This window comes from Patagioenas fasciata, chromosome 6 (assembly GCF_037038585.1).
Source record: "Patagioenas fasciata isolate bPatFas1 chromosome 6, bPatFas1.hap1, whole genome shotgun sequence".
Taxonomy (NCBI): Eukaryota; Metazoa; Chordata; class Aves; order Columbiformes; family Columbidae; genus Patagioenas; species Patagioenas fasciata.
Window position 1 is genome coordinate 33627302 of NC_092525.1, and position 218418 is coordinate 33845719.

Genomic DNA, 218418 nt, shown 5'->3' on the forward strand with positions numbered 1-218418 from the left:
ATACATAGCAAGTGATGGGAAGTTATAATTTACATGTGTGCATTGCCTCGGGGAGACAAAAGGCAGAACAGCCAGCATTTGGCTCCTTAAAAAGAAAAGCAAGTTTTTAAACAAAGTTCGGGCATGCAACCCTTTCTGCCTGCACCAGTCACCGCTGGGTTTTAAACCTGTAAACTGGATTAAGACAATAGTGAGTTCATAATGGTCACTTTCACGTACACACACAACAAAAAATACTTTAATGCTGGGAGTATGTCTCAATCCCTTCAGTTTAATAAAAGAACCCTGTGAATATTCTGCTATGTCTATAATCTCTAGTGGTAAAATAACCTGGAGACTGATAGATCTTTAATGTTTAATAAAGAGTATCTGTTACAGCCAAATCCGCCATAGCAGAAGAACTTCTTAATTAGTGGCCCTAAAACACACAGCTTTCTGGAAAACATCTCTGATGTACCCATCTTCAGACTGTTAAAAGCTGACAACATACCACACACGACTCTTCTGGCACCTGCCCCAGTAGCTTCCAAAACTCCAGAAACCTGAAAAATCTAAGAACTATGAACTTGTCACCTCAACTATATTTCAGTTCCCTGGGGTTCGGGTGCTCTGCAGTTCCCCTGTGAAAACTGGTAGGAGAACGTACACCATTTTATGGTGAGATTGTATGATTTTAAAACAACCAACCACCCCCCCGCAATAACACCACCACACAACCACAACACCAAACCTAGAATCTCTCCCCCCAGTACGTCTCCATCCGCCTCCTGACCGCCAGCAGCAGTGCAGTTCATACCAGTGACAGGAACCAGTACAAACGCGTCCTCACTATTTTCTCTGCATTTCGCTTCTACCCAGTGTCTGCAGTCGCAAGCTCCGCAAGCCCAGCCCAAGTGTACTTTTCCATGGTCTATGTTCCTCATCATATCTACTGCTTTTATTACAACTAAATCATTTTTATGTTTTGCTAAGGCACAGCACTAAACTGATAAAACTAAATGACAATTTAGACACCTATTTGAAGTTACATTAAACTTTACATTTGTAGAAGACAAGTGGATAAACCGCTCTCTCAGAATGGTAAACCTTTTACTGCAGTCTATCAGGATGAATGGTTTTACCTATATTTTGAAATGGGATACCTACAAATATTCGTTTAACAGATTCACTACTAGCCAGTCTATATTATAGATTTGTTTCATTAAAATTCACAACAGTATAAATCTATGAATCTTTAACTGTATTTGTACTTCCTTGAAGACACTGCACATTCTCCTCCAATCTTAATTATCTTTGTTCTGCCTAACTATATAGGACTTTTGTACTCAAACTCTGTCATCACCTCGATTGACAAATTAAGTAAATAAAAAAAGGCCCATGTTTTATTTTGATGTAATTACATTCACTGTGTAAGAGCTGAAAGAATACTTAAAATTAATCAGTAAATTTATGCACAGGAAAAAAAAAGCAAACACAGATATTGAAATGTAGCAACACAACAAAAGAAATCATGGAAATTAAAAATCAGTTTGTGTTTTCTTAGACCTATTTCTCCACTAAGTAAAGGCACTAAAATATTCTGTACATTATAGATCAGCCTACTGTTTGTCCCAGATTTTTTTAATCTTCCAAATTCCTATTTGCAGATAAATGTTATTTTTTGTGAACCTTACAGACATTAATGAAGTTCCTATTGTAAATCTATAAAGAATTACCAACTGAAGTGTGCACTTTTTGTTTCATTGCAATAACTCAGTGCTGTGTGATTGCCTGGGTTAATGATGAAAAAGTCAAATATACTATCAGAGCTGATGGAAAAATCTATCACCAATCTGAAATTAAAATTCATCTGTGGTCAATAAGATTTAATATCCATGCAAGTGGCGCTGTAAAGAGTAAATGAATCAATGTCATCAATACATAATCAGTATGAAATATGATGTGAATAAAATTATGTGCAAGAGTCATACATTCACTCTTTTCTGGACCAGGGTGGAATGAACAGTCTCTTAACTCAAGGTTGACAGTAATTGTTACAAATTAGGCACAGCAGTTATCAAAATGCACTCACTTGCATAGCTTTAGGACTTATTAAGGAGATTAAAAGAGATCTAAAACTATCTAGTTGCAGAGTTACAGGACAACTGTTGATCAGAATTTTTTTTTCTTCTTCTCTATATGATTTGTACAGTCATTATTTACTCATTTAGCTAGAAACCCAGAGCTATCAACCACAGAGATAGTTGAGCTATTAGTGTTATGGAGTGATAAGAAAATGGCACTTTGGTTTTTAAATCTGAGTTATGACATCCAAAACAGACAAGAAAATACTTCTGAATGAGGACCCCAGCATGCTTCCTCCACTAAAACCTTAATATTAAAGTGAAATACATTGGTTTAGCTCAAGAACCTCCTCTTCACAAGACATGTATTTCCATATTAAAGGATCTAATTTTCCTCCCACAGAAACCTGCTCTCTTGTAGCCCTTAATTTCAAGATTATAAAATAAAATACTTCTCTTTGTTAGGAGTTTATATAAATGCATGCTCTCTGTTTTGCTTTGTACACAAGGAGTTCAACAGCTGTACAGATGCACATGCCCAAGCCAAAATAAACCTACTCGCCCTATATGTCATAGTTAAAAGGTTAGTATTTTCTCCCCATACCCCCCACACCTAAGTTATTTAAGTTAAGTTCAGTTACTTAAAGGTCTCTTTGCAGGGGTGGGGAATGTCCGCTATTAGAATGAAAAGAAATTGATCTTCATTTAGCTCTAATAAAGCTTATTAGTAATTGTTGAGTATTCACCTTCTGGTCTGGCAGTAGTGGATTACTCTGAAGTGAATTCAAATGGCCATTGATGAGAGCTGTAGGTCTATCATGTTCACAAAATAAACTGCCATTGATGTAGTGAAACCGATCTCCGGGGACCAGGCGATTCCGGCAGGTAGAGCATGTAAAACACTGAAAAAAGAAAGAGACAGCAAGTGAAACTACAGCACAAATTAAGTATGCTGCAGGTTTGAAAATTACACTTCAGAGACTGCGAGTGCAGTTGAGATACGGAGCTGCCTGGCTTCTACATCTCCAAATATGGCATCAGTCTTACCTGTTGGGACTACGCAGTACATAACTCACGTAGAGTTTTACCGATTACGAGGGAACAAAGCTACACACTAAGGGAAGCTTTATAATATATACTCATCTTTCTAGTTAGCGCTTTGCATTTCATTCATAAGCAGATGCAGATTTTATACTAAAGGGGCCCGGCAGTACTAATCAGCTACTAAAAAAATACATAGAAAAAAGGCCTCACCTTAAGATGATAGACGTTGCCCTGTGCCCTCATGACCAGCTCGCTGGCAGGAATGGACTGTCCACAGGCACTGCAAGCACCACTAGTTCCAAATAACCTGAAACAGAGGTGATGATCATGAATAATTTAATACACGGGAGGCTCTAAGCATTTTTGCGCATCACTGCAATGGTTTATTACACAACTCTTTTAGACTTCTGACCCCGGTCTTCCAACTTGCTTACATGTCATAATTTGAAAAAGTATAATTTTGTGTAACAACCGGTAGCTTCACCCTACCTCGAATGTGGTTACACAGGATTTAATCAGAAATATTGACTTACACCTCTAGAAACACAAACAATTCTGTACTACACACATTTTATCAGATTACTGAGTTCATCGTAAAAAAAGATACAATTCATGACTGGAGTTTAAATGCATTGTGTCCTTGAAATTATATGAAGAACTCTTTTGTACTTTAATCATATCTTGAGATATGAGTCATCAAAAGGGTTAAGAGGATTTGATTGTATATCTAAGAAGACATCATGCTCAGTGTATTGAAACTCCAGTAAACCTCCATCAGTGCAGAGTTTCCATTAGAAACTCTCTGCTATCCAGGTTGATATATAATGTGTATGGGTTAACCTTTTCAATCATGGTGTCAACACTTTAGATTTGCCTCTGCTCATCTCTTTCATCCTAACCTTCTCTCTCTCTTGATAATGAAATGCTTGCTCCAACTTCCCTCTATCTGCTCCTGAGTCCACAATTTAGATTACTTCATCTCTGCTAGCAACAAACTGAATGAAATTTCGATTTGAGCAGAAAGTAATTTACCGGGATCTGGACCCATTTGTCATCATATCTCTCTGGGTGTTTGCTGTATCACTGCAGTTTTCCTATGCAATCAAATGAGACCACAACATCTGCCATTGGGGGGGGCACACGCAGTGGGGGGAGGGGGGATAGGCAGAAGAGTGGTGAAGAAAAATATATACATAATTCTTCAAATCCATTTAAAGGGACAACACATCGATTCAAAACATAATACAATAATGATTATTGAGTTCTGCTTTTACAGGCTAGAATTAGAAAACCTTTTATTTGCTTTTGCACGTGCCTCTAATATACACAAATATTTATAAAGACTACCAGGATCGTTTGGCAGTAAAAAAAGAAACTCAACTAGCTGGCAGGGTCACAGACCCACTTCTCTGCACGATGTAAAACACAGTAATAGGATTTACAAATTAGCGTATTGGTGTCATAATAAATATTAATATTTGCATCTCCTTCCTGTCCAAATAAAGTCATAAAATTCTGTTCGTGTCAACCTAGGAGACGCATTACAACAGAATACCCGTAATCTGAATGATTGCAGTGTGCCTCTGTATAAAAATAATTGCTTTGAATTTTCAGAATCTGAGCTTGCAGAGGAGGCTTGTCATGTTCAAACTACTAATTTGCTGTCGCCACTTTATTGAAAATAGCCTGTAAGTTGTTATTAAATGTATCGACTGAACGACAGAGAGAGTAGTAAAACTGCCCCTTAAGATGGCTTTTAATAGGAAGCTGAGAAACAAATTTTGCAGCAGCATCGATTTGAAGAGTTCAATCAAAACTCCATTTCAAAACTAATTAGTCTGAGATCCACGACACATTGACACGTTCTTGCAGAATCACAGCGGTTACAAAGGGAAAGCTGAACTAATACATTGCCAGGACCTCCAGCCAAAGGGACTAAACTGTCAGGAAACTACGGGTGCATTATTAGGGCATCTTCTAAATCACGATCAGCTCTGAGTAGTTACATGATGTATCCAGGTTACTTCCAAAGCTTTGCAATATGCATTTTTCTCCTGCCATTGTTGCTAGTAGTGAAGCTGGCAGGTAGAAAAAGTGCAGGGGAATCACTGCAAGAGGAGGCAAAAGGCACTGTCACATTTCTAGAGCAAAGATCCAAAAATCCAGACTAAGGGGGCAGCGACAAGGGTGTTGTGGTATAGGGTGGAAGCAGAAAGGCAAAGAGGAACAGTCAATGACACCTGTCCAGGAGAATCTGGACCTGGTCAGTGGCTCCTGCAACCCCCCCCCATACAACTGCACCACGCAGCTGCAAACACAGCTTTTGGAACCCTGAGCTCATTCATGACTTGTCTTCGTTAAGCGCTCATTTGTTCTACAATTCTCTCTGACTAGAAGTGGCCATGCGCCGTGAATGTCTGTGAATTCTAATAAATGGAGTCAAAACTAATCCAGAGGCTTTCCACACATCTCCCTTTTTCCCTAAGCATGTTCCCAGAACAATTCTCTTTTGGTAAGTCACTTCAGCTGAATCTGTTGCTAAATTTCCTAAAAATTACTTGCAAAGAAGTCAGAACACCTTTCCACTGCTTTGTATTATTTACCAGGAAAATTAAGCTTATTTTTCCTTCTCCACTGTTACGAATGGTTTTGTTCTGTAATACCATTAACGGTGAAAAGGTTTTATCTTCTAAAAAAAACGTTATTCCTCCTTACCAGTAAAGGAAGTCTTCCACAGTAACTACTCTTTACTGAAGAAGTTGTTTCACATGGTTTCTGAGAGGCTGGAGAGCTAATTATCTAACCAGGGGGACTGTCCAGGACAGTATTTGATTTAAAAGGCTTGAGGCTTTAGGTGCTCAATTAAGTAGCTATCGGTCTCAGACTGGACTTTAATGGGCTCTTTTCTCTTTAACTGCAGCAATGGGTAGAGATACCCCAGGTCAGGCTAATTAAAGCCAGGGGACTCTTTAATTGTGATGACAGAATTGGTTTCAGTTTCCTCTTTGGGTCCTCAGTCCAAGAAGGTCATTAATATTTCAACATTTGGGCAATGCAATCAATCACAAACATCAAGAGGTTCCCTATACGGACAAGGCAGCTCTTCTACACTTAGCAACATTTTCCTGAGCCACCTTAAATTAACTACTGTGTGGTTCCCACACAGCACTCCCCACACCCCCCACAAACCCTCCTATTTTTTTTCTTTCAGAACTTTCACTGGAGTGGCAATGAAGGCAGCGAGAAATCTTTTCAGCCCAATTTCCCGTCGTGCTGCTCAAAATTCAGTATCAGCAGAAACACATCTCTAGCAACTTAGACTAACAAAATAAGGTTCTAGTTGTTTCCAAAATTGTGGAGATAGATTCGACTGCTCTGATTCTCACACAACACAGCGCACATTTGTGTTCACAAATATATATCCGAGCCCTACCAAAGAGAAATGCACATCCAGACCTACTGATCCAGAAGCGATTGGGGTTTCTGTACATTCCCTATATTTAATCTAAATTCTGCACCAGCTATATTAAATGTAACAAAGAAAGGCAACACAGAAATTACGCCTGGAGCCAAGTCCATTAAAGGTACTTCAGAACAACTAGAGACCAAGCACCTTAAAAGCACCAGAAGCTATTGATACTTAAAAGGGGGGCTGTGCATAATGGCAAGTGCTGCATTAGGGAAGGGGAAGAAAAAAAAAAAAACAGCCAAATTACGCTTGGTTAATTCAGAGTAACAGATCTGCCCCCAAGTGAATTGGAGGCCTTGAATTAATTCTGTTATGACAAATCAAGATAAACGTTCCCCCTAAATTGCATGCGATTTAATTAATTTTTGAGATCCTGTTTTTTTTTTTTTTTCCTAGCTAATAGTTCACATGCTCCTGTGCTGTCATTGTGCTTGAGTGGGCAGACTTCAAAGTGATATTAAATAACCAACTATTAGATTTACCTAGCACGTCCTATTGGAAAAGTGCCATTTAATTACCTAGCCTGTTCAATTAAAGGGACAGCATTCCCTGAATATAGCAGCTTGCTGCTGATTACCAGGGAAATGAACTCTCTGCCTGGCGGCCCCTTCTCCTCTCTCCGCCCCCCCCGGCGCACTCCGCGGCTGCGGGTGGGCGCCCCTTGGCCGGGTCCGGCGCGGCCCCACGCACCCCCCGCGGCTGCGCCCACGCAGCGCTGCGAGGAGCGGGCGCCCGGGGAGGGGCTGCGGGCGCTGCCCCTTTAAGAGGCGCCTGGGCAGCCTCCCCCCTCTCCCCCTTCCCCACCACTCCCTGCTCTCTCTTAGAGGCCAATTTTGTTAATTAAATGTTTTGTTTGCGACGCGGCTCTCATTCATTTCGGACACGTCATTCCGAGCAGATCTAAGCCAGGGACCAGATCTCATTAGATAAAACCTATCAGAACTAGGAGAAAATGGAGGAGACACTAATTAAAGCTTTTAATTGTGCGGATTCGCTGCCACGCTGCTGCTTTATCTGGCATCTTAAGGTTGGGAGGGCCGCGCTCCGCTCCCCTCCTGCAAGCGCGCCGCTCGCCGTGGGGAGGGAGGGAAGGGACTGGGATTTTCGCCTCCCTCTCTTTTCCCAGGAACCTTGGCTTTCAATGAAAGCTGCTGCTGTAGCTCTACGGCTAATTTGTTGTCGGGTTTTGAGGGGAGGGAGGGAAAGGGGAGTGTTGTGTTGTTCAAACAACAACAGAAAAACACACACAACCTCAGACGGTTAAAAAAGCTCATTAATAAATGGCCCCGTGGTCTTGGCCCGGAGGAGTCAAGTCCCTTTCACCTGGCGCCTGCCGGGCTGATCAATGCTCTTTTCTCATTTTGTTAGTCGTGCCTTGCGTGCCCCCACATCTCCGGTTGAGAAATGTGCCCGTGGCTCTTGCCTGGGGAAGGGAACGTGCTGCGCAAAAGCCCTACGGAATAATTAAGAGGGGGGCAGGATGGCGAAGGAGAACCGGAGGGACTCTCTGCCAAATGGGTGGCATCGCCTCCACAACCAAACGAGGCCATTTCAAGCAAGAAAAGGGCAAGGGCCTCGCTCGTGCCAGCACGACCCCCGTGGAAGCCGGCAAAGTCCGTTTCCAGAAGGAAAGCTCCGAGTTAACTCGGCCCTGGCAGGGCCCGGCTGTCCTACCCCACCTTGAGTGTACGGTGTCCAGTTCAAGTTATTTTTGCAAGTCAAATTACACAGATCTAAAGAGAAGTCAGGCGATAGAACAAGGAGATCAATTCAAAACCCTCATCTGATAAAGCATCCTAATACTCGTTAAAATAAATGAGTATTAATTTTTGGCAACACAAAACCAGAGGACTGCGATAAGCCTGCCTGAACTTGCCTCTGGGATACAGTGGACGCATCTTCTCTTTTTAATTAGTAGTAATCAGACATGAGGGTTTGTTTGATGGTGTTGGTCGAGTGACGAATCTGTACTATTCAGTGCATCTTAACAGTAGTGGCAATTTTTCCACTTCAAACAAGACTCTCACCCTAACACCGTTCTGCTCTATTTAATTACAGTTCTGCCAGGCTCAGGCTTCTTGTTTAGGATCACGACCAAAAAGCGCCATTAAAAGCGCGCCATGTGCTGATTTTTTACCATTTATTTCTAAAAATATCCCCAAACCTAGCGAAGATAAGGCTCCAATTCGTCAAAGATACTGAGGGATGCATTTCGTCCGCTTAACTGCCCAAAGATGCAGCCTTGTATCAGGACAGAAGCTGCGCTATCAGAGTAACCAAGTTTTAACTCTGTCCTTTTCCACTAAGGAAGTCTCCATGCGTATGCACACATTCAGTACAGCCCTGTGCTCCTTGACACAAGTCAAGTTTTACCAGTACAAGCAAACTTGTAACATTTTGTAGCTTTTTTTTTTTTTTCAGAAAGGAAGAAAAAACAGCGGAACTTTTTGGCCAGAGAGAAGAAAAACCTGGGTTAACTCTTGACATTTACTGTAAATGAGAAACCAGGAGCATTTAAACAAAACACAGTTTGTTTTAACTAAGCATTTCTGTTATGCCAGGAAGGTATGGGTCTTTTTTGTTGTTTTTTTTAATTACTGAATGTTGAAATAGAACACCTCCTTGAAGCATTCATGTGCATCAGTCTATCAAACCATTTACTCAAATTAAATGTGTAATCCTTCAAAATGCCTCCTTTTAAATTAATGAGTTTAAGTAGCTTGAGTTCACCTGAAAAGATCGTACGGGTACCTGACCTCATGAATTCTTTCTATTAATTATATTGGAAACTTGTTGGAAGGGATACTCTGTGTAATCTTACTGTACCCCAACAGATGCGAGATTAATAAGGCTTAGTTCCCCCTACCCAAATCTGTGGCATTTAGAACAAACAGCTTCAAAAAAGGAAGAGATAAGAAAAAAAGGGCAAGAGTATATCCCTCCTCTGCTGTGCCTCGCATTTTCTATACTGGAAGTTAAGAAAAATGTCGGTTCAAAGATTCCCTCTAACAATGCGAAGACAACATTCTAGCATGGGTTTTGGCTATAAGTAGAATCGGTGGCCCTCCAACTGACGGTTAATCAGCTCTTTCACAAGGAGAACAGAGAATGAGTCATTCTGTTTCCACTCAAAGGAGTTTAAAGGTGCTTATGTAAATATAATAATTAATCAGATACTAAAGGCAGGCATTTCATTATTTAGCACCTCTGCCACAGCCTTATTTAAGCCCTACGATTTTAACATTTACTGTTCAGATATGCACACTTCTCCTTCAACACTACAACAAAGCAGATTAATTTAGCCTCTCTGATTGCTGTTTATTTTTAGTTAGGACTTGTTTTGTGCTGACAAACCACTTTAAAGTTACAGTCGTCGTTCCGCCCCCCAACTCTTCCCTCCACTTGGCAGCCGCAGCTGCGCCCTGGGCTAGGCGCTAACATCCGTCTCCGCGCCCCCACGTCCCTCTGCTCCTAACGAAGGAGCGATCCTGAGCCAGCCCACCCCTCCGCCCCGCACCATGGGCACCCATCAGTCTGCCCGCCAGAAAAAAAAAGGGGGAAAGGGGCAAAAAAGACAGGAAGAAAGGGGGAGAGCGGTCGTCGCCAGCCGAGGCCAGCCGCTGCGTGCCGCCGCGCCTCACCTGATGTAGTCGTTCCTGCAGAGGATCATGCCGCTCTTGGTGTAGCAGGAGGTGCCGATGTCCCCCAGCTGGGCCTGGCAGCAGGAGCACTTGAGGCAGCGGCTGTGCCAGTAGCTGTCCATGGCATAGAGCAGGAAGCGGTCGGCGATCTTCCCCCCGCAGCCGGCGCACCTCTTCCACGAGAGGGAGCCCGCCGACACCGGGGGTGGCTGCGAGCTGCCGCCGGGGTTCACCATGGCCTGCGCGGAGAGAGGGGCGGAGGCGGGTCAGGGACGGGCCGGCAGCGCCGCGCACCCCGCCCGCCTCCCGCTTCGCCCGCGGCGGGGCCAGCGCCGCTCCCGGGCCCGCGGGGGCTCGGCCGGGCCGGGGCGCGGAGCTGCCCGCAGCCGTGCAGCTGCCGGGGACCGGCGGGCGTGGGGGCAGAGCCAGTGCGGCCCCCCCTCCCGCTCCGGGCTTGTGCAGCTGCAGCTCACAAGTCAGGAACAGTCCCGGGGTTTGTTTTGGTTATGAAAAAAAAAAGTGTGTGAAGAGTGAAAAAAAAAAGTTGTGAAACTGGTTTTTCAGTCAAGAAGAGACTCTGCAGGCTCGGGGCAGCAACGAGGGGCTCGGGACCGGCCCCCAGACCTCGGGGTGCAACGTTTTTTGTTTTATTTTGGAGACAGTAAAAACACCCAGGGAAAGCACTCCAGACAGAGGACACTGGCCTGAATAATAGATCATTGAACTTTAGGACGCCTGCTAACTTCCTACACAAACATACTCAACTTTTGTCTGGCTAATCTGCCCTTGATCAGCAGTTTAAAAGCTAAAGCTTTGTTACTCAAAAAAGAAAAGTTTACCGGCCATAGGAAAGCAGCAGGATAATGAAGTGCACCGCTCCAGCTGGAGTTAGCCTGGGCGCCCCCGAAATTGCTACTAAGGGCATTTTTCACTTTCTAATAAATGCTTTATGCAAGCAGGACAACCGAGAGATAATATAGGAATCAATTCATAAAGCTTACTCTAAACCGATTAATTTGTTGCCTTCAATCCAGAGTCCAATAAACTCCCGGTGTTCCTCTAGTCACTTATACTATAAAAAGATCAAGTTATTTACTGCCAATTAAGCAGCATGTTTTGTCTTTGTCCTTTGTAAGCCGTATGTGCTCATGCCGAGGCATCTGGCTATCTGCTAAGGACCTTCAGACTGATACCTCCAGAGCAGCGAGGACGAACTTTCCTGCCACTGGCCCAACTCGGCTGCAGGAGGAGAACTGAGGCCGATTTTAAACACACATTTCCTCAGAAAGAGTACCTGGAGGTATGTCCAGTGACCGCACAATAAACCAGAAGAACTGCACCAATTAAGCTGTAACAAAAACCCCGAGACTTTGGAAAGAAAACCACTCTAAAAGCCATTAGCATTGCATTTATCCGAACGCATCATATACCTTTATGTAAATTGATTTCTGATGCATTTGTTCAAGGAATTGCCTTTTGTTACAGTTTCCAGCTACAGCCTAAATGAATCTGCATTTCCTGCTCCGAGTCTTTAAACAGTTTCCCTACGCTTTAAATCACTTCAGATTTCTTAAAAGAAAGAAAAGGACTCCGTGCCACCACCTTAGCCCGTCTTTGTCGACGGCAAATACATATAAATATAAAATGGGAAACGTTACACTGAGAAAACCATCCAGTAACCCCATTAAGCTAAAGCTCTTAAGGACAAGCAATACCTTAATGCTGATTAAATCTAAAAAGATGAATCAAGAGGACTGACCAGAAAGTGACTCCCTTGATAACTAAGGACGGGCCCTCATCAAGTTTCATTTAGAGTTGGGGGGGAAAAAGCTTTTAACTTAAATAGGCTTACTCTAGTAATTACACAGCCAAGCAATTTAGGTCCTGGGATAGGAGTCGGTGAAATAGAAAGCAGAGCTGGAAGCTAGAGGCAAAATAACCCCCCCCTTTTAACAGCGTCTCTGGTGTTTTTTTAATGGAGACCAAGGGAGGGACAGGCAGAGAGCTGGCAATTTGTAGTACAAAAATGGATGCTTAATTCATGTCTCGGTTTTAATTAGGTGAATCACCGGATTTCTCCTGGATTGAAACAAAAGGCTGTGTGGGGGGCAGGAAGGGAATTGGAGAGGAGAGAAATAGAGCGCTCACTTTGATCTTTTCTGCCACTGTTTCAGAATAGTGTTTACTACGGGGGAAGCGGGTGCCCCAGCCCCCCCGGCCCCCCCGGCCCCTCCATTCAGAGGAGCCGAGGCAGGCAGAGCCCTTTCCCGGCGGCAGCTGGAAAGGGGGAAAGGGAAGCGGCCCCGAGCGGCGGCCGCCGCCGGGCTTTGTACGCGGGGGCCGCGACCATGCCCGGGGCCCGCGGCTCCCCCGCGCCCGGGGCGCCCCGCTCCGCGCCCTCCGCCGCGGCGGGCAGCGCGGGACGGCGGCGGGGCCGGGGCCGCGGGCACGAACCGCACGCACGTCCGCTGGAAAACAAGGGGTAATTACCGGCACTTCTTACCTGCTTCCCCTCTATATTGCAAAAGGCCGGGGAGCAACGTCGCTCGGGGTGCCGGAGGAGGTCTCCTTGCAAAGAAACGAAACACAGCGCTCGCCCACTCTCTGGCTTTCGGGAGCGCTGGAGGGAGCCCCCCGCCCGGTAAGGGGCAGCCCAGGCTGGAAAAATATAGATATTGCTATGAGAGGCGTCTGCCTGGGTCCTTCCTCCAGCTCCCGCTTCCCTGGAGGGGAGCTGCAGAGCTCGGTCCCTGCCGCTGAGCTGCACACGCAGGGCGCCGCCGCCGCTCGCTGCTGCAATCGCCGGGTAAGTTTGGCAATGTGGCTTCACTTTGTACCGCTTCCCCCGCGCCCCCCCCACCTCCGCCCCCTTCTCTGGGCTGTGGCGGCTCCCGAGCCTGCCGCGGCCCGCCGAGGCGCCTCCGAGGAGAGGGCGAGAGCCGGCGAGTTTGCGAGGGGCCGGGCGCGGAGCTGCTGCCGGGGATCCTGCGGCGGCGGCGCGGGCAGGACGCGGGAGGAGGCCCCTCCGCCTGCGCGAGCCTGCGTGTGTGTGAGTGAGGAGTGCCTGTGTCCCTGCGCGGGCGCGCGCGCGTGTGTCCGTGTGCGTGTGCTCCCGCTGCCCTCACACATGTGTTACTGACAGAGCAGAATCCCAACTACACTCCGGCTCGGCTCCGCCGTCAGCTCGCCGCAGCCAATCCGCCCCCGGCTTGTTCAGGCGGAATAATAAAACCTGCCAATCCCCGAGAAGACAAAGGAATGAGTGAAAGGGGAGGAAAAAAAAAAGAGAACGGGAGGGGGCGAGGAGGAGGGGAATGGAGAGGAAGGAGGGAGTCAGGTGGGCAGCGGTGGCCGCGCCGCCCGGGCGCTGAGGAGAGGCGCGCGCGCGGCCGTTAGGGCACTGCTGGCGGCCGTTAGGGCGCCGCCCGCCCCGCTCCGCTCCCGGCCACCAGTTGAGAAACTTGGCGGCGAGGGGCCGTCCCGCCTGCCCCCGAGCCGGCCGCTCCGCCCGGGCGGCGGCGCTCGGAGCCCTTCCCGGCTGCTGGGCGCTTCCCCTGCCGGGCCGGGGTGGAGGCGCGGCCTTGGGTGCCGGTGCTGGCCGCCCTCCTGGCGCCCCCCGCTGCCTGTGGCCTCGTCCTGCCCCCGGGGGTGGCTGCGCACCCCGTCCTCGGAGCGGGACGGCACTCGGGTCCCGTGCCGGCGCAGCGAGGAGGCCGTGAGGGACGTGCCCGGCTCGCCCCTCGGCTGCGGGGGCCGTGTCGAGCCCACGAGTTTTAAAGATTAGCCCGGTGAAACCGTCGGGGAGCTGTGCTCAGGAACCCGCATCCGGGCACGGCCCGCTATTATTAGCACCCCGTAAAGGTTTAAAAGGGTTAAACTGCCGCATTTGGCTGGCAGTTAGCAGCACGGCTTGTCATTTGAGAAGGCAACTGCATTTCTGAGGAAGAAGCCCAAGGATGATAGCACATCAGAAGTAATACTCAGTAGGGACACTTAAAATTGGAAGTCCCCCCGCCCCATATTGCACATTTTTGAGGCCTAAGTGCAGCACACAGGTTAAGCAAAAGTACAGCACCATATAGCTAATAAAGATCTTGAAATAATAAAAGTATCTATAAATGCGCCATAATGAGTGTGTGTTATCCCCGTGAACAGTTATTCCTGTAAGTGTCAGGGATTTGCCCAACTGCTAGAATAGGTTCTTGCCTGGTATTGTCTCCGCACAGGGCACACCTCTGTCACAGCATACGCAAACGCGCTTCCTCGAGCAAGCCACAGCTAAAGAGTCAGCAAAATTCTACATTTCCACGATCTGTGAAAGAACAGAAAAACTTCAGAATACGAGTTTCTTGATTCCAGACTGCTGACGTAAGTAGCAGCCAATGCAGTGAGGACGGTGGGACTGGCTGGTCAGGCTGCTGCGACTGCAGTGATGCGCGGGCAGCTGCGCTGCCTGCACGCTGCCTGACACCGGCCTGTGCCGCAGGAGGGGGCAGGACATGTCCTAGCACCGCTTGAGGGGCACGCTTAATTGCTGTTGTCAAATAAATATTTAGTGATGGCAGCGTGACTGATGTGCAAGTTCGTGTGCATCCACCGTCTCTCTGTTGTCCAGACAACAAAGTATTTTAAACCTGTTCCTGCTGGAGACTAACGTAGAAGGGATGTATCCACACAGGTATACGAAACTTTAGCCGAGAGTATTTATTTACAAATCAGTGCATCGGTACAAAAATGCAGACCAACTTCCCTCTGACAGGCCGACTGGTAAATCTGGTCTCGGGAATCAGAGCCCAGGTGTGCTTTAACCACATCGCCACCTGTGGGCCTCCTTCATTTCTGCATCCCTGGCCTGAGCTGGGCCACAGAGACGTGCACCCAGTAAACAGTCAAAATTTAAGGAAAAAATGTCTAACTAGGAAAAATGTAGTTGAGAAAACATAGGATATCATAGATATGTTTTGGTTTTATTTATATAGCAATTAAATATTGAAATCTGAATGGCACCAGAGGTATGATTTAAATGCAGGAGAAAAGTCTATTTCTGTCTTTCTCCGTTGACTGGGATGTGTTCAGAGTCAGTGCGTAAAGTGGACTGGGAGCTCGTGGAAAACTTCCACAGGGAAAGGGGAGGGAAGACTGGTGGTACGGTTAAAACGAATGTATTTTTTAGCACAGGTCTATGAAATACATCATCTGGATGTAATCTCTATATACCTATTACATTTAAACATACTCAGCAGTTTTAGATTTGTTATTTAGGAGCCGGTACAATTTGAAATGTATAAAGTAACGAGGCATCCTACAGACAACCAACAGTGACTGTTATTCTAGCTCTCTGACAGCTAAGAGCACAAGAACAGAGCAAATGCCAAGCTAAAATAAAATCTAAGTTGTCTAATTATCTAAATCTGTAATGGCTGGAAGCTACCAAATTCAGACTCTGGAAGAGCCATCAGTACTTCGCCTTATTGGAAGAGATATTCTACCAAGAAACTACGCCATAGGCACTAAAATGTTTACTAGTCTTAAAACTGATAGTGATACAAAAAAAAAGGGAATTACCTTCTCAAGGAGAGGAGTTTTAAGTGCCTTAATGACGTCTTCCAAATGCCATTACAATGTTCATATCTTCTTCTGAAATCTGATCTTCACTAATTTTTGTGATTAATTTTAACAGAGGAAACCTTAACTGAGAGCATTTTGCAGAGCAATATTTTCCTAATTTTTCTTTTGTGCAGCATCTGCTGTTGCTGTGCTGTCATCTTCGTTATGTTTTTCATTGTCTATGTGCCATAATGTAATTAGTTAGTTCAACATCATCTGCGCTATTAGATGAGATGTTTCTATGGTAAGTTAACATAGTTCTGTGTAATTGGTAGATTTCAGCAGTAGGCATGAATGTATCCATCAACTTTAGGTCGATTTGAGTCCGCAAGATTTAAATTCACTTGGCATACATTATCCTCGAAGACTGTTAATTTTGGCTGAATAGATAAAAAACACAATGCAGAAGAAAATCTGGCTGCTTATATCATGGTGCTGTTGGAGTCAGGGAAAGGAAAGCATAAAATTGCTGGCTTAGTAGTTGCAATCTGCATGTCTGGAAAATGTTACAGCCTGTGATCCAAATAATTCTTAAACCTAGACGTGCCCCTAAGATAGCAGGTAGTCCAGAATTCATCAGGGTTATCTCTCCATTCATGAAAGGAGTCTTGGTTCTCTCCCTAAATGCTGCATTCCTATGGGACCTTGACTGTCTTTTCCTTTTCTCATTAGAGAGAAATGTTGAGGCTGCTGCTTTGTCTTAAGATCTTCCATGCTGCACTTTGCTAGTCCTTGTGTCTTGCGAGCTGCATCTTTTGATCAAACAATTAGACTTTTAAAACAAACCCTCTGACCCCAGTCTCTTTGGAAACAGTGATGAAAAATCAACGGCCATTTGTTACTTTAAAGTAATGCATCCTTTTACTCGCACACGATCTTCTGTTTTAGGCCCTCAAACAATTTAAAACTGTGACTGGATTAAGTATTTAAATTGCATATCCAATGATACAGGAGAATATGCATCCTGGCAGAAGCTGGGAAGAATCCTGGATGGCTTTACTCTTCGGCGTTCTTTTCCAAGTGGTAGACTGTACTGTTTGCCCTAAAGAGCAAGATAATACACTTTTAGAAATATGTGTATAGATTTTGACTTGCTTATAAATACATAAGTAACTATTTACAGGAACCCAGAACCATGGAAGGTAATTAGTAAGCACAGTTCGCTTAGGTAAGGGCTTGTAAGACCCTTTTATCCTCACTGTATCTGTAACTTAGGACAGGAGCCAAATAATATAAATGTCAGTAACTACAGATATATATTTATATTAACAATGAAGTCCACTTTAGGAAGAGCTAAGGCTATATTTGTAATGACCTCATATGGCTAAAATTGTGTTCACTAATTTGTCCTGTGCACATCCCTGGTGGGAGAACTGATCTATTACTACAAGCCACCAGTAGCAGAAAGTCCTCGACGTGAGTTCTGCGACTAAAGTCAAAGTCATCAGAGTTTGAAATTATATGTAATTTATGTTTTAAATTAAAAGTCTCTAGAGGCCACTAGAATATGCACATGTAATAATAAGTTCACTACCTAAAACAATCTTACAATTGGAAATGTTATATGAATTTTGAAAAAGGGCTTTATATTCCACAGTCTAATAAAACAAGGCACTTTTTAAGCAAATCAGGTAAAATTATTTTGCAATTCTTAAACATATACTGACAACTGATTTTTGTGATGACGTATCTGTAGAGTGATATTTTGTCACAAATATGAATACAGTATTTTTATAATTCAGATGTCACTACCTTTAGCAAGAAAAAAAACAACTTTGACAAATACTTAAAAATATAAACTCATATGGAACTTACCCTTTAAAGTAAAAAAAAAAAAAAAAAAAAGTTAATTCACAGCTACTTTTATAGAACTTCCATTAACACATTGCCTCTATTTGCTAGTCACCGTAACAAATGGTCAGATTAGAGGATGGGACAGCACAATTTGGTGATGTTTGAAGGCCCAAATTATAGATCAAAGTAGCCACTGAAGTACTTTAAATTTACAGAACAAAAAAGATCAACTAGAAAGATTTTTTTTAAAAAATAAAATCTGACTAATTCAACTGACCAAAATGCTCTTACCAAATGCAGAGGTACATGTTCATAACACCATCATTTATGCTTCTAAACATACTTCCTATTTTATAACAGGATGTTTTTGTTAGATCATTGCCACTTCTCAATCAGAATCTACTTCAAAAAATTTCAGCAGAGAAAGTAAACTTGTCTTCTTCTCCCTCTTAGATAAGAAATCATGGAAACATATTAAATATTTTCTACTCAGAGCTGACTATTTTTTCTTGTAGCCATTTTAAAAATTTCCTTTGTCAAAGGAACATTTTTGAAGAATGTAGCTGCACTTTGGTATGATTACTGAAAACAGTCCTGTGCAAAATTCAGTAAAAACAATGTTCTGGAATAATGTATTACAATGAAAAATGAAAACTTAACTGTAGTTTGTATTATTTAATTAGCCAAGTAAGTTTAAATATGCAGAAGAAATCAGTATTATGCCCGAGTAAATAAACAGCATGTTTAATATTTTTTGATGGTGGTGTCCACACCTAATACCTTGATAATTGCATTGACATTCTTTTCAAAGGTGTGTGTCCAGAAGCAAATCCTATGTCATTAGAATATCTGCCTGTTACGAGTGCATCCAGGAAATTAATTATTAACTGTAACTCATTGCTGTGGAGGAGTAGGCCTGATATCCTCGTGAAGTTCCCATCACCTCTGCACGATGCTGTAATTTACAGAAGGGACTGTGACTGATCTTTTCCACCAGTTTTGCACCTATCCATAGATAAGGCCTTCATGATATGTGGCTTGGGCTGGAGTAAACCAATGGAGGAACGTTTGTTCGAGCCATTTTCTCTGTAGTTTTTCAGGGGAAGTTCACAGCCTGGAGCTGCAGAGGATTTGGTTGTATGAGACATCATCAATGGGAAGGCATAGTTTTAGCTAATACATGTAGATGTTTGTGGTGACTGTTTCTGATGGAAATTTGACATTAGCCATTGTTTCAAAGAGCTGAGAGAAAGCGAGGTGCCGACTGAGAACTGAAACATACACATTACAGGGATCTCCCACTGAAGTTGTCTTTTTAATTTAAGGGCTAGCAGCACAGTATGAGAAAATGGAGGGTTACAAAAATAAAAAGGAAGAGCAGCCTGGTGACTTGGGTCTGGCAGAAACGCCTCTATCCTATTTGATTTGAAATTTACATAGATGCAAGTAGTTATGACACCACTGTCACTCTAAGTTCACTTAACTGGACATGTAACAATAATGACAAACAATCAGAATGACAGTTCTCCTTCTATTCTGCAGTGAGGTTCTTCATATCTCAATTCTGCAACATTCCTTCTGTTCACTCCACCAGACAAATGTGCTTCTGTTATTATGATTTCTCTGTTTGACTCGGCGCAGCATTGTTTTCGCAAAGAGTTTCTAAGCTTTCTATTCAGTTTTTCAGTCATACCATTTATCAAAGCAAGAGTTTCTTAGTAACAATTTTTAACATTAACTCTTTAATAGTTACTTTGCTGATGTAATCCATTATTTAAAAGCATTTTCTTGCATAAGAATATTACATTATTTTTCATATAAAAATATAGCCCTCTACTTTTCTTAAGCTGTTTTTCAGAACTGGAGTGACTACTATACTCCATGACCATAACTCTTTTTATCATTCTACTATGATTCAGTAGCTTTTGCTGTCTTATAAACAATCTTACAATTAAGAGCTAATGTTAATGGAATAGATTGTTGTCATAGGATAATGGTTTCCTGCTGCTAGATAAATGCTGTGGCAATGCTAGGACATTTATTGAAAGTAATAGTGAAGACAAAGCTAAGAGATTTATTTTTAAAGCAGGTGCCACAGATCCAGTGACACCATTCTGTTACAATTGTTTTATTTCTATTTCACTAAAAGACTGATGAAGATGGAAGCATTTTGCCTGATGTATGCAAGTGCAGCAAAGTGACAGTGGCTCATTTCACTGTTACTGAATAAGCTGCATTGCACTTGGCTCAGGGAGAGATTTATTGTGCGGCTCATCCAATCAGAAAACAGTTTATCCATTAACGACAGCTTTAAAAGATGTTGTATTTCTATGAACAAAATGGGGCTTGGTGCTGTCTTTCACAGAAGCAGTTAGGCATAGTTCACAGAAAAGGAGGAAAGTGAAGCCCTACGGTGCTTGTTCTGCCACTAATCCAGAGCCCCCCTTTCCTCCGTGCTACAGGGACGGCAGGCTGGGGAGGGTGAACCTGTCTGTAGTGTGTTCCGCTCCTCCCGAATCAATGGTTCCTTGTCTCCCTTCTTCTGCATTGGAGGGTGTTGCCTCAGCATTAGCAGAGCAGCATTGTTCTTGCCAGCACTACTGTGCAGGGGGTGGAGAGGAAAGGTTTTGACTAGTTTAGTGTTCCCTCTGTCTTTGAGATCACAGGATCTTGAAGTTTGGGAAATATGTCTTCTTTCTTTTCCATGACTTTTAAAACTGCTCACCCCTGAACCCTCCAACAGAGAACTGTGGAAAGCAGAGCTGCTAAAGCTTCCTAGGCTCTCTATCTGCTGTTTTGGAATGGCAATAAAACACCTTGATTACCCCAAGCATTCAGCTCCGACAAAACTGGAGCCGATTATCAGGAAGTGCATGGGATCCATTCAATTCAACGAGCTTTCTCCGGACAGGTATGCCCCAGTTGCCTGACTTAGGCCTCAACAGAACTTTTCTTTTGAACGGTAGAGCAGCTATTCCAAGCAGCAGTGTTACAGCTATGACAGCTTCAGGATATCCAACAAATAATAAAAAATATGATCCCTTCCCACAAACTCTGATCATTCCAAAGGATCTTTAAAGTTATGCTGTAAACCAGCATAATGACTTTATATGATCATAAAGTCCCTGGTAGGATTTCCTTATGAAACTAATTTTATTATTAAGGCTCAAGGACCTTGACATCAAACCAGCAATTCACTGTTCCAAAGACTTACTCTGTGTAGCTGCTCACGGCACAGCTCTGAATTAACTTCTAAGACCAGGGCTTGAAGGCAGTAAACAACTTCAACCTCTTCCTGACCCCAGACACATCTCACAAACAGGAGTTCAGTAAATGCATGAATTTTACTTTAACCCATGTGCAGACATTCTGAGGACTAATTCATTCTTCATTTTCTCAGTTAAAAACAAAAAAATTCTAATAAACGGGCAAGTGTTACAGCACTTGTTCCAAAGAGCCATCAGATAAGGCTGGTCCTCTGCTAAGCCTAGCTCTTTATGAAAGGCAAGCACCAGAGAGAACATCATCAAGAAAAGCAGAAATGGGAGAGACCTGTAATCCCAACAGAATTAATCCTGGCAGCTGTGAGGTCCGTCAGGTCATCTGAAGAGCTCACAGGCTACAGGGCTCCAGCAAATACACACTCTTCCAGCTAGATCTCCATAGCAGCAGAGTATCAGACTTGACATTCTAACGCTTGTGCCTTCCAATATCAGTCTCCTATCTGAAGTTTAGGATTCGCGTGAAAGCTGTAGGAGATGGAGAACTTCCACATCTTTAAAACATTGGAGTCACTTGCCTACGTACCTTTAAGGATGTGACTGTAAGTATTGTAAAGTCCTATGATTTTATAAAAATATTTGTTGTCCCAACTCTGGAATCACGATCTTTATACAAATCTGCTTTCAGCTTTTTAAATAGGAATTTTGAGTCTTCCTAAAAACATCTAATTCTTAAAGATCAACAAGAAACAAACAAAACCAGTGTCTTCCCATTTAGTGTTTTATTTTAAAGAATTATTCTTCATTTGATCTAATAAATAGTGAGGAGTCATGACTTCTGAATTTTTGGGATTACCAGTATGGTAGCCAAATGTCCTATCACCACATACTGAATCTGCTCAGGCTATCCTCCTCAGTGTAAGGCATTATTAAACCTATTTTGTCAATAGGCTTCTCCATATCACACAGGACTGCATAAAATCAATATTTAACTTCCATACTGCATATTGCTCCCACAGAGGGCTGGAATTCCCTGTCGGTTATCCTATCTAAAGCAAATCCCCAGCCTTTTGCAGCTCTTTTGACGAATGCAGCTATGTGTATCCTGCCTGGATCCAGCCCAGATGCTTTATTTCTATTGCATGAGATGATTAATTATGTGGTTTCTTTCTGTTTGTCTGATAGACGCTGAGGTAAGAGAGTGATGGTTGCTTAGTGCACTATTATTAAAAAGCTGCTTTTGATAGCCCTGAACAGGCTTGAGTTGTGTGCTACAACTAATCATTAAGCTGCTTACTTGGAAATGTAATGCTTGTTAATACTATACCATACTTTTATAAGTAAACTCATTTTTGATTGGCTAGAGTTTAACTATAATCAGTAATTAAGGGTCAGCCATCCAGTAAACTCATTAGTTTACACCAATTACATTTGGTATAGTAACTAATGATTTCAAGGATCAAGCCATTTATTTCTGAGCTTTCAAAGTATAATTATTGTGTAAATCAGATAGAGTGTAAATCTTTTCCATACGTTTTGGTTGGTAATTGAGAAATAAAATGGTTTCCAAATGTATTCTCTGTCCAGTTTTTGTTCTGCAGTAGATCTCTCTGGGGACTCTTTAAAGTATATGGAAAAGGTGATGTCAACAGAAGTGTACGCTGGGCAAACTGAGACAGGATTAATTAATAGAGATGAAAGAGAAAAGCCAGCCCCTTGCAAACCATGGTCCAGGCCTCAACTTGGACATCACACCTTAAATGACAGTTTACAGTCCTAAGCGTGAGTCACGCAGATTGACAAGTATTCAAAATAGAAGAGAATTAAAAATCCTTTATGTTTAATGCATAAAGGCCTTTCCAGTATGCAGTCTTTAAGATGGTGTAATCTCTGGAGCATTTTGCTTTGAAGTTTAATATGTAGTTCCTCACATCCACATAACATTTTCAACACGTTAAACAAATTAGTCTCTGGTTACAGAAGTTTTTAGACATTTACAAGTTGCCGTTTAACTAAATTTAATATGTGCCAGCGAAGTTGCTCACGCACTTGTTCATTTAGAAAAATACACTTCTGGAATGATTAATAAATAAACCAGCCTTTCCTATCCCTTCAACTTTGGTGTTTATTTGAAAGCAATCTACTTTAAAAAGACATTAATATCCCTGGAATTATTATTAGAATAATTGCTTTTACTCTTCTTGGAACACGCATTTTTTCTCATTTCCCTTCAGCACAGGCAGCTTTTGACTCAGATATAAACTTCCTATTATTATTCCCCACTCCCCACCTCAAAAATGAAGGATAGGAATTATACACTTTTCACTAAGGAATAATTAATTTGTCTCAAGTATTAGAACAGAGAATTGTAGAATGACTTTGAATGGTAGTCTCTAAGGAGTAGCATTGTTTGTTCTCTTCGGTCTTTAATGAGCTTTAGTAAATGGCCAGGAAAAATTACCTTATTTCTGTAATATGAGAGAGCGAAGAATGAAGGAAGCTATAGAATCCCTAGGAGAAAAGGGAGCAGCCACACACACACACACAGAGCCCCTGTACCACATCGTTTCCAATGGCTAGTGTTCTCCTCTGGAACTGAGCACTAGAGTTCTACTTTTTCCATTACAGTTAAAACATATAACGTCCCTAATATTTTTGTAGGAGAGAAAATTCCTGGATGTCTCCCATATCCTGACAGTGTCTGGCTTATGTTGGGGGGCAACTGCCTATAGCTGAGCTCTGGAAGTCATTCTGGCTTCCTCTGCTTTGGCATTGATTTTTGTCTTTAAGATTCTTTAGTCTATTTTTGCTGTATTTCCACCTTTAAAAGCAATTTCCCTTATAGTGCCCCAGCCTGCTGCCCTGTCTTTTAACAGACTGCTTCTCCCTCCACCACATATTCGTTGTCGCTCCTGACCAGAATGGTAACTGAGGCAGCAGTGGCAGGTGCTTGCTTCAGCTACAGATACAGACTTGTCGCCAGGGATAACAGAGTATATTCAGGAGCACCTTTTTCTTTTTCTTTTCCTTTTCCTTTTTCTCTTCCTCTTCCTTTTCCTCTTCCTTTCCCTTTCCCCTACCTACTCCCACAATGTGTCCATAGTGCTGAGGCAGCTGCCATTGCTGCTCTGGGGTATGAGAGGAACTGACCCACAGCAGCCAGGTGAGAACAGCACAATCTAAAAGGATCTTGTGGAACAGGGGCTCTCTCCAATCCAGCCCATTGGAGCTGGTTCAGTTTGTAAGGAATAATTAAATATTAACTGCATTCCCATGTGTGCTTGCTCTCAAAGCACTACTGAGAGCAAGAAACCTGGGTTCTGTTACACACTTCCAGGGAATACTTCCATACTTTGTATTATAATAAGTATTTATTGGGGCAGGCCCCGGCAGACGTGGTTTCCCCACCCAGGTGAGTGTCTCCACTACATGGCTGACAAGTTAAGTACAAGTTTTCCCACTCAAGAAAGAACTCAGGTCACACTCCTTCCAGAACAGTTGATAATCTCTTGGGTAGGGTGCTAATTCAGGGCTAAGAGATTCAAGCTCAAATTGCCTCAGGCAGAGGCTGAATACAAGTCTCCTGTATCTTGGCTAAACTGCACCAACCAAGAGACTGAACCACAAAAGCTTGGAAGAAGAAGAAGGGCACAGGAGCAAGAAGGAGGGACGTGCAGAAGCCAGCAGTGCTGTCACTATTCTGTGAGAAAAACCTGGCACAAGTGTCCAGTTCCTAGAAAGCAGAAGAGCAAGCATGGTAAGTAGGTAAAGTAACACATGGTGTTACAACACCTTAGTCTGATTGTGGCTCTGGATCATGGGAGGTGCTCTCATGGCAGACATAAGATTGCTGACTGGAGTTCAGGATCATGAGGGATGTGAAGAGATGATGACGAAAGTGGGGAGAGCCGCCTCGACCCATCCCAGACATTTAGGGAAAAGATAAAGGTAAAAAGCTGCTGCCAAAGTAGAAATCATTTCTCTCTATCACGGGCCCTCTTCAGTTGTGACTGTTAGAGAAGAATATATGGAGAAAGATGTTTGAAAGAGAGATAGGAAACAATGAGAACAGGACTAGTGCAGCAGAAATGTCAGAAAGAAGACAAAGGAAGAAACATAAGAAAGCGACAGGAAGACTGGACAAAGAAAAAGGAGAAACCATGACTGACAAGATGCTTCACCTCTCATTGCCTCAATCTTCCGGCAATAAAATAATGACAGTAAAAGAATCAGAGAGCATTTCAGTGACTTTGAAGTCCATAAATATTTAATAGACATTTAACTGTCCTGCTGATCAGGACTGTGTTAAAAAGAAAGCAGGAAAATTTAAGAGGATGTCCTGACAAGTCTGAAGCACGGCTATCAGGAGGAAAAAATGGAACAGGACTTATGTGCTTGATTTCATATGTGTAACTGAGTTATTAAAATCCACACCCAAGTACACTTATGCTTTTTAATAGTAGAAAAGACTGGGCCTATTTCAGACCAGTAAGAACACATGGTTTAAGGCATGCAGCGCTCTTTCTTCAGTAACAACCTACTGTGACTCCTGTAATTTATTCCTCCCAAGATTCATTCGAACATCTGCAGTATCATTATTTGAGTTTGTTATACTATTAGCTTTAAAATTTTATAAGCCATACAGTAGGATAGGTGACAAGTTGAAAAGTTAAGGAGGGTTAATTTAGAAGTTTTAAAGCAAAGCTATTTTTGAGTTATGAAAGTGCAAAAAAGCATCTGAATCCAAACCTCCATGGTTACATTTAAATAACTCAGAAAATACTGAAAGGATTTTCTTAGAACTTCACTCAAGACAAATCCCTCTGGGCTAAGACCAAGCATGAGAATTTAACTGAAAAGGTGATTGTTGTCTGAAGGGAGTTTTCTTTTTCCCTCCCCCCTAGCCCCCTTTTGCTGGTTTTGTTTTCAATGTTCAGGAAAAAAAAATAGCACTGAAAAATAAAGGTCTGGAGTGTAACTGTTTCATATCCATGTTATCACTAGAAGAAGAGAAATGCTGTTCGTAAACTACCTTTTTATTAAAACCAGGCCCCATGCTTTGCCTTTAGCCATTACCAGCAGCCTCAGTACCCACCTCTAGCAGGCATTTGATAACGCTGTAACTGGGTGGCTGGACAGAGCAGTATCAAGCTGTACTCTCAGCCCCATCTGCAGCTTCTCTGCATGCCTCAGCAGCTCTGTGCAGCTCTACTACTACCCTACATGGACAACTGAGGATTCCCCTTAACAGGAAGTCTTGGGATTGCAGACAATCAGCAGCTCTGCAGCACTCCTTTGCTTCCAATCCCCAGATCATGGGAAGTGAAGCATGCTCTATGCCTGTAGAGGCTGACCTAAACTATGTTTTGATTTCTCACTGGTTCAGGATTTGGAAAGCAGAAAGCTGGCTGGTGGTCATGTTTTTCTCAGCTCCCCGACTCTTGGTTTATCTGGCAACCTCATTCATTCTGCCCCTCTACAGCTGAGACCAGGTGACTCACCTCCTAGTCGTGTAGCTGTAGGAGCCCCTGTAATGGAAGTACCTGAACAATAAAGGTGGAATTTTCTATTTTCTTTCTCAAAGTCCTTGAAGTCAGTCCTCTTGAACAGCAGCATCATGGGGCCTGGTATCCTGATTATCTGGTTTAAAAACAAAAAAAAAGACAGTGGATTTTTTTCCCCTGTTCATGTCAACTCTCTCCCATATTTTGTTTTCTACAAATTGTTTAAGGGCAGACAACAGCCCTTCCCTTCCCTCCCCCTTCTATCCAGGCTTGTTTCTGATTTTCTGGCAGTGCCTCCCACAGTTACTCACTCATTTGTTTGTTTGTTTTTCCATTTGCAACTTTTGCCCCCTCCAAAGAGCTGGCTTGCCCAGGGAAATTACAGTAACTTATTTCATTTCAAATGCATTCAGAAAGGCATTTGAATTGTTCCTTTTCATTTAGAGCAGCATCCAAATTTGGAACTTATGAAAAACTGAGGGGGAGGGTTTGGAATATATTTGCCGAAATAATTCACCACATTTAACCCAAGCAAGTCAGATATATGCGGAAACAGCTTCCCTCGCCTATCTTCCATGTACTTGACCTGGATTAAGAGCTGCTTTGGGCAAGGGCCAACTCATTGTTTGTGGCCCTAACACAATGTGGCTTGCAAGCTGTGGCAATACTGTAATACCTGGGGATTTTGGAAACAAAATACATGTTTCCTAATGACTGCTAACACTGAACAGTGTATAGATGAAATGGGCACAGAGAGTCCAAAGTCTTTGGTTCAGTTCTCATTCGTTTTAATTTTGGGGGAGTCTGCTGTGGCAAAACAGAGTCCTTAAATTTGGTATCAAGGTGTGGTAGCTTACAGAGGGATAAGTAGCTCCTGGAAGCTCCCTCCTGTAGCACCCTGTGGGACCAGGCAAATCCTGGCAAACATTGAAAAAATTGAGAAAATTTTTAAAAATATATCACAATATTTAAATAATCAGAAAGCTTTTCTATTCATAAATGTCCCATCTGCTCTCCACCACCAAACTTCTGGGGTATCATTTTTCAGTCAGCACTTGGCACTCAGCACTTTAAGCTGTCTGCTACCATCTCATTCATACAGCTTTTTCATTGCAGGTCAATATTATCTGACTAGGTTCAGATTAAATCTTAATACACCGTTCATCTGGAAAACCCCAACTCCAAGCATGAAAAATTGAAAATATAAACAGTGCAGTTTCCATGGATGATGACATATTAAAATGTATCCCAAAGGGAAGAGTAGCAGGAAAAAGAGTAACATAAAGTTACAATCACAGAAGAGAATGCCCTTCTGTTTTCAACTGAGATATATGTAAGAGTGAGAAGGAATGTGGCAAAGAGAAGAAAGGTTTGTCTCCTCACTGGTGGTTCTGTAGCAAAGAAGATTTTCACATCAGCCATGGTAAAACTAGGCAGAGAAATAGCAGATCTGAATATTGTAATGGAAGATGTGAAATGAGGAAGAGTTCAGTGCAGTTCAAGGGCGGCAAAGTATAATGAAGGCGAATGGAAAGTAAGAGCTGGAGCTGGAAGAGATGAGCTGAAGGAACCTGATACGAAGACACAAGTTTAATTAATAAAGACAGGCGTAGCAAGCTGAACAGAGAAGACTCACTTAAAATGTCAAAATATATCTTTAGTTGTGGCCACTAAGGTAAAAATAAAGGCAAGGTATGTAGAAAAAGCATGAAAGTTGAGGGGTGCAAGACTGGGTTCAAGGATGGGAGTGCTGAGAAAAACTGCGATTGCGGAGAAGCTCTTCTGGGAGATGCCATCACCATCTTTAGTGCTTGTTGCTACCTTCCAAGTACCCAGCATACTGCTCCATTAGCAAAAGGGATCACAAATTACCCTCTAATCTGTTTAAGCTATGCCAGCCAGGTTCATTTCACCTGGTGATGAACACGGATATGAGCTAACCAGGCTGGCTTTACTTGCAGTGCTTTAGGGAATGCTTGCTTGGTCTCTTCAGATGGCAGAGCTATGGGGAGGGACCAGGGACAAGCAGCAAAATGCGGTGTGGTATTCAGCTAGTAAATGGTGGCTAGGCAATGGGGAGGAAATTTGTTTGGTCTAAGAGAACACATAAGACTGGAACCAATCCAGACATGTGGAAGGATGCAAATTTCCTAAGGTTGGATAAGACTCAAGGAAAAAGTTATCATCAGCAATGCAGAGTGCAGGAAAAGTTCATCTCTCTACATCTCACTGATATGAGCAAGGAACACTTAATGTCTTTGCTACTGGTGCACGGATAATCTCTGCAGAGGTGTATCTGTGTCCTTGGGAGAAACAACAGCTACTGGTTGTTAGTAACTAACAGGGACCATAACCGAAAAGACTCATGATTTTACTGTCTCTGGTCCAACAGAAATCTGTAATCTGTGCTACTTAAGCTTCATATGCTCAGCATTTGCAAATGCCAAGTAATCAAAATTTTTACCAACATAAAAGCAAGCAAAGTTGAAGAGCAACTGCATATATGGGATCCCTGGGACAACATACAATGGCTTTCACTTCAGGTCAACAGCTTAATACCGTGTTCCTTTAGGGACTTGTATCAAGTGAATTGGTACGGTTAGGATGCACAACAAAAACTGACCTTGCATACCATTCATTTACTTTTATTATCCAGAGTGGTTCTGTTCTCCAAGGTAGGTAGATCACGGAAAGCTTGTTTTGCTTCACGTATTTGCTATAACAATTCAAAGACAGCAAACAATAATTTTGGTTCTAAAAGTGTTTTAGAAACATTCAAATAATGTCTTAAACTGAAACAAGGAAATATTCTTGGTGGCCCCCTCTGTGACGCTCCCTTTAATTATAGCTGAGAATAATCACAAATCAACTTTTTGTAAGAGAGAGGCCACTCCTGTGTTTTTACAGGGACTGCAGTTCTAAAACCTTTGCAATTACTTTTCTATCTGTCTTCTATGTTATCATTTAGATTGAGGCTTTTAATATCTGACTCAGTAGGCCTTATGTTGTTTAGTTCTCCACCCCTTCTCTCCTTATTTTGAGTGCCTGTCATTCTTTTTTCTGTGAAGTTCAGTTGAAACCAGTAGTGCCCTGTTCATGTTACTGGTATTTTGCATTGCAAATATTAAGCAGAATTTGCAATCCAAGTCATTCACAGAACATTCTTATACAGCACATAATTTGCCAACAGCTAAATTAATCTCGCTTCACAATGTGAGGCTGTGTACATGTGGTTTCTGATACAAAAGGTTCCAGTGAAATCAATGGTATAGGCATATTAACTCAGACCCAGCTTTTTAAGGTCCATGAAACTTAGTCACGTGCCTGCTAATTTAGAACTCAAATGTAAGCAAGAATCTCAGCTCTCCTTTTTAAACAGTGTGAAGTTTCAATCCAATTTACCTTGCATAGATGAAAACCTAAATCAGTAGCTTGTCTCCACTGCACATACTAATTTAATGAGCTGGGGATTTGACCACATGTGTACATACACTCTGGGAACCTGAAGACATTTCTCTCCATGCTGCCTTAGGTTTGGATGCATGCCAAAGAACTATCTACAAGTTAAGGGGAGGAGGGAAAGGCAGTCTGGCCCACCTGTTAGCACCAAGGTCTAGAACAAGGGTGTGAGCCACAGGTCAAGCCCCATCCACACCCTCCAACTGATGGCTGGTCAAAGAAATCCATGTGCTGATGCAAGCGGCACCACAGCCCAGTCAGTAGCCCCAAAACACATCCCAGGACGATGTCTGAGGTCACCACTGCTCAGCTGGAAGGGCTTTTCTACCCCTTCCCTCAGTTCAGAGAGAATCCAGTACAACACAGATGATCTCCTGGAAGGCAGCTCCAAGAAGAGGGTGACAGAAGAGCTTCCTCAGACCTACATTTTGGCTCATTGTCTGGTGTACTACAACACAAAAGACTTTGGGAGTTTTGCCTAGTAGGTCTTCAAAGAAGATGTGCAAGGACCCCTCTGTCAGAATACAAAATTAAGTTGATAATAAAAAGACAGGGGATAAATATTCATGCACAACCATCACATGTGCTTTGGCACCATTCACAATGCATGACTTTTGTTGACTTGACAGGACTGTGACCTGAAACACAGACTCCAAAACAGCAGTGTCTCCTCAACTTCTGTCTCCTCCTTGCCTTGTCCCGAAGGCCACTGACCCAGAGGGATGAAGCCTTGCGCTTATCATCCTCAGACCTCCCTGTGTCTGAGTCCATTCATAAGCAGCTCCCTTCTGCTGAACTAATCTAAACCAATTCTCTTCCTACCCTTGTCCATCGAACCCCAAACAGCTGTTTCAGTTGTTCAAAATAGCGAAAACAAACTTATTTGGGCAGATGCTTTTGGGCAGGGAATCTCAAAAACAAGACTACCAACGCCAGGTGTCTTTGGCTTCACAGAGGAAGTTAAGGTAAAGATGGGAAAAAGCAGAAAAATAAAATGCTGCTATAACATTAATTCACAATTCATTACAAAAGCAGAGATTGCAAAACACATTCAGATAGCACTGCCACTGGTCACCTCTAGTTAGACTTCTCCCTACCTACTAGCAGAAGAATTAAATCTAGGCCACATTTTGCTCTAGGTGCCAAAGGAAAAAGGAAATTGTATCAACCATCTCCATGAATCTGAACAACAGAATTCATAACAATGTTTAGACTTGAAATTTATTTTAAAAATATGTTTATCTTAGCTTATCAGATCAAGCTTATTAAAAGAATTAAAAATCAGAAGTCCTATAATGTGAGAACAAGTTACACTGAGCATGAGAAGTCAGCACAGCCCCAGCGTATGGGATGGGAGGGCCATCTGCTATGAACATCTAGGAAATGTACTTTGGGTGGAAAGTTTCCTTGCAGTCTGAGGCTTTGTTAGAGCAACAGAGTTTAGGTCCTAAGCTCTGATTCTGTCCATAACTCTAGTTCAGAGCACCTCAAATCTAGTCCTTGCCGAGGACAGTAATGTACTATCCTCTAAAAGGGGGTAGTCCTCTAAGCCGGGGTCTCATGGTGGAGTCATGCTGAAATCAAAAGAACTTCACACAGGCACAGGAATCCCTGCTGTCAGGTCCCTGATCATAGTATAAATAAAGCTTGTCCAGAAAACACACACAGAGCTTTTTTTTCCTTGAAGAAAAGCCAGCATAAACAATTTGATTATATTTCCTTCTCTCTCTCTTAGCTATATAGGAATGTCATTTATTTTTGCATATTTTCATTATGCAAAGTCACACTGGACCCAACAGTGCAAGTATCCCCTTCATTCTGCTGGTGTTTGACTTATTAGAAATGTTATCAAAAGGTAAACACAATGCACAGTAAGGTTTGCTGTGGAGTAATGAGGTTTTCATACCATACCATGCCATGTTGACAACTCAGAAATGTTTTAACAGGTTAAAACTATTTGGGGTAATTACAAAGAAGCCAAAAGGAAAAGTGTTCCCTCAAGCTGACAACATACATTTTATACAGAAAGAGACAAGATATAAGACCATGAAAATTGCCCAGACACAAATATTTGAGATATAACTGAGAGGCAGAAAATATATTTAAATGATCATTGATTGAGCAACATGGGAAGAATTCTCTCTGCAGGAAAAAGATTTTCACAGGTCTCTGAGAAAGCAAAACAGGTGCCATTTTTGTGGCAATACTTAACACTTCCACTTGAAATGTTAAAGCCACTTCTGGATATTGATGACAGTTTCTTTTGATACTGCTACTACTGGTTTGGGGGTTTGGTTTGGTTTGGGTTTTTTTTACAGGTAGAGAAACCAGGTTTCTAGAATGACTAAGAGACTTTCTAAGGTCAAACAGTAAGAGGCAAAGACTGAAACAGTTTAGTTCTCCCCAATCTTATTCTCAATCTACTCCATTAACAGATTGTGCAGACATGAAAAACGATCTCTTCCCTGTGAAAAGGTAGATTTTGCAAGGAAAAGAACAAGTTCCACCTGTCTCTCCAGCTGATATTAGCAATAGTGAAAATTTCATTCTGCAGAAAAACTGCCGATGCAGCACTTGTAAAAAAACCTCCAAATTCATGTGCAGATCAGAAATTGTCGGTGCTCTTTCAACAGCTGCAGCTACCACACACTTCCAGACCCATTTGAACTCATCAGATCTGACTCTGGGATAGACAGCAAAGCCCAGATGGCTCGGTTGTAAATAAAGCCCTCGTGCCTCACGTGGGGTGAGGTAACGTGAGGCTGGGGCCCTGCAGATTTGTGCAGGCCCCCAGTTAAGATGAGGCATGCCAGTGCTACAGCCCCACGAGCCCTCCCACGGTGCCGGTGAATGGAAGACGCTGACAGGACCTACGCACGTCCAAGTGTTTAAATACTTGTCATTGGGGGCTACAGGAAAGCCTACAATAGACATTTCGCCTTGGGATGTTTTCTCTACTCTACTGCAAAAAAAAGCAATAAAAAAATGTCCTACTCTGAGGGCTCTTTCTCTGCTTAACCAGCCCCTTTATTATTATCCAGCTTCTCTCAGAATACAGCCTCTCACTCGACAAGCCTGTAGTGCTCAGAATGGCAAAGCTCAGGTCTCGGGCAGGTTTGTCAACACACGCTTTTTCACTTGTCTGACTCCTTTCCACCAAAGGTCAAACCAGGATGGATTTGGGGGTGTCCATGCGCTCAGTCCGTTACCTGCGTGGGGTAACCCTGTGCACAGAGTGGCAGCTGGGCCTGAGCTGGGCGTCCATCCCAGCTGCTGCACCGCCAGCACACGGGGTAAAAGGTTTGGGGGAGTGCTGGCTGTCCCAGGCAGAAGCCAGCCAGAGGAAGCTTGGAAAGCCCGGCCTTTTTATTCTCCAGAATTAAGACTTTGATTAGCTGCTGGCACAAGACCAAAACTCCATCTGAAACGCTTTTAGACAACCCATCTGCGCAGGGCTCGGGAGCCTGAGGAGCGCAGGCCGTGGCCCGCTCCCCACCCGTGCCAGGCAACGACGGGGACAACAACGGGCGAGCAGCTCGGTGGGGAGGAACCCTCCCTGCCCCACACCCTCGGGAGGCGCGCACTCACCTCCACACCCACGGCCGGACACAAACGCCTCATGCGGGGCCCCCGGCCCGGGGTTCCCTGGCGGCCGCAGGCTGGGTGCCGGCAGCAGGCTGGGTGCCGGCAGCCCCCACCGAGGGCGGGAACCCGGCGTCCGCTGCTTCCGCACACACCGCGCCGGCAGCAGCGGCCAGCGGGCCCCCGCGGTCCTCCAGGAGCCCCCACGCCTCGTGAAAAATTTCATAATTATTCAGCCCTTACTACCAACACCGAAATTCATCACTCACAGCAAATTAGCCGAGATTCATTAGAATAAGACATCTAGTAGGCACATGTACTTTATTAGCCTCTTACACCAATAGTTTTAATTAGGTACATATTTCACAGCTCTAGAGCTACTCGAGTGAAGGGCTGCTTTTATCTCTTTTATTTACAGTAACAAGCTATCAAATACCACCATAATTAAACTCAGATTTAAAAAAAAAAAGAAAAAGGAAAAAATATATTTCGAAATTTTTATTAACTGCGACCTACTCAACCCTCAGGTTTGGTGAACTTGGGGTATTTAATTACTGACCGAATCACCCTGCAGCCGGGCAGGACGGCGGGGCAGGGCAGCGCCCGCCCCTTCCCCGTGCCCCTGCCCGGCAAGGCCTCCCTCCGTGTCACCTTCGGGTGGGGAGGGGACGCCCCCTCGGATGGAGACCCTCGTGATGAGAAAAGTGATTAAAATCCAGAACATCTCTAAATTATTAATGAGGAATTTAAATGATGTTATAAAAGAGGGAAATACAGGAGAAAATGTTACACATTCATGGAATTTTTACTCATGCATAGTAATAAGTCGAAAACACTTTAGTTGTAATACTTCCTAAATTAAAGGGCGGGACACACACATACACACGCACACACGCACACACACACACACGATGCGTTTCTCGGGCCCGCCCGCGCCGCCGCCACTCTGCGATCAAGGGCGCCACCTGCCGGACGCCGCGACGAACCGCGCCAGCCGCTGCCTGGCGCAGGGCCGGCGAGTGGCGGGGCCGCTGCCCGACCGGGGGGCCCTGCCGGGACGGTGGGTTCTGCCCGAGCCCGGGGATCCCAGCCCGAGCCCGGGGATCCCAGCCCGAGCCGAGCAGCCTTGTGCCGCTGTCATGGAGGGCAGCGAACGCGGCTGTCGCGGCCCCACGACAGGGTGGGCCGCGGGGCTGTGGTGTTACTCCTTGCCGCCGCACACTCTGTTATTTGCTTTCTCAAGTACAGTGCAAAGACAGGTTTTTTATGTTACAGGTGTTAATAAAGCCTGCTTGCTTCGAGAGCGCAGCTTACCTGCGCCCATTTAACCACCTTGTCAACCTTCTGGGGCTAATGCTGCTCTATGCTGTCAATTGTTTTCAAAAATACAACTTTGCAGAGAATAATAATGTGAAGAGCCCCTTCCTGCTCCCCTGTGCACACAAAGCCCAACCCGCTCCTGGGGAAGCAGCGCTGGCTGCGGCCGCTGCCTGTCCTGCCAGCCCAGGGTCTGCCCGCACCTGTGCAAAACCCCACCCAGCCCCACCAGCTTGGGATTTCATACCCTTGTGACAGCAGCAGTTGATCCCAGGAGAACAAAAGGTTTCCACAGGTCAAAGCTGCAAGTGGCATGCACCTCACATAGCTCTAATTTTGTCCAAATATCTATGCAGTCTGTTCTGTAAAGACTTCCCACGCCATCTCTAGAGTCCTTGTACCTAAGTGCTGCACGCAACACTTGAGGGCCTCATCTTTAAAGACCTATTGAATGTTTTACACAATCAGGCAGTTATTTGTATTGTCCACCACAAATTCCAGACATCATTTACCTGTCCCATGGCAGAGGAAGAAACCTGCAAGCTCATAAAAGTAGCTGCCACTGAACACAGCCTTAGCCGTGAGGTCTCCCAGAACTGCATGTCCCCCCGGCCAAATTCCTCAGGGACATCCTGTACTTCCAGGTGCCTTTCAGTCCAATAAAGCTGGTTTTGGTAGTAGCTCTGCAAATCGGGGACCCACCAGCTGATTATAGTGGCAGCAAAAAAATCAAGAACAATCCCAGGCCACTCTGGACTGTAAGGTCTATACAAACACTGCACGTCCTGCTGAATGCTAACTGGCAGCTAGCACCAATTACCGAGTAATGGGCTCTCCGCATGCCCCTTTTCTTAATAAGTAGACACGATCTGCACGCACTTTTGGAGCTCAGTTGTCTCTGGCTGTAACACCAATGGAATGCTCTGCAGTGGGCTAGGCTCACAGTGACTAAAGCTTAGATCGTTATAGCCAACTCTCAACCAAAAGGAACTGCCACACTCTTCTCAATTGAAGCAGATGAAATGAAGGCTCTTGGACACAGTTCCTACCTAGCAGCCTGCCAGACCCTAATAATCGCAACATGCTGTGATTCTAAAGTAAATGTGTCATGGAGAGATACCCAGGCTAATTCTGAGGGAGGTAAATTTGCCTGGACGAAACCCTTCATTAGCAGTGTTATTTCTTCCACTGCTTCAGCCATTCCAGTCCCTTTCTCCATGGCACTGCACAAAGCACATTCACTATCGTGAGCCACGGATGGTCCTTCTGGACAGAGCAGTGACATTCAGATCAGAAAAAAAAAAATGGTGCTTTCTTTCCTCCTCTCCTTCCTATGAAATCTCCACTGATTGTATTATTCCTTTGCCTAAAATTTTTGCTGAATTTTGGACACTATGGTTCCTCCACATTTTGCCGTCACGGGAGAACTCATTCCCTGTGTTGAGCTAGATGAAGATGCAAACAGGGTTTCACAGAATGCTCTTGAGTTCCACATTTCCTCCCAAGATCTTCAAAGAAATATACTGAACAGAAGATAACAGAGAAGATCCCTGTGAAACCGTGGTGCAAAAAAAAAATTACAGCCAAATAATCCCAAAGCATCTGAGATAGTTTCCACAGAGAAAGCAGCGGGGACTCCTAAAACACAGTTCCCATACATTCTTATTAGGAATGTGACACCATTACTTTCACAGCTAACGCTATGAAAGGCTGCCGAAATGTTCAAAGGAACTTCAGTAGGTTTATTTTTCTCTTTGGAAAACAAAAGTTATCACTAAAGGCCTTATAAAAAGTAAGAAACTTTCACAACTTTGAGTCTCTACAGGCAACAATTACATGCAAAATGTTGTTCCCAGCTTATATCCTTTAGCTGTTTTACATTTTTGACACTGGGAGGAGGGCATTTGTAGCCAGGTTGTTAAGATCAGATCAATATTTAATGCAAACAGCTGCATGAGTGCAATGTTGTGACTGAGATTTTTACATGCATGCATGTCAGTGAATGCAAAAGCACGGTTTCTGCATTAGCCATAGTTTGCACCCTGTGTATTATGGACTGTCTGACAGTATTATAGACAAGGAGCCATCTCCATGTGTGCCAGAAGAGAGAAACCAACCACTGTACTGAAGGTGAACTGAAGTTTTAGGTGCCCCAAAAGACACATTAAATTCCAGCGTCACGGGTTTATTACTATACACTGAACTGATGTGGCCATCTATATTTGAAATTAGTTTCTTCCTAATTTTGTATATACAAGTGCAACACAATGAAGTAATAATGGCTGTTCTGTACTCCTTCCCCTTCATGTATTGTGGTTCTACGCCTTGACAACTCGGTAAATGTAGTTACCACGATGCAATTTCCTTCAGTGTTAGTTTTAAAGTGCATGTGGGAGGTGGGAAGAGAACCCACTGACTGCACAAGTTCATTGTGTGAACCAGGCAGTAAATACAGATGTGGAACTCCATATTCATGTCTCAGCACGGGTATCTCTTCAGTGTCACACCTGCAGGTATTTATACGATCACACTCTGAAATAAATGCAGCGTGTGTGGGTGTGTAGAGCTGCACCTGTACTTATAATGAGACATTCCAAGAAATCCACTAAGTTTTGTCGCAATCCCACTTGTTAGAAACATTCTTGTACATTTTGTCCTGCATGTTCCTTATGTCCTGCCTTATCCCTGCTGCTGAATCTTGCTCTGGAAGGGCTGGACTGCCCTACGTATCCATCTCACTCCCTCATCTCAGAAAGAAACCCTCCTACTTCGTCACTTCCTCACTGCTTTCAATCTAAAGACCAAATCCTGTGAACCAGCTGCCTGCACAACTTCTGCTGAGCTTGAGGTTGCTGGAACTGAAACTTGGGCACAGAAGGCAACTTGCACACACTGCTTATTTGCCTGCTTCATAAAGATCATATAGGCTTCCCCTATAAGGCAGCAACTGACTGGCAAGTCCTGCTCTGGCACAGAAACATTATACGTCCTCAAATTGGTTTTCAGCCAGTGAAAGGATACAAACCTAAAACCTCACGGGTTATGTGCAGTGTAGAGCCTAGTACTTAGTATATTAAAAATATTATTACATCAGTTAAAGACCACAAGGAACACAGACATTGTTCTCTCTGTTTTTCAGAGGAAGAAACTGAGCCAAGGTATCCAAGTAAATTGCCCAAGTAAGTATCAAACATTAGGCTAAATTTTGGAACGTTTCTACTTACGTGGAATTTCAAGCTGTGAAGTAAAATAAAGCTCCTTCAGAGTGAACAGTTGCCTGGTAGGAATCTCATCATTGGTGGTAACTTAGAGTACAAGATAAAACAGAGAAAAGAATTAAACCATTATTACCATGCAAAAGTGCTGTAACCACTGGGCATTGATTTAGAAACATTTGGACTTTGTCTTGTAGTCCAAGCCCACCGTAAAGACATGAAGTCTGCACATCTGCACACATTTTAAGGAAGCAGAAATAACAAGAAATAAAAGTTACTCTTTCACACTTCACAGCCAGACTCAGCATTTCCTAATGGCAACTGTAGAAGGAGAAAATACTGCCTAGACTTTAGGCCAAGGTACTGTGAGAAGAGAAACAAATTCCACTCTGATTTTTGTTCATAACTGGCTAAATCCACCAATCATTCAATGCCTTAGTTAACACATCCATATCACAGGTATTGTAATGTCTCAAAATATTTCCTTTTACCAAAAAAATAAGTACCATCTCTGTCCAACAACATATTCTGTTTCCCCTTCCTTTCTGACAGATGCTTTGGCAAAAGAGAAATTTGTTTTCTGACATTTACTGCATTTGTTGTGCTGACATCAGAAAGTCAACAAGAACAAGTATTTATACTTCTATTATGCCTTCATTGAACTGAACAAGGTGTTCAACAGGACATTTTAATTATAATCCCACTTCTAACAGCGTGAGTAAAGGTGTTTAAAAAACACAATCAAGCATGAAATAGAACAGTAAACATGCCATTTCAATTACAAAATTATGTATACGCACATCCTCGCACAGCACAACATTTGAAGACTCAGAGAAATGCTAAAACCCTATCTGAAATGCTGTGAGGTTTTGTGCACAGGGTTGAAGAAGTCAAAATGCTCTCTCCTCATGCTTTTTCATGTGTTCACACTGTATTTTTTACTCCAGAGAGAATCACAAAGTCCTAAATTGGCAATTTTTTTACAGATTTCCATGGAGGGAGAGTACCCATAAGCTTTTTGTGTGTGTGTGTTGCAGTGTCATATCAGACACTTGTTCTGTTTGGGAAACTCTTTTTTAACTTCCTGGTGCAATGGTGAAGAAATTGAAAGGCAAATGCGCTGGCAGATCTCGTATTGTTATCCACCACCATCTGCCTGTACTGGTACAAACTGCTCTCCCCCAGGAATGCAATGGAGTAAATACTGTATCATGTTTACACATACATGTGATCCACCAGAAAGCCCTGGACATCTATGGTCCCTCTGGGCAGGATACAGGGCTGTCCTGCAAAGTGCAGCAAATCCCCCAGGCTGCCAGCGGGGAGGATTTCATCCCTCACTCAGCACCACTACACTGTGGACTTCACCAAGTCTCTGGTTCAAGGAACTCATGCAATATATTGTTTTACAGCAGACACTTGAGAGAATGTGTTGAACTCCAAAATTGCCCTCTGGAATGGCAATGGAGCTGCCTTCCCATTGCAGAGATCCTCACTCCAAGGGCTTCTGAGCAAGTAAATGATACCTCAGTTTGGCAAAGTCCACACTCTCCCCAGTGAATCAAGACACACTGCTTAAAATAATACTATGAGGTTATCACAGAAGCCTAGCAGTTGTGACAGAACGCTGTAATTCAGAGCTTTTCAGCATCGTAGGCAAAAGGGAATATTGGTGCTCCAGTTGTTAGGGCTGGGGACAGGGCAGGGAGGCTGCTTTTGTCTGTGTGGAGGCCAGCGTGCAGGGAGAGAGCAGCTGAGATGGGAACCTGGAGCAGGGTTGATTCACTGGCTTTCTGCAGCCAGACAGGAGTGTGGACAAAGGCTGCTGCTAGGTGGGACTTTCCCCTGGCCTTCAGGCAAACTCCTCTCTCCAAAGCAGCCACACAATGTCTACCTACTTCTCCAGCACTCTGGAAACACATATCAAACAGGCAATGAGACCACAATCATTTTGCTGCCCTAAATAATGGTCTGCTTGGCCACTGTGTAGAGTCAGCTCTGACAGACATGTAACAGAAAGACCTGGGCACAGTGCTGTCTCACTAAGCAAAGATGAAACATTCTTTTCTCAACGCAATACCACTAGGCATTCCTGGAGAAGCTAGCAATGCGGCGAATATCCTTACCAAAGCATGGCCAAACTACCCCAGCCTGTCTTTTGCAGCCCTTGGGCAGACAGATTCTCTGCACAGACCCAGAGAAGAGAAAATGGAAACAACTTGCATTTCTGCCGTGCAAATTAGACTTGAACCAATGCTGGATGCATTAAGTTCACAAAGACATCTGGAGATCATAATGTAAAATCTGGTGATATCTCACGATCTGGACTATTATCTTTTTCACAAACCATACTGTTCTGTTTAATGGACTATGCAATTGTCCATGGTATTGAATTGTCTTCTAGGAAATCTGACCTGGACATTGCTCTGTTATTGTGATTTGATATTAATAACTTTCTCAAGAATGTTATGGTCACTTAGATGAACCTGTAAATACAGCAGGTAATTAGGTAAAGTATATAAGAATCAGTATTTAATAATCTGCTAAACATACATGCAAAAGCATTTAAATTACAAGAAGGTATACTGGCATCTGTAGGTATTTAATAGCACAGACAGTATTAAAAGTTTGACTGCTATCCCTTTTTTGAAATACAATTTGTGACTTTCTCACTAGCCTTTCAGAGCTGAAGGAAAAACTCGGTATATTTTTTCCATTTCTGGAAGAACCTGCCTTTCTCAAAATACCAGAGCACCTCATTAGTGGAAGCCTTGGTTAGCTTGTACATAGCTGGCAGAGGTGTTTTGTTGTGCTTGTTTCCACTTAGTTTTTCCCCGCTATTATGGGTAAGTAGAAGTAAAAGCATAGTTTTCATTGCCTTTAATGGGAGCAGAATCTGCTTTTACTTTGTAGTTATTTTCCATTCTTCTGGCACTACACAAAAATGCATGTGAGGTGAGATGCGGCAGTGAGGTGACTTGGCGGTGAGGGTTCCAAAAGCCAACACTAAATGCAGATAACATATTTTTGACTAGTTATGCACATTTACAGGCCCTGACAGAAATTTAAGAGAAGGACTATATGGAGAAGTCATTAACTGAGATTTAAATTTGGGAAATACAGAAAATACAGGAAAACCTAAAATTTAAGGGTCATCTCTCTTCTTCAAGCAAATCAGCACACAGGCAAGACTGTGAAGTTCATTTAGACTAGAAGAAATGAACATGAGACTTAACTGATTCCTGTACCTTCTCCTTGAATGCATCGACTTTTTTAGAGGAAAGCTGTGCTGCTTTTGCTGTCTTTCAGAACTAACGGAGCCAGTTCAGGTTCTCCCCAGCTTCTGGATAAATCACGTTCCAACCTCTACAACTGAACAGATACACAGAAGGTTATTCATGGATTTCACACCACCAGATATAACTCCAGGCATAATTAGAAATTTGGATCGTAACTAGTTTGTCCTGAATAGTTATAAGAAGTACTGATACATGGGAAGGAAAACATCCAATGAAGAGAGCATAATTTTTAGGGTCAGATTTAGAAAGCTGTATGTTTCTATCTGTACATTCAACACAGAAGCAAGAGCGGAGCTTGGCATTTGAAAGGTCAGATTTTATATTGAAGTCATTGTTCAAACTTCTTGCTTTGCCATGAGAAGCAGAAACAGCCAAGGCCAAGACAATCTCAGCCTGACTCCCAGCTCCCTATCTGGCTTCCCTGTGCAATTCAAGAGCAGTTTCAGGGCTGGTCTACCTGTCCCTGCCTCCGGTAGGTGTTTGTTTCTCCTCCCCAGGCATAGGCATGCCCAGGGGATGAAGCCTGTTCAGGAGGAGTTCCTGACCGTAGCTCCTGGGCGTTGCTGAGCACCAGAGCCTGAGCTGTGGCTGCTGCAGCCCCCAGCCAGGACACCATGCACTGCTTTGGGGTTGGGCACCTGGAGCAGCAGCCAGCTACGCAGATGGAGAAGGAGAGCACTGATACCAGCTCATTAGCAGGCCCAAGGGTTGTCAAGACCTTGCAGGCATGAAGGGAGAGAAGAGTGAAAAGGTGGCTGAGAGATGATACAACTGCTTTGCAGAGTAGAGACACAACAGGAGCTGTAATCACAGAGAAAACAGAGTGTCTGTCTGAAACGCTATTTCTGCTTTATTATGTAAATACAAGAACTATGACTTCATGTCTCACACTTCATGAGACATACTCTTGGGCTTGTTTTCTTCCATATCAGAGCTCTAAGAAACCTAAAATGTATCTCACTATTTCAGTTCTGGCTCGAGGTTAATCTCCAGAAACAAGTAATGTAACATTTCCATCTATCTTTTCTACTCTTTTGGCGGTTTTAATTATACTAATACGCTATGACAATTTAAACAAGACACATCTCAGCTTCTGGCCTGCTCTGTAATGGTTCAGCTGCTACATGTGCTCCAGCATATTTTGCTCAGACAAGCTGCTGCTGGAGGCAGGGGGGAGGCAGAATAGTGTCCTTCTGTCATGAGAGATTTCATTGCACTGATCATTCTATGTTTGACAGATTCTTTGTCAATGTCAAGTGTCTTTTGTGGTTAAGCCCAGTAAAGCTAAAACAAAAGGTCTCCTAGATATTAGATATATAGTGACATTACTGAATTCACTTGGAGGCAGTAATTTTTTGTCAGCCTATGAAAAGAAAAATGGAGCTAATGGGAAAACAAAAGGAAGATGCCGGCATGCCTTTTTAGCTATTTTTGTTTATGTCAGACATTGTGATTGACATCTGGCTCAGAACACCCCTTCAACCATTGAGGCTGGTGTCATGAAACAGAACAAAGAGAAACTGCCAGCCAAGAAAATACCACTGGCTCAGAAAGCACTGCTTTTTGTTTATTTTCTTTTAAGTGTTTCATTTGCAGTAATCAGTATCATTACACAAAAGTAGTTCACTCACATACACACCCCACTTTTTAATTGGACTTTTAAGTTTCCTTTGTGTTTGCTTTCTTCCTGTCTGCTTGAATAGCACCAGAGTGCTGGTTTGGTTGGATGACAGTCTGTCATAACAGTGATGCTTCAGGTTAGTGAAAACTGACGTGAAAAATACAATGCACTGGCCTTTAACTGAAATAGCAGCTCTGGTTTTTGTGGAGATGGCAGGCAGCATTTTTAAACCTCTTTCACGGTGAAGGCAGCTACAACATGTTTTTCTCTGTATCAAGAAATTCTATCATGAAGTACATTATCTACATCTGTTGTCATATCAGGATATTGCCTTTGAACAGCAGTTGGCTGTTTCTTGTGTGAGCACTTCTTTTGTTAAGTGCCCTAAAAGGGTTAAGGGAGTTTTGTGGTCATTCTCCAGGGCCAGGCCAATTACAAAGCTTTGAAACTTGTTTAAGAGTGATTTTGGGGAAATATCAGTGACCAGAATAGGTCCTGCAGACACACAACACCATGAGTCTTTGTCACCAGTGTTCTGGAAGTGCTGTAGAATTTCAGAGACTTGGTCAAAATCATATGTCAGCAGCAGGAAATTATTCCTTACATTTCTAACTTAACTTCAAAGTATGATGCTGAACATAACAATAACAAAAGATGAGAGCAACACTGTCTATCAGCCACTTCCCTCCATGCAGTTATATATTAAAATCCTATCAGAACTCTTACCTTAGCAAAAAAGATCTTAATCACTTAAAAATATTTCAAGTTTGCCCTTGAATGCATCACATGTGCTGCAGCTAAACATACTTGCACCTTTTTAATAGGTTACCTTTCAGTATTGAACACTGGGTTATATTCTCCTGTAGAAGCACTCACTTAACTCTCCTCAGCATTAACAGCAGATATGTTCAAACATTGAGTGGAGAATTTCTCTCTGTCTCTTTGCACAGTGCTCTAAAAAGAACTTTGAAGAAATTGAGAAAAGCAGAGAGAGCAGTATATTAATTTTAAGGAGATGAAAGCAGTACATGTCATTCCTAAATTTCATGGAAAATGCACCGTTGGTAACAAAGATGAGTAGAAAATTTCAAAATCATTTTGAGCAGCATTAAAATCAGTCTTCCCTGATTTTCTGTTTTCCCCTTCTTTTCAAAGCACATACATTAAACTCATTTTATGCTTATAATGTATATAATGATTCTAGACAACATAAGAAGGACACCGGGACTCTTCCTATTTCAACATATAAAGTGGCAAGCCAATTTATGCAGCTTAAACCATTGCTAAAGAAGATGTATCAAAAATTGCCTGTGATCATTACAAATAACAGCCTGAAATGTTCACAGGAAGCTGTTTGCTTATCATATTTTCATTAAAACATCTTTTCACCTGCTTTGCTTTTCCCATGCCTGTAACCTGCATTGTAATCAGTCTTATTAACTGAGAACATAAATATGATTTATTATGGTCTGATAATGGAAGCTGCATGGACCAAGAGAAGGGATATATTGTCCTTTGATAAAATGGCTCTTTTCTCTCAAATAGAGCTCTATCATGAGAGCATGCAGAATGTAGTGAGTGATTATTTCCTGAGGGTGAATGATGGCAGAACCCTACAGAAAATCTTCTTGTTGGCCATGACAGCCTCCGAGTGTCCCCAAATCTCACAGAGTTTGACAACCTGCAGACACTTTTGATGAACTGTATTCTTCTGTCAGAGACAGCCTGTCTGGGAGGAGAAAAGGGAACCTTTATCGTCTGATCTGCTATTATTGTCTTGATCTTTTATAAGCAATCTCTAATGCACATGAAAATAATATCTTTTCACACAAGTGCCAAACATAATAGAAACGTAGTTAAAGGACCCTTTTTCCCGGTTATGTAAATGTCCTAATACCATAATTAGAAAAGATGGTTTGTGAATGATAGCAGTAAGGAAAGGGTAATCAAAATGTTTTAACATTATCTTTCTGTTTTAAAGACCAAAATCTGTGATAAATAGCATTTATGGTAGATATGGGGAACCAGCTTGTGCTGAAGCTTTTACCTAAAAGAGGATAGTTTTGAGTGTAAAACTGGCGTTGCGTTTTCATAAAACACATAAACGGCAGCTGGTCTAAAGCCAGGAATGATTACTGGCAGATATGACTTAAAGAAAATGAGTATTCCACTCAAAATCCCTCCATGGCTGTTACAGAAAGAACAAAGCGTTATTATTAAGTAGTGTATTTGGACAAAGGGGTGTTCAAGACCAACTAAAGTTCACCAACAAATCTCTCTTTTATCTATGTCCAGAAGAACAAGCATAATAAAATCTTTTTCAATTAACAGCTGTACACATTAGCAAAACACTCGTCTTTCTCAGCTCAAGCAGTCTGGCTTATTTATCACAAAAAAATGAAATGTTTGAGGGGAAGGTTTCCAAGTTGCCCAGTAAAAGCAAGAAACTTGCTTTTTCATTAACCTTTTGACATCTGGAGCTGGGATGTCCCAATATTAACTACTAATGGTCTTTTGCATTACCAGTTGGTGTTGAGAGAAGTCCCAGTTGTCAGAGTCAAAAGGTTAATCAGCAATTTCACACCAGTGATGTGGTCAGAGTTTGCATGTTTCTGCCTGAACAGGAGGAAGAAGAATATAAAATAATTAACAGAAAACTATTTCTCAACATTACTAAATCCCTCTTGTATTTTTTTGTTGGAAAATATTTTATAATCTATTTACTAAATATTCTGGCTTTTTAGGAGACTTTGCAAAACTTTGCTGAAAAGTCCGCGTCCAAATATGCAACCACCTGATTTGGTTCATTCTACTTTTTGTAAGAAAATAAATAAATATTTTACTCACCCACCAAGCGTTCAGCCCAGGCCAGTGTGAGGGAAAAGTCTTCTCAGTCTGTCACCCATTGAAATTAACAAACAAACAAACAAACAAACATCCAACTGGGGCTAAATCAACCTAACAGTGTCCTGTCTCCTGGAGGTGAAGACACTTGAATGCCCATTCAGAGTGAATTTCATAGTGCAGATGCCATATCAGGAATGAAGTACATCCAGTAGCAAAATCTTGATGGTAGACTTTTCCCTCCTGGCCCCTTCTTGTCTTGATTGTAGAAAATAAGTCAACACCAGCATCCCCTTAACAAATACAGACTACAATGTTATTTTATGTGAAAGTACTCATATAAACAGCCATGCCAATACCTCAACTGGTATCATTTGACCAAAAATAGCCATAGCATACTTTGACTTGTGGCCCAAGAGCTCTCCTATCCATAGCAAAACCAGATTTATTTTCCAAAAGAAAAAAAAATCTGAAAACATTACAGCTTGGCGTTTGCTACCAATAACAACATTCACACAAAATGACTTTGCATTTGCCCTGGCAACATCTGAAATTGTTAACCATTGTTTATCTTGTGTTTAGCCCTGATCAAAAACCTTCCAATGTCACCATATGTATCAGGCCAGTTCTATGGTTTTGAGACTTTCTATCTTTTTCTTATGGCTGAGACAAATAAATAGTGAATGTTGCCCTAAACAACATCCTTTATCCTGGATATTTTCTGCATCACATAGTTCCTCTCGTCTCTTTCTCCAGTTAAAAAAATCTTTCTTCTCTTGATTGCTTCAATTTTAATGGAAAGGATTTTACCCTGAAACGTTCTGAAAAAAATTATCAATCTTTCCAAGTGCCCTATTACTTAGTCCACCAATTAGCTGACTGTGGAGCCTGAGTGTCCTTGTACATCTTCCCAGTCCCCATCTGTATAGTTGGCTGCATATGTTTATGCAATTAGAAATGGTGAAAATCTAATAAAATTAGGACAAACCTGAGTGAGCCATAATTCTGTTTAATCTCCCAAACCGGATTGTTGAAAGCTTGCTGAATTCCCCAAACCTCTCTCAGGTGCCAATGAATGAGTCAATATCATACCAAAGATCTCACAGCATAGCAGATGTAAATTGTACTTCCAGAATCTCATACACACCCTGAAATAATGAATCTAATGTCTGTAAGTAATGAAGAAAAAATTAAAAAAAAAAGAAGGCAGTTTCCTCCAGTTACCAGCATCGTACTTGGTGGCCCAGAATGGGAAAATGGAGAATAGATGGCAGATTAGCATGGGGAAGGAGTGGTCACTTCAGAGGCTTATGCCTCCCTATGGCAGTAATAGAGCAACCCAAGTCTTCTACTTTCAGGGGAGGCCCCCGGACATTATCACACTGGGCTTTGCTACATCTCCCAGAAAGACCTAAAAAACTCAACAAGATGGGAGAATAACAATTTTTTTCATCTCAGTATGATGCCTCTCCAGACTTTTCTATTAAAAGCTGGTTTTACATTTTGTTTTGTACTGCAATGGTAACTGGTGGTTTGCACAGAAATAATCATCAGTCTGGAAGAATCCCAGACCACTCCATACCTGTGTCCTCTCATCACCCATCATTCAAGAGAAGCCAGGAAAGGAAGCGAAGAAAGATTTTGGCTGAAATTAGAGGTTATTTTCTTTGAAAGGGAGAACAGAATTATTTAGGGTTGAAGCACAGAAATTAATAACTCTGTTCTTGGAAGAAAGGCCCCAAGATCTTTTATCTCCAGTTGTGAGGGCTTTGGTTTTGTACTTAAGCCAAACTATGTATTTGTTGAAGAATGGTGCTCTTCAGTTTGAGAAGATGTCAGGGCTGTGGTCTTGGGTCCATAGCTTAGAAGAAAATGCTGTCTTCAGATTAACTAGTTCCTTTTGTGGTTTTTTTTTTTTTCCCGTCCTGTATGTTTATCTTCCTCATAGACTTATTTCCAAGTACGTACCTTGTTTGTTCTGTGAGATCTTAAAGAATTTCAGCCAGGAGGTGACCAGGCCAGAAACAGGTCTCCCATAATCACAGGACTGAGGTACTGCTCCTACTTCTACACTTTGGAATGCTGAGGTTGTAGAAAATAGAGCTTGAAGGGATTGTAAAAAGTCCAATACCTGACAGTATTTCCCAGATTTTTGACTGCTCTGTCATTGAAATCATCCGGTGATGGAGACTTCCTCACTACTCCCCAGTCAATTATCCCAACAGATAATTGCCCTTTCCTAAGTGACAAAAACAGTCTAGCAGTGAAAGGGACTGATTGCTTAGCTAGACATTATATGTTTTGCTCAAATACCACTTAAATATATTTATGCCTTTCACTTTGTTTGTTCTTCATTTATGTCTCTCTTACCTCTCCTTCACCATTTTTTAACTTTATCTTTCTCCTTACACACCCTTGTATTTCTTCTCTTTGTGTCTTTCAAAAAATATGAAAAACAGACTCTCATGTGCCAGTGGCCTCACTACAGAGACACATCTCTTGTCATCTCCCCAGAGGAGAGCCAATATACCACATTTTCATGCATTGCATCAAACCCGCTTTTATTAAACAATGAGAAATTATATAGATGTACTCATATTCAGGTCTAAAGGTGATGGTCTTGAGCTGTGACTAAAGAGCATGGCTAGCGATAGGAAGCACACAATCTGCTCTAACCATGCATATGCAGGGGTACGTATTACGTAGCCTCTAAAAAAGGAAATCAAAACGCCTGTCAGTCATGTTAACAGATGTCTGCTCTCTGCTGACTGTTAGGGTATTTCACATACAAAATCAGTTACAGCACAGGTCTAGACCTATGGGATCAAGAACACCAGATTAAGTGATTTTGTAATTTATGCCAGGGAATGTACCGTCAAGAGTTAAAGTGGAACGTCACCATAGGCAGAGAATTGTTTTACTTTTTCCCTCTCAAGTCAGGCCCATTGCATTACTTTAATGTACGTGTAATGCATAAGTATGATAGTGTCCCTGTGGCACTCCAGGCTGCTTGGCCTAACAGGTATTTGGGGATGTCTAGATAATCTCCAAAATTCAGTGCAGCTCAAACACCAGCATTTCTTAAAAAACAATTATTTCAACTTATTCTTTCAGTTTTTGACAGTAAATTATCGAAGAGGCAACTATCCCTGTCATGGCGGGAAGCAGTATGATAAATAAAGGAGAGGACTAAGAAAAGCTTCCTCCACACTTAAGAGTAGAAAACAGGTTTGTTTTCCAGCACATCTGTTTCGCGGCGCATTGTTGCTGCAATATAAATGTTTTGAACTGCAGTATTTTCCTATCTGTTTTGACCAGGGTCTGTGCTTGAAAGGGCCGAGTGCAGTGATCTGAAGAAAGACTATTGCAGGCATCTGATAACGCAGCTGTTTGCATTAGCACTGAGGACTCACAGCAACAAGACCTTAGGCTGTACCTTTCCATAGAAGGCCCAAACATAAAGCAGGCAAACTAAACTTGGTCTTGGGAGGCAGAGGGTCTTTGCCCCCTGCATGATCTCAGACAACATATTCCCTCTCTCCAAGCCTCAAATTTTCCCTGCAATAGGGACTGACAGCTTCCTGTCTGCTCTCTCTGGACTCATGGCTTTTTTGGCTAGTGGCTGTTCTCGATTACGGGTAGGTCTGATGACCGTGAGTCTGACCTCCAGGAGGCCTCTGGACACTTCTATATTATATTTGATAATGAAGCCTCCTGTCTTATCCAATCAAGACAAAGAAAAGTAAATCAGACCAGAGGAAACTGGCTCAGCACAAAATGGCAGCCTTGGTGGAGTAAAGTCAGAGCCATTAGATATTGACTACTATAGGAATACTGAAACTGCATCAGGGATTTATTTTTTAATTGCTATTTAGGGATTTAAATGAGATTTCTGAAAAAGAAAGAAAGACAGAATGTTTAGTCTACAATCACTCTTTGCTGCCAATACTGGCTATCATATAAATTACTTAGACACTTTTAAAAATACATTATTTACTCAATAACCCCTAATGGGTCCAGAGCTCCTTTTACACGCTATTATAGAAGTACATAATTGCTGAATTTTCAAATGGATATTTCTTCTAGGCAATAGTCTGTAATGGCTCCTTCAAAGCTCTTATGCTTTTATCATATGAAGGCCTAAGTAGAAAATGTTTAGTTCACTGATCATTGACCTAGTAGAGAGCAACAGCTTCCCTGGAACAACTATTGTCTGCTAGGGCAGATGATGTATGAATGACTTTTTAAAAAATTCTTGGAAGTATGTGCTAGGGTAAAATTACTGTTCACGTACAAAGCAAATACTGCTGATGAGATTGTCAGAGTTCTTTTGTTTGGTTCTGCTTGGTTTAGATTTTTAGTTTCTGTGCGAGCCCAAGAATAAAAGAAAACAGTGAGGTTTGTGTATGAAATGAGAACTCAGTGTAGGATCCACTTGGATCAATGAGAGACATTTCCACGTTCTCAGAGGTTATTTAGCTCAATTAAAAATTGTTTCAAGAGAAAATGCAGGTATTTGGTACACATTACAATGTAAGAAGCTGAATTATGAAATCAGGGAAGTAAGGAATGCTGCAAGGGGCAAATCACATTTCTTAAAATCACACTGAACAAGAAAAACCCACAGGTCTATCCTGAGCATGATCCAGAAAGGAAAAAGGCATCTTAACACATTTTCAGCACTATTGCTAGGAATCTCACAACTATTGAGTTGCTGTTCTCCACTTACATTTAGCTTTGAAGTTGGCTGCTTCCATTTCAGACACAAAGAAAGGTTCAGGTTCCTAAAAGCTTGGTGTAAGAAAACACGGTTTCTCTCCCTGCAAACTTTGGGCACTAAAGCCCGCAGAGGCACTACTGCTGAATGAGTGTCAACTGGGTCTAAGTGCAGGACCGGAGAGGATGGATGTGAACTGGTGGCAGAGTCCGGCAGAGACCCTCAGAGAGGTCCCTGACAGACACCTCAGCTCTGATGGGCCAGGAGACAGGCCTTTGCTGGGTGGCACAGTCCCCTCACAGGCTTGGGGCTGGTGGCAATGCGAAGTGCCAAAGGAGGCTACTGAACAGCCAGCTCAGGAGCTGGATGTGATCTTAACAGCTTGTGCCATCAAACCAGACCAACTATCCCTACACAGCACTGGATTGTATGTGACCTGACGTGACAAGCTCTCCCATGCCTTTTATCAGTGGATTTCTCCAGCCTAGTGAGGCTGCCTGGGAATCCTAGTGTTGTAGCATGATTAACAGAAAAAAATACAGTTGCTGGCAATTCTAATAGTTCTTTCTGTTTGATGCATCTGATGGAAGAGAAACTGAAATCACAGACCAATATGCAACCAGGCTGCACCAGTTAGCCTCATCATGCAAATGAGGCACACTTGCAGGCAAACTTATTAGAGATCAAATAGTTTTAGGCACTGCAGATAATGAAGGCAGAGCGCTAGTGTTGCAACAGTCAGGGCTGGAATTTAATCATGTTGTTGATATCTACTGCAGCAGCGAACAAACACAGAAACAGCCACAAAAATCAAACCGTTAGAATGAAAGGAAGGTATAAACGAGACAAAATATAATAATAATATTTTTTTAAAAATACTCAAACCAAGAAACTTAGTAGTTTCAAGAAGGAATAATCTTGCAAGCTAAATCTGGAAAGACTTTGAGCCCTGCTTCTTTTGGCTGAGCACCTGGAAAAGTGGGGGTTGTGAGAAGAAGCTGATGAGTTATCACTGTCTATTCCAAGAGAGAAATTGCTCCTACATACCTGTGGAGATGGCCCTGCAAAGGGAGAGGGGAACACCCTGCAACCATCAACCAGGAGGTGAAACAGCCCATCCTGCACAGCAGCATGTCTTAGGAAAGAATTAATACAGAAAAAGAGAAACAGCCTCCTGAAGCGGAATTTATAAGAGAAGTGACACAACTGACAGACTGGATTAGTAATCTGGTAGACATTAAGAATAAACAAATTCTGCAGAAGCATTAGCCCCTTCTGTCTCAATAAACGTCTCACATGCTCCCACCAACCTTTATGCAAACACTCGGCGAAACCCCAAGCAGACCCACAAAGGTTTGCTTGTTTTAAGGAGCAAAGATGAGATCCAGCAGGTGACAGCTGCAAAATGGAAACATTTGGATTCCTTTTGGCAGACAGAAATGGCTAAAAATACCGTTTGGCATTTCTTCTAATACCAGTTGGTAGTAGAAGAGCTCCAAAGATGTCAACAGGAAGCCCTAGAGGTTAGAGGGAATGATGTAACCGCATGTGACATAATGCTTGGTGTAGAGATTTCCTGGAATTGATTAGTGCCATTCATGGTAACAGCAGCCAGCAAGAGTGTGAGGACTGGGTGAAGGCCCAGGCAGCATGCAGGAGTTGGATATTTTTCTTTCCCTTTTAACACGATGTCTCATCTCATTGTTTCAGATGCATAACACAATCACTGCATGGTATTCCCGTGCAGCTTTGTCTGGGAAGGCTCTGAAGCAGCACAGGCACCCGCAACACGCAGCTCCTCCCACGCAAGAGGTTGCAGAGACAACTGCTGAGGTGGAAGGGCAATGAAGACTCTCGGGTCCTCCTTTCTCCAGAATATCCTCTCTGTTCCTGTCTTATTCCTTGAAGTATAAGATGCAGTCAGGTCATCCTCATCAGTATATTGCTTTATGCCTAGTCTGTATACAAAAGCTACGAAGTGCCATCTATATTTAACGGGAGGCCTCTGATCTATGTGAGTGGGTAGAAACTGATGGAGAGTGACATGGATGCTGACAATGGTACACAAACTCTGCGGCACTCTTAAAACTTTTAATTGCATTTTAAAGTAATGTAACAAGGCAATGTTTAATGAGTACTTTGTTTAAGAAATTCTGACTTCATAAGCTAATTAAAGAGAAGGAAGGGTTACTGCACTAGGGCAACAAATTCAGGCTGCTGAATGTCTATGCTACAGCAACGTGTAGTTCAGATTCAATTGGCAGCCTTGCAAATCTCCAGCCAGCCAGCATAAATGATTATCTTTTTTGACTGGCAAATAAATTATTATTATCGTCCTGATTATGTTAATAGAAAAAAGTAAAGGATAGGCAAGTCGTTTTTTGCCAGGGCTGGTAAATTTTCATGACACTTTTTGCAAAGCTGTCATATGGCTGGGTTAGAATGAAACTGGAAGGCTTTATGTGCGTAACATTTAACTTTAAACATTCTTCATGGAAACTTACACGGCACATAATTTACATATTCAATACCAGTGACAATTTACTTCTCCCATCTGAGCAGGGCTTTCAACTATGCCACTTGAACTAAATTAATAAACAGTAATTAGAGAATGTTGTGCGAGCGAGCTGTTGATGTTGAGAAGATTCTAATCAACACCTTCTTTTAAGGGCCAATTAAAGCTGAATGTACGCAATATAAACATCTTCTTGTATTTAGACATGAACTGGCGAACAAGGTAAAAAATAAAAATCAGAACAATTACAGCAGGTTAGAGATGATCTAATGAAAGCAGCACTAATTTCTAAAAACCACTGGCCACCTTCCATGGTGAAGTACAAACAACTTGTGCAAGTTAATTCTGAGCAGGATAAACCTTCATGCTTTCATTGACAGGCTTTTCTCTGAAAGCAGCTCTGCATCTGCCTCCAATTTCCACTGCAGTATTCACCTGTCTGTAAGACAACCTTGCATCTAAAGTGAGTCCAGAGCTGCAGTAGGGGAAGGCTTCCCTGGGGGGAGGCAGTAAAGGTGAATGTACCCATCCCATTAACGCTGCCTCGTGGCAGAGCGAGAGGCTCCCCGGCAGGTGATCTGGGGGAGGATTTGCACAGCGCAGCTCCCAACAGCACTGCTGATGGGAATACAAACATAAGCATGGGCTGAAGCGAGAGGTAAAGCTGCCCCAAATTGTCTCACATCTATTACTGGGGAAGAGCAGCACAGGAGCAGTTACACCAGGGCAGCTAATGAGCTTGTACCTGTCGCCCATGTGTACTCCTTCACCCCACTGGAAACATAAGGTGGTTTATTCCTGAAAGGTGAATTTAAGACAGCTCTTGTTTCCAAAATTCCGGAAGGACAGAGGAAAGGCCATCTTTGATTTAAAGAGAGATGATCCTTAGTGTACCAAAGGGAGCCTGCAGTAGCAACACAGACTTGTGTATCACCATTATGGACTGTCAGTAAGTTAAAAATAAGCATAACTTCGTCCAAACCACAGCTCACTGCTTCCTAAAGCACATCTTAAAAAAAAAAAAATCATCTAAGCTGGTGCAATGAAGCACATGCAAAATTTGTCCTCCAAGTTAGAAGTTACAACAGGCTAATAAAGGTAAAGGAAACATCTGTTCCAATACTGCACCAGTATCATTTGGAGAAAATGACTGCATCACATACAGCCGTTTGGTATCCAGAAATACTGCCACAGTAATAGGATGTTGTCACCTCAGGCTCTACTGAAATCTACAGGAATTTTACTTGTTTAAGAATTATAGGATTAGGCACATGATCAGTGTTTCTTCCCTTTGAAAATAAATATTTCCACTTACCATTTCTATAGCCGTGCAAGATTATTATCTTGTGACAGTATTTGGTTCCACTGGCATTATCTCCTAATTAGCTATTTAAAAATATATGTAAGAGGGTGGAGGTGGCAAGTGGACTTGTAAACTTGACAGGTCTGATATGTTCTTGTAAGAACATTAGCTCTGCTAATCCCAACCATTGAAAATATATTAGCAAGGCCAAGCTAGCACTTTAAAGAATAACACAGCAAAAGCCTCACGTCTTGAACGCTGGGAGTTCAGCAGGCAGCAGAAGGGCTCTCTCACCCCAAGCAAAACCCTTGGGCGCAGGAGGAGGGAGAAGTGGGAAGCAGCATGTCAAAGGGGAAACCTGTGCTGGGCAGAGGGGCATTGTTGAAAGGCTGACAACCTCTGCAGTGCAGTCAGACCTACATTACAGTTGTATCATCACCTGGGGTGTTTGCTGTAGGACTTTGGGGGTCTTCTGAAAAGTCAAGCACAGAGAAGCTTGCCAGAGATGAGCAGATGCAAGTAATACAAAGGGAAAAGTTCTAACAGACTCTGTTCTATATCCTCTGCACTGGTTTCTACATCCTGAGAGATTATTGCGTTTATAGGCACAAAATCATAAAATCTTTCTCCAAGATGCTTCATAATATATGAGCAGGTCTGGGATTTCAGTCTGTGGCATGGTAAAATTTAGGAAGATGGGTATTCTGGTATGCTGGACTCATTTCTTCTCCCAAGAGTTAGGTTTAATCCCTACTAAACTCTCCTTGTAAAAAAGAAACTAGGACACACGTATACATGACAGGTCATTTTGGAGGTACTCAGACACACGCAGGAAGCACCTCTTCAGCAACAGTATTCTTCTAACCTTCAACAGAGCTAAGAACTGTGATTTGTTTCTGTTTCTGAGTTGCTTTTAAACCTCAATTCAGAAAATGTGTTGGTGATTTTCAAGGTATTCTCAACAGTGGAAGGCAGCAAAGTAAATGTCTGAAGAATACTGATAGTATGAGACAGGCTCTAAACTGCCATTTACTCCCATAACTGTGGTTTGATTCAATGTGCAGCATGCAATATGATTTTTATTCTGATCAGATAGAATTTCTAGGCCTGAATCTGTTTGCAATAACCATGGTCCATCAGTAACTTCACAGCAAACAGGGAGGTGCAGAGGAAAAAACTGATGTAAGCAGGAAGGAAATGAATCTACATTAATGTCCTCTATAGACTTCTGTTTTCCATTGAAAGTTTTCTCTTGCCTAAAGTCACTTCTGTCCTTTTTTTCACAGCTCTTCAAGTCCACTTGGTGAACAAATTAAATGAAATTCCTCACTTGCCCTTAATACTTCTCAAATGCAAGCCATGCCCCTTGGCTTTTCATACCTGGACATCTACTTTTTTTAAAATGCTATTGGATAATTTCTCTCTCTTTCATAGGCTGGTGCTTTGGCCCGAATGCACCCTGTGCGCTCCCTAAGGCTCATGCATATCTGCAATGGACGATTAGTCCAATTAAGTCCCCAGCAATTTCAATGGCTTATGCAAGAGTAGATGGGGCACAATATGTAATTTCAGCTTTTTTTGTGAAGGTTTTCAATCCTTCCATGAACTAAATCATTTTATCAGTTTCTCTTTCTTTCTTTTTTTTAAATTTGTCCCATTAAACTACAGAACTGGAACATACTCATGAATAGTTTCTTTCTGCTTTAACTCAAGGAGTTCCTGACATAACAAAAACTGGTAATTAACTGGCTCAAAGACTTTTACAATAGCCTTTTAAAATAAGTCCTAGTATGCAGCACTTGCAGCACTGACTCCACATTGCTGATACCACTGCAATGCACCCTCTGTTAAACAAGGTTTCCTACTCCACCTCAGCATCAATTCTTGGCTGTTTTCTCCAGTGTTCTCCTACTAGGAAACACCTAAGTCCTGCCACATTTCTTTGTGTGGCAAAGGCTAACCAGCTCCTCCATGATGTGTCCCTGCTCTCAGTCCACTTGGCTTCCTGCCACTTCCTTGGGCACTCCAGAATCAGAGGGACACTTGCCACCAGCGTGAGGACAGAGTGGCGGGTCTCCAGCAGCTGGGCACGGCTCAGCCTCTCCTCGCTGGTGTCCCAGCCTGCTCTGTGCGTTGGGTGCTGATGCATTTTGGCACACTTTTGCAGTTCCCGCTACCTGCCCCCTGCTCGACACTTGCTCAGAGCAGGGAGGGTCTCTTCCTGGTAGAAGAATCAGGCTTCAGTTTTTCAGATTTCACTCAGCAGTGTGTGATTTGTAGCTGCTGCTGCGTGTTGGCTCTAAGCACAGTCAGTTTTGCCTACTCATGCTTATCTCCCCTGGTTACAATACATTCTGTTTCTGATGAAAATATTACTCTGGTGAGTGTTTCTCAGGCTCCACCATACTTTTATGATTCCTGCTAACTAGTGTAAACTTTATTGTTGCAGTTCCTAATAATTTGTAGATCTAGCAATTTACTTTGTAAATAGCATGAAAGAAAGTATTACTGTATATCCTCCCTCAGTGCTCTAGACAGATTGGTTCACTGTGAAACTATTACATACATATGTGCTAGCCCATATTTTTTGTAAAATCTAAATCATGTAAGGATGCCTCAGCCAGAACAAGCCATAAAGCTAGACAAGGCATGGAAAAAACCATCCCCATATATGTACTGCTTAAATTATAAAACTATAAAAAAAATAAAGCAAAATTGAAAAGGGCAAAGGAGACAAAATGTAAACACAAGCTTTTATACACTCTGTGTAATACAGAGTGAATGTCACTTTGACATGCTGATATCATGAGCTGCCAATGTAGTTCAGAAGAGAAAGGGATATCTCCAGAATTATGGCAATGCTGCTTTCTCACATCAAAGCCAGTTAAAAGGTCTATATCTGTGGTTGCCAGGTCTAACTGCCTAATTGGAAACTAAACCAGGAGAAATGATTTCTTAAGTAATTGTATTTAAAGCGTACAGAATGAACACGAATCTTCAGAACCCCCTTTGGAAACCCAGCTGTTTCAGTGGGGGCTCATAACCACACCCTCAGCGCAATGAGGGCCTCACTGCAGCTGAGAGCCCCCCAAAACCCACTGCACTCAGGCCCTCTGTGGATCGTCAATAAAGCAACGGTAACACACTGCTAAGTTGATTTCACACCTTTGAAAAATCTCCTCCTTAACTCAAATACTCCATCACTGTCAGCTGAACACATTTAACTTTTGAATTAATGTTATTTTCAAGAGGTCAGACATGTGACAATAACAACAGTCTTTTGCCAAGCCATGTATTTCAGGTCTCCATGTGAATTTCCCCAGAGAACAGTATTGTTTAAATACGAGTAACTAACTCTGGCTCATTGCTAATGCAAAACTTCTGTTCTCTGAACTCCTTCAGGGCTCTGCTCATGGCTTCCTTCTCCGTGCAAGCATGGGGAGGCAGATCCACTCGGTGCCTTCTCCTGTAGTAGGCACTGCTTAGCAGCTCAGAGGAATCTAACAGCCAGCAGCAAAGAATAATGGCAGTAATTTTTCCTCTCGTTTCATCCCCATCCCAAAGAGTGCCAGATGCTTCAGCACAGGTTTAGATGATAGCCACATGGTTTGTGAAAACTCGGGCCTCCACTGAGGGACACAGCTGCCAGGCTGCCCTGGTCGCTGGGACAGGGCACCTCCAGTGCCGTTGCTGGTCTGCCTGGTGCTCGTGGCATGGTGGGGAGGAGTGACAGCCTCTGGGAAGAGGGACAGTGGCTGCCTGCACTCATGTCTGGGCTCTCACAGAGGAAGCCAGTCTCCACTCTAAGGATGGTCCATTTTGTATTGCATTGCAATTATATGAAATGCCAAATCGGTACTCTGGCGGTTAGAGATATCTAGGATGCTCAGAAGTATTTCAGGAAGTGCTATTATATTTGTGGAGGTACATGCAGTTGGAAGGTGCCTGGGCTTTAGTGGATAGAAGTAACATGTTTGTCCCTCGGCACCAGTCCCTGTGACTCCAGCAGCCGCCAGTGAGTTGCAGCAGGCCTTTGGGACAGGCCTGGGGTGTGTGTGGTGCCATAGCCCCCCATGATAAGTGCAGTCACAGATTTCTGCAGTACAGTTTCACAGTGAACCTGCTCTCACCAAATTAATTATTAGCAATACCAAGCAATATTGCATAAACATTGACATTAGTCTTACCTGTGCAGTAATCCTATAAATCCTATTCTGCCTCTGTGAGCTGTTGAGGGGATTTTGGGGACCACGGCCCCCCTTGTTGGGCCTACCTCCAGGGAGCTGTACATGGCCAGTTCCCAGGGCTCCTTTTCTCTGTGTCTCTCAGCACAGGTGGGACCCAGATCCTCTGTCAGCTGAACTTTATTTTCCAGCCGGCCTTGTAATTCAGACAGTGTTTTGGTTCACTTGACTGGCACGGAGTATTTTCACCACACCCTTGTCTCTTCAGACAAACAACCTCTTTTCTAACCCCTGGCAGAGCTAAACCTAGTGAATAAGAAGAAACAGTAGTTAAGGCATAATAAATAAAGCTACCCTGAAGAAAGCAAGATGAATGGGCATCATCTAACTGGGCAGTGTTGCTGCTAAACATGGCAGGAATAAATCAGACATGTCAGGTGCACTAGGACACCTGACAAACAGGGAACGACATTTCTCGAAACCATAGTTATATCTCTGCTTGTTTGGATCAAACACTTGTAATAGTTGTGGATTAATTTCCTTCCTATAGTCAAAACAATAAAAGCAAGGCACCATTTTATTAATTTCCAAACCAGCGTCAGATAAGCAGAATTGCATTTAAAAAAGTAAACACCCTGCCATAGAATTGGAGGATATGTAAGCGTTTGGGGCTTTTTTCCTGTGTCTATAAAAGGGAAGTTTTTTAGCGTTATGAATAGATTTCATTTTGTAAGTTGTGCTACAAAGCACTGATAAGGTAACGGGAAGGCAGCAGAGATTGAGGCTGAGCAGGAAGAAATACCACCCATATTAGGAGACAGCCACTTACTTAGTCGCTCCCATTTGAATAAAGATGCCATTGTTCAGTCAGAAGAATGCACATATTCACAGGCCCGGCACAGAATAGCTCAGTGTATCTAGAACTCCAGAAGTGTCCAAATTACAGCCCCGGGGCCAAAACTGCCCTTGAGTCTTTCTGAAGAATGACCCTCTGCTTAATTAATCAGCGCTTTAACTGTGAGTGATCCCAGGACACACTTTTCTCAGGCCTTTTTCTTAGCCCTGCTTGTTCAGAACAAACCTTTAAATGTTCTGTGGCTGATTTTTGACCATTTTTTCCCCCTTTCAAGATTATTATTTCCTGTTTTACTGTGAAAGCTCATTAGAAATGAAGACCAGCATCTAGATGATCTCAGTTCAGTTTACTTGGATAGGGAATGACTGACTCGGGATGGAGAGACACTGGCTCCCTTTCAAGGCCTACCAAAAAAGGTTAAGTCTAAAGATTCCCAGAATATTGCTACTGCAATTATATATCCACATACTGTGGAAGAATTATAGCAGGGCTGATGAGTTTGTACATGCCATTCTGTTAGTCATATTTGATCCTGCAACCACAATTCCAGCTGTTGTGCATGGCATCCTTACCAAGATCTCTTTCCCATTTATTCTGCACAAGACATGTCTGAACTGACAGCACTGAGAAGTCCTTCTGGTTGTCACAGTCCAAGTTATCTGGATTCTCATACAGCTTTTTTCTGTCTGGAACAGGATTGAGATTTGATGGCAGCTAGAAATGCATGAAGGCAATGAAAAACATTGTGCAAAATTTCTCTCCAAATTGGACTCTGCCTTGTCTACCTAGCTTTATGATAAAATTAATCCTATTCTAATTGAAGTTAGAATCATAGATTCTATGATTCTGTGAAGTCAGTGTTTAATGGGGAAAGTCAAAGGTTTTGCTTAAAATGAAAATGGCAGTCTTTCTGCTTTTCTTCCTTTTGTAACAGTGAACTTTTCCACAAAAACCAAATGAATTTTGACCATCTTTACAAACTTGTAACAAAATATACAAACTAAAAAATATCAAGGTTTTTAAAAAGTCAGCATGAATGTTTTGAAAAGCTATAATGATAATATAATCTGCAGCTAGGGAAGCTGGAGCCATACTGTTTGATAGGCCCTATCTTATGATATCCAATATTAAGCTAAGTAAAATGATATGACCGGATGGCCTAACTAAATTTAGTAGTCTGGTGAATTGCCACTCTACTAAATTTAGTCAGCCCATAATGGGCATTAGATATCTACAGTCCAAATGATAAAATCTGTCTTGCTTTTTTAGGCTCCCAGTGAGTGCACAATATACTATGTTGCACTACTGAAAAATAAGCAAATCTGAAAGGGAAACCAGGGGAAGAGGGGAACCAGGACCCTAAGGAACGCTGAAGGAATTGGGATGTGCAAATCACATCCTCACACTCATCGCTACCCCAGCAGCGGGTGAAGAAGGTGCATGGGTGCTCCCCAGATATGTGGCCCAAAGGCAGGAGAGGAGTAGGAGGACTCTGTGGGTGCATTAATCCTCCCCACCATAAAGCTGCCACTCCAAATGTAACTTTATGCTGGAGCCAGGGGAAGAGGAGTGGTTACAGGTGGGAGCTGAGCTCTTGCTGCTCTTACAAAACGTACACTGGCTGAGTTTTTGTACCATTCCTTCTACATTTTCCATTCTGGGCTTTGTAATCCTGATGATAAACAGTGCAGTACATTTCTACATAGATTTCCATGCTTCTGTAAGCCAGTTCTACGGCTATGAAAACTGCTAAGTCACTTTTCTCAAAACCGCATTCAAGGTGTTTCTTACACCATTCCTGCTGTTTAAGCGGATTTCTGCTTCTCAGTGTGCTGTGATCTCTCTACTAGTTTCAAACTATGTAAGACACTTTCTTTTTTTTTTAATGTGAAATCTAATAGAGTTAAAAGCTTTTTAAAATATCCTGGTATTAACAAATAAAGAATAGTAATTAGACATGAAAAGGAAGCACCATTATATTATTTTCATGTCCTTAAAAAGAGTTGCATCCTTCTGTCCTTATAGAAGAAGCTACTAGATGCCCTGTGTAGCTCAGTTATACTTCTTGATCATGGACAAGATGATCAAGTGGGACAAGCCCCGCTCTTCAGTTCCCAATACAGCATCAGAGACATGGTCCTCATATTCAGTAGGTTCTGCAGAGCTAGCTTTATACGGAAGGTTAAATATCACAAACTATAAGTTCGCTTTGATCCCATCCCTACAAACAGGCAAATTTAACCTGTCTAAAGTTCCGTATGCATCATTCTCTGCAAGAAGCAATTTTTATTGATTATAGCTGGGTGTATGTGTTCAACAGTCAGAAGAATGGTTTAAAAAAAATAATATCTCTCAAAATAATCAGTATAGAAACTCCCCATTTCCTTAATCCTTTACACTGAAAGGGAACAAGTAGCTCCTTGGAAATATACTTCATGTTTTTTGCGGGGGGAGTTTCTAAAATAGTAAAGAAGGAGGTATGAAAATAAGGTCATTACAGCTACTATCTGTAAGCAGTCCATCCGTGTAGACACGGTGTTTTGGAAACAAGAAAAAGGAGAGGGACAGAGTCCCAAAATTCAGAGCATTTTGTTAATTTGTGACATTCCAATTTTCATTCAGAATTTACCCTTTCTCAAAATTTTTAAAACTGAGTTCCCAATAAATGGATGTGGGAAATGTGATCACTCTCTCCAAGTCCCTTTCTCGTGACTTTTGGAAAGGTTGGCCATTCCGATCCCGGTTGCATTTGGAGGTTGTGCAGGTCTCAAACACACAAGGCTGTCACAGGTATGACATAGCTGACCGCAGCGGGGTAGAGCCAAGCTGCCCCCAACAAGTGCACCCCTACCAGTGCCCCTGGGACCCCCACACACCTTGGAGGGGCTGTCACAGAGAAAACCTGTTAGACACCAGTGAATCCAACCAGAGCATCTAAACACACTGGGAACCAGGGTGCCCTAGTTCTGCTGCTCACACAGTAACTTGTTTTTCTTTTTATAATTATGTCTTAATCATTCTTTATGCTGAAATAATCATAACATATTTACAACCAGACTCTATTTTAATTTTTGTCTTCAGATCACTTTCTATGTGGCCTCATACTGCCATTTCCAGCCCAAATGACACCCTTCCTATCAAAACCAATTTGGATTTCTTTTCTGAGACACAAGTTTGCAAGGTATTTTTGTCAAATGATTTACTCAAGTTCAGATGTTACAAATAGATCTGCTGGTGTAAAGATGCAGAGCAGCAGCTCTGGATCTGACCCAACATATACTGGGTTTCTTGTTGCTGTGTTTTGTAACTCTATGAAAAAAACTATTTTCTGTAGCATCGCTTCATAAGCCAGCAGACGTGGTGCTTCCCTGCTCACTCCAGTTATGCTTCTCACTTTTAGTACAGATGAATACTCACGGGCCAGTAACCACTGGCATCATTTTTCCAAGTATCATTAGCTTTTTTGTGTCTGTTGTTGTCTTCTCTTTTCTGATATGACTTTTCCTCTCTGCCATGGTTTTTCCAAAGTACTTGTAAATACTTGGAAAAAGGTATCAGTTTTGCATTGTTCTTAAGAAAAGTTTCATCTAGACCTGCTAATTTACATGTTTTCATGTTTTAGGAGTTTTCTCCTTCTTGCTTTTTAATCAAACACTTGTTTTCACAAGGCCTTTGCTTCCTCCTAATTGTCAGTCCTTATTATTTTTGTTAAATACTGACTTTTTCTTTCTTTAAAAAAAAACAGTTCTGTTGCTCACCCATTTAAAAATCATGATTAACTTTATCTCCTTCCTCATTTGCTAATGGGTCTATTTTCTCTCCAGGATTCCGTTTTCCCCTGATACACTCATAAAGTCTCTGTTGTTTCTCTTATCCCCTTTGAATAACTTTAACTCATCCTGCCTTAAGCTGGTGAGAGGAAGACCTTCAGAACACAGCACTTAAAACTTCCACACCATTTCATACTTTCAAAGTCTTTTGCAGACATCAACTCATTAAATTCCGTAACATGCCAGTGAGGTAGAGAAGTATTATTAACAGCTTTATTTTGATGGGGAAACTGGAAGGGAGGTCCTGAATACGCGATGCTGACTGCTCAGGTAAGTAGACAACTAAGCCTGCTAGTGGGCACAACACCATCATCATCATCATCATCATCATCAAAGTTAGAAAGCTGAGCTCAGGGAAAGGAATGCAAAATCTCTCTTTCAGCTGCCTTTATTTCAGTTTATTTTTTAGGTGAAGACTCCACAGAGGTTACCCACTAGGCTTCTGTTCAGTTTTGCTGGTCAGATGTTCCTACGTGATATTAATACCTCTGGTTAAAAATGCTGTTGGAGAAAGCAGTGCAATTGTTTGCCCAGAGGATATTTTTAAAAACCTTTTGTCACTTTATACAATTGCCTGACGATCATCTTTACTCTTTGATAGCCATACTCTTAGAAAACCAATTTCAAAACCATGTGCTTCATCTGAGACTCAACTAGCCCTGTTTAGACAGGGGCAAATCAATGCATGCAATCTCATGCAACTATATCAGCCTGGGCTTCCTACAATTTTCTTTAGTTTCGCTATACCCACACACCACTACACAGGATTCTCATAGTGTTTCTTACCTTGTAGACCACTGGTGGGCTACAAGACATCAGGATGTGGTGGATGAAACAACTGCATGTTTTCCAGGAAGACTGAAAGCCCAAGTCATACAAGCATGTTCTAGTGAGCAAACAAAGACAAGGGGGTGAAATAAAACTAACAAATGAAGTATCAAAGCCTTTCTTAATTTTCAGTTGGTTTGCAAATGAAAAGTGTTGTGGTTAGATGCACAACACAGCCTGGGGATATTTTTTTCATGATTCTGAACAGTGGTTAAACACTGCTTTGTGTGTCTGGAAATCTAAAATGTTAAATGATTTTCATGAGACTCTTTTCTTCTAAGCTGGTGTCAGCAACATCTTCATCACCCTTGCTTGGACTGTGATGTATCACAATACTGCTCCCTAGCATGGAAGGCCTAGAGCTTACTGTAGTCCTGCGCCTTACCCTGCCTCACCAAGGGGACACTGAGGAGTCCTCTCCCCTTCCCCTCCTGTCCGTGCTCCCTCCGTGCCCCCCGTGCCTCTCTCCCGCAGGCAGGATGTGCTCCCCTGCAGCTTGGGCCTTTCCAGAGCCTGAGTGAAAGCTGGTGCCATTCTGTGATTTACGGGGCTGGCTCCCAAACTGCTGGCCAGGTACCCAGTTCAGATGTTTATGGAGGTTTCTTTCCGAGGGCTGAAAGCTTGCATCTGTACTTCCAGTTCAAGCTCTCTCACAAATTTGAACAAAAAGCTTGTAAAGTTCAGCATCTTCCAAATTGCCCCATATAAGTCACTACTGAAACGGTATCCAAATGGTTCCCCCCTGCTATACCTTCCACAGAAATGACCTAAACTTTGTCAGGTTCACATGTCCCTAGAGATGATCTCATTTCACTGCTTCAAAAGAGCTTTGGTCTGCACAGCCTGTAGCAGCAAATTTACACTTCAAAAAGCAGACAGCTTTTTCCACATCTTATTCACTTAATGGGTGAGAATGTAAAATTAGTTCCGTTGCTGATGAGGACCTTGAGCCAAATGAAAAGTGTTCATTTGTCAGCACAGACTTACAGCCTGAAACATGATTATATAGCTAATCCAATAATGGGGTTTGATGCTGAGCATTTATTTATATACAGTATGTCTTGTTATCTGTTGATAATCAGGCTCTACAATTTACTCGCTTTTGTGTCATTAGACATAGCAACATCTTCCAGACATATTACATTTGCGTGTCAACATACAAATACACACAAAACCTTTCTGACCAAAGTACTCTCTTTGTGTATTTGCCTTGAAACAGCATTAAAATTGCAGCTTTTTGTAGTTCAAAATATTAGTAGCAAATTAATCATTTTAGACTGAGAACCCCTCTGCATCTTAGAAGTCTTAACAGATTAATATTTGAAACATACATTTTGTTTCCTTATCTACAACATCATATGAACCGATCGGTTCTTTTTTTGCCTGATGTGAACACCAGTATCTAATTGTCTCAGGTATAAATTTGTATACGTTAAATGGTCCTTGTCCTAAAGAATTCCATGTTCTAGGGTCAGATAGTATCTTTGACTTTGCTAACTATGCAAACACCACTATTTGATGGTTGAACAGATTCATCTTTTATAGAACAGAAAGTAAGTATAAATTGTTAATGTTAACATCAGGCATAGTTCCTACATGAAGTACATTAAAATCAAATAGAGCACCAGAAAGTTGTGTGTTTGCTTTTTATTTTTCAACTTTTTGGCTAATTTCTTTTGCTACTTAATACTCCTGCAGTTGTGCAGATGACTGTAAATATCTACCACTGAATTACTGGGACAGTTTACTCCTCATTTAAATATGGAATACATAAAATTCAAATCTATAAAATAGGCAGGCATTTTAATAGTTATGCTATAGTATGATATATGGTAACATTCACCAGATATTAAAATTAAAAAAAAAAGGTCTATGGGAAAGTAAAATCATTGCAGTATTAAACTGGGAGTTAATTGCAAACGTGAGGCACACCTGCAAACTCTGTGAACAATCCTGCAACACTACACAAGGCAATTTCTGTGCTGAAGGATCACTCTGCCTGTAGAAACATCCTGGAACACCTCTGAAGTTTGGGTGAAATCTCCTCAAAATTTGGCAATCAGGAGCCTTCAGAAGTAAAGCTATTGAATAAAATTTACCTCAAAGGATACTGCAAATCAAGGGTGCAGGTGAGATTCAAATGATGCATGAGCCAAACTCGAGCTTTGCTGCTGCCTCGCCTATGAGCAGGATCAGGCCTCCCTGTGTGCTTTTGTTTAGCTGAAATTTACTCTACAATAAATACTTATATATTGCTGCAACATGATGTTTTATTGGGCTGCACCAGTTTACTAAAAACAGCAGGCTGGTAATAGCAGTGCTTGTGGTTTTGCCTGTAATTCATTTGTGCATGGTAATGCACAGGGAGAGATATGATACAAGATAATATGGCAAATTAAAAAAACGACTGAACTCAGTACTTGTAATATACAGTATATTAGGACCATGTTCAGACAGGCTGATTCTTTGGATATTTTTATTTTTTGTCTCACCTCAGCAAGGTAATTCATTAGGTATTCGCTTGGGTAAAGAATAAATTAATATAGCATACATTACATCCTCACTTTAGTTGCAGAAACAAATCTTTCCTGTACCCGCCAATGTAATCTTCAGAGTTTTCGTTATATAAAACACCTCAAGAAAAATGCACCTCGGTAAGATTTACACTTTATTACTCTAATGATTCTACAAACACTGCCACAATGTGATGAAAGGCAAAGCAGTCCTGATCTGATTGAGAGCTAATAAAAATCAGTACTGAAAACTGAAAATAGCACCCTTATCATCTTTCTTTCATTTAGACCTGATTACTAGGGGATTATAATGCAATCACTGCTATGTGTGAGAGGTAGCTATGGGAACCAGTTTTAACTGTTTATCTAGCCAAAGATCTTAATTTAAGTTTGAACACTCTGATTCATTTATATGTAAGACACCAAGGAGACAAAATGCAGAAGAAACAGATGCTCACTTGTTCTTTCCATTTAACTTCATAAGCTACCAGCCAATTTGTCTTTCAGGGACAAAATTAATTTCTGATGACAATGTGAGCAAGTAATAAACTAGGAGTTCCTGTCCTGGGAAACTTGTTAAGGCCATGTAATGTTCTGGAGTTATTTAGAAAAAAACAATTTGCTCATAGACTTGCAGGGACATCTGTAACAGAGTTTTCTTTGTCCCTGTGCTGTTACTCATTTCTGGGGGCTTTATGACACCTTTTCCAGAGGTTGATTGGAAAAAGTTCAAAAGGAAACATATTGCCCATTATTTCTTTCCTGTGGGGTACTTTTTTTTTTTTTTTAGACTGCTCTATTTTTCCCTTCATATTCACAAATCATGCAAACCTCAACCCACTTGCTTTGCTGCTTTCACACAGCCAGAGAAAGTAACCACCAGCCAGGAGGCCTAACAAAATTAATCGAAAATTATCTGAGGAAAACAGTTTTTTGAAATTTGAGGCAAGTACACACCTGAAAACATCTGACAGAGCATTGCGAAAAAGTCTGTTGTGCATTTAGTTGGAAAGAGCTTTGCCCATTAATGCTGTTAACTCTGTTAAGCTACCATCATTAGCAGGGGAAAAAATGCCAAAATGACAGGAGAGAGAGGAAAAGAGAGATCCACCCTAAGAGCTTGCATTTTCAGTACAGGCTGTGTGTACATGCTCCTGCATCAGTTACTTCGCTATCTTTCATTATCTTTACTGGCGCTATTTCCCCATTTCTGTATTTATTTCGTATGTACAGCTCTTTACTCTCGTAACATTTTTCTATCATTTGGCTCATTCATTGGGGTTTTATCCCTGCCTGGCAGTCCCTCCACATCTGAGATTTTCTCTTAGGTAAATTCCTACAGTATAATGTCTGTCCATTAGCACTTTTAAAATCACTCCATCTGCTGTGCTTAACATTCGTTTACACCTGATGTGCTTCCCATGAGTGTTCCTTTTCCAGCAGTCCTTTTGAAGAAAGTTTAAAGTAAGTTGCAAAATGTTTCTTTTTCATCTAAACACGGAAATGAATTTAAGAAAAGACGAGAAGAGCCTGAAGGTTTAGCTCTTTCAAATTTTAAACAGAATTCAAAACACTGTTGGAACACATCTGTCAGAGAAAGCACGAGAGCACCTGCATTTTAAGAGTGAATCTCTTCCTGAACTCCTTCCTTGATAATAGCTTGCACGAACAGCACCTTTAAACCACATCAATCCCAGACACTTTCCATCCATCCAGTTATTATTTCTCTTGGCACTGAAGTGCAACTACCTCTAGACTGAAGCTTCTCAGTGACGTGCAACCCACTGTACAGCACCACAGCTCACAACAAGACGTGATTAAAACTATTCAGCTGAAATTATAAAACAAGGGGAATTTTAAACAGATAATTCAAACTGGAGCTCAGCCTGGATACTGCACAGAGCAATACTAGCTCCTGATGGTCAGATGGTTTAAAACATAAATTATAACAATGAGGTCTGGAGAGGAAAAAACTAAGAATTCGATGAAAATTATAAACTTCACCATCTTTCTGTTTGTATTTACACAGCAGGACCTCACCAGCACAGTGCTCAAATGCACAGTGCATGGCCTGACTCTGTGGGTACACCGTGGCTCAGCTGGTTCCTACTGTTCTCCTTTTCCTTCAGTTAGTTTTCAGTGATCAACTTAGTGCTTCAAGACACGTCCACTGAAGTGTGGTTGCTTGGTCATTAGCTGAGCACCAATAAGAGTTTCACCAGCAAGGACTGCTGCAAACTTCTTATCAGTGAGACTCACAGAAAATTTAAATCATTGCTTTAATGGAGACTTGTTTTCATACCATCCTTGCCACACAGCTTTGAAGGCTTGTGTGCAAAGCCAGGGAACATACCAAGGCCACACAGATGAAAACAGATCATTAATTCATGTTTCAAGAACACAGAGTAAGGAAAGTTCTCACACGTTAGAAAAAAACAACATTTTGCAAATTAAATTGGTGCTCAGGAGAGATGAGATCAGCCACTGCTCTGACATTGCCTTGCACGGGCAAGAGGGAGCTGCAGCAGGGACATGAAGGCAGAGTTCTGTAAGGGGGAGGCTGATGACATTTCCCACCCAAGACGCTCCACAGGTTTGGGACATATTGATTACTGAGGCAAATTTAATAAAAAAGAATGTAAGGATATAAAAGAAAAACTCTGTCAGGAAGGTTTAGGTGAGGGAGGTTTGACTGGTTATTTGTGGAGCTCTGCGACAAGTCTGAAAATGTGTGTTGGCCTGCTGGGAAGCACAATGGTCAGTTTTCTGGGCTGCAGAAATAGGACAGAGGTAGCTGGGGTAGAGCTACAGTTTATATGATATTAATCCTCCACAAAGTAAAATGTTAATTAGCATGCAATTAAGGTGCGAAGTATCCTTAGTTAGATTAAAAAAAATCCTAAAACAATAATGTAGCTTAGTCATAAAGTACAAATATTGGGAAAATTGAGCATGTCAGTCCACTTCACGTCACGTAGAGCCCCTGGCAAACTGGCTCAATAAAAGCAGTTTAAGGTGGAGAAGTGCATAAAAGAAAATGAGTGAAGAGATGGGATGGGGCAATTTGGGGAAACCTGTTTCACAAAATCCCAGCTGCCACTTTGTTTCCTGTGAAGGTCTGAGACCCGACTAAACACCACAGTGCAAATTTTCTCAGATATACCATTTTAAAATTTGCAACAGTCGAATGATTTACTTTTAAAAACTTGTAGATCAGGAAGACATTAGTAGAACAATAAAAAACTTGGCATCTAAATATCTCTATAATGTATTTCCAAACCCAAATGGATATTTTCCACTCTTCCACAAAACTCAATATAGTATAATATATTACACATTTCTATGCAGAAAGTCTTAAATAATCTGTCTCAATTTCAATGAAGCTGTAAATTTGGAGGTTGGATACCCGAACTGCAATTTTGATTAAGTCAAGAAGTAAGAATACCATGGCTGGGCTGGAGTCAGGTGAGTCTGAGAAAAGACAGAGTCCACAGGCCCCTCTAAAAAGTCCTCAACACAAAACGAACCTGTAACATCGCCTTTACAGTACTGAGCCCACAAGCCCAGAGGACGACAGACTTGTTTAAGGTAGAAGATGTTGAAGCAAGATGCCTATGCCCTGGCCTAGTTTAGTGTTTTACAGATTGTAAACACCGTATTCCTGCTACAACAGAAGAAACGAGCTCCCTCAGCGGTACATTAGGGTGCAAATAGACAACAAACCGGGAATGTTTCTTTTAGCTCCAAAAATCAGTGCAAAAAGCATGTGAGCTATATGAGAGCTCTGTCACTAATACCTCAGGCTTCAATGAGATAATCCCAGACTGGTTTACTTCTGGTCTTGGAGGGCATCACTCTTTGGAAGACCAATAAGTCAGCAGATGCTCATCCTTTCTGCAACGCTTCAGTAGAAAACAGACCTTTGTTTCATGGTCTATAAAGGCTGTGAAATCCATGAAGCTCAGACATCTCAAGGACTACAAAATAAATTCACTCCTGTGCAGTGCTAATACAGGAAATTCCAGTGTGAGGGAACGCAGCCTCTGTCCAACATACCAAAACCAGTAGATGAACGTGGCTTCAGAGGAAAAAACTTCTAACTGGTTCCGAGTGGGCTCATCAATAAGTTGACTTTGCATTACAGTAACGAGCCTATTGATCTATGCAGTTGTGGATATATTTCTGCTGGCCTTGCTGTGACAGCAACAGAGCCGTGGTGGACAGCTTGCCCGGCATCCCATGTGGGCAGACCACCCTTTAAGGCAAGACCAGACACATGAAACACAGAAATGGTGATTTTCTTTTCCTGATGAGCTCATGGGGAGACAGGCAGTACTGTGAAAGTCTTTCCCTTTGAGAGAAATTAGTATAAACTACCCTGAAGCTACTCACCTCTCCCCTTCCTCAGGAAGTCAGTGAAAACCATAAACACCAAGCATATTAATATAACTAAGCAGCAAATACAAATGAAAGCTCAACATGTATCATGAAAAATGCTTTGCGGTGTCTCCTGCAGCTGACAAGACTACCACTTAGCACACGCAATACTGGCTGTCTCTGCTTAATTGGAACCAAACTACTGAGGCTCAAACCATGCAGACTATATGTGGCCTTCAGAGATAACTATTCTGGAAATTTGGGGAAAAAAAGGGAAAATATGAGAATTAGACCCTGAGCCTGGCATAGCTCAAATAGTGGCATCTTATAGCTCGCCACTCTTGTCTTCCCTCTGATAAACAGGTGGCAACAGAAAGCAAAAGATGCAAACCTTGGTTCTGAGAGCCCCTCTGAAGGGGTCCAAGCACAGTGGCATGGTGCCTGGGGGCATCGCAAGGGTGGCGGCAGAGCGTGTGGGGGGTGCAGGTCACAGCACCTGCCCCTTCCTTCCCTTCCAGCTCTACCTGCCACTGTGGCACAGGGCAGGGACAGCATCGACACACCTTGTACTTTGAATTTCTGACCCAGCACTATCCCTTACAGCAATGTGCCAACTCAGCTGGAGTAAATCTAGTATTTTAGGTTTAACCAAATCATAAATGTTTGCCAGTAATCACAAAAGCAAAATCTCCCCCCACTCCCAAGCCCTTTTCACAGAAAAACTCTCTCCATCACCCAGGTGAAAGCCAACAGCCTGAGAGAGACTGTTACTGACCCATGAAAGCTTGGTTGTTCCAGCTAGACGAAAGGCACCAAACCTGAGACAAATATTTTGTCAACCCTCATGGGGAATCTTGTAAAGCCATCTCCCACCCTGTAACCGTTCTGTGGTTAAACAGTAGCTTCAGTTCTCTGATGTTGCAATCTAGCACCTTTCACAGGCATTAAATTCCTTCTAAATCAATTCTAAGAAAAATAAATGCATTCTGCTCGGAGTTATTTCTATTGCTCAGTTATTTTATATGAATCTGATAACCGGTTTCCTGCTACAGAGATTACATCTTGAATACTTAATGCCAATTTGGAAATTTTTTAGACAAAACAAAAATAGATCTAAAATATAACACACACAGTTTAGCTAAGTGTAGAACATTAATGCAAGGCATGATTGGAAAAACAGCAAGTAAATTGGAGGAGGAGAGCAGATTCAATGGATATCTCTCAGGGTTAGTACATGCTGTAACTGGTCATTCAGGCATTTCTGGTTCTGAAAGTACATTTTTCTCAGCATAAAAATCTCAAAGTTCAACAATTCAAAAACAAAGAATGAAGGGTAGAGTGCAGCCAAAGGATAGCCTGTAACAACCATTTCAAAATGAAATCTAAATATGCTTACATATTAGATAAATGTTGGCTTCCAGGGAAGCGTTACAACACTTTAATTCCAACCTGGACTGGGATATATGGAAATGTTTTGAATTTCCATAAGTGTCCAGATCTCTCTGCTAAGCTAACAAGCTGATATTTCTATTCATACAACAGAAGCTTTTCTTTTTCCCTGAAGTAATTGACCAGGCTTTCTTTGGTGACATTTCTTTCTTTTTTTTTCTTTTGAGCTTCAGAACAATTTCATTAATAGGACTATATAATAATTACTCTTCTCATATTCTCATCAGGTACTAATAACTCAACTGCCCTACTTTTTGCCACATGGAGTCCAGGATCTAATTTTTTTTTTTTTGGAAAAAAATGAATGAGGTTTTTTTCCCCTCTCATTACTCAATACTCAGCAAAGCTGGTGGGTTACATATAGGTAGAACATCTTCTCACTGGTCGCTCTCACTCCTTCCCCCACCTCACCCATAGCACACTTACATTCTGTATCAAAGAGATCAGCCCTAACTGAGATTTGCAGACACCTGAAGAGCGGACTGGTACCCATTCCTGAGACACCCTAGACATCCCTCCATCTGCATTTTGTCCTTGTTCACATACAAGGAAAACAAGTAAAAAAATTCCCGTAACTGGCTAAATCAATGATTTTTAACAGGAAACAATATATAGAGAAATTCCTCTTAACACTGTACCTTCAGGCTGGTACAAGCAGCCCGTTTCTCACCGCTTGCCACACTGACACTGTGGCAGGCTCCAGCTCACCAGAGCCCAGCCGGCCACCGTGGCAGCTCTCACGTAGCAGCTGGCAGTGGCCTGTCCTCCTGTGCTGTCCTAGAGCTCCTCAGAGACCTGCAAACACAGCAGCAGTGGTTCCTCCCCAGGAAGGACTGCTCAGCCACTGCTTCCATGGGTGTAGCACCAGCAGCTCAACACATAAACGTCTCTCGAGGAAACTACGGATGCAGAGTCCTTAGGCTCGTGGGTGCAGCCTGCAGTGACCACAGGCACTGGTGATGACAACCTATTTACCTACACAGACGTACAGTATTAATTTGCAAGCAATGGACAGAAGCAGGGCTGTCAGCCAACCAGTCATATTTTGTAGAGCTGATGCTGTATGTCATGTGCCCCTTTGATGTGCTATGCCCAAATACAGCAATGCTATGATTAGAACAGAAAGCTACATTATGCTGGAATAGTGAATTTAATCACAACTACTGAGAGACTTCCAGAAATTTAGACTTCCCAGTTAATACCCATATTTTGTAGAGCTGATGCCGTACGTCATGTATTAAAGGTCTTACTTCAGCAAAATGCATGGTTTAATTCCAGGCCCAAAGGTGTCCCAGTGAAGTCAGTTGCACCTCTTGTGGTCTTCAAGACAGCCATCTGAAGAACTGCATAAATGGGGTTTTAGTTATTTTACTAGAACTTTTTGCTTATATTAGGCTTCTTTTTCAGTATTTGTATTTAAAGCTGAAGGAAATTACATGACAAAGCAGAAGATAATTGAAGTAGGATTCATAGCAAAGAAAGCAGGTACTTTGATTTTAACTGTACACAAAATGAGGGAGGAACTTGAAGCCCAAAGAAGATGGCCCCTGCTGCTAAAAAACTTTGTAACTTGTCATTGTGCATGATGCCTTTAATCAAGTCCATCACTGAAGGCTGTACTCTGTCACTGAACCTGAAATTCTATACAATGTTTTTGTCTGGTCTAGCTTCCCATGACTAGTGTTTCTCAAGACAGGAGGCAGATCTTATCAAAACAGGAGAGATTAGGAACAGCAAGCAAACCTGCTCAGCAAACAGATACGAATCAGGAGAGAACCCCTCTCCTGACATGAGCACTGCCTACAGATGTGGGTTAAAATGGGTGAGCTGACTATTTCAAAGAGATGAAAAACCATTTGGCTCCTGCAGACTGAAAGGTGATTCCACGCTGTAACTGCTCATCGGGCAAGGGCATGTGCAAACCCTTTAATACGGCTGCCCAAGCAGTAGCCCGGGAAGAGCAGATTTCACAATTTGGCAGCTGGATGTGGAGATAATCATGTGGATATGGGCACTGACCTCTCTGCTAGAAAAGATAATAGAACAAAAAAAGAGGAAGATGCCAAGGAGATACTTGATTTCCTTGGGTAATTGTGACTTGCAGTTTGTTATCACGCTCAAGTGGAACATCAATGGGGTTTGGTTTTTTGGTGAATTTTTAGGGAAAATTGATAACATCAGCAGTCAGGTATCTCCTATCATCACTGTCTTGCCTCCTAACACAACTATTTCAGACCTGATGGGCACCTTACGATCACTTTGGGGAAAGGTTTGGGGTAACAGAAAATGATTGCAAAAGAAGGCAACAGAGAGGAAGCTGGCCTAGGCCATGGCACTGACCTTTTGTACAACTGAAAACCCACTCTACAGACACGGTATTGCCCTTTGTATTCGCTCTGCTGCCAAGGACTGTGACTACCCTGGCCAGGCAGCCTGTTCCCTGGATGCAGGAACCTGCTCACATCAGTCCCATCAGCCCTTACTTTCTCTCCAGCATCAGGGAGAGGTTCCTCTGCCTTTGAAAGACTGAAGTGGATACCTCATTAGGCCTTGATTATCCTCAAGCAATTGCTTAGATTTCTGCCCTATTACTGATCTGCCTTTTTTAGCAGAGGTCGTGGAATGGGCAGTGGCTGTCTTGTCTTCGTTATAATGCACCATTTGAAACTTTTCAATTAAGCTTCAGATCAGGCCACAGTACTGAGACCACTTTAACGAGGGTAGGTAATGACCTTGTGCTGCACGTGATTTCTGGCACACCATCAGTTTTAATTCTTCTTGATCTTACTGTAACCCTTTGATACATTGGATCAAGGGTTCTCTTGAAATGCTTTAAGCACATCGTAGGACTTTCAGGGACTGTTCTGACATGGTTTCTATCCTACTTGTCTCAACGTAGCCAGACTGTCACCTGTAAGTTTTCCATATAAATTCAAATTGCCAAAGATTAAAAGGGAGTTGAAAATCTGGCCTGTGTGCAGAACCAGGGAAATCTGGTATGGGTCCCCAGAGTAAGCGAACCTAAGGAAGATTCTGCTATGAGAGCAAGGTAAACCCCTTTGATGTGCTATGCCCAAATACAGCAATGCTATGATTAGAACAGAAAGCTACATTATGCTGGAATAGTGAATTTAATCACAACTACTGAGAGAGAGACTTCCAGAAATTTAGACTTCCCAGTTAATACCCATCCTTACATTACATATAGGTCAAACGAACTCTGTGGTTTAAAACACCGCGTTGACCCTCACTCACTTAAGCCAGTGACAGAAATCATGGTGACATCAGCAGATAAAGGTCTCACCTTAAGGGTGAAATTAAGGGATATTCGGACCCAGATCCAAACCCAAGCCTTGTAGATGGAAGCAGTTTTTAAACGGGCTGTATGTGGATGAAGCAGATCATCCTTGGTATTTTCAAGGTGCTTTCCCAGGTCTTGGAGTCTCATGAACCTGGATTTCATTCTCCGATAAGAAGGAATGGAATCTAACTAAAAAACTCATCTCAGTAAGAGTTTCCCAGAAGCCCCTTGACTTTTCCAAAGTTTGTGGGCTCCCAATGGCTGACACAAGACTGCCATTAGCATAAGGCAATGAAACAGATATAGATTCAGTCATAAAAACTCATATAATGCTTCCATAGCTTTTAGGTATGAATGTTTCACAATGTCTGAATGCACAAATCCTCAAAGCAAAGAGCCCTTTCCAACAGGAGCAATCAGTTCCTATTAACGGCATGAGACCAAGCACCAGATGCACTGAGGGGCCAGACTCAGCATCAGCAAGGGAGAGGAGCAGCTATAAGTCCCAAGCCATGGGCAGTACCAGCAACTTAGCTATGGAGGAGACAGGCAGTGAGAACAGGACTGCAGCCTGTGCCTTGGAGGCAGGTATGTAGGAGCCATCGCCATTTGGCCCACGGCCCTGGTCTGTCCCACAGAGGTATCCAGCTCAGGGACTACACTTGCTGAGCTTGCCAGAGGGGTGTGAATTTTTAGGTATCTGTTCTCACCTGAACAGGCATCCCAAAAGCTCCTTTCCTGGTTCACAGTGCGTGTCCTGAGCTGTCACCTCTGAGCAGGCTGATTTACCTCAAGCTGCTGACAGTCTCAGAGGCTGCCTACCAACAGAGCAAAGCAACAAGATGTTTAACAGTTCCCTTCCTGCTATAGTTTAGATATTGCCACCTGAGCTACTTAAAAGTAATAACTCCCTGTACCTTTCTTTTATTATTCTTGAAGCTCTTCCTACATGCAGCATGAAGGGGGTTTATCTGCAAGGGGAGCAGAAAAATCCATGTGTTTTATTGCAGTTGGATGGCACTACCAGGGAACTGAAAAAGCTTTCAAACTTGCTATCAATCACTTGATATATGCAGGGGGTGATCTTTATTGATATGCCTCTAGTCATGAACTGAAATGATTTGTCTTTCATTATACCCTTTATAGGAGGCCTTTTTCACTGCACTTGCCTGGTGGCTTCTACAGACCTGGTAACAGTGAACAAAACTCATTTCCCAAACTAAGCATATTGCATAGAATATACTTTTTTTTTTTTTTTCCTGAGATGTAGAAGGCAGAAAATACTCTCATCTGACACTTTCTTGACTGCAAAGAAAGCACATCAGCAGTACCATCAGTGTTCTATGATAGCAGTCACAGAAAAGAGGTGAGGGAACTCATTGGATTTCACTCTAGACAAAATTTTCATCCCTACAACAGGATTGACTTCTTTGTTAACCCGACACTGTCACACCTATTAGCATGAAAAAAGGCAAGGGTCATTTAGCACAAGCCTATTTACTGTGCACTGGAAACACACCTTCCGGCTCCCGTGAGTCTTAACAAAGCTGCAAAGAGCAAATCACAGCAGTGTGCTGTATCCCCATCTCAGGTCCTCTAGGCAGCAATTATAAAAAATGGCTCTGTTATCGCCACATTTCAAAGTCAGAGCATGGCCACACTGATGTGTGGCTCTAAACCCAGCAGAGCTTGATCTATTAAACGCATAAAGGGGTCTGTGTGTCAAAGAAGTCTGGCCTAATCATGTGACAGAAACCACAAACTCCCAAACTTGAAACCCAAGTTTCTTTGGCTATTTGACCAACACTTCAGAGTACATCCATACATTTTAAATTTCACACTCTAATAGGAATATATAGCAATGCTCCTTTCAGAGGTGTTGCATTGATTAATAAGCTTGTCATCAAGGATGGAAACTGCTACATAAGTGTTAAGCACTTTTAACTAATGAAAGACAATTCTATACATTCTGGAGTAATCCAGAGAACTTCAGCAAAATTTATTAGTTTCATTTGCATATATACTCTGTCTGACAACAGTGATCAAGCTGGTGAAAGTTATTTCAAATGTTTGTTATGCTCCATGACTGCAGAATAAATGAGACAGAAAATTCTGACTCACAAGGCAGAATTGTGCCTCCTGAAAAATCTTTAATTTCTGAAATATATAGAGAGCACAAACAGATATTTCTCTCGTTAAATTTGCACATGCCTCAGTGATATTTAGCTTAATAACTGTGCAGAGAAGGAACAGTATTGATGAAGTTAAAGTACAGAACAACATTCTGCAGGAAAACTGCTAATGGTTTCCGTTTCAGCCACATGTCCTCATTAAGGGCTCAGGCTTCTTGGCAAACTACAGAACATCTGTTTTAGGCACTTCTAGCTCAGTTTTTCTGTAATTCACCTTCGATGCCACATCACCAATGTGAAACAGTACCAACCACCTGAAACACAGGGCTATGGGCACTGAATTAGGATTCTCAGAGGTCAAACTCTAGTTTCCCTCAAATAATACAATTTGATGAATCTCTGTATTTCTAATGTATACCACCCTTTCTGTGAAGACTTCTGTGGCAGTTTGAGATTAGAAATTAGGTCCTTAAACTCCTATTTCTATGCCTTTGCCATAAACCCATGGTTTCTCTTGATCAGCTTTGTAAACAAACAAACCAACCAAACAAAACCAACCAACCAACCGAAAATTAAAAGGCGCAGTTGAACAAGAATGGAGGCTTCTGCCTTCAGGACTTCCAGAGAAGAGGCCTACTGAGTTCACGAGCTAGCAGATGGGAGGTCGCAAGAGTCTCAAGAACTTAGGATATTTCTGACACTGGCCTACTCTGTGACGAAGCAAATAATTTTACCCTCAGATCTTTCCCTTTTTGTTTTTCTGAGCCAAGGCTGTCTCCTAATTTATGTTGGTGCTGCATCCCCTAGCAAATGGAGTTTGAATGGCTCCATGTGCTGCTGGAGTATGTATGGCTTTCTCTCTGTCTCTTTTGTTCTGACCAACCATTTGGAGATGGAGAGAGATTTATATCTCTTTCCATTACATTGCTATGGGAAAAAAAAAAAGAGCAAAAAATAAAAACCCAACAGACATAATTTCCTGATGTATTTGTACATGCCCATTTTGTCAAGGGATGTTCTGTGCATCTATTGTGAATTGCTCAAAATGCAAGGTAGCTGTGAAACACTATGTTCTTGTGTTTACCAAGAACCACCAGCCCTTTGCCTTTAACAAAAGATCTGTAGCCTAAACAGGCAGCTTTAAGAGCTCTCCTGACTCAGTTGCAATCAAGATACCATCTACTTAAATAAGCATTTGTACTCCCAGTGATTTTAGGAGATGAATTACTGATCTTATTACCATAGTAAATACCCTTGAGGCAATGTACAGGCCAACAGAATATTGCTTTCTGCTGGTACAGTACCCATTTCCAGGAGAACTCTAGGAGTATTTCTAGCCATATGGTAATAATAAAAGATTTGCTTAGTCTATATTTGCCAGAAAGTCCCATTTGCAGAAGAGGCTTTTAAATCTTTGACACTGTTCATGGGAAACAGCTTGTCAGCTATGAAAATATTCCTACCAGCTCCTGTATATCAGCCTTACCAGTGGAGAAAAGAGATTTGCAGGTGGCATAGCTCAGAACCAACCACAGAAAGTTTTCAGCTCACATGATGACTGGCAGAGTAACATTACTTGGATAGGCAAAAGCGGTTCTTGCCTGCCAGCAGCGGTGCAGCCTGCAGTGCCCTTTGAGGACGGTTCCCTTTCCCTGCACAGCTCTGCGTCCAGGCAGGCAGTGGGAGCCAAAGAAGGGCAGGGAGTGTTGGCATGTGGGAGGCCTCCAGCTCAAGCACACTCCATTTATTTATCACTGAACCATCATCTGGTCAACAGGAAAAGTTGATAAAACTGTTGCCTTCGGGGCTCCATTCTCCTTGGGAATAATGAAAAGGTGAAGCTGGTTAAGGTCAGTGCACAGGAGGCCCTATTGAAGGTGGGAGCAGGTTGGCCATGAATTACTGAGCATCATCTGGTATCACAGATAAGCAGAATGGGTAAGAGACTAGGCAGGCTTTACAATAAGGGATGGATTTAATTAACAATTGCACAGAGGGAGCAGACCGTAGCATTTTGGCACAAGGACATCCTACATCTGACAGTTACTTAAAGAGACAGGGAGCACCCTATTATAAAAAAATATATTACTCCTCAATGTATTTTAAAATTACATGAGAAACAATAACATATTGTATTACCCGTTCTCTCCAGAGCTGCCTGGTTACACCGGCACTGAGCAGCACAGGCTCTCTGCAGATATTCTGCACCGGGGCCTATTTAAAAACATTGGTCCAAATTTGGTTCCAAAAGTACAATTCTGCTGAAGTCAGGGGGTTGTGCAGATGTAACTAAAGACAGATGTTGATCCATATTAACTAAACTATTAAATACATCAATCTTACCCAACCATCTGACGCCTTGTCCCATTTCCCAATATTTTGTTTCCCAAAAGTTTGTTTAAATTCAGCCAGCTGACAATTTGCAAGCTTCTGGGTAACCCCTTTTTTGTAATTTCTTGATTTTTTGGGTTTTGCTTTGTTTTTTCTTCTCTCTCTCTTCTCAAGTTATAATTGTAATGTTAAGTGATTCTTTTAATTATTTTGAAAGTTAAAGATGCAGAGGTAAAGAGCAGAGAAGTGACACTGATGATCCCAGCCTCAGTCCCAGCAGATGTTTAACCACATCCCACAGAGCAGTGCAGCTGCAGTGGAGGGACTCTCCTCCTGGGGAGCCAAGCATGGGACACACCATTGCTAAAATGGGCAGATATGGAAAATAGAAAAGTACATCCCTGAAGATACCTGCCCAAGTAAATAACCTCTGTTCTTCATTCACCTGAATAAAGCACTGCCCAGCCATTGGAAACAAACAGTGAGGGAGGGAAATTATTTACTAATCAATCTATAGGAAAAAGGGTTCACAGAGTTCTCTACCTGTATGCATCTGATTTTCTGTTATCACACCAACTTTGAGACCATACAATACAACTTACTCTGGGCCTTTTCACTCATGACAAGCAAGACCCACCACTGTATCTTTGTCCTTTTCTAAACACATCCATTTACTAGAGCACATCCTGTAGAAGTAGATTGCTTTCTCTGAATCATATTTAAAAATCAGTGCTTTACATAGCACTCTTAAAAAAAAAAAAAGCCATAGAAAAGGTGTGACCTGAATGCATAAGAATTTTTTGAATGAATAGAACCCTTAATATTTAGTTTTGCCTAATGAATGTAAAAGGATTACTATTCCCGCAATGTTCAATTCACACACACAAAGTTTAATTCATGGAACCTGGCTTTAATTTTTTTCATATAAATAATTAATGCTGCATTTAAAGCATGTTAAAATGTTTTATTTCTTAATCAGCTAATTTGACTAAGAAACAAAGATGCCTTTATTTTCATTTTCCTTGACCAGGGTTACTGTAGTAAAAGGTTCCCTCTAGCTTTGGCCTTCACTCTCAAGTTTGCTGCTGCCAATTAGTTTTCTAAAGTCACTATTTTACAAAATGTTTCTCACTTTTTAAAAAATGTAATTGAATGTCTGTACATCACAGAGTTTCTTGTGTTCAGACACAGGGTGTTAAACATTCTTTGGGTTGACTTGGGTCAGCTTTAAAAAATCTCAGACACTGAAACTTGAGAAGCAGTCGTGTGCTATAGTGTTTTCTCCACATCCTGTTAAGTATTAAGTGGCTATTTAAAACAGAGTTGTTATACTCAGCAACCGACTTAAACTGCTTGATATACAAGACAATTAATTGAGAGCATTGCATGTGATGCACATGTATTTCCATAATCATTCACATTGGCCTATAGTTGCCCTTTAATTTTCATACTAATTAAAGTAACACATTGAACTGCAAATTGTAAATGGCTGCATTTCTCAGTAGATGTTAACACTGATGTAAGCTGAATGGTGAATAAAAAACACCAAGAATTAAGCAGTGCTTTTTGACTCTGATCCATTCAAGTTTCCCTACTCATTCCATTACTGGACCATGTCCATATTTTAACAAGACTGCATTTTTTTCTGTGTTTTCTACCCCATATTTTTCTGAGGTACAATGTGCTTATTTTTTTTGTATTGTGGTGTTTGGTTAGTTGGTTTCCATCTGATACAATAGAGCAGTTATACAGGGTTGGTAGTTACAGATTAGTTTTTTAAGTGGTGGTGGGACTGAGGTTTGTAATCTGATGGGCAGAAAGAAAGAAAACTGAAATGTGCAGCTATTTCACCAGTAGTTTTGCCTCTTAATTACATCGGACCGCTATCCTCCTTGATTCTTGTTCAAATCTTGACACGGCTGACTTGGAACCTGAAATGCAAACCAGAGGGCTGTACTTTCAGGTCATATCAAGGAAAGGGGAAGTTACTCCCTAGAACATTTACTGGGACTTGGAAAAGAGAAGAAGCAGATAGGAACAATTATCCTGTGGCTCATACAGCTGCTGGCATTTCATCTTGGCACATGCTGAGATGGGGACCACTGCATCTACCTCAAACAGTCTCTAGCATGTAATGGACATATGGTAATTGCTATTGAATGAGAAGTAACCTTGGACTATGGGCATATGAAAGACACCTTAAAAAAAAAATCTTGACAAAAAAAACCCCTCTGTCAGGCCAACAGCTCAAAAATTAACAACTGATCACTCCTTTCAATGCGTTCTCCATCTAATTGCTTCCATGATGAGATGAGGTTTTTTTTCCTTTCAGAAATGAGCATTATAAAAGATTTCTTTTTAATTTTAAATGAAAAATTCCTCCACTCCCAGGTGACCTATCCAAGAGAAATAATAATAAGCACTCGATTGCTCAGAGAGCATCAGCGCTCACACATATTACAAGGCTGAGTGTTCATGCTCTTACACTCCCCCACCCTGTTCCCTTCCCGCAGCGTGTCCTATCTCCAGATCCGAGCTTGGCTCGGCCCAAGATGTTATTTGTTAAAATTAACTTTCAGATCAGGCTGGAGTCAGTGTACTTGGCAAGGAGGAGAGGAACCAAGATTGCAAGGGAGGGAACGGCTTCAGGAGGCAGAGAGGGAAGCTGTAGCTTGAGTGGGGGATTTTGGGGAGGGGAGTGGGCCACAGCAGCACTACAGCAGGACAAAGCAGCAGAGCCAGCTTTGCTCCCAGGTTTGTCACAGCCACCATACCATGAAGTTCCCAGGTCCCTTCTTGTGGGCCAGGCAAAGGCTTTCCCTACATCTGCCCCCAGCCTCTAAGCTGCAGCCACACAGGGCTGAGTCCACTCCTCTGCCTTGGTGGGGCCACCCCAACGTGACCATTCCCGTGATGTGTGTTATTCTAGCAAAAGTCTTCTGAAGTTCAGTCATGGCAATGCTGAATTGCCATGCATTGCAAAATGAATGGAGTCACGCTGAAGGAAGACTGATAGACTATGGTAATAGTGCAAGACCTTTTTTTTCCCCTCATAAAGCAAATTTCCCATACATTTCTGGAAGATTAATTTAGAGTTAGAGAGGTTTTGAGTGAGGTACCAGAAAAAAGACTCTAAATGCAAGGCTGGTTTCCACCTGACCTTAACTACTACATCAGCTATCACTGCTCCAGTACATTTGTATATGGAAATATAGATGCACTTCAGCTTATTTGTATATGGAAATATACATGCACTTCAGCTTAATTACCTAAGGACTCTACAAAAGAAAGCTTTACAATGTTTTAATTGCAAATTTAGTCTTTCCAAGAGCTATACAACAGTGGTATCACCCATTGACTAATTAACTATGTATTTGAGCAAAAAAATAACTCGCAGCTACATGGACACTGTCCTGCTTGCCTTAAGTAGATGATGCATATAAACATGTGCACATACAGAATTAAGTAGTAATTTGTGTTTGTTGGATTTTGTTTTTCCTTTGAGACTGGTTGCTGTAACGATAGATTTATTTTCAAGTTTATTCTCAAACTCTGTTGTAAGAAAGAGGAGGTTATAAAGAAAAAAAAAACCAAACCACAACCTAAAAGAAAAAGCTCTTCAAGCTTTCTGACTTCCATGACAGAAAAGAACTTGGTTCCCACTATGTTTCCAAGTGGGAGGTCCAGCTGACTCTTATGCTTGGACACAAATCTCCTCTCCCCCCTCTCGCTCCCCTAACTTTTCTTTGCACTTACCTACTACATATAGCGTGGACTTTCTCTTCCTCTGTTGTAGCCTGCAGAGTTTGCCCAGGATATGGCTGGTGAGGTGCAGTCGGGCGATTTCAGTTGCTGGCAGGGCAGTTTGCTTTGCAGAGTGCTGGGCTGGCACTGCGGCACCAGTGGGACCATGGAGCAACCTGGAATAAAAGCAGGGCTGAGCAGGAGTGGTTCAGCTCAGCAGGGTGCTGGGAAACCAGAAAGGGCATTTACACAAAAGCCCAGGGCCTGAGAAGTCCTTCATCTTCCTAAAATCAAACCCTTTTTACATAGACTCATGACAGCTGGTTATGATGAGCAAATTAAAACTAATTTCAAAGTTACTCCTGGGCACAATTGTCAGGCTTTCATTCAGGAAACTCTCTAAACAAGCACTTAACTTTAAGCAGGTGCCTAAATCCCATTGAACACAGTAGGATTTATACACCTGCTTTAGTGCTTTCCTGGGCAGGGATGGCCCTCAGCAAGTGGTATGTCACATCCCAGGAGTCCCAAAGTCCAGGTGGCTTATTCTCATCCAGCTTTAATTGGCAGTGCCCAGCCAGCGCTGGGATCACACCACCACTAACCAGATTTTGATTTTAGTGCACATCCTGCTGTACCGTAAACCTGCCACAGCCCTGCAGGCAGCTCTCCTGCTAATGAGCTGCAGCACAGAAATCTGAGCATGAGACCCATCTAAGAAAGTTCACAGTCACAAACTGCCACTGTGGATAGCAATGCTGTTCTTTCAAGCCACGAATAGCAGATTAAAGCCATTCCTTGAAGTTGCAGCTGAGGCTTTTTTCCCTTTTTTATTCTTCTGAAGACCATCATCATGGTCCTGGTGTAGCCAGGATAGTGCCAGAAGTGCTCTCCTACTGCAGGAGCAGAATGTGGAGAGGGTGCACGTTTGCAGTAATCTCCCTTTTACGAGGTATAGATGAGTCTCCTCAGTGGCAAAATTAGCATGCTAAGAAAAGCTTTTCTCATCCTAGAGTAGCAAACTGCAGAGCTGGTGGGAGAAGGGAAAGGAAAATGAGAGGCTGGCAATATGACAAGTAGTGTGAAGTATTAATATTTTTTGAGCATTAAAACTTACCTAGACAAGACACAAAATTGAAAAGTAGCAAGCCTTATCAATGAGAAACCCTCCATGTTTCATCAACTTCCATTCATTCTTGTTACTTAATCGGAAACCAAAACCAGTGTTTTCATTTCTATTTCTCCGCTGGCAAAAGGAGGATGGGAAAGGAAACAGAGAAAGAAAGGGTCACTGCTAAGATTTCTAAGGTCTTTCCTTTTGATACAGTGACTTGCTTTAGTTATTTTTTCCATTACTTATTTTCACTAAAGTAAAAGGTCTCCAGAAAAGCATTTGTTTTGGTTAAAACCAAAATTAAATCTGATCTACCATTGAGGGAAAAAAACAACTGGCTCTAAGGAAGAAAACCTCTCTATCAGTGTGCTTACATATTAGAGAGGGCATGTGCAAGTCAAAAATGCACTAACAGACCAGCATAGGTCAGATCCGTGAAAAAAATAAAGATTTTTAGCAATCTTTCAGCCCTCTCTTATTAGACCTTAATTAAATCAATGGGTCAAAGCAACAGAAGGAAAAGAATGGTTCAGCTAGGGGACACTAATCAACCCATTTCAGCAGATTGAAAGATCTCTCTTAAGCAAAAACTAAGCTTTAAACCAACATCTGCCTCCTGTAACACATAAACAGACATAATTTCTTAAGAAAAAATACTTGCAGGACTACTTTTTCTAGAAAATAAAAACTATTTCTAAAAGAAAATACTGCTAATAATCACAAGACAAGTCAGTGAGCATGCTTGAATGAGGATGACCAGGCAAATCTTTTGGGTTTTGTTTGAACACCATCGTTACACGTTTTGAGTTTTAGAGAACCCAGCGTTGAATTGAGCACCAGCTCTTGGGTCAGTTGGTGTTGTTGGATTCAGATGATGACACAGCTGTGTTGACCATCAGACCTGTGAGTGGTAATTGAACCATTTCACTAGATTAATTGAAAGTCTGAATTTGCCTGTTTTTTTGTACCCACAAACTGAAGTTAGAAAGCTGAACACTCCCGAGATCCCACCCTTACGCATGACAGCAGGAACAAATTCAGTTACATCAGTGCAACCTCAGCAGCATCAGGAAAGCTGAAAGACTTCATCCCTGTGACAGAGGGTGACACTTGAGCCACAGTGGGCAACATGACTGACAAAGCGAGAGCTGGCAATGTTCAGCAACAGTCTGGCCCCCAAACTAGCATGTAACCCTCCTGTAGGAGCTGTATTGTAAATACAGGCAATGCAGAGAACATATTGAAAGAAATAGGTTAAGATGAAATCCTGCCTTGAAGACATAAATGATTACTTGTGAGGGCATTCAAACACAAACCCACCATCCCTGTTCTTTACAGCATGGTCACGGCTGCCCTGCAGGAGCCAAGCCAAGCAGTGAGGCTGAGATGGCATACAGTGTGACCATGTCCCTCTGTCCCAGCATGACCCCAGGGTATGGAAATGTGACTCAAAACCAGAGTCTTCCGTGCTCACTCCTGGCTGCACGGGAAGTCAGCTTGCCCCATGCCTGAGAACACCCCTCTGGTTCTTGTCCCTCTGCTGGGTTTTGTGCAGATCACAGACATCTTGAATACATTTGTCTGATTCTTACCCTAAACGCAGACCTGGGATTCAGAAAACTCCTGTTACGGCCCAACAGAAGAAAACAGATTTATTGCCTTCTTGATCTATGCCACATTAGGAGACAATTTACATTCTAAAGATGAAATCGTAGATTTTATCTAAAGTATAGCAGTCAGCAATGAACAAAGTCCGACTCCTAATATATAACTATTAAATACCATATAATACCTCAAAATTAGCTTACAATTGCAAACCTGCTGGCTCAGAAACTTGTTAGTTGTGACTGGTTCTGTAACACTGCTAAGGTAACGCCTCTCTTACCTGAAGAGTGTTTGGAGCTGTATTACATGTGCCATGTAGCCAAGGAGATGAGTGGTCTCCCCAAACCTTTGAACAGCTCTGGGCAGTTTTCATGACAGGATGCATCCAGGAAATATCACCAAGTTGCCATCCAATGTCTTGCCTTATTATAACAATAATTATTTGTCTCTACTGTTTAAACCACTGTTGCATGAGAAAGTTAACATTTCCAAGGCACTGGGCGGGATACCTTTCCTGGAAAACATGCTCTCAACAGGAAACCCAAACACAGTGCTCGAGAGTTATCTTAAGTAGATTTAAATAATTAAATCCAAAATTCTCAAACCACTTGCTGTTTCAAATTTATTTCTTTAATAACAAGCTTGTTTCAGCAACACACTGGATTAGGGTTTCATTTATTTGAAATCTAATGTCTGTCCCACTCTGAGTGTTATTTTAAGTATTTAGGGCAATTTTTGTGCTTGTGAAAACGAAGAGATTGTTGCATTATAAATTAATTTCCTCTGTTATTGCACAAGCCATGCACAGTGCAGCTGTGAAAGCGCCGTAAGAGCCCCAGCAGTGTCCTCAAGCTCAACCTAGACGGGTGAGCCTTTGTTTTCACACAAAGAGGAACTGGCCCTTTCTCCCATCTTCAGCTACAAGTACTTCCTAAGCAGCGATGCCAACACCACTGGGTCCTGCCAAACGAAGAGGGGGCGTTTAATGATGGCAATGACTGTACACCGCAGAGGTGGCCCTGGCACAAATGGCTGTTTTGGTACAGGACTTCTGAGAGGGGCCAAGCCCGGTGCCCGCAGTGCTGCACCAAGTGGCGTAAGCAGCCCATTCAGCAGGTGTTACCTCGTAAGGAAGGGCTCAGTGGCGCTTGCCATCCGCGCAAGCAATTTTACAAACAAGCGAGTTTCTTATCCGTTCTTCATCACCTCCAGGCATTCATATTCTTTTTAAGTACAGAAACATTAATTAGATTTTGACCACAGACCCCGGATTTGACTTACCCTGACAGAGTTTCCATTAGTGTAATCTGTAGGGGAATTCACTGTTTTAACATCTGTGCGCCTAAGGCCTATCTCACATTTACTGCCATAGTCTGAAAAGCCTCCCTTGTACGGCTGTGTGTTTCTTCGTGCTCCCAATTTCACAGAAGTCATTTCAGCACCAAACGGTAATTAGCAAAGGGATGGGCCTCGGCTGACATGAATGCAATTTATTGTTTTCCACAAGGCCCTGAACCAAGCAAACAAAGAACGCAGTCTTGCTGTCTGGCATTTTATTAACTTGTATTGTGCGATGTACCTTACTGAAGGGAGATCTCCGAGTAAATGCAGGAGCTCGTACGCAGTAACAGGCATGCTTTTGAAGAATATTAATTTCAGTTCAATTAGGCAAGTTTTGCGGGACCTCAGCCTCTAAAATAGGACAGCCACTTTTATAATTATCTTCTGTATTAACTTTATCACCACCCGACTTTTTACATAAATGCAACCTTTCATCTTTAAAATGCCAACACTTCTTCAATTTTGGCAACCGTACAGCATTGCTAATTATTTGCTCATTATGTGTGGTTAACTGATGAATCATTAATAAATGAATGAATGGCTAATATATTTTTATGGTAATTGGAGATATAACTGACTGCAGACTTCCTTTGCTTCTCAAAACTGCCCTGAATGAGCAGTAGCTGCTTAATTGTTTACAGATGATATTTACGCCACTGACGAGCTCTTCCCACCGCTGTGGTTTATCGGAGGTGAGCCCTCCCCGTGCCAGCTCAGGGGCTATGCTCTCCCTGCCTCACAGCAGACAGACACACGGACACATTTCAGACGGGTTTCCCACCAGCTCCTCACGATGGCTGGGAGCAGGAGTACTGACACCATCGCATCTATTCTTGGCATTTCCAAGTCATGCCACACTGTGACATGGAAACGATACCTTTCTGCAAGTGTTCTCCCTCAGACTGGGTGTCTGCAGTGAGAGCCACAGATAGGGGAAAGAAACCGGGCTCTGGTGACATTTTAACTCCATACTGTGCATTACAGTAAATGGCTTATATAACCTCTCACTGCCAGTTGAGCAGTTAATGAATTCAAAGATAATTGCTGGGTTGATTTCTTTCTTCACCCCCCCTCCCTTTTTTTTTAATAACCTCTCTTTCCATAAATCATTCTTAGAATATACAGTTCCAAAACGCAGCATTTAAATCTGCTTGACAATTAAAATAAAAAAGAAAAGATAGTAGGGTGGCCAAACAAGGCTCCTTTAGCTATGCATACACGTCCTGAAGATCAAGTTAAAAATGCAAAGGAGATTACCAATTCTTAATTATAATTATTTAACTAGGTGGGTAGTTTCTCTAATGAACATTTCTATGAAAACAGAATAACTAATGATGGTCTTAAAGAAGTCTTTGTCTTCCCGTGTACTAATGATCACATTTATAAATATGCAGGAAGGCCCCCATGTACATTGCTAATGATAAGTAATTAAGCACCAGGCGTCAAAAGCTATAGAAAAGGGTCAGGGTAATGCAAGAGAAAATTAAAAATGCAATAAAATAAGTTGTGGAGCAAGATTAAATTCCTGGCTTCTGCAGGCCTGGCTATAAAGAAATCTTTCCCCCCTTCAGTGTAAACCAGGGCTGCTGTGGGGTATCAAAACAAAAACTTCTAAGCAGTTTCATTAGATTTTACTTGCCTCTGTGCTTGTACTCATATTAAAAACAAGTGAACCACCAGCCATTTAAAACAGACGCTATATTCAGTAAAGCTGCAGTTTCTCAGCGTTTATGAGAAATCTCTGTAGCTGAGATTATGACTATCACCAGCCTCTTCAGAAGCATTTCAAAACTTCTCATGAAAGAAAACAGGGGCGTATTAAACTTGACACCTGATTTTGTTATTATTTTTTTTAATCTAGAGGTCCACACATGAAGGGCCTGTGTTTTGATCCCTGGTGGCTTCCCTGAGAAGTGCATAGGGCTGTATCGAGCCCGCACCTTCGGTTCAGCTGCTGAACCCACACCACGGCACATCAGAAAGCATTAAAGGCAGCTTCCAAATTAAAAATAAATGGGTTGTCTTTGGTGGAAAAGATGTGTTTGCCTCTAAATGTAAAGCCATTAAACTCGGATAATGCTGACATGCTTTCCTGGTAGCTTGGCACAGCGCTGTGGGTGAGCAGAGGCCCCTCCTGCGCCAAAACCCAGCCTGCTCTGCTGCTTTCAAGGTTCCACAGGTCTGAGGGAAATAATGTACTATTATTATTTCTCACTGAAAGCAGAGTTAAACTTGTTTTTAAAATTGTGGTGAGGAAATAGTAACGTGTAGAACGAGGGAGAGAGGGAGTGAGCGGGACACCAACAAATACCATCCCTTGCTGTGCACCTCACAAAATGGCGCTTCTGTGGCTGCTGCAGCCCTGCCCGCGGCCCCCTCACCACACTCCCCCCACCCCGGCTGGCAACTTCACTTAACAGGATTTCTTGGCCTGATCTCAAATTTAACCAATGGGTTAGATTAAAACACACAGAGGCCTCATATTTAGAGCTTGTGGACACCACAGCATTAGTTGCAAATAATGCTGTGGCCTTCCTTTCAGGTGAAACCAGTGAGTGTTCCACATTTCTAGCCTTCCAGGACTTCTTTTGAGAATAATATTTAAAAATAATCTTAATGAACTGACCTTTCACTGCCTCACCCAGGGTTCTTCCAGCAGCCTTTAGCCCGGCCATGGCTCAGGCTCCCACACGAAGCACCATGACCAGCAGAGCGCGCAGCGGCTCCTGCTGACAAGTCAGCTCAGTTTTCGCTTTTATGGGCTACGCAGGCCAGCCTGCCTGTTCGAGCTGTTTCATTTTGTCTGCAGCCGAAAATCAAATAACCTGAAATAAAGCCTTGACGGTGAGCCACCGTGGTACGAGCGAGCGCACTTGGCCCCGGGAGCCGAGCACGTGCTGCTGAGGCGCGGCTCGCGGCCAAGCTCCGCTTGGGGCTGAGGCCCAAATCCGCCACCAGTGGTAACTGTCCCCTGCACAATGTCCAAAGGGGCATTCTAAAGGAGAGAGCCCTGGGGAGCTCATGATCTCCCAGTGCTGCCACCTTATTCCCTGTGCTCGCTCTGCCCCACAGAGCCCCACACCTGAAGCCAGCCCCACACCTGAAGCCAGCCCCGCCACAACGCTGCTGCCTGCAGGGACACGGGGCGAATGTCTGCGTCGCTGCTCGCAACTGCTAAAATACAAGAGGGATAGGGAAAGCAGGTATTGAATTCCAGTTATCTTCAATTAAAAAAATGTTTATCTTTGAAAATACATATCTGTTACTGACAAGCTCTGAAAACCACTGCTCCAAGCCTGTCAGTAAAACCAAATGTTAAATGGAAAATATTTGCCAGGATTTAAAATTAGACCTACACATTACTTACAGATGTTTCAATGAAAAACACTTGAAACTCAACCGCATAGAGTAATAAACCCCACAATGGTGTATTTTTTTATACTTCAAGTTAATTTTTATTATATAAGTAGCCATACGAAGAAGCCATTGCATACTGCTTAAATTAAATGTGGAGGAATGAAATCAGCAGTATCCCTTTACAGCATATGGTCCAGCAAATCAAATTACAAAGCTTTCCACATCTCATTAACTGCAATGAGTACAGTGAGATTTCTAATAAGTCACTTCTTTTTCAAGTGAGAGGTGAGCAGTGACTTATTGTAAGTATTCTCACAGGATGACCCTCGTGCTGAAATTAAGAACTAATCTAAAATGGGAAAGGTCATTTGGTCAAGTCTGATCATAACATTTCCTCGTTATTGTTTTAGTTGGCATTGAAGCACATGCTTTCCCAGTGCACCAGCTGAAAAATGCCTTTGATAATTTCACTGACAGAGAGTAACCCACACACTGCCATTTAATGAGTTTGGGCAGGATTAGCTGACAATAAAGAATACAATATAAATGTTTTTATAGAATGAATTTTTCAGCAGGAAAATTTCATACAGGCGCACTTAACTAATTTATTTGCATTTACCACGGAGACGTCAGTCCATGTATTGCTCTGGTGAAAACGCCTGATCCCCGATTAGACAGCAGCCTCCCGAATCTCAGCCTCCCCTTGGAGGGAACCTGCTCCCTGCCCCCTGCTCGCGGCCCACCTGTAGCCACGGCTTGGGTTGCAGCAGGCACGCCAAGGAGAGAACCGCATTCAAACTCACTTCCTCCTCTGCACAGAAAATCAAATCATCATACAATTGCTCATCATGTGGCTTTGCTTTATGTGGATTCCTGATTTAGTGGCAGATTTGCTCCAGGAACTGAGGCATTCCTGGCTCCCCGTCCCAGGCTCAAATCTCTAGCCTGCATCCAATCTCCCTTCCGCCATCAGCCCCAAATTGTTTGCTATAGAATATGTTGACCGTAAAAATGCAGCACAGTGCACAATGAGAGAAACATCTCAAGACGGTGGAAAAGAGAAAGCTCAGCCAGGCCAGCTGAAACACTTGGGAGGAAAATCAACAGGCTGTTTTTAGCAATTACAAAGTTGTTGGCTGATCTGATGTAGCTGGGCAGGAAATTCCATAGTTTTTGGAAACCATTGACGAAAATACTCTGGCACTTGTATTCTCCATTTTGTACTTCAAGAAGAGTTAATGCACTGTGCCCAAGAAGTTCAGCACCCAAAGGAAAATGGGAAAAAGCTTTTCAAATAAGTATGGAGATGCTTTGTCTTCCATGGTAGAAGAAAAATACTGCAGTTTACTTGAAACCTCCTGATGCACCACTGTAATCACTGGGCAGTAGCAGGAACGTGATCATTCCCACCAGGATGTTTCACTTGGTTATTAATCTCATGGAAAATTCTGGAGGACTGTAAACTAATCCTCAAAGGATGGATTTCTTATTTGGTCTAAAAACACTACGTTACTTTTGTGCAGCCGCTACTGAGAAGTCTGAAACCAAGCTACTGTTTAGATTAATTTAATTCCCCCATAATGTTAATTAAATACTAAATTGTTATTTTAGGGCACCTCAAGATGAGTTGCTAGAGCTCATTTTTGGAGAAAGCAGTGTTTGAGTGCAAAACCCGGCGTGCAGGGAACGTTCATGTCATTTCCTTTAAGCTATTTTAAGCACCTATATTGGTGTTGAACTTGTCTAGAAGCCCTGACGTCCTCAGGTTCATGAGTAGGGACCAGTGGGCACCTGCACGCACCCCAGGCCCCAGGAAGAGGCAGACAGGGGCTCAGAGCACCCCATCGCATGGCAAGCAGCCACGGGCTTGCCCTGTGTGGAGGCTGAGCCTGGGATCAGTAGCAGCGAGGAGAAGAACAGGAGAGGGAGGATGGGCACCAGGAGGCTACCTGGTCCCATCGCCCCACAGCCGCACCTGTGGGGCACCAGCTCCACTGTCAGCTTGTGCTTCCCACGGCCCTCCTGCAACAGCCAAGCCTGCTCTCCCCCTCCTTTCCAAGACATTGAGTGGGTTGGGTTGGTGGGGTTTTTAAGTTGTATCTGAAAATTCAGGGGGTGGGGAAATCATAATAACACAAGTTGGAACAATAACACTCAGACTGTGGAATGCCTGAAATAACAATATTTTTTTGGCAAACATAGACAACTCTCACATCTCACTGGAATTAACTTTTGACCTCCAGACCTCAGAGAGTCAGAGTTTCAAAGAACGCAGCTTTACACGATGTGTACCAAATTACTGCAGTCCTCATGTGCATACAATTGGGTGATTATGTATGCAAAAGCTTAAACTAATTAAGGCCAGAACAGACAACATATTTTAAAACAACCTGAGTTGTTTTGCTGCAGAGAGTTAAGCTGAGTGCAACAAAGAGTTTACTAAATAAAAGCTCAGCCTCTTCCTTTTTGCAATGGTTGCATTGTTCAGAGCAAAGTCCTTTGGCACCCCCTGTCATACACCACTGTCCCAGCATCTGCCAAAGATCCGCTGCAGGAGGACAGCGAATGATGGCACAGTTGCAGGGCCTGCAGTGAAAAAGGGTCTCATTTAAGAAGTCATTTACCCCTCTTCACCGAATTCATCTGAAGCTCTTGATTACATCTAGATTCTACATTTATCAAACTACAAATTGACATTCTGGGTATATGGAAAAAAATGGCAAAATCCAAAGTGATGATACACTTGAACACAGCACCCTGCGGCTGTTCTGGAGGGATTAATTTTCAAAACATGGGGAGCCTTTAGTGAACTTTAAGCTCCTACTCCAAGAGCTTGGCCAGGCTGGTCTGCATGAAGGTTCAGGGCATACAATGTGGACATGAGGTCACCCTCCCAGGCTCATCAGAGCCACGACTGAGCAAAGCTATTGCTTCCCAAGCACCAAATGTAGGCAATTGCTATTAGCATTTCCATGCATGTTTTACTTTAAATAGTTGCTGGTTGCTCATCCTTCCCGTAGCTGAAAATTACCTACATACCTAAACGCATACACTTGTTATGTGCCTGCATATATTTATTTTAAAATAGCTTATGCATATATAACAGAGAGACACAAAAGTTCTCCGATGCTTGTTCCTGGAGGGGTAATAACACAGAAATATTTAAGATGATTCAACAGTGGACGGCTCGGCAGATGTCTCCAGTATGGTGCAGGACATTAACGTCTGCTGACTCATCATCGGAGTTAATTCCTGCCTGGCTCATGTTCCCGTCATCTCAGCAGCAATTTAGTACTTGGTAAATTTTCTCTCATCAGGAGTAAATGTTATCACAGACTTGTGATTATGTGCTATTTGAAACTGGCAGAGCTAAAGCCATGTGTGATAATAAAAGGTAATTGTTTACCTTTGAAGTTGATATCTACAGCCTTCCCTGCGCTCTGCAGGAAATTGGGCCAGTCCATGACCGCTCAGGTGGCCAGGCTGCGTCTGACACCCCTCACCAGGGTGTGAAAATGAGGTGGGTGCACATGCAGAAGTTGAAACAAGCTAGCAGGGCTTTTATAGGCTTGTTTTCCCCTACTGAGTGAGGCTGAACACAATAAAAAATTCAGTAAGGAAAAAGTTCCCCTTCTATTTAAAGTAATGACATTGCTGGCTAGTGTGGAGTAATCGAATTTTCTGCTCGTGGAAGGATGAGCGAGGCAATACCATCTACGTACCCACACGTATCCATAAGTACAGGTGAGCACAGATGGCAGGTGCCACAGTCACGATGGAAGGTGCAGGAGTGCGTCAGCCTGGGGCTGCCCGGTGGCTTGAGCCCAGCCCTAAGCCAGCAGCACCAGCATCTTCACGGGGTCCTGCCACATGCTGTGTGCCAGCAGTGCCCGAACACCTGAGGCCACAGTTTCCTATGCATACAGCCACTGTGTCCTGGGACACAGTGCAGCCATCCATGTCTGGGGCAGGTCACCCCAGCATCCCTTCAGCTGATGCACACCAGCTGATGGACACCCCACAGAAGACAGCATTTTGAGTGTTCCAAGAGCAATTTCTCCCTCAGCAGGCAGAAGCTGGGATGCAGTTTCACACTGACCTCAGGAAGAGGAGCCATCAGTGCCCAAACACACTGACCTCAGGGAGAAGAGCCATCAGTGCCCAAAGCTGGCTCTCCAGCGACTGAGCTGCAAGCTCCAGCTACCACAAATTCCCTGATCTAAGAAATAGGGAAAGGCGTAAATCAGAAATACCAGTTGAAGGGATTTAGTGTTTGTAACATATGCTATTAACATGCTGTTAGCTTTCACAACTCATTTTCAGGGGATTATAACTATTCCTAACAGAAGTGGCCAGGGAGATGAGAGGTCTCAACATTTTTGCCTGCTTTTCCTTATTCTGTCTTATCCTCCCAAACAATCCACACTGGAATTCATAAATAAAGACATATGCACATTTGGAGCATGTTCAGATCAATTATCCCACATCGTTTTTTTGGAGCTGGGAAGAAGGTATATTGCCTAAACACTAATGCCTATGGATCTTTAATATTAATGTGATGCTCAAGAGATAATTACTTCTCATGAACCGGAATGAGTCTAGCCAAAAAGGCTGAACCCATCCAAAATTCAGCTGATTTCAGTGCAGCTAATTCTGGCTGAGGTTTTTTTCTCCCCCGCTGGACACATTGCCAGATGTAATAGAAGTAAGCCCCACTGAAACTGGCTGAGGATACGTATCATTTTCTGATTGGTAACAGATTCACAGATTACTGGAGGGGGGAGAAGAAATTACTGAAAACCAAAAGTCAGTGAAAATATCATTATAGTTCGGGCATGAACCCCCCACGAAATAAGAGTCTTTTCCAAGGAGGATCCTCAGATGGAAATACACCTCCTGCCTGGACACAGGATCCCAGAGGGAAGCAGGAGGAAACCTTTTACTGTAACCCTGCCCATGGCTGAATGCAAGAAAACTCCAGTGCAAATGGGACTTCTGGAAAAGGAAGAAAAGAACAGGTTTGGATTGAACTAAACTCTAGGAACGGCAGACCTGTGACAGTATGCCTTGTGGGTAACCTACAGGGAACAGCAAGGTCCAAAGCCAGAGTGAATAAAAGCTGCCTCTGTCACTTTACAGAGGGAGAAGCATCTTGGCCTCTTGTACCAAGGCACAGGAAGGCTTTGCCCTGCAAAGTGACACTGAGCCCAGCTGCCTTGAGCACAGCAACTTAATCCCTACAGCCTGGCAAACAGCTCCTCACCGTGGGACTGCCCTCCAGCAAGCTGCCCAGAACAGGGCTGGGGAGTGGGGAAAGGAGTTCCCGGGCGGCCCAGCTCTGCCCTGGCTCTTCCATCCTGCCGTGGATGAGTCACGTATGGAGCCGAAAAGGAAAAAAATGCAAACACATGGCAGTCGAAACGGCTTTCACAGAAAAGAAAACATTGGGCTAGAGCTGCTGTAGGTGTGCAGCACGGAGTTGGTCCCGTGTGTGACGGGCAGCGCTCAGAGTGTGCAGCTTTGTGTGGCTGTCTGACATGGCACGGGGACTTAGGCACATTTCCTGACTTGCTAAAGCTGTTTGCCAAGGCTGGGCCAAATACCTCATTTCTTCATAGCTGGGTTTTAAATGTTTAATTTACATGGTCCTGTTTGACATGAAAAAGGCTGGAAGAGGGAAAAGGAGGCAAAGGGAAAAGACAGCAACCCTGGATACAACAGGAGTGAAGGGACGTGAGAGGAAAAATCCAGCTGGAAAGAGTACATCCACCTACTTGAAGTATAAAATGCAAATATACAGTTAAACATGTAGGTTAAAAACTGAGATGTGGAAACATTATGTACACATCCTGTGCCACTTTTATTTTACTTCCTCATACAAAGATTATTGAATAGTTTTTAATTGCCTTATCATATTCTCACCTTTCTGTAGTACTGCCCTGCAAAGGAAGGCAGTAACTAAGAGATTAACGATGGTGCAGCAGATCCCTCCTTTGCTTTTGCAGAAGGCTTTCAGCCAAGCCTGGTCTTGTTTCTCCTCAAGAAGTACCCCTGCAGCTGCTTTTGCTGAGCTTTCTGCTCTGATAGGAGTGTAAAACCACCCACAGAACAGTCCCATAATTGTTATTTTGGTTGTCTAACAGCATCTTCCCAACAAGTTAAAGGGAAAAGATGACTATGTTTTCAACAGAATCACACAAAATTTGAAGAAACAACGGAGAGAAAGAATTCACTCTTCTGGCATACTTTCTCTACTCCCCCCTCAAAATTACGTGACCGTGTTGATACTGCAGCTTCCTTAAAAGTCCTAATGTTTTTTCTCTAAGCATGGTCAACATAATGAATTTCACCAGATTTTTCTACCAACACAGTTTGGACCTTGCTATATGTTCTTGGGCCTTGTTCCTTTTACAACCTAGGAAGACCTTTCCATTAACAAATACGATGTCCTGTTTCTGTAACACCATGTGCCTCCAAGATTAAAGAAAATACTCGTGGTTAAAGATACTCACAGAGCAGGGCCGTGACTTTTTAAATTCCCAAATGATAAAATATTTAAACCCATTACTATTATCGTTTCAAAATTTAGAGTAATTCAGTAGCTATTCCCACAAATACTTTTCATATGTATAGCGTAATCGTGGATCTCAGGTTCTTATTTTATGACAAATGTACATATACATTTCAGGTGTAAAAGTGTAAGAGAACAGTCGACCACAGCGTGTTTTGCTAGCATGAAGCAAGATGCTCTGCTCAGCTTTTGCATAACGATTCAGCCATGATTTTGAATATTCAATTCTACTTGTATGACTCCTTAAAATTCCCTGCAATATAATTATACTGATGGGAATGCAGAAAGATAATTGCTTTTAGAGAAAAGTTTCTCTTTTGTTTTACATTCATCCGGCTTCCATAAATAGAACAAGAGACCTTGAACAGCAGCAATATGCATCCATGTGTCTCTAGCTATTTATTTACAAAGCTAGACCTTGACAAATGTAATTTGTTCAATAAAATTAAAAAGGATGCACAATAATTCATTTAGACAAAAAGGCTTGAAAAGGAACGTCACCAGGAACATGGCTCATCACTGGAAGTGATCAGCTGATTCCTGAAGAACTGGCAGGTGCTCTCCTTTCAGAAAGCAGCAGTGAGGTAGTGCTTGGGAGAGGAAAAAAGTGAGCTAGGAATCACAGCAATTCTTTATTCAGGCAATAATTATACAAATTAGATCCATGAAAGCCAGAGAATGACTGTGCCTTGAACCCTGTCTGTGTGCATAGAACAATGGAGAAATTAATAATTAAATCTATTACATATGCTCATAACTCAGCACAAAAGATACTTCACTAGCTCAAACAATTCTGCATTTTCATTTGAATAAAGCTTTCACACATTTCTTCTCATTATATATGTATTATATTTTAAATTTAACAGCTTATTTTGTTGCCTTTATGTCTTGAATTAATAAGGCCACACTTTAATGCACTAACATTGAATAGCATTAGCATGCTTTACAGTCATTACTTGGGAGGAAAAAAAAATCCCTAGTTTCCCAGTGGTGAAATCAATTTGCCCATAACTTCCTGTCTCTCATAACCTCTGCCAGCATAACTCGAAACTTTGTGCTGCTTTTCTTACCAAAAGACTTGTTTATATGTTCTGGCTGTGGATAGGGCAGGATCTGAAGGTAACACTATTCTGTTAAGTTTGCACAAACAGCTCAAGAACAGGCTGAAACCTTTTCAGCCAGTTAAAGCAATTAGCAGGCCAGATACACCAACCTAATGCTATTTCCCTTGCAAGAAATACTTTAGCCTCAGAAACACAGATGGCTCAGGGAGTTCTGACCAAGAATGATTTTCCCTTGGCCAGGCGGGGAGACACAGACACCTATGGGGCTGGGGGTGCGGGGGCGAGGAGGGGCTGCAGGACCAGCTGACTTCACCCCATCCCAGCTGGGAAAAAGGACCAACTGCAGCATCCAAATGCCAAGCATGGAGAGGACACGGGAGAGGAAAAACACTGAGAGACGTCAGATGTAAAAATTACCGAGAGTTCCTCCCAAGCCCTGCTTCCTAGACGGAGGCTGACTCCAGGCCCTCGCAGCCTGCAGCCCACGCAGGCCCTGCAAAGGCTGCCAAGTCAAATAACGCTAATTGCATTACAGATTGCGAGCAGAATTCGTTGTTCTTTTCAACTAAACCGAAGACTTTCCATTTTATTTGGGGAATTTAAGCAGTATGCTTATTCCTACCGCTGGCTGGGATGTGGGGTTAGGAAAGGGGTGGCAATCGCTCACTCAGAGACCAAAAGCAGATCTGTAAACTTGAGAAACCAGAGAGGGTAACTGAAGTAACACACAAGAGACTGAGAGCTGTGGAAATAGCTGCCTTGGCAGCAGCACACTGCCCCTTGCATGTGTTGGGCAGCGCAGCCTGATGGGGGTGGCTGGACCCCAGCCCCACGTAGGGAGCAGGGATGCTGCTGTGGCTTAGCCAAGGCAGGTGCCTGCAGACCTCCTGCTCCCCAACATGGGGCACCCAGCTCGCCAGCCCCCCCACCCCACGGGAGGCACTGGTGGGGTCAGCCTGTGGAGGACACTGAGCCACAGCACAGCTCTCAGCCCCCCAAACTGAGGCAAGCAGTGCTGAGGCTGCTCCCCGGGCGCCAGCAGGGAAACAGCCCATCTCCAGGGCCACAACCATGGCTGCTGGGGCTTCCTGCAGCAGCACATGCTGGAGTGATTTTCAGCTGTCAGCATCAGGGCACAAAATTCCCTCAATTCCTCAATACTTTTTTTGGAAAAATTTAAAAAGCTTTAAAGCTTTGGTAGGAAAACCAGATGCCCATATTTAACTTAAAAACTTCACATCATCCTATTACTTTCTCAGAAATCTATAACACAGAAATGCATGTGTGTGTCCTGTCTCTTTTTGCTTAGTTGCACATTTCACATTCAAAATCCCAAACACTATCTAGTTTTGGAAATATTAGAGTTTTCAATTATTAGGATGGTTCCTGTCATCTGGCAGCTTCAAGGAAAAACGAACTCCAATTTTTGGAGTGAACAGAAATTCTGACAAACCCTCCTATCATTCACTTAATATGGGAAGACTCTAGTCCTCTTGAAAACCTCTTCAGGATTGCTAACCTCACTCCATCAGCTGCAATGTAATATACATTTCGCACTGCAGCATCCCTTTCGTCGATGCTTCAGCTCAACAGAGATGTTACGCTGTCATGCTTATTTAAGCAGAAGGGTTATCACTGTTCCTTCACACAATACTATATAGCTCAAAGGTGCAATAAGAAGCCAAGAAATATGCCAAAAAGGTTTGGGAAAATAAACAACGTCGATTTGCTCCTTTAAGTATCATCATGACAAATTTACCGGGCGGCTGGCGAGATAAAATGCAGCACTTTAAATACCTAAACTAATCAATAGAAAGAACCGAGTGTGCAATCCATTTTCTCAGAAGGGCAACCTTTTAAGGTTAATTCTTCACTCGCATAAATACAATGCAAGGGTCATTATTTAATTCAAAGTGGTCTTTCATTGTATTATAATAATTAGGCTCAATTTAGCACTAAAATTAGCCACCAAAAAAGCCACCTGACTCAAAACAAGGGCTAAACCTGGAAAGAACAACTAGCGCCCGTATTTATCCCAGAGGCCGTTCCCTCCCACCCGTCGCTGCGGAGGCGAAGCTCCTCGGCCGCTGGCGGGAGCTGCGCGGTGGCGGCGGCTGGAGGGGGCGGCTGGAGGGGGCGGCTCCTGCCCCCCGCGGCCCGGCGGAGCCCGGGGGCGGGGGCGGCCCGCCGTGCCGCTCCTTGGGCACCATCTAGTGACAGCTCCGCGGCTTCGCACCCGGCTGCTGCCCCCGGCCCCGCACCTACCGACACGGGGTTATTCCAACACCCCGCCGAGGGGACGTGCGGCTTTTGCTGTACAGAAGCCTCTAAGGAGAACGAAACGATTAAGACGCCCAGGTTGTTGGTTTCCTTAGCGCTTCAGCCCGCGCTCAGGCGGCAACAGGCAGGGGGTGAGGGCAAAGAGTTTGTCCCTGCTGAGCCCTCCCGGTGTCAGGGCTTGCAGCTCCGTAGCTGCCTCCCTCCAGTCATTCAGAGCCTGATAAAGACTGAACTTAGCTAATGGTTTATCTGCCCCGGGTTCAGCTCTGAGCCCCATCAGATTAAAGAGCAAGCCCTTTGGCAATACAATGATAAAAAGCACAAATGATCTTTCTGATTACCAGTCATGTCACTGTAGCAGTGCAACTGCCACCTCCTGAAAAATGGGAGGGGGAGTAGGCAGGCAGCTCCCACGCAGGGGTCCTGCACACAAACCCAGGCACAGCCCCCGGATGCCCGCAGCCCCCTCTCCCTCCCCACAGCCCAGCAAGGTCCCGCAGCAGCTCGGCACAGACAGAGGCCCCACTGCCGCCCTGGGCTCGGGCAGCTGCACGTAGGGCCCTGTTTGCAGAGCAGGGTCTTGGCGAAGAATGGGTGAGGACGGGGCCCTGTCCTGCTCAGACACCACGCTCCCAGCACTCTCCGGCAGCACAGGTCTTCAGTTATTTGTTGGCCAGACCACTCCGTATGTTAGTACCAACAAGAACAAAACATTCCTGTATGTCTTTGGGGAAGCCACTGGATTTTGCCATGCCTCAATCTTCCCCTTTATAAAAGAAAGCAAAGTACTTTTTAAACTGTATAATAGCACCATAAAAATTCAGTGCTGTTTCCACTATCCTAATCTCTGAATATCTCCCTCTTTTTAACATATTATCTGATTTCTGTCCCCTGATGGGCTCAACTGCTACTCCATCACTCTTCAAATATTGTTTAGAGAAAAAAGCCACAAATGTCTGTGATCGAACGAACAAACAAACAAGCTTTTTGCAAAACTTTCCCTGAAACATTCTCCATTGTGTCCTAAGTGACACCAGGGAGCTCTGGCATCACTGTCTGCTGTGATACAGCACCCGACTTGGGATAAACACAAAGCACCCGCACAGTCCTGGGCAGACAGAGCTCTCACAGCCGGTGGCCCACCACACCATCAGTATTCGTGCACATTGAACTTCACAAGAAGCAACAAGATTAGCAGCACTTCTGGACAAAGCAAAGGAGATAACACAAGTTTAAAACGGCGTTCCCGTGGCCACGCAGGAAGTCTGCAGTGAGACAGAGGGTGTGATTGGAGACTTGTGACCACGGCTCATGGCAGGAGCGGCGAGGGGCACACGCTTCCAAGATAAAAACACAGAACTTAATGCCTTTTCTTGACTTAATGAATATAACCTATCAGCAATGCAGTTGCAATTGGCCCGAAAGGTGAATTATAAGTGAACTCGGGCTCAGCATTTGCACTGGATTTATGTGCTTCCTACTTTGGTTCTCATAAGCAGAGCATTATTGAAATTTAGTGAACTGAACTTTAAAAAGAAAAAAAAAAATGGTTAAATCTGTTTAAAAACCCCCCATAAAACAGGTCTTTTGCCACCCACATGAGTCCCTTGTGACTCGCAGCCATGGAAGGTCTGTCAAGTGCTGGCAGTGGCCAGCAACCGCTCCAGCCAGGAACTGATTTCACCGATTTGCTGGATATGTGTTAGCAAAGATCCCTGCCTGAGCACACTGAGCAGTCAGAGCAAACGCAGGAGACACGCAACATCTCCAACGAGGCGGTGGAGCGGCGGGATCCTGCTGAACTGGCGGGCGGGATTGATTTGAAGCAGGGGCAACAGCAGCATGCTTCTGGTGAGCGCCACAGATGTCATGTGCTCCAGACAGAAAGATCCCTGTGCCTCCATAAAACCAAAAAAGCTTCTTTTGAAGGGGGAGGCAAAGAGATATACAAACACCCAGGTTCAAACAAAGTTTTATGAGGAGAGTTGGAGTGTGCTCAGCCTGTAAAAGAGCCTAACAGTAGTGGCAGGCTCTGACGTGCTGCCTAAGCAAGTGAATCTGCTAGTGGCAGATAATCAGGATATGCTGCAAGTTTTATGAGAGGGATACCACTGTCAACAGGTGATTGAATAGCTTTTCACATAGGGAGCAAATGAACGACCTTGCCAGGGAAAAGACAGAGATGGCCATTTACATTGACATGTTTCTTCCACACAAGCCAAACTAATTGCACAAGTCAAAAGGAAAAGGCAACACATGGCTTTCGTCCACTCCCGATAACAATCAGATAGGGCTCTTCCTGTCTTCCTCAGCAGCCCTTCCTCCAGCATAGCATGCAGAGGAGGAAGAAAATACAGCTTTGAAGGTCAGGTAATGGCCTAATTAAAGCAGAATTCCAACTCCAACGCTGCGGCCCTGCCCTTTTAAAGCACAGTGCTGGGTCAGGTTGTCAGTTGTGGTTTAGTGCACTCACGCTGTTAGCACACCCCTAGTAATATGCTCTGGCTTAACGCGGGTCATTTGACATGCAGGTTTCTAAATAATTGCAGCAAGTGCGAAGAGACGTGTGCCAATTTTAAAACTGTTACTGCTCTGCAAAGGGCATCTACCCCCAGCCCCTCTGGAGATGGGGACAGCTTTTAGAGGCCATGAGAGCAAGTCTCCCCTTCAAAAACCCAAACACCGAGTGGATGATCAGGGACGGGAGGACAGCACAACAGCCTTTGCAGCAAGTGGCTGGGCAGAGTTTAAATCTCTTGCCCAGAGCTCTAAAAAGACTGCAGCAATCCTGTGGGCGGGAAGGCCCTGGGGCATTGCTCTCTAAAGCAGATGTGATGCTGCAGTGCTCAGCTTGCGCAGGTACGTATTTATGGCACAACAGTGTTTCTCTAGAGGGCAGGGGAAGGTAATATTCCTTTTGACAGTGGTACTGCACAGCAAAGGGCACAGGTGGTCTTGGGCATGCTTTTAGTTAAACATGGGCCTGAACATATAGCAAAAAATCAAAGGGCTTTTTTTTTTTTTGGCATGATCTCAGTCCAATATCCTTGTGCTTTCATTTTGTATGACGTGTCCATGCTTGGTTTCTGTCTCAAAATGAAGCAAAAATAATTTTTCTTTACCCTGTTAAACTTTAGTAGAGTTTGGCCAAGAGGGATGTTGGGCTGGGAACACAAGTGGACATGTTCTACATAAGATGTTTTCTACTCTTCCCCAGTTCTTCCCACCAGCTTCACCACAAGGCTATCTGGAGCATCCCCTAGATAGAACTCTGAAAAAACATTGTTCTCAATGGCTACAGATATCTAAAAGTGTTTCTCTGTTGGTTTTTTTTTTTTTTCTGCTTGGTTTTTAAAGTACTTAATGTAGTGGTCAAATGAAGAAGGTAATCGTGGCATTTCTTTCCAATCTCACAAAACCTCAGAAGCAAGAAACAGACCTACGGGGAGAAAAGCAGACACAATTGCTGCACTGTAATCCCTTAAAGCTGCCAGCGCAGGCAGCTGTTCGTGTTCTGAGCCTTTTCCAAATGAGTCAAAGGAGTTAGTTCCAACTTTCAGAAAGTTGTTGTTTGTTGCTTTATTTCCCACTTCAGGGGCTAGGATTTGGTTTGGAGACTCAAAGAACAACATCTTGTACCCTGATACGGCTTCAGCCAACAACTGCAAGCTTGAGGATTTGTAACTTGTGACCAAATGGAGAGCTGCAAATCCAGAGCTTCTCAGACATCTACATCTGTTCTTTGACCCCTCCTGGTGCCTGGAACACGACAGGCAAGTTCAAAAATTAAATTCTGTATTAAGACATAAATTATTATTATATTAAATGCTAGAGGTTAGTATACCTTAATTGGGAGCACTAGTCATGCCAAGGTGGAAATATGGGAAGAAGATTAGCAAAGAGACACAGGAGGATCCCTTGCACGGCTCAGGAGGTCTCAGCTGAATTCCCGGCTCCTCCACAAAGTTCTTGCATAGCTGTAGGCAGTTTACCCGTACCAACATCCCTGCTATATTTGCAGGTACCACACTCCTAGCTTAGGAGTGCAACCAAAAGCCCAGTCTTGCTGTTATTTCCCACTAGGTCACAGCCCTGTTCCTCAGAACCGCTCCTGTTTGCTGTACCTGATGGCCCAGCAGCCAAATTTGCCCATCACCTTCATATTCTTCACAGAAATTTGAGACATGAACAACTATTCCTAATAAATCTCATTATTTGATGCGGCTGCTCAGGACAGATAAAACCCACCCATGTTTCAGTGCCTCTGACACACAAGAACAGTACCAGATTTTCTAACAAAAACATTGCAAAGGATAAGCAGACTGTATTCAATACTATCTGGTAATAATCAGATATTATGGCAGCCACACGCCAGCACTGCTTACCAACACAGGCTTCCTTTTGATCTGCAGCACTATCGGTTTAGGTGCCAATAAAAATATTTATGTGCAATAATATTAACAGAGCTCTTAAACCAAGTTATGTACAAAAAACAAGAGTCTGTACTGCTCCCAAGTAGGAAAAGCAAGCTCTTACCTGATGGAGAGACTTTGCTGGATAGATGATGACAACAGATGCCCAGAGATGAGTAGAAAGACGAGAAGTGCAAGATGCAGGAATTCACCTCCTCCACCTACGTTAGTCAACTTCCTTCACACATGCGGGGTGAAACATCGGTCTCTTGAAGAGTAACTGGAGGAAATCACTTTAACTTCTCAGTTATGCTCCATGTCATTTGACACCCTGGAAAATCATCATTCCTAAAACTAGACACCAATATTCCACAACTAACCTTCCTTCTGCCTTTCAATAGGCAAGTTTTTGCTCAGCAGCCAATTTTGCCCATCACCTTCATATTCTTCACAGAAATTTGAGACATGAACAACTATTCCTAATAAATCTCATTATTTGTTGCGTTTATAGAAAGCTGATGTATCAGCTGTTGAAGCCTAGAAACCCATCTGCAGAACCTTAGGAAAGGCTCCTAATCTGACGGGAAGTTCTGAGAGTGGAATCCTTTTGGTTTTGAAGTGACGGGGGTGGGTTTTTGCCCCAGCATTGGGCAGCTGAATTTGGCTTTTTAAAATTTGTTTGTTTTTACATTTATGTTGCTTAAATATTGTTTCTCAAAGATCTTTTAAGACGTTGTTCCTGTCCTGTTTTTTATGATGGTGACATCAAATGAAAAACAGCTATTTATTATTTGAGTGTTCTCCTCCCTGTCCCCCCCCATCTGATTTCAGCAAAAGAGCAGTATGGTGGGGTCTTTTCATTTGTATGGAAAGAGGAAACCACCCTGGGCAAAAAGTCTGCAGTCAGCAGAAGCAGCACTTTGTCTTCAAAGACTTAGGCACAAGACTCACAAATGATTAATGTTCTTAACTCTCATTTTTCTTGCAGATGTGATTATAGAACAGAATATGAAGAGGAAATGATTTTTTAAAAAATTGTTAGAAATGTATTTTCATAACAAGGAGCCACAGAAAATGACATTCTGGGTGGTTTTAAAAGAATAAAGTCAACAATTACAAACTCAGATGTCAAACTACTGACTGATGGTAATACTTTGGCACCAAAACCAGATATTCTTCTTTCCTAGGAAGTTATTGATACTTGCTCAACCTGGAAAAGAACAGCCCATGAACAATTTATTAGATAACTACATATTGACATACATACTTAAACACAGGCTCCACATTTGAAAACCTGAAAAATAATGTTTTCACAACACTCGTTTTGCATTGCTTTTAGCCATGGAATATCAGACTCCAAGAAATCTTAGAATACCCTGTATGGCTGTGATACCCAGGTCCCCATTTCCTAGTCTTCTGCAGTATCTTTGGACTTTAGATACTAAGATTTCTGGTTATCAATCATTATTTGAATTTGGATAAACAAAATGAGATTGGCATGGAGGAGAGTCTTCCAACGCGGCATACAGAGAAAAGCACATTCTTTTAGATATTGAACAAACTGTTTTCCATGCATATGAGAAAACACAAGAAAAAAAGAATGAGTTTAAATCAACGTGCATAAGCAGAACACAAAATACATTTGAATAGCCATCTCAATGTCTATGATAAACCATGACATGAACACTTCTCCCTCCTCCCTCAGTCACAAGGTACATGATTGTCTTGGAAAACATTGCTGTTAAAGGAGTGGTAAGTTTTAATATCAGGATCTTTCATTGCAGAAAGCTCTTAAGTTTGTTTCCTGGGTACTAGAGCTGAGTAAAACCCAAACTGGGCTGCTCAACAGGTGCTGAGAGGCCATTTCAGATACACAGAGAGGTTTTCAAAGTGCATTTGAGCGTCTGCCTGGGCGTGCTTTGCTCCCTCTGACTACCGACAGGGTTTTCAAACTTGGCTTCCAAAGCTGTCTGTGAATCTGTTTGGCTTTGTAATTCACTCTCCATTTATCTCAGTATGATCGAGTGATGAGAACTATGACTGTGGTGCGTAGACACACGTATATATGTAAGAGGACATTCCTGGACAGGTGAGTAGAGGTGGAGGTTCTATGGAACCAAAGTTACACATGAGCTGGCTGCAAAGCTTTTGTTAATAAAACCTGCTGATTGTAGCCCGATTCTTATCTTGTCATGCACTTCTCCGGCACAAAGATTAAAAAAAAACCCAAAAAACAAAACAACAACGACAAAACCCCTTACAAGTTAAATATCCTTGCTGGATTAAGTGACTGTAAAATAATCCGGTACATGTATCCAAACTGTCGTATTCGCAGTCACTGGTGTGCACAAGCTAATCCAGCCCGATACGCCAGCACTACCTCCAACAAACAGGACAGGCACCTCTATTGCCAGCAGACTCTCAAAGGTGATCCTGAGTAAACACCACGTTTGATAAACTCCGTACTGCAGTGTGATCTCATGTCCTACAACAGCACCTGCAAGATAAGACTTGTGCTTTGCAAGGCTCGTGCAGGAGTGAAACCTATTACGCTATCTCACAGAGCCAGCTGAGAGCAGGGAGAGGCTGAACACAGATGTCATACACTCTCACATTTTTCCATCCACTTGGGAAAGAAAAAACAAGGGCACTGACAAAGAACGTTTGCTGGGGTGGGGGCAGACCGATGTTTTCCTGGTTTGCTTTATTTTTAAGGGAAAAAAACCCAACCATTTGTCTTAAGAAAAAAACCCCAAAATCTTTGTTAAAAAGTTTTGTGGAAAAAACAATATGTTTACAGGAATTTTTGCTAAAAGTAAACCTCAGGTTTCCAACCATCCCTCCGCAGTGACCTTTAGTACTAACAGATGTCTGGTTGGAATCTGCCTGAGCCAGTGAACTCATTCTGAATGAACACCAAAAAAAGTGCACAATTTTAGCTCCACATAAGATGGAGCTAAGATGCTTTCTCCTCAACTTCATGCATTTGACTTCTATCATGCAGTTACTGACTATTTTAACAACTTCTTTTAACTTGCTGCTTCGAAGATCTCAAATGCAGAGCAGACAAGCCTCCCAGTCAATGCAATCTGCTTTTCCAGATCTATAGCTTAGCTATAAGTAGTGCTGGAGCCACGTGCTGGAAGTAGGTATTTGGTTGGGGGTTATAAATAGAAGAGATTTCATTTGTCGGTGTACAGGCCTTGCTCATAATAGCATCAGCCTTGATGGCTGCAACGTTGAATTCATTAATCCAGCCAAGGAAAGGCGCTGAAGATCCAAAGCAGATAATTAGGCCAAAGATGGCCACCATAGCTGTTAATTTAAGGAATTACTGCAATCTCATATAGCAGTTTATATTTCTGCCTGCTCTGTCTTCTGTGTTCTTCACATACCGTCTTCACAGATGCAGATATACCCTTTATTACCACATCAAATGCTTTACGCAACAGTTGCCCTGGTATTCCCTCACGGTTACACGCTGCACCGCGGCAGCCCCCGCAAAGCCAGCCTGGGACCGCGCAGATCCCTGGCAGTCAAGGATTCCTTTTCCCCTTGCCAATTCTCCAAGTCATGCAACATTTTAGAAGTTATTAAATTCTAAATAAAGGAGATTGAGGATGCCAAATTCTATTCTGCGCTAAAAATGGCAATCAATATTTGTCAAGACAATAATGTCCTTAGAGCCAGAATAGCATTATTCTCTAGATTAATTTTTTTCTTTTTTTGGTAAAGAGACACTTCATAGTATTTTCCAGTAACTGCTGCATCAAACCCAGAGTTGTGGTCGAGTTAAATCATTTAAATTAGAATACCAAATTAGTATGTTTCTTTCTCAAAATAGAACAGTGCTTTTCCTTATTAATACTGATTTTATGTTTGAAACACAATGCCTTTTTTAGTTGAAAACCACAGATGAGTTCATATCAATAGCAGGTGAAACAATGCACACATGTATACAGCACGGTAGTGAACCATTTCTTAAAGCATCAGAGGAATGCAAAGCTGTACACTTGAACTATAACCACAATTTCCATGAACACCATTTTAATCTATTTTTTTCCAAGGTGTGTATACATATATAATATTTTTTCAGTAAGAAGATGGGTAGTTGTTCTTTGTGCCATTATTTTTACAGTCATGTTTATTATCATAACTTAATGTCTGTGTGTCTGAGAGCGGATTCAGGACCAGCCTTGTAAACATGCAGAAAGTGGGCAGAGAACGTTTATCACAGTATTTTCCATTTTTATGGGGATGCAGTTGGTTATTATGACAAGGTGAAAGGTCTCAAAGCCTTCATTTTTAGGCCACAGGTGTTCTTTGCAGAGTTTTTTTTTTTTAATAAAGAGCATTATTAGTCCTTTAAATTAGCTCTTATTGAAAGTTACCACATCTGCGTTATGCGGTAATGAAGCCAGGGGGAGGTCATAGCAGGAGACTTGTGCTTGAAGAAAACATCTGGATATTGCTTTGACATTCACTAGCAACTACTTGTATTTTGTTAAGAAGCAAGGAAATTATATTGAAATCAAATGCAATATTCAAACAATAAATAAAATGAAAATACAGGACCTGAAAAAAAAAAATCCAGCTTTGAACAAAACACCCTTTTCCCCTCTTTCACTCCCCTCCCATGAATCCCAACTGATGAGATTAATTACCTGTGCAAATGGCAGCATCAGTTAAAAAAGAAGTTCAACCAGTATTTAACACCTTACAGTCGTCCTGTCTTTCACAGGAGAAGCTACTGTCATTGTAAATAAAGCAATTTTTTGCAATTGTAACATTTTTGGCTGTCACTTTGTTTACTACACTATTTCAGAAAGAGGTGCAGTGACATTAGGAATTCCTGTACCTCTATACAGACAGTTTTTTCCTCCACTTCCCCCTGGTTGATATAAGCAGACAGACTTTGTTTCCTGAGCACAATCGCACGTATTGCTTCCACCGATGGAATTAAGGAAAAGTCTACTTGCAACAAAATGGGGATTTAAAAGCTAAAATCCCCTGGAAGTTGCTGAGTAACTGCATGATGTTTCTTAATCACCCAGGCTGACAGCTGAACATGCAGAGCTGCCGCATTAGGAACGTGTGCTGGGCCAGACGCAGCTCAGCTCCGCAGTGCACACGGCGGGAGTGCTGCAGGGCAATGCACGCCATGGAAATCCTCAGAGTAGGTGCCCGTGCTTACTGTATTCTCGTGTGGAGCGCTTGCTTGCAAATGCAAATGACGTTTCTATTCTGCTCCAGTTCTTTGACCATACTCATCACTGCCATATATGTCTTCCAGTACCACAGTCATCAGTCCAGTCATTCATTCCCTCAGGCAGGGAGGCACGTATGTATTGATGCGTTGTTTTAATGCCCGTTTTCTATTCTTACAAATCTCAGGTTTAAAAATAAGAACTTTTCATTGGCACTTCCAGCACAGTGGATACCCTCTGCAAATTTATTACATTTCTGGCCAGAAAGCCCAATGCAAGGCCTATAAATATATTTGGTTATAGCTATATGGAATTATTACAGCCAAGCTACGCTCCAGCTCGCCTTTCCCCTCTAAAAATCACAATAGCTGCAAAATAAGTTTGCAATACTGCATAACAACATCTTCAAGAAAAAAGGCATTTAGTGTGAACGTGACATGCAAATATTAAGACAGGACACCAGACTTCTTTTCTTTCCCCTTCCCACTGGGTATTTTATTTTATAGCATTTGCATTAGGTAATCAACTGAAACACTTCAACAACAGAAAGCTGGCAGCAACGTAAGGAAAAATGGAGATTATTTCTCAAACAGCTGTGACAAGATGGTTTCAAGTTGGAATAGTATTGCACAAACGAATCAATTTGCAGAGGGTGAGTGGGAGCGAGCATCTTCAACATGGACTGTGAGGAAAAAAGGCACTATTCAGCTGTGTGTGTGAGTGTGTGTGTGTGTGTGTGTGTGTGTGTGTGTGTGTGTGTTCAGAAAGAAAAAAGTCATGAAGCACAATCCATGTTTTTCAAAATTACATTCAGTACTGCTTTAGAACTGTTCACAAACCTGTCTCTTTTTACAGAAGCTACAGAAAGCTGCTGATGTAAGTATCAGACAGTACAAGTAAATGAACATTTATAATTATGCTCCAGAAAAGTCTCCGGAAGAGGACTCTTTCCATAAATACTGCTGTAAAGTTTACACAGTTGCATAGGCTTACGCTAAAGGAAGCATCCATGCAACTAAGCAGCCTTACAGTTTCCTTAAGTTTAATCTTTAGTAGTCATAAAACATATTCCAATTTTGAAGAGCTAAATGGGCAGTGCACTTGAATCAGGCTTTTCCACTGACTGCTTAAGCAGCACGGTTCAGACAGCATCATCCATATACCTTTTTGTCATATAGACGTTTAGCAACAGCAGGTAAACCTAATGGAAAATTTTAACAAAATTATCATAGGAAATAACTTAATTTTCCCTGGTATAGAATAGAACTGTTCTGAGACCATAAATAAGCAAACATTTATTCCTGGAAAGTAAAACCAGTCAAGCATCCAGAAAAACTAAGAACCCAGAAAAGGCATTGCAAATGGCCACGATGGGCTGCTGCTTTTCCTCCCGCATTGTATAGCTATACATTTTCAGGCCTCTGTGAAAATGAAGCCACGATCAGTGTACCATTAACAGCAAAACTGCTTGAAAATCAACCCAGAGCAAGTGGGAATGTGCACTCAGGACATTCTGCACCCTGGCCTCGTGTCTGCTTATGGATGCACTAACAAAATCAGACTGAAATTCTTGTTGCATGGCTGCAGAATGATGACGGGAAGGAGCTAAACCCACAGTTGCTCTCCTGTCAACACTGCCCAGTGTACCTGTTGCAAGTGCTCCGCATGCTGTGCTTATGGCTGTGCAGTTGCCAGCACAGCTGGACCTACAGCCATTAAGCTGACATCAAGAGTTTCAACAGGGCACAAAATCTGGGTATTAATTTTGTACAAAAAATACAGAACAATGTAACAAAACCTTCTCTCAGCTACACATATATGAACACTCAGCACCTTTCAAATGAACTTAGCCCTGCAAAAAGCCAATCTCACTCTTGTGCAGAGACTACAGCGACTTCAGTTCAAAGATCCTCGTTTAGGAAGCTCATAGGAAGTTTACTGATTATACAACCTGCAACAACAAAAATCCGTGTCCTGCTGCTTTTCACTTTAAGCTATTAAGGGAAAATACACAAGATACACTCTGCTCGTATACTGTAAAATATTTTTAATACCAATTTTAATACCAATTTTTGACTAGAAGATGAAAAGAGCAGGTTATTAAAATCTGTAAAGCTCCTCTTCTTTTATTTTAGGAAATCCAAGTTTGGTAGTTCTGAATTTAAAGGATTCTAAGAAGTTCACAGTTGACTTAACGGTTTCATTAGATATAAAAGTACGCGGTCTTGATTCCCTTTGTGTTCTACAGACAACAACATTTTCAATTGGAGCTAGAATTTTTAAAAAATATTCCTAAAATTCTTGCTTGTCTCAGTCCTGTCAGTTCACAGGAAAGAACAGGAAGTGACATCTGATTAAATATGTTTTCTTATATGAACTATGAAAACTGTATTGCTCTTATAAAAGTAAAAAAAATTGCATTGTTCTATTATTTTTGTTACTGAAGACTCATAGTTCAGAAATTCTAAATCCTGGAAGAAAAAAAAAAACACAACAAAGGAAACACAACTTTTAAAATTGCTCACAGAATAGAAGAGGTTTCCGTAGACTACTGAAATCAGTAGAAGTTTTGCCTGTCTTTTCCTTGTCAATACAGAAGCATTTGTCTACATACCTATGTCATTACTTAGATGAATATTGTATGTTTTCACTTGGTAAACTGTTCTGCTCTCTCAGAGGTGCTCTTCTGGAAATTCTGAAGGAGACTCGAGAAGGAAACTGACGCAAAATACTCTGAAGGAAAACAACGTACTCAAAATAATATCTTACGTAAAACTATCACTGAGTGCATAATCTTTCCTGGGATTATAAATATTAATTTTATTTCAAAAAAGTTACTGCTTTGTTATGGACATTTTTAGATTTCCACTAGCTACTTCTTGTGTATGACTCCTCAGTTCACTTCTCTAGCCAGGAAACACGTCTTCATGTGTGACCCAATACATCCTATTCTCAAACACGCTGGCATTATTCATGACATCAATAGACAAGAACTAGAATAGGAAATCTTATGCATGGTTCATGCTATATAAATGGTAAGCTATCAGAAGGAACTTCCCTGGTTATTAGGGAAGAACAGTGAGAAATCTATTTTTAAAATCCAAAGGGAAAAATGCAAGGAAACAAAGAAAATGCAAGATGTACTTGACAGCCTCTTGTTATACTCTTTGTAATTGGGCTGTTGCTTTTGGCTGCAGACATCCAGTTCACAGACCATTTCCCATTTCCTTTGTTTTCATTACCAGAGCGAGCTGGTTAAAGAAACTCCGCTTGGTAATTTTAAACTAAGCCTTCAGCATCATCCCTTAGGAATTTTGACCTTTACCACCACTCCTCACTTTGTCTCCTCCGTGCCGTTCCCCATCAAACCCTGCGAAAAGCACTGCAAGGAAAGGCAGGTGTAAGATGTGTAAATACTCAGATCTTTAAGAAAATTCAAGAGGAAACAAATTCTTGTAGTTCTCCACTGCCATTTGCTATAAATGCAGTGGCCTCAAACATCTGTTCTCAAATTTCAATTTACTTCAACTACCAGGTGTTTCACATTGTTAATAACGGCAACTCACAACTTTACAACACTCACAAAAGGCAGCTACATAAATACAATTATGTCAATCAATTTCACTGCATCTTTCTCAACCAGGCTACACATGACATTTTTCTTCTTCTCCTCTTACCATAATAAAAGGATGAAGACTACATTTCTGTAAAGAGAATCCCTGGACAACATTCTGGTATTGGAGTCAGAGAGGTCACTGAAGTGCATTTCAGCAATGTCCAACAGTTAACTCAACCTGGAAGCCAATGTCATATTTTTCACTTCACACATAACAGAACTGGTGCAAAACCCCCACTTTAAACTAGTTACTTTAAACCTTTTGGTCCAAATACATAAAATAAGCAGTATTTACAGCATTTTACTTCTTTTGTAAATGCAATGCTTTAAAACACATTATAAAGCACCTTAGTAAAAATATTCTACAGGTAAAAGTATTGAAGTAGTAGGAAAACCCTAACCATACCACAGCTCACTAATGGAGTCATAATATGGATTCACCAATATCTCAGTTTACAATTATTACAAAGAATCCATGGAGAAACTTAATACTGAATTTATGATTTTTATACTGCTGTGTAAGGATCAACTAGAACTGCAGACAATACCAACTTTCTCCTTAGCTTTTCCAGCCTCAGTCAGTGGAGGTGGGGATAAAAAACAAAACAAAACCCCCACTGCTCTGATTCTTTAAATTTTTACAATATTAACAAGGAAATGATGTTTTAGCACTAATGATTAGTTGTTATTTTTTAATAAAACCACATATATAAATATGGGCAATTCCAGCAGCAGCAGCATTTCTCAGCAGAACATGATTAACCATCCCAATTAATATCATGTGACATGATTCACGAAAACAAAGCACAGATGTCAACCAGTTATTAACACTACTCATATTGTATATAACCAAAAGTTCCATGTTGAAAGCTGGGAAAAATGATTTCCTCTTCACAGAAGTATAAAGGAAAAGAAATTGTTCTGAAAATTAAAAAGAGCATCAACAGAAGCATTTGTTGTTGTTTATATTTTCAACTAGAACTGCTGTGTATTAATTGCTCCGAATTAAAGTGTAGATTTCTTCAGGTAAAGGATATTAACTCCCACTGAACGTATTAGTTAGATAAAAGAAATGAAGCCTTTGCTTCTGGATTACCAACACAGTTAGCCAGCATCCAATGCCCCAGAGGTGATCCACAGCCCGCTTTTTCTCAGATCTATAAAGAAAAGTCTTGGAGGTCTACAAGTAATCTAGTTGCCATGGCTGAGGACTAAGATGACGATGTGACCAAAGATTTAGATCCATAAATCTAACAGTATAGTGTTCTTAGTTTGCCTTGGGGTAAATCTTTTCATAGAAAAAGTTTTGAGCCAGAATATACAATTCTCCATCTTTTTCCCGAACTGCATGTGCTCTGACAAACTGAAATTGCTCCAGTGCAAATTCATAGAACTCATTCTCCATTTTCCAGATTTCAGACTGTTGCAGCTTGGCAATAGTTTCTTTTGTGGGAAGTTTTTTCTCAGTTGTTTTCCTAAGATGAGACTTCTTTCCTAAATGCAAAATGAAAGTAATAGCTTCACTTTAAAGTTCATGTGATTAAAAAATGCTTACAGTCCTTTATTTACAGAGTTTTAGACTCTCAGCATGTTGATAAACTGCACAAGAAGTGACAAAATTTAATCCAGAATTTATTAATGTAACACGCGGCTTGGAAAATTGCAGTCTCTCTCACTAAATGTTAATGCATTTTGCATCAGGTCTTTCAATTCTTCCTCGTTACTCTAACAAACCCAGGGAATGAACAATTCATTTAAGGAACAAGATTACTCCACATAATGTACTTGGAGCAAGATTAGTCTTTCAAAATTAATTATTTAGATGTTAATCTGGTATCACATGTTAAGAACTTCAAAAACTGCAGAGCAAGAGACATCTTTCATGAGAAAAAGATAATCAAAATGATGACAGCATTTTCCCTAAGAATTGCTATCTGTTGCTTTGTAAGAAACCTGTTAATACTACACATCAGACCCTTTTCTCCCTCGATTTGCACATAGAAGCCCTGCTTTCCTTCATCACAAGTTGCACGGTCAGCTCCTAGAAACTGAGGTACTAGCTACATAACAAACATGTTGTTACAACTCCAGGAAGAGAAGCACTTATTTGGGTCTTTTTGCGCAGCCACCCAGGCTGCATCAAGCACAGTTCACTTGAGCAGCAGAGCTTCTGAGGAAATGGAAATCTGTCCCTGCAAGATCTTTCAAACATGTTCTGATAAACACCTGCCACAATTTTTTAAGTGTGGTGTACCTACACAACTGCCTTTACCCCCACCCTAATACTTACACTTTGTGTAAGGCAGGAAGATAATTGGGCCGCCCTCAAAAACTTGTACTGGTAGTCTTTTAAAGAGTTTTCTGTACAAACATTGGGCAACTTAGAGGCAAACCTGGCAGAGACTCAGACCTATTCGTTTAGGTCTAAAGAATTCACATTTAAAAAAAGCAATAAGAGGGTGAAAAATCCATGGAATCCACGGAAATCAGTCATTTAAATACCTGTACGGTACAGTTCTGTGGCACCCCTGAAGAACCGGGGCAAAGCTGCCTCCAATAACATGATGAAGTCTTCAAGCTCTTCAGTAACTCCCACTAGGAAGTATTCATTAATCAGATTGTATTTGGCTTGTTCCAAAGCCCATCTGCTTCCCACATTCCTAAAATGACAGAGAACAATTACAGCAAGTTCTGATGTCAGCCAACCATCCTTGGTCCCTAGTCAGAGATTACTTCATAACAGCACATTGGTATAGGAAGGGCAAGTCTAATCTCAAGTTATAACTATTCGTAACTTCATTTCCCTTTCCACTTTATCTTGTCTTCATTCTTATCTAAAAATTTGATTCCTCTAGTTTGAATAACTCATTCACAAAAAAAAAAGAAAAAAAAAAAAAGAAAAAAAAAGTGTGTGCATGTGGCTACTGTCTCTATTAACGCATTTTTTGGAGGGTTTACATTTTCTCCATGTCAATTCAGTCTCTACTTTCACATAGATACCAGGAATGGTTCTGGTAAGAACACACATTCCATTTTGCATACTACTAGAACTAGAAAGTCATTGTGGTTAATGTGAGGACTTCCCTACTGAATGACAGAGAGAAAGTAAACTGACATTTTTTTCTTCCGTTTTCTAGCTCCAGACAGGGTGAAGAGAGAGATTCAGAGTTCTTTCTTTCTCTGCTTCTCCACCTGGCTCAGGTGTAGATAGGTCTGACCAACAGGCACTGAAAGAGGAGCTACCAAGTAGCCATTTATTTTACTTATGTTTGGACGAACAGTACCTTTTACAAATAATTGCCCTTGATTTTTTAGTTTGCTAAAGTGTTTCTTAAAGTCCATGCCCTTGCCAGATGGACACTATTTGCTTTTGTTTCAGTTTCTACTAAGTAGCATTGATTACTGGATGTCTGGTAAAGGTTTAAGAAGATACATTTATCCTGATCTCAATTATTCTACTTTCCACAGAAGCTCTAGGAGCTTGAAACAAAATACCTCCAATCAGAAAGATGGATATCGTAGCCTGACAAAACAGAAAAATGTCAAGACTAAATCTACAAAAATCATTTCTAAAATTGAAAGCATTTGTTTTCCCTCACAGCACGGCTGATACAGTATCCTAACATATTGCTTGTTTAAAGAACTGCCAGACTGCTTCAGTAGAATGCATCTTCAAAAGAAAATCATCACTAAAGTACCTGCTGCTTCACTCTCTCCAGTCCCTCACACTTTCCCCAACTGTGCTACATGTACAAAGTTGTTAAGTTTAGATTTCAGTGCTGATACACTTGACTAACAACTTAAGCTACATTTATATTCCTACCAGCATTCAGAGCTGTGGCCACAGAAGAATGGAATTTGAAGCCAAAGTTTCTCTGGAGCACAGTCTGAACCTCCAGCTGCCACACATTCATCAAAGGTCTGGAACAAAGACAAAATCGAGCTAAGCTTTAAAATCAAGTATATGTATTAAACATCTCAGCCTGGCTAGTTGCTAAATGCAGTGGGCACAGTACAACACAAGATGTGACGTGCATGAAGAAAAAAACCCTAATTTTTACAAGCCTTGCATTCACAGTGTTATTAGGAGGACCTATTTTTGTCTTGATTAAAATAGTATTTGGACAGTATTTACTATTAGAATGAACGAAAAATTTGATTGTACCTGATATATTTGATATACCTTTGCTATAACATTGATAAAGACCATCTGTCACCACAAGCAAAACCAGTCAATACGTGTTGGTATCATTATTTTTCCCTTAAAAAGTAAGTCCCTAAAGATAGAGTCCCAAATGCCATCAGGATTTGTGTGATACTGGAACAGCTGTATCTTTATACCAAAGAACACTGCACATTTTGTGCCATAGATTAAACAATATTCTATTACGTTTTAAATATTATGACAAACACTAATTTGGTTTTGGCAATCAGAAGAAGTGAAAGCAAGTTGTTCACTGCATAAGAGAATATTCCATACAACATCACAACATCAAGCTTATACTTGTCACACATCACAGATAAAAAATGCAGCTTAACTAGGAAATCAAGACATTGGTATGTTTTCTCTAGCATAGTTCTCTGGAGAAGTTCTGCACTGATCTATCGTGAGTACTTCACAACATCCACATTACCTAAGAATTAAATTATTTAAATGCACCTGCTAACTTATGAATGTAATTACTAAATATAAACAGGCATCTGTCAAAAGCAGGATTTCTTTGCTTATATCTGCAAGTTATTTTATAGTTAATATGCAAAAGCAAGCAAGTAATTTCCTAAGTAAGATGCAATAGGACAGTCCTCCTTCTCCACTTTCTCTTATATACTTACCTTGACTACTCTGTCCAGAGATTTTATGATAAGAGACACTTGTCTTTACAGACTCTGTTCTTGGAGCCAAGCTATTTATAACTTTGGATATCGAAAGGAAACAAATGAAGAACTCCACAGAAATCCCGTGGTACGGACTGCGAGAGGTTGTAAAGTACACTGAGATTCCTTTCACTTAATAAAGGCACAATTGCCGTTCATTAGAAAGATTGCATTTTTGACCTCCCCTGCATTTCATTTGAAGAGGTCTCAGTGAACCTACTATAACACAGCTTAGAATAGATATCAGCATTATAGACACTGCAATTGGGTCAATCCATTGTTGAGCTTACTAAGGTTTATATGAAATGTGTGTAAAATTGACACCATCTATGTATGCATAGTTTTCTTGGAAACACCATGGAAAAATTGTATTACCTGATTCAAATGAAAGAAACCCTAAAACTTTGCATATCAAATCAATTTCACTCCAAATGAACTAGAGATGCTTACAGGAGAAATTAAATCTGTATGGTAATAACTAAGTCTCAGATCTAAAAGTGGTATGTTGGTGGCAAAATTTAAAAAGCATTCTAGATAGAAAAATATAAAATTATTAATGCAATGCATTACAAATATTATGAATAGGAATGCATTTCAACTTCTTCCAGCAAATCAGAACTTGAAGTGCAGTCTACCAAGCAGTTGCATTTGGGATTTTGGTTTTACATTTCCCAGTGACCTACCTAACCAGTCTGTTCAGATTATCATTCAACAATAAACCACAACTTTTTAATTTAATTCTTTTTAATAAATATTAAGTCCTATAAACAGCTCAGAGTATGTAGCATGCTGAGCTTCCCGCCTCATCGCTCCCTGCCAGGAGGGAGTTCCACTGGCTAAAATGTGCTCCTCATGAACAGGAACAGAGACGGTCACAAAAGATGAGATCCTGTCTCCCTTTAAAACTGCCTTTATGACACCATAACACCAAATCACCTCTGTAGCCAGTCGATGAAGATACATTTCTTAAGCTTAATTTCAATTTGTTTTGCTTGCAGCTTTCCTCTCCCCGTGCTGTGGGATGTCTGGATAAACTAAAATGCAGCAGCAGGAGATGGCGCCAAAGCCTCAGTAACAGGGGAGCCAGGAGGAAGCGTCTCTTCCCAGTATTTAAATAACGCTATTTGGACGGGATGGCGGGGGGGCACACAAAATTACAGGTCATATTTGTTAGTTGTTTTGGTGTGTATGAACTAAAGTTGTATTCAATGTGATTTTCGCTTAGTTATTTTTTTCAATGTCTTTCAGTATTTTCATGGTGCTGCACTAAATTGACTGCAGCAGAGAAAAATTTCAGGAGTTTAAGAAAACATTGCAACTGGAATTTTAAAAAGTGTTTGGCTATGTAAAGTACAAACTCCTTGTGTTTTGAAAAGGCTTCTACACTGCCGTAACTATAGTTTTATAAACTACATTTAGATACTTAATACCCTACTTTTGTTTCTGATTCAAGGAAAGTCCAAAGTGGCAGCCTCCAATTAATGTCTTACTGCAAACCACTATAGTGGATATATAATTATTTCTGGAATAAATGTATTATGGAATCTAAATGATGATGGTGTTCTGAAATTGCATTAGTAGTCAAAGGCTGAATACGCTAACCTGAACTACTCCTATTGCCTCCTACAACAGATGGAAGAAATATAGAATTGTATGATTGATACTCCATAGTTTTCAAGAAGACTCTCTATGCAATACCTTTGCAATATTTGCATTAAAAAAATAAATTGAGTTGTTAATTATAAACAAAATAAATGTCAAAGCCAAAGCATCACTAGTTCTACAGATTTTGGTGAAAAACGTATCTCAGTCTTCAACAGAAAAGGTGCAGATTTCTCATATACTTACAGCTCTGGATACCTGAAAACTTTTTTTTTTTTTTTTTAAATTTCATTTTTTTAACAAAATGCAACATAAAGTGAACTTAGAAGGTTACAAAGAATATACTTGATGTTACACTCTGGTCCAGTATGGACATGAAGGGGAGAATATAACTTAACAGAGCCACCACCATCAACCAAGGCTGATATAAGAACTATTCAGCTTTTATCAGGACTTCTTAAAAAATAAGTTTTCACATTAGCTTTGGTAAGAACAATATCTATAATAAAGTGAACTTTACCTTTTTATCCCCCTGTTTTCGCCTTCGTAGCCCTGGTCTGTAATCATCTCCAAAGCGCAGAAAATAATAATAAGAAACTAGTCGTTCTATAGGATCTCTTATGACATTTATGTAAATTGGTTTCTTTTTAACACCAAATCTGAAGTAAAAGAGGAAAAAATATCTTTTAAAGGCCAAATCAAAATTTTGCATCTAATACAGTTGTATCAATAGAAAGAGACTTTAAAGTAATTTATATACAGAGAAGATGCTGGTGAGAGGAACTTTAATGATCACTTTCTCCCATCCCCATATCCAGTGTGTTAAGTGGATAGAATCATAGAATCATTTTGCTTGGAAAAGACCTTTAAGATCATCAATTCCAACCGTTAACCTAACACTGCCAAGTCCACCTCTAAACCATGTCTCTAAGATGTGAAATTCAGTCCAATTTCGGTTTTCCCAGGATTGTGATTTTGTTTGTTGTAATTAGAAAACAATCAAAACTGAAATATTCTCACACAATAGATATTAAAAGTGCTTATACAACTATCTTGACTCCAGAAATGCCTTAGTTAGCCTAGCAGCCACTATGTGCTAACAATCAGTCCAAGGAGGTTCCCTGGGGCGTTCCTGCCCTCCCGCACTGTGCCATGAAATGCTGTGGGTGGCTCTCCTGGCAGGTCTCCAGCTGTCAGAGACATCAACTCTGACAGAAGGAAGGCAGAGCTCAGGGAACATCCATTACCTGGGTAGAGTCCATATGGTTACGCTTAATTAAATATAAGCCTAAGATATTATGTGTAACCATATAAACTTGTCTATCTAAATATATAATTTTTTTCCTTAGACATGTACCCTAAGGAAATTTTGATTTATTGTGTTACAAACAGGAAGCCTGATGAAATGAGGTGGTAACCTCGTGGGACAAATGAGAGAGATTTAAAATCACCAAAACTGTTTGGTGCAAATGCTACCTTTCAATGATCTACGTTCAGGACAGCCTTTATGATACATTTCTCAGTTTGATTTTCTTTCCCATTTGAAATATTACTGTGGCAAATAAATATGGTATCCAAACATTAAAGAGGTTATATCTCAATGGAAATCGCAAGCATGTCAAATGCCCCTTCTGTTCCCATGCAAACTGGGCAAGTGTTCTGCATTGAGGGCCAGTCAAGCCTCCTAGATTGGCTAAAACAGAGAGCACTCGTAGTTTTAAGATGCAGTAGCGTTATTGCTAGGTAGTACTCTGCAAACTACAATACCATATACTGCTCATACAAAAAAATCTGAAGTTGAAAAGCTGAAGAACAGAAACAGAGTAAGCAGAAGAGGAAGAAAAAAAATAAAAAGCAAAAGAAACCAAAACAAACCACAATTAAAAGCCATTACTTTGGCAAAAGTCTGGCATTACAGACACAGAAAGTGTTAAAGGCAACAGAAAGCAATTGATTGTTCAGATGTTGCCAGTAGAGTGCCAATGAAGCAGCATGGGGCAGCTCCAGGCAGCACTGCTGACATGTCCGCACGCCAGCTCTGACCCCGAGCCTGCAACACCGAGTGTGGAATGTTTGAACTGTGCTGATGTGAAGTCCAGATTTCGAACTGCAGCCTCTTTCGGGTCTGCTGAAGTGCCTCGGACAGGCATGTGTGTCACCTGCTGCAGACTCTGCTGGAAATGCTGTAGAAGGCTGTAACAAACCATTTTGATATAGTAGCAGCCTCAACTAATTATACGTACCTGTGAGTTAAAAGAAGGTGTCAAAGCCCTTGGAAATGTTTGTGCTGGATTGTACATTCATATGGATTTGCACATGACCTTGCTAAACTAGCTTCAGCTATTATAATATTGCTTACTTACTATTGTAACTTCATTGATAATGATAATGATTGGGTGATCGCACTGTCAAATAACTTTTTTCCAACCATTTACCAGACAAAATAGGGAATAAGGGTGGATCAGAAAGTAAAAAAACCAACAAAACACTACTGTAATTTCTATATGGATGGGTTATGATAAACTGTCCTCAATGCTGTAAGTCACCAACTGAGTCCGGTACTTTAAGCTTCAGCATAATTTAAGAGGTACTTTTGATATTGGACAGTGAACCTAAGTCTGACGGCTGCACATAAGAAGGCACAGACCTTTCTCAGCTACAGGAGTGTTCACTGTAAGAACACACCTGAGCCTTAAAAGTATGGGCCTCACCAAACACAGCCAGAGTATTCAACATATTATTTTAATAATTAAAACCAAAAGTATGAGAAAGTAAGTTGTGGTGGGAAAAAAGTAAGTTATTTAGGTGAAAGAATAACAACCAATGCAAGGATAACACAGTCCTGGAGGGAAGATGCAGACGAATGAAATCTGTGAAACTGCTTAGATGTTTTCTAGATGTAAAATAATTACTTTTGTTTAAAAAATTCTAGTATCTGAAAATGCTTTCAGCTTTATGAATTTAGTAATGTATAAAACAGCATTAAATTTTGCTGTTCCAAAAAGCTGTTACTCAGTTCAAGGGCTTATTAATGTTGGCTCATTTTAAAAAGGCAGAAAGGAAGTTAATGAAATTTGTTACACTTTATTTTATTGATTAATTTGCAATTAGGAATTCTTGCCTGTTAGTTTTGTAAACTTCCAGCTTTAACTTGGTGTCACTGGTAATTTCCAGTACTGCTGTAGTTTTTCGCATTTCCTAGTTTATAGTTTATAACATACTGTACCGGGAATCTATGAAGCTCTCACTTCCCCTTCTCATTCTTTGTAATGAAAAGCTAGAACTAAAAATCAGTGTACATAACAGAATCAATAATTAAAAACAATGACTAAATAAAATAAATTATTCCATACAAAAGCTCATTTCATTAAATAAATATTTTAATACAGAGAAACAGAATTACTGAGGACTGACCATCAGCAAGAGGTAAAAGTAGTGGTTACTATTGCTTGTGCAGTTGAATACGCTGAGATCTGAAAATTCCACTTGCAATTTTAAACCACTTTCCACATGCTGCAAGCACAAGATGAAGCTCTGCCTAGTAAGCCTCTTAAGCAAAACTGACTTGCCAGTTCAAGGGGAGGTTTCACAAGACTGAGCTACCGAGGATCACTGCTTTACATCCAGAAGCAAAAACAGACAAGAAACATGAAGAAGCAGGAATACAGATATGATCCTGAACCTTTGAAGTCACTCATTTTCTTTAAAATTAATTTTCGAAGTATCAGGATTTAACTCTACAAGAATTACTTCAATGCTTTTTATAGCAAGTCAAATTACTATAGGCCAGAAAACTGCTTTAAAATACAACTTTTAATATTTTTACAAAGTGTAAAGGGATACTCTGATAGAGAAGAACTACATACCTTAAGAGGCATATAGTATTACTTGTTATGGGAAATATATTTGAGAACAGGTATCTTAGCATCTCAGAACAGCAAACCGACCCTAAGGCAGAACTGCCCGTGTTCCAGAGAAAGCCAGGCTTTCCAGTAACACAAGCTTGTCAAATTCAGACAAGGAACACTAAGCCTAGCACATCAGCAGTTCTGAAATGAGACTCGGCTGCATTTTATCATGCAAAAAGACAAGAGAAAACGGTGACAATCGAACCCAAACATCGCTCATCATAGGAATTTCAGTGTGTGAATTTTTCAAAATGGCACCTATTGGACTGTCATCACAAGAGGGCAGTAATAGTCCAGTTGGAGCCAAGCAACTTTAATGACTAGGCTACTCAACAGATAAATCCAAGGGTAACATACTTTGCAAAGTCCAAATAAGATATATGTCCGTGGTAAAATCCTGGTTTCATTTCCTTCCAGGAAGTCACATTCTTCACAAATCGGACCTGTAAAAGTGACAGCAGAAAGGGTTTCTGTACAGATGGAACACATTAAGTTTCCCCATACATGGTGTTTTCCGGTTTGTAAATGAAATCTTACAATGCATTAGAAAAAAAAAAAAAAGTCTATTTTGAATATCATCAAAGAATTTGTGTCAACTAAAATAGACTTTTGTGCAAGCATAAAGATGCCTCTTTTTAGATCATTAGAACTTGATGATCAGAAACTAAACAAAAGCAGAATACAACAATCAGAAGGGCAATTCAAGGAAAGCTATCACAAAAACATTAGCAAGACAACCATTTATGTTTTTGTCTGCCCATTGTATTTGTCCTTTGAAAGGAATGTGGAATTCCCTCAGCAATAGACAGAAATGCAAGTATGGCTTTAATGGAATCATCTGATCTGTATTTCGTCCCTCAAATAGAAGTGTACTAGATTTGCAAACATGTTCTTAGACCTGTTTTACTGGGACATAAGAAACAAATCTGATGGTTGATTTGCTTCCCCATCTCAAAATGCAATGTATGAGTAATCAGCAAATTTTATGTATGTATACAGTGTAAATTAGATCTATAATTTACCATTTTGAATAGTTCTCTTAGCCTAACAATTCAGTGAAACTTCCATGTTAAAGCATGAAGTAGCCCTTAAACAAGGGCTGATAAAGCAGTTATCAGCAAATTTCACAAAAACAGGAATAGCTTTACATTTCAAAGAACAAAATATGATACATGCCCTAAACCAGAAAGTATGATCAAATTAAGTAGGACATGCAAATCCTGATATAGCTTGGTTTTATTAGATGAACAGAATATTTTAACATCAAAGCATTTAACTCTGAAAGTTATTTCAAAACTAGCGAATTGGATAATAAAGAAAAGATGATAAATTTGTACTGCCTGAGCTGTCTGACAATGATATGCCATTTCGGAAGCTGAGAATTAGAAGATAGCATTCCTTGCACATCTACAATATCTTTTCTGTTATACAGTGACATATAGATAACCAAGAAGATACTGAGGTGAGACAAGAGAGTCAAAAAAGGGAAAATCTGAGAGCTCAAGACAACACATTAACATTCTGTACAGTCTAACGGATTGAGAGTGCCCTGAAAAATGATATTTATTATTTATTATAACTAACAGAGGAATTTAAGAGGCAGGACTGGCCTGCTGCTGTTCCTTCAAACGTGCCAAACTTGCATTCTGGGATTTAAGAAGTCGATAACTTTTGCTTATTTCTTCCAACACTTGCTCTTGGACTCTCAGGTAAAAGAAATGCACGTTACTTCTTAACAAGAGGCAGCATTCATTTTTTCAGTGTACAAGTTTTACAGTCTGTGGCATTTCATGATTTCAACCATATATTGCACGTGAAAATTGTGGCAAAGCTAAATAAAAAACACTGCACAATGCTATACAATGTTTCAAGCTTACTTGGCTTTCCATCTGCTTTTGTCCACAGCACAAACTCATAATACATCTATGAGCCTTTGAATCGCGCTGAACTACCTTTAGTGCTGCTGAAACAAACCACACTTGCATTGACTGCACCTTTCAAAGATTAACGACAGGGTATTTTCAGTGGAAAGCCTCAGCAATGAATATTTCTTTATCTGGGAAAGAAGCCCCAAAATGTCACAGACAGTTGATATAACTCCGCAGGTAAACCAGTTATGCTGCCCATCGTGTGTAGTCCAGCATGTGTACTAAAGCTCACATTTCAGTTATGTTTCCATGACCAAGCCAACAGACTAGGGCTAGACACATGGGAATGTTAAGTGCCAAATCCCAAGGGTCAGTTCTGTCTTAGATCCCCATGTCACTGTATGGCATCAAATCCTAAACGTTTCGGTAATAGTTAAAAAAATCCTTTATTGTCTTTGTTTTACAATGTCATTGTCTCCTACAGAAATATTTTTTAAGAATACAGGGTGGATATTCTAGCCTCTTATTAACTTTAACACCAGGGGAGCTCAGAGAAGGCTAGGAAGGGTTAAAAAGACAGCTGTGACATTGACATCTGCCTTAAGATGGACCACCAATACACAGTGCCTCTGAGAACTGAAGTTTTTAACACCTATAACTAGCCTGTAGAAAAGAGATTATTTCTACCTTCCCGCAGTTTGCAGCATTCAAAAAATTAGAACTGTTCCAGGTCACAGCCTAATGAGTCTGGATTCACACATTTGGGGGCAGAGATGAATACTGCTTGCTGCTTCATACTGTTAAATATGATCAATTTTACCTTTCTTTCCAGGGCTTAGCAGATACTGGAGCTTTCAAGAGACTGAGCAAGCTTCTCCATCTGAACCCAACTGAATAAAATTTGAGGTTACTTTAAAAGTTCAGATAGACATATATGGAATCCCTGTGAAGTTGTTTCATGGTGCTTTTATACCATAAGGTACAAAGTTGCTTCACAGCCTTTAGTAAGTGAGAAATCAGCAGAGCTTCACTGAATTAAAAAGCCAGATCAAATATACTCTGGGGGCGTAAGATGTCCTGAAAGGTAAGTTAAATACATTCAGTTTCTAGGACGATAAGAATTTAAAACAAGTCCCAGTGAGCCTAAAGAAAAAAAACAACAACAACAAAACCAAACCAAAAAACAACCAAACCAGCATACTTGGTCTGAGCAAAAAGTGCTGGGAAATCTGTGCATGCAAACCGAAGTGATGCTGCAAGCTGTCATCTCTGTCCATTAACTGCTTCCACCAGCCCCCCTTCTCTGCAGCCTGAACACACCCCCCTCAAGATATGGTATAGTGGTCATTACCCTGTGGCCTGGCATCACATGGACTTTTGGATATCAAAAAAAGCCCTGGATTTTCACATCATTACATTCTAGTTTTGTTTGTCAATTCCTGAATAGCTGACTTAAAACTAAAAATAACTGGGGAGATAACTATCACAAGCCCAGCTTGGTGAGTACACATGAGGATTTTTCGTTTGAGCTATAAAAAAAGGGCTCTCAAGTAGGATTGAAGACCAGCATAATGTCCCTACTAAAAGAAATCTCAGGTTCAGATTTAAAGGCCAAGCATGATGGAATGACTGAATCAGAATCCCTCTGCAGGAAGGCACTGGCAGCCTAGCTATCCACATGTCATACCAGCTAATAACTTACTGTTAGCTCTGAATCCGAGCGTCAGAACACTGGACACAGGCTAGCAGCACACCTTCAGCTGTATGCCATGAGAAACCACACGGAAGCTCAAGGCAAGGGCAGCTGTTTCGTGAGATGGTGAAAAGACAGAGTTCACCAGCTCGGCCACAGTAGAGCCAGGATACCCGCCTCGCATCAACATGTCTTTCTCAGAAGGAAAAATACAACTGGCACATGTACAGCAGTGGACACTAGTTCTCTTTAGGCCATTTAAACCCAAGGGAAAAATTCTTAAATATTCAGAAGCACACAGCAGTACTTCCACTTCTAACAGAGTCGCTGCGACCTTTTCCTTGTTCCACTTCTGACAGCCATTGAAACCCTCACCAGAGGAAGTAAGCACTACAGTCAGTATGAGGGTGCTATCCTCTGAGAAGCCACTGTTTTAGAATGCATTTGGAAGCAAGATTGTATATTTTCAGGCTGCTCTTTTGAGAAAAATGGAGAGGGAAACTGCAGGAGAAAAAAAGAACAAGGAACAGAAAACAGCAAGCTGAGGGCTTGAAACACTGGGTAATTGTACCATGGCTTTTCTATGTTCACAACAACAGTACAGAGAACATGTTCTCATACCCCCTTTTCCAATAATATATCAAGAGTACATGCTGCAAGACAGAACAGTAGTTTTGTTTTAAATGTTTTAGATGACAATTTCACCATTTTAAAAAAAGGTAAAGTGTGTGGGGCTGGTATGCCACCCAACTAGCCGTAATACAGGCATACTTACACAGACAAAAAGTATCAGTACTGAAACATGCAAGCAACAAATAAAATCCAACCAAAAAACTACTCTGACTTAATGAAAGCAAGTGGTTTTGTTACAGACCACACAGGTCAGAAATACAACATGAGCAACATGGCATGGTTTTTTATCACCTGTGAGACTTGACCAGACCTGGTCCCAAAGAGAGAACAGCCCTAACAGCACGGCACAGCCCGCACTGCTCCAGGAAATCACCTACGACTGTGTTTACTGCTAATGGAGATGACAGGCAAATACTGTTACACAGTCGAAAGGCAGACAACGGCAATACAATAAACTTTTACAGTGACAACAACAAAGGTAAGTTCTACCCCAGCTGTGTCCCTTTTTAGCTTTGTTTTTGTTTGAGAAACAGATACTTACCACCCTCAGTAGCACAGCAAAAACCTAAACCTATTATTTGTTAAATAATACTAATTCTCTACAAAGAAAATACAAACACATTAGAATTAATTTATACTGAAAAAGTGACATAAAAGCCAAGTCCATCAGACCATATTAAGTTCGCAATAGCAAAAAAGCTTTCTATACTTTCCCCTTGTTTAATAAAGACACCCCAAATGCAGCAGCCTACCTGATCTTGCAGAGACATAACAGGATTATTTTTGGTTGTATTGATATGTAGAACATGGTATTTGTTCTTTGCACAAAGATCATAGGCAATATTTGTGAAGGATGTGCTGGCAGTCTTAGGTACTCTGTTGTAAATAATCACCACATCATCATCTTCGTCCAGTGTCACATCTTGTCGGGGGCCATCCACTGTATGACGTTGTTCTATCTCTCTGACTTCATGTCTTGCAATAGCCCTTTCTGTTAAGGATGACAAATGCAAAATTTCCATGTAAATATCACAAATTTTGAAGCTCAAACTGTAGAACGCAAATAACGTGGTGAAAAGCAATAAAGGAAACACTTGCTGTTGTATATATTTCTGACACACCTGAAGCAAAACTTGATCTATGAAATGTACGGATGATGAAAGGTTAGTCTGACACAGACCAGGAGGAATAGAAAACAATATGTTTAGGGAACACATAGTGTATTCTATGACTCACACTAATATTACTGAAAGCCATCGTCTCTAGAGAAAAGTATCTATAATGCACTATGAAATTGGTGACATCCACAAAATACCCCAAATAATTTCTACAAAATGCCTGTTTAAAAATTATAATAGAAGGAATAACTCAAGCAATTTGGAGAATATGAATTTTCTGAAAACAGTAGAAATAGTAACCCTAGAGATTCAGTCAATTAACTGTGTAGAGGCACTGGAATTCAGCTGAAACCACTGTTTTATTATTTCAACTGATACAAACCCCAAATGTAAAGCATTACAATAAACAGGTCTGCAAAAATTCAATCAGATTTATCAAGTTTGAGAATAGAAGAGGTGCTTATGAAACAGTTAACATTAAGCTGGAGAGTGATCTCTCAGCATTGAAATACATCAAACACATCAAAAAGAAAGAAACATTGAAAAGCAAGCAACGAACAGGACATTTTGGCACATTGCAAATAAACCAGTTTCCCTTCTATACAAAGGGCAATACTCTGAGTAATTGAACTCTGTTTCAAGTGCTAAAAGACCATCTGGAAAATAAAAAACCACACCATTAGAGCATTTTATTTTTGCAACTGATGAATATCAAGTACTTTGTGCTGATTCAGACACAGCTTTGTTCTGTTCTAGATAAGTATATACTTTAATATGATTTGTAATACAGATGTCAAAGCACCTTTTCTGATTCATTTATTGTGATATTGCCTTTAATAATGTATTCAAAGAAATCTGCGTTGGCCAACAGCTTAAGCTGAAGTTGGTACCACCAGAGCAACCTGTAATTCTCTGTATTATGTTCTTACACAAGGTACAGCTCTTTCTGGATGACACACTTCTAACAGCAGCAGCTCTCAGCATTTCATTCCCTTGCTGCCTGTAACCCACCTCCTTCTATTCTCTTTTACTACATCTCTTTAATTATAACATAAAATCACTTTTAAATCAGAATCATTAAGCTGTGAACACCACTAGCCTGTAATTCCACATAAATTGTCTTCAACCACAAACTTCCATCTGTCTGAAATGCTTCAAAGCTTAAACTCACTCACTCTCTCATATGCTCATATCTCACACCCCATAACTAAGTTACATCAGCATGAAAATGTTTGTAGAAAATGCTTATTGAGTATCTCTCAATTTTCCACATGACATCTGTTGCTCCCCACTACATCAGTCACAGTTTTTGCTCCTTCCTTTCTCATTTGCTACCTCTCCCATCACTGCTGGCAAACGTCCTATTTTGGAAAGAGACGAGGCGACAGACTCAGGTTTCATCCATCTGAAGATGGCTACAACACAAAGGCACTGGCAGCTCTGCTGGTCCTGCTAGCAAGAGATTAGAGGAAGCATTTGGTAGGGGACATCGTTAACCACACGGCTCCCCAAAGCTGCATGGAGACTCAAGACCACCTAGAGGGGCTGAAATGAAACAAATGTCATTTGTATTTTCTACACCAGAGCAGTAGATCTCAGCTAGACTGGAATATGAAGTGCCCAGAGCTCCAGGGCTGATGAGGCTGGCTGGGCAGAGGGAACCTTCCCCTTTTACCCCTAAGAAGTAAACATTTGTGAGACACAGACACCATTTGCAAGAGGAGTGATTAGAAGTGCTCCTCTAATGAGGTATTTGAGGCCATGATGATTCAAGATTTAGCATGATAAGTGCACTTTAAAGGCTGTGCATAGGATATAAAAGATGTATGATTGGATGCAATTAGCAGAAGGGCTATTGCATACAATCACCTTCAGCGCTGTGTGGTGAGAGGGGAAAGCAAGAACCCATGCACAAGTGTGAAGCACACAGACAGTTCTATTATCAAAGAATAAGGAGGCTTTAAATTTCAAATTAAAACTAAAACTAACCTTTATGATGAAGAACTAAAATCACCTTTTTGAAATAACTGCAATAGTTAAAAAACAAAAGCTGAGATGAAGTGCAGGATGGAAAGTGCTGAAGTGCAAGGGAAGCTAAAGCTGGTGAGAAGCAGCTGGAGCACCCGAAGGAGTCTCAGCTGGTCAGCCTGTTCCACTGCAGTCTATTAATAACACAACAAGGACAATTGCAAGTTTTGTAAGAGGCCAAGTTTTTTCCCAGATTTTCCTATGAAGTCAGGAAGCTTTTTTGGTACTTTCTGAAAAGTCAGTTTAATTCTTAGAGTGGCACATTATTTGATCCATATGAATTTTATTTATTTATTTGGGGAGGGGGAGAAGGTTCAGTAATGGTAATGTGCAACTGAGAATAGTCTTTGGGACAAGTTAATCAAGACTTGGAGAATTTTAAGAGCTGATAGGCATTTGATTCACTACTTAATTCATTCCTCTACAAAATGTAAAGAATCTCGGAAGTATAAGTCCTGTAATGGTTGAAAAATGAACACTGCTTATATGTTTCTAGAGTATGGCAGAAAATACAATATATGCTTTAATGACTTTTCACATGTTGAAAATAGGGAGGAAGAAGATGCTAGGTATTTATTAAGTCTATAGTTTTTAATGATGACAGCCCTGGAAATTTAACTTGATTATGAGAACTTGTCTATGCAAGGCTGGATTTTTTTTCACTGAAATAAATTTAAAAAAAAATAATCAGGTTATGTAATTTCTTTCCCATTAGAGATCCTGGGGACAAAATAATATCCTACAGTCTCACTGCTTTCATTACATTCTATTTAAACTTGATTTTGTAAGAAAAACATCTAGGCAAAATTACTAAGAGCCAAACGTCTTGACTGGCTTAAGACTGTCCACACTAAGTTTGACACTAATTAACTACATCACTTTAAAAAGATAAGCAGCACTTAAGCAAGTTGTACTTTGAATAAAAGACAGATTTTCATAATAATATAATACAATACAGTATAATTTTAAGGTAAAAAATATTCTGCCTCACTTTTTTATTACTGCCTGTTTAGGTTCATTGTAATAATTAATTACTATGGTGTCAAGTGCTCTTCTGTCATCTGCATTTGTCCTGCGTGCAAACTTTCACCAATCACAAGGATGGTTTGCACACAGTACCACACAGGACCAGCATAATAAAGGTTGCTACACTGATTGTTTATCAGCAGATTAATTACTTGCAGAAAGTCTTCAGTTGGCAGAAGTGGTCATAAACAAGAGACCAATCTTATTATTCTTATGTATTTTTCCACATGTTCAGCGAAATTCTCCTTTATCTCATTCCTGTAACTGTCAGCATCTTCCCATGACTTAAACTTCTTGAGCCATCCTCTTGTAGCAACAAAACAGGAAACATTGTGACTAGCAACAAGTTGGTTTGCTAGTCAGATGCTACCAGAAAATACCATATAACAGGCAAGTCAACCCTTCTCCTTCAGCAGAAGCACTAATAGCAACACTCAATCTATATGCCACGACTGATTATGGAAAAATCCAAAACTATATATTTTCAAGATCATTGCCTATGGAAAAATTCAAAACTATATATCTTCAAGATGATTGCCCTTTCAAGTCAAATCAGTTTGACAACAAGTTTAACACCTATTAACAGGAAAAGTAGCATTTGGAGAGAATTGGAAAGACAAGATTGATTGCTTAGCTGTATTTTGTTAGGATCTCAACTAATAAAATCATCTGTGAAAATGCACCAGACCCATACACACCCGTAAAAATATTTGAAAGCCCAGCTGAACAATATTTACATAATTACAGAAGCAAATCACCCAACTGAATAATATTTAATTATAGAAACAAATCACTTTGATCATAAGCAGTTATTTGTCTACATTCCTTGCACATTCAGACAAATGAATGTCTTAGGTAAAACAAGTTTATTAGTGTTTACTTCAAATCCAAGTGTTAACTGCATACAAAACATTACCTTCCCAAACAAAATAGAGTGGCATGGATTTTAACAGCTTAAAGGTTAGCAAAACCATACATTTCAAATTCCTCACATTTATCACAAAAGCACAAGAACCTCCTGGGATTTCTTAACAAGAAACTCTATCAAAACCAGAATTTTTTCGTTCCCCTGTAGCCTAGTACTTACCACTATTGATGAGGGATACGTTTTGAGCCTTGCTTGCTGTCAAAGTCAGGTTAACTAAGTATCTGAAAGAAAAATTCAGAGCATACTATTCTACTTCCCCAAACTATGCTTTTTGTCTTCTATGTCTATTTTCCTTCTGTATATATGTACTGATATTACTTAGGCTCTCTGTTCCACGTGTCTTATGTGTCTGCCATGTTTCCTTGTGAAACCTCCCACTCAGACGAGGAAAGGCTCAGTCTTCAAATACATTTTAGCTCAGTAGCCTTCAAGTGTTGCCCAACAGAAGAAAAATATGTGGATTCAAACTTCCCTCACACTGACTTGACGCGAAGGCACTGGACAACTAGCATTGATAGCACCCACCCTGAGGAAACAGTTGCTGTCTATCTATTATACAATACTGGATGCCACTTCAAACCAATAAGCAGGTTTCTTCCAGTTGGGAACAAAACTGAAACCAGCTGACTCGGTGTCTCAGCTTTCTTGCCACTGTGCTCCCAGGCCAATCAGGCAAGCAGCTGGTAGCCTGAGGCACTGAGCAGCATCCAAGCTGTTTCCCTGCCCAAAAGCTGCATTAAACACATGATTGGCCTAAATCCTGAAGTGGAACAGGACCAAAAACCTACTCCCTATTGACTCCATTCTCCCCTAATAAAGAATGAAACTGAACTGCAGCTTAAAAATGAACCATAATTATGTTGCAAAGTTAATATCCTGATTCATTTTCAAGTTATATACACCCACCATATACACGTAGCTGCCATCCTTCACTGAAATGCAGCCTCCTCGGGGAGCTGTTCAGCAGCATACTACTTACAAGCCAGAGCAGTGCTGCTCTATGTGGACTTCAATACTTCAGGGATGGAGAGAAGGAGAGGAAGAATCAATGATGCTATGACAATTTATGGCCATGGAGGATTTCTGTCACTATACCCAATTAAAACTGGAAGAAAAATCTAGACTGAATTAATAACCAACGCCTAAAGTTGAATTTGTTCAAGGTATCAGTATTAACATACCGATTCTTTCAAAGACCTTTAAGACCAACTCTATCCTGCTTTAGTTTTAAGTCTTATTAATAGCAGAACCACTACATTGGTTCTTTAGCAACTTCAGGAATTAAATACCAACATGTATGTTGGGTAAGCCTTTGGTTTCTCCTACTGCCTTTTCCTCTGTAAAAGTATTCCATGAAGCCTGGTGTCCTTATTTTTGTGATTAATGAATGTTTCCTACTCTCAAAGGCAGTTTTGGGTGAGCCATTGGGGGGTGTCAGTAAGGCACAGCAAACCCCACCTTCCTGTGTCAGTACCATCAGTGCTCTTAAAACCAGTCCAGGGGACTTCAGATCCCCCCAAGTATGACTCCTTACACCATCTCCAAGTGACCATCCTGAAAAATCGTAATGAACTATTCCTTTTCCCCAATAGCATGCGTAAACACATATATTACAATCCACATTAAGAAACAAGGAAAGCAAAATGCTGACTATTTCACAAAAGTACAAACCGCTAGTATTGTTAGTATCGCTTTCTTCTCTTCTTAGATATTTATCTGTGCAGCTCATCACAACTTACCTAATTAAAATGTTTTAATCCTTAGGATATCTTAGCTATTTTCATTTTAGACAAAAGAGACTGTTGGTCTAATTTTTAAATCTAGCTATCTTGAGTCAGTCTATGAAATATCTACTAAAAACTTCCATTTAATGTTTGTCTTTAAAAAGTCCTCAAATTCCAGGACAGCCTCAGCACACGTGTGCTCCGAGTCCAGTTCTGACCCACAGCAAGTGACTGTCACGTGAAAAGCACGTACAGGGATGGGAACAGAGCACAAAACTTAAAACAATACCAGAAATGTTATTTTTGTTTTTTCAGTCAGGTGAAAAACCCTCATCTTTTCCTTCTACTTCTAAAAATTCAATTGCCTTAGTGTCAAGAGATTACTTTTAGAAATTTCATTCCGTTCCAGCTTTTTTTTCCCCCTCAGTAAGGCATGAAAAGCAACAGGTATAAAAGATCTTCTGTAATAAAAAAACAGTAGTGCAGTGAACAATTAAAAAGTCACTAGCATTGCCAAAACATTTTCTTTAATAGTGCTCAATGCACTTTCAGAAGAGAAGGAAAAATAACAGTCCAGACAGAACAGAATTGTTTTCAAACGCCAAACTTTAAACTCCAACAAATGCACACTGAAACTAGCTAAAAGCAAAAATAACCCCCCAAAGCCCCCAGCCCAGGCCAACAAGGAGGCACCTCCAGCTAGGCACTGAGATCATTAACTAAATCTAATGCAGCAGCTGTCTGAAAATTAGAAGTAGTGATGCTGAAAAACCTGCTACAGCTCCATTAGCATTTGATACTCGTCATTTAATTTCAAGATAGCATTTTTACTAGGGCTTTATTTTGAACACATAAGTAGAAGCATATTGATTAGTGTGTGATATTGTTAAAGATTTGATATTAAACTAAAAAAAGAAATAAAAATGCCTATCCAACAGTAAAATCACTATCCCATATAAACATCCAGGCTGGTTTTAACTTCAGAGCCTGAATTTCTCATTTTTCTGCAGAACTTTTTAGTTAACTGCATTTGGAAAGAATAGACTATTTAAAGATTGAGCTCTGACCAAGTATTTTCTCTTGTTTAAAAACCACCACACTACCATTGACATATCGCATTACACATTTTTCTTCCTGCATTCTGTTGGGCAGAATATTTTACTGAAAGGCTGTGTTGTAGCCCTTTTTTGATACAAGACCAGACACACTATGCATGTACAGAGAGCCAGCCTGTGTTTTAGTCACATACTACATAGGACAGGTAAGGGTTGACATCTCCAGTTGCTCCAGGAAGGGCAAACACTAACAAAACCCCTTGAATAGTCACAGGTCAGATGAACTGCATCTACAGATCAAAACTTAGGTACTCCAACAAGCATGGTTACTCCCAGGAAAAAATATGGCCTATAGCAGACATCTTGTGTAATAACATCCAATAAAACAGAAAAAAATGAGGTTTCATTCCAAACATTAAATTTTGAAAAACTTGGAAATGCTTAAAAAGGTGCATACAGATGCTCAGCTCTAACTATAGCATCACTACCATGACCCCTGAGTAGTGCAAATAATACCACTGAGAAAGTTACATAAAAGTTTGCAGAAACATTTTAGGCAACATGGTGAAGTAGTAAGATTATAAAAATAAGTGTATGTCAAACAGCTCCATAAACTCTCCAACTTCAAACTGAACTGTTTTGCTTGACAGAAGTGTTGAATTCAAGTTAATGAATTAGCATGAGAGCAAACACAACAGACACCACTCATCTTTTTTTCCTCCCCATCATTTGCAATTTCAGGTTTCTTTAGGACAAGGAAACTTGAATAACAGATAGCTGTACAGAGAAGGATGTAGTCACACAGGGAAAACGTTCATGGCTTTTCAGAACCCTCAAACTGTCAGTAAACTGTTATGAAGCACTGTGACTATGATAATGGCAATGAAAAACACTTGCAAATCAGAGATTTGTTCTCTAAATAATAAACCACAGCTGAGTAGGTAACAACAGGGCTTGCTCTTATTTATAGTGCCTTAATATTGTAATTCAGATCAACAGTGCTAGCAAGAAAAGCCAATGGAACTGTTTTATACACGGATACAGCTGTCACAAGCGGTTCACTATACAAATGCGCATGTCACTCCTTCAAGCAAAATCCAATTCAAATAATGAAAGAAACCAAGATCAATATAGATCATCTGAGTCCATTTAGTAAGGCAGCCTCAAGACTGTTTTGTTATTTCATACAAGCTTTCTCCAGACATACAATCATTTACTTTTTCCTAAAAGGGTACTGGCTAACATAAAAGCAAAACGGATCACTACACTGTTAAAATCATGGAAAGACCTGTATGTATGGACAATGCTGTATGACAGCAAGTTACCACAACATTTAATAAAACTAAGTGGTAAAATATACTGTTATTTCCAACATATATCACCTATAGCCCAGCTTGTCTTCACACTTCTTGGCTAAACTAACTGATCTAGAAAACAAACTATTGCCATAGTAGCCTAAAATAAAGAAAACAGCAAAGAGCGTTGCCTTCTGATCAGAATGGCAAGTGACGTGGTGAAGGTAGAAGATCTAAGTATTTTATTAGGAATCCCAGGAAGTTAGACCACCAAGAATAAGCTTGTAACAACTCCGTGTCGCACCAACATATACAGCGTGATATTTGCTTAATTAACATCAGCTGTGTACAGACTAAGCATTTACAGTGATAAACATGATTTCTAACCTTAATGTTATTATAGGAGTTTGTGTGAAGTTCTTTGAAAAAAAGATATATGAGACTGCATGCTGAATGAACCCCACTGTTAAGTCATGACAGAATGAATTTTATTATATTTTAAAAATACTGACTAGATTAAGCTCTCGATTATATTTTTGTTTTCTTTGTGAAAACCATTTATCTTGCTCTTAGCTTCATTTTAAGAACTTCAGTTTCATTGTGTATGCTGGTTATTTTATATAAAAACCAAAAAGGATGTCTTATTTTTCAAAAAAAACCCTGCAAATTGTTAACTGAGAGATTTGTTACCTCATGTAGCTTAAGTATCAACGTATATGAAAAAAATACTGCCTTATCTTTTATTCCAATCTTAGGCCTGAAGCCTAAAGGCCTCATCTGAGATGGAGATGAATAAGATGAGCACGAATAAAGATAAGCTCTAACAACACACAGACCACTCAAAAATTACATTTCAGGAACCTCAAAGCCATTTTAAGTAAATTAAAAGAAAAGAAAAACTCTTTTTTAAAAATTAAATGCTAGAACTACAGCAAACACTAAATTAAATAGTTTTAAAACTACCTCTGGAAGACCCTTCTGCACTTCTTCCCAGCTGGGGGCCCAAGCCACACTCAGGCAGAACTAGGAAAAACAAATATATGTAGTATCAACATGGTTCCTTTCTGAAGAAAAGCCACCTGCTTTAAAGGCAGCCCTTTCGCTCTGACTTTCAGAAGATGAAAAGGAGCAGCAGACTCAAGCAGTCAGCAGAGGGAATATTACAAAGGAAAGCTTGAAAGTCCTTGCAACGTGTACCCTCCCTGGTCCTAACCCTGGAGCTCAGTTGGGCATTTATGACAGAGGCCTCGATGAAACTCCCAGGATTAATTTGAAATCGTGCATTAGGGAGCACTTGTGGCACAGCCAGCCAGCTAATGCAGACCTTCCACATTCATTCTCGCCATGCTAAGAAACACTGGCAGTCACGCTCATTTCCAACACGCTCGCATACCAACAGCACTACTGTAACAACTCTTTGCAGCAGACACTGAGCAGCCAAACCCAAACTGCACAAACAAGCGCTTCATCTAGTGTCACGTCAGTGAGCCGCAGAGCTCCCTGGCCTCTGTAAAACAGAAACAGTGCAGGACTGGCAAGGTGTGCTGTACAGTGCTTCCGTACAAAAAACTTCCCGCCGATAGCAGAGCCAGCTGCTCGCTGAAAGCCTCTGCGTTTTAATCCTGATTTCGACTGGATTAAGCTTTTTAATGAAAAAGAAATATTTTCATACATGCATGAGAAATAGTTTGTTCTTGCCCCAAATCAGTCCTTTTTTGATCAACGAGGACTATTTGATGAAAATTTGGCCAGAACAAAAGAGCAAGCAATTCCCTCATTGCATCTTAGGTAGGTGTTGCAAAAAGCTAAAAACAACTCCAGCCCCTTGCTCAGACCTTTGGTCCCACAGCAGTAAGGGATACAACAGATTTGTGTTCAGCAATGTCTAACAACCCTTCCTGACTAAAATACACCCTAATTATTCATTACCAGAAGGTACATCATCACTGAACACTAAAGTCAGAACTGCAGAAAGCTATGCTAGATAATGCAATGTCACTAAAATCGAAGTAAAAAAGAATTCCTACGGGTATCCCCCAGTAAGACCACAGAGAAAAATAGTCCAGATTCTCTTTTTAGTATTTAAAATTCATTAAAATATTCATTTTATGAAGGCCCCTGGAACAATGAGAAAGTTAATTTAGCTTTACATACCATTGTGCTAGCAGCTGATGTCAAACTGCACAGTATGTAAAGAGCTGACCTGTCTTGCACAGAACAAAACAAAACCCCCACAAAAACCCCAAACCAACCAACCAACTAAACCCAAACAAAAACAAAAAACCCCAACCAAACAATAACCAAAACCAAACCAACCACCAGGAACACCCACATATTTGGTCAGATTATCTTTTGCAGACATTAAGTCTTTAAATTGTCAGGTTTTATTTTATACAAGCAAAGTAATCTGCTTCTAACAATAGTCAATAGCCTAAAATCTAGCATTAACCCATTTCTAATATGACTGAAACCTGTAGATCTCTGTAATCCTTTTGTTGTCATTCACAGTGAAAGCATTTTGAACTGTCAATACTGAGCCACTTAACGATATTTTAACTTGATTTTAAAGCATGTATTCTATGCTCAGCACAGATAAGAGCAGCAACACTAAAACTATGTTTTGAAGCTAAAATTTGCTGAAACTTCATGGTCCATGTTCCCAAAGAAAGGTGTGTGACACTGAGAACTATGCGCTCTGGCCAGAGATGCAGGCATTGCTCTCAGCTTTCCTCAGAGGAGCTGTACAGCTCTAACGCTCCCTTTCGATCCAATATTAAAGCTACTGCAGCCATCTAAAACAAGCTTTTACTCTCTGTTCTTCACATCCCCCAATTCACGACCCAATTCATCCCCCTTCACGACCCCCCAATTTCCTGAGCTGCTTTCGGTTTCAGTCTCCAGTGACCACAGATGGTTTCCATATATGTAATTTAAATTTGCCGTGCTGTTGCGTTAAGTCACCATCCTCAATTTCCATTAATCTCAATTACTATTTTTGTGTATATGAACAATAAGGTTGAAAAGTTCATTTTTTTGGTTAACAAGCTGTAACCATGTAAAGATATATAAGTGTGTATATATATATATATATATATATATATATATATATATCTGTTGGTAATTCAAATAAAGCATGTATGGAAAAACACACAAGTCTTCCTTTTTGCTATATGAAGTGGAAGTTACTTCTCTGGAGTATTAAGTCAGAAAGACATTTTAATCCAAGCCATTACTCTGGGGAGGATGGAACTATTATACATTTCTGTGGGAGGACACACCAATTGATACAGTTTTTTTGTAAGAAATAGCTTATTTATCTGGGATACTTCAAAGCAAAAAGTACCACCAGTGAATTCTGTTTCCAGGGAGATGACATATTACCTTCCAGAAACACGTCACACACTCAAGTTATTCTTCAGACTGAGCAAGCATAGGAAAGCATGAAAAGGACTTCTTTACTGGGACACAGACTTTCTGGTAACATGATTACATAAGGAAAAGAATAACAGAACACAGTGTAACATGACCATAACATTAGACAGAACTTTGACTCATGATCCTCAGCAAATTCAGCTGCAGTGATTTAGAGATGGAACTACCCAGGTACCAACAGCGCTGAAGACATCATATCGTGGTAGGAACAATTCAGACACAAGTTTGGGCAGAAAAGACGGTGAAAAGCCAAGAGGCGATAGATCCACCCCATCAACAATTCAGGTCAAGTTTTAAGGTTATCCTCATCTCTCCATGCTCTTTTCACTAGACTTTTCTTAAAGGAAGCAACAACATCGTTCCTTCTAAAAAGGAATTACAATGGAACCAAGCAGCTGTGTGCAGGAAAAAGAATGAAAGCTCCCACACAAGGAGTTCTATAAATTGGTACTTAGAAATAAATAACAGACAAACTTATACTGTTTGGTAACAAATAATTTAGCAGTACAGCACACCCGTTACAGCATAGCATCCGCAAACCAGTCTCCTTCAATTGCGTTATCTCATGTTTTCTTAAATCTTTCTGGTTTTTGCCACGTCTTTTTCCTGGGAACCTTTGAGATATCCGCAGCATCTCCTCATCCACTCCTGGCACCCTGCTAATAATCACACGCCTCTGCTCACGATTCACCATGAGTCATTTAGGCTTATCATGACCTGTTAGCATACAGGAAGGGTCACATTTCTACCGCCTCCTTGGAAGGCTGGTGTTAATGCACTTCTCCTAAATCCTGACATCTACAAACACTTTTTAAAGACACACACAAAAGTCACATTGCTACTGCACATTTTTTCAGTGCAAAGTCACTTGGCCTTTCGATTCAAGCACTTTTTTTTTTTTTTTTTGCAATACATTTATCTTTCAAAAGGAAGAAAGGCTTTGGTTTCATGTGAGTCGTAAACACAAACCTCCCTTGCTCATACTAAAAGAACTTCTGAAGTCTTATTACTTTTATGTTCCCAGAAAAAAGTAACTTCTCTTAGTTTCAGAACGGCCTCCTCAAATATTTTCACATCTGACACCCAGTTCATACAGCGCTGTCTTCTCAGGAAGAAGAGGATATCATGGGCTGACATCAATTTGCAGGATTAAAATTGACTCAGGGTAAAAATTCTCACTATGTTTCAAACATCACCATGTCAATGAGAAAATGGGTCACTTTTGATGAAAAGAAAATTCTGTATTGAAATTGTTATAGATCAGGACTTCACATCTCTGTACGTTACTCGCCTATGGCCAACTGAGAAGATAAGAGAACTCTCAAGCAAGATATAGAGCTGTATTTCAGTACATATATATATGTACTTTTTTCAGCAAAATTATCTTATATTTAAAAGAAGTTATTCTGTCAAAGTGGCCTCCCTCTATGTTGCCACTGATAATTTGGTTAAACCAGCAGCTATTTCTTCCAGAGAATACAGAAAAGGCCCTCACTCTGTAGCAAGCCTGCAAATTCAACAGGTAGCAGAAATTTCACTCAACTTTATATGTGCCACTCAAAAAATACCCGGAACTTCAGTAATTTTTGTATGCCCCATAAGCTGTTTTTAACCTGTTCTTCAGCTGAGGCAGAATTTCTGCAATATATTAAACTCTAAACACTACATTTACAAATGTACATAGTAAGGTTTATTTCAAAATACAACCTGTTTCCAAATTGCAGATTCCTGTTGAACAAAAAACGCTGAGCTGCTACAGCTCTGTTCTGCTTTTGTGTCTTCCAGCTGCTCAGAGTGGGAAAAAAGTTGTTTTAAGTGTTGTGGGGTTTTGTTTTTGTTTTTAAGTCACAGCTCTCACCATGTTTGAAGCAAAGGAGCTTCATGCTGCTCCCCTCTGAGGAGGAAAACATGACTCTGCATCAGAACACAACAGACGCCTCTCCTGACATCAGAGAAAAGATGTCGCAAGCTGCTGTGATGTGACTGGCAATGGGGTAATTGACAGCAGCTGAATGGCACTGTCTGGCCCAACAGAGCCGGGGGAGTCAGAGTAGCTGTCTGCACATCTGTTGTGGATACGAGCATTGAGAACAATCCCTGCTTTCAGCACAGATACTAACTCATTCAGTAGAATCATCAAAAAAAATACCAGTTGAATCCAATGGCTTTCATTTTAGAAAATGATAGATCCATGCTCCCTCATGACTACATACATGAATAGTTCTGAGTTCTGAACTTGAGATGGATTACTGCCTCCTCTGCAAAGGGTCGCCCTGTGCAAGGCGCACAGCCACAGGAAACAAACCACAGGCAATTAGCTTCTCTGCAGAGAACAGTTTTGAATTGACAACAACTGAGCTGCAAACTCCACAAAAATCCACGGTCATGCCATTAAAATGTCTGCAACTAACTGCCTTGGTGAAAGGAAATCCAACATGGATACAAAACACATTTCTTTTTAGGAAGTAAGAGCTTTATAATCATTATTGAGGCTGTTGAAAAGCTGAGCCCCGCTAGTGGGAGCACAGCTCTCCTGCCCAGAGGCACTGCCAGCCCCAGGTGGGGGTCCCAGCCAGCATCCAGCTCCTCTAACACACAATACCACTGCTCCTAAGCTAGCCCTTAACTGAAAAAAACAATTTTCATGTTAATTTTATCATTTAGATTATCATTAAATGTGCAAGATGGAAACTTGCAGGCAGTAAGGATATTTAAAGGCAACTTGATTGCAAAGCTTAGAAAGGAAAGCAATAATTTACCATTTATCATAGAATCATGGAATAGTTTGGGCTGGAAGGGGCCTTTAAAGATCATCGAGTCCAACCCCCCTGCAATGATTTATAGGCAGTTGTACAAAAATCAAGAGTGACATGTGATGAAGAGCATGAATAACACAGGTAAGGGGTTTTTATTTGCTTTCTTGTATCCCCACCATACAGATGCACCTGGTTCCGATTACCGAGCCTTTCCTCCCAGCTGTGAAGGATGGAAACTTTGATTTTAAAACATATGCTAACATACATCTTTCAAGAGCTAGTGTTTTAACAGTTTTATCAATTACTCTACATACTTGAGGAATTCACCTGAGCTGTCAAAATTAAAATGATACCTGTTATCATAAATGCTCTTTAATCTAGTCCTCACTAGCTGTGAAACACACCACAGAGATCATAAAACTGAGCTACTAAGCAACATTTCAGGAACAGTTTCCTGTTCTTGCTGCCTACTTTTGCTTTCCCTCAATCTAAGGGTGCATTTTGTTTTCTTATTTTACTGTGATAGTACAACTATTCAAACCTTTATTTTAAAATAATACTGGCACTAGGAAAATGAGGCACTGAGTTAATTAGGAGAAATTTTTGCATAAGGAAACTGTCTTTAAAATGAGGTACTTTCCTTCAAAATTAAATGAAGCACTCATTAAAAAAATTAGTATGTACAACAATCACTTGAAAGCCTATCTCCTGCTATAGAACATTTCTATTGGGCAGCAATCTGGACTGCATTATAAAACACTATTATACATGAACAGATGGAAATCATAAAATGATATTTAGCTACAGATTTCCTGTCAGAAACTTATATAAAAAGAAGGGGGGGAAATATGCTCAACATTTTCCATTAGCCAACATCAAATCACTAGGGGGGGGGAAAATCAGAGGAATCCATATAAATCCTATGACACAGCAACCTATTTTTAATCCATAGTTTTTCAAGTTCCTTGCATATAAGCATAAATAAGACTATAAGCACACAATATAGGATCAAAGCAAATTAACTACCTAAAGAACACACATTAAAATGCATTTCAGTTACAGTCAAAAATCAAGACTTCTCAGGTTTGAATTCTTACGTTTGGCTGAACATCAGTGAAGTCAGTGAAGCTCTACAGAGCTTCACAGATTTGTCAGAAGAGCTGATTACAGGATCACAGCCCAGAAATGTATTAAATTTTCCCACGATAAGCTGTAATGAACTGTCTAAAACTGGCTAAAATAGCAAACACATTGTTTATTTTAGTCAGATATGAAAGTCATTTGAGCTGCAAAGATCAAGGTGCATAACATCAACTTTGTATGAACATAAACTGCTCCCTTAGTTTAAGAGCAAAGTATTATCAGCTGTTGCAATCAATGCAACTATTTTGAAATACAGTCTTGTCTTGGACTACACTTAATCAAAACCTTTTGCTTCATTGCCAGGACAGTAAAAAAACCCCCAAAAGCAAACAAACAAAACAAAACAAAACAAACTGAGTAAATATTAATGCTATTAAAGAACAATATAGAGACCACCATAGAAAAGTTACAGTAAAAATCCAATGTCAGAATAACAATTGCTGAACATGCCATCCAGGAGGAATGCGGGGGTAAGGAAGGTAAGATACAGAAGTGAAGGGTGAGGCATTCCTTGAAATACTTTGCATATCTTATTAAATAGATTGAGTTTAGTTTATTGTTCAATATAAATCAGAGCTGTATTTCACAGCTAATAAATTGATACATAAAGCTAACTGAAAACTAGAAAATCTCCAAAGTATTATTTCATCAGGACTTCAGAACACATTAACTATCACACAAATGTTTCCTTTTGCATGTAAGTCAAAAGCAGCATAAATTTTTAGTCTGCACATGGACTGAATTTGCTATTTTCTTCCTAGACTCACCTATTAAAGCTTTTAATATTGTTTTTCTATACATTCAGCTTCATTCATTTCACTTCTCTTTCTACACAAATGCAATACAAGCAAAGGAACACACAGACTTCCTTCTGTTTCAATGGTCTCAAAGACAAACCAGCCTTTGAGATCACTGATGACCTCCAAAAAGATTTAAATAACAGAGGGCTTTGCTATTAATTACTCCAAGGTAACAATAGTTAGGGCTTCAAGCACATCCAAGACAACATTTTTAATTCCCCAATCAATGAATTCAGAAGGTCAAAATACATTAAATGTGGGCAAGAAGGAAAGAAATTGGAAAGAAATTGGTATCAATTAGAATATGCTATATTATTCCACACTCCACTAAATATCACACTTTGTATCCGGAATTTTTTATTTGTACTAAAAGACTCATACAGTTGCATAAAAGTTCAAAAGTCTGGGTTGTTTTGGTGAGAGCTGGGAAAATTGTGTATACAGAAAGTAAACCTGGCAGCTCACAGCCATCTCAAGCACACCCTTGGGAAGGGCATCAGAATTCTGCAATATATGTCTGGACACAGTTAATAACGCTAGTCATTTATAATTAACAATGTTCTCTTTTTATTTTACATTTTGCAGCTGAATAACAACTCTCCTGCTAACCCAAACTGGAGAGAAGGAGTCTTAGGCTTTATTGAAAACCACTATTAAATCAAAACTGCAGTTCTAGCCAAGTGAAGTTAAAGAAAAAAACAGCCAGAAAACCACTAAAAAAGGTGGGAAATCATCTCAGAGAGCAAAAAAAAAAAAATACACCCCTGTATAGTACAACAAAAGAGCACCAGGCACCCTTGAGGTCTAACCAGGTGCACTAGAGGGAAATAAATAGTGCTAGTTCCATACAAAAAACCCCAGCAGTTCCAGAAGCTTTTAAAGTTTTTTAGATAGCTTTTAATAGACCTGAATACGAACAGTCTGAGGTCAGGAAGCAGTGAGAGGCCTGAGGATCCCATCTTCCAGCCATCAGGCTTATGCAATCAACTGCCTCAGCCTTTTTTCTGTGGTTGCTTTATCAAGGAATGAACACAAATGGCTGTTTATAAAGCCTCGGGAATTTGAGGGGGAACGGACATGTGGCTTTCTCTATACAGAAGAATGATAGTCTCCATCTTTTTATATGTAAGGCAGTTGAGATAACATTAGGCCTTGTCTTAATGGATTTTGCTTTAGTATCTTCCAACTCAGAGGTAATATAACATGACATCCAAAAGGCTCATGAAGCAGGCTGAAAACACTGGAGACATCACTTTAGCTTCCCTTAAACTCCCTCCAAGCACAAACTTCTGCTCTACAGCATGTACCTATTTCTATAAAAATAATCAAGACATTTCTTTGCCCATTTATTAGAGACTGAAAAAAGAACCAAGTATAGATAGCCACTGATCTCTTCAGAGAAAGTATACCAGTCTTCAGCAATATATCAAAGTGAGGAACCAGAGGATCTTCAATACACTTGGTTTTTCTGCTGGCAAAACAAAGTAAACAAGTTTTTTGATTGCAGACCCATAAACTGAAGGGGAGGAATATATCACTCAACTCCGTTCTTCTCAAAGCTCTGCCAGTGGGAAGACAGAGCACTTACACTTAATTATAGTACCTCCTAAAAAAACCCACCCAAAATAATTCCCTGCCACCGACACCAAGAACTGCTTGCCAGTACACAATTATGCCAAGTACTTTGTAATAAAGTCCACCACTGTGAGTTTTCAGCTACAATGGCCCTATTTGTATTAGTGTCTCCTCAAACCCACCTTGCCACCCTTCACTGCCCTCTTAAACACCAAGCCTCCAGCTCTTCAGCTTCCAGTGTCAAATCTCCGCAGTGTTCTCTAAACTCTCCTGTGTCTTATTGAGCACTCTGAAACTCCTACTCCTCTGTCTTAAATACTCCCAAATTTTAAGAAGCCCGCATTCAAGTTGCCGTTGCATAGTTTCCATTTACAATTAAAAACAAAGCAACAGGAATAAAGAAGCTAAACAGTTATGGACAGAAACATTATTCTTCTTATCTCAGAAAAGTCCACACTTTATTGATGCAGAACCAGTCCCCAGATTAAGATAATGGCAGTTCCAAGATAGCTCCTACACAACTACAGAAAATAAACAAAAATTATACTTCTATTGCAGTTAAGGGTTTTGTTACACTTCACATTTCATGAATTCTGTCCCATAGCCAACATGTGCTACCTCAACTTTAATATTTAAATGTTTCATTACATATTTACCTTTGGTAATATAACAGAATCATAGAATACTTGAATGGTTGGAGTTGGAAAGGACCTTTAAAGGTCATGTATTCCAACCCCCCTGCAAGGAGCTGGGGATACTTGGATGCTTCCTGGAAAGATTTCATCTTCCCTCTGAAGAAGCTCTGAACACCAGACAACCAAAAATCACTTGAAAGTGTTTATTCTTAAGCTCTCTCATATATCTCAAGATCTGGATAATCACTACAGTGTGACAAATGGAACTATTTTTTTTCTGTTGTTTTTGTTTCCTACTCCATGCTATATTTTTAGAGACTTATGTCCCAATCCATGTTAGCAGTATGCATTTTTATGTCTAGATTTTGCTAAAAAAAAAAAAAAAAATCCAAAATTCTTACACAGAATAAAACATTAATATAGCAAGCATGCTGATGACTGATATATAAAATAGATGCTTGAAACTGGTATTTCAATCATAGTTTCCCCTGTTCAACTACTCTGTAAAATGAAACCAACCTTTGACTGACAAAAAATACAAAAATGTCAAATTAAAAGAATATTTCAAGTTCCAGACATGTAATATTCTGCTGCTCATACTGGTGGCCTATAATTATGCAGCCCAGATATAGCATACTTACGCAAATGAAACTTATGCTAAGGGATCAATTTCTCTATCCTTGAAGTGCAGAGACCCAGTGGAATATCTAATGACACCAGAATCAGAACTTCCTTTGAGGGGAAAAAATTTTGCCAGTTAAAAAAATTCACTAGTGCTCATGTAATATTTGAAAGAATGAGTTAAATACACTAGATTTCTGATTTCCGAGTGAAATACTCAATCACACTTCCGTCTCTCACAAGGAGAGCCCATTGTCAGTATCTATTTTGGAAACAGCTATTGCACATCAGCTCGCAATGCTCTTCCCCGCACTGAATGAATTTAGAGATTACTCAGACCCTTCAGAGGTTCACAACAGGGAATTGCTAATTCATTTCCTTTCCGAAGGAACCTGGACTATCAAAACATTGCAATTCCTCCTTGAAACAAAACCCTCACGTTATACACCATCATATTCTCATTACACAAATTCAGCTGCTATGTACATTTCATAAACCAGTCAAACTCTTTGTAAAATCGAAACCTGTCATTGCCTTTACAAAGCTGGTCATTAAATTTGTGCTTTACTACCAGAGCGTCTGCTTCTATCAAAGTATTTCTAGCAAAGACGATGGCTGACATCACGTGCTTTTGTTTGGTTTTCCTAAAATTCCAGCTGTCAGTGCAATATTTGTCAGCTCCTTTGAACTCTGCATTATGGGACAGAAGAGCTCAAGCAGACCCAGCAGAGGATGGAAGTACCATCCCATACCAGTGGTGAGGAACCAGCTACACGTCTGCTCCTCCCCAACCCTGGCTTAAGCCAGTATGGCAAACCAGAATCAAATGACATAACTTTCAATGAAGATGCAGCAGAGAGATGAAGGAAACTGCATAGAAATACAGCAAAAATCATCTACCAGGGCCAAAGAATGATTCTTAGTTTGATCCTCTTATGATTTTTGTTTCATCTGGGAAGCAATGCTAGGGGTAAAAGGCAGGTTCTGAGAGAAAGGCATTTTGTCAAAACTGCCAAGTGCTAAGAAAATGTCACAGGCATTTGGATGGAAAAAAGAAAGTGTGGGATGCAAAAGGCAAATTGTTGTTTGTTTTGCATAAAGACAATCAAGAGAAAAGTTGAAATTTTCTCTGTAAATCCATGTGCTGTAATCAAACAATTCACAAGAATGAAGTCACCACATATAGATGAATATTATCAAGTGAAAGCAAATCATCTTTGTTTTGCTGTTACCAGTACCAGTTCCTCTTTTTTTCCCTACTGTTTTACACCTGTACATGCAGACATGTTATTTTTCTAAAAGAAGAGTTGTGAGAGTTTACCACAGAGTAAAAGGTGCAGCCTGAAGCTCCAAGTTTTAACACTGATAACAGATGATTTATCTCAGTGAGAAGCTGATAAAAACCAGTGGTTCCTACCTTGAGAAGCAAGATGAGGGACAGAATTGCTTCATACAGTCTGCATACAATTTTTATGATACTTAAACATTGGCAGAAAGTTGGACTACTACATTAACTGTTACCAGATCTAGTCATACCGGAACTGCACTGAAATTTCAAAGCAGGCCCAAAAGAACCATTACAGCACAATCAGTGCTAACGGATGAAAGATTCGGTCACAGAAGCACTAACACCACAAGTCTGTGCTTCAAATGACTTGTGAAACACCATTCAGGAACCCAACAGATTACACAGTGCATTTGTACTGCTGATCATTTCCCTTTTAATCCAATTCTTACAATATGCCTGAAAGTATACAAATCCCTGTAGTCTTGCTTTGTTTGCCACCAAAAAAAATCAGAAAAACACATTTTAGCAGTTCCTGAAAGATAGGAGGGAGGGAAAGAAAGGAGAGAGAGAGAAGAGATGCATAGTGTTTCCCTCTTTTCTAAACAAACAGTACTAAAAAGAAAGTAAAGCAGCACAGTGTTATATATATATTTTTCTTAAGTCTTACTTCTCTGTCCTATATCCTCACCCTTCACATTTTTCACCTCTCCATTCTGCTTTCCTGTGCACTGCCACATTATCTTCTTTTGGCCAAAAGATGCATTCTCACAATGGGAACCAAAACACCTCTCTCCGGCCTCAAAATCTCTCCCTGCAGCAGCTTCTTTCCCCCTGATCCCAGAAAGATGAATGTTAACTTTTGGGTTGTCAGTTAATAAAGCAGAGAAATACATGATACTCTCAGAATGGGAAGAAAAACAAACACACAAAAAAACCAACCAAACAAAATCCATAAACAAACCAACACACACAAAAAAGCTCCACCAAACCAAACAACACAAAAACCAAAAGAAGGACCAAAAAAATAACATTCCATAGTCAAAACAGGTCGCCTGTGACTGCCATTTTCTTTTTCAACAAATTATTTTCCCATGCTTCCTTTCATCATGCTTTTTATACAAAATACTACTACAAAGAACAGATGGAGCAAACAAATGGGAACAGGCAATGCCTTGTCTAAAACCAACTATTTCTAACTCTATATAGTTGTTTCTCTTAACTTTAAACTGATTAGATTTCAACTTCAAAATTGGAGAAAGGGAAAAAAAAGAAAAGGAAAAAAATACCATTTCCTTTAGGCTTAGAGACAAAAATCTTTAAAGAGGTTTTTAAGTACTTGTTCTTTGGTTCCAAAGATGAAGTGGTAACAAACTAGCAGAAAAGAATTATCACTCCATGAATAGCTACAAGTGGAAAGTGATCGTCTAAATTAAAAAGGTTGAGAAAGATTAGGGAAAGTTCAGATAAGATTTATGTCAAGAGAGCAAGCAATAGGAATGAATTATAAAATATCAATCTATAAAACATCTTCAAAGAACATTTGATATAGAGCTTGTAGAAGAGAGAGTTAATATCAGTTTTCACTGTGACAGCAACTTGTAGTTTAAACTAGTTGTTAAATTTGTGTTAGAGAAACGCACACACTAAAAATTAAATTTAACTCCTGCCCTTTTCCAAATGCTAAGAACAAGTGCTTGATTAACATTATGTAAATGTATTCCTATTTTGATCATGACCAAGCAGAAAATGTTCATTAAGATGCAAACACAATATGCTGAGAAAGTGTCAGTCCACTTCTTTCGCAAATTATTCATTAGGAGACAGGCACTACATTAACACAATTAAATTTCTACGACAATAAATACACATAGATCTGAAGCTTAATGCAGGATGAAATGATGGGAACACTCACATTTTTGAGATCAACTTTAATATACTGCTACATAAAGTTTCCTGACTGCTGATGGTGCGATTTACATTTTGTGAAACAGCATATTAGATAGAATGTTTTACTCTTCTCCAGGAGTGCTATTAGTCAAAAGTTTGTAGAACATATTTTGATAAAACCTGCTGCATATTTACAATTTACATACAAAACCCAATAAAACTACTACTGCTACAGTTAGACAAGAGTTTTAGTCTGATGTTTACACTGCACTGGATAACAGAAATAAAAATTAGTGAATGAGCTTATAAACAGACAATGTGCTTTTTCCTAGCTTCAAATGAACAGTAAAAGAAGAGAACAGATGCCAGTCATGGAACAGGTATTTCAAAGTAAGAGAAAAATTAACACAGTTTCTGGTTTGAAGTTTTTTCGTGTAAAAATCGTCAGAGGTGTGACCAGAGAAGCCATTTGCCATGTCAAAGGAATCTACACATATGCTTTTAAAAGCAGCTCCACAAGGACGGCTCGAAGTTTTCACGTGTGGCCAAGCTTTGCGCTGACTCAATGTACAGAACTGATTCCTCTGTTCTGCCCCCCCCGCATCCCATGACAGGACGAGCCGTCTGAGGAAACGTACCTGGCAAGAACTTCAGCCCTTGCAAAACTAATGCCCATCTGAGTTTGTGACAGCTCACAGGGCTTGATCGCCCAACCGTCTTCCTAAAAATATCTCTCAAAGTCTACAGTGACTTTTTTTCCCATCTTTGGAGCACCACAAATGGCTGGAATGTTGTGATGGAGCTGCTCTTTCCTCACTGGAATCTGCTCTAGTTTCTTCTCTCACACTTTTGGTGAGAGGGAAACAACACACCACAGTGTAATTACCAAATCTAGAAATGAGTACAACTATTTAGTAAATGAATATTGGCCTCAAAGCTTAAATTCCTAGCAAGGAGAGTTTTTTTAATGTTGAACAAGGGCTTTTTCATAGAAGGAGTGAGAAATAATAACACAGCTGATGCCAAGAAAATTTCATTGCTTTTATCCATAGCTATTTGATTCGAGTTTGAAATACTCCTAAAACGAAGGAGCTTCTGTATAAAACATTTTTTTTAAATAGGGGAAAAAATGAAATCTTTCTAAAAAGAACTCAACTAGTATACAGCGGTCCTTAACTTGACCATCATGTCTAGATTTGTCTAGTGCATGGTGGTGCTTTCCTGTATCTGAGGAGTTTCTGGAAGGACCACAATAACCACAACTCCATGAAATCTGCATGTCTCTGGAATTTATGGATTTAATCTCCCAGAACTCCATTGAGATTGGAAGATGTATCTTTCCCTTTTATAAACAAGGAAGCGTAGCACAAAGAAGACATTTGCACAGATGCACATACCCACACCAGAATTTAAAGCTAGAATGCATAAACCCTGGACTCAGACCTAATTGTGGTATGAATTTGAACAGTCTTACCTCTCTATAGCCCTGACTGATCCAAAAGAGCAGCTGATATTTCGAGAAAGGCTTCTTGATATCTTATTCAAGTTTGTTTCTCAGAAGAAGAAAACTTCAGTTGTACACCAGAATGGACATTTTATTTTCTACTTCTTTACCAGAATGTTTTGTCAAATAGCTAGATAGGATTTATTTTACTCCTTTATGCCCTGTTTTGCTATTAATGCCATGCTCCAATATGTATAAAATTACCTGTTTGGGCACCTGACACTGAAGTAGCTGGATTAAAAGGACATACTGTGCTAGGTTTGAATCTTGCATACTGCAGAAAGTCGAGATAGCAATGAAGCTGACACTCAGTGCAGATAATTCAATTACATTAGTGCAGGAGGTGCAATATCTTATCAAAATCAGTTAGGTCACTGGGGTTCTTTGAGGGTGACAACAGACATCACAAAACTACCAGGAAAAAAAAAAAACTGTCATCAAAAGTTTACCTTTCCCTCCTCATTTCTTTGGTGCACTTCAAAGTACACAAAATTATATACTTAAGGAAAAAAAAAACAAAACACAAACCAAACAGATGGGCAAGTGTTCAGTCCCTGAAGTGTCAGGTCTGACAAGAAATGACACTTTCCAAACTAGTTACAGTTTTAGAGAATTGTACTTAGCTATATCAATTAGGCCCCTTGAGAGTAAGAGGATAGCTGGCTTTCAAAGAGTTTGTTAGCATGGGACCAAGTTGCCTGTACCTGTATAAAGAGACAAAGATTGCTGCACACCTGGTAGTGAAGGGTTAGCAGAGAGGGAAAAAAGCAATGAAAATCAGCATCTCTATCAATTACAAGGTTTATTTGAAGAAATTTTAAATTTGAGTTATCAGACCTATCTTACCTAGACATCTTGTAGTTTTCCCTGAGAATAAGGCCCAAGGTATCCGTGATGCGGTACTACATTGCAATTAGGTGTTTACCAATAAATTGAGAATTTGTCCTCATATTTTAGTTCTACCAACATGGTTTCCACTTGGACAGAGTATCAGACTAAATAAAATACACAGTTGTGAGTGTACACATGCAAAATTTAAGTATTCTGATGTATTTTTCTGGGTGTCCTTTGAGACGTGCAAGCTTTACAGTTATTGGTCTGGTACCATGCGCTGTTCCTTGCTCTCTATCAGCAATGATTTAGCAGGGTGGTCCAGCTGTTTCAAAGCTACGTGAAAGAAGTTCTGCCAGATTCATTCAAGACATGTGTTCCCCCTCCTCCCAATACAAGTAGTAATTGTGTAACAATTTTTTGAAGAGATTTTTAATTAGGGAGCATGTGACTATTAGAGATGAATATTTGGGAAAAGGGCATATTTCTCTTTGATAGCAAATTTGTACACAGTATTTATTTAGCTTGCTAAAAAAGGGAGCTTTATTCCCCCAAAAGAAGTCCTTGTTAAGTGAAAGTCATGCCAAAATTTCAAAGCAGAATGTCACAGCGTTAGCCTCAAAACCAGATGCAGTGCTACATAAGAAGCTGCTATATTCCCCAGCTCACTCTGTACATGGCCACTGGTTTTGCAGAGGTAGGTTTGCCAGCCTTTGTAAGCATCCCACTTGTCAGACTGGGCAAATTACTGCTTTGTTTTTCTCCTTTGATATTCGATGTTAAAATTAAGTCTTAAAAATACTTCAATCACTTCTTGGTGCTTCTGGAGATGAAAACAGTTCTTTGCATCTTGCAGTTTCCATGACTGATATTATTACCTGTCCTTTCTACTACAAACACATTGTGACTTTGTTTTTTTGTTTTTTTTTTTTTTTTTGAGACATTGCATAAGCTCATATTCTAAGCATTAAGCATTAGATTCATTAAAAAACAAACAAACAAACAAACAAACACCCCCCCCAACCAACTTACATACCATTGTATGCTCACCCTTCACAGAATTAATAACTGAATTAAGAGCTTTAATTCAAATTTTAAAACATATCTAATACTGACCACAGCTTATCATCAATCTGTAGGTTTAACTTGCTGGCTAGCATAAGAAGCCAGCAATTAATAATCTAATTTATCCAATGAATTATACAATATTAACTAACCAGAGTTTTAGAAAATGAAATAATAGTATATATTTTCAGAACCTTGAAGTTCTATCTCTCAAACAGTATCATTCAAGATACTCCAAAGCCTAGTGGCAGAACTCAGGAACACACCCTGCTCCACCTGCTCCCAGCTTCCATGTTCACTTCACTGCCTGAAGAGCAATGTAACACTTACAGCTCCCTAGAAAAATTTCTGTTTTAACAACTTGATAATCTACATTACTATTTTGAAACTACATGCCTCAAAAATGAATCTTTCTCCTAATATCCCAATATTTAGAGGAATGTGGAAGTTTCACAGGCTTCCCTATTTTCAGTTTTTTCTACGATCCTGATAAGAAACACGTACAAATAGGAAACAACAGTCCCACAGCAGATCCAATCAATGGGATCAAGAATTATAATTTATCTACCTGCAAATTACGTTCTATACCTGTCAGTCTACACATAATTACTCATTCGTTGTTTAAAACAAATACAGCCTTACTGTAATGGATGTCATCAATCAGCACACAACCTCTGTCTATGCAAATCAGACCCAGTTGACTTCCACATATTATAGACACTTTATTGACATTATTTTTTATTAAAGATTTAACGGTATTTATAATTTATAATACCAACAAGCCAGCACAACTAGTATAGTTACAAACATTGCTGTAAACTATGCTGATTTTTTCGGGTAGCAAAAAGAAGCTGAGCTGGTAATGTCAATGTAACAACCAGGCCTCAATTCACCACTATTCTCATGAGAAAATATTGTTACGACTAGTTTGCTGTACATTTTAAAGTAGCAGAAGATACCTGAAGGAAAACAGTGAGTATTTCAGTGCAGCCCTGTTGATGCACCGAAGATCCTGGCAATGTACTCTGGAATTTCATTAAGATTTATAGTAAGACAAAAGGTCTCACCTCATTTTGTGCAAGAAAGATAGCCAACTAATTTAACTTCATAATCTAAAGCTCTATTAAGAATTTAAGTATTACTACATACCAAATATGATTTCAGTGTTCTTTTCAGTGCTCTTTTTCCCCCTCACGTGAATAGAAACCAGGGTAAATATTTCCATGTATGTTCTATAATACATTTTTAAAAGAACTTCAATATTTTGCACTTTTCCTTAGCAAATCCATCGTGAATGTGCCAGCAGGAAAAGCTGACATTCTACCTCTTAAATCGAAAGCAAATCCAGATTTTATATGTCACAGAAAAAAATGAAAGTTGCAACAGGAGTCAGGGGTAATAGGCCACACATCTATTTACAGCAAATATCCAGAGTATCTGTTTCACAAATATGTTCAAACCCAAGCACCTACTGACCAAGCAGTTCCCTACCAGGGATTTCCTGTTCACCATTGCAATAAAACAGTGTTTATAGCCATAAATAGGAGTTGTTTCTCTTATTTTCCATTATGTTTCTGTTGTTGTTTTCCCAGAGAGAACTTCAAAGATTTCTTCCAAGAGTTGTTTCCCTTGTGTCATATTGTTTTTTACCTATAGATGCATCTGAGATGTTCCTATGTTACAAGATGGGATGGGGGACTTTTCTCAAAATACATTCCCTGGAGACTGAGGGAATCAGTTCATATGATCTTAAAAAAAATAGTCAGTAATGTGATAGCTAAAGGAAATGTAGAGAAATAATTAAAAAAAATAAATAGCAAGCTTCTTCCAAGGGAGGTGAAGTATCTCAAGGTCAGGGATATTATCATTACTAATATATTAAAGGTGAAAATGAAAACAAAAGGATTGTCCTACAAATGCAGACACTATTTACATCAGGCTGTTCCAGAATGTTTTTATCTTTATTCCTGTAACCAAACCTGGAGGGTCATTCTTTGCTATTGCTGCACTAAATCAGATGAAAACAGAGCAACATTTGATTGCAAGTACAGAGGAAAACCTGAGTTAAGCAAAGTACACATTAGACCATCTTCAGGATCGCTAGCACCAGTAATGAATAACAAAATACATTTACTATCCAGATGAACATACAGCACTCAGCAGCATACTTTTACAGGTCAATGGGTTTTCTATAGAGCTAGTGCTGAGAAATATTCTAAAGTACCTTCTCAAATACGCTTGTCTGAGTCTATATGTCCAGCTGCACAAGTAAGCTGTCAGGCATAAATAAAGCAGACTATTTGGCTATTTATTTATTTCTTTCAGACACTGTTTACACTGTTGCATTTCCTTTTAAAGTGGTCTATCCATAACAGTATTTCAGGTCATGTCACAGTATTCATAGATCTTCCTAGGTTTTAAAGCCTGAAACAAGATTGATCCTTGTTTTGAGGGTCTTGGGGACGGAGGGGTGACACATCAAGTGTGCATAAAGAATCCATGAAGACCATTTTCAGCAGCTGCAAATTTCAGATACAATCCCTATACTCTATTTTTACTTCTGTCATCACTAAAGCCTTATTTATTAATAAGTGCAGAACTTCAAATATTTTCAGAGCCTTAAAAATAGTACAACTCTAATCGTAAGTAACTGCAAGAGACACTACCAGTTCCATGACGCAAAAAACAAGCACTACGGAAAATCTGTTCAAGGTGGAAATAAGATGGGAGGAATCTCAGCGAGCAAGGAGGCTAAAAATTTACTAATCCACATAGACAGCTCAGATCAATGCATCAAGGCTTGGAAATGGTAAGATTCAGGCTCTCATGAAAACCAGAATGGTCTTAATTAAGCAGGCTGCTAGTGTGTCCAGATATATATCAATATATGCCCCACGGAGTCAGGTTTTGGGTATATAAAATGTCAGATAATCAAATACTAAGCAATTCCAAGACTAAGCTTGTAAATAATGCAAAATACAGAGCATGTTAGACTAACAAGCCCAATTACAAGCAGTTTCACTTGGAAATGCTGATTAGAACAAAATGTCAGGCATAAAGTACGTAAAGAAAATGTGTGCTATAGTAATCAAGTCTAAAGATGACAAAGATAGATACCTGCAGTTTTGTTCAAATCCTCAAAGAAAAGCTGCAATCACTTGGCCAGCTGGAGACAAATATATTTTCCTGGCTGCCTAGGCTTCCAAAGAACAAGCAGTAAATCTCTCACAACTCAGACTGCAGTTCACCTTCACAACTGAAGGCCTTATGCCTTCAAATCAAACTGCATTTACCAATCCAGCTAATTTCTAAAACCGTCGCACTTTCTGTCCCAAACCACCATTGTCTTTAGCAAAACTAAAGGACATGTCAGCTAGCTTTCTGGCTCCCTATATTTTTTAGATACTGGGAAGACAAGAGCCTACAACAAAGAGATGTAGAGGAAAGTATTAGTAGAGCATCTCTACTGACTTGCCAAGGAACAGTTACCATGGAAGATTTACATGAAACAAGGACAACATCAAATACTGACGTGAAAAGGTAGCAGAATGATTAAGACTCTGCCCTGAGTCCTGAACCGCCATCTTCCATCCTTTAGGAAGCCTTGATTCCCATGGCTTCCAACACATCAACTTAAGACAAAGGAAAACTAGAAATAAACATCAATCCTTATTAGCTTTCTGTCCCCTTTACCTACCATTCTTTATTCTTCATCAGAGCTCCTATACAATGGGATCAAACATGCCATCGACCATGCTTTCGTTAATAGTTTAATTTTGCACAGTGATGAGGGGGAACCTAATCTTACGGAGCATATATACTCAAAGTTATTTTCAGGGTATATTTTTTCATCTTCTTCCCGCTACTCCTGCTGTGAGATCAACTTTGTAATTTCTTGTTCTGATGTCCAGCAGCAATATCTCAGAAGCTGGCTCCTCTCTATGTCAAAGTATCTGTTTTCAGAGAAATAAAGGAGAGAAACAGAAAATATCGCCGCCAATATAGAGATGTTTAAGCAATATCCACATTCTCCGCTGCTCTTTCTGTCTTTATGCCTCCCAGTACCACTTCTGCTACATGGTAAACCAAGTCCCTGATTCAATTTACCTCTGCATCCCACAAAGATTATACAGAATTTGGAACAAGCAGCAGGGGAAGGAGCAGGGTATGCCTAAGTCAGCATTGCTGCCAGAAATAATGCACGTCAAAGTAAATCCCTAAGACATCTAGAACACTGAGGAATGAATACATAATATGTCTGGATTCTAGACTGCCTTTCAGAAAAGCAACGTTCTTCTCAAAGCCTCTTCGCCCTTAGCGTAATATTAAATATAACTGACGGGATACCTAAAACCAGAATAAAACAACAGTTAAGATGTCTTAAAAAAGCTACTTAAAACCAAACCAAAACACACACACACAACCCAAACAAACAAACAAAACAACCCCAATACAAACAATAAAACCAAACCCACACAATTTTCCAACATGATCCTCTACATTTCAGTGTAATATGAGTTGGCTTTCAGAAAAAAGCCTTACCAAAAACTAACAACTATTTCATGACAGAAGTGACAGACATTTTAATGGAAAAAGTAAGAAAACTTAAGTTGTGTATTTCAAGATGTTTGCAGTATTACTTCCTAAAATTAGAAATGCTAAACCAGTAACATATAACTAAAGCAATTTTGCAAGCCACACTTATCCTAATTGAAAAAAGCTGTACTCAGTGTTCCAGAAAGGGAGGAGAGCCCAGTTACACAGCACGTTCACCACCAATATGCCCCAGGAGTTTAATTCTTGCACCTCTGCATGCAAGATAAACATCTAATGCTGTACTCATTGGAGATACTCCTAATAGCTCACTCTCCAGTTCAACAAGATAATTAAACACGTGAGTATTTCCACTCACTTGTACAGGACTAGTCACATTTAAAATGATTTCTTACCAGAAATCTTAGGTTTCTGGTGCTCTTTTTCATTTCTTTAGGGGGCCCTTTTTTTTAAAAAAAAAAAAAATTGTATGATGCAGATATTCACATATACTGTGCAAAGAAGTTCATAATAACACCAAAAATGTTTTAACACTTCTCTATGAATACACTGTATAACAGGTAAACACTTTGCTTGTAAAATCAGTATCATTTTGTCCATCACTACCAAAGCAGAGACTGATGTTTGATGTATTTGTTTAAAATGAACAAGCCCACCAATTTGGTGTCATAAATATTGCTTACGTAAAGAACAAGGTTAAAATTCACAAACATAAACCCCAGAAGTGCTGTGCCTTTGTCTATTAAATGTGTAGGCCAGCACCTACTGACTTACTGAAGTTAAAACCATTCTAGACTTGAGAAATCATATAATCTAACTCCTTTCTAATTAAGGAAATCAAGTTATATCTACACAATCCTAGTATGGAAGCACCTATTTCTACAGAAATTTCTTAGGGTTGTTTTCCTCAGGTCATAGACTTGACAGTGACCTAAAACCCCCTGTACCCTACAGTTCTTGACTGCTGACCTCTATCAGCAGTTACTCACTTCCTTTCTTCTGGAAAATCATGTTTAAGGATTACATGAGCTCTCCTACAACCACCTCAGGCAAGGTCAGGTGAGTACCTCCTATCAGCCTTTATCATCTGTTTGAACCACCAGCCTAGAGCAGTGGGGAGGCGTGTACATAATCCTTTCTTCTCAGTAAAACAGCAAGGGCAGCAACCTCCAGCTGGGCAGCGGCAACATCTGTAAGCATAGCTAGGTCCAAAAGGGCCTCTGCCCCAGGCCTTTGGCACCTTCTCCACCAGCTACATAAGCACCCAAGACTGTTGAGTTTTCCAGTGCAAAAAGTCCTGGCTGGGAGTCTCAGTACTGGTAAAAAAGTTTGAAAGGTTGTCAAAGTGCGTGAAGGGAAGCAATGTGTATCCTTGCTAAAAGCAGAGGGCATCGTTTCAGCACTCACCCATTCCTTCTGAGCATTGCTATTCATCATATGTATTTAGCTCAGGGCAGTGTTTACATTCCCTTTTTTTCTAAATCAGAGCTATAAAGCTATGACTGCCGTGTGATCTACTCCATATTCTAGCAGACTTGGTATTGTACTTTTAATGGTAGAGTTGCTCAGTGACACCCACTGACATACACAAATCCCTGGACTCTTACCCTATGTGAAAACACTGGAAATTTAAAATAGCACCACAGTTTGAAGCATTTGTGAGGACCACATGCCTATATACCTCCTATTGCTTCCTCTACTTCACCTACACGTCATTAAATCTCATTGAAACAGGAAAGCCACTTTTATGACAGGATTCTAGCTCTTTTGACTAGTTGTCCACGTAAGGACATCTATCCATGTTTCAGTAACTGCATCTAGACTATATGCTCTATCCTATACAAACACACCACAATGCGTATGAATCAACATTAGAGTCAGTGATACTCCACATTGCTTGCCATTGAGTCACGTCATGCACAATTAAATTACACTAAGCTTTAAGCTACAAAATCTACCTGACAAGTGTCTGTATGCTATACTAAGAAACAGATCTAACCTCCGTGAAAACACCTGCACAATCTGAAAAGGTCACTAGGAAAACACATTCCAAACTGAAGTTAAAAAATATATTTCTCACTGCTTTTAAAGTAAAAAACCCACCCAAAACTAATGGAACAAATCACAGTAAGCAGGAAACTGTTTCATATTCACCTGAACTCCCGTTTACTAAATTGCATCGAGGGAGAAAATATAATCACAGTGAATTGATTATGCAATTATGATATGATTATGTGGCGTTTTCCCTCTTGGTACAATTTGGTAAATGTCTGTTTATGCAAATGTTAAGCAATATTCCACAGGTAATGCAAGTTATACTTTTTTTATATCTTTAGTGAAAGTATCAGCAAAGAAACAGGAGTCATGAGTGCACATTTAATACCTTACTATAGCAGATTATTTCAAGTATACATGACTGTGAGAAGGGATAAACTCTCTAGATCATTACTATTACATCTTAGTAAATTGCTGCTTGTTTTAATTTATGTGTATGGTACATAAAAAGCTGAAATTCCCAAGTCTGCTGTAAACTTCATAGTCAGAAATGTAACAACAAAAGAAGACTATGTAAGTGAAGGTGAGAGGATGTCTTGGTTTTGAGTTTTGTTTGTTTGTTTTCACTAGCACAAAACATACACGTTTGTTTTTGTTAATAAGTCTGTCTGGTCTGCAGGCAGTCTTAAAAGTTTATTTTCTTATTTTCCTCATGTTTTTGCTTCTAAAAGCACAGATTTGTAAAGTCCTAAGACAGAAATAAAAGAGATACGTAACACAAAGTCAGACACCATAGAATAGTATGAAATATAGTATTTTCAAAGATCTGAAAAGCACACCTCTTATTTTCAATTTCTGCTCTTAAAAGAAAGGGGAAAATAACCTGGCAGAGAGTTTTCAGGATAACTATTTAGCACTGTCCTCCTTTCCAAATACCATTAATAAATATTTGTTCTTTGCTCACAAGTTATTCTTTCCTGTACCGAAGTATCAAAGCTATGAAGCATTATGTTTTTTATAAAGGAGATCCTAAGTCACAGTACAATGTGTTCTTACCTGATCCTAACATAACACAATGGCTTCACTAGTAGTTGCAGTCTTCGCCCAGAAAGTAGGAAGCTTCTTCATGCAACGTCCTCCCCAGGGTATGAGCTCAGGGTAAGGGTACAGTCAAGTTAGTGCATTATTTAGATGGTGATCACCATTAAAAAAGAACTCACAAAGCACAAATTTCATCTTGATCGACCCAGACCGTTATTAGAAACCTCACAACTTGTCACTGCATTAAATATTTCATTATTCAACCTCAGTCAGAGGAAACCCCAGGTTAATCTTGCCAAGATCAAATTGCTATTTAAAACCAGCATTAGATCATGTAAGTATTCCAAGGTATTTCAAAGTATCTGTCCCATGCAGACTTCCAAATTCTAAAATACAACTGGCAAGCTTATATCGATTATCAGACAATAATAAAGCAGCTAACCTATGTCTGTACAAAGAATTTTATTTAGCAAATGGACAAAGATTACAGTCATTTATTTTTTTCCACCAACTTGCACAAACATGTAGCATTCACTGTCTAAGTAATGTATTTTTCAATGATTCATCTAATCTTGACTTGCTTTAAAAGTAATAAATCAAATTAGCACCAGATCTCTGCTCAGGACTGAAGCTTGACGGACTTTATTGAAAGTACTCTTGAAAACATACAAAAAAATTCTCTTCCTAGTACCGAACTACCACACACCACGATCCCACTGTACAATGTGCTGGTCAGCAGAACTACATCACTGCCAGCAACTTGCTGTGTAAATACCGGTTCTAATTAAAATCTTAAATTGCAACTATTAAGCTAACCAACAAATATGTTTGCATTGCAATTTAAAGCTACGGAAGAGAAAGACTTTGTATTCTACTTATCTTTCTGTATATAATGTAGAAGACATGTTTGGAATGCAGACATCATGCACTTTTAAACCTCTAACATGCCAAAAGATAGCTTGATTTTAAATATTTTGGCCAGACTTCACTAATTAGAAAGATATGGATTCTGAATCGTAAAATGATTCCCCACATGTTTAGTAACACCCCAAATGAGGATGTGCAAGGTTTAAGAGCCATTCTCATTTACATTCTTCCCCATGCAAAAATCACTCTTTAGGAAATGCCTGAAAGCAACTGTAATTGAACACTGGAGTTGTTAAACAGTTGTATTTCCACAATTAAAAATGAAACAAAAATAATAGGAGTATTTGGAAACCTTAAAGGTACAAAGTGGCATAGGACACATCAAGAAAAATTTTCTCAGGGCGAAAATGTGAAATGCCAGTGTAGTGGTTTGTCAAGAAAAACCTCAGAAAAGGAGAAACGCTTTGGGGATAGGTTCAACCCAGTGCAGTAACACAAGCCCATCTATGCTTCCAGTACTCAAACATAATGCTAACAGTCTTGTTAATAGCAATTACTTCTCTCTCATCGACCCTCCTCGTCTGTGAATTAGGCTAAGATAGGATTTGTCTCTTGCTAATCAATGTTTAACCATTATAACAGAGACACTCTGGTTCTGTATTTAAAGATTACTTTCAAAGGAAGTTTATCAATTATATATACTTCACTGAAGCAAAAGATGATAAGCTACTCTCAGAATAACTCTGATCAACAAAATGGAGCCTGGGAAACCAGTCATGAAAAGTAAATTTTGAAATCTGGCAAAATGTAAAATGAAAAAACAAAGAGAAAAAATTATGTTCTTCTAGGTAAGTATCTGCAGAATTACGACAGATGACAGTGCTTGTACTATTTAAAACCCCGCGCTGGTCAGAAAACCTGCATCTTTGTTGTGATGTGGCTCCATGTAGTTTATAGAAATTGAGGAATATCACCTGCACTAGGAGGTAAAGAGCAACTGAAGTGAAAGGTCATATTTTCCAGTGTACTGGTTCTGAAAATACTGCTTAAGAATTTTGGTTCAGTGATATCCATATTCAGTCTGTGATACATCTGCAGCACTTAAAGAACCAGAAGAAAAAATTTTCATTTAGGTGGCACTTTTTCCAAGCACGCCATCTATAAACTTCATTTCAAAACCTGATGCATGAGTTAAGACTTCAATGACAGAAGTTAAAGCATATTCAGCTACTTTCAAGTAATAACAAAAAAATTAACTGTAAAACCAGTTGCCAGGAAATACAGCTTCATTTCTAAATATGTCTCCAAAAATCAATGTCACTTAAAAAGCCAACTTAAAACTCCTATTGCAATCTTCATCTATAACATTAAACCATGAGGGTACCCTCACTGGTAACACAGAACATTGACTTCAGGAGAATGGGGCTAAGTGGCACTGTCCATAAACCTTTTCCAAATTGTGGAAAGCAGGAGGTAATCTGTTACTAGGCATTTGCTAATATTTTTAATGCATTTCCTGTTATTTATTGACAGAGCTTTATTCATGAATTCCTATTGTATCTGGAAATTTCTAACCAGTGAATCTAATCAGACACTTCACATGCCCATACCCTGACTGTGACGCCTTTCTCTACCCTCACCCCCAATGTCCTCCAATAAGTAGTTAGTGATGAAATTGCCTGAATGTATCTGAGCACCCATCCCTCAGTCCAATGCACAGGTGCTATATACTGTTCCTTCAGCCAGGAGACTCTGCTTCTGGCCTAGCCTGAAGGTCACGTTCAATCTTGAGGGCCATCGGTCCATGAGCCCCTTCTATGGTCTCTGCCCAGGAGCTCTACCTTGGGCAGATGGGAAGGTCAGACCCATAGGCAGAGACTCATTTAAACCAAGATAGCAAAATGCATCTGGGAATATGAATCAGAGTTCTTTGATGAATGAGGGGCACCCGATTTCTAAACACTCAGCTTCAATCTACTGTGCTAACACTGACTGCCAGCCACCACCAGCTCAGCTCTCACGTGGATTTATAACAGCACATTTGGAAAGGCTAACTCATATCACCAGGGGATTACATTTTCTTGAATTAATATTCCAGAAATAAGATGATCAAACTCAGTTACTGCCCCCAAGATACATTAATATAAAATAGCCAGAGCAGAAAAAAGAATTCTATTGTTTTACAGGCTATGCCAGTAGAAAAGGTTTGAACCTTTCAAATCAAAGCAATGTCAACTAGTTACAGTAAAGGGGTTATTGAAAGTTCAGTTACATTTTTAAGAGCTGCCATGAATTAAGTGTTACTTCTTATTTGGGAAAAAAATACACTTGCTGTTATTATTACTGCCTCCCTTTTTAAGTAATAGGGCTTCTCTTCACCAAAATGAAAATGTCTAGATGACCAATTTTATAATTGTAAACTAAAGATGTTCAGCTGTAACTGGAGACTAGCCAAAAAAAAAAAAAGACTTGAAATATTTGTTTCAGTTGAGTAAAGCAAATCCTTCTCTGCTGGGTAGCCTGGATGAAGGAAAATGACTTGCAGAGAGATTTGCTTTATCTCTATGTCTGGATACTCAAAAAAGGGTAAACAGTAACTAATCTCATAAAATTTCTGTCCCAGTATCACTATAAAACTCAAATTAAACTGGAGTTAAGCATGATAAACAGAACAATGCAACCCTACGTTTACAAAGGACTGACAGTATTTAGGGTACTGGTTCATTCACTTCACTGTTTTGACTGAAAGTGGCCAAGACTCATTTTTCCTATTTTGTGAAGACATGAACAATTAGCACTGGAGGGAAGAAAAATAAAATTTCCACCTGACATGACTGAAATATAGTGGCACTACAGCAGAAAAGTTGAATAGCCTCATTTTTCCTGTAATAAAGATCAGAGCATCTTTGCAAAGAAAGAATCTGGTTATGAGTATTCATATAAAGAATTCAGATTAGCAAAAACTGCAGATCAAAGCCCTTGTCAGCTCCCGTCCCCAATATTAAAGATAGAAATGCTCCTATTTTCCATTTAAGATGCCCCTTTGCCAAGGTGGTATTCTTAGTTTGCTATTCCCATCTGCAACATGTCAGACATATCAATTAGATATCATAACAACACTCTACTCCCATCAGTGTGTTTTGTAGGCAGTAGCTGGGAACAAGTGACAATCCAAGTTACAAGTGGATGCAAACATAAATAGCACCTCCCTGGAGATCTATATGTGGACCCTAAAGCATCCCAGCAATCAGGTTTCCAGACTCTGAACTTTAGCTGTGCATGGCTGCTGTCTTTGTGAAAAGAACTCTTTGGCTCAGCTACAGTTGTCATGGAAACAGCAACTTTGATTTTTAGATCTTTGGTATACGCGATATTTCAGCCATATGTTGCGTGCATTTAAGTTCTCGACACACTCCTCCTCTTTAAAACCAAGGGAAGCAAGAGAAACAGAATGATTGCAAAGTTCAAGTAAATGTACGCAATGTACGCCTCAACATGAAGAAACATGTTTGCAATCCAGAAAAATAATAAATTTAGGCTACTACGAGCATACTTGATCTGTGTCACAAACAGTTCAATTTGTGACAAGAGTGCACTTGAAAAATTAAATCTCTGTTTTTCCGATAAAACTCTGAGATGGGCTTCGGCTTGCTGCTTAACACGGCAAACTGCTCGCTGCGTATTACTCCTGCATTAACACCGGCTGAGAGGTTCCAATACCAATCACACACGGGTACTGCTGGGAGAAAATAAACTCTCCGATATTCCCATTGTTTGTCTGTCTCTCTCCAGACTGGGACCAGCGTGGTGCTTTACAGCACAGTAAATACAGCCTTGGCCTGATGGCGTGCTAATGCTATAGTAAGCATCACATCCACACGCTCTTCTAAAAAATACCCACACTATCCAGTGACATACAACACTGAGCTATGGTCCTGTTTTCAGAAAAACAAAAAGCAAAGATAGCAAAATACTGCTTAGCTTTAAAAAAACAACTAAGTACATGAAGTAGCGCAATTGCTCGCACACTCGGCATTACAACCACAATTGCCTGTGTTTCCTTACTTTCAGCTTTAAACAAAATGAACAGGACTATGACAGCTGTTCTACTCCATCATCCAAAAAACCTGGATAGGCAACCCCGAGAGACCAAGTGTGCCCACGCCTCTGTCGCTCAGGGTGCTCAATACAGAGTCCCAACCTCACCCAATTAAAGAGCATGCTAACAAGATTTCTTCATGAAACACAGATCACTTTATAACAAGTTGACGACTATTCTCTCAGCTACATTCAAACTCTTCTCTTCAGCAGCCAGGAACCAATGATTCTAAAAGCTTACATCTAAAGAAACAATAATGAATTTAGGAAAACTGAGGAACAGATGAATACTAGAGGTTAGTATGGGTAAAATCCTTTGCAACAGTTGAACACTGTACTGCAGGTAACTCTCAGCTTCCTAGATTAAACACAAATTCATTCTTGCAATGTTTATCTTTGAACTTTAAAGAGATGTCCTTGTTTTATTTTGCACATTTTCATTAATGAGGCTCAGATCTAATTAAAACTATATAAATAAACCAGACCCAAGGGACTCTGGTCTTTTGAAGTCAAATGCTATAAGGAAGCATTCAGCATCCTCCTAAATTAAGGCTTTTTCGCTCTAGATTTCTTCTTCCCCACTCCTGGGGATAAGTAATCAAATGGATCAATCAATGGTGGAGAAAAAGACAAGACAGCAAGTTACTTTGCCATGGGAACAACTCTTAAAATTCAAAATAGATCACTTTCTCCTATTTAAATATAAATGCAGTGTAAAGCAGCTGCTACTATGAATGATAGGTTCTCAATGCAGAGTTACTACCACAAGGGTTTCCAACCTCAAATGTGTGACCATATCAGATACAGAACAGAAATACAAGCTACAAACCACTTTATGTTCAGCTTAACCACATCACAAACAGAAATCAGACACTGAGGCAGGAAAGTAACTGTTCCTCTCCTCTCAAGCAGAAGAAATTAAATTTCAAGTATTTAAGTAGTCAAACAGCTGAGGTACAAGTTGTCAATTATGAAATTCAAAAAGCCCAAATACTTTCTCAAGGAAAAACTGGGGAAACAGTTTTCCTTAAGGAAATACAAACAAACCAAAAAATTCCTGAGACATAAAATTGTGAACTGCTTTCTCATTCACTGTACTATTACAAGTAATAAAGAAACATGTTGCTTCAAATCTGTTATTTATTCCACCAACACACTCAGGATGTAATCCATCACACATCCTTAAAACATCTTTATCATGTTTCATACTTTTATAACACTGAAAATCTATGCACTGTTTCAAATACTGAATTTGAACAGAGTTAAACACTCTCTAAATGCTACTTGGACATTCAAAATTAAGATCTGTGTTTTCTTTCCTGATTTGCTTTCTATACAGAAATCCTACTGAATCCCTGAGTATTATGACGACAAAACTGAAACCAGCTCAAAAATAAAAGCAGCACAGTTGCACAAATATGGCCCACGCAAGCTCAACTGTAGTGGGTTCGGACTGGAACTAGAAACCCCATGACATATATTCACAGTATTTGATAGATCGTAGATGATTACTTCTTGTATCAGTAAAACAAATCAGTAAATACTGCAAGTTTCAATTCTTCCAAACAGTCTTAGGAAGCTTTAGCTATACTTTCATCTCCATACTATAAAAGCTCTGTATTTTGATTTACAAACTAAGTTGCTCATATATAACAAATAAATTGAAATTGACTATTTGTTGGCATTTTTAGTTCGGAGATAAGAAGATAAATTCTCTGCTTTCAATTTCATATAATGCTGCTGTTATCAGGGTTCTATCTACTGTTTGATTCCAGTAAAAATTGAGAAATGTCAGAGCACGGCATCTGGTTAACACAACCAGCCACTTCAGCCATATCTGCAGCTGAGTAATGATGCCAATCACAGCCCGCAGACAGCATCCCCAGATGGGTCAGGAGGGCAGGACAGAGGGAAAACAACAGCGGGCAGGGCAGGGAGGAGGCTGCTGCGCAAACACTGCACGGTAGTTTTGTCCACGTTTTAAAGTGGCTGGTGGAAAACTGGAGGGTGCAGATGTGCCATAAAAATGATTCAAGGATCAGAAAGCCACCTTACGATGGGAGGTTTAGGGAATTCAATGTGTTCAGTTTTTCAGAGAGATTGAGAAGTGAGATGATTACAGGATATAAGTACTTTCACAGGGAAAAATAGCACAGGGTGGAGGGGAGGGGAATACAGAGAACAGAATAACAAGATCCAGTAGCTATAACGCAAGACCACCCATGTCTGGATTTAAAGAAATTGAGGCCCTGTTTTGAAATAATGAAATGCTCCCAAGGTCATTCATTAATGACCAAAGGAAATGCTCCATTTCTTCATGGTATTTTCCCAGTAAGATTGGGTCCCCTCCTAGAAGAAATGGAGCAAAACTCTTGCTAGTTACCATTTGAAATTTAAGTGACTAATGGCCAAAACAACGGTCAGTCTAAGTCTTTAACTGCTTTCTGAAGAGGCAAAAGCTATGAATCTACACAATACTGAAGAACTGCCAGGCAAGTCCTTGCATGAAAAGGACGAATAGGGATGCACTAAGGGACACATGGTATTGAAGGGAAGTGGCTTGGTGCATGCATTACCTAATAGGTTTTATTGGTTCAGATCAAAGCTCCAATGTTCTGTTTCTGACAAGTGCAAGATATGTCTGGAGAAAACATAAAAGCAGGTCAAGCACACAGTCATATCTTCCTGATGTGTTTACCATTGTCCACCTGCTTGCAACTTAGTAGATTAATGCATTTGTAGATCAATGATTTTTCCACCCCTAGTTTGCCTAAGCATTTCAATAATCATTGCATGTGGTGGCATTGTGTTTTACAGTTCACCACTTTGTTTCACTATTTTTGAAGCTGTCAACCAATAGTCTATTTTTTATCGTTTACTACACTTGTATAATAAAGATTCCTTGCTCACTTTTTCCATACTACTCATGATTTACAGGCTCCTGCCTTTCATTTGCTACCATGTTTTCCTAAGTCTGACGAGTCTACTTAATCATTCCCTATATGGGAGATGTTTTGTTCCTCTGCTTATCCTCACCAGTCATATATCTTTTCCAACTCTGCTATAGCCTATTCTGAGATGAAAGGCAAGAAAGGATAACACAGCAGAAATGCCGTATCCAATGGGAAAAAATGTCGTTCTTAATTTGTTTTTAATGGCTTCCAGCACGCTACCTGCATTTTTGACTGTTGAGAACTGATCTGATGTTCTCACAGAGCTAACTTCTGCAAGTTCAAGATCTCCTTCCTCAGCGAGGACAGACAATTCAGAATCTAACATATGTAAACTTGGGATTGTTTTTCTCCAAACACATTTAGATATGACAAAATTGAGTTTCGCCAGCCATTACCCAGTCACCCGGTATTGATTCTTCCCCTGAATAGCTTGCTATCATCAATGTGCCATCCCAGAATGCATGATAATCTCCAAAACAAACAATTCAAAACATTAATTAATGCTCAGTAAAAAATACAAGTAACAGTTCTAATCACAAAGCTCAAAAGATTCAGATTTTTTTTTCAGCTAATTAACTGGACAGAAATGTTTAAAACAAAAACAAATGAAACAAACAAAAACCACACACACCCACCCCCCAACACAAAAACGAAACCAAAACAAAAAACCACCACCACAAAACACACACAAAAACCCAACAACATTTCAAATGTCATTCAGCTACCATTCAGTCCCCTCTCTAAAGCATTAGAAGGAGCAGGAATTGGATGTAAAGGAGGAGATACCTGTAGCATTCACACCATGTAGTTATTTTTTAAAAGCCCACATGGACCTCAACATTCAATGACTTTAACTCCACTATTCCAAAATACGTTACAGCAGTTTCCAAGCAATAGAGGTTTTGTTTGGTTGGTTTTAAACAAATGTCTTCAGAATTCAATGTTAAAGATATATATACATACACATTTAAGTAAAACGTGAAAGCATTCCCTGGGTACTACTGTATTCAGTGTGAATATATTAGAAACTTAAGAAATCTAATTGCAGAAGGACACTGCAGATTAATCAATTTTATTATTAACAACTGTCCACTCCTCACAAGACACCAAAACTCCCAGACTGAAACCCACCAGGTTACTTTATTAAAGACAGGCAGGGCAATTGTTTTATTTTACTGTTGAGACTTCAGCTTCAAAAACTTTTACTATTTAATATGCAAAGCCATGTTACAATGTTGAGACCATCCAGTTTCAGTTAGTGTCCAGGCAACACCGTCCTCCCAAAGCAAAAGCGCTGCAGAGCCACACAATAACAATTCCTCATGTCATGAACACGAGAACAGCACACTGGCAATAGGGAAGGGCAGCAATATCAAATTCGCTAACTACTATCTTATTTCAGTAAATCTGTGCCTAACATGCCTCTATAATTTCTGCGCAACAACGCGTCTGCTTAGTGTTTTATGTTCTCTCGATAACATCATTTTCTGCAAGAGTTTATATTACACCAGAGTGCATCATCCTGAATTCATTTTGTTCCCAACCATTTGTGACATTATTAACCAACTGGTTTTTCAGTACATTGGATAAGAACAAACATTTTGGACATTTAAAGTTTTCAAAACTTCAAACTGTTTGTTTTATAATGGGCTTTTTTGTTTGTTTGTTTCATCTGAGGCCCATTTTCCTGGCAAAAATTTCACTGCTGTGGGATTTAATAACACGGTTCCTGCAGAAACATCTACAGTTCAATTATTTGTTGATTTAATGTTAAATTTGTATTGTGTGATTTCCAAAATGGAAAAATCTGTTCGGAGACTGTAAATTTAACAGGCTCGGTTCAAGTTACTTAGACCTACTTGGTTCCTGCTCTTCCCTAAAGCACAAACTCTTGACATCTTTCACTTGTCTATCCTCACCCTGCAGATTGTCATGTACAAAAATACAGTAGTCTTATTATTGGATATAGAGTGCCGTAAGTTTGAATGGCCAGGCTAACTTAGCTTAAGATGATATTTGTTACTCTCAGACTGAGAGATTACAAACACATTGCCCTCTTCTGAAGCAACACGCTTATGACAGCGGAGGTAAAATATTGTAAGGCTGGAAAGGACCAAAAATTCTACACTATTACTCTGACCTTCTGTACCTCCTTTGTTTCCAGAACCAGACTTAGTCTAATGTTTTCCTTACAAATTTTTTTCCCTTCTTTTCAGAGAGAGGGGAAAACTCTCTCATTAATGGTAAGTCCTATACTTTTTTTAACCTACCATATTTTTAGAGTAACAGCAAGACCTTGCAACAACAGCTAACCTAGTTATCATGGGGAATAATTAATATGGAGCAGCTTTTAAATTTATCATAAGGCAAAGGAGATAGGATAAATTCTCTTGTTCTGAGGGAGATGCAAAGTTTTCCTGTATTTGTCACTGATTGAGAAACCTAAGATTGCACTAATAAGAATTGTGTTGATTAGTTGTCCTGGAGCACCTGGCCAAAAAGAAAACACAAAAATCTGTGTTCATACAGCAGTTACTCAACATCTCTTCCGTCCCATTACTTTATTCTGGAGCAAACTGGTGGTATGCTTCCATAAAGCATGACTAAAGAATCACATCTGCAGAGGTCTGCTATCCATTCACACTGATGCCAGTGAAGTTTTCCATTTGTAGGATCTCATGAAGGATTTTTAGAGAAGTCCCTCACTGACTGATCCACAAATTCCAGTAACAGAGATACTGCAGCAAGTTTTCCACTTAGACAGTAGGGCCATATATTGTCATTAGAGAAGGAACACTCTTAAAATATGACCAATTTCAGCTCTGTGGTTTCAGATCAATATAGCAAGTCTTCAAGGAAGGAACAAGGCTCCCCGAAAGACCACATTTCATCTTTGCAGACGGGGGAGATTAAAAAAGAAAAAAAAAAAAAAAATCAATACATGAGAGGTTGTTTTCCAGAATGTTACGAAATGTTATCATCTTACAAGCAATTTTACATGTCTTTTCTGTTACCAGCATCATTTACAGTACACTGTTCTCCTTAGTTGATTTTATTTAACTTACTGCTGAGTAAGTGGTATTCAAGCTGCTCACAGGAAGAAACCACGAAGTGTCAAAGCAGGTTAAATTCTTGAAATAGCCAGTGAGCTCCCGAGGCTGACAGACTACGGCTTATTCAAGGAATAGAATAACCAGCATAACACATTTGTCTATGTACACATCAAACATAGGGAAGTCTTTAATAGCATGATTTTCTTATGAGGTACTGTGCAGAAATTACATACTGTCCCTGAAACAGTCATTAGTCTTGTAAACATACGCTCTCCCTCTGAAACATTAGTTTAATAAGCTTAATTCCAACTAATCTAAAAAGTAACTAACTCTATAAAGATTTTATTTCAGTGCTTACTGAACACAGTTATTTAAATAATTAATTATGCACATCGACTAATACCTAAAAATATTTCAGGAAATTCTTTAACCCCAACCATAAAGAGTCTCTCAGCACCAAGATGGGTGCAGGACTCCAAGGGAAGAAATTATTCTATATTCTGTGTGATGTGCAACTGAACAAATGGCATAAAAACCCATATACCTCTATTTTGTAGTAATTTTAAGGCAACAGACGTGACGAAGAGACTGGTGGTTAAATCTACATCATAAAGGCAGCATTAGAGAAACATGCTATGGAACAAACACCTGGGCAGAAACATGCTCAGAGAAGCCAAGTCCAGACCTTCAAGCTAAGCTGCAGTAGCCTCAGTAAATGTACTAGCTCATTCAAGTCCAACTCCTGGAGCTTTAAGCAGGGTAAGGGAGACTAAGCAGTTCTCTGTCAGGCAACACAAAGACACCAATACGGTTTTCTAGCCACAGTAATATTTCTCAAATTTGTATGAAGAAATACCAAGTTTAAACTCAAGCGTAAAAACAGTGGCTTTTTATACATATACAAGTTTGTAATGTCACATACCTGCAATATACCTGTGAAGGACATGAATCAAACAGATAAACTATATAATTTCTGTATCAGGGTGGTCCCTATGGGTATTTTTTAAATTACTTTCCATCTGAAATATGAAGACTTTAAATACTTCCCCCTCCTCATATAAGCCAATCAGCCATATTGTTTGGACTCCAGGGCTGAGGGAGCAGGGGCAGAAGTGTCACTGAACGTTTCCACACCTGATGGCCATGAGTGGTGCACACCTTTCGTACCAACCTCCTCCCATCCTGTCACCTCTTGTATTGCCGTGAATCATCACACAACCCCACAGCCCCAACCTTTCCCGTGCTTCAAGTACGGACTCTTCAAAAGCCGTGGGAAAATTACTTTCCCCAATATTCTGCTTTATTTGATTGTTACTCTGTGTTACAAGACTGCACTTTATAGTCTGTAAAAGTTGTTCTGTTCAGTCAGTGGTTCTCAAATTAACCTGTAAAATGGCAAGAAGCTCAATAAAAAAATGTTCTTCATTCTGCCATCGTAACCAAGGCTCACAGAGCATAAAAGGGAGAATTCCCACAAAATACACAAACAAGGAAAGCCACATGCACTTTGTCAATCCAGTGGTTCCTAGACTACTCAAGGCAAGAGATCTTGATTTTTCATAAGAAAATGCCACTCCAGCAGTTGGCATTAGCAAACGTTCTTCTTCGATGTTCACTTAAAACAAAACAAACACCCCCCCAAAATAAAATAAAATAAAAACTACACCATGCCAAACCCAATAATCACTTCTACGCCAAAACAAAGCTTAGCTCTTCAGCAACAAATCATGAAAGCTGAGGTCACTGCTTAGTTTTATTCCAACTATTATAAAAAAATATTAGTCGCTGACACCAGAATTGTTGTGAATCTACCACATCAAATTCTCAAGTACAAGTTACACTGAAATTTTCTGGTCAAAGCAATCCCTTTATTAAAAACAAACAAAGAAACAACCGCCACATCCAAAGGAACCTCTAAATCCACCTGAAATTTAAAAACAAAACCAAAAAACTAATTTAGAACGCTAAGCATCTAGTTAATGCTTTAACTAATACGCTGCACAAAATTGTGTCTGGTTCTAGTTTGGTAACACAACTAGTCCATTAAGCAAGAATTCTGTGATGTCTACTGCAGGTTACAGTCACAGAATGACTAACAAGTACTAAAGTGCAATTTAGGAAGTTTGCTTTAGACTATCTTTTATTAAAAAAAAAAAGGAATCAAAGCATCACTAATTTTTACAGTTATAAAATCAGTATACTGGCAAGGCAGCGGAGTACAATAAAACAATAGCACTAGCATGTGTAATTATTGCAGCAAGCTCAGATTTTGGAAGAGTGCCAACTGTTACTTGTTTTCTAAAGAAATTGTCAGAGAAAAACCGGCACCATTATCCAAGAATACTTTTGGCAACTAATTCCTATGCTCTTTGACATATGCCAACAGCTCTTGAACGATACACTTCCTGAATTATTACTAAATGCAAAGTTTTTATGTGCCATACTTTTCAAGAAATGTGGGGATATTTTTATCTAATTTTAGGACCTTGCATTTAGGTCAAACAGGAGGCAGTGATAAACTCAAGAAAATAATTTTTCCTCAAATAATTAAGATCATTCTGCCAACAAACTGTCTAAAACAAGGGCTCTCTGCTCTGAAACCAAACCGAACACTCAAACCCTGTATGTCTCCCTGTGACAAGGCAAGGACTCACACACAACCATCAGCATACACTACCTTTCCATATTCTATCTTGTACAGCATGCAGTTGCTTCAAATCTTGTCACCACAAAATGTCACATATTAAATACCAAAGGATAAATAATGAAAGGTGCTACTGAAATTACACAAGACAACAAGTTTAATCAGGTTTGAAATAAATGCCTTTCCAATCGTTAAATATCACAGTTTTTTTTAGCTCCTCAAATTCCTCGTAGCAAAGGTTTTGAACAACTGAAGAAGAACAATCCCTTTTTACTCTTTTATGCCTGTCCTTGGTTAACCCTTATTGGTTGGTAAAGCTTTATACTACCTGGTAGTTCTGCCTGATATGTATTTGTGAGGTTTAGACATTTTTCTATAGAGAAGTCAAATATTCTCATCAATTCAAGTCATTTAATTATGAAACCTGATACAGCAAAGGTTAAAGGATTAACAGAATTTGTGGAGAGTTTGTAGATACGCAATTCCATCAAGGGCAGAAAACTCATCTAAATCAATTCCTGGGTATCTGAGAGGATTTTCATATGGGTTTCTCTTGCATACTAGTTGTCTCTAGAGTGCCATCTCATGTTTACATTTACATGCATACCCTTTATCTATATTAAGTAAAGTAAAAGAGATGTAGGAACAATCAGTATTTCACATTCCTGCTGCTGTATGAATACTTCATAGATTTTGTTGCTTAAGTGTCATGTTGCCAGATATTTAGTAGTTTTCTCACACTATTTCTATTTCCATATTGTTTTAAGATGGCATAACAAGAGGAAGTAAGTCTAAAAGAAGTTTATCCTTTCCCAACACTCATTCTTGAAAACTAGTATTTCAATCTCAGTTACCATTTAAAACGTTTTATCATCATCTCCAGTAAACCAAATATTTTTAATGTAAATTTTGTAGCAGCAGTTTAAGAAGTTTATTACATCCCACTACTTATCACAAAACAATAAGTGCCTTTAACCGCAACATTAATACAAACTTCCATCAGTCAAAGAGTACATATATTTAAAAATTACACGTCATCACCACTAATACTCCTGGAAAACATAAAAAAAAGTCATTCAGTTTCCAAGGGCTTTTTTCTATGGAAAGGAGGAAAGGAGGAAAGGAGGAAAGGAGGAAAGGAGGAAAGGAGGAAAGGAGGAAAGGAGGAAAGGAGGAAAGGAGGAAAGGAGGAAAGGAGGAAAGGAGGAAAGGAGGAAAGGAGGAAAGGAGGAAAGGAGGAAAGGAGGAAAGGAGGAAAGGAGGAAAGGAGGAAAGGAGGAAAGGAGGAAAGGAGGACCCTCTTTCAGTATCCTCATTCTTCACACATGTGGGTTTTTGCTTTAAACTTGATATGCGAACAATTTATCATCTATTTCTCTTCCCTAATTCTCATATTAAAACTGTCTTGCCATCTGCACTAGGCAATCACACATAACATAACATCACTAGAAACAATGCTTTGGGTTGCTCCGGTGACCACAAATGTTCAGAAAAATGCTCCCACAAACATGTTAACAAGACTGTTTTTTTCAGAGTATGGTTTGGAAAGCACAGACAGGAAAACCAGAAGATGATAAATATAAATGTTTTGCTATTTGATTTATTGTTTCTTTCTGCTAAACCACCACCTCAGTTTTATGATGGTTTTTCCCACCAGAAAGGAGAGAATGGTTTAATAGTATGGTGGAGGGTAAATGACAAAGCAGTAGGAATCAGAAGCAAGTACATTTTCAGACTGTTAAGCCAGAACGAAGCCAGCCTTGAAAATAAGCATATTCTCCAATACTCTCTGCCTTTTTGTTAGGATCAGACAGACTGTGCATAGCTCACAGATGCAGAAGTTGCACTGATCCTCATGTACACATCCTTTCTACTCGTTTACCCTCTTCAAAAGTTCATCTGTAATGTTCTCCTGTAAGCTGGACCACACGCTTCCAAGATAAATTTCCCTTTAGGCCAAATGCATTTAACATCCCCCATGAATGACTAAGAAGCCTGACAAATAGGCTCTACCAGTTTTTTCCGAGCTGGATGAAGGGGTGGCTGGCTGTCCTATGCTGTCCAGAAGCAAACATATGCCATCTCTGCAGCTCAAAGCCCGAAGCATTAAACTAAACTGAAATCAAGAGTGCTTTAACTTCCCGCTCCTGCTCTGATCTCAGCTGGAAGAGAAGCTGGGTACTGGCACTGGGTCACACTGCCCCATAGGAGCGCTGGGCACACTGCTGGCTCAGCCTATGCCAGCTCAGGTGTCAGGGCACGGCACTCCTCAAGCCCTCTTCTGCACCTCCATGACTGACAGCAATTTTACTTCATAAACCACTCCAAATCCTCTCACCAAAATTCAAAGCTTTGGAACAGAAGGTGCTCCAATTGAATTCCACTGAAAAGGTTTTACATAACACTAACTGCTTCAGCCATTGAATATTTTAAAAGAAAAAAATTCAAGTTTGTACCAGACATGACAGGTTATGAACACCACTATGTTTAAATGTAAGCTCAGACAGGTATTTCTGGTCATTCAGCCTTTGCTTTCAGCTCAGAAAGCAGCTCGTAAGGTGGTTCAAGGATCAGAATAAATACTGCTAGCCTACTAGAAAGTAAGGTGTTCTGGTAACTCCACAGCGGAAAACACTTAGACTACTGCACACACTTTAAACACACAGACTATAAACTCTAATCTAAACACACATACAAGTGTGCCAGAAAACTTCTAGCTTTTTTTTTTTTCAGCTTGACCAAACAAAACCATAAAGTACTCCTGTTGAAGATAACTTTAAATCTTAAGCAGGTCCTGATAATATAGCGGAGCTACTGCAAGTTTTGTCTTCACTCAAACCAACAGCAGCTGCACAAGTAGCATGTCAGGATTAATAATTTAGAGAGCAAAGGGAGGGAAGCCCAAAAGTATTTAAAAAATAAAATTTGTTTTAATAAAAGTATGAAGACAGTAAAAATATAAAACATTCAAATTGCTAGTAAATGACTGCACGCCTGAAGGTCATTTTGTAGACAAGAACATTATCCAAAAAGCAAATATAGACCTACTTTTGAAATGCTCTCTTTGTAAGTGAAATGGAGTTCAAAAACATACTCCGTCCGATCCCACTTTACACACTTTGAAGTCATTAAAATGGACAGCAAGATCTAATAGTTTCATCGTAAGACAGCAAACTTTGTTAGGTACTTGGCTGCAAAAGCTTGCCTTGGCAGCATCACCGAAGTTAATACGAAGTAGTTAATTTGCCTAAAAACCTATTAAAACAGACTAAATTGTTTTCAAATAAGAACAAGGGCTTTGTAAGCTTCCTTTGTTTGGCTTAAATTAAACAAACAAACAAACAAACAAACAAAAACAAACAAAAAACATTAAAAAAAAAAAAAAAAAAGAGGGGCAAACTATAAGACATTCGCTATTCCCCAAAGCATTAACTTGACTAAGAGAAACCATTTTAGTGCTATGGTCATCCCAGAACAGTTCATAGGACAATGTATAAAGAACAGATACGATTGCAAATATTTTGCCAGGAGAATATTTTTTCTCACTTTGAAGAACAGACACTGCTGAAGGTTCGCAGATAAATGAGATGCATAAAAATCTTGACTCCAAAGTTGCCAGTGCGAGTGCAGCTGAAATAGGATTCTACCTATGAAACACTTTGTTCAACGCAAAGATACAATACATATGACATTATGACTTTGTTTCAAAAACCATGGATCCTCATACAAGATATTTGTTGCAGCAGGTACAAAACCACATCTTCAGCAAGTGATGCAAGTGTGTTTGTGAACACGCTGTGCTCAGGAGTGGTTGGGCCCAAGGGGCAGTGTCTGCGTCCTTATCCTTCAGCAGGGGAACACAAGCCTGTGAGACACCCCGGGTACCACAGACCATGGAAGGATATGGCTGGACTCAGCTTTTGTACAAATTAATTCCCCTTTTTTGAAGGAATAAAAAGTTTGAAATTAGATCTTGCAAATATTTACTTTTCTCCTCCTCAGTTCACACCTGTCATTCAAATGCTGAAGAAGTCAAAATCTTAACCCACTTTGTTTTGTTCTGGAGACACTTTTTGGTCTATTTAATGTGTCAGAATAAGATTACACCATTTTCATATCCTATTTTTTGACTTCATTCCTTTTTACTCTAAATTTGTAAATCCTTCTCAGAATGACAGAAATCCTTTGCTCAGAATGAATGATCAAAATCAACTCTGATATAATACAATCAATTGCTGATTAATGTTTTGTATATTAAAACCCACTGCATGTGCCACATATTGCAAAAAGAGACTTCTGTTACTTCAAAACCTCTTTCGAAGTCCACTCCCCCACCAGAATCAGTGGAAAGAAACGCAAATATTTCAAAGAAAACACAGATATGCTATTTATACAATCTTTCTGAACATGTTCAACAACAATGTATCCAGAAAAGAAGTAAACAGAAATATTGAAAATTGAAAGATACACAGGTAAAAGACTCGGGAGAAAAAAATGATTAAAATTAAATTAGCTGCTCCACTTTGCAGAAAGTGAGAGGAACAAGCATAATCTCTGTTCAACTGCTCTTGTATCTCCAAGTACTTTCATATTCTTAACAGCCTTTTTGCACCTTTTTTCAAAGTGAAATGAAATGCTACTGTTGTCCAAGAAGGATCAGCCCTATACTACAACATTGAAAAATATATACAATAGGGGTGAGGAATACATATGTTTGCATAATATGTATATTCATTATAATTATATACATTATAAGTTAATATATTCCTTACTCTCCCTTGTGTGTGTAGTTTTTAATATAGATTTTAAAATATAAGAATAAAATAAGAGCTTCGGAGAGAAAAACCACTACAGAAGTAAATGGGGAAGATATGCATTTTAATTTAAGGAACCTAAGATCCCTTCCCCACACTCTTTACAGTTTTACAGCAATTATGCACGAGGTTTGCATAAACACTTCAAAATCATCAAAAGCTGTTTTATCAAAACAGCACTTAAGTTTTACATATGTTTCAACACAAATTAGTATTCAGAATTAAACAGCAAGTGGATAAAAAGAAGGGTGTCAGCTGTCATTTTAAACTCCATCCAGATATAGGGAGAGAATGGACATAAAGGAAGGCAGTCAAATGTTGGGCCAAAGCAACAAACAGCTTCTTTCCAAATACTTCTTGTAATTTAATTATCTTATTAATTCTGACTGCTTGAGACTCATAGCTACTCATGATGAATTTTATCACTACTAGGAAGCTTGAATAATCATTATTATAGCAGTAATGTTATCAGAACCATGATGACACAAAGATATTGCAAAGTAAGGACAACAATAATATGCCAAGACAATAAAAAGCCATGCAGATGTAGCTGGGCTTCCCGCAGACACATTTGTGAACAATACCTCTATGGTAAAAGTATGTTTTTAATTTAATGCCATAAAAAGCTAGACTACAGCATTGAATTAACTACTTGGGAACATACAGATACTCAATATGAAGCCAGACCCTGACACTCAAGGGCACATCCCACAAAAACACTGATGTCCTGATAGCATATTCCTGCCACAAAACTAGATGTGTGCCACAAGAATGCTTCTACAAGTCTGGAGGATATATACATTTAGTGAAGTGCCTGTGCATACCAACTATGACCAGCACTAGCAGTATTTTTAATACAGGCAGTTACTGATAGCAACACCAAATGGAGGGACCTCAGTCTCCAAAACTCAAAAGGTCAAGTGGCAAGGAGCTGGGGGTGAATAAAGAACCTACTGACCCAGTTCCAGGAAGGAAAGAGGTTGGCTTTCCTCTCCTAAGCCACTGAAGACCTCTCTGAATGCTGCCCCTCTGAAGACATTGGGCTTTGAACACAACTTCTTCATGGGGACACAAGTTTTTAGGGGAGTCAGTATATCCAATAGAATTGATGGGTTTGAGCCTGACGTGAAGGTAAGGGTTTGAATAAGATATTGTCTGCCCCTCATCTAGATGGCGAGTAGGATAGATTGCAGTTAAGAGTCTGTACACATTTATGAAAAGCTGCAGCTAGCTGGCCAAATTTCACATGCCTCTCTCAACACTGGACTCCTTTCACTCAGTCTTTATCTTTCATTTCTGCTTGAAAATATAATGCAAACACACGTTACAGTTCAGCTACTTCTCTACAGCATGGCACTTTAATTATGCTTGCTAGACTAGTATTCAGGTATATAAACAGATAAATAGCACCACATTTTAAGCAAAGCACCACTATTTCAGTACTGCTTTGACAAGGTTTAAATACACTTCAAATAAGTGACAAAAACTACAGATTGAACAGAATTACACAAAAAGGCTATTTTTTTACCCAATTAAGTGATAATATGTGGAGGATTCCATATGCAAAAGCCATCTATTTCCTAAAGACATGCAAGAGTTTGAGGGAAGGCATTCGTTATTAGAGGACAAGTCTGGCCAGAATACGTCTAATAGTAAGTGACTCATGGTTGCCAGTCAGTAGATATGGAAATGACTTGCGCATGAACTGTTCAAATGTCCCTAACTTCAACAGCTAAGGGCAATAAAGCTGTGAAAAAAAAAGAACCGTGCTGCAAATATGACAGTTTTCTGAAATAAGGAAGAAAAAAAATTCCTAAGGTTTATTTCACTTCAGATGTACATGATAAACAGGAAAGTAATGGTTTAACCTGTTATACTAACTCCAAAGTTTAAGTAGCAACAGCTGTTTGGGGCTTTTTAAAAAATATATATACATTTTACATGGGTTTATAAGCACACATATACAGATAGACATATATAAAATGCATGACCAGTCAATTTTAATTTAGTGGAGTATTTGGGGGCTTTTTTTCAGGTTTTGCTGTGTTTTAAACCAGTTCCTTTATAATTATCTCCAGTCAGGGGAAAAAAAAAAAAAAAGCCAAGCATTCAATCTCAAAAGCACATTACAGAGTTTAAAATTTTATTTACTCTCTTTACTTTTCTACTTCTCTCAGAAGTTGAAAACAGACAGGAAAGGCAAAGGGAACACTGGCATGGCATTATGCCATAATGTAATTTGTTCAGTTGCTTTATCAGAGAGTAAATAAAGGCATTCTAAGTAGCTTTTTCTGATTTCCAGTACTGCTACCACATTTGCTTTTACAAGTACATTACTGAAACCTGCTAGGCATTTCATTATTGAAATAACTTAATCTCTCTTTGTAGAAAAACAATGATACGGAAGAACAGGACCTAGAACTCCTTTGAAGACTTTGTCTTGAGTTTCTCAGCCTTCAGCTAATTCCCTGCCTCACAGCTACCACTACCAAAACTGCAATATTGCATTAATTCACGAAGATTATGATCATGGCACCTGCATTTGTTTGGCTATCTAACAAGCCATTTCTATCCCAAACAGCTGACTGTAATCGTGGGTCTCTTCCAGGACTTCCTTGCAGGACGGGATTTTAAGTCTTTGTGCTCTTCAACTTAAATTTGTATGTTAAAAAGTAATATACACAGACTTGTAGTGGCCCAGACCTGACCTTTTCCCATGGGGAACCTAGAAAGATGTGGTGCCTTACCTGGAGATTCCCTCACCCAATGCACTCTGTGGCTGGTGGGACAGGAGGCATGCACTTCATCTGATTCCTCAAATCTCAGATCTCTCAGAACTGCCCTCAAACTATGTCTGACAAAAATACCCCCTTGCCAGGTAACTCTTCAGAGCAACACCTACTATTAGAAGTGAAGACACAGCTCTTGCCACATCACTGATCTCAAACCTATTTCGCAAAAATCATGAGACCTACAAACTAGGTACCACAATATCAAAGCTTCTCATGCGCAGCCTTGCAGAAGAGGAAAGAAATTTCAAAAAGTTGTGCCTCCTATATCCACTTTGGAAAGGAATCTTGGAGTGCCAGCAAGAAGTGCTGAGCCCAAGCCTCAGAGCCCATAAACAAGTCTGAACTGTCTTCATATGTGCTTGGGAACGTGCACAGTTCTGTATTAGTCAAAATTCAGACATTACCAATTTCATAAAAACAGAACAGCAGCAGCTGCAACACTTATTCTCAAGAAAGTTATAAATAAATATAGAATCACAAACAGTAACATAAATCCATAAAATCCATATAATTGCTCTGTATCGCACTTTACAATGGGAAGTACAAGCATAGTATGGGAGTAGCTTGAAATTTATTCTCAAAGTGTCTGGAATGACCCAGGGCATGGTGAAGGGGAATGGTAAGTGGGAACTAAATGAAAAAGTAAGATAGGACCAGCAAAGCAAAGTGGAAAGAATATTTCACAGGCTGGAGGTACACCGAGGAAGCAGCATTAAAATGCTTATTTCAGGAAACCTGGCACACAAGAAAACATCTTCTGAAAGAATGCCTCAGGCTACTCAGCAGAAAATAATAACTACTGGGCAACAGAGCTATATTTAAAAGAAACACTAGTAAATTATTTGCATAGCTGCGTGCAGCCAGAACAGCCAATAATCACAAACTGCTCTTTATAAATGAAGCTCAAGTATAAATAATATACTAAGTAACCATGCATGCTTTATTATAAGCGACAATTTAAGAAGTTTTCTGGGGGATTTTCCAAACACATGCAACTGGCAGGCCTACTGACAGGAGATTGTTGTTTTTTCTTTTTTTTCCAAATGAACGAAATACAAGATGCCTATTATTTCAACATCCCAGAGAAGTAGAAACTCATATTTCTAGAAAGCATAAGATTTAATTACTGGGAAGTTAAATAATTTAATTTCAAAGTAACAGTGGTTTGTTAGGTACTTGCACAGTACTTAGAAGGATACTACACTAGCAAGGGCCACAGGCACTGCGAAACTACCTTAAAAAAAAAAAAAAAGTAAAAATCTGGCAATAACTAAGCATCAATTAAATTTTCCTCCCTGGGCTTAGAAAAAGAGCCTTAGCCTTTCATATCATTCATATGTTTTCAAATGAAACAAAGAGTAAAATATTAATAATTTCTTTGAAATTAGAGACTTCTATATGCTGAATTCAAGGTGCTAAATCAACAGAGATGAGCCAGAAGTTTATCACTTAGCAGCAGAAATACCCCCACAGAACAGCTAACCAGTGTTTCAACATTATCTGCAGCAATAATCTTAAACAGTAATAGTTGTTCAATCCTTGCTCTCCCTGTTACAGTAGATTATGTTACTCAGACATCGACTATTTTCAAAATCCAATGTGTAGGTATCACTAAACAGCTATAAAGTAGCAGTATTACTCTACTTCCACCCAAAGAGTCCTTCCTCATCTACTATCCTCTCATCCTCTCTGATCAGCCCTACAGACTCCTCCTTGAACAAGACACTGTCTTCCCCCACCCCTCTGCCCAACCTTGATGTGATTCTACTACTTGCCATTGTAAAATAAAATTAACAGAAGAACTAGAACACATGCAAACATTCCTCTTCTCTTCCTTCTCCCTGCCAATGCTTTACAAAATTTTGGGGAGGGAAGAGAAGAGATGGCTGGATTACTTCCAGCTGGATCACGTTTTTTACCCAACTTGCCACCAACACTAAAGACAACGCATGGTACATGTTTAATGCCAGGTCAGTTCAAACCAGAGGCAGAGCTGAACCCACCATGCTTCCAAAAACCAAAGGGGATGATCAGACATCATTTCCATTCCACGAGTGATAGTGCAAACCTCAACATCTGCCTTTCACATGCAATATTCTCTATTAGCGCTCTGCATTCCTAGAGCTAATCGGCAAGTATCTACACCACTAACGTTCTCACTGGCAACTAGGGACAGCTTCATCTGGACAGAATGCCAAGGTCATTTGCTTCCTTCTCATGTGTTACTCAACTTAAAAAATAAAAGTTTGCCAGGGTGACTGAGTATTACCTACATAAAGGTTTACCTGAAGCAAGAGGTTCCCATTCTTTTTTTTTGTTCTCAGAAACATGCTCCAATTTCATGCTATAGGCAAGATATTTTAAGATGTTGGAATTAAATCACCCCCCCAATTATTCAGTAAAGAATCAATTGTTCATATGTGAAGAAATTACATAAAACCCTTTGTATCAGAAAGTATGACTGAGTATTATTAGAACTGTTGATAAAATTGCAGAATTACTTGTTTTGTTAGAAAATCTGAAGTCATTCGGTTTTCCTAGTCAGTGCCTAATTCTTACAAGTACTTTCCAAGATGATAGTTCATCATTTGAGATAGTAACACAAATCACAGCATAGTTCAAAACCCCAACAACATGCAATGTGACTTTAAAACAAAGTACCTGCTGAAACACATGTGAAAGACCAAATAAACTACTTTGTTGTTACCATGAAATTATAGTATCACTGCCCCTTCACACGCACACATTCCCCCCCACTCTGCCTTCTTTTGGGGGACAGGGAGAAAGATTGGAATTGAAGTGCGTCAGGCCAAACAATCAGTTTGGAGAAAACCATTCTCCATATTACAGCTCAGTAGAAATATCACCAACCGTGATGGTAAAAAAACTTCTGTAATGATACCTTAACATTTCCTAGTCATAAAATCCATACAGAACACGTAAAAAGAGAGACATTCAGACAGCTAGAAGCTTTTTTAACAAAGCATACTCTCATGTTAAAAAAAAGGACCCAAGTTCAAAGCTGTTGCAGAAAGCCTTTTTTTCACCTCCTTACACAGGTTTTAGAGAATCACTGGTAAGTTGCTCACAAAGCAAATCTTTCCATCATAGTTTTAATAATCTTTACAATAGTTTTCCTTTCTCTTTAAGAAATAAAATCAGTAAAACATAGTAATTAGACTCTTGTCCCAAAGCAGTATGAGCTGTTTATTTTAATCCTCTACATATGCAACTTAATCATGCCCACTGCATATATATTAAGAAGGAAGAGGAAGTTTTACCAGCAAAATTCTTTATTCTCACATGTATTATGTTAATCTTTTCCTACCAGGAGGTAGATTTCCCTAAAATAACATACACTGTGTAGCAACAGAGGCACTGAGGCCATGGGTACAAACCAGTTTAAAACAGACAGATATAAAATTCCACTGAACCTTGAGCACCGTGTTAACACCAGCTTGAAATATCTTCCAGTTTCATTCATTTTCTTCTTCAAATTTTTGCTCACAGTTACTGAGACTCTGCAAAAGTTATGCCTTGATGATAACTGGTATGAACTTTCAGTTGAAAAACATGCAGACTAAGAGCATCCTGTAACTCAAGCAGTCAACTGCTGCCATTTCCAGGGTCCTAATCTCTAAGATCCAGTTCAGAGAGTGCAAGGTGTAAAAGAAATACTAAGAAGTAAAATCCCATTGGCATTCATGCAGCTCAACATGAAGTTATGCTGACTTTGGCTCTGTCAGAATCTCACTGCTAAACTTCCCATATCACTCAAAGTCCGCTTCTAGTTTTAACACCAGTAGGAAGATGAAATGTGCACTTTTCTTTCTACAAACTTGAAGCTTTCTAAGTCTAAATATCTTAGTACAGGCAAATAACATAAGAAACCAAATCAACGTTTGTAAACCAGCCCCTGCAGTTGTATACACCAGAAGTCTCAGTGTTCTGTTTTCACAACTCCTGCACACCACAAACTATGTGCAGAATGGTATTTTTTCACATCCCCGAAACCCATAATTAAGTAATGTAAAATCTATACAAGTTCTGCAGCCTTACATACAACAGACAAAGTAGTAAGCTGTTACCTACCAGACAAATACTACTGTAAAAAGGTCTTTTTAAGGCAGAAAAAGTAAAAGAAATCTTACACCAGAGTTTTCCAGTTCATCATAATTCTGTTTAACTAGAGCTCAGTGACAGTCTAAAAGATCACTCATTACACTCAGAAAACTGCAGAAAATAAGATCTTACATTCAACGCGAGTAAAAGATTTGTCATTAGGAACAATGCCTTTGGTTTGGGTTTGTTTTTACATTGTGCTTTCCTTTACAATGCCAAGCCTCAGTAAAGCGTTTGCACTAGAAATTAGATGTGAAGAAGACGATAATTGGTGGCAGCAGCCGGCAGCAGAACCAGACTCACTCTCGGCACCGCTCCTGCTCCCTCTCTCCCTTCCCAGCGCCTGTCACTATGCACAGCCCTGCCAGTCCCTGCTCCTCATGGCTTCCAACACCGCTGCTCTTTTAAGGAAAACCATTTAGACACACTACAGAAATATTTATCTTTGCAACACCGATCTCTCCTCGGTCTCATGATCCCGCAAAACACACACACCAACGAGCTCAAAGGCCAAGGCTGCAGCCGCTGTCGCCGGCAGCCCCTTCCGCAGAGCCCCGGGCCGGATCGATCGGCTCCTGCACCGTTTCGGGCATGTAAACACAAGGAGCCCCACGGGAAAAGTCCCAGCGGTGCGTGTCCCCCGGCCCGGCCAGCGGCACACGGCGACGGGCTGAGCCGCCTGCCAGCCCCCGGCTGCCGCCCGCCCTGCCCCGGCCCGGCCCAGCCCCCGGCCGCGCCCGCCGCTGCTCACCCAGCTTGCCGCGGGACTCCTCCAGCTTCTGGATCTGGTTCTCCAGGAAGAGCACGGCCACCCCGAAGACCAGCACCGCCAGCAGCTGCAACTTGGGCGGCAGCATAATCCTGAGCAGCCCCATGAGCAGCAGCAGCAGCGCCGCCCGCCCGGGATCACGACATAACGCGGGGCCCGGCCGCGCAGGCCGGTGGGAGCCGCCGCCGCCGCCGCCGCAGGGACGGCGCGAGCGAGGGGAGCTGAGGGGAGCGCGGCCGGGGGCGCGCGACAGGGCCCACCGCCGCCGCTCTCACATCGCCCCGCGCAGCGCCTGCCGCCCGGCCCCGCCGCCCCGCGCAGCGCCCGCCACCAACCGCTGCGCGGCAGCCACCAGCGCGCCCCTCCCCCGCCTCGCGTGCGCTGCTCGGCAACCGAACGCCCGACCGCGCGTCCGACCGCCGCTGCCGCCGCCACCGATTCCCGGCGGCGGGACACGCCCCCGCGCCCTCCGCCATTGGGCGGTGCTGCCGCCATCCCGCCTCTCCCGCAACTGGATTGGCCCCGCTCAGGCGATGCCCCGCCCACATAGCGTTGACTCCTCCTCCTCCCACTCAGCGCTGAGCTACCGGACCGAAGCGATGTCCCGCCTACATGCGACCCTTCGTGATTGGGACGCCCTTCTTGAAGTCCCGCCCACCCAGTACTCTCATTCGGCATAGGCACCGCGGCTCTTGGGAAAGACAAAATAGTATTGCTCAGGTATGCTGTCAATCACTGGGGTTGGGGGCCTGCATGACGGTTTCCCGGTTGGCAGCAACTCTCCGCAACGAGAAAGGACCTTACACAGGGTTATTTCCGTAATGCCTGACTAAGGCTGGGGAATGGCATCCCTGTACCCTCGCTGTGAAGCGCTACGCTGAACAGAAGTTGCTGTAAACTTTCTGCAGCGGTTCTGAGTTAGCTGTTTCTGCTTGTGGTGCCGGGGGCTGGGAGCCAGTCTACCCTCTCCCCCATCAGGCAGTGTGCCGGGCATCCGCGAAAGGTGAGGTCCTTCAGCGGCTTCCCGGCGACGCTGTCAGGAGCGTTCTGGCACCAAGATGTCTGCGGCAGCCGAGCTAACGGCGCTGGGGCGGTGCTGGTTCTGGCTGCTGCTGGGGCTGCAGGCGGTGAGCGGCCGCTCCGGGGAATTCGCATGGGGCTGAGCGCGGCTGCGGCTTCCCGAGAGAGTCAGAGAGGGTGTGGGGGGGGTGGGGCGGGAGTGAGACGTGTCCCGCAGCGGGAGGCGGGGGCAGCGGGCCCTGTCCTGCCCTGCCCTGGGGCGCCGGCTGGTGTCTCGTCCCGCTCCTGCCTTCCCGGCCGCCTCTTCGCTCTCTCTGTTGGAGGGTGTTCTCCGCTTCTGCCCTTGTCGCTGCCTCTGCTCCTCCAGACTGCGGGAGCAGCGGTTTGGAGCCGGAGCAGCCTCCGCCTCGGCCCCGCTTCTCCCGGTCAACTCCGAGAGCGGGCCGGTCGGGTGTTGCTGTGACTCCTTGAACAAGCGTATAGGCTTTCTCGAGCATTTTTAATGGGACCTGTCTGTTGTTACAACCTTCGTGAGCCTGGTTATCCATAGTAACAAAATTAAGAATGGGTTTGGAAAGTGAAGCTGGGTGGCTTTCGGTTTCTTCAGCGTGAAGGGCTGTCCCGCCAGCTCAGCTTTCTCTGGCTTAAGGCACCTCATACCCTTAAAGTTCTGACCCACCCGAGCTCCAGAGACATGAGGCTGTACAAAAGACCTCTTCAAATCTTTCACTATAATAACTACTAAGTACTTCCTAAAGCGATTTGTATAGATGCTGAATTTGCTTTAATATATTAAATTAATGTGAAAGCAAAGCAGTCACGTGATGTGTACTTGTAATCAAAGCTTTAAAGGAGAGCATGCTGCTGAAATGAGGCACATTGCTGGCTAAGTAGGTGGAACTATGTTGTCATTTATTATAATTAGTATGCTTATTATTTCAGGATAGTACAATAATTACAGTACTAAAAATTGTGGAAAAATACTGGGGAGGGCTAGTTTCTCCTTCTTTTTTATTTTATTTTTTTTTACTATTCCCTCTCCCTGCGGTTTTATAACCAGAACTTCTTCACTGATGTTGAAGACTTTATGTGCTTTCATGCACTGTGTTTTGGTTTGTCCCTCCCAAAACCAGAAGAGTATTTGCCTTACATATGTAGATGTAGAGGTTCGCTGGGAAAAAGTATGAGGAGTGTTGCTGGTGGAAGCAAAATGACAGTGTCATTAATACCATTTTTGCTCCCAGGTGAACAGATTCTAAAGTGAAGAGAAGGTGACAGTAAATCATAAAAGGAGGAGGGGTGGATGGCAAGCAGCTAGGTGCAAGAAAACTGTTTTGGCTACTGTCGTCATCATTAATTTAATAAGTGAACAATAATTGAAATATAACTTTGGCAGTGTTTGGCATCCTCTTTAGATTTTTCTCTATTACTGTGATGGTGTTATATTTCTTATTGCCAGTATCCTTCAGAAAGGATTAATAATAGATTATTCCAGTAGAATAGGGTCCTGTTTTTGCTTGCATGCTGTTATATATAGAAATTACTTTAGCAGTGTCCTGTAGGAAGATGAAAAATAGCTTTCTGCCTGACGGAATAGTGATTTCAGAATAATTTTCTGTACATTATACTTTTCTGTTTGTGCTTTACCTTTTTTTTTTTTTTTTAGCAGCTACAGAGAAACGGAATAATGAGGCATCTAGTATATTTTCTACCAATTCCTGATCTATAACATTTCCTATCTGTCACATCAGTGACATCTTTGGCTGTAAGTTGGCCACTATAGGAGAAGAAATGGGTTTTATCTCTACCTGACTTGGCTATGCTGCGTATATTAAATGATGGGTGGATGTGACAAGAAGTCTGATTTGTTGAGGGACAAACTTGGTTTTTCTTCTCTATTTTTCTGTTTGGCCCAGCATAATTCCTCTAACTCTTCATCTGTTATCTTCCAGTCCAGTTTGCTGGTATCGTCTCAGTCTCTGGACACAGAGATGTTTGATGACTGTTTTGTTTTTAGATGATATGGGTTTTCCCCAAGGTCTTTAACCCAGACTGAGAAGCATCTGGGAAAAGTCTGCTCGCTCTCCTTTCTCAGTTTCCTCTCGCACTTTCCGCTCCCCGGCCCCTCTTCCCCTGCATACAGCTGGAAGGAAAGGTGTTAAAACTAGGGTGTGAGAAATCCCTGTGTAAGCAAAGTGGGAATGTGGAAACAAAACCCAAATATCATTTAAGTGCTAGGATAGTTGGCAAAATTGCTTTTGCTGCTCATTAAAAAAAGAACTGGTGTTTTACATAGAAGCCGTGTAATTGAGTTGTGTATTTTAATGTATTACTACTATATCAGAATTGCAGGTTTTCATCTACGCTTCCACATTTAGTATGCGATTTTCCTGTAACATTAATGCACGCATGAAATTAAAATCTTACTTGTATGCCTTGTTGAGCAGTTTGGTCTGTTTCATCACTCCCTGGTTGTGCTTTTCCCAAGCTTAGCTCTTATACTTATTTCCCAAGTGTGTTTTTGGTGATATGAAATTTACTTAAATTGTTTTGAAAGAGCAGGCTTTAGAGAGCTGTAGGCATATGCATTTCAGCTGATTCATTATGGTTGTTTTTTTTCTTAATTTGGAACTAGCAATAGGAAAACAATAGAGTTGTCAGAAGTATATATAAATTAATTTTGACAGGTCTGATACCTTGAAATGTATGTATTATGAGTGCCTAGAATTCACTATTAGTTTAAGACTATTCTTCAAAATAAGGTGGTGTTTTGCACTTTTGGGCAGACCATTAGGCATTACTGTAAAACTGTCACAGAGACTAAGTTGTTCTTCCTAATCATTAAAGCATTTAAATCTTCCTTTCTTAAACAATTAATTTAATACTAAAGTATAACATTGTATTGATTTTCAGATAAGTGTATACGGAGCACAGTTGTCATCAGAAGCTTGCAGAGAGCTGGGCTTCTCCAGTAACTTGCTATGCAGTTCTTGCAACCTTCTCGGACAGTTCAATCTGAATCAGTTGGATCCATTCTGCAGGCAGTGCTGCCAAGAAGAAGCTCAATTGGAAACAAGAAAGGTGGGTTTTGGACCAAATCCTTTGTGGAATAATTTAACACATTGTTACTTTAATGAAACTTCATTTTAAAAATACATGAGAGCCTGTATTATAATCTCAAGAGGAAGATTCTTTGATAGTCCAGTGTACACAGGGTGTAGATCTGCAGACTTGCCATGCTGCTCTAAAATAATATCCCTGTATGAGCAGAGGAACCTTTGGTTCTGTGACGGCCCTTCTCCAACGTGAAGTGACTAATGGGAGCTACATCGAGCTTCTTTCAGTGAAACGATGTATGGGATTTGGAAAGGGCAAAAAAAGAGAGTAAAGAGACTGGTGTTCTTGATCACAGCTATTGCTTGGCCACTGGCCCACAGTGTAATGTCCAGGGTAGTTCAGCTCAGTCCCTGGGAACAAACAGCTGGTGCAGCCGTCAGGTAAACTCCTGAGCAGCAGGAACCTAACAGGAACAGGGCTGCTCAACTCTGTTCTGCACCAGTGAGAACAGCTAGGTTCTAACAGCTAGAAATATCAGGAATTATCTTGCTCAGAACCCATGCTGTGCTTCGGTCAGTTAGACTAAGGCAAAACCTTTCCTTTGTAGTAAGTAAATAAATATCTCACTTAAGGTATGTCAGCAAGGAAGAATTTTTACAGAGCTGTTGAAAAGAATACATGCTTTCAAATGCGTTGTAATTTAAGAGAATTCCAGAGTACATTGAAGACTAATAGGTTATCAGGAAAGTAGAGACTTCAAGGAGAAGAAGAGGTGTTGAAATTATTTTTAAGGGCTAGGAGATAGCTAAATAACCGACAACATGAAATTAATGAGGAAATCTAGCAAGTTTCTCCTATCATATTAGATTCAGCGTAATATTAAAAAACCCCCTTAGCCTATAATTCTGAAAAAAAAAAAAAATCACTGACTACAGTGTTAGGTACAATATATTAAATATCAAGAAGCAAGGTTTTGAGATTTGCAGGGAATTAATAATTAGCAGTTCATTAATATTGAGAGACTATTAAGGTAAGAGATAAGACTCTAAATTGTGCTGTGTCCTATATTGACAGAAGCATGGTTGCAGTAATATTTCGGTACAATCCTTATGGGACTTACTATCTAATAGTTTTTCTTTGCCAAGTTTATGAATCTTAAAAGGAAAGTTTGTCTCTGGACAATGTTCCAGTTCTTATGCATGTATGTATACATATACATACACAAGCTGAAAAGTTTCACAGTAAAATCTGATTAAATGTACTAAGAGGGAATGGAAGAGTAGGAAAGGCTCTCCAGCTGTGCTGTGGTTGTGCACCACAACCAGTAGCAGTTGTGGTGGCAGCAGCCAGGAAGCCTCACGTAAGGGGCAGGTGCTTTTATTTATTCAGGTAATATTCCTACAGTTTTGCCTCAGTGTGTATAATGTAGCATAAGAACTTGTGGAGCAGGATAATTTCTGTTGTCATTTTTGGGGGAAAATAAACAGGAAGAGTTATGTTGCATTTCTGTCAGTGTGACTTTTGAGGGGGAAAAAAAAAATCTGTCTTTATCAATTTATCAATTATTTACTCAAGGGTATAACTTAGTTTGTATTGTAAACATTGCATTAATAAAAGTTGGATCAAAAAGCAGAATTTAAATCAATAGATGTTTTTCTGCTTATCCTGAATCAGACCTGGATTTTACCATGTGGATAATGGTGAAATGGATGGGGTTTCAAGGTTGTTCAACAAATCCCCTCACAGTGAACCAGAACTTGTATATTCATAGGAACTGAGAGATTGCATATTACAGGTTGGGTTTTTTTTTTAATGTATTTGTGTTGGTTTACCCAGTTTCATTTTCTGCTTGTGCTTTGTAGTAAATATGAACAATTTGCTGCTATAGTACAGTTCATTATACGTCTTGATTATTATTTTATCTTTTCTTACTTCTGTAACATTTTTGAAGAAAATTAATTCTGATGATACTTGAGATTTGGATCTAGCATGTTAAGTGTCGGCTTGAATTACAGGAGTGATTATGATACTTTTCACAAATGATGTGTGAAACATGCCCAGTCCTGAAAATACTTTGTGCTGCATAGCATCAGTGCAACCTCAAATGAGACGTTTATAGATTTCCACTGTTTCTTATCCTTGAAAGATGTTTATTAATGCTGGTCTTGTTATTGGTCCAGTATTCCGTGAACTGACATTGTGGATAACAGCTGTGAGGTGCTCTTGTTACCCAGTGTTTGTCTTGCTCTTAACTTCTGCTGACACCCATCCAGTGAAATATTTTAGTTACTTCGTAATTGTACTGTGGGTAAAATGAAAAAAAACATATTTTGGTTATTTTCTCCTCTTCTAGAGATTTTGTATTCACTTTCAGACTAACTCAGCAGCTCCTTTCAACAGTGTTGCTCTAGACAGCTGCAAGTTTTAAGCCTCAGTCTGTCAGATGCAGAGTACTGCTGGTGTATAAAACCTAGAAGGATGAAATGGAGGTGAAGCTAACTGTGCGTGAAATTGTAGTAGCAGGAGAGATTGTCCATATTTTGCAGTAGCTGAAAATAGCTGCACTCCATCTGCAGCTTCACTTACGCTGTGTGATCGTTTCAGACATAGTTATAAGCATACTCCATTAATTGTGTATTATAATCTTAGATTTATCTCAACAATATATGTGTGTCAAAATCCAAATTGATTTTAAGACTCAACTCTGTATTGAAATTTGCATTATATTTCACAGTTGCACTGTGCAGCATTGCTACAACCCTAAAAAGTCATCAATATTTCTACACAGAGCTTTGAGATATATTTTGCTGACTAAGATATGTTGAACTTCAGCATTTTAAATTTCTGTTGTCATGTATTTGTCATGTTGTAATGTTAAGGTGTTTGGTGAATGGGATAACGTGACATCAAATATAAGCAAAAATTGGCCTGAAATTTGAAGCATGAAGATGGATGGTTTAGATGACAGGTTGTCATGGGTAACATCACATGTGTATATCGTACACTATTTCTAAATGTAAAGCAAGGCAAACGTAACGATACAGGAGTGTATATTCATAGCTAAAATTACATAGAGATGGGTAATAACTAATCCACTATGCAAATTTAAGCAAAAACATCTAAAATGCTGAGATTTTTAGTAACTTCCCTGTGCACAGATATTCAGGGTTGTCAAAATATTATAAGCTGTCAAAGCATGGCTTAATAATTTATTGGAATATCTGGCCCCTGCATTACTAGGAAAATGAGAGAATTAGGATTATTTTTCACCAAACTTGTTCTAAGTGTAACAATATAAATAACTAAACTATTTCAGAAACTTGAAATGGATTATTGTGCTGCAAGAGGGAAGGTTTTCACCTTGACGCTCTTCCTGCACCAGTAAATACAAAAGTTTCCTTACATTTTTACATGAAAATATTATGAAATATTAACCTGAAATAAATGTGGGCAGCTTAAACTTTGGCTATTACTTTTTCAAAAAAATCTTAAAGCCCGTCTTAAGGTTGCTTTACATTCAGATCACCATTTTACATCCTACCTGAACCTACAATGATTTTCAGTATTTATGACTGCTCTTTGAAATTTAATACAAGTCTATGGACATAATGGCATTAGCTCGAGACAAACAATGGATGAGATTTAGAAAACAGTGGTATTCAGTGACCTTTAGTAAGTATTGTGTTTTCTCAACATTTTGAAAAATGCTGAAAACGGAGAAACAACTGGGGAGAAAGTCCTAAGGATGCATACTAACTACTCTGGGAAATGGGGAGAAAAGTCAAAGCACAGCAGAGGAAACTTTCCTAGAGTTTTATTAACACATTTCCACTGGCCAGTCAGGTGAGCATGTCTTTATTGCAGTGAGGCTGGTAAAAGGTGTGGCAGCTGGATGTGTTGCAGACCTGTGCCCTGGCTGTTACCTTGTAACGAGTGTTGTACTTAACCAGGTACTTTCACATATCTGCAGGGAGATCATACCGTGTTTTCAGGGTATCAAGCTGAGATTTGCTTCCTTGCAATTGTGGGAAGTTATTTTAAGATGTGAATTGTTTGGCCGGTTTCAACACTGCAAAACCATAGAACTTTTAGCCTGTTGAAAGTGAAGCCTGGGCTCTTACCCCTTCTTCTACATTGGCCACCTGTTTCTGCAAAGTAACACACTATTTCTGGTAGGTTTTTGTGGGTGAAAACTATAGAGGTGAGGGACTATATACAGAAGGAGAGTGTATTATGTTTATTTAGCCCATGTAATAAGTAGCTGTGAATGTTCAGCTTGGTCTGTTCTGCAGAGAGGATTTTAATTTCACTGAAAGGTGAAAAATATGCCTATACAAATTTGGTTTTCTGTAGTCTACCTTATCTGTCACTCACAACAAAATTGTTACTGAGACCTTTAAACATTCTGCATATATGCAGAAACTGTTCCTAAGAAAGGGTTGTTTTAATCCTAAGAGATAATACTTATACTCTCCTTATGATATAGTTTGACCATAACTTAAAACCAATTCTTTCGGTGGTGTTGGTGTGAGACCCCTCCTGGAAATAAAATAAATAGTGTAATATTAGTAATAAACTTGTCCACTGTAATTATGACTGCATGCTACTTTTAATAAAAAATAAATTGAAAGCTCTTTTAAAATTCCACCTTTTTACATGTGCTGTTATGAATTACAAGGAGGAATAAGGTAATGTCCTTGTTCAGGCATACTTTTTAAAACTCAAAATAGTTTACAAAACTCACAATAATTACTGAAACTAGAATAACTTGAAATGCTTTTAATGCTTTAGGCTACTTTTGTGTGACCCAATTTAGTTTAATTTTTCAGGTTTTTTTTTTTTCTTTTCATTTCACTAATTAAAGTGCTGCACTCAAAAATTACTGTTGGCTGCTGGCTTGTTCTGCCAGAGGCTCTTAATATGAATAGTTCCAATGAAACAGTCTCGTGTCGTTTGTTTCAACCCAATGGGTAAAAATAGAGAACGACTTAGAATTCGTTGATATCTCAGTGGTGTAATGTAAGTGTAAACCATATCGATACTTGTATAAATGAATTAGAATTTTAGATTGCTTGTAGCTGTTTCTCATAAACCCCAGCTTTTTGTCTTTTGATGTGTTCTATAAAATCCTTTGTCTGCTTCATAAAAATCAAATTGTGCTTTCACATAGCTGTACTCCTGATTTCTAACATGCTACTGAAAGATGGTTCACGTTCACTGTTTTTACCAAGCGTGACTTTTAAAAGTAGCATGATTCAATGACAGCATATTTAACTTAACACTAAAGTAAATAATCAGAACTCTGTAATTAGGTCTAACATGCCGAATGACCTCCCTTCAAAGTTTGCTTTTCACTAAAAAGTGTCCCATACAGCTCACAGAGGAATAACTTTATGGGGAATAGCGATAGGGAAGTTGGGGAATTGAGATGATTACGGCTGCTCTAATTGAGAAGGTCTCTTGTCATAGCACTGTTGTTTCAGAATATTATGCACAGCTATTCCTTGTACTAAAAATGTCCTTCTCACAAACTTTACCATAGACACTCTTTCCCTTCTTAGTGTACATGATGTTATCAGCAATGAAAATGAATGTTGACAAGCAGTAGCCCTGGATAAGGAAGGTGCAGATAGCTACTCAGTGCCTAAGACAGAAATTTACCGTCTTTTGTTTGGATCAGATTCACCAAAGGTTCATCTCTGTCAGATAAACTAAGATAAAAATAAATTATCTGTGTGTAGTAGGGCAAGCCTTACATATGGAAGACCTCTTTCTAGTCTTATCAGTGAAAAAGAAAAGATTAGGGAAATGATAAATGTGAATTTACCAAATATGAGTTAAAATTGTTGAAGTGCGCCTGTGCTGGTGCATGGAATAGGTTTATCTAATTAAGTCTGACTTCCTTCATCCGAATACACATCTGGATAAAATACTGGGACTTTGACTCTACATTTGTTGAAGCAACTTCAGAAAGTATGAAGTCTCCAAATTACTTAAATGTGCAAAATGAAATAAATAGTTGACAAGTTTTGTTCTCAATGTTTTCTTTGCAACTCAATGCCTAAGACAGATACTTTATTTTTAAATAAAGCACATTCTGGAGAATAAAGAGATGTTCAGAGATTCTACTTCTAGAGTTAAGTAGGTGGTTAGATGGCAAACTTAATCCAACAGTATATTCCAAAACTGGAACTTAAACTGTTAACTTTCTGTCTCTGCTGTTTTGCTTACATAATTCTATCCACTAGATCCATGTACATAGGAGCCCTTTTCTCTGCCACCCTCCTCTATTCCACTCACCCCCACCCCACTCACCTAAACTGGCCATTCACACCACCTGATCCACACTGCAGCTCCAGAGGTCTAAAGCTGATGATTGCTCCACTTCTGCATTTTTCTCTCTCACCCTTGTGCCTGATCTCTTGCACACCCGAGCTTACACAAAACCATTTCAGAGAGCAAAGTTAACAAGAAATAGTCTGCCAAGAGGGGAAGTTGTTTTGGAGCTTTTTAGTGGTGGTTGTAGGTAAAGAGCAAAAAAGTTTACATAATACTGCTTGGAGGAGATTGTTTCACACCAAAAATTAAACGCTTAGATGACACATTTTCTGTATGCTGAAGATTGCAATAGTAACACACAACTATGTAATTTACTTACAGAATAAAAAAGTTGAGTCTTCTACTCAAAGCAGAACTCAAAAGTTTTGAAGATTTCCACGGATACAGATTCTATTACCTTTCTTAGTAAATTGTTTCAGTGCTTAAACAACTTCATTGTGACTCTTTTTTTCACCCTTATATTAATTTGGAATTTCCTTCCCTGCAAATGGGTGACAGCTTAGATTCTGAGCTTTGTTCAGAGGAATTTGCCTGTAATACATTGCACTAATCACAGGAATAGCGCTATAGCACAAATTCTAAGAGTTGGGCATCTCCCTTCACGGGACAATGACTTGTGAATGGGAACAGTTTCTATGTTACTAAATTTACTGATGACATCAGTTTGGAATGACGTGTGTGTATAGCAATGACTTTATTGGCTTTCTGCATTACAGACCAGTAATTCATAATGTGCCTGGCAGGGAGGCCTCCTGCCTGCTCCCTGTTAACCCACACATTCTTGCTCATTTTCTGTTGCCAGAGAAGGGGAAGACTAGAGAGGTTTTGAAAACTTCTGTCCATACGAATACACTGCATTCTCTCCCCCATAGAAGAGAAAATACTTCATAGTTTGTATCTCAGTGTATATTCCTCTATTTTAACTAATCTAGTTTTCTAGGAAAAATAACGAATTGGTAGCTGTAAGCGTTTAGGAAATTGCAGAAGAAACTTGCACCCGAATCTCTTTTCTTTATGTGACTTCATTTATCAGAAGAACAAATATAAATTTTTAATATGTTTTTTTTTTTGCTTCCTGGGTGGGTGGGACACACACAAAAATAATTTGCATGCCTTTCAAAAAAGTCATCATGCGCCCTATTATAAAAAAATACCAATTTGCAAACACCGAGGAACTTTGGCCCATAAGAATAATATCTGTATTTTAGCAACTTTTCTTTGAAGTAAAACACTAGTATGAGTTGATAGGGGATGAGGTTTCTCTGGCAGATCTGCTTATATAGTAATATGGAATCAAAAATATAGCGAATTTCAGAAAAACAAGAATTATTTGTATTGGAAAGAGATTAGTTATTGGTAAATATTTAGTGGAAGATTGTCTTGTATCTCAGCCAAGTGAAAATTCCAGAGTTCTAGCAGTAGTCAGAAGTTGTTTTACTCCTTGTTCTCAGAGCTTTACCTTATTTTTTAAACTGTTTGATATTAGGAAAATATACAGATACTGGAGAGAATCCCGATTTTGTAAGATAGCTATTTACCATGGTGTGGCTTTAGCCTAACAACCTGGTTTGTTGCATGTTTTCAGATATGATCATGCCAGAATGTTTTTCAGCTGGTTGGAACAGCTGTACAATTCCAGTTTGAGTGACACGTTGTAACCTGTGCGGGGCCAGGCTCAGTCAGTAGTTAGGACAAACCAGTGTGCAAAGTATAGGTGCCATAGGAGTAAAATTAGGGATAATTTGTTGTATTTTGCAAAACTTTTTTTTTGTCAGCTGTGATCTAACACCATTTTACTATGATCAAGGAGCCATCTCTGTTAAGTACCATTTTTTCCATTTGGTTTGATCTGAATTCCTGTTTGATTGTAAACACTAACAGTTATACAGCAGCAGCTTCATAGCAGGAATGTAATTTTTCTTCTGCAGTTTTCACCATGAGTAATTGTGATAAGAATACTGTATTTATTTCTAAATGAAGCATTTCTGGAATTTCACAGACATTACTTCAGTTCCCTTCCTAATAACAGGTGAAATGCTTTCTTTCACCTAAGTTAAGGTTCCTTTTTTTAATTGCTGGAATAATTATTTTTACAATACATATTTTCTAACACTATTCTTATGTGAATGGTTGTTTATTCTGTTGTAATTACCACTTTCCTTCATCATTAAAGCAGACATGACAGATAGCGTGGTTTTCCTCCTCTCAGTTGTGAAGAGCCATGTTCATTACATCGGTGAAAACTATTACAAGACATTGGGGTGCTTACAAAAAGCTTTTGAATGAAATTTAACTCAAGTTGATGCTTGGTAGAAGGTCAGGGGGAAGTTCAGATTTCATCACACTAGCCTTAGAGAGCATACTATTAGAATGCTTTTGAAAAAGCTGAGTTATTTTTATAGACGCAGACATGAATCAGCCTGGAAATCGTAACAGCACTAGCTTTGGATGGTAAAATGGACACTAGGAGTAGTTTAAAGAGTCTTTATTTCATCGCTTGTAGTGCTAAACTCATTTTGATGGGCGCTAAAACAAGTGAAGCATTATTTTAAAATGAACTAACGTATGAGTTAAGCATTGTGTAAGGAACTGAGTGGTCATGTTCGTGTGCCCGCACACCGAGAGCTCCGAGTCATTCCCAGTGATGCTTGGACACAGTGGGCGCCTTCACGGGCGCTCTGGGGAAATCTGCTCTGGCCGCGATGGGCTGGTGGCAGCAGTAGATAGTAGTAACAAGTCTGCTTTTGTTGTGGGCTCAGCGATGCAAATAAACCTGTGTTTCTTGCAAAAGACACCTTTGTTTAGCGTTATAAATGAAGCCAATTGATTTTTCATTTTTTCTAGTCTAGCCATCTAGAGAGCAGCTGTTTGTCCCAGCAGGAATCGGAACTTTTTTGTACCAGCACAGCTGGGCTTCAATTATGGCAGAGTTATAAGCTCAAAATATAGACATCAACAACTAAGCTGTTTTCTTTGTTAAACTTCCATCAGATATTTCCTAGCAGTGGTTTGTAGTTACAAGAAGTCTTAGATATGTTAGATTCCTGCAGTGATCTTGTTCCATAGAAATCCTTGTTGAACAGGAAAAAAATAAACTCTAAGAATTATTTACAGGAATGAGAATTGAAAAATGTTGGTTTTACTGTTGTCCTAAATTTGGATGTGCTTAGTTCTTTACACACATATATAAAGTAACTGGTTAACTAATAGAAAAAGGCGATTTATTCCTTTGTCTGCTGCTTTCTACTGTCTTCTCGACAAAAAGCTGAAGATAACTGTCAGTATCAGCCAACCAGTCTAAATGTTCAGTGTATGAGTGAGTGTGCGCACTGATATCTAAATCTAGGATTGCTGATAGAATTGTCATTGAATATTGTCTATAGAATAATGAATAGAAAAAAAGGTGAAGTTTATAATCTCACTATTCCATGTCTCCTCCATCTTTGTAATTATTTCATGTTTTAAGTCCAGAGGAACTTTAATTATGTAAGTGAGTATCTGAGCTGTTTATCAGTGTCTTTTTTTAATTAAAATCTTCTTTGGGTGGTGAAAAAGAGCTTTAAAAAAATCTGGTATTTTTGATCTCTTGAGTATTGTTTCATAGCAGTTCTGGGTTTTAACAATCAAATCTTTATCTTAAATGTCTAGTTGAAAATGTAAATGTAGTTAAGCAAATTTCTGAGATGCTGTTCTGAACAGATAATGTAATGTGACATTTTTAGTTCTGTTTCCTACGAAAGTCATGACTGCTGATTAGTTCGTGTCAGGAAAGAAATCGTGATTTTCCAGCAAATTATTTGAGTATTTCCTGTGTTCCAGTTCATAGTGTTTAGGAAACTGTTAGTTGGACCTGAATTCAAAGGGTTCATATTCTGAAGACGTATTCCTGGCTCTCCATAATGCTTACAGAGGTGTCAAAGTGTTACTAACACTGTCTTGGAGGTTTCTGTTGAATCAGGTGTGCTTTGCTTTTATGATTTGTCACTCCTTTTTCAGAGTGGTTAGCACTCATGACATTTCATAGGAAAAGCTTATTTTTCATTACATGTATCCACAGTTCATATTTTAAGTGAAATGTGAATTTACTTCATTTCATAAGGTTCTGTTTTTCCATGTCCTGACTTGCACATGAAAACACTGTCTAAAAGAAAATGAAAGCAGAGGTCTTAATTGTTTATAGAAATAATTAATTGAATTAAACATTTTTAAGTGAAGCTTATTCTGTCAGCTTCTGTATAAACAGTGGGGTTTCAGGATTAGAAGGACATGATTTGGTGTACAGTATTGACAATTACGTGTAAACTTTACAGTATGAAGTTTTATCTTAGTAGCCAGAAAAATCTGTTGTTAATTTAGATTTAAAATTAAGCAAACTATAGAATCAATTGCATGTTGCCAAAAAAACCCTCAAAAGTTTAAAAACATGTGATAGTGTACATGATCAGTAGGTTTTTTTATTTTTATTTAGATACTGCATCGAATTGAAATGAGCTTATACTTTGCTTTAAGAACATTGAGTAGCTTGCATAGCTGATAGAAGTGATTGACGTCAAAGTTGGCCCAGCCTCTGTACATCACTTCAGCTAAGGCCTGTTAATGTTTTCTGTCCTCCTTCTGCAATCACAATGAACTGCAATAAACTACTAATAGTTAGCCCAAATGAGAAGTCTAAGTTCACTGCCTTATCTTTATTATAAACAGTATTTCACTGTCCAAGTTAGGTTTAAAATCAAAACTAAAATTTCACAAAATGAGACTTTCTTAGTATCTTTGGGGAGGAAGAAATAAAACTTTCCTATTATGAGTCCATAATTCCCATTATAACATGTCTGATTGCATTTTTTTAATGAAGCTTTGCTTCTAACAGTATATCTTAGGTGATCTTCTCTGTCCTCTTTTTACATTTTCAATATAATGAATGGAAATTTTGATGTATCTTGAGTGAACAGTTGGTTGTTGCATAAATCAGAGACAGGTCTGGAATGGCGATTCTATTTAGGATCTCATTTGTCTGTAGTTACCATCGACTCAATAGCATATTGTCTCCTCAAAGAAAAGTAGTTCAGCCATAAGTAAACTAGTAATTTAGATTTTTAGTATCATTAACAACTTCTATTTATTATTACAGCTTTATGCAGGAGCTGTCCTAGAGGTATGTGGATGAAAATTGGGAAGGTTCCCTCAAGTCCAGGGTAAGTAAAGCCACTGCTATTCTTTCAAATATGAAATTCTGTCACAGCCGAATGACAAAATGTGCTTTTTAAGTACTACTACAAGTAGTCATAAATTTTGTATATTATATCGGGAAAGTTGCATTGACATGAGACTCATAGAACTGGTCTCCGGTAATTGATAAAGAAATTATATTGTGCACTTATGGAACTGCTTTCTTTTCATAGATCCTGCAGTATAATTGTTTTGTCGGTGAATAATGACAGTCAACTAAAGCAAACGGAATACAGTGGTGTAGAAGGAAGATCAGTTACATCAGTGTGTGGTGGGAGGAAGCTTTGGGAAAAACATCTCTGAGAAATTTCATAGTGGAATTTTCTTACAAATGGGGGAAGATTTTAGGTGATAGCAATACTTGGTGTTTGTTTCTCTGTAATGAAAAGCATAATACTGTACTTGGGACATAGGTGGACATAGAGAAGAAAGGTTAACGTAACTTTAGACATAAAATTGCTTAAACAGCACCTCTCCATCTCCCATGGCCAGCGTTAATACCTCCCTGTTTGAAGGCTGACTGACAAAAAGGTAAAAAAATACAATTTTTTTAACAGGTTACAATTAACAGAAGTTATGCTGCTTTACACCCCCTCCTGCCACCCCTACCTGCACACAGTTCAACTGACTGCAATACCAGAGCAAAGCTATTTTCTCTTTCCTGCTGTGTACAATGCCAAACCAAGAACTGTTTAAATGACTTGTCTTGTTTCAGGGGCGTGAGGAGATCAACTTTGGTAGCACAGGAGTCCATATTATCTCCGTGACCATTCAAATTTAGCAAATGTTAAAAAACATAGCAAACAGATTCCCAACCGTTATTGCGCATTCACTCAGCTTCTTTATGGTTGTGAATTTGTACGTTAAGTGCTCTTTGACCTGTAGGTTTGAAGGAAAAGGTCAACCTGTCAGCCTGACTCCAGCCTGCATTATGCCCTCAGTTTCTGCTGTGTGCACACCATTAAATACATTCCAAAAGGGGAAAACTGACATTTCTTTTTTTTTTTTTTTTTCTTTGCAATTCTTAGTTATCTAAACCTGCTCAAATATTTACATTCCATTAGTCATATGGCTTGTTTTTTAAAATGACTGAATAAATTACAGTCATTTTCAGTAAGTTCTCAGTTTTGACTACCAGTTCTTCTTTGGTACAGTAACAAGAAAAAAAGGACTGACTAGTGCACTGAAAGATCTCTTTTGCATTTTCATCACCAATTTCTGCCGTTACCTTGTCTAAATTTATCTTGACCGAATTTACTGCTAGGGTTTTAGAACAAGTTAGAAGATGGGATACATTTTAAGAGCATATTTAGAATTTTTTAAAAGCAATAGAGATTCTTCCAGCTGGTGTTTGTCCTCACATTAGTATTAATCTCCAAATACTTTTACTTAGATTTTTCCCTTGATTTTGAACTTCTACCAGAAACAGTATGTAATGTCTCCATCTTAAGACATTAACATTCAAGAAGTGTTTTTCTTTCAGCTTTTCACTTGGATGTTTGCTGGGGAAGTTTGGTTGCCTGAAGGTCATGCTGTCGCTTTTGAAGCATTGTCTTTGTAGGCTTCACTGAACTGTGCAGCCTGTCATTGACAATGTCCCATTGCAAATAACTCGGATTCCTTTCCCGTAGCTTCTGCTAGGATTTTGTTGGGTTGAGTTTGGTTTTGTTTGTTTGTTTGTTTCAGAATATACACAAAGTGGCACCACTAATTGGAGGACTCTGTATGTATTAGAATTACTTGGATCAGTACATGTTAACTTCTCTATCTGACTGTGAAGTCTTTAAGTACCCGTGTAAACTGGTTTGTCACTTGGCTTACTCCTGCAGACCTGATTTGTCACTGACTTCTTCTGGATTATATCTTATTTGACCGAGTGGGGTTTTTTATAATGAGATTCACATCTTAAAATACATATATACTAGGATAAATATATAAATATATATATATATATATATAAGGATTAAAATCTGTTGAATTAATAAAGGTTTGTAAAAGATACACAGTAAGGAAGTTACACAGTTGAAAAAAACAGTGTGTTTCTCACGGCAACTAAGTGTGGTCTTCTATGGTCCTTCTGTATCAAAATTACTGGTTATATAATTTTTAGCTACAAATAGTTGCTGAATACACCTGTGTGCCTGAAATGTGAGAAGCATTACATATGGAATATATTTATAGATACTGGGAAAGCAAAGAAGTGACAAGTGATGAAAAAAATCTAGTCCTTAGCAACAGGATGAACAAAATCTAGTCCTCAGCAGGATTATCTGAATCTTAAACTGAATGTTATTCTTTGTAATATCATAACAAACTACTAAATGCTTTTGTGAACATGGCCAAGGGTATCTGTTACGTTTCTCAAATACAGCTTCTTGTGGTGTCAGGTAACAGACCACATTTCTTTAAGTCTCTTTAATACGTTCAGTACTGAAATATTTTTCCTGCTAAGTTTCCCTTAAAAATAAATTGCTCCATTATAAATGCTGTACTGTAAAATTAATGCCTATATTAAATATATTTTGAAATTATTCTGTATAAAAGTCCTTTTAGATACTTATCATTTAAATGCACTCCATCAAAGTAGAACATGGAAAACGTAAGTGACAAGATTCATAGATGAAGCAATATCTTATTATACCAGGTAACACAGAAAATGTGGCATCCATAAAACTAAGGCTCTGGAATAGAATAAGTTAGCTGGGCCAGTGATTAATCTAGCCCATTTGTTTCAAGTTGACTTTTCAGTGGCAGCTGTGTTCTGTTCATGATGAGATAGGAGATCATGATGTCTAGACTCCTGCGTTCTTTCCCGTTTGGTTAACAAAAACTGAATTAGGCTGTGTTTTTTCATTGAACATTTCTTTCATATTTCTCTGCGTTCTCTTTGTTCATCGATAGAATAGCTCTCACCTCTCCATGTGTGACTCTCTTAGTTCAGAAACAGACATGCTCCCAGCAAACCTGTTACGGAAACAAGGTCCTTAATCCTTGAACTCACCCAGTCTGCAACTACTTAGATCCTCTGACTCCAGAGTCAGTAAGCACTCTATTGTATTGCCAAGTTCTGCAAGCTTGAAGGGGACTCTTTTAGCTACTAAAATGTAATTTGTTATGGGATTGTATTTTTAGGTAAGATCGCTTATTTCATGGTTGTTTTCATTTGTAATTCTTAAATACTGGTGAAAGGAAGTTAGAAAGTTAGAAACCTTAAATTTTACATTAGTAGAAACATTAGTAAAACTCGGGGTAAGAAATGCAGGATATTGTAGTGGGAGCCATGCATGGTTTTACCATAATCTTTTGTAAACAGATGATAGACAAACTAAAAGAATACTTCTCTTCAGATCAAGCTGAGGAGATAAGCACCTTAAAAAAAAAAAAGCGTGCTGCTGCTTTTCAGGACACAATCAGCATTTTGGATGAGACGTGTCTCATCATGAAACTGTGTATCAGTACACAGCATCAAGAGTTCGGAAGAAGCTGAAAGTTTCTGTTGACTAGAAAAAATAACACAGAGAAGGGTATGTCCAGTTCAAAAAGCTGGATGAGTCCCCATGGGCATATGTAGTCTGCACATGTTTTAGAACAGTAAGCAAAGGAATAAATATAAAGTAAAAGCACAGCTTTTTAAATAACAAAAGGATTAGAAATTTGAACAAGTGGACTGTTCTATTGCTGACAGATACTTAATCACATTAGATTCTTGCTAGCGGACATGCTGTAGCTTACCAGGAGGAAAAATTGTGCAGTAAAAATTTATTGCTGACCTTGTGCTGAAGATTTGACTAGTTCTGACTTGTGCTTTCCTGCCATTAGAATCTGCAACTGATATAACAGAGACAGTAAGGTTTTTTAATCACTTCCAGGTCTGTCTCATTTGAGGCCATTATAATCCTTCTGATGCTTGCAGAAACAAGGTTAAAAACATTAGTCTGTGTGTACAGTTGTTTGAAAACTAGTGTGAGATTTTACTGCCATTATATATTGGCTCTTGTTCAAGTATTAAGAGAGCGCTTTAATTTTTTCTCAACAGCATTTTGCATTTTTTCAGTTACAGATCAAGCAGGAGACGGTTGCTCCTAAAGCAGGAATCTAAATAATGTGAATATTCCTGAATGTAGACATCCTTGGTAGTCAGGATCATGCCCTTAATATATAACAGTAGTTAGTCAGCTCTGTTTAGAAAGTTATACTGAGCATATACACCTGCAGCTCTGCCTGGAGAGATCTGGCATCACGTCCATTTTGGGTCAGGATGTTTTCTTATGGTACGTCCTAGTGTACCGCAGAGAGGATAGCGCCGGCGTGCAGGCATATACACAGACTTGCCGCTTGGGCATGAGTGGTTCTTAGATTCCTTAGTAACCTCCATGTAGGCCTCTAGGCTTTAATTCCAACAGACTAGTTTTCACAGGCTTTCTCCAAACAAAGAAGTGTTGCCTATCAAAACAAAGTGACATTATAACGATGTCAGTGAGTTTCTCCATTCTGCTGTGTTCATAGGCAGAGGCTGCTCTTAGGTCTTCAGAATCGCTGTTCAGTATTACCTCTCTTTCCAAAACCGTTTGGGGCTGTCAGGCTTTGCAACGCCCATACACACCTGACCTTTTAGCTGAGGCCGATTGTGTGGCAATGAGGGCTGCTGTGCAGGCTCACCCCAGGCTTGCCTTCAACAGACGGCATATGCTTTGCTATGGCACATGTTTTACAAGAGCATAAGGTGAAGTGATTGCCTTAACATTATGTGAAAGGACAGTTGCAGAGCTGGCAGTAGAACAGCTCTGACTTCTAGTCTGGTGGTTAATTCAGCGGAACGTAGTGTCACGGCACCAAGCTCAGGGTTCATCTTGTGGAAGTCAAAGTGGAAAGTGCTCACCCGTGGCTGGGTTCTATAAGTGCATGTTTCTCTGCAGTGTGTACTCTCTAAAATGGGGAGATAGCTAGGATTTTAGTATTCAACATCAAACTACGAAATAGTGGCATAAAGATGTGCAAGTAGCCTTCAGACACAGGATGACAGGAAGCAGCAATGTTGATGTGAGGGTACAGAGGGGAAGTGTTGGGCAGTGCTGAAGGTGGAGTGTGTGCACCATAGTGTGTGAGAAGCGGCAGCCACATGTCCCAAAATGTGTGCTGTAGCTGCATCTGACTCCCAACCCCATCAACTCCATTCAAAGGCTGTTTATTCAATTTAGGGCATGATTATGTGGGGGAAAACAAAAAAGTGTTTGATGGGATAATCTGTATTTTTAATGCATGCCAGTATAATAGTTTCTCATTTTAGCTTCCAAAATTGAGAATATACAAATTGAATTACCTGTACAGTAACTGTTTTTCATTGTTGCATTGCGAATTCAGGTAACTAATGCAGAAAGTCACTATGATCAGCATTAGAAACAAGTATGCCATTAGCAGAAACCCATTTTGTTCCACCTGTCTAAAATGTCAGGAAAAATGCTCTGTAGTGCTTCAGCTTTCAGAAGATTTAGACATTTGATATTGATACAAGTGTGTAATAGCTGCTTTTAAAGTGGCAATATGTAATACTGCCTGTAGAATACTTTCTTCTTCCATCTAATTCTTTTCCCATTTTATGCAAGCTTGTTCAGTCCAGCACTGGAGCCAGAGAACAGCCACTCATGTCCAAATGAGCTTTCATCTGTCACTGAAGTAACAAATCCTCACACCTGTCACAGGCCTAAAGAGCTGTAACCTGAGTTCACCCCCAAAGGCTGTTCTTTGTTACAATGGAGTTCCACAGTTCGGATTTACTTCTGAAACTTGATCCGTTTTACTATGTTCTTTTACAGTTTTTCTTTAAGTTTGGCAATTAAAGTTACCCAATGTAATGACTGCTTCTCATAACCTCCTTTCCATATAAAGCTCTAGAGACTGATTACAGCTTTACATTTCAATTGAAAAAAAAAGTTGAAAATTTTCCCATGGAATAGTTTGACATGCTTTGGACTTAACAAATAATAAGAAATGTCTTTGCTACTTTTTTGCCTGTTGATGACAGCCGAGACAATTAACAGGTCACAGGGACACTGGAGTTGAAAATTATGTCTTTGTGAATTTAAATCAGAATTGAACTGCAGTGTGTGAGTAATTACTGGTTATTTAGTGCTATTTGAAATTGTTATACAAGAACAGGTTAAAATATGAGATTAGTGTATAGTTGTACAGAAAGAACAACAACAAGCCGTATTTTCTTCTTCAAGGATCTAGTACAGGGTGTCAAACTCCTTTTCACCGGGGACCACATCAGCCTCACAGCTGTAGAAGTAGTTACATTGATACAGTCCTAAAATTACATTCGGCCCTTTGAAGGCAACCGCGGGGCTGATGTGGTCCCCGGTGAAAATGAGTTTGACACCCCTGATCTATTTTATCTGACAGCTTGTTGGGGCATTGGTATTTTTCCAACTTGTTTATCCTGTGGAGTGGCTGGTGCAGCAGGCAGAGTGTATTATTTTGGTGTGTATTGGGAGCCCAGTGGAAGAAGGAAGAAAATAAATGCCACTCTGTATATACATACTGAGAAAAAGTGTTAAGGTAACTGTCTCCAGTAATATAAAGATAGGTATAAAGATGCCAGGGGACATCTTTACAATTACTGAGGAAAGCACTACGCTTTGTGAGGCAGTATGAAACATGAGTCCTGAGGTTGCACTCATCTCCATGCACCAGCTGGATGCACTGCAATTTGTGAGAGATTCATTGTTGCATAACCTTGAAAAAGCAGCTTTAACATGCAGCTTATACCTTTGTAAGAGTCAACCCTTACTGGCGGGGTTCATCCTTGGGGAGCCTGTTGACATGCTACACGAGTGTCCTGAATCCACTTAATGGCAGTACAGATACTAAATTCAGCCTTTAGCATTACGTGAATGTAAGGAGGAGGAATGTAGACTATGCTGTTTTCTAAATAAATTTTAGATACTTCTAGAAATCGGACATTTATTAGGCAGAAGTGTTTGGAAGCAGGGGATTATGCTCACGCTTTGTCCTGAAGTAGTTCATATCATCATTTCTTTTTAAAGTTAACGCTGACACAAGGCCTGGGTTGTGCTGTGGGGATACAGGGACTGTGCTGCTGTTCATGTTTGCGGACTAGTGCTTCGAGTGAAGAACTGTTAGGGACAGCTCACCTCCGACCTCGACTTCTCTCATGTAGCTACGTGACAGGCCACGGAGTCCGCCTCAGAGCTGATTGCCTTTAGGAGTGTCAAGAGAAGACGGGATAACAGCTTCTTGTTTTCTGTTCTTGTTTCCTTGCTGGTTTTCAACATGTAACCTCAGATATCTCTGCAACACAAGATCACCCATCTTGTTTGCACAAATAACACCTCTTCCCGCAGTTTCCCCTCTGCCCTTTCCCCCACACCGCCACAGCCTGTGCGGAGTGTGCTGTATTCAGCCTCCCTCACAAACCTCTTCAGCCAGATTTTGATCGTGCTAACACTTTTCCTCACATTTGTGTATCGCAGCAGCATATGGGCCAGTCTGCTGGAGACTGGCACTTGTACATGCAGATAAACTGACTTAGACAGTTGAATTCATGTTTGAGAAAAAAACAGGCAGATATGAAGCTTGTTTGAGATCCTGGCAAAAATAGGGTGTTTCTTAGGCACAGTAGGCTTAGTAGTATGAATTTTGTGAGGGTATTAAGAATTTTAACTTTAATATACCTTCTAAAGCATCGTTCCAAAAGAAATAATTCAGGTGATACTAGCTTGAATGTAAATCTACTTTATGCAAGTGAAGAAGAGTTTGATTATCTTTCTTTCTTTCCTCCAAACCGCAGCTTTTGTCAGGAGTGATAAGCCAAAACTCTTCAGGGGACTGCAAATCAAGGTGAGTAGTAACTTAAATTTTCATTTGAGATGTTAGGAAGAGTTAAGCTTGGTGGAGGCAATCTTCTGTGGCTTGTTCCTTATCTGCTGATCAAGTAATCCTGTAGCAGAGGACATATATTTGCATTGCCAGTATAAGTCTTTACGAGTTACTGCTGCTAGTATTAATTGGGTTATTGCTCGGTAACTGTTTGGTACCAATTCTTTGTTATTGTTCGGGTTTGGGGTTGGTTTTTTGTTGTTACTTTATTTAATCCAAGAAAAAATATCCTGGAACACATACGTAATAGCAGATGACAAGGGAATGTGAGGTCTTTACTCTGTGGATATCTTGGATTTCCTCAAGCTTATTCTGCCATAGTTTCCTTTTCTTCTTTCCAGTTCTCCCCTCATTTTCTGATGGAGCCACTATTTCCAATCATTCAGTGATTGTTAGATTTTTCTCCTCCCTTTCAGAATTTCCTTGCTATGTTCTATGATTCTGTTTTTCTTCATAGTCTTCAAACATCCAGCTTTATAGAAACGTATATACTGAATGATGTTTCTCTTGACTTACATATATGCAAAGCTGCATAAACTGCACTGCCTTAAACTCAAACAATTCTTTGGTTTCAAGATCTAGTGTAAGACTTCACCTTGCTCTTAAAATCCTGTGTGAACTTCCAGCATACTTCATAGATATACATCTTGATTCTCACATCTTGTGCTCCCATCCCTGTTCACCAAATGGTACCATCTGGAATCACTTCATAGCTATGCATGGCTGCAATAAGTGATTTGTCGTCTCAGCAGCAGATTCCGTCTAAAACAGTTTTCCCCTGCCTGTCTCATGCATTCATGTCTGTGTGTCCTCCCATTTCTTTCAAAAGCTTCCTCTCCTTCTGCATGTCTGGCTGTTTCATTTTTATTTTAAACTTTGTAGCTGTATTGAACACCAAAGCAGTCAAGACTACAACTGGTACAGAGCACTACCAGAAAAAAATGTAGTGCAAATGGTATTTATTTTCCCAGACTTTTGGTAAATGGATTAGAGATGCCACTAGCTTCATTAAGTAAAATCAACTAGCTTAGCTCAGTAGGGTAAAGTAAAATACTCCTGGGGAAATGTTTCCATAAACTTAAATGGTTAGAGCCTTCTAATACTGCTAAAAGCTTTTATTTGCATTACATATTTTGTGACTTAGTGAGTGTTCAGAAGCATTAAAGCATTATGTTACCAGCAAAGCCTAGTAGGCATAGATACAACACAGCAGGAAGGAATGTGATCGCATTAGAAACTGATAGGAGAACTTTGAGCTGTTAAAGTGACTGGAAACTTCTAAAATGGTGAGGAAAAGTCATTCAGCTGCGTAATTCAAAAATGCGACTTCAGTAACTTAGAACAGTTGAAGCAGAATACCATTGTTCAAAGCTGGGCTTATGGCATTGCTGCCCTGCATATGCATTAGCTTGCGTAGTAGGCCAAGGAGAGCAAGTGGTGTTTTGCACACAGACACAAAATCTCATTTGGCTTGTTCCTCCACTTTCCTCTCTTTGACATTAAATGCAGGTCAGGAGTCTGAACTGAAGCTGTTTCCTACCTGTTTTACTTAAGGCAAGTAACTCTGTTCTGGATCTCAAGAAAAACATTTGCTGCTCTTAATGTGTTTTAATTTCCCGTGTCATGAGGGCTCTTTGTCCCTTAGCCCTTCTTTTCTCCCACCTTCATTCCTCAGGACTTGGCAAGAAGGCAGCTGCTCCAGAGCTGCAAACACTGGCCAACTGCTGCTGGTGGAGCCTGCAGCCTACAGCACCTCTGTCTTTAAAGCTTCTGTACAGTGTCTCCCCTTCTACTGGTTCTGCCTTTGTATACACATACAAACTCTAGCTTTGAACATCATCTTCTTTGAATCTGGACAGGAGGTGAAAAAATACTGGAGGAGAGGAGGTAGCAGCATAGAGGAAGCTGAAAAACTGGTCTCATAAGCTTAATTTGTTTTTTTTTTTATAGATCTGTATTCTTCAAGAAAAGTAGAATACGTTGTTATTAAACACCCCAGTAATGAAATTCTTAAAATCAGAACAAAATACATTGTGCTGAAATATTTATAGCATTAAGCATTGTGAGGAACAACCAGCCTTGTCTCTCTGGGGGTTTTTAAGAGTTCTAAACTTTGCGTTTTTAAAGCTTAGAACACAGCACAAATTGTATTGCCAAGGTTTGCCCAGAGTACTCCGATTTTATTTAGTGCTCTGTTCTTAAATATTCGCACTGCATAGCATCACTCTTTTTACTTTTCTTGCTTTGACATTTTTTTTAACTGATGTAAATCAGCTGGGAAGAGAAGTCTTCATATGGACAACGCATTTCCCAGCCCAAGGTAACTGATTTATTTTGTTTCCTGCAGTATGTGCGTGGTTCCGACCCTGTACTAAAGCTGCTGGATGACAATGGGAACATTGCAGAAGAACTGAGCATCCTCAAGTGGAATACAGATAGTGTGGAAGAATTTTTAAGTGAAAAGTTAGAACGTCTATAAATCATTGCTTTCAGTCCTTTTTCCTTTTCATGTTTTGTCATGGTAATCTCCTCAGATGTAGTGTGCTACAGTTTAAAAAAATCATTCCAGCTTCTATATTAATTTTAAAGTATCTGTTGTGCTGTACTGAACATCTTGTAATTAGAGGAGGAAGCTTCAGCACGCATATCTGACAAGTTGACAAACAGAATGGCTCATCTTAATATATTTCAGCTCTTAATGCATTTATCACTAACAAAATGCTTCATTTCAAAGTTAATTATGTAAATATCAGTTTGTTATAATTGGACCTGTTTTTACAAATGCTCTTAAAACTGAAGAGCTTCAAATAATAAGTGAAATGATGACCGTGCTTTTGTCTGCTGCTGTTTATAAGTCAGAAGCAAAAGCAATGTACTCTCTCCCAAAGAAACTTGACCGCTAATGCCCTCCTCTCTTTTGTATTGGAACTGTCCTTTTTGTAGAAGCATTATTTACAGTGAGTATCTAGTTCACAGGTTTTGAAGCTGAAGGAGGAACTCTCATGCTCTGGTACAGTGAAACATTTAGTAAGTACACTTTAGTGAAGACTACATAGAAAACCACCGAGGTGTATGGAAGTCAGATGTCAGGTGTGCTTTACGTTAAGTGTTTTGCTTCAGAAAACATGAGATACAAGTCTTGAAAAACCTTTCCTTCTGACTTTCACCAGTTTATTGGAACTCTGTTTATCAAATCAATTTATAAACTGTTCTTTTAAAACGTATATTTTTCTTTGTCAGCTGAAATGTATGTGAACAGGGAATATAGATGGTATGTATGGTAATGAGTCAAAACCATTATGACTTGTCAGTTTTTTTCCACTTAGAGTGAATAAATATGGTAAAAGCAAGAATAACGTGTTGGTTTTGTTGGTTTTTTTTTTTTCCTGAAGTCTAATTAGCAAATGAGTGTTCCATGTAGCTACTTAATGCACAACAGATTTTGGTTGGATGGGTGTTATGCTATGGCCTGAATGGGTACTCAGTTTTTCTCTTCATATATATCTTTATATCTCAAGAAAATTCTCTACAACTCACAGATTTTATTCCCAGCTTTTGAGAAAAAAAAAATCATCAGCTTCATAGCAGAACAATAAACTTGGGACTCATACTACACTAAATTATCAGAAGTAATATACTGAGGTGATTTTTTTAGGCATAGGCTCCTGAGTTTTTATACCCAAAATATCCTTATAAACTCTGAGAAGGTGCATAGAGCTTGGTCTCATGATGTGATCCTCATTGATATCTCTCTCGCTCTTATTCTCTGCTTTTTGCTCCTGTCCTTGTCAAAGATGCTGCTGGTCTCCCACGTGACTGGCTGTGGGACAGCTACAATAATGGCCACCACTGGCTTAGAGAAACGTGAACTCTACACAAGAAGCACAAATCTTTGCAGCTCATGCCAACTTATCAGAGTCAAACATGGATTTGTTCTTGTGGCATGTGATGTATTAGTCAGCAGATGAGCTACAACCAAAACATGTGGTGTGACAACCCAGTATTTCAGTAGTAAAAATGTGCTGCCATCCACTGGTCTTTTAATATACTGACTATATCCCATACTTCTCATTCCTGTGTTTGCCAACAAGCTATTTCAGTTTGTGTGCTGATGATTTATCATGCTGTTTTAACAGAACATTTTAACCTTCTCCTTCTCCCCAGCGTTAGGTCCTCTTTACCACTCAAGGGAGAGATTGTTTGCTCCACTTGTTATTTACCAAATATTTCTCTCTGCTTCTCTCTCAGTATTTCCTTCATCCTCCTCCTTGACATGATGGACAGTGGGTTTCTGACCTTCAACCTCCCTTTTCTTTCATGTCTCCCAACTGCCAGCCTGCTACTTCACTGCACAAACTTCCTCTTCAAGGCCAGGTCCTTCATTCCCACTCTTGTCTTTCACTGAAGCAAGAAACTCACTCTTGCACCAGGAGATAAGCATCCCATAGCAGAGGAGGGTGACAGGCCAAAGAAGTTCTCCTCCAGCAAGGCTGGGTTTAATGACTGCAGTCCCAATGTTCTTCGTGCGGCCTCTGATCTTTCCCAGTACTGGTTCTCACTTTCATCAAGGAGACTGGAAATTACATTTTCTCTCACTTTTCCTCTTAGGTTCCATATATGCCAATTCCTATTCCACATACTAATCTTGTCTTTTAATACAGATATTTATTCTGTTAGCTTAAAAGCATGCATGAGGTACATCCCTGTATTTCCCTATCTAGAGGAACATGTTGAGAGTCTTCCATGATTCTGTTGCTGAGCTGCTGAGCCCTGAACCTGCTCAATGAGCCTCCAGCAAAAGCTTCATTACTTATACTTCTTGACCTGTTCTCCATGCTGTTCTTGAAGTATCAAATTCATACTGTCCCTGCTTAATTCTTTCTGATCCTCTCTTTTAGATGCTCGGGTTCTTGGTCCTACAAACACATGATAGGAACACTTACCATTCTGGCAAAATGAGCTGGGCTTTGTGCTAAAAGAGGCAGTTGGAGTGAGGAATAATTTCTTTTGGAAATTCTTGAGTTTCTATTTATCAGTGTGGGGCTTTTTTCCCTCCAGTCTGCAGCTGTGAAAATTCAAAGAGCTCAAAAGGTTATTTTGGCTTGTGGCAATTAACTACACAAAATACAAGGTTTAAAGCTTCCCTTTAAAAAGGAAGTGATTCATTTTTACTTATAGCCATGATGAGCACTCAGTACTTCATGAAAGGCATTCACTCAGATTTATGTAAGAATTATTTAGTCTTATATAATGCTCTTGTTGTGCCAAATCTTGAGAGACTTAATGAAAGGAAGAATAAAAGCAGCCAGCATGCATGGCTGAGTTGAAACATGGAGCGTCCATCTACTGCTCAACTCAGCTTGCAGGAGAGAATACAAGTGCTTTAAAAATAATAAAAGAGGAAAAAAAGCATTGTACATTCCATTTCTTACATATGGTACATAGATGAATTTGAAATATAGCGTACAAACTACTTGGAAGGATTTCCTGGGTATCTGCTTAGTCATCGATTCCTGCAATCTAAACCAGGACATAATGATTGTAACAGGCAAAAATC

General features: G+C 40.3%; 3 protein-coding genes and 1 long non-coding RNA gene across 5 annotated transcripts in view; 1 reads left to right on the plus strand and 3 right to left on the minus strand.

Moving 5' to 3' along the window:
• LMO4 (LIM domain only 4) overlaps positions 1 to 13337 on the minus strand; it is a 15445-nt gene extending 2108 nt beyond the window's left edge. The window contains exons 1-4 of the mRNA XM_065841959.2: positions 12721 to 13337; positions 10218 to 10456; positions 3318 to 3414; positions 2810 to 2965 (exon numbers count right to left, since the gene is read on the minus strand). Of these exons, the coding sequence (XP_065698031.1) occupies positions 2810 to 2965; positions 3318 to 3414; positions 10218 to 10453 (489 nt within the window). The 5' untranslated portion in view covers positions 10454 to 10456; positions 12721 to 13337. The remainder of the gene's footprint in view (positions 1 to 2809; positions 2966 to 3317; positions 3415 to 10217; positions 10457 to 12720) is intronic.
• Positions 13338 to 73514: 60177 nt separating this feature from the next.
• On the minus strand, positions 73515 to 101127 carry LOC139828232 (uncharacterized). Of its 2 annotated transcripts, none has more exons than XR_011739608.1 (3): positions 101078 to 101127; positions 83773 to 83936; positions 73515 to 73595 (listed from the first exon to the last, which is right to left on the minus strand). It is a non-coding gene; the product is annotated as an uncharacterized lncRNA (long non-coding RNA). The 2 variants fall into 2 exon arrangements; XR_011739607.1 differs by lacking the exon at positions 73515 to 73595 and adding an exon at positions 76285 to 76371.
• A 10049-nt stretch (positions 101128 to 111176) lies between these two features.
• On the minus strand, positions 111177 to 189754 carry HS2ST1 (heparan sulfate 2-O-sulfotransferase 1). The gene is made up of 7 exons (XM_065842168.2): positions 189303 to 189754; positions 129659 to 129897; positions 125070 to 125155; positions 121325 to 121463; positions 118151 to 118248; positions 116830 to 116987; positions 111177 to 115821 (listed from the first exon to the last, which is right to left on the minus strand). Exons 1-7 carry the CDS (start codon positions 189424 to 189426, stop codon positions 115595 to 115597), a joined length of 1071 nt encoding a protein of 356 aa, XP_065698240.1. The 5' UTR covers positions 189427 to 189754; the 3' UTR covers positions 111177 to 115594.
• Positions 189755 to 190330: 576 nt separating this feature from the next.
• SELENOF (selenoprotein F) lies at positions 190331 to 216217 on the plus strand. The gene is made up of 5 exons (XM_065842462.2): positions 190331 to 190447; positions 193254 to 193421; positions 204865 to 204928; positions 212773 to 212822; positions 215209 to 216217. Exons 1-5 carry the CDS (start codon positions 190379 to 190381, stop codon positions 215338 to 215340), a joined length of 483 nt encoding a protein of 160 aa, XP_065698534.1. The 5' UTR covers positions 190331 to 190378; the 3' UTR covers positions 215341 to 216217.
• Positions 216218 to 218418: the final 2201 nt, after the last annotated feature.

Coding starts and splice junctions, on each gene's coding strand:
- HS2ST1 (XM_065842168.2), bottom strand. CDS start 189,426: ATGGGGCTGCTCAGGATTATGCTGCCGCCCAAGTTGCAGCTGCTGGCG. Junction 129,898..189,302: donor GGAGTCCCGCGGCAAGCTGG/GTGAGCAGCGGC, acceptor CATCCTTAACAG/AAAGGGCTATTGCAAGACAT. Junction 125,156..129,658: donor TTATGTCTCTGCAAGATCAG/GTAGGCTGCTGC, acceptor TCACTTTTACAG/GTCCGATTTGTGAAGAATGT.